Here is a 285,000-nt window from a genome sequence, read left to right on the forward strand (position 1 = left end):
GAGAGAGGAGAGAGAGAGAGAGAGAGAGAGAGGGCTTAACAAACTCTTTATTAGACCTTTCTCCTTTTACATCAATACAATTGTCTTACAAAAAAATTCCATGTCACATTTTCGATCTACACATTTAAAACCAACATTTCCATTTCTCCAATTTGACAAAGTACTCCCCCTACCGACCCACATTCGGAAAACATTACAATGTCGCTGACCATTTTGTAATATGTAAACTCTATCTTGATTCTAGCAGTTATCATCCCTCTTAGTACCATTTCGCATTAACTGGACCTATACCTAACCTTTTATTTTTTCTTGTTTTCCATATGGACAACTTAGCTGAGCCCATCAGAAAATTCAGTAAACATTTCTTCCTCCCTTCTTGAAAATTATAAATTGGACCACTATGAAAATTCTGATAAGAAAAATTCTCCCCAAACTTTATAAACACTTGTGTTAAAAATTAAACATTCCCTTCAACCTAAAACAATCAATAAATAAATGATTAACCGTTTCTTCTAAGCCACAAAATAAGCACTCTATCCCACTGCTGGATTGAGGTGTGCAACGTGTCTGTTCGTAGCTATAGCCCCGAACATCAGTCTCCACTGCAAGTCTGCAGTACGCTTCTCCACAGGCAACTTATACAGAGACCTCCAACATGCCTTAAACTCAGTCCCAAACACTTCTGACCACCTCCAGGTCTTCACTCCTCTTAGAACAGTCTGATGCATAACTTTTACACACGTTACATAGATTTCCTTCTTCTTAATATCTTGAAAACTCCCCAACTTGGGGTACTCAAAAGATAAAATTGAATGTCCAGTTTCCTCCATCTCCTCTTGCACAGCAGCAGATACTTTGATGGGTGGAAATGTATAGCGCCCATCCCAGTCCTGTGACAGTGCCTCTCTGCAGGCCCCCGGTAGAGCTGCCCACACCTCCTCCATTATTCGTCTCATGAGTCGAAGAGATCTCAACCCTGTAACACTCTGCAAAGACTCAGCTGTTTTCCAGTCATCACCACTTCTCAGATCTCCCAACTTGACATACCCAGCCTTCACAAAACAGCTTTCCACAGATTTAGAGGACAAAATCCTTGTTCTTATTAATGGGTTGTGGAACAGCGGTTCTCCCCTTATCCAGTCCTCCGGTTGTAAAATATCTCTGTGTATAATAAATGTCTTTTTCCAAGCTGTTATCATTGACTTATAAAAAGGTGTCAACTCTTTCAAATCCACTTCATCACTTTTCAGTAAAAAAAGCTGTTTATCATACAATAATCCAGATGTTTTCCGCAGAAGAGCACAAGCAACATTAATCCACCCACCATTCTCCTCATACAATAGTCTCTGGGCTGCTTGCAATCGAAAAGCATTTATGCGGCTTCGTACATCTATTAGGCCTTGCCCTCCTTCAATCACTGGTAGATAAAGTGCCTGCCGAGGAATCCACTTTTGACCAGACCAGAAAAAGTCCACCAGTTTCCTCTGAATCTCCTTAATAAGGTCATCTGGTGGCTCAAGCACATTCAGTTTGTGCCATAACATAGAGGCCGTCAGGTTGTTTGTAACTAGGACTCTGCCTCTATAAGATAGTTCGGGCAATAGCCAGTTCCACTTAGACAACTTAGCAACAACCTTTCCAAGCAGACCCTCCCAGTTCTTTTCTTTATACTTATCAGTGCCTAGATACACCCCTAAAACTTTAAAACCTTCCTTTCCCCATTTCAATCCTTCAGGAAGTTGAGGTGGTCCCGTACCATCCCAAGCCCCAACAGCAAACCCATCACACTTTGCCCAGTTTTACCTTGGCTGAAGAAGACTTTTCATAAAGGTTTAAATTTTTACAAATTATCTGAATATCATTTTGACCAGAAATAAAAATATTTACATCATCTGCATAAGCAGACACAGAATACCTTAGACCTGAATTATCTCCTGGTATCATTAAACCTTGCAACTCCTTTCTTAGCTTACACAGTAAGGGTTCTATGGCTAAACTATAAAGTTGTCCTGATAGAGGACATCCCTGCCTGATTCCTCTTTTAACAGGGATTGGACAACTCAGGCCACCTCCTATCTTAAGCATAACTGAAGCATCTTCATACAGTATTTTTATCCAAGAAATAATATTCTCCCCAAATCCAAAGGTTTTTAAAACAGTAAAAAGGTATTCATGACCTACCCGGTCAAAAGCTTTCTCTTGGTCAATAGATAAAAAACCCACATCAAGATTGTTTTTAATAGATAAATCAATCACATCTCTCATAAGAAACATATTGTCCATTATTGTCCGCCCAGGAATACAGTAAGTTTGTTCACTTTTCACCACAACATGCAAAATGTTTTTTAGTCTGTTTGCTAAACATTTAGACAAAATTTTATAATCGAGACACATTAAAGACACTGGTCTCCAATTCTTCAACAAACCTAGGTCTCCACTTTTTGGCAGAAGTGATAACACAGCCCTTTGACAGCTTTTTGGTAGACAACCTCTTTTAAAACATTCACAAAATACATCATACAAATCTTCTCCTAAGACACCCCAAAAAGCTTTATAAAATTCTGCTGGCAACCCATCAATTCCTGGTGACTTTCCTGTAGAAAGCTCTTTGACCGCCTTCGAAAGTTCATCAAAAGAAATCATTAAGTCCACTGAATTTTTTTCCTCAGGCCTTAGTTTAGGAAGATCTCCTAAGAACTGGTCCATAGATTCAACATCACAGCCCATATTTCCAAACAGTTCTTTATAAAATTCAATGCCCATTTTTTCTCATTTCTGTTGGATCTGAAGTAATAGTTCCATTTCTTCTTTTAAGATGAAGCATACATTTCTTTTGTGCTTCCTTCCTTTCAAGTCCAAAAAAATAAGCAGTTGGAGCATCCATTTCTTTAATTGATGATATTCTAGCTCGAACTAGTGCACCTTTCACTCTTTGTTCCAACAATGACTTCAATTCAATTTTTTTCTTTTTTAAAATGTTCACTGAACCATCATTAACAACATCAATCATTCTTTTTTCCATTTCATTAATCTCAAACTCCAACATTTTCACATTTCTCTTCATTGTAGCAGTAGCATTATAAGAAAATTGCTGACAGAAAACTTTAATCTGCGCTTTTCCCACCTCCCACCATTGAGTCAGATTTTCAAAATTATTTTTCCTCTGTCTCCAAATTTCCCAAAAACTACAGAATTTCTCATAAAAATCTGTATCCTGTAATAGTTTTACATTAAAATGCCAATAAAATTTTGGTCTTGACATTTTCACAACATTATAATCTAAAGTAACCATATGATGGTCTGAAAAACCATTTGGTAAAATATTAGTGTTAGTTACTCTATTTATTTCTGACTTACTTATATATAACCTATCCAGTCTTGCTCCTGTCATAACAGAATCTACTATCTTTATCCAGGTATATTGGTTCACTAACTCATTTCTACTCCTCCACACATCCACCAACTTTAAATTATTTGTTATATCAAGTAATAACTTACTAGATTTTGAATGAGGCTCATCCCCATTCCTATCTAATACGAAATGTGTTGTACAATTCCAGTCACCCCCTATAACAACACATATATTGCCATCATCATATTGTTTTATTGCATCATTTAATTTTTTATATGTTATTTCACGATGCCATCCTATATTCGGAGCATACACATTAACAAAAAGGAATTTAACACTTTTTATTTCTGCTATAACTAATAACACTCTACCTTTTTCTACCTCTATTGTGGTCACAATTTTTAAATCCAAATGTTTTGAGAAGAGAACTGCAACACCCATACTTAAATTTGTTCCATGACTTAATTTACACTCTCCTTCCCACCATCTATACCACTCCAATTCATTATTACTATCGGAATGTGTTTCCTGTAAAAAAGTTACCTTGACATCATTTAATATAATAAATTCAGAAATCAGTGCTCTTTTGACCCTATCTCTTCCTCCATTGATGTTTAAGGATCCTACTCTTATAGACTCCATAATAAGGTTCCAATGGAGGAAAAAGAAAGACAGAGAAAAAAGAAGAAATAGAAACACCCTTAGTGAATAATACATCATTTAAATTTCCTTTTTTTCGGGGCTTTCCCCCTTCTTATTTTCGTGACAAACTTTCTCAATCGAAACCTCTTCCTCCTACTCAGTTTGTCCTCTCCAACTCGTTTCATCCAGTATAATGCAGAACTTTCAAATTTCTTAGTGTCAGTAAAGTAATCCTTCACTTCTGCTACCTTCCCGAAAGTCTCGTCCAGAAAAGCATCTATTTCCTCCAAAGTGTAAAACTGGTCACCTCCCATCTGAGATAAATTTGACACATCTGATACATCTGACAAGTCATCATCACTTTCTTCCTCTCCTTCATTTTCAATCCTCTCTTCTGAATTCTTACCCTCTGAATTCACAATGCTTCCATTACTTGATTGATCTCTATCAACTGACATCACTTCCTCACCATTTCCTACCTTCTCCACTTGCTCTGTATTCTTCTCAGTTTCCTTCATCACCATCTCCTCAATCAGCTCTATCTCACCATTCACATTCTCTACCACTTCAGTAGACACTTCAGTATTATTAAACTCGCTCTCAGCACCAACACTACCTAAATCCTTGTTATTAAGCACATTTTGATCTTCATTTTCCACTTTTTTTTCCATGGTTTGCTCTGTATTACCATTCGTATCTGTCTCATTGGTCACTTCTTCTCTTTGCGGGCATGTCAATCTTACGTGTCCTACAGCCCCGCAATCATAACAGCGCAATTCCCCAGCGTTCGCATACAACATGTACGATTTTCCTTCGTACACGCAACGAAAAGACACGTTTAATGTTGGGGCATTCAAAAACATAAACACCTGCCGTCTGAAAGACAACACATGCTTCAAAGACTCATTTTTACATCCAAGCGGTATCATCTTAATTCCGCTCGCAAATTTCCCATACCTCAAAAGCTCCCGCTGTATATCTTCATCAGGAATAAATGGCGGCACATTTGAAATGACTACTTTCACAGTTGGAGACATTAAAGGTTGAACAATGATAAACGCTCCACTTACCACTATGCCGCTCTCAACCAAACGATTGACTAGTAGTTCCTCCTTCAAAAAGACCACCACGGCCTTGTTCATTCGAGACGCGGAAATGATGTTTTCATGTCCCACTCGCTCCGCTACATCCAGCAACACATCCTCCACTGTTATACCCACTTGAGTGAGGCATCTAATTCCATGACGAAGCGACAGCGACGGCGTTCGCACACCCAGGTGCGACGCCATCTCTGCACTTGCCACGTACTGATTCCACAACGCGTCAACTAACCTCAAACTAAACTCAAACTAATAGTCGATTTAAAATTAGACTTGAAACTCTAATTTACCCGAAAAAATAGTAAGAAAAAACAATAGAAAAGTTTAGCGACTCTCCATAAAACCCCTCACCACCACCCCAAACGCTCGCAGCCTCCACCGGAAATGAGAGACAAAGAGAGAGAGAGAGAGAGAGAGAGAGAGAGAGTGAGCGAGAGAGTGAGAGAGAGAGAGAGAGAGAGAGGCTCTGCACCAAAACACACAGAGCTGCCTACACAAGCAGCATTTTAAGACATCACAGGTGCTGTCCTGACACAAAGGCTCCTGTGGAATCTTAAGTTATTTTAGACCTGTAGATCGTTAGCTTTTTCCAAAACAGGAAGATTGTTACAATGTGGCATTTCCTTCTTATTTCCATTCATCGAGTAAATTGAGTAAATCATGGTCACAAACTAAGAACTTTTCCCATCATTTTAAGTACAGTATTATTTGGCCACATTGTACAGATTAATTTCCTTGGTTTAGTAAATTGTAGCCATGAATTAAGAAATTGCGTCCTTGTTTTAGTAAATCTTGCAGAGTTGTACTAATTAATTCCTTTGTTTTAGCGAGTTGTGGCCAAAAATTAAGAAATTGTTCCTTAATCTTGAAAATCTGGCCACGTTGTACTAATTTGTTTCCTCGTATTAGTAAACTGTGGCCATAAATTAAAAATGTGTTTCTTTGTTTTAGTAAATCTTGCCCATTAATTAAGAATTTGCTCCCTCGTTTTAGTAAATCTGGTCATGTTGCACTAATTAATTTCCTAGTTTAAGTAAATCATGCCATGGATTAAGAATATGCTCCCTATGGTTTAGTAAATTTGGCCAGATGCAATGGTTTGAAGTTTAAAATGTGTTAATGTTAGATTTGTTTCCTACAAACATGCAAGACATTATTTGCAGGATTGGAATGGATTATCTGTGGATTACTGTGATGTTGTTATCAGCTGTTTGGACTCTTATTCTGACGGCACCCATTCACTGCTGAGCATCCATTAGTGAACAAGCGATGTCATGCTTCATTTCTCCAAATCTGATGAAGAAAGAAACTCATCTACACTTTGGATGGATAGGGGTGAGTACATTTTCAGCAAATGTTCATTTTTGTGTGAACTGTTCCTTTAAGGACACCCACAGTCATGGGACCTTTGCGAATAATCCAATAAAACTAAGAATTTCCTCTATTATGTTCAGCAGTTTAAAATGCAGAGCATAATAAATTCCCCTTCCTAATGCAGGTCATCTATTAATGCAATAAGTCCGGTCCAAATGTGTGAAATAAAGCTCTGTACAGAATTATTGGGTCTTTACTATACGCTCAAACAAGCAGAACACTGTAGTCCTGCCATTACCAAAATCAAACCAACATAATTCACAGCAAGTGCTTTAATTCATTATATAACAGACGGCCAAATGGAGGTCACATTTCCATAGATTACATCTTAATCTCATCTACTGTGAGCAGGCACTGCCAGCGGTCAGCTTTACTCCTCCACGTGGAGGACTTTTACTGTAATTAGCCTCATTGGCAGCACTCAGTGTTTCTAGAAATATACTACAGCTCAGAAAGAGAGAACATGTGTAAGGTGCTTTGTCAGCAGTAAGCGCCAGCCAGCAGAGAGAGCAGATAAATGCTTGACCTCCCCAAGGAGCCGTTTACACAACTGTAATACATGTATACAGCTCCCGCTGGCAGAAAAATATATCAGTGACCATTTCTCTAAGACTGCATGGGAAGCAAGACTTCCTCTAAAAGTACATCAGAATGAGACATTGGCATATATCTATTCTTCTATCTCAATATCACTCTTGGTGCATAAAAGTGTAAGATATTACCCAGCACTATCACAGTGTTTGGTCGATTAACCCTTGATCCACCTCGTTCAGTATAAGCAAGGTCAATAGAAACTCACTGAAGCTGAAGAAGGTGTATGTACCATTTATTTTAAACAAAAAAAGGACTGAAAGATGTCTTACGCAGCACTACTTTTTCAGATCATTCATCATTTGCTTGTTAACTAGCATTAAATTACTACTGGCAAGATTATAGACGGCTGCATTATGCAAAACAGTAGCCTAAATAATGAATAAATTGATAAAAAGAAAAAGTAAGATTACAACAACACGTTAATGTGCATGCTAAATATTAACATATCAGTAACACTTAAAGCCTTTAAATTTAATGTATTATAAAGTGATTTATAATGTAATTTATAATGTACATTAATTTGCAACCAGAGTTATTTATAAATGTATTATAACATACAATTATTCATGAGACAATACAATTCATCATAAGGTGCATTACAAGGCATAATTAATGTACTAAAACTAGTTTTATAATTATATATAAAGGCTTTAAGTAAATTGCTACCATCGTATCCAATGATAGCACTGAAATGAATAATACTAATTCGTTACAAGACCACAACAAAGTATACTATAAATTATTTTGTTCTTCTAACTCAGTAGAGTTTGTGGGCTGAAAATAATATAATTGGAAGTTGTCATTGGATGTTTCTTTGTTTATTTAAAGCCAAAACATTTTTTTAGAGCGTAGAACAGAATAAAAGGGTCTCAGTCGTTTTTAACCTTTGTATCAATACCAGTCTGAGATGGCATGTAGATGCACAATTATATTGCTTTGGATTTTAAAATAAACTCTCACAATCCAGGAATATGTGTGCGTTCACACAGATGCAGAGCAGAGAGACAGAACAGAATCAATGTTGTCTCGACCTGAACTGTTTTTAGTGTCTTAAAAACGTAAGAACGTGTCCTGTGTCAACCAGCAGTGTTTCTGGTGGAGAATGCATTGGAACAGTGTGTCAAGGGCTTGTAAATGCTGAAAATGTCTCTGTGTGTTTGAACTGAAAGTTATTAATGTAATTTGTAATTGTTAATATTTCAGTCACCTTCAACCATTGCATCAAAGCCCATTCAAAATGGCATAGACACAACATAAATTCTCAAAAACTAGGAATAAGCGAGCATTCACACAGCATGCATTATTGCATTCAAAAATGCCTAGATGCAGAGCAGAGGTATAAAATAGAATAGAATGAAAGCATCATGTATTAGTCTGGTTTTAGTGTCTTAAAAACTTGGCGGTCATGGTGAAAAATCCTGAAAAAACAAGAAGATGCACTAGAACACTTGCATATTAAATAGATAGCACAGTGAAAGGCAAGAACGTGTTTGTGCCAATCGGTATTGCTCTGGTGGAGAATGCGGGTAAAGGAGTGCTGGAACAGTGTGTGAAGTGACTGTATATGCTGTAAATGTCTTCGGCTGACCTAGAGGTGTAGTGTAGTGTCACTGCAAGTCTGGAGGAGATACACTTAATGAGGGAGAGCTGGATGGATGGATAGAGAGAGAGAGGGAGATGGAGGATAAAAGTGCTGGTGTTCTCCCTAGGGTTTCTCTTTAAAGGCCCGGCCTCACACAATCCACCGACAATACACTGAACGCCTGAATAAATCATGTTTCTTTCCGAGGCTGACCCCTTTTCTGTCAGAGAGAGAGTGTGAGCTTTCGGCCCTTTTCTCTTCGCCTGCCCCATCCGTTTAGAGAGCTGAGTGATGACTTTTGGTCAAGTAATTAGTCTGCAACAAATGCAGCTTTGAACTAGGTGTGAACGCAAAATGAATAGATGCAAGCGAGCGTGCACGGTTTTGTTGATGATATATTTAGGCAAACGTGTCACAGAAGTTGCATGAAGCATGAAGGTCTTATGACGTCAGCGGTGAGTCAGACACCTTCAGGCCACATAAACTGATTTTCCTGCAAATCACCAAAGCCACCTCATTTCAGCCAACATGAGAAACTACTCTCAAGATCGTCTGTCCTTGAAATTCTCTCTTGCTCTCTCATTATGTGCTGCATGGTTGAAATGTTTAAAAGAGTTTCCAGGACATTCACTCAAAAAGCTCTTTTTCTTTTCCAAAAGAGTGGGTGATCTTCAGGGACGTGAATGACAGCGACCGCTGGATGATGGAACTAAGCTGAAAAAAGTTTAGCTTTATGCAAATGAGCAATGATGCAATGTGTCAGTGCTGGTCCAGAAAGTTTTGGACAAATTTTAAGGCAGATTTGTTGCTGTCCTTTGCAGAGACGCAATGCCATATTGGATTTGACAACTTCAATGAAAAAATCAGCTGCAAAAAAACCCAGCTCTGGATTTAAAGTTGGATTTGTAAGTTTGTCCAACTATACAGTATTTGCATACACACAGTATACTCACCGATATATACTAAATTGCAAATCTTAACTGCTTGATTGCTTGTAATGAACAAAAAAGACAAAAACACACAAAAAAATGGTCAACTTTATAATTGCACAGCTCTCTCTCCATAACAACTTTATTCTCAGACAGTCCACATAAAACTATATATACTGTACTTTAATGTCAGATTTTTTCAACTTTGTTGCAAAATACAAACTATATTACCACAGCTCTACATATAAATTTGGATATATATTATATACAGTTTTATTTGCATACTGTACATACAGTACTGTATATTCACATATAGCGATATATATACTATAGCAAAACTGTTTGACTTTTTATTTTGTTAGAAAATTTAACTATGTTATCACCAAGCTCTTTATATAAAGTTGGACATATTAGTGTCCAATTTTATCCGCATTCATAATGTTTGCATTGGGAAATATCTACTATATAGCAAATCTCACCTGCTTGATTGCTAAATTATGTAAAATTAAAAGAAAAAGGAACATGGCATGAAGATATTCTAAACACTTACATTATTATTTTCTGAAATGACACTTTGAAACGGTCTGTTCTGTGAAAAGCATGAATGATGCATGCAAAAAGCATGTCAGAAATTGTATTAACTTAATTCCTGCATTGATAATTGTTCATTACAATCTTGTTCAGAATTGGAGTCATTACGCACTGTTGCAATCTGTATACGACTGGTTTCCCCTCCAGAATGTTCATTTTTAGCGGAAATAAAACAGTTGAATTAGCATGTTAACATGTTTTTACTGGAAGTACATCCCACCTATGGTCAGATTTGATAAAGCTTCAGTTCTTCTGTTCCAGCAGGTATCGGCAGGAATGCTAATGAACTCCAGTCTGTCATGACTGCATATCCTCCAACTGCCTCGCCATGACGTGTTTTCCATACTAATCATTCCCTCTCGCATACTATTTGCATAATGACTCTCAATTTTTGTCGCTGCAATAATTTATAAATTCAAATTGCATTGTGAGATATATGCAGTGTCAAGCCTGACGACACGGCATCAGAAGCCTGTGTCATAATAGCTTGATGTTATATGATATATATATATAGTGTAGGATTTACTTTTTGCTTAGAAAGTGTTAATACATTTCTCTTATAATTTCAAAGAAATGCCAAGTAACAGTAAATTAAAAATGACATTTTTAAGATGAAAGAATGAAATAATATTTTCCAATAATCTTTGTTTTATTTAAAACGTAAATAATGTTTAACAGTGTATACTTGCAACAAAAGGCTCATGTTTAACAGTGCCTTTACTAACTTTAAACAGGGGCTGCATCCCATTCCACATACTTTCTTTACAAGTTATAGTATGTTGAAAAGAGAATGCTAAAGTTTATTAATTATGCATTTACATGAATTAATTTAGCATGTTTCTAACCATGCACTGCAATGCAATGTATGCAATTCATTGTGTATATATTTTATTATGTGCATTCTCTTGAAATCAAACCCATGAAGTTGTTTTTTTTTAACCCTTGTGCTGTGCTGAAAATACCTAATTTAGTGTTTTGATAAATCTCTCCTTTAGTTCGTAATTCTCTCATTATGCTATATTAGCACCAAATCTTGTTTTCTTTTAGTCTTTATTTTCTTTCAATTCTTTTAAAACAGATTGATCATAGGTTTCATTGATCTGAGATTTTGCACCTCCATTTCTGAGTGGGAAATTTGGCAATATTCATTCATTAACTGAGGTGCATATGCTCGGATTGATGCTAATTAAAAGAAAACAAGCTGACAAAATAATTAAAATCCAATATGTGACCCTGGAGCACAAATCCAGTCTTAAATCGCTGGAGTATATTTGAAGCAGTAGTCAAAAATACATTGGATGGGTCAAAATGATTGATTTTTCTTTTATGTCAAAAATCATTAGGATATTAAGTAAAGATCATGTTCCATGAAGATACTCTTTAAAGATCTTACTGTAACCATATCAAAATTTAATTTTCGATTAGAACAATGCTTTGCTCAGAACCTCATTTGGACAACTTTAAAGGTGATTTTCTCAGTGTTTAGTATAATTTCTTTTTTGCACAATCAGATTCCAGATTTTCAAATGTTGTATCTTGGCTAAATATTGTCCTCCTAACAAACCATACATCAATGGAAAACTTATTTATTCAGCTTTCAGATGATGTATAAATCTAAATTTAGAAAAATTGCCCCTTATGACTGGTTTTGTGGTCCAGGGTCACATATTTGGTGATAATATATGTATGTATAAGCAACCTTTTTTTTGAATGAAGTTGCTGAGCAAAGTTGGGAAGTTATAGTCCAACATTAACTAACATTTTCAGGGAAAAGAAAATCCACTCCAGGTTAAAATGACATGAGGGTGGAATGACATGCTCTGTACAGCTTGGTTTACAGGAAAGACAAGCAGGAAGTACATTCTCCTACGGCATAGTAAATGTATGTGAATTGGGATGCTGCTGTCTAATAATATAACTACTGTACATCTACTGCATCTCTGCAGTCATGTTCTGTTGCTTAACACAGGAGCTTCAATGATCATTTTCTGCCTGTTAGCCTTGTGCAGCACAAACAATCATCAGCTCACACCCTTGCAATTACTGAGACAAGATATTACATTCTGTATTCACATCTCCCCCTCGCTGTGTGTCAAAGATGACGTGATTTTACATTTCATATTCACAGCTGAGCTCCTCTCTCTTTCTAAGGCTAATGAGTTTAGGGATGAGGTTTTTGGCCCCGGATTCATCTAATTTATTTTGCTGAATCAAGCTTTGCGTGTTTACACAAGGCAAAGCCTGTAGCCTCAGATGCAGACGGCTGCTCAATGACCGGTTTATGCATATTCAATTGAAACATGGTAGGAGGCGTCAGAAATCATTCTTTCCAATCTGATGAAAAAGCCTGTGATGAAATTTCTGGCAGTGACAGTTTTTTCGGACCATGGAGATATTTCAAGGAACAAGTCACTAGATTTGAGAGGTTTAACATCTTTAAATAATTACTTGGGGAATGTTATTTAACACTTATTATTTAACATGAATATATAGTTAGGCTGTGAATGGGTGCCGTCAGAATGAGAGTCCAAATAGCTGATAAAAGCATCTCAATAATAATCCACTCCAGTCCATCAGTTAATGGCATGTGAAGTGAAAAGGCCATTTTGGCTTGAAAATGGTGTTTAATCTTTGCATATTTCTCTCCTGATTCAGACCAGACACATTTCTCATTGGAGAAAGCAAGATTATGGAATTTTTTTATTTTATTTTTTTTTACAAACGTGCAGATTTTCTCTTCACAAGACATTAACTGATAGACTGGAGTGGTGTAGATTACTTGTGGAATATTGTGATGTTTTTATCAGATGTTTGGACTCTCATTCTGACGGCACCCATTCACAGCAGAACATCCATTGGTGAGCAAGTGATGGAATGCTACATTTCTCCAAATCTGTTCTGATGAAACTCATCTACATATTGAATGGCACTGAGAGTGAGGTCATTTTCAACAAATTTTCTTTTTTGAGGAACTATTCATTTAAAAATGGAATAAATTAAATTTACCAGAGAAGCAAAGATGTTGTTCCACTGTTGTTCTTAATTCCCATTTGAAAATATGGCACATTTTTTAATAGCACCCAAGCAGGAATGTTATTCATATTATTCTGCTTTAATGTTGCCTAACATCTAATTTTGGAATAACACAAGGGTGTTATTAATGGCAATTGTTGTGGTAAAATTCTTGAAAACAAACAAAATAATTAATATACGCATGCGATACAAACCTGTGTGCACATGACATTAATTTTAATGCATTGGATTCTTTGACACATGTAAAACAGTTAGATTATTAATTTATATTATTTACTAGCAAATTTTTGTGATTATTATTAATAGTCTTCTTTATCACATTACTGCTGCCAGCATTTTTTTAACATCGTGGTTTGCCAAACAACAACATTTATTTGTGGAAAAGTCACAGTAGCGCAAAGTCTCTCGTTGCTTGATTTTAAGAGGTATAAAAACAGATTAACTGGTGTGGCTCTGACTTTCTGTCTAGAGCAGCTGACCAGAAAAACCCAGCGTCTGTGCGCTCTGCACTTAAATTATTATTCCCTGAAGAACAACCAAATACGGTATTTAACTAACAGAGCTGGAGAACTTAATAGAAATATAGCACAATTAAATAAAGATTATAAAGATTATAAAAATAAAGACAATTTAAAATTGCTCTACTGTGCTGTCCAACTCTCTTCTGCATTGTTCTGTTGCTGCAGGCTTGTAACATATTGGCAATTTAAAAACTATTTTAAAAACTAATTTTTTTACATTGCAATTGTATTGTGATGAGTGGGGCGGGGCCAAGAGCGTGGGAATGGAGAACGGATGCTGAATCAAATATTAAAACTTAAACTTACCTTGAACTTTTACACACAAATAATATACACGTACAAGTAAGATATTTCCTTCTATTTGTTATGATTGTTATTTATAGAACTGAATTAGATATTATGGCCATTGACCACTGTTTTATAAAAGATGTCTAGGGGACTAGAGACCCTGCTGATTTATAGTAGTGTGGACTTAAGTGCTCTAGATTTCCAGTGCTCTACTAAAATTCGATTAGCTGCAGGTGTGTGTTCTGCTTGTTCAAACAGCCCTCGGCCATAATAACACACCTGTCTGTGCTGTTAATATGTCCATTTTAATGAAGAGACTCTGCTTCTGTATAATATGTCCTGAAGAGTGCTCAATCAGCCTGCATCACTCAGCACTCTGGTGAAGTGTGGTATTCAGATGCCACATTTGTTATATGAGGTTAACTGAGTTTGTTTTTCCTTTCTTTATCACACTTTTTTTAAGTGAGTGCATATATATATTGTACAGTATGTGAAATGTCTGTTTTTAATCTTCACTCATTATTTCATTGAAGTGACCAAAGTTGTGACTGACATTTATAAATATAATATATGTTTGGTGATCTTACTAACACTAACAGTCTGCCGATGGAGGCTATTAGGCTGACCATCATTTTTAACGCTGATGTTTCTGACATCTTCTGCTTTCCTACAAAACAAGTTTGATTCATATGCATTGAAAATCTATTGCTCATTCTTATTTTTTTTTTTTCTGAGTTGCACCGAACATCTAGATGAAAAATCAAGGCCATAAATTGATTCATTCCCTCATCCAGTGTTTTCTTATTAGCATTCTGATATTCTTCTAGCGTTCACAGAACAAAAGAACGAGGAAGGGGGTGTTGTGAGCACGTGTTCAGCGGCTGGGCGGCAGCCAATTCAATTACCTGCTCCCACTATCGCATGCGTTTATCTTTCTGTCCGAATTTGTCTTTGCAGGTTTTGCTTATACTTGATTTTGTAATTTCATTACAAAAACTTTTTTTTCTCATGCAAAGAAATGAGTCATAAAAAAAAAAACCTTGCTTCCACTTTTCTAAACCCAGTGTTCTGGCCGGTTGCAAGGTCATTGCTATATAGTTTCTAAGGTATTCTGAACGGTTGCCAGAGTGTTGCGGTTCAGTTACTCAGTTATATGGTTGCTCAGATTTAAATGCAAGTTTTGAGCAGTGTAGAGTAGCACTTGTTGTTTGTAATATGACCTATCATGCAGACGTGGTTTTAAGTTTATGTAGAGCGATACCCAACGCAACAACATCATTATGATCAGTTTATTATGTCCCTACTGGATGCAACAAATGCCTCGTTTGAAAAGAGTTTTATTGTTTTTGTCCTGTCATGCAGGGAGACCGTGGTTGACAGGTTTTCACAACAAACCCCGCACAATTGCTACTCAAAACTAGCCCCATCATGTTTCGAGGGGGTTTCCCGTAAAAAAATTAGTTCTGCGGGATAGTAGAGGATTCCTCTTATAAAAATTGCATTTTAGGGGCTAAATATCACATTATTGGGGTTGCTTCGTTCGTCCCATGCAAATGAAAAACAACCCGCGGCAACAGTGATAAAGTAGCCCAATCCCACGGGAAAGCCGCAGACTTACCAACACTGCAGGAGTCAGCATCACAGTATGTTAAGGAGCGTAACATTTCCATCACACGCTTGAGGCATTCAGCCAATCACAACACACTTAATGGTTGGCCAATCAGCATTCACCTTGCTTTTAAGAACGATGAGCTTTGTAAAAATCTACACATTTCAGAAAGGCGGGGCAAGGAGGATAAAAAATAATGTACATTGAAACTAGTTTTTTTTTTTTTTTTTTTTTTTTTACCTTAAACCGGATAAACACATTGCATTACACCAAATACACAAAATGATGTTCTTTTTAGCAAAGTCATGACTCCTCTAAGGTGTTTTGCCAAGGCGTTGTTATATAGCTGCATTCCTGAACTGTTTGAATAGACAAACAAGATGTTTCCTGTCAACTGGTCCATAACATTTACACAGAGCTGAGTCACACTGAACTCTGACAGAATCACTCACTCACTGGCCGCTGTAGTGCACACTACAAAGGCTGCACCCTGGGCCATTCTATTTATGGAGCAGGCTTTGTTCAGGCTCTGGAGTTAACCGTCGCTGCACTATGAGACTCTCAGTGGGTTTCAATTGTTCCAGAATTCACATTTTTGTTCTTTGTTTCACTAAAGGGATGTGCTTAACTTTCAAAACACACTGTTCATCCACATCAGAAAGTCAAACTACATATTGTACGTCCTGCTATATGTGCTGCACCTGTAGTTTATTTTAAGTGGTTTTATTTTATTACTGTAGGTTTGATAGAATGTGTAACAGGGATGCAGATTTATTTTAAATTAAGTTATCAGTAAAAAATAGCTTGTTTGGGATCAAATGTTTGTTATTTAAAACAAATAAAAGAGGCTATCAAAATAATTATCATATTTTGATATCTGAGATTTAAAAACGCTGGAGACAAGAAAGGAGACGAGCACAGCTAAATAAGATATTTTAAGTCACTAAAATTATTTTTTAAATGATTTTTAAATATTATTTATTTAAATTATATTATATATATATATATTTAAATTATATGTTTTGTATAGGTACTAAAAAAATGTAATTGTTTAAAGAATTGTTTTTTTAACAATAAATTAAACTTTATAACAGAGGCTACACAATTATTCTATTTTTATATTATTTTGAACTATTATTTTGATATCTGAGATTTAAATAGTAGTTCAGAGTTCAGAACATTTTGAACAGGCCAAAATCAACTTCTTATGGTAAATATATAATATAAATATAATATAATAATAATGTTTCATATTTTTAGGTGAATTGTTCCCTATTTGTGGAAAGCGAGGGCTCTGGTACTGAGTACTGAATACTGGTACTGAATGCGGTTTCATTTTAAACCCAGTTGCTAAGCTGTTCCTTTCTTACTTTAGCACAGTCTCTGTGGAGGGAAAACTCATTGCTTTCTCTGAGTTCACTTTTGACGTCATTACTGCATCCGTGTCTCAATGGATGAATCATAAGTCTTTGATTTGAATATGCTGCCCTCTTCACACACCACACACACAAACTCACACACTTTAGTTGACCTTGCCTTGCCTGAGTGAGCTTTGTTTAAGATCAGTCAGCCGTGTTAAATGGATGATGCCAGCTATGCGACGTTTGCCTCCATCAGATAAAGTGTGACATCCATTCAAATTAAACATAAGCAATCAGTTAATGAAGTATTACAGACACCTTCCATATTCGTTGTAAATAACCTGCAACAGATTGCCTTTGTGTCTTTATGAGTCATCAGCTGAGATGGGGAGAAATGGAGATTGTAAGCAAATTTGCACAGTCATTTTTCCTAAAAGTGTTTGAGGTGTAGAGAAAGAGGATGAATTTACCCGTTTGGTACATCACTTTCATTCCTGCAGGTGAATGATGTCACTAAAGCAGATATCTGAGCCTGCCTTAAACACGTTTCTGACCAATCCTGGCCAAGCAACTGTTGCTGTCTACCATATACCGTATTTTCCGGACTATAAGTCGCACTTTTTTCATTGTTTGGCTGGTCCTGCGACTTATAGTCAGGTGCGACTTATTTATCAAAATTAATTTGACATGAACCGAGCGAAATGAACCAAGAGAAAACATTACCGTCTCCAGCCGCGAGAGGGCTGCTGTAGTCTACACTGGAGACATAGAGCGCCCTCTGGCGGCTGTAGATGGTAATGTTTTCTCTTGGTTCTAAATAAATGCGACTTATAGTCCAGTGCGACTTATATATGTTTTTTTTCCTCATCATGACGTATTTTTGGACTGATGCGACTTATACTCAGGTGCGACTTATAGTCCGAAAAATACGGTACTCAGAATTTTTTTTATGACTTTCTAAGACAATGGAATTCCTGAGTGTTTTAATAGCTTTAAAGTGAAATAATTCAAACAAAATTAAAATGTTAATGTATAATTAAAATGCAATGTATTGGTGCAAAAACCTTAACTGACTTCATCAGTGGCGTGTGCTTTGCAATAATAACAGAGGCTATCAAAGCAACATCATCATCAAGTGAATTTGAGAAGCACTGATTTACAGGACACAACAAACTTCTTTTCTTTCATTTCTTTTCTCTTACACCTGTCTTATTTATTTATTTATTTTACATTCGGTGTTTACCGGTTTGTCCTCTAAGCAGTTGGTGCCGTCCACATGTGACTGATAATGTGTGTCACAGCCTTTATGTTCCCTCTGGGAACGAGGTGAAGTTGTTTCAATCAGGGAGGAGTTCCTACCTCTGTCGTCGATCGCAGCTGACTGGTGCAGGGTCAGGACCCTCTGAATCAATCAGCAGGCGAGTACTACCACACAGATGGTCACACAGAGACACTTGTGGCCCGCAGCAGGTGTGCAGAGAACAATTCAATTCAATTCAATTCAAGTTTATTTGTATAGCGCTTTTTACAAAATAAATCGTTACAAAGCAACTTTACATAAAATTATGTTTCTACAATATTTAGTAGTAGCTAGTAGTTTGTGTACATTTGACAGGATTTTAGAAAAAAAATAAAAATAATAATAATAATACAAGACGTAGTCAGCTAGACGATGAACTATCAATATTATTAATTAAGTTATTTTATGATTCAGTCACACATTTAGCAATAATTGTTAGTTCTGTTTGTTGATTCAAGGTAGCATCATCTGGGGTCCTCTGAGGGTCAGCATCATCTCTTCTCAGGTGTTCTGGATCCAGACTGGAGCTTGTTTAAATCCTAGTTACCACGGGATGTAAATCCCGTGGCGAAACATAGAAACAAAATACAGACATCATTAGCATAGCTGCTGATCCAACAAAGTAAAATTAGTTTAACCCAAGCTAATGAATAAAAAAACACCTTTGATCAGATGCAACTACACTCACAATTAAAAAGATACATTATTCGAATGCTTGGCGAAAGAGATGTGTTTTTAATCTAGATTTAAACAGAGAGAGTGTGTCTGAACCCCGAACATTATCAGGAAGGCTATTCCAGAGTTTGGGAGCCAAATGTGAGAAAGCTCTACCTCCTTTAGTGGACTTTGCTATCCTAGGAACGACCAAAAGTCCAGCGTTTTGTGACCTTAGGGTGCGTGATGGGTTGTAACGTGGTAGAAGGCTAGTTAGGTACGCTGGAGCTAAACCATTTAGGGCCTTATAGGTAAGTAATGATAATTTATAACTGATACGGAACTTAATAGGTAGCCAGTGCAGAGACTGTAAAATTGGGGTAATATGATCATATTTTCTTGACCTGGTAAGGACTCTAGCTGCTGCATTTTGGACGACCTGTAGCTTGTTTATTGACGAAGCAGGACAACCACCTAGAAGTGCATTACAATAGTCCAGTCTAGAGGTCATGAATGCATGAACTAGCTTTTCTGCATCAGAAACAGACAACATGTTTCGTAGCTTGGCAATGTTTCTAAGATGGAAGAATGCAGTTTTTGTAACATTGGAAATATGATTTTCAAAAGACAAATTGCTGTCTAATATAACACCCAGATTTCTGACTGTAGAGGAAGTAACAGTACATCCGTCTAGTTGCAGATTGTAATCTACAAGATTCTGTGTAGTGTTTTTTGGTCCAATAATTAGTATCTCTGTCTTATCCGAATTTAATTGGAGAAAATTGTGTGTCATCCAATCTTTTACATTTTTAACACACTCTGTTAGCTTAGATAATTGGGAAGTTTCATCTGGTCTCGTTGAGATATATAGCTGAGTATCATCAGCATAACAGTGGAAGCTAATTCCGTATTTTCTAATAATATTACCAAGGGGCAACATATATATTGAAAATAGAAGGGGACCTAGGACGGATCCTTGTGGCACTCCATATTTTACTGATGATAAATGAGATGACTCCCCATTTAAGTAAACAAAATGGTAGCGATCGGACAGGTAGGATCTAAACCATCTTAGAGCCTGCCCTTGAATACCTGTATAGTTTTGTAATCGATCTATGAGTATGTCATGATCTATGGTGTCGAACGCAGCACTAAGATCAAGTAAGACTAGAAATGAGATGCAGCCTTGGTCTGACGCAAGGAGCAGGTCATTTGTAATTTTAACAAGTGCAGTTTCTGTGCTATGGTGGGGCCTAAAACCTGACTGAAATTCTTCATACAGATCATTTTTATGCAGGAAGGTGCTCAATTGAGCAGACACAACTTTCTCTAAAATTTTAGACATAAATGGAAGATTTGAAATAGGCCTATAATTTGCCAGTACACTAGGATCTAGTTTTGGTTTCTTAATAAGAGGCTTGATAACCGCCAGCTTGAATGGTTTTGGGACGTGTCCTAAAGTTAACGACGAGTTTATGATATTGAGAAGCGGTTCTTCGGCTACAGGTAACAGCTCTTTCAGTAATTTAATGGGTACAGGATCTAATAAACATGTTGTTGGTTTAGATACAGTGATAAGTTTATTTAGCTCTTCCTGTCCTATAGTTGTAAAGTACTGCAGTTTATCTTTGGGTGCGATGGATGAAACTGAAGTGTTAGACGCTGTAGAATCTACATTCGCTATTGTATTTCTAATGTTATCTATTTTATCAGTGAAGAAATTCATGAAGTCATTACTGTTTAACGAACTGTTTAAGAACAGAACAACACCTGAACTGAGACTGACCCGTCACCCCAACGCATGGAATCCACTGACCGCTATCATCTGATGAAGACCATGGAAATCACAGCAACATTACAAACATTCTCAACAAGAATGATCTGGTTAGACAGATAGATATCTATCCATCTATCTATCTGTCTGTCTGTCCATCTGTCCGTCTAACTGTCAATCCATCCGTCCATCTGTCTGTCTGTCTATCCGTCCATCAATCTGTCTGTGTCTATCTATTGATCTGTCTGTCTATCCATCCGTCTGTCTGTCTGTCCATCTGTCCATCTGTCCATCGATCTGTCTGTCTGTCTGTCCATCTGTCCATCTATCTTTCTGTCTGTCTGTCCATCTGTCCATCTATCTTTCTGTCTGTCTGTCTGTCCATCAATCTATTTGTCTGTATGTCTGTCTGTCCATCTGTCCATTGATCTGTCTGTCTGTCCATCTGTTCATTGATCTGTCTGTCTGTCCATCTATCTGTCTGTCCATCTGTCCATTGATCTGTTTGTCTGTCTGTCTGTCCATCTGTCTGTCTGTCTTTTTGTCTCTCCATCTATCTGTCTGTCTGTCCATCTATCCATTGATCTGTCTGTCCATCTGTCCATCTATCTGTCTGTGTCTATCTATTGATCTGTCTGTCTATCCATCCGTCTGTCTGTCTGTCCATCTGTCCATCTATCTTTCTGTCTGTCTGTCTGTCCATCAATCTGTTTGTCTGTCTGTCCATCTGTCCATCTATCTTTCTGTCTGTCTGTCTGTCCATCAATCTGTTTGTCCGTCTGTCTGTCTGTCCATCTGTCCATTGATCTGTCTGTCTGTCCATCTGTCCATTGATCTGTCTGTCTGTCCATCTGTCCATTGATCTGTCTGTCTGTCCATCAATCTGTTTGTCCGTCTGTCTGTCTGTCCATCTGTCCATCTGTCCATCGATCTGTCTGTCTTCAAAACACACGTGAACATCATAAATGAGAACCTTTTTTTTTTTGTGACTGAGACCTTGACACTGCTTTTTTGTGTGGAAACAGAAACCACATCAGTCTCACCTGCTCCATATTAAGTGAAAAATACCCAGCACTGCCCTGAGTACTGACACAATTACCCCAAACCAAAATACAGATGCATTAATAAACCAGTTCTGCAATTACAGCCTCTGTTGTGGTTTGGGAGGGTGGCGAGGTGAGAGTGAGATTTTTAAGGCTGGAACCTGTAAGAACAGCAGTAAGGTGCTCTGTGAGATACCTGTGTAGAGAGAGACAGAGAGAGAGAGAGAGAGAGAGAGAGAGAGAGAGAGATGACAGACAGGGACCGCAGAGAGTGATTCATAATTTATGCTGGAAGTAAAGATAATATTTTGGAGGGGAGCTCAGCTGATGGTGAGTGTGTGGGGGGTGTTAGATTGCTGTTATTAGTGATGTTATATTGTACATGACGTGTACACACACACGCAGAGAGTCAGAGAAATATTATTGAAAGTATGATTTTATAACAAGCCCAAAATCGTTTGAGAGGAAACAGCTGCAGAGTAAAATCAACTCATCAAAAATGAACGGCTGAAATAATCCTCATTCTATTTCAGCGAAACATGTTCAACATGACATATTTAATCTGCTGATGACACTTTAGAGAACGTCGACGTAATGATTAAAGGAATAGTTCAGCTAATAATAATAATAATGAACAGTTCTGGCATCATTTCTAAATGAGTAAATGGTTGCTGTTTGTTTGTATGGTATGGAAAAGAGCAGTGTAAATATTGCTTATTGATATAATTTAGCATCTGAATTAAATTGATTAAAAGTGATGGTAAAGACATTCATACTGTTGCAAAATATTTTTTCTTTTCTCCCAAATAAATTGATAAAAGAAGAATTTTATTTTTTTTAGCAAAAATGGTACATTGTTTTCAAAATGAATTATAATCAAAAATGTTTCTTGAGCATCAAATCATCATATTAGAATGATTTCTGAAGATCATGTGACACTGAAGACTGGAGGAATGATGCTGAAAATACAGCTCTGACCACAGGAATAAATTACATTTCACATAGAAAACAATTATTTAAACTAATAATAATATTTCACAATATCACTGCTTTTACTGTATGTTTAAATGAATAATTTCAGCCTTGGTAAGCAGAAGAGACTTCTTTAAAAAAAAAAAAAAAAAAAAAAAAATATATATATATATATATATATAAAAAAAAATTAACTACCCCAATTTTTTAACAATTTTGTGCTCCATAGAAGAACGTTCGACAGTTTTGGAAGCACATGGTGATCAGTAAATGACAGAATAAAAATTTTTGGGTGAACCTTTCAATAGATTCCCCCCCTTTTTAATGACCACATCAATACCTCACGAACACAGATGCACACGCTCTCTCACTCACTCAGAGATATAAGAAATAATCCCTGTCTTTGCTTAATTAGTTTTCACACATGATTGGCTAACCATCCCCTGAGCTTTTGTTGCAGGTTAAATTATCTGTATAAAGAGGCGGAAGACCACAAGAACTAATGATGAACTTAAGCTTCGGCATAATAAGAATGTTCCTGAATATCCCAAATGAGGGTAATTACAAGTAAATCCATCTGTAGACTGATGGAGACCATTGCACATGCGGACCAGTCAGTGCAAGTTAATGAGAAATGATTTACATTTTAAATGCAAGGATTCATTGAAAACACGTGAACTTTTCATCTGGTGAAACTTGTCAGGAACAGCAGAGAAAATCAGGCTCTAAAAGAAAATGAGCAAGTTTGGAGGAGGCTTCAGACATACTAACAAATCCCTTTTGTTTCGTGTTTGGTATGGTATTTTCTCATTTTAGAAACCACACTAGCAACTACATAGCAACATGCAAAAAAAATGTATAAAAAAATCTACAAACCACATAGTAATGTACATTGCATCTTTATTATATTTTGAAAAAAAAAATGTTTTTAGTATATATATATATATATATATATATATATATATATATATATATATATATATATATATATATATATATATATATATATTTAAAGTTTTTAAAAAAATATTTTGTCCTCCATATATTTCAATCCAAAATATATAACAAGAAAATGGGGGGAAAAATCATTGCTTTTATTTATTTAAACAGCATTTCTTTAAAGTAAACATATTTCTATGACATTATAATTGTATTAACTGTCACATTTAATGATGAGTAAAATTATTATTTCAAATATATATTTAATAGAGCTTCACTTAACATAACATAACATAACATATGTTTAGCATATATTTAAATCTTTTTGAATGTGCACAGGCAACATCACACTACCTGGTGGCGAGTTTTTCTCCTTCAGAAATGTAAAAAATATTTTTTATTTATTTAGAAATGTAGAAATGTACTTATCGTAAACCTGTGACATGCAAGTTGCATTAGGTATGGACTACAATGCTCTGTTTCAGGAGGAAACAAATTAGAGTCATGAACATGTTTTCTGACAAGTGATAAATTAGAGTTAAAAACACCCGTGCTAATTACAGACGTGTGAAGAGCAGGAGAAATAACCTCAATTTAGCATCAACACCCACTGTGGGATGAGAACAGAGAGAGAGAGAGAGAAAGACTTACAGAGCGTGAGAGTTCATCCAAAGTTTGTGTGTGCATCAATTTTCATTATTTTTGTTTGTGTAAGTGTGTGTTTGGATTGTTAGGCAGTAAAATAACTATCCAAGTGTATATGTAACAATCTTTCTGTAGCCAATAAACAGATAAATCATCCTGTTGTGCCAAAACAGCTTCAAAGTTTATGCATTGCTATGTTTTCCCAGTTCACAGACTTCTGTACAAATCCATTTAAAAGGTACCTTTAAACTAGAATCGTTTTGCTAAATTTCTCCAAATCGGTTCTGATGAAGAAACAAACTCATCTACATCTTGGATGGCTAAATTTGATATTCTGCTTTCTTCGGCTCAGGTCTCTCCTTCGAAGTTGTAAATTTTGAGAGAAATGCATAGAAGGGCTGAAAAAAAACAGGCTACCATGAGGAAATATACTGATCAACTGGCGATAATATCTAGAGTTTTTGTCAATGTTACAATCTATAGTTTTCGTGTACCGGTATGCATGTATGTTTTTTTTTTTGTTTTTTTTATAAATGTAGTGCTTGCTTCTGCTCACCAAGGCCTCATTATTTGATTACAAATACAGTAAAAACTTAAAAACATTAATAGTAATATTCTGAAATATTGTTATAATTTAACATAGCTTTTGTTTATATAATTTCCATTTGTACACTTATCTCTCTATAAATGGGAAGTCAAATCAAATGCACTGCATTTTGGGATGCAATATCATACACATGTGATCTGATTGTATGATGCACACTTTGCTAAATGCAGTAAGTAATCTGAGTGTTCCATACTTTACTGTGCATAATAGACGTACTGCATGCTGCGAAACTAGCACTAGTATAATACAACACCTTTATCAGTCCTTCCCAAAAATCCATGAACACATCTGATAACATGTTGCTACCTGGTGAGGAAACACTATACTTCACTGTGAGAATCTGGATCAGATCTCTAGAGAGTGTTTTCCTCTCCCATCCAATTAATCACGCACCTCGTGCCATCCGTCCCTGCTAGTGTTCAGTCTGTGAGAGAGGGAGGGCTGGGTTTGGCCTGTGGTTATAGAAGAAAAACACATGCAGTGTTACATTAATCATGCTGGGCGCACACCGACCCGCCGCTTGCTGAGGAAGATCCAATTATGAGGGAATGAGAGAATAAAAGGGTGGGCGTTCACAGAGACCTAGACCCAATGGGAAGACCAATACTGGACAAAAATGGCACAGGAGAGAGAGCGAGAGAGTGAAGGGGTGGGCTATTTCTGTCCTCCGGTTCTCAGGAGATCGTACACTTGTATGGGTTCTCATGGTCACCTGACCCTGTTCCAACCTTGGAATGAACAGACGCAGAAAGAGAGAGAGAGAAAGAGAGAGAGAGAGAGAGAGAGGGGGAGAGACGGAGAGAGAGGGAGCGAGAGAGAGAGAGAGAGTGAGCGAGAGAGAGAGAGAGAGAGAGAAAGAGAGAGAGAGAGAGAGAGAGAGAGAGAGAGAGAGAGAGAGAGAGAGAGAGAGGAGTAAAACAAAGAGAAACAAGAAATGGAAGTAAATATGCAAATGGAAAGGAAGGGGATAAAAGGAAGTGGTAATTAATGGGGAAAAGAATCAAGTAGAAAGGAAATTTGTGTGGAACTATTGATATATTTATCAATAAATATACATAAATATATACATAAAAGATAAATAGAGAGGAAAGAAAAGAAAAAATAGAAATAAGGTAAAAATGAAAAGGGAGGGGAATTTAAAGAAAGTAGGAGGAAGTAGAAATTATTTTGGAAAAGTAAAGAAAATCAGGATGTGGAAAGAAAAATATATAAATACCTCTCTACACTGCATATTTAATTCAACATGTAGCATCCAGTCATTCATCTTAGAAATAAATGTGATTATTTAGTGGTTTTATTTTTGCATTACACTTTTTCCCATCCAAAAAAACTAATGAGTCATGAAAACTCACTTATTTTGGGAATGGAAATGAAAAAAGAAAATATGTACAGAATTAATTGTGTAAATACAAAGAAAAACTAAATGGAAATTAATGTGGGAGGGAGAAGAAAATTAACTAGAAATACAAGGAAATGGAGAAATAAAATGTAAACAATTGATAAATGTTGAAAGGGAAATGGATACAGAAAGAGGTTTCTGTTCTGTCCATTGTGTTCTATAACATTATCTCAGTTGTGTATAGTGAATCATTTGTCCATATGGAAGGTAAAATGTACATTTTTCATTTCTATTTACGTGTCCGTCAGTGAGAAAGACGTGTTATGTTTTATCATGAACGTCCTCACTCAGTATGCGGCCAAGCTACATTACAGCTGTCGACAGTTTGTAAATAGCTTTCAGAGGAGCATATTTTTTCCCACTGGTAAATGTTTTTCATGCAAGATCAAGGCTGGTTGGTGCTTGGTGGCCTGGGGGATCATTTACAACGCAGCGTTTCTGCCCAGTAACTTAGAGATGTGATTTAGTTTTAACACTGTCGCTGTGACAACTGGCTCCACAGCGGCCCTAGAGCTCACAATGACTCTAAACCAAACCCAGACTGATCCGCTCCAAGGACAGAATTCACCTAAAAGTCATTGAAAGAGCAGGTGAGTGATAAAGCAAAGGGATGACCATGAAAAAAAAAAAAAATTAACCAGAAGGATTTCAGGAAGAATTTCATTTTTTTTTTTATTGTTCTGTTACTTTTAGTATTTTATCATATTGCCTGTTTTACAAAATGTGTGATTATTTTAAGTAACACATCAGCTTTTGTGAACTGTAATATATCATAAGCAGTGCAGCAGACAGCATGGAGAATACGCGTCCAAAAATGAGAGCATCAGAAAGCACATCTCATGCAGAGAGGACCTTGTCTCATGTCTCGGGGAAACTGTTTTACTACCTGCATGTTTTTGTTCTGATGGCCCTGAGTTGCTTTATGGAGGATAGTGATAGATCTTGAGTGCCAGGATGACCTCCAGAAAAGCAATCCATTGTCAGCAACTGCATTTTTACTTGCAGAATGTAGAGAACGACACAGAATGGGAATTTAGTTAGCGCTGGCTGGAGTATTTTGAGTTATAAAGTGCATAAGGCCTGTAAATACGTCTGACTCAGGAAAGAGACATCCTGAGACATCCTTCAAATCCCAGCGGATCTCATTCAGTGATGCATTGCTCAGCATTCAGGACCTTAAGTTACCAAAATAAAATAGTGAAAATTAGATCTAGAAATCGATAAGACAACATGATTAGTCTGCGTTTAGCACTGCAAAGACAAGTCCACACACACACACACACATTGCAGCTGTTTTTTTTTTTATCAAATTTGCTTACATTTTTTATAATGTTCAGAGTAGGATCCGCCTTGTATTGATTTTTTTTTTTATTAAATTAAAACATTTTTAATTTTATATCAGAAAATTTGCTTATATTATTATCAATTAATAATATACAATTATATATAATTATATATGATGAATTGTCTATCATGCTATTCAAAATAAACTCTATGTAGTCTTTCACCTAATTATTTACCTTTTTATTTTTGTTAATCACTGTTCAGTATCACCAAAACATTTGGTGAGTTATGTATTATTTTTATTTATTTATATCTTACAAAGAAGAAGCATGGGGAAGAACTGTGAATGACAACATATTTACTATTGGGGAGGTTTTCTGTTGTTCTGAGAATGGAGCACTAGTGTCCTCTAGTGGAGAATATTAAATATAATGCAGTGGACCCTGAATCCACATCATTGCATTACAATGAACAATGGTATGTATTCAAGAATATTTAAATATGCATAACTTTCGGTTTCAGGTGGAAAATCAGAAATGTAAAGCTTCATTTTTTTCTCGTTATATTTTTATTGAACTATGACTGTATAAACAGCCGTAAAAACGTAAAATGGTATTCTGTACAAGACACAAAGATAGTTTTTGCGATTATACATATATACATTCATACACACATACACACACGCACACACACACACACACACACACACACACACACACACACACACACACACACACACACACACACATATATATATGGCAAAAGAAATACGCTTTGAATAAAGCAAATGCCAATTCTTCCAAAGCTGACGAAATGAATAACAAAGAAAAGTCTTGGTGAGTTTTGGGAAATGTAGTTCTGTCAGTGCTAATAGAAGTAATTAACATTTACCCTCCCATTAGGTTCACAATAACATCCAGAGAGATTTCATCATCTCTAATGACTTTTATGTAGGCGTGTCTTTAGTAACTACTCTTATAAATGGCTTTTGTTTTATTCTAAACATAGTGGTAGTCAAACAGAAGACACAGGAAGAACGCATATCCGCCCCTTTACGAGTTCTCACACTCTCTCAACTACATTTCCCAGAAATCCCTACCCGCTTTTAGAACTATTCTCAGCGAAAATGGATTTTGGGAGATGTAGTTTAACAGGACGTGTCAGCTTGTTGCCTGACGTCTGTACGAGCATTATACATGAGGATCTCTGCAGAGGGAAGTCCATCATAGACATGAAAATAGAGGCCAGGTAATCTCGCTTTTCTAACAATTTATACAAAAACACACGTGCACGTGGAATTAAGAGTGTGTACGACGATTAAATACGAAGGTGACGCGGACTCTGCCGTTTGCGCAGAGGACAGAAACGCCAGCGTTTTATAGCTGCGTTGGTGGTTTTCATGTGAAGGAGCAAAACGACCCGATTCTGTGGCTTTTTATAGATTCTCAGCACTCATTTAGTTGCATTACTGATATTTGATATTTAGTTAGGATATAAATGTTATAAATTGGTCGATATATGCATAAATAGCACAGTTTTCACAGATAAAGGCATGACAAATAAACCGGCCTCTATTATGCCGCAATACCGAGGATGTTCAAACTCATGTTCTGCGGGGATTTCACGTTAACTTTAACTCGATATTAAACTATGAACACATGAATGCATGCCGCAGATTCGATGTAATTATGCAACATAGGCGCTGTTTAGTCATTGTCCAATCAGAGACCAGATTAATGTGGCATCGCTACAAAATAACAAAAGACAGCGTGGCGTTACACATGTAACATTATACAGCCACATCTGTTTAACAGATGCTTGAAACATTGTAACATTTGGATGTATGTACTAGATTTATCTGTAGTAGGTTTAGGACTGAATGGAGCTGTCAAAATCATGTGGCCATCCATATGCTGACACTCCATCAGTTTCTATATGCTTTTTACATTTTAACTAATCGATACCACCATACGTCCCAGCTGATTAAACAATGTGCATTAAGACTTTGTGTGTGTGTGTTCAAATTCTTCACCATTTTTTTTATTAATAAAATGTATAAAAATAGGCAAATGGTATATGATAATACCATTCTGTAAAAATGTTAGGAACATAGATAGGAATAAAACTGTAAAGTTTAGTGTATGCAAATGCTTTTGAAGTGGATAAATGGAATGTTATGGAAGCAGAATTGATCAAACTCTCAAAACAGGTGGTGTTGACGCAGTGGATAAGACACATGCTTTTGATGTGAGAGACCCGGGTTCAAATCCACTGTGAGACACCAATGTGTCCCTGAGCAAGACACTTAACCACTAGTTGCTCCAGAGGCCTCTGACATATATAGCAATTGTAAGTTGCTTTGGATAAAAGCGTCAACTAAGTAAAACTGGCCAGTGCAGTAAAAACAATGGTTTAGCTTGTAGTGTCAGACCAGAAAACCTCCTGGGTTTACTCGTAATTCTGTTATTTTTCTCTTCTAGGCGTGTTTGAGGTTTTGGAAACATGTCCAAGAAAAGGGGCAGGTGAGTAAAAACAATATAAATGTGCCGTTTTGGAATGCAGTGCCATGTTACTTTGGATACCAGTATTGGTAAAACATGTAAATACCATAGTAAATTAATTTTAGCATGATAGCGATGGAAGTGCCATGGATTACCATCAATATAGGTCAGTGCAGTAATGGAATAGTCCACTAAAAATTGAAAATTTGCTGAGAATGTCCTCCCCCTCAGGTCATCTATGATTCCTCATCAAAACAGTTTTGGAGAAATATGGCATTGCATCACTTGTCCACCAATGGATACTCTACAGTGAATGAGTGCCGTCAGAATGAGAGTCCAAACATCACAATAATCCACACCGCTCCAGCCCATCAGTTAACGTCTAGTGAAGTGAATAAAATAATTGTGTGAAGTTGTGCGGATTATTGTGATTTTTTTTTTTTTTACATCACATTCTGACGGCACCCATTCACTGCAAAGTATACATTGATGAGCAAGTAATGGAATGCTACATTTCTCCCAATCTGTTTTGATGAAGGAACAAACTCCTCTACATCTAAGATGGCCTGCAAATTCTAATTTCTGTGTGAACAATTCCCTTAAGTCATAGAATAATGAGTGTTTAAGTTATGTCTTGCTGTCGTTAAAATGCATTATATACAGCATTGCTCTCCAGATATATGTGTCTGTATCTGCCCACATTGGTCGACCAGTAATATACACCATATAGTTCAAAATTGACCAATAATGAATCTGCACATGCTGAGATTACCAGCAGCTCCAGTGTGATAAGGATATTTTGTTTTCAAGCCGGATTATGCGGTGACATTTCCAGGAATGTGTTTTGAGCGTTAGAGAAGTTGAGTGACAGATGCAATGAATGATTAAATGCAACTCTTGTACTCGACTGAACTAACGGCAGCTGGGAGAGGATGCTAGTTTTATTTAAAGGTCAGCCATGTATCATTTGGAAAAGTCACCAGTTATTCTTCACCTCGTGTGAGGGAGTAGACAATGTTTTCGAAATATTGGTCATTATTTATTTCTATTAAGCGCCTGTAGAGTCAGTGTGAATCCGTTTTATTTAGGTAATTGATTTTTGTATTTCTGATTGAAATAGGATAACCACAATAAATCCAGGGTGGGAAAAGTTTTGGAATTGGTTGGATTGTGAAAAAATCAGATTAGAGCCTGGTGTGAAAAGTAAGAGGACTTTGGAATGTCATCAAGTTTGATGAATGATTATGAAGTGTGTTAATGTACCCTTAAGTTTTGAACTTTTCTCACCAAGGCTGCATTTATATAATCAGAAAATGACAGTTTTATATGTGGATATATTATATATATTCAAATTTATTCCTGTGATCAATGCTGAATTTTCAGCATCATTACTCCAGTCTTCATTGTCCTTCAGAAATCATATTAATATGCTGATTTGCCCTTGTGATTACTATCAGCGATGAAAACAGTTGTGCTGCCTCATATTTTTGTGGAAATCACAAAGCATTTTGTTCAGGACTTTTTGGATGAATAGAAAGTTCAAAAGGAGAGCATTTATTTGAACTAAAAATCTTTTGTAACATTATAAATGTCTTTACTGGCACTTTTGATAATTTTAGTTCACCCCTGCTGAATGAAATTATAATTATATATTTATACTTATAATTATATAAATAAATGATAATTGTATATTTTATATTAATATATAATATCACTTTAGACTAATGCATAGTATGTGTATGTTACATACAGGGAATGCTGTGCAATATAAAATTGCAAAAATTATAATCATGAGCATGTTGTAAAGTGATCCTTGATTAGCATTAGCTCATTACGTTCCCATTTTTCTCTGCAGCAGGAAGCGCAGCAGCGGCGAGCTGAGCGACAGTCTCACCCCAGATCCCAATAACCTGCTGGGCCGACGGATTCAGCACAGCTGGAGGGAGAAGGGCGCGCTGACCAAGTGGAAGGGCACCGTGCTGGACCGCCTCAGTGTTAACTCCTCCCTGTTCATGGTCAAATACGACGGATTCGACTGCGTCTATGGCATCGAGCTCTTTAAGGACGAGAGGGTCTCCAACCTGCAAGTTCTCACTGAGAAAGTGGGTGAGTAGGTGGATCTGTTGTGATGTGAACAGGAAACAAGCCGGTGACAGGAAGTAGCACATGTGCAAAAATGAGCAGTTGCTAGTAGTATTTATAGTTCATGAACTAAGACTGATAAATAATGCTTCTAAAACATTAAGTGCTACTACTTTGTGAATACTGATGACCAAAATTTCACAATATAAGTAATTCTATATCTCAGTAAAGGTATAAAGTCATTTTTTAAATACTTTTATTTAGCAAGGATGCATTCAATTCATCAGAAGAGACAGGGAAAACATTTTTATTATTTCAGATAAATGCAAACAACTGGTTTCAACATTGATAATAATCATAAATGTTTCTTGAGCAGCAAATCAACATACAGTATTAGAGGGAGGATCATGTGACACTGGAGACTGGAGGAATGATGCTAAAAATTCAGCTTTGCATCACTGTTTAAATATTTTATAATGCATGTTAAAATAGAAAACCGTTTATTGCATTGTAATAATATTTCAAAGCATTACTGTATTTTTAAACAAATACATGCAGTCTTGGTGAGCTTAAGAGATTTGTTTCAAAAACTCTGTGTCTGTGAATCTGTAAACTATTGTTTTGGTTATTATTTATTTTATACTGTACAGTACAATTCAACCAGTGCTCCTAAACAAAGTAAAATCACTGTAAAACTGCTCATTTAGTAATTTTGCTGTACCCTTTGAAGTGAACAACAAGATCAAGGTTCCTCACGACGCAGAGGAGCTGGTGGGAAAAGCTGTGGAGCATCTGTTTGAGAAGGAGGACGGAGAGAAGAACGAGTGGAGAGGGATGGTCCTGTCCCGAGCGCCCATCATGACCAACTGGTACTACATCACCTACGAGAAGGACCCCGTGCTCTACATGTACCAGCTCTGGGACGACTACAAAGACGGAGACCTCCGGATTTTACCTGAAGCAGGTAAATAAGCTGATGTTTAAGATATTTTAGATTTAGTCCGAGAGCTCTCAGTCCCTCCATTGAAGCTGTGTGGACGGTCTACTGTCCATGTCCAGAAAGGTAAGAAAAACATCATCAAAGTAGTCCATGTGACATCAGAGGGTCCGTTAGAATTTTTTGAAGCATCGAAAATATATTTTCGTCCAAAAATAGCAAAAACTACGACTTTATTCAGCATTGTCTTCTCTTACGTGTCTGTTGTGAGAGAGAGGTCAAAACAAAGCAGTTTAGTGATATCCGGTTTGTGAACGAATCATTCGATGTAACCGGATCTTCTTGAACCAGCTCACCAAATCGAACTGAATCGTTTTAAACGGTTCGCGTCTCCAATACGCATTAATCCACAAATGACTTAAGCTGTTAACTTTTTTAATGTGGCTGACACTCCATCTGAATTCAAACAAACCAATATCCCGGAGTAATTCATTTACTCAAACAGTACACTGACTGAACTGCTGTGAACACCGAGCCGAGCCAGATAACGAACAAAAGATCACATTAGAGTGATTTCTGAAGGATCATGTGACACTGAAGACTGGAGTAATAATACTGAAAAATTCAGCTTTGTCATCACAGAAATAAATTACATTTGAAAATATATTCAAATAGGAAACAGTTATTCGAATTTGTAGTAATATTTCACAATATTTCTGTTTTGACTGAATTTCCATGAATATTTAACCCTGATGTGGTGTTCAAAACCCTATAACACCTGTGGTGTTCCCGGTCAAAAATGACTGGCCCATAACAAAAAAAAGCTTATAAATCACTCAATATACCATATTTTCACCCAATCTTGGATTCAATCTTTTTGTCAACTTCTTCTCTTTCAATTAGATTGAATCCAAGATTGGGTGAAAATATGGTATAATGAGTGATTTATAAGCTATTTTTATAGGCCGGTCATTTTTGACCGGGAACACCACAAGTGTAACAAGGTAACAAAACCCCCACAAAAAAGTAAGAAAATTTCCAAAAAAAAAAAAAGTGAGATTTAGTTATACCCTTTGAGAACAAAGTCACTAAGTTTAAGTCCAAAGCGATAACATTAACTAGTATTTTCGGGAAAAAGAAAATCTTCTCCTGGTCAAATTGACCCCAACACCACATGAGGGTTAGTACATTTTATATCAGCCTTGGTGAGAAGGACTTTAAAAAGAAAGAAAAAAAACCCCATAAAAAATCTTACCGACCCCAAACTTTAGTTTATTGTCAATTCTTCCACATGTACAGCACATACATACAGAGAATTGAGTATTACTCTCAGACCCTTGATGCATACAGATAACACTAACAGTAGAACATTAAATACAGATAAAATATAAAGTACAACTATGCAAATATACAAATAGGTCATGTAAAAAAATAACTATAATGTTATTAAAATATTGGTTTTGTGTGTAGTATATAAATTAAATAATGAAATATAAATTATTAATATTAATTGCATTGAAGGCATAGTTCACCCAAAAATGAAAATTACCCCATGATTTACTCACCTTCAAGCCATCCTAGATGTAAATGACTTTCTTCCCTCAGATGAATACAATTAGAGTTATATTAAAAGATGTCCTGGCTCTTCTAAGCTTTATAATGGCAGTGAATGGGTGTTGAGATTTTGAATCTTAATAAAGTGCATCCATCCATCATCATAACCGCTCCACACAGCTCCGGGGGTGAAGTGTTTGTAAAAGAAGATCAAACTTAATGAACTGTAATCTCTAGTTTCCACTAACTGCCGTATACGCGTTCACGAGAGAGTTGTGTTAGAGCAGATGACGTAGGAGTAGTGTAAGCAGAAAGAAAAAAATCATATACACCTTGGATGGCTTGAGGAAGAGTATAGTATATAATAGGATAATACGGGGAACTATCCCTCTAATTAGAATGAATGTAGAACGCATGTTTATTTTTATTTAATATAAAATAATACGTTTAATATTACATTCTATTTATAAGATTTTTTGTTTTATATCATTCAGTTCACTTTGAAGTAAAGTGGTTCCACCCCTATGTTTTCGCAGAGAATAAACACCTTCTGCCCGCAGACAGGAAGCCCGGCGAGGAAACAGAGAGCCTTGTGGGTAAGCAGGTGGAGTATGTGACGGATAAAGGTGTGAAGAGAACAGGCCTCGTCATCTACCAAGTTCCTGCCAAGCCGTCCGTCTACTATATCAAATACGATGACGATTTCCACATCCACGTGTACGACCTGGTCAAGACCACCTAAAAAAAAAAAACAGACAAGACATAGAAACCCAAAAACAAACCCACACTGCTTCACCTACTCATAGCTTAAACATCATGGCCTCTTATTGTACAGTCTGTCATGCCTCGCCATGAAGTGCCGGCCGCCGAGGTGCTGTATGAAGCATCCATGTACAGGGTTCGTATTTTGTGTTGATGTCGCAGCTTATGGAGACGATTTTTACAACTGTCATATCGAAACAGTGTATTTATACGTGTGTGTTGGGCATCATTTGGTATGTTTATAATCCCATGGAATAGCTTCCTTTCACCATAAACCATGCTAAAGGTTGCATTTTCGTATGTACGAATGTTGAAGGAGTTTCTTGGTTTTGAATTGTAAATAGTTCTGACTGCAGGTCCAAAAAAAACATTTGATTACAAATCATACAGTGAGACTCTTTAAATTACTTATTTATTTAATTAATTTTCTTCATAGCCCAGAAATGCTGTTGAAACTTTTGAAGTTGGCGTTATGTGACGCACATTTTGGCTCTTTTAGTTGTGTCCCCCCCACATCAGAACACATCTGCAATGAAACAAAGGTGTTTCAGCTTTCCGCCATCTTCAAAAGGTGGTTTATGATTTTAAAAGCAAGAATCTGGTCGGTAAAGGCACCAGACTAGGACTCAATCTTGTTTTGAACAGATATAGCATAGAGGAAGCACGATTGACGCTTTTTGAAATGGATTTCTGTAAAGATTATTGAATACAGAAGTCCAGACACTAAGCGACATGAGTGTCAGTAAAAAGGGTCGCCCGCTTTGTCCTGTCTGAATTCATTAATGCTTTATTATTGTTTTGTTGACTAAAGCACTTATTTCTAAACACCAAACCAACCAGCTGCAGCTTTTGAATTTAAAGCACAGCAAAAATCAAAGCCTTTTGATTGTAGTAAAGATGACCAATGCAATTGTAATTGCTCAACAATATCTAACATTTATTGGAAAAATTTGAGTTTGTTATGTAGCCTAGTTAAAACAAAAAAACAAAACAATTCCAATCCAGCAGGCTGGATAGATCTGTTAGATCTTTTTTTTTAATTCACTATAATAACGCTCATTTTTTTTTTTGTCCCAGTTGATCTAAGCAGAGCTTCATGATAAAGTTTGAACGAGGAACGATTTTTGTTGTGTTCATATGAATTCCCCATTGTGCATATGTGTCCGATCAACTTGATCTTCATCATCACAGCTCTTTAAAGTAATAAAACGATTCTTGCATGGCTTGATGTTTTGTCGTAACTAATGCAAATGAGCGTGATGATTGGCCACCTGTTCATGTAGCGGTTCAGGCCTTTTTTGCTTGTAGCATTTGCACTTTATTCTTAGGCTGTCGTGTGTAGCTCCAAAGTGTCTCGCAGGAAGATTAAAGATTAAAAACACAGTCTGAAATTAATTTGGCTAAAATGAAATATATAGGAAAGCATTAAAACAATTTGAACTCAATTGAAATTGTATTCTTTTGTTTTGAATATGACCATAGATTTCCAAGGAACTTTATATAACCATATACATATATATATGAGAATATATTATCAACCCAGTCCCATATTTTTTATTAATTAATTTGATCACACAACATTTATCAACTATTTACAATTGACTTGTATATACATGTTTTAAAAGGTTTTGGCTGTGTAAATGTAATGCATACAAATGGGGATTTCATATGGAAATGTTGCTCTCTGATTAAGTGTATTTACTGAACTTTTGCTGCATGTCTATTTTGGACAGAGTGATAGTTTTTTGATTTCCTCCTGTACATCATCGCTTCACACAGATTCATCAGTTGTTTATGGTGTTTTTTCTAGTTAGATATTCAGTATGTCATTATTAATAACACATTGCGGGTTTCATTTAGTTTTTTGGAAATGTTTACCTGTCGGTAAATCTTTTGGGCAACCCAATTTGGGATTACAGGAAAGTATTGTCCAGTAAAATGCACATTTCTGTAAATGAATTGTTCTTATTTCAGCTGTGCATATGGATTGAGTTTCTAGTCCGTTTGCCATCACATCAGGTGGATCGCTCGCTGTATATTCTCCGTTGTGCTTTAAAAACACTTGTACTATATTTCTGCTTTCCATGTAAAGACAAAGGTTTGGTGATTTCAAGCCGTTTGAAATGTTCAAGGTTTCATGACGCTCAGCAAGCTTCTGCGGTTTTTCTTTCTTCTAACTGTGAATGAGTAATTCTCTCTGGCTTCTTCGTAAATGTGTTTTATTGTGTGGTCTTCGAGGTTTTGCCGGTTTCTCTGGTTCCTCGATTTCATCTTTTCTTTGCTGCTTTTTACCAAAGTTGTTTCAGTAGGTGACGTTGAGGAGTGTCAAACAATTCATCCTGTCTGTTTGTGTAATGAAGTTATCGTAAATAATAAAAGAGATATTTTTTGCACTGAAAATTGTTCTCATGGTAATTTTTTCTATTAATGGACTTTTTACTTCTCACACACATAAGATGCACATAATGTAAAAACCATTTCATGACCGTATAGGAGGGATGGGAATCAAAATATGCTAAATTAATTTAAAAATATCAGTATATATATATATATATATATATATATATATATATATATATATATATATATATATATATATATATGATTTGCCTAAGCAAAATTGCATTCTAAATGATTATACTGTCATACAAACAAATACCTTGGAGTTTCACTAACTCAGAATAATCTGTGCTGTATATGTATGAATGTTTCAGTCATTTAAAGCAATTGTTTTGGCCACAGAATTAAAAAAAGTATATTATATATATATTAGGGGTGTAACGATACGCGTATTCGTATTGAACCGTTCGGTACGACGCTTTCGGTTCGGTACGCGGTACGCATTATGTATACCGAACCGTTCGTTGGAGTAATTAATTATATTTGAAAAAAAAAAAAAAAAAAAGAGAGAGATAGAAATATAATGATATGCGTTCAACAAGGTAGCCCAATAACCCAAACAACGTAACAGGCAACGCCCCTGACACTCCCGAAGAAGAAAAAAACACCATCTTATATGTTTATGTTAGGCTACTCAGCAGGCGCTCGCTCACTCAGTACGCGCTGAAGGCTCGTTGCAAAATAGCCAATGCGTTTAACAGACTAGAAATGAGAAGATCCCCCAATAACCAACAGGTCTGGTGTTTGGGTGCACTTTGGATTCCCTTTAAGCTATAATGGTGATGGCAAGAGAGTGGTGGATAAAAAAACAACGGTATGTCGCATCTGCAACATGACAGGGTACACCAGCGGGAATACAAAAAAAAAAAAAAAAAAAAAAAAAAAAAAACACCAGCGGGAATATCTGGGATATATGCGTCAGTACTATCTGGGAAAAGACGAAAAAAAGGAGAAACATGCACGCAGCAAACTATCCCTGCAGCATTTAGACACTATAGCTTACAGGGAATCCAACCCAAACACCAGACCTGTTGGTTATTTTAGGATCTTATATTTCTGGTCTGTTAAATGCATTAGACATTTTGCAACGAGCCTTCAGCGCGTGCTGAGTGAGCGAGCGCCTTAGGGGCCGTTCACATATCGCTCCTAAAAACGCACACTCTAAAAACTGCTGGGTTGAAAACAACCCAATTTGGGTTATTTTGACAACCCAGCGCTGGGTCAAAAAGGGACTTTTTTATGGTTTAAATGACTATATTGCAGGGTTTAAAAAAACAGAGCGGGTGTTTTTTTATCACTGTATTTCAGAAGGAAAACTACTGTATTTAGAAAATGTTCGATATCATTTCGCATGTGCTTGATAAGGCAGCGTTTGTGAGCTCAGCACCGCTCTGCAGCCGTTACCGGAGAAACCTACCTCTCCCGCTCTTAGCGCCTCCTGCTGGCAGAAAATAAACTCGCAGAGTGCAGCCATGTGGGGAAACAATGCATTTCTACGTTAAAATTAACCCAAATTGAGCTAGGCATTAAACCTACAAATGTTGTTCATTTTAAATATCACTTTTACACACAAATAATAATTACCAAAAGGAAAATATTTATTAAAAACAAGAGAAGAGTCAAAAAGTAACATGTTAGAAGAAATGCAGAAAAGGATGGCATTAACAACTACAGAGTTCATAAACAAAGCATTGAACATTAGATGAATATAACTTAAGATCAAACTGGACTTTGTTCAATTGTATATATTGTATAAAAATATACGAAAACACATACAATAAATTTACAATTAGTTAGGTTTTTTTCCAACTATTCTGGCATGACAGTACACAAATAAATCACAACATTAACTTTGATATTATAAAATTTAACAGACGCGTGTGTGTGTGTGTGAGAAAGAATGTGAGCAGGTGTATGAATGACAGAGTGTAAACTCTTCTACTAAACAACACAGAAAAAGCATTTAACTTTTTTTTTTTTTAACAAATTATACACTTACAGTTTGTTTCATAGTCCATGAATACAGATCATGCATCACGGTCAATTTTCATGATCTCTTTAGCATAACCGATGTAATCATGAAGAAACCCCATCAGCACAGCATGTGACATCTTCATCATCCAGGACAGCGTCCTCCTTTAAAACCACTGCCGTTTAGGGGAAAGAAGATTCTCCTCTCTGACCAGCATTCATCCCAGTCACCGCCTGCTCTTCATCAGTGGCCTGAGAGAAACGCATATGAAAAAATTAAACATTTAAACATTTTAAAGTTTCAACACTTTGTGCGGTTGTTTAATGTCTCAGTCCACCACAGCGCTCCAGAAGTCTATAATGGCAGCACTAGTGTGAGGACAGGTGATATTGTTTGAATAAATATTGCTTTCAGAAAGCTTCTTTACTGAAACATTAAAACAGACATGACATTCACATACCTCACAATATTCATGTACATGGAGGGCTGCTCTTCAAACCGTTAGTTCAACAAATAATTAAAATGTTCATAATTTACTCTCCCCATGTTTTTCCAGACTCATACAAACTCTGTTCATTTTTTGGAAAACATATGAATATATTTAATATTATCTTTTTGTGTCCTCCATTGATGGTCTGGGAGACCAGTATTTTATTTTGAACATACATGTTTGCTATCATATAATTTAAGATGTATTCATATATAAATATCAGAATTTACTTCTACAATAACTCTATATTTATGAAGCTTGAAAATACTGATTATCTAAACTATAAATGGATTAACAAATATTATGAGAAAACTAAAAATATATTAATTTATGTTGTAAAGACAGACAAAAGTCTTATAGGTTTGGAATGACTTGAGGGCAAGTAAATGATTTTTTGTGTGAACTTTACCTCTAAGAGCGAAGACCAAGAATAATGACTCTCCAAATCTCATCAATTATCAACTCCAAAGTTGGTTTGATTTCTGCAATAAAAAACACAGACATCAATGGTCTTAATGAAATGAGCACGTAATCACACTGTTGTTGCATCAAAATGTGAAGTAAACTGGCAGGAGACAACAGAAAAATTTATTTTCTAAAAATAACTTACATAAAATCTCAAAGGAATGATGCTCTCCCATGTCTCTTGCTTTTAACATCTACAAAAACAAAAAACAAACATTATTTTACTCTTAGTAAAAAACAACAACAACTGATAACATGAAATTATGAAGTTTACTTGCCTTAAACGATCTTTCCCTCCCTTCAGAAGAAGCTGAGAAAACCACCTCCTCACACAAGCAGACTTGTGTGTCCTTAACTGCAGTTAGTTTGAGTTCTGCAAAGAGGGGCATCAATGGTTTCAATAAAATATTAACATATACATACATACATATATATATAAAATCACACTGTTTTTGCATCAAAATGTGAAGTTAACAGGCAGGACACAACAGAAACATTAATTTTCTAAAAAAAAAAAACGTAACAATAATTTAACTTACATCAGTCTCAAAAGAATGAAGTTATCTTGTCTCTGGATTTCAACATCTAAAAAAAAACACACACATTATTTTAGTCTTAGTAAAAATAAAGATAACTTGATGTTATTCTGAAGTTTACTCTCCTTAACCCGTCTGTCCCTCTCTTCAGAAGAACACCTCCTCCTCATCCTCACACAGGTCTGTGACTCCTCACACAAACAGCTTCTGTCTGTGTCTTTAACTCTCAGCGCGAGGACAATGAAGACAGGAGCTGGACAAGTCTGAAATATTACATGTAAAACATACTTTTAACAGTTACCACTTCAACAGCCTCAAAATAATTATGCTAGTCTTTACTACACAATGCCGTTTCCTTTAGGAGACAAACATACATTCAGTTTAACCGCGAAAAAAAAAGACAAATTCACATGAGCGTAACCGTGACCATAACCGTCTGTTAACGCCTCAAAGAGAACGGATAATGTAAAATCTTATGTAAATATGACAAAATACAATCACAGACGTTATATTAAAAGTACATCCTCCGTTCAGTAACGTTACATGAGGCAGTTAAGACCTCCGTGTCCGAGGCGAAAACCGCGTCCGTTTTTTTATATATAACGTATACAACGTTAAGCTCCTTTGTTTCCGCCTTTCATAAAACCTTCCGCCTTTCATACAACCGGGTAAACAATAAAAGATAACTTTACATTTTGAATATTTAACGTTACTTACCATAGTCTTTCACTCGCTTCTCGCTTCAATCACGCTGAGAAAATGGCGGCTGCTCGCACTGGAGACGTACGATTTTGACGTGACGTGCGTGCTCTCCTTCACGTCCGCGTCCTCAACCCACCCCCGCTGGGTTAAAATAGATAGTTATTTTCAACCCAAACTTGGGTTAAAACATCCCAAAGTCCTATCCAACGGCCTCAACCCAGCAGTTGGGTTGAAAAAACAACCCAGCGTTTTTTAGAGTGCATGGAAAACGCTAAGCACGCCTTTCTCCTCCTTTCCAAAGCGCTCAGGCAGAAGCGCTCATGAGGCGTCTGTCTTTGCTAAGCAACAATGACGTGCTCTCTCCATGAGACGCGGAAATTTCAGCGAAGGATAAATGGATTTGCAGCTCTAAAAATCGCTTGCAGTAGCTCTGCTACTAAATTTATTTCAAAATTGCAATACATATACAACTACGATCAGCTGTTCCTTCATCTTGGCTGAGCTCTCAAACTTGTTACGGGAAAGGATGAAGCTGATTGGTTGGTTCTTGTCACATGACCCGCGGTGCGCTTGCGGCATTCTGAAAAGTTGAGATGTTTTTACATTTTGCTGTATCTAAAACGTATCGAACCGAACCGAACCGTGACATCAGTGTATCATATCGAACCGAACCGTGAATTTTGTGAACCGTTACACCCCTAATATATATATATATATATAAAATACAATAGTGATTAAGAAAATGTAAGAAAATAAATGTTTAAAGTTGTAAATCTTTTCTTCTGTGGTGATGTAAACTCAGAAATTGCTGAAAAAGTCAAAATTGCAAGTTAAGAATTCTGACTCTTCTCAGAGTTCCGATTTGACATTTCACACTCCTTTTCTCAGAATTCTGAGTTTTTACCTAGCAATTATGTTTATATATCACAATTCTGACTTCATTTTTAGAATCACCAAGATACAAAATACACCCTTTTTGTGCTAGACATTACCTCTTCCTTTTACAAGACAGTTATTCCCTACACCCTTCAAAGAACAGGCTTGGTAATACTACTGGTGTTATTATGGCATGTTTCCATGATCTTGTATAGCCTCCCCACTATCCATGTTGAAAGATTAGGGCCTTTCGCACTGATTTAGTTTCAGAACTCAATGTACAGTACTAGCACAAACTATTTCCTGTAACCATTTAAAGTGTTGCATTTGCACAGAGAGTGTGTATTAGAACGTGAGGTAAACCGGCGGTCGACAGCAAGGTCATTTGTGTGCAGCTTTCAACAACTTTATCAAAGAAGAACAACGTCAACAACAGGAGGATGAGGACACTGTGATCGGAGCTGTGTTTTTGTTGCGTCTTGCGGGTTTCACAATAATGGTCATGGAATGTCAACGTATACGTAAAGCGATTGAAAGAATGGAAAAGAGGACTAAGAATCTCCAACGACAACTGGCACTGCTACATTTGCTACAAGTGCCTGCACTTCAGCATCCTCTATTTGTCATACTTGCGAGTTGACAAAATGTTTAGAGTATGTTACACAGCATTGTAAATAATGGCAGATGGGGACGTTTTAGAACGCGTTTGGCCAATGTCTACGTAGGTCATGGTTAGACCCTTTTACAGAGTAGGATCTAATTTAATTCTCTAAAAAGGCATGTCAGAATTAAAAATCAACACCGCAGGAAAATGCCCAGATGTAGGTAGTTCCACAATTAGTTCTGGTACTATGAAAAGGTTCCTGCGGTGCGAAAGGCCCTAATATGTGTATCTTTAGTCAAATGCATTTACATTGTGACATCAAATCAAAAATGGGCAAAAAGGCGGGAGCTACACACTGAAGCCACGCCCACCTAGCATGACGGCAGTGTCAGCAGCGGCAATCCACCTGTCACTCAGTTGGCCACGCCCTTAATTATGCAGAACTTTAAGTTTTGAGAATACTATCATCTGCATGTTTGATCATATTATAGAATATTTGATCTTTTCCTGGAGCTGATTGCTTAAATTGACTCTTTTAGGTTACCATATCTCAAAATCCACATCTAATACTCCTGTCCCATAAGGTTTTCTATTATAAATACATTGATGTTGCATTAAAATGTCCTGTCTTTTCCTTCTATAATTCTCATCAACATTTTCCTTACTATGTGCGTTTTGAAAGGTTTTGACTAATATTTCTGCCTTTTCCTTTTCTGTTATAGCTGTTAATCCTTATCCTGTTAATATCGGAATATTCCTAGTTTTATACATCCCAATCATCTTCTTTAACATACCCCATACCTCACCCAATTCAGTTTCTTTTACCTATCGATGAACAACACTCTTGCCTGGATTTCTTTTTTGCCTGTTTGATTTTCCTCCTAGCCTGAGCTCTTTCTTTCTGATATTCTAATACTGCCTTTGTATTCAATGTTCTTTTTAGGATTCTAAAAGCTTTATTTAAATTTTTAAAAGCATTAGAACATTCCACCATGGAACAACTTTATCCCTTCTGTTTCTTTTAATTTGCTTTTGGAATGGATTCTTCTGCTGCTCTCATTAATATGGAACTCAATCTATCTGAACACTTTTCCTGGAATAACAAAGTCCATCTGTGGTTTAAGCCAAGTCCCCTGAACATATATGACATCTGGGAGATTTATTAACTCATGGATCATTCTTTTGAACTATTGGCCATTCGCAGATAAACTCCTAGTATTCCATTGTACGATCCTACAGGGCATCTTATTTGTTTAGCCTTTGCATGCATGTTTATATCACATTTATAAAGGGGTTTAATGTTTAATGTTTATGTCTTGCAGGTCCAGCTGGATACATCTTGACAATATGTAAAGGGGTGTAACATTTCCATCAGACGATTGAGGTATTTGGCCAATCACAACGCACTGAATAGCTGGCCAATCACAGCACACCTTGCTTTTCAGACTGATTAGCTTTGTAAAAATGTACAGTACTATGTACAAATGTAAATGTAAATGTAAAGTAATGTTTTTTTTTTTTTTTTTTTTTTTTACCTTGAACTGCATAAACTCTTTTCATTAAACCAAATACACAAAATAATGTTATTTTTAGCAGCATCATATGACCCATTTAATTAAATCATGACCACAAATGAAGGACATCATAATAATCAATAAAACTAGAAATCGGGAATTAACGTTAATTATTATTTCTTAGCAGTTCTCACGTTGGCTATGTAAACTTTGCATCATTTTAAGGTTATAAAATAAAACTTATTTGAAAACCGTTAAAGTTACTCATTCTCCGATTGCTCTCCGTGTCGTCCATGTTTAGTTCTCCAAATCAGAAGGTGGCGCTGTTACAAAAGAATGTAAAAAATGTCATAAAGATTTTCCTCCGTTTTGAATCGTAAACGATACTGACGGACCTTCAACCTACTATTGAGCAATAAACTCTCGGTCATTATCCAGCATGCTGGATCTCAGGGTCAAGCTTTATGGCTCGTTTCTGTATCAGTGTTGGGGAGTAACTAGTCAAGTCAAGTCTGTCAATTCTTCCACATGTAGAGTAAATACACTCAGACCCTTGGTGCAAACAAACACTAACAGAATTACAGATAAAACATAAAATACAACTATACAAATAAGGTCATATAAAAACATAGATAAGTAAAGCAGCACAAGGTACATGTCAGATAGTACCAGTGCAGATATAACGATTGCAGGTGTAAAATAGCTTATTCAGTCTGATTAAAATGACAGCAGTTCTTTACACAAAAACAATATCAGTAAACTATTTCTTATGATTTTAAATCTGCATTGAACTTCAGATCGATCTCAAAGTAAAAGGTGGTACTAAAGTCTAATTTGGTGGTGGATGTGTTCAAATTCGATCGTCTTAATTCAAGTCATGAAGGATTTTGAAAGTCTGACAGTGTTGAGCACCACTTTAAGGCCAACACTGCATGATGTAAATGTTAGAAAATGATTAACAGTTGAAAATAAACATTATTAGAAATTTTGAAAAGTAATCAAAAAGTAAAAGTAATCATTAAAGTAATTAAAAAAGTCACACTACTATTACATTTTAAATAGGGTGACTTGTAATCTGTAACCTATTAGATTTCCTAAGTAACCTTCCCAACACTGATCAGCAGTACACTCACTTGCAGTCAGAAGAGGACTCACAGGTTACACACACGAGCTTCTGATCGAGGACAGCAGTGGAAATGAAGGGGTATTTGGGCTTTTTTCTGCTGATCGCTGCCCTCACAGCCTACATGTGGAGAGATACGTTTGATCCAGGTCAAGACAAAAGCTTTTTGCTGTTATTATGTTAATTTTAATATCAAATGCCATATTCTAGTCCTTAATTTGCTGCATGACTAATATAAACATTTCATATAGCCTACTTTGTGATTTTTTTTTTTTAAGTGGTAACACTTTACAATAAGGTTCATTAGTTCACATTATTTAACTACTTTAGTTACATACAATAACAACATTTCGACAGCATTTATTAATCTTAGTTAATGTTAACTGCATTATTAAAATTAAAAGTTGTGCTTGTTAACATTAGTTAATGCACTGTGAACTAACATGAACAATGAACATCTGCATTTTCATTAATTAACATTAACAAAGATGAATAAATACATGTCAAGTCACCTCTATTTATATAGCGCTTTAAACAAAATACATTGCGTCAAAGCAACTGAACAACATTGATTAGGAAAACAGTGTGTCAATAATGCAAAATGAAAGTTAAAGGCAGTTCATCATTGAATTCAGTGACGTCATCTCTGTTCAGTTTAAATAGTGTCTGTGCATTTATTTGCATTCAAGTCAACGATATCGATGAAGTGACCCCAACTAAGCAAGCCAGAGGCGACAGCGGAAAGGAACATGTACAATGTATTGTTCATTGCTTGTTCATGTCAGTTAATGTATTAACTAACATTTACTAATGGCAGAGGTGGAAAGTAATGAATAACATTTACTCGCATTACTGTAATTGAGAAGCTTTTTGTGTACTTCTACTTTTTAAAAGTAGTTTTTAAAACCTCCAATTTTACTTATACTTAAATATTTAGTTTTAAGTATTTTACTTCACTGCATTTTAAAAACGCGACAATTTTGGAGTAAAAATAAATAAATAAATAAATATCTCCCTGTAAACTACTGCAGTAAATAATGGGCAGGAGAGCAAATTGGCGCCAAAATCACAAGAAAGATAGATACATAAAGGGTTACTCCACCCATAATTTTTTGTCATTAATCACTGTCGTTTCAAACCCATAAAAGCTTCGATATGGTCTTCATTTTGACAAGCATTTTTGATTTAGTCAAAGTCTTTATCTTGAGACAAAAATGCTTAAGAGTCTTAGTCACATTTTAGTCTTTCATTGTTTTAGTTTTTTGTGTGTTTTAGTCGATGAAAAGTCATTGCATTTGTGTCAACTTTTAGTCATTATTTTAGTCAAACTGCAGTTACAAACATTTATTTTGGTAGCTATTTTATATGTAGATTTAAAACAAAAATAGTAATTAATTCTTCTCTCTTTAGACCGAATCATTTAGCTTATGAGAAATTTGAATCAAGGATTAAATTTGAAAAAACTTAAAGGACAATTTTCATTTTTGGGTGAACTATCCCTTTAAACAATAGTTAAAAGGGAGCAACTTAAAAATTATAGTTGTTCAAATATATATATATATATATATATATATATATATATATATATATATATATATATATATATATATATATATATATATATATATAATATATTTTTTTAAAAAAGCACAATAAGACGTACTGTATATGAAATACAAATTAAACTTTTTATTATTATTATTTTATTTTTTTTGACACAGTAGGTTTACTTAGCATGAGTACATTTATTTAACATCTTTTGCTTTTTAACATTAATGACATGGATAGGTACTAAATAGGAATGCTATCCCTTTAAGATGGAAGGCATGAATGTAATAGTGACACACGTTCAGTTTTTTACCCACCTGTTCACCTTCACTTAATCCATAGCTGTATTTTCATGAGATACTCTATAGGATGTATTTTAAGTGTCCGGTAGTCCTCAAATAACATTATAATAGTCCAATCTCATCCCGTTAACTAAAATGCAGCATAAATTAAAAAAAAAAAATACAAAAATGCTGGTTAACAAATATTCTTTGCCTAGTCCTCGTTGACAAAATTAAAACTGCTTCGTTTGTCTTCGGAAAATAATTTAAGATATTTTGGATGAAAACCGGGAGGCTTGTAACTGTCCCATAGACTTCCAAGTAAATTACATCTCCAGAAAAGGTCCAGAAAAGTATGACAGACAAGGTCAGAATAGTCCATCTGTCATCAGAGATTCAATCTTATCAATTTTATGAAGCGATGGGAGTACTTTTTGTACGAATCCATCTGTGTCTCTCCGCATCACCGTAGCGCCATTTTGGAGAATTTGAGCTGTAGGCAGCTTACACTTTTCTGTTTCAGCCGCAACACAAGGATATATTTTCTGTGTATTTACCAGGGGCGGTTCTAGGGTGAGTTGATATCCGGGGCTTAGTCTAGAAAAATCCATCAAATATAAAATTTGGAATACAGAAATATGACATTTAAAAAAATTAGAATGGTACTTTGTCACTAGATGGCGGCATGCCTGAGTGAGTCGGTCTGTCATTTAATCAATGGAATCGTTTGGAAATGGATGATTCATTCAGAAAAAAAGTAACCAACTGTTTTTATGAATGGGTCAGCGAATCATTTACTAAAGCAAATTTGTTCAGTAAACACCGCTGTGTGTTGCTGCAGAGCACAACAACATGCTTTGTGTGAAACCATTTCCTTTGCGAAATAAAGACTGTGCTGCGAAACCGTTAACTGTTAGATGTTCAAAATGTAACGTTAAATCAGACACAATTTAAAACCGAAAAAGAAATATAATACTATGATTAAAATGTACAGATAGGCTACCTGAAGCTGTTGTATCTTGGCGTTCAAGTGTTGGCTGGGGTGGTTTTACTTGATTTTTTTTTTTGAAGAATTTTGAAATATCCATTTTAATTTTCAAATAAATTGATCTAGTAAAATACTACACGCCAACAAACCGCCTGCCTCCAAAAGACCTCATTTCATTGGCTGGATCATACAGACGCTCATCAATGGTTGGCCAGTTTACATGTCAGTCAGAAGCACTAGACTCATTATCATTAAAACATTTAATACATATGTTATATAATATATTGCAAAATATACAAATGATTGCCGCTTTTAATATATTGCAGTATATTGGAAAATTATAAATATATATAAGAATATATGCCTAATATATTACATGATATTTTCCAATATATTGCAATATATTTTTGTTTCATAAGGGTTACCTCTATGCCAGGGGCGTCAAACTCAATTCCTGGAGGGCCGGAGCCCTGCATAGTTGATTCAACCCTTATTCAACACACCTGATCCAATCACACCTAATCAAGTCTTTCAGGCGTATTTGAAAGCTACATTGTATATGTGTTGAAGCAGGGTTGGACAAAACTCTGCAGGGCTCTGGCCCTCCAGGAATTGGGTTTGACACCCCTGCACTAGACTTTTCATTTCATTGACTTCCATTCATATGCATGCGCAATAGCAGAGTTCAGGTTGGCTTAACTTTGACATGTGAATTCACATCACGTGAATGTTTGAGACCAACAAAGACCAAAACATATGTATCATCAATATATTATTAAATGTATTGAAATATATTAAATATTAGAAAATAAAAAGGGAAATAATATATTACAATATATTACAATATATTTTAAGAAATATATTGGTAAATATATTTTCCTTTCCTAAGGGAAGGTAAATACTGTACTTGCATTGTTGCATTGGTGGTTAAAATTAACCTTTGACAGTTTAGCAAAAGATTTTGCACAAATTACTCAAAAAGACTGTTGCAGGGTGTGCAATATATATATATATATATATATATATATATATATATATATATATATATAGTTAGCGATTAAAATCGTAATTGTTGTTTTGATGATGCGCGATTTGACATTATCAATATTTTTCCTTAAACCAAAACCTACAGAGTGCTGTGAGGTCTAGTAGATTATACTAGTGCACGTGCACTTTTAGACTGTGTTTTTTCACCGCATGATTCAGTCTGTTAAAATGTTTTAGAATGATTACAAAATGTAAGATATAGGGGTGGAAAATTAATATATTTATATAATTTCATGTAGTAAATAAATATCACACGAAGAGTCCCGTATTTCTCAAAAAAATCAGCATGATTACATAAAGATATTTTTTTTTGACAACAGTTCAATAAACAAGAAGTTAATTAAGAGACTTGCGTTTTAGACAACATATCATCCGTTTTTGCTTTATTTACTTGTACTTAAGTAAAATTGTATTTGTAATTGGTACTTTTACTTGAGTAGAATATTTTCATACTTTACTTTCCACCTCTGACTAATGGATCCTTATTGTAAAGAGTTACTTTAATGTTTCAGCAGTTCCTTGAATCTTCTGAAGACAACTATATTTTTAGACTGCTTTAACACTGGCTTTGCTTCCAAATTTAACTCAAAATACCAAGTGTTTGCAAGCAGTCCACAAGAACTTTAATCAACTTAACTCTAGTTTTGAAAATGGTTGGCCGACTCTTTTATTAGGGTTATGTAACTTATGGTTTGTTCATATCAATGTAACCTTGGTTAAAATGCATGTGCTGATGATGCGAAGCACATGTTTTGATCATGTTGATCATTTAGGGGCCTCAGAAATTTGAGCATCAAATATAGGCTTTATAGTTAAGATTGCTTTTAGCTTTTATAGTTTGACCTTTATGGGAGTTCAAGCCTTAAGTAATTCAGTGATCAAGTGGTGGCTGGTTAAAGTTACCTGAAAAGCAATGGGATGTCCTGAAGTGTGTTCCTGCACACAGAGTCTGTTCGGGGGGCCCGAGTGCTGATCACAGGGGCCAGTTCAGGGATTGGGGAGCAGATGGCCTACCATTATGCAAAGTTTGGAGCTCAGATCGTCATCACTGCCAGACGAGAAAATGCTTTAAAAACGGTCAGTTGTTTTGTCCCAGACCAGTTTTTAAACAATGGTTTATAATTGCTTTCAAAAACATATTTATGTCAAATAACACAGAGGCTGTCAAAGCTGAGAAATGTTAGAATTCTATGTAAGAGGAGCAATAATACAATGATTTTACATGAAAGTAAAAACTGAGCAAGTGAACAATAGAGATTTACAGAACTCATGCGCTGTCTGCGTCTGTCCTGTGGATGTTCAGGTGGTGCAGAAGTGTGTGAAACTGGGCGCTCAGAAGGCGATGTATGTGACCGGAGACATGTCTGTCCACGCCGACCCTGAGAGAGTCTTCAAATACGCTGTGGAAAAACTGGGTGAGAAGTGATTGCATCACACATTGCATGTGAAATACATAAGCTATTTGGAATAATTAAGATTATTTTCAACGTTTTTGAAAGAAGTTTCTTCTGCTCTCCAAAGCTGCATTTACTGATTTAAAATACACATTGCTCCCAAAATCCTGACGTTCAGGGACGTGCATTGTGTTTTCCAGAAAATGTATCAAAAAGAAAATCTAAGAATATGATTTCATTAAATAAATATGAGCACTGCACGTTTCAAAGTCAAAACACTGTACGGGTGCTTTTATATGAATGTGTCTCTGAAGGGAACCGACTGTCTTCAGATTTTCTTTTCATCTCTACTATAATGCCTGATAATGTAGTATTTATAACAAATTAGAATTTTCAGTAAGGCTTTCTGCTGTTTATGTTCAGATGAATGCGAATATCCACCCATGTTTTTACACAGAAAACACAGTTAAAAAAGCTGACAGTAATACTTTTGTTTTCAGTTATTATAAGAATTTATGTTTGACTCATCCATTTTCTTAAAAATGGTTGATGTTTATCATTTTATAAGACCTTTTTGTTTTTGTGAACTGTAAATAATGCATTTTTGCGGTTTAATACTGTATAGTCATTGTCCTGCCCTCACGCAGTTTATTTGTGAAGCTCTTTAAAGGTGTCATTAAATTCCCTATACTGATTCTTACAAATTCTGCAGATACCCTGTACATAATTAAATACAGTTCCTCTCTTGATATTTGTGTTTTGACAATGATTTGATTGACATTTCAACTTCTATCCAATTTATGATTTTTTTACTTCTTGAAGGGCTATCAGGGATTTTTGAGATTTTGTGTGCCCTGATACAATGAAAGTAGTAATATTGTGAAATATTTTTTACAATTTTAAATAACCATTTTCCATTATAATATATAATAAAATGTGAATGCTGTGATCAAGCATCATTTTTTAGCATCATTACTCCAGTCTTCAGTGTCACATGATCCTTCAGAAATCATTCTAATGATTTTTCATCAAATAAACACAGCCTTGGTGGGTGAAGAAACATCTTTAAAAAAAAAAAGAAAACCTAATTCTTCCCAACTTTGCCGAATGTATTCAGCATGATACTCCTAATATCCGTCCTGCAGGGGGGCTGGACTTTCTAGTGCTGAATCATGTTGGAGAAGTCAATATTGAACTCTGGAATGGAGACGCAGATTTTGTGAGGTCTCTCATGCAGGTCAAACACAGGATCTTGTTGCTGCAGTGTTGCAATTTTGTTGCATTTTCTTTCCACACAGATGTCTCAATTGTTACAGGTGAATTTTGTGAGTTTTCTGCAAATGGCCGGAGCAGCTCTTCCTGTTCTGGAAAAGTCTGGTGGATCCATCATTATAGTGTCTTCTTTGGCAGGTGAGTCTTTAACTTTTTTTGGTTCATGTCCAGTTAATATTAATCTAAATGAGTGGTTTTCAACCTGTGGTCCGCGGTGGTATTGCAGGTGGGCTGCCAATTATTTTCTGTTCATTTCTAGTCCATTCTAGGGATGTGCAATTAAAATAAATCGTCATAAAATCACGATTTGATTACAACTTTTTAATAGCTCTAATTAGTTTTCTTTTGGAAATATGTTTCAAATTAATCCTGAATGCATTTATGACTGTAAAATCATATCGGTGTGTGTCACAATCGCAAAATTGATCAAAGAAATCGTGATAGTTTTTTTTTTTTATATATATATATATATCGCACAGCTCAAGTTCATTCAATAAATAAAGTTAACAATCTAGCTTCTGAGTACTATGCTATTAACCCAACAATAGCAGGGTCAGTTAATTTTTTTGAAGTGGGCCGCGCAAACATATGTGTGTGGTTGTGTGGGCCGCGAGCTGAAAAAGGTTGGGAACCACTAATCTAAATATTTCTGCTAGAACTGAAAAAGTTGGCTCTTTTCCTCCCTGATTCAGGTAAGGTGGCGAGTCCGTTTGTGGCTCCATATGCCTCGACCAAGTTTGCTTTGAATGGATTCTTTGGAGCGTTGCAGAATGAACTGGCAATCAAGAAGAGCAACGTTTCCATTTCCATCTTGATCATCGGACTGGTCGACACAGAAGCAGCAATGAATAAGATCAAGTTGGTTTTATGTTTTAACACTTTTTTAACCACTGCAGACAAAAATGAGGACTTTGTTTTGTATGTTTGGAATATCAGAAATGCTATATTCAGCCAAAGTAATAACAATTTTTTTTTTTTTTTAAATGCAAATGTAATTTTTTTTTTTTTTTTTTTGCCTAACATGAGTTCCCTGGGTATCGAACCCCACAGCCTTTTGCGCTGCTTACACAATGCTCTACCACTGAGTCACAGGAACATACTAAAATGTTAGTATGTTACGTAACAATTTTTTCAAGTAAATTATATAATAATTACAGCTTTTTTCTTTCTTTTTTTAAATCATCATTTCTATCACAAAGCCATTTATATGTTTATAAGTAACTGAAAAAAGCACAAATGTCAGGGCATGACAAAACTTTTCCAGGCCCCAAAAATACCCTTGGACCTCAGAGGTAAATCACATTTTGTTGCTTTGCAGCTTGAAATTAATTTTTGAATATTTAAAATAAACATTTTAGTTAAATTTTTTGAAAAAGATAATTTTAACGAAGTAAAAAAATAAATAAAAATAAATGCCATTTATCACTTTGGTTATAACTGTAACATTGAGTCAAAGGCAAGCGGATACATTTGCAGCTTTTATTAATCACGGTCAGAAACAGACAAGGTCAATCAACAGTGTCAGGGATAACACAGATAACCCAGAGACATAGACGTCTCGCAGGCAGAGGTCGGGGCAGGCAGCAATCAGCATAAACAGTCGAAAAACAAGAGAAATGGTCAAAGGGGCAGGCGGCAGAGAATAACAGGGCAAGATAATACACGACAGGAACAAACACAAGGAAACCGCTCTGAAATGTCAGACTGGGCTAAACAAGACCTCGCAATCACTGATAGTCCAAACACCATAGAGGTGAGTGGTAATGAGGAACACCTGGTAGTGGTTAGCCTTAAGCACGGGATTATTGGAAATAGAGTTCAGACACCAAATGCAAGAGTCCTGAGTGGAGTGCCCTCTACTGGAGTTCATGTGACCATCTTGAAAAAACATGCAAATTAACATGCGATTTGCATCTTTAAAAAAATTAAATAAAAATACATCCATTAATCTGTTAATAATAATAAAGTCTGTTAATATTATTATGAGCAAACATGAACTGACAATGAACATTTGTATTTTTATTAATTAAAGTTTTGTCCAGATCTTTCGAGGACTAGTTGCGGTTCAAATGCAATCAATGTTCCGTTCTATTCTGTGCATCACTCAAGATATTTTTAGGAAGCAGTTTATGAATTAATTTGCAGTTTGTCCTCAGGCTCATTTATCTTGTTACTTTGGTGATCTATTATAGTGGACAGAACAGTGTGCTAAACATAACTATCGACACCAGACGCCTCTCATTTTCTTCTGGATCATGATTCATCGTTCAAGCAACTTCACACACACTGACACAACCCACTGACTGTAAAGGAACATGTCTGGGCAATAGTTTTTTTCTTTTTTTAAATATTGTCTATATTAAGCACATTTTACCTGTCAGTTTGCATTAATTTCACTATCATACAGTCAATATGGTTTTTAAATGCATCATAGTAGTACTTGGCTAAATCACCCATAACTGTATTCTCTATCGAATCTCTCTGCAGAGGATTCAGCACGATGACTGCCTATCCTGCCATTGAAGCTGCTCTGAACATCATCAAAGCTGGGGCGACCCGTCAGAGAGAGGCCTACTACCCCTGGTTCCACTACTTCACCTGCCTGATCAATAACATCTTCCCCTTCGGGAAGGATATTCTGCTATTAAGCCTAGAATAAGGACTAAAACAGCTGCATAGTTCAGACAATAAAGCAACTGTATGTAAGGTTTTTACCTTGAAATATTAAAATCATTCCAAACGTCTGTGATGAGAATGTGTAAGTTGGTTTAGCAGATCAGAAAAGGCTGATCGCTTTCCACAGCAACAAATGCATGTGTACAGCTATCCTCTGTATTAGGACAGTGATATATTTATCACACTGAAGTCCTCTCTAAACGCTAGGAAGCGCCAAAGTCACAAAAATCCATAAAACTACACATAGTTGCTTTTACAAACAGGATTTTCATTATTTCCTAAGAACATATGCATTGTGATGAATGAATGTTTTATGTGCACTTCAGCCAATTTTTACATTTTAGAAATTAAAAGTAAAAGCAGGTCACCGTAATTTTTCATCAATAGTTTTTATGAATTTAAATATTATATTTATACCCCATTACAAAGCCACATGTGTAAGACAAGCCATCAAAACATTGTAAACATTACAAACACACAATCAATTCATTATAAATCCCAGAACAAATAACATTCAACACAAGATGAAAAGAAAACGCTATTAATCACACTTAAGGAATTATTTGTTGCTTAAGAAATCTATAAGGAAGACTTTTAAAAGCTACTGCTAAATTCTTCAAATGTTTGTGCATTTATTTGTCTGAAATCGTTGAATTAATTTTTGAACCAAGACTATGCTTTTGGGATTTGAACTTGCAGAGATATATATTGTTTAATTAAATTGTTTATTAAACACTGCATCAGTTATCCACAGTCTTCATTTAAAAACAAATGTTGAAATATTAACGTCAGACGTGGGATTTGCAAAACTTTAACAAAAAAGTATTTCCCCCGTGTGATATTTTTATAATTATAAATATAATTGGAGACCCAAACCACTTGATAAAACCACTGAAGGATGTAAAATCTTCAATTAAACCGTTGTTCCTCTGGTTGTTGTGACACAGAGACATTGCGACAATTCATTTCCATTTGTAAAAGTCATTTATAATTAATCATTTGAAAGCCTCCAACCATTAAAAGCTTTTTCTGGTGAAGCTGTACCATTATTTAAGTTTTCTAAGTATAACCATAATACAAACCTTACATGTTATATGGGTCATACTGGTTAATGAGCAACCATGAAAGCAAAGTCAAAACCATCAAGAGTCAATGTGAGGCATCGCAACTGTCTGTCAGAAGCTGATAACTGTTATAAGTGAAACATTAATCTTATATATGAAAGTTTTAGGTTCACAGGAACATAAAGTGACTGCACTTTTGAACACTTTTTGAGCTCAACTTCATGTCTGATTTTATGTGCTTATCAGCTGCTGTATTTAAACACTTCAGATATCAGTCCTCATACTGCCCTTATAAAAAACAACCACAAGGACAGCAGATAAAAAGATTTATGGGAAGCAGAAAAAATCTTCAGAAATTTACACAAAACATCAAATGTAACAGACAAGAAAAAGACAAATCACATGAGAAATGAATAAAATAAAAATACAGTAAGTCAACAATTTGAATTTCACAGGATTAAAACCAATATGAAAATATTTTTATATTTAGTTTTAAAAATATTTAAAGAACAGTAAATAATAAATGAAATACTATTGAAAGAGGAAAGCAGATAATAGTATCACCACACTTTATAACCGTACTCTGATATTGATGACAACTGTTAATTCTCCCAAATATTACTTTAAAAAATATATAATTAAGTGAACATTCAAATGGTATTTGCTGTGCATCGCTGTACTTGAATGCATGAACATAGCAATGGAAACTGCATGTGTGAGAAATCAGTCACTGAAAAAAATACAATTAAATATTTACAATTAATATATTGCTTGAAAAAATGAATAATAATAATTAAATAAAAAAACATCAGAATCCATTGCTACTTTTAACTGGCTGTCAATGGAAAATAATCTTTCAAGCTGAACTCAGATGTCTCTGCATCAGGCCTGACTGCCACTAACAGATGCTTGCAGGAACCATCATCCACAAGAGTTCTTTGCCAAGTGTGATGAGAATAAATCCCAAATCAGCACATATTTATTTATGATTAAAAAACAGATAGTTCCAGTACTTGATTCTGATTGGTTGAGCCAAGTTCGAAGCTATAAAAAATTACTGTGATTTTAACGGTAATTCTGGCAACCACAGTTGCCGTATTTTTACAGTTTATTTTACGGATTATTTTTTACAGTGTATTGTAAATTACACCACAAACTTACACCATTGTTTACTTCTGTGTATTGCTCGGCAATCACTTTGTTGAAACCACAACTGTTTCTGAGCAACTACATTGTTTGGTGGAAGAATACTGTTTTTATCAATATCATCACACTTTATTTGCTCTATTTTATTCTGTGAAACCTTACTACTTATGTGGAATAACAATACAATATTTATAAAAGCAATAAGCCCCGTGAAGCTATTTATAACAGCTAAGGGGGTTCAATCAATATCCTTTCAATACAATGCTTACAAAAATTTACAGTTTTGCTTTAAAAAGTCAACATACATAAAAAAAAAAACTAAAATCACAATAATAACAATAACAACAATAGTAATAATTATTTCAACTTAACAACACAAAATAAAATACAGTCTTTCAGTCTTTAAGTTGTCTGTTTATTATTAGAGATGAGTTAATGAAATTAGCAATGCTAATGAAAGAAGATTGACAGTTGTCCCAAAATGTATTATTTAGCATTACTTAAAAAATGTCTAACAATCATTGCATTAAATTAAAATATAATAAACAAGAGTTGTTCATTTAAAGATGCACAAACACACTCTGCAAGCAGATGATTTACATTTGATTTGAAACAACCACAAAAAAACAAAAAAACAAAAACAAATAAAAGACAATGACCAAATAAACATGTTATAAATAAATACATAAATACAAATAAATGTAAAAATTTAATAATTATTTTTAATTTAAATACAAATAAATGTACCTTTTTAATACCTTGACCAAAAAAATAATAAATAATAATTATTATTATTATAATAACAAATATAAAGGCTAAAGAGAGAGAGAGAGAGAGAGAAAGAGAGAGAGAATCAACCAATAAATTAACAAATAAAAATGTATGTCTCATAAATCACAGTGGTATTCGTGTGCCACAAACTTCTGTGTGATTACATCTTGGACAAATCTGTATGCATACTAACATCTACCATTCCACGTTTGATATCTATTTTTTGTCGTCTTCTTCACAGGGAAATTAATTCTGATCTTATGGGGCTGTTAGTGAGATGTATGTGACGGGATGTTTGTGCAAGAGCTGTCCAAACCAAAGTTTTTGTTGATTAAAATCTGATCGGGATGGAGCGGCGATGGCAGAGACTCGGCACTTTGGTTTGCAAAGCTCAGCAAAACAGCAACGAGCAAATGAACACAGAGAGATCCATCGCCATACAAACACACATCTGATATCTGCTCCAGGTGTCCTCCAGTGCTCCAGCGTTACTCACTGCAGAGCGGATTATGGGCAAATAATTTTCAGCTTTAACCCGCTGATTGTCCTCATGAGGGGGATCTTGTTTTATATTTTAGTTCAGTGATGTTTTTTTTTTTTTTTTACCTGAATATGAAATTTTCAACTTGTAATTTTAAGTTTACAAAAATAAGATTTTCAAATTTTATATAAAATAAGTATATTTCCAAAATGTTTTACTCTAAAACTGTGAGAAAATGAAAGCCACACATCTAAACAAATTGTGTTCCAAATTTGACGTTGATATCGCAAAAATGAGCTTGCAGTAAGATTTAGATTGGGTGCAGTACCAAACATTTCCACTAGATGAAATTCTTTATTCCATTCATTTCCAAAGCAGTCATTTTTGACAGCAAGGTGTACAAGTGTTACTATTTTTTCAGGACCATTCAACCTTTTGGTGTGTGTGTGTGTGTGTGTGTGTGTGTGTGTGTGTGTGTGTGTGTGTGTGTGTGTGTGTGTGTGTGTGTGTGTGTGTGTGTGTGTGTGTGAGTGTGTTTGTGTGTGTGTGTGTGTATGTGTTCACATATCAAGTGCCAAAACCTTTACCATGTTTCAAACCATTCCATTAATTAAAAAAATAAAAAATTTGTAAAACAACAACAACAAAAAACTAAAATTCTCTGGTAGAGACACAATCAAAGAGTGATATATTTTACCTTAAATACATCAATATATATTCACAGCATATTGCATCAAAGTAATGCTTTTTTCAAGTGAATAATACTCAATAATTCTGACGATGACAAAGATTTATTAAGGCATTTAACACTTAAGACATAAAGGGGATTAAATTCACTATGCAAGTTTAAGATATTATATTTATCATTTACACACCACTGCTAATGCTTACCAACATACTCAACTCATGACATCACTCTCTTAATGAAGTATCAAACCAACTTTTAAACAATCATTACTTGTTAGTATGTTAAACAGTGTTAATATTTATAAAAAAGTGTCCCTGCTGAAAACACAAACAGAGTTGCTAATGGTTTTCAGATACAATTACAAACCATCAATGGTTAACTATTAACCTCTAACCATTACACCTGCAGTGTGTTTTGGGCCATATATCCCATTAGGCTTTAGTGGTTTTAACATGCTACCAATAGAAGGCAACATATTCCCAACAAAGACCCACAGGGACCAATATAGTCTCCATTAAAACCAATACAATTCCCATTATAGCCTAATCATTACACATTTTGTGAAGGTTTTTATTGTTTTTGTTCAGCAGGGGAGTTTTTTTTTAATACCTTAGAAAAAAACAACACACGGATGTGCTTCCTTAATGGTGGCTGGAAAACAAAGAAATTTAAGATGAAAATGACATGAAATTACCATTATAAACAGACGGCTTCCTGAAACAGTAAGGTCGTTGCTCTCAGAGCTGCTTGTGGTTTGCTAGTACTCAACCCTGTAAAACCATATAGTTTTATAGGCTATAAACCGTATAGCCTATAAAACCAACTTTTTTAAACATTTATCATTAGTTTATGCTAAACAGTGTTTACACTCAAAAATACCTGCGTGTGTATGTGCTGGATTACCTTGATACAGCGTGATCTATTGGATTTTCAGTCGTGTAGTCAAACTTCTTGAACCTCAGATGGGTTTTTTTACTCACAGACAGGATTTATAAGGATGCAGCAGATGTGATGCTTGTCCTTCATGCTTCAACACAATCAATCTGTCCGTTTTTATCGCCCTCCAGTCGTATTTCCTCTCATATCGCTAACAGGCCACTGACTGCCCTCAAACTTTTAACTCAGACTTTCACCTTCTGCCAAGAAAAGCTCATAACAGACGCACAGACGGTCACATTAAGACAATTCATTATGAGAACCCTGATTCATAATCTGTGACCCTGGGAGAGTTCAGATGAGGCGAGGGTGAGATTGATTCTCATTAACTGATGGTAATAAAGATGAACTGATGCCTTCAGTCATCCACCACATCAGTCCCTTCATTATAATTGGAAATTTATTTAAGAAGCCACTGAGTCGCTGTCTTTTAATATCTGCCACATCCAAAGGAAAGGAAAACTTTATTTCATTCCCTAAAAGTGGAGATTTTGTTCTCTGTGATGAGCTCTCTGACTAAATCTTTCTATATATATATATTTATTTATTTTTTTAAAGGGGGGGTGAAATGCTCGTTTTCACTCAATATCCTGTTCATCTTGAGTACATATAGAGTAGTACTGCATCCTTCATAACTCCAAAAAGTCTTTAGTTTTATTATATTCATAAGAGAAAGATAGTCTGTACCGATTTTTCCCGGAAAAACACGACTGACTGGAGGCGTGACGTGTGGGCGGAGCTAAAGAATCACGAGCGCCAGTAGGCTTTTGCGTTGAGAGCGTTTGAAAGCTGTGACTTTACCTTGAGGAAAAAAACATCCAAAACAAACCATGGCTAACAGTCAGATTCAGCCGTTTATTTATGATCCAGAATCAGATCCCGAGGCTGAAACTGAACGACAGCAGCAGCAGCAACGACTCGCTCTGAGCGGGGCTCGAACCCTGGTCTCCGGGAGGGGAGGGTACGCACTAACAAGGAGGCAGAGATATTTGAAGCAGTTTTACTCACCGCCTGCAGTTCCAACACACGATCGTGACCCTTTTTCGTTGGGATTGCATCATCCTTAAGAAATAAACGATACGCAAATCCGTCGTCAAAATGGGCCTTGTTTGTAAAACAAGCATTTTCGAAATGCAGGGAACAAACAAAAACACTTGCACAACTCCGTTGATGCTCTGTAAAAATAAACTCCATCCACTGGTCCCTTAATGCTGTTTTTCTTTGGTAATCTGTGCAGGGTTGTCTTGCCCTGGCAACCAAAAACACACTTCTTTTGTGACATTTGGCGACGCTCTCGCTCTGATCAGTGAAGTCTGTTGTGCTCTCAGTGCTCTGCTATACAGGAGCGCGCGCTCTTCCGGGAGAAGTGCCTAAGGACCCATATAAGGAAATTCCGCTCCATCTAATGTCACACAGAGCCATACTCGAAAAAAACTTTCCGAAACTTGTGACAAACCGGAAGGAGTATTTTTGGAACAGAAATACTCCTTCAAACGTACAACTTAATTTTTGAAACTTTGTCCATGTTAAGCATGGGAATCCAACTCTTTAACAGTGTAAAAAACTCAGTATGCATGGAATAGCATTTCACCCCCCCCCCCCCTTTAAATAGTTTTAGTTAACAATAATAGCCCTGGTATAAAATTACTAAAATGTTTTTTATTTATTTATTTATAATTAACACTAAGTAAAACTTGTTTGTCCATGTGGTCAAAAAACAAAAACAAAAAACAAATTAATTTCCTCATATACTATGTGTGCATCCAAATTGTCTGACATCCTGATTAAAAAATAATGTTTAATTTTAATTTTAAATGTTGTGCTAAATCTATGTAAAATGTGAATAGATTTTGTATCGGTTATTTCCCCCCTTTCATTTATTTATTAGAATTTTCAAACCAAATTAATTCCATCTTTTTACTAAGCTTCCATGGCGACTGCATGAACACAATGATCCCAGTATGCATTTCATATCATTTTTATTGTAAAATTGAAAAAAGAAGAAAGACAGAAAAAGCCCCAATTAGCATAATTTATACATCATGTCAGAAATGATAAACTTAAAGTTCATACATAAATATATAAATAAACCAATGCAAATTATTAAATTCTAATAATAAAAAGAATAAATTAATGACCGAAACAATAAATAGATCACCGTATAATTAAAAACCTATTAAAATATTTAATTGTCAAAGCAGCAAGTTCAAAAGGGAAGATAATGGGACAAAACTGGTCTTTTGTTCTTCAAAAATGCAACAAAAAGGAAGGTTTGCTCCTTTGCACCTCCAGAGAAGGGCTTAAAACTCATCATACAGACGTTACGTGAACGTCTGGTCGTGTCCCACGCTTCCCTTAATAGCATTTAAACATAGATTCATCATTTAGCTTACATCTGTTTGTATATTGTGCTAAGAAACCCTAAGATACACAATCGTCCATAGCAAAGCCGATCCGAGTAGTTTTCTGTCACCGATCCAGGTCTAGTGTTGGTTTCCAGCTCATCTTTAGAGCTGATCCCGGATCAGTCACGACAGAAAACACCGGGAGCTTTTGCGCGACTCCCATTGTACCTGAAAGAAGCGTTCTGTGCTATATATTCCCAACAAATACAGATTTCATTACCTTGACATATATAAAGAGAACCATTCATAGGAATATCATACCAAATAGATTAATCTATAACATCCTAAACCATTTTCTTCTGTACAAAACATTCAGAGTATTGGCTGAAAAAAAAAATCATTCTCAATCAAAGACGCGGGAAAGAAAAGCAAACGTGGATGGAAAGCTTGAGGTTTGTATGTTTGGATGCTGTATGCAGCGTTGGCTCTAGCAGAGGACTATGGCAGTATATAGGGAGTATGAAGGAAGAGGACATGGCTTAGTTCAGGTAGTAACATTGTATGAATAAAAAACACAGTTTGTAAAACATACACCCAAAATAGCCCAGACCCTGAAGAGCATGTCCAGCGAGTCCAAGCGCAGCGCTAGGTTTCCATGATATCCTTACTGCATGATAGCACGCCTAAAAACTATAAAGCGTGACCTCCGCTATTCACCTTGAAGCTTTGACTGTTACCCGAGGAGGTACTGGTTGAAAAGCAAAACCAAAAAATGGTGCATTTTTTTGTTTTCTATGTCTTTTACTACAAAAATGTCTCTCTACATCTCTAGCAATTAGCATGCACAAATGTGATTTAAAGAACTATAGGCAGGGCAAGCTATGAAAGAAGAACTAGTTTTCTCTTTTTTTTGGCAATAAATAGGATAAAAATTAAAGCAGAGCATGAGAATTCATATTTGTACAGAATGTATGAGCCACAGGTTTAGAAACATCCAGACTGAAAATCGTATGTGCCACTGCGTGGATCAGCTGCCGCACGGCTAGGAATGTTCTGCTCTTACGAATGGAAAGGAATGGAATAGTATACACTGCTAAATGCATGCTTCATACTGTTTTTTACTGATTGATTTGTTGATGTCAAATGTACATCTGTGACACAGTATGACACGTTCAAACACACTGAAAAATGATTTTTCAAAGTTGTAAATAAACATTATTGGAGTATGTTAATTTCGGTCTTTCTACCTCAAAACTTTTCATTATTTGTGAAATTTACTTGTGAAGTAAACCAACATCGATTTTTCTTCCAGTATAGAAGTATAAGCTGTTTTTTTTTTTTCTGTAGCGGTCCCAATGCAAAAGTTGAGTGTTGCTGTGGTTGCTAAGTCTTTCTGTGTGAATCAGTGTTATTTTTGTATAATTGTATAATTTCTTTTCAACTTTTTTGAATTAGTATTTATTTTTATATAGTGGTTATATAGGTTTCATTTAAATTTTAGTTAAAGTTTTAGTATTTTTTTCTTTGTTTTTATAATTTTTATGGTTAAAAAAAGCACTTATTTTTAATTAACTACACTAAATAAATTAGGTGTAGAGAGTAAATTTCCAGATAATTACAAATAAACGGCAAGTTACACACTATACTAAACATGAAAATTTGAAGTAGAAAAACGGAAATGTTATTTTCTTGTAAGATGTACTACAATTATCTTAGTTTTATTTACAACTTCAAAAAAGCATTCACGACAGTATTGATTTGAATGCACTGATATGTGTTTGCTAGGGTATTGCTTTGTTGCACACTCAGTATTTAATAAATGTACAAGAAAAAAACAGTATGAGGAGTGTGTTAGTAGGCTTTTCCAAACACATCCATGATCTCACTGGGTCCCGTCTCAGAATGATGATGTCACTCTCCAGTTAGTTTAACAGTTCAGTTCTATAGTATTATAGAAAACGGAATGAATGTAGTAAACAGAAAAGGGCCCTTGAATGTTGATTATAGTGACCTTTCACTGTGATCATCTCATCCTCTAAGAGTTTAATTGAAAACCTGCTCTGTCCCTGATCACTAATTTGAGTTTAGACAGACAGATGGCAGACGTCCCACTGGAGCGATAGGAACTGGAATGTTTGTGCAACTATTAGGCATATATATATATGTGTGTGTGTGTGTGTGTGTGTGTGTTTGAGGACCCTGCTGGACTCTAACTAGTTTTAATGATCCATTGTGTATCACTGATGATAAAAATAAAGTCTATTTTAAGACCGTTACATTTTTTTTTTTTTACATTTATTAAAACATGTTATGATTTTTATTTTGCACTGTTAAATAATTTTTCATGACAATTAAGGGCATTTTTGTCCCAAATTCTCATTAACAAATAAAAATCTCATGATCATTACTAGGAATAAATTTAATTCAAGAATGTATACATCATTCTAGCATTTGTTGTTAACGTATAAACATTATCGTATTAAAGCTATTTATTTTTATTTTGGATATTATTACAGTAATGAGAAAATAAAGCAAATAACAACTGGGAATAATGTCAAGAACAAAACTAATAGTTTAATGATAACTCATAATAATGCTTTTTGCATTGCAGTGATGAGGATTGCATGACAGGAAAATGTGCATATTGTGGAAAATATCAAATGGTCCTCAAAATTGATGTCAAAATGTAAGATTTTTTTACATTTATTATATTTATTAATTGGAGCTGTTGAACATGTTTTCTGGAGATTCTGCCATTTCTAAAGGGAAACCTTTCATAACTGATTCATGTTTTGTGTTGATCCATCAGTCAAAGTAACCATACGGTGATCCAAAACTTTGCTAATTTCTGTCTTGATATTAAAACATGTACCTTGTTTGACCTGTAAAGCACTTAAGATCCACTTTGTCCTCTGAATATTAAGAGTGACACTGACCATTTTCAGGTTTTAGAGTGAAATGTGCTGTCCAGTCATATTAGCTTCAAGAACTCAGATATCCTGACATAACCTCCTAGACGAGAGCTTTTCTCTTATCCTGACAAAATATTAATGGGACAATGGCACAGAGAAAGTATCACTTGTTTTGACTGGAGGAAATTGTGCTTTCATGGCACGTGACACATTTGCATGGTTGGCTGATCATGGCAGGCTGTGCTGAAAAAACCCTGCTATCTAACATTACAGGTTTGGTCCAAAAAGTTCAAACGTTTCTATGGGTCAAAACAACTAAGCATGATGTCAAATTCAACATGAAATGGAATTTTCAACCCAATTTAATTCCATAATTTGCCGTATTTCTAAGAATACATGAATGTATTAAGTATTTGCGACTACCGTATTTTTCGGACTATAAGTCGCACCTGAGTATAAGTCGCATCAGTCCAAAAATACGTCATGATGACGAAAAAAAAACATATATAAGTCGCACTGGACTATAAGTCGCATTTATTTAAAACCAAGAGAAAAAAAATTACCATCTACAGCCACAAGAGGGCGCTCTATGCTGCTCAGTGTAGAGACTACAGGAGCACTGAGCAGCATCTCTGGCAGCATAGAGCGCCCTCTGGCGGCTGTAGATGGTAATGTTTTCTCTTGGTTCATTTCTCTCGGTTCATGTCAAATAAATTTTGATAAATAAGTCGCACCTGACTATAAGTCGCAGGACCAGCCAACCTATGAAAAAAAGTGCGACTTACAGTCCGGAGAATACGGTATGTGCACTGGTGAGTCGTTCAAAATAAGACTAGAAACGTGTATTGCGAAAGATTTTGATTTCATGTTTGACTTTAAAATAAACGTTCCCATGTTTTTTAGTGGTGATGTGGCCTCACTGGTTTGGTTCCAAAGATTTTCACCTCTAAACACTATTTTTCATACATTTTTGTTCCTTTACATCACTTCTCTCTTTTTTTCGCGATCGTTTAGGCCATAAATGTGACCTGGCTCTACATAAGTACTACGTTTACATAGGCATGCACAATACAGTGTAACTATGAGCAATTACGAAGTTCATTTAAGTGTAATCACACATGAAATACCTGAATAAAGCATGAATAAAAGAGAACTACTGTCTTTAAAAGTGCCTTTCAAGGCTATAGAAATGTTCAGAGACTGCTGATCTCTCTGTGTGCTGTGTGTTATGCTGTCATATGATTTGATTTGTCTACTATAAATGTTCGAGAAGGCCCTTCTGGCGAACAGCGTATCAGTGTAAGCCACTGAAACAAATTCAAAGCTTCACTATGGCACGAGTTTAGGCTGTTTGCAAATGAAAGGTTTTCCTGAATTGTATCTTGAAAACAGCCCGATCTCACAATGGAAACATCAGTGCTGCGTGAACCAGCAAAAAACATCTTTCTCTGGCTGTTTTTAACCTAATTTCAGAGGATTCAATATAGAGCCTCAGTTATCTTCATATATGTTCTCACGTGTTTGGGGAACGCAGAACAGAAGTAGCAGGAGCAACAATTCAGTTAAATAGTTTTAAATAGTAATAGTGAATTGCATTAGATTGATTGCTGGGTATTCAGCAGTGTTTTAAACTGACAAACTTAATGTAACCAACACATTAACGGTAAGAAAGATAACATATATGATATAATGTGATAAATAAAAAAAATAAAAAAACATGGATAAACTGACAGTAATGTTAATGTGAGGCTTTTATTTTAACATTAAAATAAACAATGAATAAATGAATGAATGAATAAATAAATAAATAAATAAATAACAAATGAGAGTAATTTTACTCTAAGCCCTGCTGTGTACTTGGTAAAATAAAATAAAATAAAATAAAATAAAATAAAATAAAATAAAATAAAATAAAATAAAATAAATTAAATTAAATTAAATTAAATTAAATTAAATTAAATTAAATTAAAATAAAGAGTAATTTAAATGTAAGCCTTGCGAACTTGGTAAGCTGACACACAAAAAAAAACAAAAAAAAAACAAAAAACAAAAACAAACAAAATAAAACAATAACAAACCAAAGATAACTGAGACTTTATGAAATCCTCGTATCCAACATTAAAACCATCCGTGGAGAGTTTTGGTGGTGAAATTATCACCAGAGTGAGGTTTCCTTGTGAATTTGTTTAGCTCAAAAACAAGAGCCATTGTTTGGCAAAAATATCCATGTGTGGTTACGTGTTTGCTGTGGTCAAATGTTTACAGTATAATGCATGAAATAAATGATATTGCGATGGATCAAATGCCCTTTCTGAAATGAGACGTGGCGATGAACAGCAGGATGTGCCCGACTCAATATCAACACACTTCATAGTCTATAACAATAGCCTAAAATACCCCACTAAACAATCTATCAATATCATTTAGACGGTTTTGCGCCCACAACCAAAGGTTTTCAATAAAACACACCCCAAGTCCCCGTAAACCTACACTATACACCCTGAATTAATTGTGTCTAACTCTTAATTGGCATATTATATGAAGTAGCATGTAAGTCGCGTAAGATAATCGTTCGGTGGTAATATTGTACATGGTTACGGTACCGACAGAGATGAAAAAGATTTGGTCCTCTGGTCCCTATGGGAGAGTTCGTTATACTGCGTCAGTGTCATATACACTTTTCACCGTTAGACCCTCATTATTCCACGCGAGGAAAAGCTACAACTGTCTTTTGATATGTGCATGGGTCCGTCTTTTCTTTTTGCGAACTCTACCAGTCCCAGCCATGCACTGTTCTTCCAAAGTGTTCGGTATATAGCATTTTTCACAAGAGAAAAAAGATTTGAGTTTATTTGTTTTCGTCCTCGTCTCCGCCGTCGCTGTTGTCCCCTCGTCACGCCAGTCTTTCATCGCCATTGAAAACACACGCTTTTGTTAAATGCCATATGCTTCACGAATCTCTCTTATGCGCTTGTTTTTCCACTTTGCTTGCTTCTTTGTGTTGTTTTTTTTTTTGTGTGTGTGTTTAGTCTTTTTTTCTTTTTCATGTGTTAGTTTTTCAAGAAAAGTTTCCATCCGTCAAAACGTCAAGACTACAACTGTTCAAAACCTGCCAGAGAGAGAGAAAGAGAGAGAGATGTCAGAGTTTGACTCGGGAGACAGACAGCAGCAGCAGAGGAGGAAAACAGCTCAGCTTCATGCTGACAGCTTGATACCTGGATGTCAAACCAGGAGCCATCAGACACAGCCGGAGCCGTGTGAAGCTCAAACTCAGGCCTGCGCTCTTGACATCACATTAAATATGATAGAAGCATCCAGAGAGATGACATGATACAGGTGTGCCGATGGATTGCATCATCCACACTCCAGCTTCAAGAAAACATTTGACTCTTTGCCGGAAGAGTTAAGTAGAGAAGTTTGCGGCTTTAAAGGAGAGATCACTTCATTCAGCACAAGCTTTTATACTCCACACGCAGGATGTAGCGATGACACATTTTGATGATAATAATAACTGATTATTATGTCTCATTATGGCCGATTATAATGGATAAGATATATATATATATATATATATATATATATATATATATATATATATATATATATAAATAATTATAATTAACTTTTTTAAATACATCTTTTTATTTGCTTTTTAATTAAGAAAATATCTTGATTTTAATTTTTTTAAATAATAATATTTTAATTAATAAAAATAATATTTTACATTTTTGTTTGAAATATAAAATCATCATCATTGTTGTTGTCAAAAGCACTTGTAAAATCATACATCAAAAAGTTATATAATCATCATTATTATTATTTTTATTATTATCTTAATTATTTTATTTCACATTTTTATAAAAAAAAAATATTAATAATAAAATAACAACAACAACAAACAACAACATTTATAAAAATTTCATTAATTTAAAAACATAAAATTAGTTGTTGTTGGCCTGATATTATTAGCTTGCAGGTCATTACATTAATATTACAGAACTGTAAATTGTACTTAATCTTTAAACCATGCTTTTTCTAAATCATCGCTATCATCAGACAGAATATAAAACATTCGCAAATGAAAACAATCAACTTAAACTGGTCTTTCCACTTGTTTCAACAGTTTGTAGAGAGAAAGGACACAATTGAAACTATTAATGCTGTCTTGTAAAGTAAAAGAACCCCCTCATTTTTAATAAAACGTAAATTAACACTTTATTCAGGCAAGTGAGGTTTTCAAGGGCGACTGTAAATACATTTATATTTAAATTAAAAGAGACAAGATAGTCTCAAGAGATTTTTTTGTATTCATTATAATTATAACTATTTATTTATTTTGGTCTATCCGATTTTTAAAAAATATTATTACATTCCTCACTTCTCAAATGATGGCTACACCTGAGTGTAACTAAACCCTTTACATAAGCCTGCAGTATGTTATGATGGACACCTCTGGTTTATTAAAACGATGCGTGTGCCTACCTCTCCTAATGGCTGAGAGTACACATATGCATCCCTGCTTGTGGTCAGTATGGACGACTGGCATCTTTTGGTCGTTTCAGCTGCACTTTCAAGCGTTTCATGCCGATCTGAAAGCCGTTCATTGCCTGGATGGCAGCCTGAGCGCTGGCGGGGTTATCGAAGCTCACGAAGCCTGCAGTCGAGAGAGAAACAGAGCAACAGAGTCTGAGAGAGACAGTGCTGCTCATGTGTGCGTGTGCTACGAACGTCCAAATTTACTCCTTTTTAATTCATGTGGAAGGAAATGAACAACAACTAAACTGAGAGGACTGAATCAAATTAAACTAATGGGAGAGAGAGGGAGAGAAACGGCTTGATTTCTGCGGAGGGATCTCGTTCCCGAGAGCCACATGTGTAGTCTGAGAAGAATTAATATAAATATATATGATTCCAGACAGGCAAGGCTTTTGGGGTGAGTGAGGAGACCAATAAACCTTCATTAAACTCACTACAGTCACACACACACACACACAAAACATCTAAGTGCTGGCACATCATGGGCTACATTGCAACCTAGATACAAAATCCTAATTTGGCAAACACTTAATGCATGTTAAAATTGGCATAGATAGATAGATAGATAGATAGAGGTGTGTCTTACCGAAACATTTGCTCTGATTGGTGGCTCTGTCCATGAACACCTTTGAGGAGATGACGGATCCGAACGGAAGGAACATCTGCATTAGCTCGTTATCCCCAAACTCCTGTGGCAGGTGATAGATAAACAAGTTGCATCCCTCGGGACCTGAAACAGACATACGCATATTTTATATGCTGTGTGGCAGACATGAACATGTATTTTTAGACTATATGAAAAGACTAACGAAACGTATGATGGAAATATAACTTAGATGCAAGATTATTTTTTACTGTAATGCATCAGTGAAATATTATGAAAAAAAGGTAATTGTGAGTTTTAATCTCACAATTCTGACTTTTCTTTCCAAAATTGCATTTTTTTTATTCCTTGCTATTCTGACTTTATATCTCACATTTTTGATTTTATATTTTACTATTGGTACTTATTTCTATTTTTTTTTTCAATTAATACATTTTTTCTGTTCTGATGAATTGTGAGAGAAAAAATTCATTTCTTTATTGTGTGGCGGAAATGGGCTTCCATGAAATACACATAAACAAGAAATGATTTAATTTACATAGACAACACAATGTCTCACTGATGGAAACAGTGTTGTTTTGGGGGGTTTTGAGCATTATAGTCTTTATTTAGCATTTTTTGCTCCACTTATAAGATATTTTCTTTAATGTTTTATGATTTATGCCATTTAAAAAGTTAAAGCGCAGCAGGCCAATCAGGAAGCATCTGACAGTGATGTCACTAAAAACTGAAGATTCTAAAATGGAACTCAGTAGTTCAATCTTCACAGGGAAGCAGTCAAGCGTTTGATACTTCTGAATAAGACTATCTGATCTGAATTTCATTGGTTCATAACAACATGAGGGGGAAAGACTGATTAGTGAGAGAAATGAAAGCTGTGATTTCTGTCACTCACCTTCCCGCTGCTGCTGCTGCTGCTGGATGATTTGAGCAGGCTGTGGCAGTGTCTGACCTATAGGGGTCAGTGTCGTGGCAGGATATATGGCTGCAGATATATTCATAATCACGAGAGAGAGAGAGAGGTGCAGATGAGGCAAGAATAAGGACAAGACGAAGGTTGACCGTTATATGCTAATGAAATATGACAGCATCACAGTGCAATGAAATCTGAAAGCAAGTTCATCATATATCAAACTGATTTCAAATGACAGATCTCCAGGCATCCGTATGATAGCTGTAATATCCAGAAAATACAAATACAACCTGAGGTTTCAATCACAGCAAAGTCACCTACCAGCAATAACACTCCATGAGGAAAGTCATATTTGTGAAAGTGACATTTATGAAAATATCGACAGCATGGAATGAACAATCACAAATGAGATCCATTTAACATCTCGGCTCTCGCTGCTAAACAGCAGTGGGATTAAATGGAGAGCAAATGTGTCTGAACAGATGTCTCAAACTATGAGACACAATACACAATACTGAGATTAAATGGAGAACATAAAAACCCAACTTTTGCTTAAACCTCCTGCTTCTTAGGTAATCTAGACGTTTAGTATCTCAAATACATCATTTGTTTCACCCAGACACCAAGATTAAATGGAGAACAGATTTGCTGAAATCTCCTGCTTCTCAGATGTTTCTGCTGAGAAAATGTTTTAGGCGAGATCTCAACAACGTCTCACAGCTGTGCTCAGATTCTAAAATGTGTAATATCTCAAATATCTCTATAGTTTCTCCTCAACAACAACGAGATTAAATGGAGAACAAACTGAGAGTCCCCTGCTTCTCAGATGTTTCTCTTCTGAGAGAAAGACTCCAGTAATCTCACACGAGTTTTCAAACTGTGCTCAGATTCAGATTCATTTCGTAGCTCTACAACTCTCGCTGGATGATGACAACTGACTCTTTTGTGTCCAAACTAATTTTAGAAGACATATTGAGACTGAGGTCTCCACTAGTGTGTGCAGTACCTGTGTATTGCTGGACGCCTGTGAAGGCCTGCTGGAGCGTGTCGGCTGCGGTGGGGCTCTGGGTGGAGTACTGCGGCAGGCCGTTGGTGTACACCGCCTCGACCGGATGACCGTTGGCTTGGTGATGGATTCCACTGAACCCATTAACAATGGGAGTCACGATGCTCGGCATGGCAGAGGAGGCCAAATTAGCCGGTGGAGAGCTCAAACCTGCGACGAGACGGACACAGAAATTACTGATCTGAGACCAGCGACATGTTGACGATGAACTTCACAAGCTGGAATTCCTTTAACCCTCTTGGCGCCACGGTCGAGTTTACTCGACAAGATGCGGCACTGAATAAAACGGCCGATTTTGTCAAATAGGGTGTCAAATTTCATGCAACCTCCCTTGCACTAGATAGCAGACATGTAATAATTAATCTCTGACTGAAAAAAACGTCATGCTCCTATACAAAATCTTCGAGATAGAGTGCATTGAATCAGTGCGAAAAAAAGCGGAGCTTGTGTGAGAGTGAGCCATTTTATCTGAACAATATTGTCAACGTCAGCGAGTATTGGCATTAGATTATTATTATTTTCATTATTATTATTATCTAGTGGCATCAATAAAGCTTCAATAAAGCCGCAATGAGGTGTTGGAACTTTTATTCGCGGACACTGATTCTGAAGGGGAATATCTGCATTCAGAAGATGACGGTCATACTGAAAGTGAAAGTAGATAGCCCTACACCAAGCACAAACGGTGAATCCTTTGCCCAATGTAAATAAATGGTCATTTGCCAAATGTCAGAGGTGTGAACAATATTTGCCGGGGTCGGAGTGTTCATTGCGAAATTAGCAGGCAAGTTTTTGTTGCGGGGACGAGGCGGGAGATTTTTACCGCGCTAGACATGTATATTTGTCTTCTGACCGCACCTCTCCGCAATCGCGGCGACAGTATTGTAGTGAAGACTTTGTCTAATGCCTCTGGGTATGTTAGACGAGGTCGAAGTATTCATAGGACAGTTAGGAGGCAAGGTGGGAGTCGCAATGATGACACTGACAGTAGTCCGAGCTGTGCACACTCGGCGCGTGCGCGAGGCAAATCTGGCCGGGCTGCACATAGCAGATGCAGAGGCGATGTGACACGGGGCATAGCTTTTGAACTAATCAGGTCTTGTCTACTTGTGTTTGTGTGTCATATGAATAATATATATGTGCCCCATACATGGAATCAGAGTGCCTGCTGCATGTAGTAAATTGAAAATCCCAACCGCTACATGCATTCGGTTTGTTTCTACCATTTATTAGTAATGATTTGCACAGTTTGTTTACTGCTTACTATTTACCTGAGCATTCAGTATTGTGCAATATAGCACACAGAAGGTGAGGGACATTTTTTTGGGGAAAGAAGTGCTCCATTTTATCATTTAAACATGTGACTTTTCATGAAAATTCTATAATTCAAGATGACCACCCCATATGACGTCATAGTATGCAAATTAGATGGGGAAATAAAATCCCTACATAAACATTGGGTCATCCTTAATATTTTTATAATTGACAGAAAGTCTCTATCTTTTATAAATTTTAAGATATAGCCTTTTGAAATTAAGATGTCAAAATCGAACGTTTTAGGAAAAAACCTCTGGCGCCTAAAGGGTTAAATTCTGCCGTTTTAATGATATTGTGCCACTTCAACTCAATTTTCGACATCAGTTCTAGATCCAAATTGATTGCACGTCAGAATGTGCTGACGGCTGATATCGATGCAGCACACTGTGGTTGTAAACAGTTTATTCCTACAGGGAAACTTCAGCCATGATCTGGGGTTTCCACACGCCTGTGTGGTGATTCTGCTTTCTAAGTGAATTGCACATGCAAAAAAAACAAAACAAACAAACAACAAAAAAAAAAGATTAGTTTGCATTATATATGATGGTTTTCTGTAAACAAACTAAGCCACTTCCTGTGAAGTGAAACAATATGATAGATGCTGATCTAGTGCTGAAATTAATCTCCAAATTCTACACATTCCAACATTTAATGTTGTCATCATTATTTCAGTTATATTGATTATATGATTTTAATGATTTTATTCATGCCCCATTGGCAGATATATATATATATATACATTTTTAATTAAATTTTTAAATAATACATAATTTTCAATTTTAATGGAATTGTATTTTTTTTTTTTTGCATTGTGTTTGTACCATGTTTACATCCATCACATATTTTCATTTTTACCTGCAAATCAGCTCCAGCTTAAAAAAAAAAAAAAAAATATATATATATATATATAATTTTTTTATTTTTATTTATTTATTTTTTATTTCAAGAATCTTGATTCTTTTTTCCGCAGTTTGCGCACAATAATTTGAAGCAGCACATCTGTTTTTAACATTGAAAATAACAAGAAATATTTCATGAGCAGCAAATCAGAATATTTGAAAGATTTCTGAAGATCATGTGACACTGAAGACTGGAGGAATGATGCTGAACAGGAATAAATTTCATTTGAATAATATTACAATACAACCCATTTATTTAAAATTATATATCTTTTTACAGTATTTTTGATCAAATAAATGCAACCATGGTAAGTAGAAAAGATAATCCTTAATAAAAATCTCTATATATTACTGTAAAAGTGCTTAGATCTCAACTCAAAGCAAAGTCTCATAAATGTTCATGAACAATGCAGTACAGCAGATGTGTATGGATTGATGCAGGAGCGTGATTATGTAAATGATGTCTGAAGCGCTGCTGGCTGTATCTAACGTTGGACAGATCAACACGCTTCAACTCTGCTGTCAATCAAACTGAGAAGAACAGGTGGTTAGAAAAACAGCTCGGTTAGCCCTAGAAGAGGAGCAAACACCATACAACACACATTGCGCAGAAAAAACGATGAAAGAATTTTGTCAAAATGAAACACTGTGAGATGTTATGTAGAATATGAAGTTCGATTTTGCATACAAGGAATATGGAAGTTGATTTCTACTACAAAAAAGTTGCAAATAGGATAAACAGTGCTCATGATGAAATCAGAGAGAAATACAAACACCTGAGAGAGACAGAGAAATATCATCATCTCTCCTGACTGCTGTCTTCATGTAGTGCAGTATGTTGTGTTGACTTCTCTCTGAGGACTGGGCTCTTTAATGTCTGATGTACAGTCGAATCAAACACATCATGTGTTTCTGTGCTGTCCAGTCTTGTGTAACACTCCTGTTCATCGAGCTGAAACCAGCTGAAGGTGGAAGCTGGAGCACAGGAGATAGTTTCTACTCGTCCAAACTGGTTTCATTAAGTCATTGAGTAGCTCAGCTGTCTGGACCTGGTTATTCTTGCCTTGCTAACACTTTTATTCAGCAGGGGAGCATTCAATTGTTACAAAAGTTTTCTATTTCCAAATAAACGCTGTTCTTTTGAACTTTCTATTCATCAAAGAATCCTGAAAAAAGTATCACCGTTTCCTCAGCACAACTGATTATAACATTGATAATAATAAGAAATATTTAAATCAGCATTGATTTTCCAGTAGGATTGAGAAAAGAAAAGTGATAAAGGATGAGAACGAGAGTAGAGAGAAATATAAGTCTAACAGTGAGTCAGAAAGTGTTGATAAAACAGAACGGCTCTCACATCCGAAAACTCCTGACAGCGTATAGGTAGTAAGTAGTAAACGTTAACCTAACTAAGGCATTTAAGTAATTAGTTTAGTTTATTTTAACATTTTTCTTTTATATTTCAGTTAACAGAAACTGTTTTTTAATCGTTTTAGTCAATAACAACACTGTCTCCTTCACGTTGTTCCAAAACCTGAATGACTTTCCTTCTTCTGTGGAACATAAAAGAAGATAGTTTTAAGAATGTCTCGGCTGTTTTTGTCCATACATTAAAAGTTAATAGACTAAAAAATATAAAATAAATAACAACACTGCAATTCCATTGTAGGAACAAAGAAATGGAGCCATTCTGTGTTCCACAGTAGTTTGGAAAAACATGATTGTGACTAAATGATGGCAGAACTTTCATTTTTGTGTGAAATATCCCTTTAAGACCACGACAAATAACTTTTTTATGTACAATAATCAAGCACTTTAATATTCTAAGCCCTTCTGGCTAAAAACTCTGGAAAGCAATGTGCAGTTCTTAACCAGAAAAAGCTGCAAACAGGACCAAATTTTATGCTGACAGTAAAAAGTCTTCTCTGCTTGCAAAACTAGAGGAAAAATACAAAACTGTGAAATTCTGCCCTACAAAACTTGAAGTGCTTAGGGTATTGTGTACAGCTCTTGACTGCGATCTCAACAGGTAATGAGTGGATTTGCATTTAATGTTGCAGAAAGTCACATCACAGCACAGCCGTAGCCAAATATTTACTCTTTATGGAGCAGGAATCACTATGTGTGTGTGTGTGTGTGCGTGTGTGTGTGTGTGTGTGTGAGTGGGACAGCACAGGCCCAGGAGAGCTTTTGTGTCTTTTGCAGTGCTTTGTGCTTTGCGGGTCCCATGGAGCCATGATAAATTAGGCTGCCATGTCTACTACTGTCTCTTCTACAGACTCCAAGATACTCACTGTTTCTTCTAACCACACACACACACTGGGAGTGAATGGATATTCTGTAAGGATCTTACACAAACACACACACAGTCTAGAAGATACAAAGGTCAGCAGCCGGTCAGAGTAAAAATCAAAGCAATACACAGAGTGGATGCTGGGCGAGTCCATGCTGTTATTGTGTATAAATGTGTTTGTGTGTTCACTCAACATATTACATGGTCAGTGAGGAGAATATTACAACACACACTCTCTTATGCAACCCTAAAGAATCAGTTTACACAACACATCCTTAAGAAAGTGCAGCATGTCTTATTCAGATCCAGAAACACGCTGGGAAGTGACCCTCGGACACATTTGCATAAAGCCACAGAGTGTGGCTAGTCACATCATTAGTTTCATTGGGATATGTAAGGCAAATACTGAGCCCAAAACAGCACCCAGACTAAAGGTCATCGTGTGCACAGATGAAAGCATCTGTTCTGTGTGGGCACAGATCGCTCGAGCGCCAGATGATTATGCTTGTCTGTCAAAGGCCTGGGATTTCAAATGTCGTGCAATTACAGGAGACTCAGACCAACTGCAACACAGAAACATAAAATCCATGTGCCACACGTACGGTATACAAAATTTAAGAGCCTATGAAATCAAAACTGGACCATTAGCACATGTATGTTAGCTTAAAGGTCAACTATATGCTAGTTTCCTCCTAAATATTGTCAAAATGTTCTATTGTCTGTTTTTGAAGCTTCTGAACATCTACAATGGACTTGCCAAAATCATGACCAGTGGATGGATTTTAAAACGTTTCTCAAATTCAGGAGCTTGTTTTCATGTGGGACCCCGTGGACTATCCTGTATCCCCGGCTTCAAGGGTCCGCTATAAGAGCGAGAGCCTGCAGCTGTGTGTTTTTGTGTGTGTTTGAACATCTGAAATGCATCCATGAGATGTAGTTCACATCCAGCACATCGATTCCCAAGGATCAATAGGAATCTCTAGTGCGTTCCAGTCCATGACACTGATCAGGTGAGCTGGGAGTGAAAGCTGATATCCAGCGTGAGATGGGTTTGATAGAGTGCAGATCTGGGATACTTACTGCTAGTAAACTGATCTAATGTAACATATGTAACAAAAAATGGAATCTATACTAGTTTTGCAGTCAACTTTTTACCCACACACACACACACAGTATTACATTAAATATGTACTTCATTTAAGAAATAAATATAATACTTTACATTAAGGTCTCATTTCTTAACATTAGTTTTTGTATTGGCTAAATTTAACTAAAAATCTGAAACATTTTTACAAAGCATTTCACCTGAAAATTAAGTATTAGTGAATGTTGAAATTAACATCAACTAGTATGTAGAAGTGCTATTCATTGTCATATACTATTATAGTTTTTGTAGTAGTATGTTTTACTTTAAATTTAGTCTTAGTAATTTTTGTGTGTTTTTGGAATTTCTATTAGTTCCTTTTAAAATATGTGTATTTTTTATATTTGAATGTACTAGTTTTAGTTTATTTTGTTTTAGTTATTGTAGTGCTTCAATTTAAACCAAATGACAATGAAAAAATTTGCTTTGGCAACCTGATATATAAGTTTAAGTTTAAGATAAATATATATAAATATATATATAAATATATATATATATATATATATATATATATATATATATATATATATATATATATATATATATATATATTTACTTGAATTTTTATTTTAAGCTTATATATTTTATGCGATATTTTTTTAAATAAATAACGTTAATTTTAAATAATCAAATATTTTCATGTTTTTATTATGGTTTTAGTTTAAGTTAACTGTAATAACCTTGTTGTAGTTAATTAATGCTAATAAATGGAACCGTATTGCAAAGTTTTACAACAAGAACTTAATATGTCTACAAAAGTAAATTCAAGCATTAAAGCAGAAGGTTAAAAATAACAATAAAAAAAAAAACACTTACTTATGGATAAAATGATATCCTGCCCTACAGTTTTTTTCTGTTGAATATCCAGTTTTTACAAAACACATCATATTAAGTTTTGTGCTGCTATTCTAAATTATTTTGTAAGAATTTGTAGGTGGAACATCTGAGATAAAACTGACACCTAAATGAGATTTTAAGGTTGTGCATCAGACTCACCTGAAACAGGTGTCATCGGGGTGGGTGGCAGGCTGTTCATGTTGAGCGCCCCCACCTGGTGAATCTGTGTCGCTGGATACGCCACACTGGGAGCTAAATAACCGCCTTGAGAAGCTGCCATAATCGCCGCCTGCTGCTGCATCAGCTAAACCAACGAAACAAAACAAGAGAAAGAAAACCTTCAACATTAAATTAAATACACACACTGCAAATGCATCTAATATTATTTAAAAGGAGAGATCCCCCCCCCCCTACACATACACAATGATTGTATTGTAATGGTCTTGACAGATTACCATATTTATATTGCAGGGTATTTATATGGTTCTTCTAGGTACTTCAAAAAAAATGTCCAAAAGCATATTATAGTTGTACTTTATTTTACAGTCCTGTTCCGTGAGTGCATGCTGTATGTACTTATTCAAACAATTACAATAACTGGAGACTAACATGAACCTAGCCCCTAAACCTAAACTTACCCACATATGCTAGTACCTTCTTGGATAAGTACACTGTAAGTACAAATACTGTAAAATAAGGTATAACCTATTACCATGGTATCTTATTCACAGCAATAGTAGCCTGGCCCTTGTTGGTTATATAACCTGACCCTATCAGAGATGCTACATGTGTTTGTAGGTGTTCAAATAAATTTGATCAAAGTATATTCCTAAAGTGAATTAACGAGCACAAATGCACTGTAGCATAGCCAATTACTGTAATTATGTCACTATGGCAACAACCATCTGCACAAACACAACAGTATAAAGCAGACGTGACGTTCCATGGAGTAAATAACAAACGCTGTAAATGTACAAAATAAAATGTTCAGCCGAAAGAGGTTAATTTACCAAACTGAAGATTTCAGAGTAATATTTTTCAAAATATATTATATAAGTCAAAATATATTGTTATATAAATATATTTTCATGTTTGAAGGTAAACCTTCTTCCCATTGAAAACATTCTGGCAGAGAGCAGCAGATTTTCTTCAGGAATTCAATGGTATTGTGCACCATCCATTTTTCCTTCTATCCTGAGAATTGCTCCAGTCCCTGCTGCAGAGAAACACCCAGAACAAGACATCACCACCTCCATGCTTTACTGGGCTGTGGTGGATTTCAACCAGACATATCATTTGGTGTTATTAATAATTACATTTTAGTCTCATCTGCCTCAATCTTCAAGGTGTGATTTGGAAAAGCTCTGTCTGACTGCATGTGGCCTTTTTTGAAGAGTGGCTTTTTTCTTGCAACCCTTTCATACAAGCCACATTTGTGGAGAATAATGTTGTCACATGCACACAATGAGCACTCTTTGTCATAAATTCCTGCAGCTGCTTCAGATTTGCTGTCGGCCTCTTGCTGACCAGCTTCCTCCAGCTCTTTCATCCAGTTTGGAGCGATGTCCTAATCCAGGGAGGAAGGGTTTGTGTTCTACAAAATACCTTCCTCTTCTAAATAATAGACTTACAAGTCATTTTTAGGAGGGGTGACCTTTTTCCAACTCAGTGATTCAGGTTTTTTATTTTGTTTATTTATTTTTTGGCATGTTGGTGTTATCTTTTTCACTTGGATGTTATAAGTGGCACTGAGTAAATACAACAGGTTAAAACTAAAACTGTGTCCGACTTCATTTCAGGCTGAAAAGCAGCAAATTGTGACAATTTTAAAGTGGGGGTCATTCTCTTCTATAACCATTGTATACATTTAATATTAATGTATAAAAAGTTTACATAAAATAAAACAATATATCATTTTTGAAATATATAAAAATAAAAATACAATAAAATATATTTTTATTAATTAAAAATAATTGTATTAATAATTCAATATTGTGGAAGATGATAGTGTGTGCCTTTGTGGAACTGACACAAATTAGCTTTCTAGAAGAGGGGTGTAACTACACACACTAACTGACCACATCTTGACACGGACAGAGTGTGTAATCTATACATACATCAATATAAACCACACTGATCTATAGGATAAACCATTAGCATGCATTCTTAATGACGACGCTTTGTTTAGCCGTGATCCTGGAGGATGAGATGCTCTGTCAACACCAGAATCCACATTCATTTGAAACATTATCAAACAATGTACATAGAAGTACTATGGTATTGATTTGAATATTATCTGGATTACCATGGAGTACCATGCATATCCAATGTACAGTATTGTACATTAATATTGCAATCATTTATTAGCGAAGGATATAATAAAGTACAATAATATATTAACAGTGCAGTGTTGATTACTACAGAAAGCAATTTAATGTGATGTGTAATGTGTAATACTTTTTTTAAGAGTCAAATGTGCACACTTTATTTCTGCATTACATTTCAGCAAACCCTATAAAATGACAAAATAAATGTAACAATAGAACTGAATATCAGTTTTAACCCCGCTTTAGTTAAGTTTAAATGAACTGCTTGCATAAAATATAAAATTTCAAAATATATGGTAATATAAAATTTGCTTCAGGAGCAAAATTCTAGATAATATCAAAATGCATTTGCGTGTAAATGTGAAAGGGCTAGAATAAACTATTTAGCATTTTTCAGATTTCTTGAATTGTGTTTTTAATATACATTGTAAACAATAATTTTATTTAAACCTTTAAATATTGAAAGCGAAAGCTTGTTTCACCCAAAAAAAAAGTCAAAATTACCTTTTCTATTTTTTATTCTGTGTCAGAAAATGTAAACTTGGAATTTCTAGAAAAAAAAGTCAGAATTCTCAGTTTATATATGTTGATTTTGAGTTTATTTCTTGAAATTTTGACCCAAAAAAAATAAAAAAATAAAAATAAATTTGTTCAAAAACATAATGAGATATAATATATAAGATATATATGTCCAAATAAATATCCATTGTACTGAATATAAGTTTATACTGAATACAGGTTGTAGGACCTGCCACTAGAGGGCTCACTATCAAAACAATAACAATCGCGTGGTTTGATGACGCTAAGAAGGAGCGTGGAATGATGGGATGTGTTGTCTTCTATCCAACCGCTGATCAATCAGATAGAAAGATAAATTGTGGATTTAACGCGAGTTCAACTATTTGCGCGAGTAGATTAACGTTACATACAAAGTCAATGAAAAGACGCGATCAGACGATGGATCAGACGCGTCCTCAGGCGGGTCTAGAGACGCGATGCCCCGCGTTTGGCGTGTATACCCCATAATACTAATCTTGTTGATCGTTATAATGGCATAGGTTTTCTGTAAAGATACGAATCAAAACAACTCACCTGTCGAGTAAAACACAAGCGAGATCGGCATCTCTTTCTAGTTGAAGTTTGTCGCGAAGCTACTTCCGCATTTGTCCACGACACTGTTGTCATGTGGTAACAAAGGTGTCACTGTTTAGTATGGGAATTTTCTCATGATTTACAAGTAGTTGAAAACATTAGAGACATTATTAGTAATTAGCTGGACAAAATATATAACACTAGCCTAATGGTTTTTGGATATTTTACTGCAAATATCTTACAAATTGTACATTTAATTCAGTTTAATTCAATGTTTTTTTCTGAACAAATTCACACGACAAATCAACTCTCGTCCAGCCCTGAGACACAAAGATGAGGTGAAAGCCTGTGTAATAAACTCATTTACTGGAGTGATGCATACGTGTGTGTGTGTGTGTGTGTTTGTGTATGCATCTGCAATATTATTGAATGCTAATGCGTGTTGAACTCCCCAGGTACTGTGAGGCAATCAGCGCTCCATCATGGGCCAATTACTCGTGTAGTGCGGCTACGAGAAGTGCACAGCTCAATGCAAAGCCTTCAGTCCCTCACATGGAGAAAAGAAGGATGACACGCGTACTTATGCATGTTTGTGGGGACGTGCTGACGTGTTGGGGGGAAGGGTTGGGAAAATGGAAGTGTTTGGTGTATGAAGAAATGAGATGTCTAAATGGATGACAATAATCACTTGTTTTTGTTCTAATCTCTGTATTCTCTCTACATTTTTGGAAAATCTAGTTAGCAAACAGCTGACACAGTATTTTAAACTGTAATAATATACTGCCTATTAACCAATCTGGGTTCTGTATAGGGCAGAGTATACTTTGACCATTTAAAAAGTTTTAAATGACATTGTGAAGTCCTCAGATACTAAACAACATTGTGCTATAGTCTTCTTATTGACTTATCACAGGCCTTTGATACTGTGCATCATGACATATTATTAAACAGGCTAAGATGGGTAGGACTATCAGAAATTTTTATTTTGTGGTTAATTCCTTACTTAAAGCGAATAACCGAATGTGTACAGTTGGAAGGTGTTCAGTCAGATCCTCTGGAGGTTGTTAAGGGAGTCCCACAAGGATCTGTATTGGGGACATTATTATTCAGTATTTATTTATTTATTTATGCAGCCAATGCTATTGTTTACTGTCCAGCCCCCTCGCTGTAACAGTCTGTGGCTTTTTTTTACAGTCTGCCTTTGATTTTTTGCTTTGTAGCTGGTTTTAAATGTTGAAAAAAATAAATATAAATAAATTGCATGTTATTCAAATTCTAAAATTTATATCATTCTTCTGACTTCTTCTGTGTACACAGTTCAGATCAAAGTAAACATACCTGGGTATTATTATCGATAACACATTACATTTTGGTTCACATATTAATTATTTGACACAAGAACTAAAGAAAAATAAATAAGTCATGCTTTTCCTTCAGTGTGTCCGCTCCTTTTTTTACCAGTTCTCGATTATCAGAGGACTTTGGTTGGCAATTACTTATTATGTTCTCAATCAAATTATAATCTTTGTGTGGCTCTTGTCAGAACTGAGCTTGGAAAAACTTCATTTAAATATGCTGCCACTTCAGATTGGAATCTTCTCCAAAAGGAGATTAAGTTACAAAACTTGGTGTCTTAAAATAATATATATTTTTTTACTATATAATCAAGAGTGTAATTTTTTTTTTCAGGATTGATGAATAGAAAGTTCTCAAGAACAGAAAGTATTTTAATTCAATTATTAGGTAATACATACAAATTTTAATGTTACATTTCCAACCCAAAATTTTAATTGGTATCATGACCATGATATAAAAACCAGGGGTCTGAGAGTAACGCAATTTCGATTCTCTGTATGTATGTACTGTACATGCGGAAAGTGACAATAAAGTAGACCTGACTTAAAAAGTCCACCCACCTGCAGCTGAGGCTCATCATTGCTGTTTTGTTTGTGTGCTCTAGTCCAACAAAGCACGCACAGATAGATATGAATCACGAAAATCACATTAAATAACAAGTACACTTGGAACAAATCATAATTAACATTACAAATACTTGCATCAGGTTAATGTCCACTGAATTGTTTGAATAGTTTCTGTTCAAGAGCCAGACACCTCCTGTGTGAAGTTGCACAGCAATCCACCAGGTGGCACTGCAAACCACAAACTGCTCCACAACACAACACAACACAACACACCCACTCTCTCAGAGGGTTTCAAACTACAGCATGTTTTACATCAGTCTGGAGCTCTGTTCATAAAATGAACATCATTATTCTGCACAAACTCCTTTCATGGTCACTATAAAAGCCTTTGGATTGAAGAGTGCCACAGCAGAATTACACCACTGCAGCGTGGTTGAACTGAAGTGGATTTGTGACCTGTTCTTTGTTTACATTGAGAAAGGTTTCTGAAATGCCCTTTAGTGCTTGACTGCTCGTGCTTTGGTTCTTGAGCAGTGCGCATTGGAACATTACAGCCTCCAATCCTCTCTCGCCTTTATTTGTGTCTTCTATTCCAGTGCCAGGTGTTTAAGACATCAATGCAGTGCCAGAGAGTGCTGGAGCAGGGCATTATGGGACACAGAATTCAGTATCAAATAATCCTTACCAGTGCATTAATCATATTTTTTTGTGATTAAATTGATCAAATTGAGATGTTATACCTGCTGTGTTAATTTTTCAACATCAAAAGAATTAAAACTTAATAGAATAGTACCATATTTTTCGGACTATAAGTAGCAATTTATTTCATAGTTTGCCTGGTCCTGCGACTTATAGTCAGGTGCGACTTATTTATCAAAATTAAATTGACATGAACCGAGAGAAATGAACCAAGAGAAAACATTACCGTCTCCAGCCACGAGAGGGCGCACTATGCTGCTCAGTATCCTGTAGTCTTCCACTGAGCAGCATAGTAGCATAGACGGTAATGTTTTCTCTTGGTTCTTGGTTCTAAATAAATGCGACTTACAGTCCAGTGCGACTTATATATGTTTTTATTCCTCATCATGACGTATTTTTGGACTGATGCGACTTATACTCAGGTGCGACTTATAGTCCAAAAAATACGGTAAATAGAATAGAGATGAGATTCTCAGTCCATTCTGAGAGTAAAAATTGAAACAACAATAGGCTAATCTTTAGGGTTAACAAATTTATGTGGCTCTATTCTATTCTATTCTATTCTATTCTATTCTATTCTATTCTATTCTATATAGTTGTATGTGTGTTTCAACATGTGGTTGTGTTTACTGTATTTACATAATAATATTCTATACGTCTATTTTCTCTTCTGCTCTGTTTCATTAGATTCAATATGGTTCCATGTGGCTCTATTCCATACTTTTCTGTTCTGTCCTATAACTCTGTTTTTTTAGATTCTGAATTTTTCTGTACAATTTTATGTGGTATCCTATCTTATTCTACCATATTCAATTATATATGGTTCTTTTCTGTTCTGTCTTATGACTATGTTTTGTTAGGTTCTGTACAATTTTATGTGGTTCTATTCTATTCTATTCTATTCTATATGGTTATTTTTTGTTTTGTTTCATGAGATTCAATATGGTTTCATGTGGCTCTTTTCCATACATTTCTGTTCTGTTCTATGACTCTGTTTTGTTAGATTTTGTATGGTTCTGTACAATTCTATAGTATTATATTCTATGACTCTGTTGTGTTAGATTCTGTGTAAAATATTATGTGGCTCTATTATATTATATTCAATTCTATTCTGTTCTATTTAATTCAAATCTACATGGTTATTTTCTGTTTCCATACTTTTCTGTTCTGTCATATGACTCTGTTTTGCTACATTCTGTATGGTTCTGTACGATTTTATGTGGCTCTATCCTATTCTATTCTACTTTCTGACTCGGTTTTGTTAGATTCTGTATGGTTCTGTTCTGTTCTTTTCTATCCTATACTACCATATTCAATTCTATATGGTTCTTTTCCGTTCTGTCTTATGACTCTGTTTTGTTAGGTTCTGTATGGTTCTATTCTATTCTATTCTATTCTATTCTATTCTATTCTATTCTATTCTATATGGTTATTTTCTGTTCTGTTTCATAAGATTCAATATGGTTCCATGTGGCTCTGTTCCATACTTTTCTGCTCTGTCCTATGACTCTGTTTTGTTAGATTCTGTATGGTTCTGTAAATTTTTATGTGGCTCTATTCTATTCTATTCTCTGAATCAGTTTTGTTAGATTATATATTGTTCTGTTCTATTCTATCTTTGTTTTTCTATGTTCTATGTACAGTATTATGTGGCTCTATTCTATTCTATTCTATTCTATTCTATTCTATTCTATTCTATTTAATTCAAGTCTATATGATTATTTTCTGTTCTGTTGTTTCATCAGATTCAATATGGTTCCATGTGGCTCTGTTCCATACTTTTCTGCTCTGTCCTATGACTCTGTTTTGTTAGATTCTGTATGGTTCTGTAAATTTTTATGTGGCTCTATTCTATTCTATTCTCTGAATCAGTTTTGTTAGATTATATATTGTTCTGTTCTATTCTATCTTTGTTTTTCTATGTTCTATGTACAGTATTATGTGGCTCTATTCTATTCTATTCTATTCTATTTAATTCAAGTCTATATGATTATTTTCTGTTCTGTTGTTTCATCAGATTCAATACGGTTCCATGTGACTCTATTCCATACTTTTCTGTTCTGTCCTATGACTCTGTTTTGTTAGATTCTGTATGGTTCTGTACAATTTTAAGTTCTATTCTATTCTGTTCTATTTTCTGACTAAGTTTTGTTTGATTCTATTCTATTCTATTCTATATGGTTATTTTCTGTTCTGCCTTATGACTCTGTTTTGTTAGGTTCTTTATGGTTCTGTACAATTTTATGTGACTATTCTATTCTATTCTATTCTGTTCTATTCTATTCTATCAAAATTCAAGTTGTATGTGCGCTTCAACATGTGCGGTTGTATTTACTGTGTACAGGGACACAGAACAGGTGGATGATGGGAAACCTGGGGGTTTTCCTTCTGTTGGTTCCATGTTTAGAAGCCACAGAAAGAATTGCACACAGATAGCACAGTATGTTCACACACGCGCGGGATAATAAGAGGCGAACCGCTAACATGGCGAGGATGCGCACGAGGTTCTGGCGAAGGATCATATGGATTATAAAATCAAAGCTTTAGTTTGAAATGTCACACACACATATGCGCACAGTTCAGCGCAGTGTAATTAAAACTAAACGCCTGCAGGGTATATGCTATATATAGAGCATGGAGCTCTGTTTGACACGTGATGCGGATCCTCAAACTTCCCACTTCTGTGAGACTCTGTGAGCTGAAAAGTATTTAAAATAACTGCTAACTTTAAACAGGCTTAATCTGTATCTAATGCCGTTATCATTTCAAGTAATACGCTTATGAATATGCACAGAAATCCATGTGCTTTGAATACATTATCCATTACATAAATGAAGTAGGATTCATCTAAAGAAGATGAATTACTCAAAGATGCATTTGGCTATTCTAACCATGCTGAGTATGGCGAACTAGGCTAGGATGATGAAGCTTTGAAAAAATCATCATGATATTTTTCAGCCTTTTGATAATATTTGATGTAGATATCTACATTTATGTATTTTCTCTGAAACAGTTTAAAAGGAACCATAATTTCACCCAAACAGCCGTGGGTGCCAAGTTGATTTAAATGATAAACGAAAGAAGTAAAACAGCTAAAATCTAATTAAAAATCATCATGTTTTTCACTAAAAGACACAAAGAAAATTGATAACAATTTTCATTTACATGCACCTAAATACTCATATAAATTACATTAAAATCAATTTTTAAACGCTATGCTCTGAAGGAATCAGAGCTTTGAACCGAGTGATTAATGCCAGAAAACAGCAAAAATCTAATTAAAAATAATCATGTTTTTCACTAAATGACGCAAGGAAGAATGATATTTATTTTTTTATTTACATGCACTTAAATAAGTAGCCTATATTTAAAAACGTTTTAAATGCTACACTCATGTTAGTGAATATTTGTCAGTTACTGATGCAAACAAATGACTGAATCTGAATTTTGAACGAATTAATGCAAGAAATAAAATAGCAATAAAAATTATAAAAAATTATAATGAGTCATTTTAATAAATACCACAATAATTAATTTAATAATTGTATTTACATGCACCTAAAAGTTTACAAAGTATATTTTTAAAATGGTGATTACATGACAATTTCAGTCAATATATTTGATTAAACAATTTACTGAACTGAAAAAATACTGAAAGTTTTGAAAGTTTTTGAACACTCACCAACTCTAACACCTTGATTAATAAAGTTGAATTAAGAACAGTTATCGAAATCTAAGGTGCAAGACATGGATGAATAACAAAACTGACCTTCTGACACTTTCTTTAGGAAACCTAATAATCAAATTAAAGGTGCAAGCTGCTTATTTTTGAAAAACTATGAAAATGTACTGTGAACATTTGATATTTTACTCAACATCATGCCAAACACGTGAACTCAAAATGACAGGTTATAAAACTCTCCTTTATAATCAAAACCAAATATTAAAAATACAAATAAACCATAAAAACCTGGAGAGGAATTTCAAGTTTTCACGGGTCGGTAATTGAAATTATGTTAATGCATTATTCAGGAGCATAGTGAGAGTGAAAAACGTCTTCAGACAAGGACAGTGGTCATTAATCTGAGGCTGTGAGAATTCAGAAGCGCTCTGTACAGCACAAGTACACAGCACAATTCTTTAGGCCCTTTAGGAGCATGCAATGCATGTTGTGTGTGCTCACCGCGTGTGTGTAAGTGCTGTAGGTGCTGCTGTAGGTGCTGAACGGCAGGGCCACGGTGGGGTTAAAGATGCCAAACTGGCCGACCATCTGTTGCATGCGGCGTATGGTCCTCTCTTTATCAGTGTCAGCAAACTTTACCACCAAACTCGACGAAGCTCCCTGTGAGAGACACATAGCAGTTGAACAAAGAGTTTTATATATATATATATATAGATGAATTAAAAGTATCATGTTCTACATATTTGTAGCACTTTTTCACACAAAGTCCATTTCTAATGTTTGTTTCTTGCACTAAAAACAATGAATTCATTTTACAAATTTACGTGAAAATCTTACATCGTGAATCTAAACTATAAAATAAACTATGCTTATTATGAACTAGAAACTATAAATATTAGATTAAACACAAAAAAATGTAAAACTCACAATAAAAACCTTAAACTAAACTAAAACTAAAATAAAAATAAACCACAATTAAAATAAATTAAAAACCATAATAGTATATAAATATTACTAAACACTAAATTATGTTAGTAGTGCTTTTGTGTCCGCATTAATGTTTACTTAAACTAAAAATGAAATAAAGCTGAAATGCGGGTGGGAGAAAAAAAAAACTATAAACATTAGATGGAAAATTCCATCTCTGCCTCCTGTGATCTCTCAAACCTCACCATTTTTATTGGTCTATTTCTTGTGCTCTCTTGTGTAGTGCAACATCTCACAATGGCACACATGCAGACTCATTAAAAGGCTCTTGATGATTTACTGCACCACTTGACCTTTCGTGTGCTGGGCCTCTCTGACCCGATAAACCGTCACGAGATCGATCGGCCCTAAAGGCCACAATATTCCCCTTGCCTCACAGATTCTGGAGATCTAGACCTCTGGGGATTTGATCCAAAGCCTACACAGTACTTCAATGCAGATTATGGGTTAAAGTGAGCATCATATGGAGCACTTGAAATGAGCACTATAGGAAGTACGTGTGAATCCTACACAAAGACATACATCACTGCCACTTTACATTGAATTATAATTGATTTTGAAGTGCAGCAAATAATACGAGCGTCAAATTTGGTATTATGTAAAAGTCTCAAAAGTGAGACCGCCAGAACAGGTTTGGGATTTGACATTGAACATCACTGTGACGAGCTGTAAAGTGATGCTGAAATATTAATGTATTAAAATCGGTATGGTGGAAAGTGTCACTCTGTAGGACTCAAACGAACGGTAAAGCTGAGCTGTTAATGAGGCCTTTGCTAACTCAACGCATGGCTCTGAATCTGTAATGAGGAACTATTAAAATGTTCCTGAAACTCAGTACAGCTGAACGCTCTCTCGCTGGCTCTGTTCCAAAACCTAGTGAGCTGCCTACATAGTCATCAGCCTTCACATGCAGCATGCAAACTAATACAGAACCGGTTAGGAATGCATTGCAAATATGTAACATTAATTATTTAAATTTACAACAAACATTTAAAATAAGTACTGGACAATTGATAAGATTTATTCATGTTTTCATGTGTCAAGGCAGCATTTATTAGATCAAATATACTGTAATATTGTGAAATATTATAACCTAAAATACAGTGTTTTCAGTGTCACATGATCCTTCAGAAATCATTCTAATATGCTGATTTGCCGCTAAAGAAACATTTCTGATTATTATCAGTGTTGAAAACTGTTTATTATTGTGAAAACCATGATACGATTTGTTTCATGGTTCTTTGATGAATAGAAATTTCAGAAGAACAGCATTTATTTAAAATAGAAACCTAACATTATAAATATCTTTACTGTCATTTTTGATCCTTGCTTAATAAAATTATTTATTTAGAAAAATATGTAAATATTAAAACCTTCGGACGGCCGTCTCTGGTTTATTTTAAATTTTAACATTGCATGTAAAAAGCAAGAATAAATAAAAAGTGAAGACTGTAGCTAATGGTGCTGTTGCTTCGAGCAGTTCCTCGTTGATTTAATTCTCTTTTTAATTCGGATGGGACGCAATCAGAGCTCGAACCGTCAGCTGCTATCTTACCCAGAAATTTGGCAAAAGGTCTAAATCCATAATGAAGGTGCACAAGTCAGCGATATTACAAAGATATTCAACAGGTCAAAATAAATGAAGAGAAGCTTTATAAAAGCAATCTACGGTAATCACAGACATTGCTATCCGGACGGGATTAGATTTCTCAGAGCAAGTCATTTGCTCTGTAATTTTGTGCAAAGAAAAATACAGACTTGTTTGATTCAGATGGAATTAAGATCACAATGCAAGTCATTGAAACAGAGATTTACCTGACCTCCTCTGGGAAACCAGACACGTTCAGTTTAAAGGCTTAAAGGAAGAGTTCACCCAAAAATGTACTCACTATCAGGCTATCCCTTTATTCATGGAATACTACATTTCTTCAAATCTGTTCCCATGAAGAATCAAACTCATCTACATATTGGATGGCCTGAGGTTGAGCACATTTACACCATTTATTTTTTATTTTTGGGTGAACTTTAAAACGCTGCCTGTGTAAGCCATTGAATCTCTCGTTTCTCTCACTCATCCATTCTGTCGTCAAGTATGTAAATGCTTTTAATTATCGCTATGCAAAGTGTGTGTGGGGGTGAGATACGGCCTTGAACGCTCATTTGAGGATAATTACTCTCAAGGTTGAGCTGATCTCTAAACACACATTTACAGTGGTTCATCAGAGGCATTTCTCTACCTGTCTTTCCTCTCTGTGACAGTGTTTTTCTCTCTGTTTGATCATCTGTACTCCTCACTCTCCTTCTCTTTCTCTCTACTTCCTGTCCTGCTCTCAGGGGATGAAGAAAACACCTCTTTATCTGTCCTTTCAATATGTGGCAGAGGAATTATTCATCTGAACCTCAGAGTGATAGAGAGAGGTGGGAAACATACAGAAGGAGTGTGATAAAGAATGTGAGAGCTCTTGGATAGAAAGTAAATGTTCAGAAGAGCATACTAACATACTACCTGTGTGTTATATTGCAGTGTGCAGTATGTATGCTGTGATTTTTATCTATGTAAGGAATACCAAGATGGTGCGTGAGGAATCTGCAGCATTTTCTGTGTGAGCTTTGACAGGAAAGCTGTGGACTTAAAGGCATAGTTCACCAAAATTTGGAGAAAATTAGCTTCATGCATCCAACCTCATTTCATTTCAAACCTGTGCAACTTGATCTGTTAATGATAAAAGATGAGTTATTATATTGGATCTTTTCCATGCAATTAGACGCCAGCTGTGGCTGAAGTGCTGTTTGTGAGAAACAGACTAAAATTAAATTTTGCGATAAGCTTTTATGATGAAAAATAAATAAAATAAATACTTAAAAAAGTGCTTTAAAATTAAATAAAAAAGTGTAAAGATGTTTTTACTGTATATAGTTTGTTATTTTGATATATGTAAAAAAATTGCACTTTAATTAGCTACATTTCATTACCAGATTGTAGTCTAACACGTCTTCAAAATAATAGAATGAGCGTTGTTTAATAACTTTAAATATTAAAATGAATATGCAGTCCAATTAAAATGATCACAGTTACAAGTTAAATATATTTTTGGTAAAAATACATTAATCAATAAATAGTTTTATGATAACAAATAAATAAAATAAAGTTTTAAGATGCAATTGTAATTGTATGCATTGCAAGATGATTTGTATATAGTTTGTTATTTATATATATATATAACTTCTTGCTTAACTATTAAAATTATTATTATGCAGTCCCCCAATTTAGATTCTCGTTGTTGTCCAAGGTAAATAATAAAACAAATATCTGAATGAATAAAAAAATTAAATAATAATAATACATATTAAATAGACAAATGTAAGATAAAATAATAATAATAATAAAATACATGAAAATACACACAAAAACATAAAAAAGTAGTATGTATTTTAGTATGCAGTAACGTTTATAAGCTAGCAGTAAGCTAGTACTCAGGATGAAAGCGAGAGACTGACGGCGGCTGAGTTGCACTTATACTGACACTGAAGCTGTTTGAGCTCAACACATGACAGCAGCTTCAACATCAGCTGTGCATGTGTGCGCCGCTTTCTGTAACATGAACATGTTTGTCCACAAATGACATTGCAAGTGCATGTCGTCGCATATCATGTCCATTAACTTTTTCCAATTTTTAGGTCAAAATGCATATGAATGTATAGGTGAAAGTGAATATTTTAGGTCATTTAACTTTCGAATGAATGTTTAAAAGTACCTGGTACCTGAGTTAATACGAGCTGCATGTATAATAGTGTGTGGCTGTACTCACAGGCATGGTCTGACTCCCGTGCAGCCCACCGATGGCAGACTGAGCCTCAGTGTGTGTTGAAAACTTTACAAAGGCACAACCTGTAAAACACACAAGAGGAGCAGAGAAATAATGAGGAAGACCAGTGGAGGTTATCAGCAGCGAACGAGAGAGAAGACGTGCAGATGCACACAAACAAAACCCTCATTTCACTTTCTCAGCATACCATATTATCCAAAAGTGTACCAATGTAGGAATAATTTTATGAGGGAGTGTTTTTAACCCTATAAAGCTTACTGTACTGTATTTCATATGCACATGTCTAAGGCTCTAAATTGTCAACATGATCAAAACATATTAAAACCTATTGTACTCAATTTACAAGCATGCTTTCTGTCGTCCGATTGATCATTTAGACTTTTTTAGCAAGTAAAAGGTCTTTTAGTATAATTGTGCAATCAGGTTTGTATTGCATTGCATTGTATGTTTTGCATTTAAATCTTACTAAGACATTAATGGGAGATATAAAGTGATGAATGATATTTGTATAATTTTATATAAGTATCTGCTGTACTGTTATAAGGTCTCATTGACTTAGATTACAAGCATGAGAATTTCATCACTTTTTGTCCATATAAATATCAGCATCTTCACTAAGTTTTATATTTGTGTTAATAATAAAATACACCTCAAGTATGAGCTCCCTATTCTCATTATATCAAAGTAGATAAGCAAAACCTCTCGTGTCGTTTCTCTCTTCACACATTGCAAACACAATTGACCTCTCCGACATATTTCCTCTGTTGCGCTCCCTTAATGGACTCAGAGTCTGTGTAAATAATTCCTGCCTGGACCGAGCCGGGGTTTGTCAGGTGAAATCGACACCCCTGACACCCTCCAGAATGGATTCTGCCATGTTAGCGCTGAGAAAAACCCCATCACAAAGTGTCGGCTTGACGAGCGCCTTTGAATAGTCTGAATGTGTAAATGAAAGCACTTCTGCTCAAGGTTGAATGCTGCTTTTCTGTTTGTTTGTTTCGTCTTTGTCTTTTTCTGTAGAAGGTCACTATTTTTTAACAGCTCGGAATATAAAATACATCTCAGACCTGTCATTCACTAGAGAGAGCTCATAAACCTGCTGTGAATACTGAAGAGAGATGAAAGTAGGAACTGAAACTCACCTTTACTGTTTCCATCAGGGCCTCGTAATACGGTGCACTCTTCAATCACTCCGTAGGGCTCGAACAGACGGTACACATCCTCTTCTGTCTGCTGCTTATTCAACATGCCCACAAACAGCTTCCTGTCCTCTGAAATACAAACACACGAAGAGAATATAAACTTCTACTGTCATCTTCTCACACAAAACGGAAAGAGGACAGGAAATCACAGAGCAGATGAGATATTTAGGCCAGGAAAAAAAAATTGCTGTCAAATAATCTTAAAGACAATAATTAATCAACATCCCTTTTAAATGCATCTTTCTTGGCAAAAAATTAAAATTAAAATATATAAATAATATATGCTGCACAATCAGTGTAGTCCAATTTACAACTGAATCAAAATTAACATTATACCATGCTAAGTGCACTTAAAGATTATATATACATGAATATTATATTTAGATATGTTTTAACAAATAAATAAAATACATAAACATTCACAAAATAAGCCTTTTTTTGTAGTAGGATATACTTATGAATAGAATTAAATAATACAAATATTACAGTAAAAATGCAAATACAAACAATTGTATATAAATAATAAAATAAATATTGTAGATATTTATACTTTTTAAAAATGCATAAAAATAATCTAAAATTTAAATGTAACATAAAACAACAAAAACAGTAAAGCATGTTACAGAATTAGACAGAATTTTTTTGTATATGTAGTTAAAACATACTAGAAATGAATTCTATAAAAAGCTCTAATTTTAAGGGTGTGGCAAGAGTTGGGTCGAATCAGATTTTTAAAACTGGAGCTCTCAAATTCAGATGAACTTTTGGACACATGATGGAGTGTCTCAAATCCTGGTGTTTGTCCTTTCCGTGCAGCAGCTCGACTGAAATCAATGCTTTCTCCATGTTCTGTAAACTGTAGTGTGTACGTGCCCTGTGTTTGAGTCTTGTTGTTGACACGCAGCTTGTGTTACAGATATAGAAAAATAAACACACACTAGCACGACGTTTAAAACAACAGACTCTCGGCACTGAAACACTCATATATACAAACATCTCACACATTTTCCACTGCTGTTTACCCTTGAATCCAAGTTGCATCATCTGTGTGTGTGTGTGTGTGTGTGTGTGTGTGTTCAGGGCTTTAGAGGCAGTATGTCTTTGAGATCTCTCTCTGTCTCTCTGTCTCTCTGCGCTGCTAGTTGCAGACTATTGCAGTTGAGTTGCAGTGTTGCGGATCTGTGACCTGTAGTCTTTAATGAGAGAAACCACCTCACTCTCTCTCTCTCTCACACACACACACACACACACACACACACACACGCTGCGTGAAACACAGGCAATGTGCTGAAATTCAGCCTGGTTTACTTGCGCTGTCACTCTCTAGAAATGGATCCATAGGAGAAAAATCATCTCTGTTATCTCAATTGTGTCTTCTCGCCGGCAGTGGAAAGAAATGGAGAAATATTTTTACACATTTGCTTAATATATAATATTAATATATAATATTTGCAAATATATTCTTATTTCAGCTTCATTTAAAGGACCAAAAACACATTTGAATAGTTTTAGTTAACAGTAAAAACACAGAATCAGATCTACCAAAATAAAGTCAAACATTTCTCATCAAATGATCTGGGATCCATGTTTTTTTTTTAAGCTCTATATTTCTACATTCTGTTACATACAACAGTTTTATTCCTGTTTTCCAAAGGTTTTTATTAAATTATTTTTATACATCAATTGCTTGATTTTTAACATTTTTATCATTAATTAATGAATTCATTCTGGCTGTGTTGACAGTATTTTCTGAATGATAAAAATAACTTTTGACTAGAAAGAGAATGGCTTTCAATTTAGGAATTTTAGGAGAAACATCTGAGACAAAGCTGGAAGATTGATTGAATGAAAAGCAGTTAAAACTGAAGTGTGCAACCACTCAGATTTGTAAAACACTTAAAACTAACAGATAATCCTGTCCATCTAGATGAGATGCTCAAACAAACAGAAGCGTTTTGTAAGCAGCACATTCAAAGTGTTTTGGGAAATCAACCTTACTTAAAAGTTGTCTCTGCATATTAAGCTTGGACAGAAGAAAGTATTTTAACATCAGCATCTTGAGAGCGACCTGTCCTCTCGGGAACTGTCACTTTGATTGACAGACACACTCAACTGCTGATGATGCAGATAAATTACCTTATCCATCAATAAAGGCATACTACAGAGACACCATATCTACAATTTATATTAGACCACTGAAGCATTTCTCTCTCTCTTTTGTGCCAGATCCTGCTGGCCACAATTCTAATTATCCGCACAGACCCCCTCATTTGCTTCTCATTAGCACGTTGAATATTCATGAGTCTAATCTGTTAGCCCCTCCCTCCCAGGGGTCCGTTGGAATCTACACACACCAGCTCTGTTCCAAAGCCTAGTAAGCTGCTTTACATGCATGTCCATAGCACCTCGAAACTGACTGATTCAATGCCTTAAAGGAATAGTTCACCCCATTAATTTTGGGGTGAACTATTCATTTACAAAGATGTCTAAAACAGAGCTATCCAATAGGTTTTCTAGCATTGGAAAAGCATGTGCATTAATGTGTGAGGAAAAACCCATTGGTTATTGTTCTGTGGACTCTCAGAGACGAGAAACACATCAGAGAAATCAGAGGAAGAGAGAATGGAGAAACGGCAGAGGATGAAGAGACACGGGGAAAAGTGGGAAAGCAAAGAAGAGATGATGCAAGGATGAGTTAAACGCGAGCAGTCCTGAGCTCTGCTGCTTTGTGCCAGAGGGAACGTTAATGTTCAAGACCTGTTCGGCAATAGAGGACACACACACCAACGCACAAATGCCGTTGGGGTCTGGAGTAAAAATGGGAAGCGGTGTGTGTGGAGTTGGTCTGGAAGATGAGTGAATGTACTGTATTTCCTCTTTTTCCTGTCTGGGATTTCTAAATTGCCTTCAATGTCTGGGGTTTTGGTTCCCCAAAGAACCTTTCAGTGATCAGTTCTTAAAAGAACTATATTTTTTTCTTAGTGTGAAGAACATTTTTATAATCTAAAGCACCTTTTTTTGTGGAATGGAGCGACTCCATGGAACCATCAATGCCATAAGAACCTTTAATAATTGAGTGAAGTATGTTTCTAGCATTAGCTATTGAAGTAGACTGACTTGTTTCTCCAAAAATCAAGTCAAGTCAGCAAATCTGACGCTACAGTAGCTAACCAGAATGCTCAAAGTGACACACAGGCCAAGACCTACCAAGTCTTCTGATTGGCCAAACAATAGTGTGTTTTTGGTCCTGGGTGTGATTTCTCAGGACACTTATTTCAGTGATATCTGTCAGGTATTGGGATATTTTCTGTATGCTGTTCCATAAAAATAATTATTTTGGTACATTTAAATTATACAACACACATAGGCACACTGTTTTGCTCAGTATGTAAACTCAGTTTGCCTCAGACGGACAGAACACTCGCCGCAGATCAAATAAAAGTCCTTATTTATAAATCAGGGGACATTAGAGTCTGTCAAACAGTGTTTGATGCTGACAGAGCAGCGGACACAGACTCCAGCGAAACACTGAGATGTTCTAGAGCGCTCGGACACTTCATCCGTCTGTTCCTCATCTATACAGCGTTAAAGATTTTTATAGATCTTGACCAAAGTGACAATAAAGCCGTTCATAACGTTGCAAAGAACTTCTATTTTAATTAAATGCTGTCCTTTTGAACTTTCTATTTATCAAATAATCCTTTGTTTTCAACAATAATCCGAAATGTTTCTTGAGCAGCAAATCAGTATATTATAATGATTTCTGAAGATCATTTGACACTGAAGACTGGAGGAATGATGCTGAAAATACAGTTTGCATCACAGGAAGAAATGAAATTTTATAATATATTAGAATAAAAAATGTTATTTTAAAATATAAGAATATTTCACATCATTACTTTGTTTTCTTTATTTAAAAACAAATAATAACCATCTTAGTGCACATATGAGATGTATAGGAATATATCTATATATATACTGTATGTGTGTGTGTGTGTGTGTGTGTGTGTGTGCATGCTCTACAGTTTTGGTTAAAAGTCATAGGTTAACAGTTTGATCAAAGCTGCATGGTTATAAGTTTGTGCTGATAATTTTAAATAGCATCAAAGTATTCTAAACCAGTCTAAAATATTGGCCTGACGCTATTAACAACTCTTACAAAAGGTGCAATTCAAAGCACAAGATCTCACAGACGGACTCCTACAGAAATATATGAGCTGCCCTTTTCACCCTAATCACAGCAGACAGCAGGAGCGCGACACACTCCTCACAGCTGCAGATCCGGGACAGGCCATCCGGCAGGTGAACGCTACAAATCTGCACAACAGCGTGAATTTTCAAGACTTATGTGTCTGTTCTCGACTGAGACGGGAGTATAAACCTGCTCTTGACACAGAAATCAAACCGACTCGTTTGTGTGCAGACAAAGACAGAGAAAGAAAAACCTTTAATCTGTGTGGAGAACAGTCAGCGCTTTATTTACATGGAGAGAAATAAGGTGGTGCATTCCATGCATGGAGAGTGCTAAACCTGAGATTAACCTCTGACCTTTAGCCCAAACCCTGATCAAAACCACCAAACATCAATTACTGATGGAAGTTCAGTCAAACACATAAAACGAGAGCAGAATGAGTCTGGTATAGATGGAACTGCTTGATTCAAATCTACAGATCTTCAAATATATGCTGCTTATGAAGACAAAGTTTGAATGTGGCCTGCACATCTTTTTATGAAACCTCAAACTCTTTAAATGTTACCGTGAAAAATGAACTAGTCATATTTCAGAGAAAAATTTAGAAATGGCAGAAATACAGAGCAGTGTTCTCATTGTTATTTAGAACTAAAACTATTATAAATTGTTTTTGGTCATTAAAATACAGCTAAAAAGCTAAAATAAATAATAAATAAGTAATGTTGTGTATGTATGTGCATATATATATATATATATATATATATATATATATATATATATATATATATATATATATAAACACACACACACACACACACACACACATACACACACAGTATATGACAGATGACAAACTAAATAAAAAAATTTGATGAAAAATTAATCTAACAAACCAAAATATATTAGTTGAACTGCTAAAATGATTAAAACTGAAATAAAAAAAGTTAAAATTAAATAAAACTAGAAAAACAACAAAAATGACAAAAACATATAATAAAATTACTCAAACTATATATGTATATATGATTCCGCTAATTCAAAACGTTAATAAATACTACTAAAATAACACTAATTTTCAATATCAGTAGTACAAAGATTATGGTGACAGTTTAACAAATCAGTTTTTTTTGTTTTAAATCCGATCCTTTGTTCTACATTTTCTAACTAATTGTTGAATCATTAACTTAAAAAACCTAAAGCCATTTATTATTATAATAATTATTTATTTTTTTGGCATAACAATTGTAGGCTTCTCATTAATGTTTTCATTTAATTTGTTAATATTTACGTTACAATTCTTAAATAAAGAACAGAGTTCGACAGCACATTGGCATCAAAAACTGATATTCTTCTTGTATGGTATTCATATCTGAACTTCTGAAATGTTGGTATCATGTCAGGCCCAGGTGACGTGTAGGTATTGAGAAAAGAGCTTGTGTCCTAGAAACTAAAAACAGAATGGCAAATGCTCATCTAGTGAAATACTGTCATTCAGAAGTGAGGAGGATCAAATATTCATCTTAGCAGAGAAATCTAGCCGAGCTTCACAAACCTCCTCTCTCTCCTCTATAAAACCAGATCAGCTCAACCTCTCGTTCCATGTGAGCCCGAGACTTTGCCTTCATAAGCAGCATAGATTTGAATCAACATGAAATAGCAGCTCCATATGAACATGACTCATTCTGCTCTAATTTTAAGTTCCATCAGTAAATGATGTTTGGTGGTTTTGCGTTGAAAGATGTCTAGTGCATTGACACCTGCTCTCTAAACGCAGACCTCTCCGAGTCGAGATGTGAATTCCCAATGCCGCTTTACCATGAATGAACTCACACAGGAGTCAAAGAGACAGAGCGGACGGGCTCTCCCATCCATCATCTCATGACTGCCTGACAACAGGCCTCATGACGGAGCAGAGATCCTCACAGATGTGCTCCACAAAAGTAATAGAGGCTCGTAATGAGTCTGAGCGGATGGCAAATATGGACAGAAAATGAATTCATTTGTTCATATTATCATATACTGACATGGGCTATGATGGGAATCACTACGTATATAAACACACAAACACACACACACACACTCACACAAGGCGATGTGTGTGGACACTGTTGTATGTGTGTCTGAGAGTCAATCTATTGACATCATGCTGTCTATTCTATAACATCTTCCTCCATCTTCATCTGCAATTGACTATCATTCATCAGATTGTGTCAAAATGAAAGACTTTCATTTGCTGCCCCTCTCTCTCTTTGAGTGTTTGTGATGCACAACAGCAGTCCAGCTGAGTACCAATTAAGGGACAAAAAAGACACATAAAAAAAAAACCCTGTGAACTGTAAATGGACTAGTGATTATTATAGTGACTATCATAAACACACATCCTTAATTTTTACATAAAATAAATTTTAAATACAATAATTTAAATAAAATACAATCTGGCATTATTTACTGGCATAAAATAAATTTAAATCAAAAAAAATAAAATATAAAAAAAAAAAAAATAGAAAAATAAAATTATGGAAAATATATTTATTTATTACACTGTATAAAAACAAATCAAAACGACATAAAAATATCAAATAAAAAAAATGTAAAAAGATAAATATTTATTTAAAAATATATATAATTTAATATATATATTTTTAATGGAATACAAAAGACAAACACATCAAAATGAGTTAATCGTGATAAAACTTTAATTTCCGAGTGAACTATTCAACGAGCTTTTAGAATACTCTAACACTCTACTCTTCAAGAATACAGTGATCAGCTGTTCTGGGTGTACAGTTCAGATTTAGCCACTTTTCTCTGAGGTGTCAGAAAGCCAAGAAAAGGATTAAAGCAGATTTTTTAAACTTTTCTCCTTTATTAAAGGACTCGGTGAAATCTCAAATATGGTGAGAACTACAACCGCTCATGTACCAACACATCTCCAAGGACCTGCCAGTATCACAGACCTACAGATGCATCTGATGCACGCAGCACACAAAATACTCCAATCTGCAAATTACAAATTAGTTTCATCAGTATACACAGCTACTTTGGAATTGAATAAGATTCATTCAGTTATGCAGTAAAGTGTCAGGTGCTTAGTTCAGAAAAGGTTACATGGTTGGCAGGATTTTGATGAAAGCCAAAAGTGGTTTTGCAGGACTGCACGATCCCTTCCTGTATAAAAGGACAGTTATTGATCAGAATAAGCAATGATTTAGCTTGGACTTGGTCTAAAAGTCAGATGTCTGGCTGTGATGCTTATACTAAAGGAGGTGTTTTGTCTAAACAGCGTCAACGTCAAACCATCAAAATCTTGTGTTGATGTCTGAATGCCTCTTAAGGTACACTGTTAGACTTTTTATCGTATTTTTGCGGTAACTTACTGGCAGCACTATTGCCAGTAAGTTACTGTAAGGTCCCCTTTACAGTAGCTTACCTGTAAATGTGTTTTACGGTAAGATGCCCTTACCGCAATTTCATTTTACAGTAAGATGCCCTTACCGTGATTACATTTTACAGTAAAATGCCCTTACCGTGATTTAATTTTACAGTATGATTCCCTTACTGCAATTTCATTTTACAGTATATAAGTCATTTTATTGTAATTTATTAAAAATATTTTAATATTTATATTTTACATTAATGCTATTGAATTTAACAAATTCCCAAAAAAGTGACTTGAGTCCATGTACATCAACATATTCTTTATTGTGCTTTTTTGTCAAACAAAATATTTTATTTTAAACAAATAATCTAATTAAAACAAAACTAAGTTACAAAACAAAACAAATAAAATAAAAAAAATCACAATAAAAATACACTTCAGAAACAATTCCAAACTTCCACTCCACAAATCACAGCAGATCACTGGTGTCAGGTGGCATCAATTCCTTTCTGCAAATGGGATGTAGAGAGAGAAACAGGGAGAAAGGGGAAAATAAATAAATAAAGAAAACAAAACAAAACAATTACATCCTTGTAGTAACAAACTCACACAGAAAGTTCTACAGATTGTAGCACCAGCACCAGATATAAGATATAAGTCGCATCAGTCCAAAAATACGTCATGACGAGGAAAAAAAAACATATATAAGTCGCAATGGACTATAGGTTGCATTTATTTAGAGCGCCCTCTGGATACGGTAATGTTTTCTCTTGGTTCATCTCTCTCGGTTCATGTCAAATTAATTTTGATAAATAAGTCCTGACTATAAGTCGCAGGACCAGCCAAACTATGAAAAAAAGTGTGACTTATAGTCCGGAAAATACTATATATATATACGATCAACATTCTTCAAATTATCTTCTTTTTGTATTACACAAAAGAAAGTCATACAGGTTTGGAATGACATGGGGTGTGAATACATTAATTTTAATTTTGGGTTAACTAATCCATAAGTAACACAAGTTTTTTGTGGTGAATTACTCACCTCTGTACCGTCTCCAGTGTAGTGGATGCTGGCTCCTGATACTCCAGATTGAACACATAAAAGGAGCCGAAAAAGACAGCGAAAGCACTGGCAAAGTTATGAAGTTGGTTAGCTTCATAGAAGACCTTCCCCTCAATTCTGACCATCCAGTAGGTTGCAAACAGCAGACTACTCCCTAAAACAAAGGCATCTTCAGCTAAATTGTTTCTTGTAATAGAATTCTCAACAATTATTTCTCATATCTAGCATGATCACCTGTAGTGTGGTAGGCAATGTCATCTCCTGCTCAACCGACATCTTGGTTGAGGTTGGCTGAAAGAAAAAAAAAAGATTCTCAGATATTGAATGATATATAGATGGAACTTTTATTTTTCAGATAATGTTTATTGCAAATATTTTGTATTTTAATTCCTAAATATAAAACAATATACAGTCAGACGCAGTTAATAATACGAATCTAATGTTGTGATGTGAGATACCAGCGGTCATGTGACAAAAGAACGAAGGACTCAAACCCGAAGACTCGAAAAATTTTTTACTAATCATTTCTGTTTCTGCATAGTGCAACGTGATAAATATGAAGTTGCAAAGGAAAGAATGCCTCGGATCAGGAGGTGATGTGAACTAACAGAGTCAGACTGCAATAGCCTGAACTTAAGACCTAACAACTAATCATTAATAAAACATTTTGGTTTCTTATTATTTGGCTTTGGCTGCATTAACCTATAGTTTATTTTGTATTCTTTTTACTAATGTAATCAACATTTTCGTAAGTTCTAGATGTGTTGGGATATTTAACATACCATTTTATTTATATTATTCCGAAATGAACGAAATGACTCGAAAAAGATTGTTTAATTTTGCTGAATGAGACTCAAATATCCGAGTCAGTAAAATGATCCAAACTTCCCACTACTACACAGCGGTGTTTCGTTTATGAATGAATCTGCCTTTTCAAACAAATCTAGTGAGTCAATGACCCATTCAAAAAGTCGCTTGCTTTGTTCCTGAATAAATCTGCCATTTGAACGAACTCACTGAATGAATCATTCAGTGACAAAGACAATGACTTGCTGTCCCCTACTGGCAGTTTTTGTTTAATTTTTAAAGTATTTTTTCAGTTATTTAAACCATTTAATATTTCTATATTCAAAACCTTCCATTTAAAACATTAAACTCATAGCATATTGTTATCATAAATTTAAATGCATTCTTGCCCCTTCAGAGCCTCAATAAAGTCCCAGTGAACAGAAAGTTGCAAACAACTGTTGTGAAGTATTTCCATGTGAAACTGAATATTAAATAGAGGGCAGGGTTTTACTTTATTTTTTATTTAATTTTTATTAAGGTTAGATAAAAAAAAAAAAATGACCTAAGTGCTCCTAAAAGGAAATGTAAGTATAAAGCCCTGCAAGTTATGCATTACAATATGTTAATCACGTAATGCATCTGATAGTCAAAACATATACTTACAAAGCCAAAGATCCTCAGTGCTTGTGGCTCTTAAAAGAGCCTTTGGGCTGTAGTTAGCTCCTGTTGACACAGGGAAAAGAGAAAAAGAAGAAACATTATTTTTCGTCAATGATTATTGGCTAATGACTATATGAACATGTTAAATCACAGATCTGGGATCACTTACACAATCAGATGACAATCAACACTGAAAAAAGGGAGAAGAAAATCAGTTTTTACCAATAATTAGCATAGAATATCTAAAATATTTTGCAATTAATATGTTTCAGTTAATCTATTGGTCTGCCTTTACATTGCTTTAAAAGCGTTACTATTTTAACATGTCATATTTCTGTCACGTGCAGAGTGAATCGCACGGTGAACCAGTTTGCAGCATTCAGTTGGCTGTCGGTCAAAAAAACCTCTTACATATTGTCTAGACTTTGTTGATGAGAGGATTCGCGAGCCTGCATAATTCGGAACTGAATTAAAATGGCGTTATGAGCAGTGAGTAGATTCTGACTAACTTGAACACCTTTGATAGGTCATTGCGTTCAAGAGACCAGACAACTAACGTTAACGTTATGTCTGTGAATGGCTACATTGATGCTCACCGCAGCAAAACGCGTTGTAAGATTAATTTGCCATTCTCCAGAGAGTGAACACAAATAAGCACTAATATACACTGGAGCGTTTGCCAAATCTATTGCGCCAATACATTATTTCAGTATCAATTGAGTGTGTGCTCTTGCTTGCGGTGGACTGGGGGAGAGAGACTGCGAGAGAGTGTGTTTGAGAATTCGCGCCAACGTTACTTTAAATAGCCTAACGTCACACACATTTAACGGCATTCATTTAAATGACGAGTAAAATATACCATAACTGGTCGTAAAAAAATACGGAAAACCATTGTTTGTGTAAATACTACATTGGGTCCATCTGGAAAAGGCAGTCAGTTAACTGTATGACATAATGGGATATGAAAGCGGCAGTTTTTGAGGAAAACTAAAAGTTCCTTCAGACTGTCCTGTTAATAGTAGCCTATTAGATTGTATTATTTACTTTCTTCATAAATGTAGCTATATTTAATTGATATTGGTAATGGTTTATTACGTTGTTAAAGTAACTTATACAATAAATTTGTTAAGTAAAAGGTACTTACCTCAGAAAATCTCGCAGCTGGCGTCTAGGTAGTGATCCACTCTGAGAGACGTCAGTTTTGCGCGCACTCAACACGTCACACAAACATCAGTTTACATTCTGCCAGGTCGTTGCATGGGCTTTGCACGTGAGCAACAATTTAAAATTTGTGAGGTTTAAGCAAAGTTATTATTATTATTATTATTATTATTATTATTATTATTATTATTATTATTATTGCTATTTAAATATCACCACACCTGTGCTCTTTTACCTGGCATAAAAATAAAACAAAAAATGCCTAATTTGCCTCTATGGGAACCAGTTGTCGATTACTATTATTATTAGGGCCCGAGCACCAATGGTGAGAGGACCCTATTGTTTCTGCTCCATTTATTATTATTATTATTATTTTATTATTATTATTATTATTATTATTATTATTATTTTTGTTGTTGTTGTTGTTTTTTATTGGAGAAAATGCTACTATTAAAATTAACATCCAGTGTGTGAAATGAGAATGATTTTATGATTTTCATCTGCAGAACAAGACAGAAAAAACTATAAAACATTATCATATGACATTTTAATAGGCCTAAAATACAAGTTGTGGACACAATGACAAAGGCAGTGATTACAATTTAATTGTATGTATAGAAATCTGTCTTCTTCATTTACAGTAGCACTACTGCTTTTGCGTAAACAGTAAAGTACTGTAAATTACCATATACAGTAAGTTACTGTTAAATTCATACAAAATTCCCACAATGCAGTGCATATTACAGTAGTTTACCGTGAATAAGATAAATGGTATTTTACTGGGCTTTTTTGCGGTAAGTTACTGTAAAATTGCGGCAAAGTCTAACAGTGTACTTTCACATCTCTAGTTCAGTTCATTTGGTCCGAACCAGTTGAAACGAACCAAAATGCAGTCACATGTCAACATCCACATCACTCATCCACGTCACCCATGACGTATTTCATAAACTGCTTTTTGATTGGTCAGAATTTACGTGCGGGAAAATTCCAACATAAGAGGAAAAGCCAGCAAACAACACAGAGACAACACAACTATGGAGAGACGAGAGAGACGGGCTGGTTTTGTCCCTGGCCATAACCTAGTAAATTTTTTGTATACACCACAATATGCAAACAATAGATTTCTATAATGAAGTGCAGATGCGGCTTGAAAACAATGTTCTGATGAACTGCAAACGGCCAGCTCGTAACTTCAAGCGGATGCGTGCATTAATTCTTCTTAACTCTGACATGCTCATGGTCATCTGACCAAATTTCTATGAGGCTCCGTACCTCCTCACTACTCCAAGTTTGTCCACGAGCTGCAATGATACAGTGCAAACTGTCAACAAACACTTCCTCATCCCATAATGCACAGCTCAGCTGACTACGGCAGCTGGTTTAGTCCAAAAATTATCAGTACTTTTTGCGGTTGGGTCTGTTCGAGGTCGGATCACGTTCTCACCACAAACGGACCGCTACAGAGTTCGTTTGAAAGCTTGTTTGGTCCATCTTTTGATTGCTGCTTTCACACCTGCACAAACGAACCACACCAAACGGGGAATGAACTCTGGTACGATTCAACCGAACTAAATGAGGCAGGTGTGAAAGCACCCTTACACTTTCTGTCATTGTCTTTCTTCTTCAGAAACACTCACAGCTGTCCAGCTGAACGGCTCCCTCTGCAGAAGTAAATCTGAGCATCTCCGTGCCCTTCACGCTCCATGCCGGCTGGATCGATGAGCACTTACATCTTCCATTTATCTCAGGAAACACACACACTTGGCCAACAGGCACCAGACTGTACAAACCTCAATTAGCTGAATGTACAGGGTCTGCTGTAAGCACGCAACTGTTCAACATGCAAAAGAATGACAGAAGCTTGTTTAATTAAGTCCTCTTATGACCCAGAGGGTTGTAAGAACACTCATTTGATTATAGAGAGCCATTGCTTTTAATGAGAAACATTTGCCTTATGTTTGTACCACTTAATTAGCGTTTTCTTAAAATGGGTTTAGGAGGTTGGTGTAAATAAAAAGGATATTCTGGGATATTTTCACTTTAATGTCCATTTACAGCATCTGTGGCATGCTGTTGATTACCAAAGACAATCATTTCGACCTGACCCTGAGTTTGCATAAACAGAACAAAAAAAAAAGAAAGAAAACTGTTTACTGTAATACACTTCCAATGCAAACCTACCAGGCCAGCTGGCGGCACAGCTAATACATGTATAAAGAATTCCATCACACTGTTCTGCAAAGTTAAATAAAAAATAAATAAAATAAAAAATAGAACTGGGATAAAATCAATATGTTTGTGTAAATATTAAAAATTAAATATGGATCAAAACAAAGTATAATACATAAAATAAACACAAAACATATACAAATAAATAAAGGTAAACAAATATATAATAATAAAGTAAATGAATAAAAATAACAAAAAATAAATAAATAAAAAATAAATAAATAAAACATAAGACAAAATGAAATACAATGTTTTGTAGTTATATTGTGTAAATTAGAACATAAAATATAACAAAGTAAAACATATAAAAATAAAACAAAAACAAAACAATTAAAGAGCCAGTAAGATGAAAATTATAAGCTTCCTATCACTGTTTATAAGTCCTGTACATTAGGTTTAAATCCATCCAAGGTTAAAAAAAACATTGTAATTTTGTCAAAATATCATTTTAAAATTACCTCAATTTTCAGAGATCCCCAAACGGTTCGCGCGAAGCTGTTCAAAAGATTCAGTTTCCTTAAACCCCACCTTTCGGTAGCATACTGTGTTCTGATTGGTCAACTAACATAGTCAGATTTGATTGGTTGTTCCGCACACACCTCCACAGTAAACTATGCGTTAGCATCTGTTTGGGGTGAATTATGTCTTATTCCTCTCATCGCGAAGCAAACAGTAAAATAAAAAACTTGAACAGTCTCGCTGCTTTTTCTTCTGTGTGTGTGTATTCAAGCTGCACGCTTTCAGTGTGAGTCTGAATAGCGCGTTCAGCGCGGGGGCGTGGTCACGAAGGGAGACATGAAAAACAGACATCGCGTTGTTCTCATATGGATTACTTTATCACAGAATATCTGTTTTTGGCAGCACTTGTTTAGTTTTAAAGTAGACATGTCAAGCTTTCTATAGATATCTCTCTCATGTCTCTTCGTTGAGTATTCACGGAGTTACAGTTCATTTTAATGACGTGTTTGTACATGACGATAAGTGCAGAGAAAGGCTGCAGACAGCACACATACTGATAAGACGCTCGGGAGAAAACAGACACATAACTTCATAATCATACTTTGAAATCTATAACGACTTGTTTCAGCGATTCAGAGTCGACTCCTTACTTTAGAAGCCAATAACTTTATAAATCGTGTACTTTTTGGTTTAATTATTTGCACATTGTTTACACTGATGGACAGCTACATCATACACTGTAATACAGGTAATTTTTGATTTCCCATCTGTGTGGCTCTTTAACAAAATGAAAAAATAAAAATAAAATAAAATAAAATAAAGAATCACTCTGTCTGTGTGACGTTACATTGTTTTTTTTAAAAAGCATGATAGAGAGTTTAAAGGATTAGTTCACTTAAATTATCTGGGCACTTTTACTCTGGAAGTGAACTAATTTGAACTTTGAACTTTAAAAGCAGAAATATGAAGGTGAATTACATGGGTGAATTATTCCTTGAAACTGAAAATACGCCAGAAAACCTCTCAAATTAGAAGTGATTCTATTCTGTAAACTGTCAGAGTACAGACACTCTCTCTTTAAATTCTGTCTCGCGCTAATTTACACCTGACCAAAAATACCTCCCAACGGCGTGAAGAGCACAGCAAACACGGAGGCCAAAGGCATGATGGGATAGGGTATAAATCTCAAAAAACAGCTCTGAAAGCCTGACGACTCCAGATGGAGAAATACTCTTCATCACTCTGTTTTGCATAAAAAATAAAGAGGGTGGAAGGTGCTTCTTTTAAATTATGATTTTAAAATGTCAGTACTGTATCCCAGGGAGCTTTTATACGAAAGCAACAGACAGATGCTATTGAAGCAAAATAATTAAAACCATTTTCTGTAATTTTCTACGAATCTCTCTCGCTGCACATCTCTGCAGTGTGTCTCTTTGGAATGGCATGGGCAGCCCAGGGCCTGCTGGGAAAAATCATTATGTATAATTACTGTGTCTATGCCTATCACTTTCATTTCAACCACAAATACAATTTCAGCTCTCATAAAACACAAAGAGGAAGTGACAGAGATAAAAAATGAGATGTTCATATTCGTCCCATCATCCTGTTTCTGTTCTCTGAAGTCTTGCAGGATAATGTGTGTCTGTAATGGGTGAAAGTTTAGAAAACAAGATGAATATTTACAGCAAATATCTACTCGAAATTAAACTGTCCACCATATTATCATTATAGCGCACTCACACCAAGCTAAAGTCTGTGTGAAGATCTGGACTGGAGTTAGGCTTGTATCGCTGACCGTTCACACTATCCTGTTCATTTTCTCCATATGCAGTTCATAAAATAATGGTCTGAGGGCATGAACCAAACCATGAACATGTTTCTCTCACAAGCTGTACTATATAAAAGAAAAAAGTGAGTAGAATACAGTGTACGGTATATATTGCTTAGTATGCAGTATGCCACTATTCAAACACAGCCATAATCTAACACTCATTATCGCGTCAATCTGTGTTAAGAAACAGGGTGAGCCAATCATGTTCATCTCTTCAGTGGCTCCTATGGTAAAATAAATGCATGTATGCTGTATCCAATTACAAGTGTGATAGTGCACATGCATTCTGTTGTTCTGTAAGTGATGTGTGAAAGGCGGCTAACAGCCGGTCGTGTTTGTTTCGCAGTACGCGCTTGCAAGGCCTCGACCTTTGAGACTGCCATGGGAATTGCAAGAGCATGTGCATATTAAAGGAGTAAGGAGAACAAATTAAACACACACACACACACACACTCGTCTCCCTTGGTAGAGACTCCCATTTCTTACCCTGAACTTGACAAGCATCAAAGCAGAACAAATGTCGGCTAATTATATCAAAAATAAAATGAATGCATTCTGTGACCATGAACAATTCCCTATTGCTTGGCTCAGCAGGACACACACACGCGACTCATTCTCACGGCTTAAAGGAATAATGAAAGCTGTGGTTACATGGCAAAGCTTCTTGATGGGCTTAAAGGAATAGTTGACCCAAAAATGCTGAACAGTTCCTCACCCTCAGGCCATCCAAGATGTAGATGAGTTTATTTCTTCGTCAGAACAGATGTGAAGAAATGTAGCATTACATCACTTGCTCACCAATGGATCCCCTGCAGTGAATGGGTGCCGTCAGAATGAGAGTAACGATTTTAAAGTTGAAATGCCTTAATGATGGATCACTTCACTAGACATTAATCTAGTTCTTCAAGACCAAACCACTCCACCCGTCCTCAATCACATCAAGTATCCCTGATTTCATTCATGAGGGAAAGAGTATTTAACTTCTGCTTCAATGCAAATGACTTCACCAAAGCAAACATTTCATTGGCAGGCCAATTGGGAATGGGGCGGTTCTGCAGTCTTCTGCAGCTTATAACATCTGAACGTTTGTTGTGTGTCAGTCATGCTCTGAATATTCCACTGGCCTATCACTGTTAATTTGTATGCAATTATGATAATACTCTTCATTCCGTGCGGCTGATAAGCATCTCTTTGCATATGGGAGGAAAAGTGAGTGAAAGTGAAATGTGGATGAGGCTACGCCGTTGAGAGACTCACTAATGAGGGTATCTCCAGTCTCTCTGGACTGATGTGGTTGATCCCTAATGGAAAGCAAATTGAAAATCAGTGGTCCCGTCGGGGCTGTGTTAACCTCTGCTCCACGTGCACATACTGCAATCAACAGTCCCATCAGGCATGGCGTTAATGCTGGGAAAGCAGGGTTGCTGTGGTGATCTGAGATTTAGACGACACACACTCCTATGGGTCCAACTACTATTGGATCTTAATGGAAACTTTTTCATCTCAAAGACATTAAAAGTGAGAGACTCTCCTAAAATATAAACCCATTTTTAGTGTGTGAAAAAAAGCAAACATGATAATACTAAGGCTTGTTTTCAAAAATCGAATGATTAGCTTATAAATTCTACAAATACATATGTAATAATTTAAAATATTTAAAATTTAGAAAATACAGGACTCAATATATATTTTTTGTATTCCTTTTTATATTTATGTATATTATGAATATATATGTATATATATATATATATATATATATATATATATATATATATATATATTCATAATATATTCATATACACGTACATATGTCAATGTTTTTGCAATGCACCTAATATAGTAAAATTTTTGGAAATATCAATATTATACTATTACCATATCGTATACAATATACTATAAATTTATGTATAATATTTTGTAACATTTTATGTGATAACTCTTTAGGTTATTGGACTTTTTAGGTTATAATTATGATGTTTCAGCTTTATTATTTCATATATATATATATATATATATATATATATATATATATATATATATATATATATATATATATATATATATATATATATATATATAATTCATTTATTGTAAGTCATAAATTGTGACTTTATTTCATTGTTTTATTTATTCATATATTTATAGTATTATTGTATTTATATATTTATTGTATTTATATATTTGACATTATGACTTAGCATGTCGTGATTATATTTAGACTTGATTATAATATTATTTTAATATTTCCCTATATGATTATAATATAATTTTCAGAATCAATCATCACTTTATATGGAGTGCAGAAGGATGAGAAGAACGAGACGGAGTTCAATAACATCTCATGTCCTGTTTGTCAAACAGTTTTCATCATGTGAGAAACGTCCAAACGAAAGCAAGGGACGTACGAGCTGCTCTTTAATGAGACAAACACACTCCAGCCTCATTTACATGAGCCGCCTGCCCTGAAAATAAAGCTAGAGTCGTGCCACCCTGCAGTCAGGCCACTGAACCCAATTAACAACAGCCCGACAAAAACACAAAGAGAGATAAAGAAATATAAAGAGAGAAAATGCATTGCATTCTGATAGCCATTAGAAAACACTGGAAATTTCCCAGACTTCCCTGCAGCGTGATGTGTTAATTGAAAGCGGGCAGCTGTTATGTGTGTTTACATTAGCGTGCTGTAGTGTTTTACGGTCGGGGATTACAGCGTGATGTTTCCCTGGATCTACGATGTGCAATGGTGTCGATGAACCTCAGAGGAATTCTCCACCATCATACACACACTTTCCTTTACTCCTACATTTCATTCTTTCCCTATTCCCTGCTTTTTTTCTCGGGAGGTTCTCACTGTACCGGTGGAGTATTTCCATGTATCCATTTCCTTTAATTCAGTAGCTTTATCACAGAAACACACCAGCAGGGACTCATTTTCATCAATAATGCAGCTAAAGTGCCTCGATTTTTCCCGAGCTTACACAAATCACCTGTGCTGTCATGTTGCTGCACTCGCCAAGTATGAGTAATAAGCTACTTCAGGTCCGCGTGCACACATGTGGGTGTGTGTTCTGCACGCTGACCTATATTTAGAGGAAACCTTGAGGCATACGCTGATTAAATAATTTGGAGAAAGTGAGCACAGATGCATAGAGATGTACAGACTAAACACGCTGTGAAGCTGCTGTCGAGCCGAGAAACATTCACTGTCAGCTCATCTCCTGTTCATATGGCCACATTTTTTTCCCTTCTTTAGAAATTTGCACTGCATAATTTTCTACATTTAATTAATACTTATATGATATCATATAATATTACCACAACAGCACATATACTAGTACCGTTACTTTGACTTTTCCTAAAAAAAAACTAACAACAGTACTACTGGATTGAATTACTGCACAACAAATGTTTTCTCTATTTTCCAGTCATCATTACTTAATTAACTCTTACTAGTATTTCAGCCTTAAATTACCACATGTAATGTAATGTAATGTAATCACATGTAATGTAAACATGAAATGTTTCTTTCTTGCCAAATTGTGACTTCATGCACTTGTTTTCTCCTTATGACTTTTCTATTCTCACTATTAGTAGTATTAAAACAATACTAGTACTATTACTCCTCGCTCTACTGTCCATTCACTGCAATTTGCTTTCTTTTTAAAGGCTTTGTCATGTTTTCTTATTAACACGACTCACATATAACCCTAAACACACCCATAATTCCTCGAGATGCTGTTCACGGCTGGATTGTTTAATTATGTTAATTTCACTGCATCAGCTCACAGATTCTAGGGCAGTTTCCTGGCCCAGTTTGTGCAGTTTGTTAACGCGCTGCGCTAATGTCTAGTGGCATATCTGTAGTGGGAGGAAGAGGAGAGGTTGTTACATAAGTGTCTAGACATCAGTGACAGTTCAAAGGATTCATTGCAGCAAAAAGTTAATTAGCCAGTGATAGCACCCTGCGTATTCTCATCAGCTCCTCTCCACCTCTGTCTTTCATCTCGCTGGCTTTTGAAGAAACACAGGCCTGTTCCAATACCACACGGGATGTGGCTCCCGCTTTCTGGTGACATACTTACAAAAGAAGTGCTTTTCAGGTTAAAGATCTGAGATGACGGTGAGCTAAACTTGTTATTTTATATTGAAGTATTTCAGGAGTTATGTAAGGTAACGAAGACGGGACTGATTCACCATATTAGACACAAAGAGTCTCTGAAAAAAGATGTCAGCTTAAGAGGGACAGTTCAACTGAAAATGAACATTTCGTCATTATTTATCACCCTCAAGTCATTTAAACTAAGATTATTATTATTTACATAAAGGAGAAATTTTCACACTGCTATTCTTACTTCTTCATTCTTCATACAGTGACACATTCAATTTAACAAAAGTGAGCATAAAGCCATTTATAATGTTACAAAAGATTTCTGTTTCAAACAAATGCTTTTATTTTTTAACTTTCTTTTCATCAAAGAATCCAGAAAAAAATACACCACGGTTTCCACAAAAATATGAAGCAGCAAAACTGTATCCAACATTGCATCCAAAGCCTGATTTTGACAAAATGACTTAATTTGCCAAAATACCAAGATCGCAATCAAAACTCACCAAATGATCTAAGCTGCTAACCACATCCACTTTATAGCTCTACACTTTAACTGTAAAACAACAAATGAATTTCTGAAGAAACTCAAGAGTTGGTAGATAAATAAAATACTACTGAGAACTCTATTAATTCTCCCAAGCTCTCTAATGACCAACTTCCTAGCAGTAAAATGTCCCTTGGTAGCCCTGCATTGACTATTTGAGAAGTTTTTTTTTTTTTGAAGGTCAGTGAAAACTCAAGCATGGAAACATCTGCACAGCCATCTGGTGGACATCTCCTCACCTCTCCAAAGACATCTGCTGCTCTGGGAGCCACGGCAGCTTTCCCATGAACTGTCCAAGGTCCTGAACTCAGCATTGGAGTCTGTGTTACTGCCTGCTTGGAAACTAATGCTTCCTGCGGGAGGATAATAGACCAGGTGTTTTGTCTTTGTTTTTTTTTTGCTCACAATGGATATGTGCCCTTCAGAATTACTTTGGATCTGGGAGATCAAGCTCACACGACTATATACAAAATGTATTTAAAATATATGCTAAGTATATTAAGTGAAGCTCAAGGATATGTTGATTGAAGCTCAAAAAACAAAAAATAAAAAAAATAATAATAAAAAATAAATAAATATAAATAAATAAATAAATATATATATATATATATATATATATATATATATATATATATATATATATATATATATATATATATATATATATATATATATATATATATATATATATATATATATATTTAAATATACAAAATTTTTAGGGGCAAGAAAATGTATTTCCTACAGTACATATTTATTAAAATATATGTATATTTTTTTTTTTAAATATATGTTCAAAAATATATCCAAACTCCAAAACAATATTGGTATAAAATATATTTCCGTAAATATATTTTACAATATTTTAGCTGCTTTCTCTTCTTCTTCCTTAATTTGTCTTTTTTTTTGTAGTTTCCCCACAATTTTTTTTCATATATTTTGAAATATATTTACAAATATATTTGAAAATATGTTTTTTTGCCATATAGGTTGTGGGTCTGAAACACTTGATGAGGGTCAGAGAAAGCCTGATATGTATTTGACATGACCTGGTAGTATTTGACATGATCAAATTCAGTCAATGGTTCAAATCACTCATGCAAAGTATGAGCAATGATAACAAAAAATGCTTGACTCAGCAAACACCACTAAATATTTCAACATCCATCTTTTGAAACTATTTCTATCTCAAAGCACAAAAGCAATCTAAAAGACATCAGAGGTTTTGTGAAATCTTCTGAAACAACGCTCCTCCTGAGAGAATGGGCTGTGAACAATATATTTCACAGATCTAGAGATGAATGGAGCGGAATGATGATCTACTCTACAACATCACACTCTAAAACACTAAATTAAACCTTAAAGTAGATCGACTGCTGCAGTACTCTGTTTTATTGCTACTTGAGCAATACTGCAAATGCACAAAAGGTTTTCAAGAAAGGCTTTGTTGTTTTTTTCATATTCGCTCAGAGAGAAAGAGGGGCAAGCTCTAAGCAGATTAAAAGCTGTAAATAGGCTTAAACATTGACACAACTGAGAGACCAAACAAATATGCCCCTTTATTTCTCAGCAGGACTCATGGAGGATTGAACCTACAAACCCTTTTCCCTCTTTGCAACTAAATCCCCCTACTTTCTCTCCCTAAAACAGATAAACAGACTTTGTTCTATCCCTGGGTTATATTTTTCTAATATGCTAAGCAGTTGTCCTACAAACAGAAGCGTCTCACAGGTGGAGTGGTAGTTTACACCTTCATCTTGTCGGTGTGTTTTGTTTGCTCAGAGAGCATTCAGATGGGACTGGTGTGAACGCAAGGGCCTTTTATCTTTGTTTGTTTTTAAAAGCGATGACAGCGAATGTCAGTGAATGCAGCCGCAGCAGAGCACGTGCATGTGTGTGTGTGTGTGTGTGTGTGTGTGTGTGTGTGTGCTAAATTAAAGCACTACCCCATTTAACCCTTGTCAACACACTTCTGACTTTGACAGATGAAGATAAAAGCATGATAGAGTTAACTTTAAGAGAACAGCATTAACACATGCAGTGATCACTAAGTGCTGTGATTTTACTACAGCTATCGGGTAGTTTCAGGGTTATTATTAAGTGGTTTCTAGATTGTTGCTAAGATGCTGTGAGTGATTCCTAAGTTGTTTTAATTAGGCCTAAATAATGGGAGTGAAGTTATACAGTGCTTTACATTTTACTAAAATAAAGAAAATTATTATGTGTAAGAGATATCTGTCAAAATAAAGGACAGGTAACGAATGCAGCTCCTCCAAACAGATTTAAAAGAAGAACTATCTGTTTTATAATGTATACAGAACATGCTTGTTACTTTTTACATTTTGGAATAACAAAATATACCTGTAGTTCAACTGTTGACAGGAACGCAAATCCATCCCGAAACACACACACACACACACACCAGTGAAGTGAAGCCTGAATGCTCTCTCCGCATTGCAAACCTTTCAGATGAAATCAAATCAGCCCGACTGAGCTCAGGACACACAGGAGAGTCTAGATTTACCTGCTAATGCACACAACAACAAACACAGCTCTGAGAGGGTCATTAATGCTGAGCGAACGCTTTATTTCACAGAGTTCACAACAAACCCCTTAAGTTAAGAAAACACCCTACTAAACTAACGTATGGTTTGTGCTACAAACTGGTCCAGGTCCTTCAGCTCTGGTATTGAAGGTAAATAAGAAAATACAGTAACAACCAGAAACACAAGCAGACCCACATCTACACAGTTACTGAAAACACTCATTTCACAGGATCAGCACATGTCAATAGACTTTAAAAGTAAGCTAGTTAAGTAGTTTTCCAAATGTTTATACCTAAAGCATATGACAGTGCATTTTATTATTTAATATCATTTATCACCATCATAATTTATATAAAAACTAGGCCTGTCCAGCTAATGCAAAATCATGTTTTAATGCAAGAAAACTATCAAAATAGTTTTATATCAAAAGATATAGGCTGTATACAATAAAACTTATAATGTCTCTTTTTCTTGTTACCAGCCTTGAAATTCATATACTGATTTCAAAAGCCAAATATGTTACAATGATGAAAGAAAATAAAATTGTGCTGGTGATCAACTATGCCATTGCTGCTGCATGCCAGAAAGGGTCAAGTAAAAAAAAAAAAAAAAAAAAAAAAAGGCAATGAAGTGTCAGTACTGACGGCATCAATGTTTCGTAACACACAGCAGAAGTGAAGACAGACGAATTCCAGTGGCATAACGTTGGCCAGATCCCATCACAGCAGGAGAATATTATAGACAGAAGGCTGGAGAAGTCGAAACAGAAGGGCTGAGACACATGCACCTACAGCGCCTCATCTATAACTCAGATCTATGAGCCGTCGAACAGAACGACAGCTACACCTCACCAAACAAAAGACACGCAAGACTTATCATCTCACTGGATGCTGCTGAGTTACACGATGTGTTGCTGGTTTACAGCAGGCTTTCTGCAGGTTTTATGAAGGTAAAATTAATTGATATATTTACCTGAGTAGCAAATATAAATAAAATAAGAAGTCTTAATGAAAAACTGTCTGAAAAAATAAAATGTAGTCAGTTTATGATTAAAGCAAGAACAAATATCTGTCAATGGGCTCAAAAATCGACTTAATTCAAAACAAAAACTCATTTTAATTCCCCATTGACAGATATTTGTTCATGTTTTAAGCATAAAGTCACTTAATTTAGTTTCTCAGAAAACAAGATATCAAATGTTCAATTATTATTTTTAATTTTTTTTTTGATGATGCAACATTTAATGCCATGACTTCATGAATTTCAGACTTTCTGCAGGTGTCATTTTATCTAGTTATAAGAAAAAAGTATCTTGGAAACCCTTAAATGGCTTCGAAAGAATACAAGCAAATAGTGTTGCAGAAAACAGATTTACACTAAAAAAATATAATGGTTTAACACTTACTGATGTTACATGGTGCAAAACATTACTCATGTACAGCTATTATTACAAACTAGTAACTATTTTGGCCTTTAAAATAAACATTTGCATAATTGAATCCACATTTTTGAGGGGCGGACAGGGAAAAAGTACATAGGACCAACAAATATATTCACTACCGACATAAAATAACCTTACTGTGGAGTCCTGCTGATTACTGTGTGCTCTGCATGTTAAAATTGAACACATACCATCTACAATGCAACACACATGTCAGCAGTAGCCTAAGCACATGATGCAATGCAATGAAAGCAATAAAAAGTAGATAATTTGACAGTAACTACATCACAATGGGATCCTTGTTATATTTCTGTTTTGATACATTTTCACATATTCACATTCACATGTATAATAAGAAATAATTTACCTCTGGAATAATTTTCCTCTCACCCAAGGCTTCATGGAAAGGGAATGTTTTTGACTTTTACTATGTCACTTACTAAACAATAGCATTAAAAAACAACAACTTTTGAACAGTATAAAATCTTTCCATTTAGTTAACACACGATTGCAAGGTTAAAAGCAACCAGAGATAAATCTATGAAATGATGGTCTGTGTTCAGAGAAGCAGGCCAGAATCGTACGACTGAATCACACAGCGATGGCCGTTCCATTAAGACATTATTGGAAAGAGCAAGCAATAGCCAGTCTAAACCCACATTTGCGTTTCAGTCAGCTAGTTCTGTCCAATTCAATACATCACCAGCCAATTAACTTAACAGCTATAACAAAATCTATAATGCAGACTAATACATTCATAATGTACGATTAGCCACAATTTGCATCATTAACAGAACGTAGAATGGCAAATTTTCCCAAGCGAGTAAAAAAAGCTAACGTTCAGTCTAGTGATCCTTTAAGAGTGGAACAAAAGGTCAGAGATTAACAAGCGTATAACAAATATCTGTTCTCATTTGTTTGTGCTGTGATTATGAGATTTTAATGGTGCTTCTACAGCATGACCCTGGATGACATGATAGACCTAAAGTGACCAGACGTCTGGATGAAAGTTTTTCCCCTAATAATTAGCCTTAACTTTCATTAGCTTTTTCTTTGCTATAAATCAAGATTACAAGGATACTGCAGGATCTTGTGCTTTTAGGTCATGAGAAACTAGCTGCAGTGCAATACATAGCTCACCCAAATATCAACACTCGGCCAACACAAAAACTTACCTAGACTTGGGTGTAGTGACACTTAAACATAAAAATAAACATAAAACAGCATAAAAATGTAAATTATAAAAAAAAAAAAAAAAAAATTCAGTGCAGTTAAAAATAAAAAATAAATAAATAAATAAATATATATATATATATATATATATATATATATATATATATATATATATATATATATATATATATATATATATATATATATAAACATTCAATTGAAAAAAATATTTTTAAATTGTAAATAAAAACTTAAATAAATAAATAAAAAACAGTTACGTTAAACATTTAAATAAAATAGTTAGCTAAATAGTTCATTTTAAATAGCATTTTAGAAAAGCATTTGGAAGTTAATTATTTATTTACATTTAGCCAGCTGCTTTTCTCTACCAATTTTCCATTTGCTTTGATTTAATATTTATTTGTAATTTTGCCAAATGTTTTTCTTTATCCATTTGTCAATTGAGGTAAAAATGCCTCACTAATTCGGACAACCAATCAACTTTCGACTGATCCACCCCCTCTCAACCTTGCTAAGTAGCAGTAGCAGATTACACTTGGTTGAATCCATTGTGTCTTTCCTTTCCTCTATGTGCCGTCTCTGGAGCCGGAGAAACCTGCATCACCCTTCCCAACAAAGCACTCACTAAAATATGAATCACAAGATAGACGGATAAAAGAAAAATCTAGGATTTGAAAAAGAGTACGCACCACGCTGAGATTTTGATGAGGGTTTTCAAGGTGCCTATTTAGCATTCTAAGATGATTCCTATTTCTGTGGCTCAGAGGAGTTTGGGAATGGCTCCCAAACGCACAGTAAAATTCTGTAATGTCTCTCCCCTCCTCTAGTATCCATTTTCCTCTATTCTCCTCACATCTATTACTGCTTCTCCCCAAAAAAACCCATTACCAGCTCACGGACAGCTGTGATAGGTGGTCCTATTTTCCTCTGTATACCTCGGGGATCCATAGCGCGAGTCCTGCGCGGGCCGACGAGAGCAGGAGCGCATCCTGCATTGGCCGAGAGCAGGTCGTAGACACGTCTCTGAGATCGCACAGCCTATTTGCTTTGATTGTAGATCAATAGCTAAGAAAATAAAGGTTTTCTTTATTATGGGCATAATGTGTCAGGTCATCTGTTTGGTGACTCCGCTAATGACCGAAGCTGGACCTCTCGGCTCATATCATCTCTAAACGCCATCCATCAAACCAGGCCAAACCAGAAATGCACCACTGCCTGCATGCAAACCCATCTAGAGGAGCTGGACAATGACCTGTCAATGGAATCAATTAATAAGTGGACAAATGATCATGTTGAAAAAGTATCCAAGGGTTAGCGTGTTATTACTGTTACTACTGCTCATACCAAGTAATAATATTATGCTGACTGAGCTCTTCTGACTAAAAACAATAAGAAACCACCTAGCAACCACACCAGACTTAATAATAACAGCTTAATGTGGTCACGTGGCTCAGTGGTAGAGCATTGTGCTAGAAGCACAAAAGGTTGATGGTTCAATTCCCAGGGAACACACATACTGGTAAAAAACATAAATAATAATAATTGCCTGAATGCACTGTATATCACTTTGGATGTGTAAATGTAATAACCACACAGCAACGCCAAACAACCACCCGCAACATTCTATCATTGTTGTAAGTTTTAAACAGGCATACTAACATTTACTTTAGAAAATATAAAAATCTACTTCATGATTATGTCACGCAAAGATGAAACATTTTCACGACAGGAAATGTGCAGTGTTAAGAATAGTAAAAAAAAAAAAATAAATTCTGGCTAAATTAACAAATAACCAGAAGTCACCTGATTCAAATATTCCATCAATGTTTAATAGTAATGACTTTATGTATTTCTTCACTGATAAAATAGATAACATTAGAAATACAATAGCGAATGTAGATTCTACAGCGTCTAACACTTCAGTTTCATCCATCGCACCCAAAGATAAACTGCAGTGCTTTACAACTATAGGACAGGAAGAGCTAAATAAACTTATCACTGTATCTAAACCAACAACATGTTTATTAGATCCTGTACCCACTAAATTACTGAAAGAGATTACCTGTAGCCGAAGAACCGCTTCTAAATATTATTAACTCATCATTATCTTTAGGTCACGTCCCAAAACCATTTAAGCTGGCGGTTATTAAGCCTCTTAATAAGAAACCAAAACTAGATCCTAGTGAACTTCCATTTATGTCTAAAATTGTAAAAATTCAAAGTTGTGTCTGCTCAGTTGAGCTCCTTCCTGCAAAAAAATGATCTGTATGAAGTATGTCAGGTTTCAAGCCCCACCATAGCACAGAAACTGCACTTGTTAAAATTACAAATTACCTGCTTCTTGCGTCAGATCAAGGCTGCATCTCATTGCTAGTTTTACTTGATCTTAGTGCTGCGTTCGACACCATAGATCATGACATACTCATAGATAGAATACAAAACTATACAGGTATTCAAGGGCAGGCTCTAAGATGGTTTAGATCCTACCTGTCCGATCGCTACCATTTTGTTTATTTAAATGGGGAGTCATCTCATTTATCACCAATAAAATATGGAGTGCCACAAGGATCCGTCCTAGGTCCCCTTATATTTTCCATATACATGTTGCCCCTTGATAATATTATTAGAAAATACAGGATTAGTTTCCACTGTTATGCTGATGATACTCAGCTATATATCTCAACAAGACCAGATGAAACATTTAAATGATCTAAACTAAGAGTGTGTTAAAAATTTAAAAGATTCAATGACCAATAATTTTCTCCTATTAAATTCGGATAAGAGAGAGCTATTAATTATTGGACCAAAAAACAGTACACAGAATCTTGTAGATTACAATTTGAAACTCTACAGTCAAAAATCTGGGTGTTATATTAGACAGCAACTTGTCTTTTAAAAAACATATTTCCCATGTTACAAAAACTGCATTCTTCCATCTTAGAAACATTGCCAAGCTACAAAACATGTTACTTGTTTCTGATGCAGAAAAGCTAGTTCATGCATTCTTGACCTCTAGACTGGACTATTGTAATGCACTTCTAGGTGGTTGTCCTGCTTCTTCAATAAACATGATGCTGACCCCTCAGAGGACCCCAGATGATGCTGACCCTGAATCACCAAACAGAACTAACAAATATTGCTACAAGTGTGACTGCATCATATAATAATTGGTGTTACTAATGTTCATCGTCTGGCTGACTACGTCTTGTATTAATTTTTCTGAAAAATATGCGCACAAACTGACATTCACCAATTATGAGCTACTGCTAAATATTGTATAAACGCAATTTTCTGTAAAGCTGTTTTTTTTACGATTTGTATTGGAAAAAAGCGATTTATACAAATATACTTGAATTGAATTAAATTAAATTTAAAAAAAATTCCCATTTACATTTCGGTTTTAGTTTAACTTCAACTAAATTAACCTTTCTGCAACTTTTTTAAAAATTCTATTTCAGATAACATTTATTTTATTTAAAGTAACAAACATTTTAAACAAATTTCCCTGTAATAACCCTACTATACATATTAAATTTCAGCTTAAAATCCAACAATTATAAAGCATTAGTTCAAATCAAATTTTAAAGTCAAAATTGTAAAATCAAATCAGATTTGACAATTTATACATTGTAATAATGTTAATAATTTTCTGTTTGTTAATTTTAACATTTCATTCATAAAACAAAATTGTACACATACATATATTTTGCACTTGTTAAAACTACTTGTTAATACTAGTATACTCATTTTGCACTATTGTTAATTTACTTTATTTGACTTATTTTGCATTGCTTTGGTGATATAAATATACAGTTTTTGTCATGCCAAATTAAGATATAAGAGCAAAAATGACAAAAAGTGAGAGAAAGAGAGAGAGAAGACACGTGAATAGGTACAGTGATTAAAATGTATTGTGAGCTCACTGAACTGGACATAAATGATGTAGCAGCCAGTCAGATGGAGTGAACTTCAAAGAGAGACAGAAAGAGAGAGCAGGAGGGAGGGATGGAGGGATAGAGGGATGGGGGTTGGGTTTTCATGGAGAGACTCATTTAGCATCATTCTCCCAGAGCTTTGAGGGACGGGACTCAACCGGCTTCACATATCACACCCAACCACTTTAATAACACCAGAAAATGAAACACATGAGAGAGTGAAACAGAGCAGCTGTGTTCTGAAACCCAGTGTGCTGCCTACATAGACAGCATTTCAATGCATTATAGACCTGAAGGCAGTGCAAAAATGTAGACAACAAAAGTAGAATATTTTGGTCAAAAAACTTTAAGGAGGAGATCATCCAAAATGCATTGTGAAAAATCAATTAAAGATTACATATGAGAGATTTGTTGACTATAAATGTACTCTAATTTTCACTCTATAATGAAAAATTCTGATTAAATACTCTGGTTTAGCTAATAATTGAATAGCCATACGTTAGCAATATGCAAACGTGTGGAATCTCATTTCTAACATGGAATAAAAGAATAAAAAAGGTTCAGTAATTACAATTTTTTATCTCACAATTCAGACTTTATTTTCTAATAGAATTACATATAACTTTAAAATAAAAAGTCGCAATTACCTTTCTTTCTTCCAACATGAATAATAAAAAAAAAAATTAAGCTTTTTTCATCTCAGAATTCGACAAAGGCTTGTTTCTATGGAGCCCCACACATGACTTGCAAGAAAAAAGTAACAAATTATGAAATTTCTCTTGCAATTGCAAGTGTATATCTTGTATATCTGACCTTCCTCTCAGAATTGTGAGATAAAAAGTCCATTTTAATTTTGTATGATATGGCAGTAACGGGCTTCCATACTAATGTCCAGTCTACTGGAAGTAACTGTGAGTCTGTGTAAATGTAGACTGGCCAAAAGTGCTGAAGAGCTTTTATTTCAGTTAGGATGCTGTCTATGTAGGCAATAGACAGAAAGGCAGCTCACTAGTGCTAATCTGTGTCTCCTTCTCTGTTTGTGTCCTTCTCCTTCCATCTGTCTGTCTCTCAGTGGTATATCAATCCTAAAGACAGCCCAGAGAATCAGGACAGCGCTCAAAAATGAGAAAGGGTGAGGGGAGATAAGGGCTCTCCAAAACTAGGGCATAAAATCAAACATTGGGCCACAGCCAGCCAGAAAGAGAAAGAGAGAGAGAGACATAATAACATCTCCCTTTGATGTAGATGCTGTATAAGAGAACACACACACACACACACACACACACACACACACAGTGACTGCATCACACAGAGCTCATCTCACACTCCTCCCTGTCAAACTCTCTCTCACTCTTCTGTTATTCTCACCCTGCTGAGGAAAAAGACAAGACACCAGCTCACTATTTTACACATCCATTAGTCTGCCACTCTATTCACTATTCTATTCTCTCTCTATAGCTGTACTCGGTTATGTGCTACTGTATGTTGTTCTGCTTAATACAGTTTTTCTATTTTATATGGTTCTGTTGTGTATTTCTTTCTAAATGGTTGTATTCCTTTGTATATATTTTTTAGAGTTTAATAGTAAACAGTTCTATATTAGATTGTTGTGTCCTATTTTATTCTATATGGTTCTATTTAAAAAAAAAAAAAAATTACAGTTCAATATAGATTTGAACTAGACCGATTAGACAGTCAGAATTAGACAGTTATTTCATTAGTTTGTACACTAACGTTCATAACTGTTTATTTTTTGATAGAATTTCTTACTTTTATTCAGCAAGGATTTATTAAATTGATCAAAAGTGCCAGTAAAGGCATTTATAATGTTACAAAAGACTTCTCTTTTTTAATAAATGCTGTTCTTTTGAACTTGTTTAATTAAAGAATTTTACAAATGTATCACAATTTCTACAAAATATTAAACAGAACAACGTTTTTGTTGTTGTTGAGCAGCATATTAAAATGATTTCATGTGACACTGAGGACTGGAGTAAAAATTCTGCTGCCCATCATAGCAATAAATTATATTTTATAATATATTTAAATAGAAAAGTTATTTTAAATTGTAATTTAATTTCACAATATTACTGTTTTTACTGTATTTTTGATCAGTTGGTCAGCATGAAAGACCTCTTTCAAAAAAAAATTAAAAAAATAAATAAAGAAAAATCTTACAAAACCAGAAAATCTTCTGAATGGTATTCTATTCTGTATTGTTCTATATTGTTTCATTTTAAATAGTCCTAAGTAAATGAATACAGTTCTGTGGCATTCTATGGTTCTATTTAATAAAATTCTATTGTAAATAAAATATTCTATACAGTTCTATTCTATTATAAAAGGCTCTATTTTATATGTTTGTATTCTTTTTACTATTCTATTCTGTAGGGGTAGCATGACACCTTGGTTAATAAAGTACAGACAACAAGGTTGAAACTGCAAAAATGTATGGATCCATAAACCATATAATGAGAATACCAAATGCAAAGCTGATATCATTATCACTCTCTGTACAACTGCTCTCTTGTGTTTTGACCAATACTACTGCACATGACCTCCACTTGGGCTGTTATCATGTAAATCTGTCCTCCAGGCCTGTTGGACTGAAAGAGATCTCTAAACCCTGAGCTCAGCAAATGAGTTCACTTCATTATAAAAGAGTGCTGCCAGATTGGAACAACAGCAATTTTACCGCAGTCCCAATCAGGCACACGCCGATGATAACAGCGTTACACAAACACATGCACGCAGACAAACAATCATATATCACTTAGATAATTGCATATAGGAAACAGAGTGAGCCCCACCCATCCACAATGAGTAGATCCATTACGGCCCTAATCAATACTCCACTACGCTTGATCACAGCACAGAGACAACACAGAGCTTCGTGATGAATGAGACATTTGGTTAACGATCAGGTCGGGATGGTAAAGGTCAAATCTTTATGGGGAATTCTTATGATAGCAGAGCAGGAGGCGCACATGACCACTGACATCCTGCTTTAACTACCAGAAAAGACACTCATGCTGCATCTCCATTCACATACTATACTCCCCAAATCACTGAAAAGAGTATGCCAAAATTCTCCTTTACTATTTTGGGCTAGTATTACACAATCCCTTGTACTAGAAGGAGGAGAGGGAACTGAAGCTGCCACAGCAGTCTTTAAATGCATTATACAAATGAATACATTTAGCTACATGCAAATGCAAACAGCATGTGATGATGGAATGGGATCATGATGAAATTTTACCACATTTGTGTAACATCCTCCATCAGCACAGTGCAAACTGTAATTTCAATGTTTTGTGTTTTATGTTGCAATAGCAACTATGGTAAAAATGCTGTAACATAAAGCATATACAGCATCGTTGCTTTTATAAAACGGCCGCAACAGCAATATGATGAGACACGACAAATCAGCTCAATAAATATTTGATGCTGAAAATTTAATTAAGAATAAAGAATTGGAATGTCACATTTTTCAACTTTTCAACAATTTTTCTAGTCATTCATGAAACAAAAAAATATTATAGTGATTTGGTGCTGAAATGGACTATATTTTTCATAGTTCTGTTGGACATCACATCTGATTGCCTGAGGCAAAGTGTGTCAGTGCAAACCAAAATTGTGTGACATTCAGAATTGAACTGAGAACAAACATTCTGAATTTGAATTAAGGTATCAAACGGCATGCAGAATTGCAATTCAAATTTGAATGCGAGGAGGAAAACTTAAAATTATTTTTACAAATTCAAAGAAATTCATAGATCTGTCATTAATAAGAAAAAACAAATTAGATAGAATGATAGACATAGAATGGTAGACAGGATAATAGTACAATAGGCAGAATGATAGAACGATAGAACGACAGACAGACAGACAGAACGACAGACAGTTAGTTAGATCATAGGATCATAAATGTTAAAATGCTGTCAGTAAGATGTTATTTTGAGCGCAGTGCAGGTGCTGATCAAGTAAATGTCATTTACCAGCCAAGTAGATCAGTATTGAGCAGCTAACTGACCATTTGTTAATTACAAATAATTCGTTTAAGCTAATCTGATAACGTCCTTCATCACTGGTGTTCTGATAAGCTATTGACAGGAGCTTCTCTTCTGCCCTGGACAGCCAATATCAGTAACATCAGCCAGTGAAGACACTGTGTTAAGTGTTTGTGGCCAACTAAAGCTAAATCTGAGCAGCTGAAAACCTACCAGAGGGCAACTGTGTGATCAACATTCTCTAATAGTCTTGTGGCATCAATAGTGAAAGTCATTTATACACCCTTGAAGGACATTACGGTAAGAATGCAAGATAGGGATGAGAGTAAACAATGTAAAAATGGCAAAAGCCTTAGCGAAGAATACAAACAATAGTAAAAAAAAGAAAAACAAGGTTCAATCAAAACTGAATTACGAATGATTTTTCTAAAGTTAAACTGAATTTGAATTGAAGTAACAAATAGAATACAGAATTGCAATTAACATTTGAATGCAAGGTAAACTAAAATTATTGAAAATTCAAAGAAATTCATATACGTACCGTAAGTGTAACAGTCGATTTTGACTAAAAAAGGTCAGTTTGTCAAGAATTTTTCTTTATGTTTTAAATAGAAAAACAGAGTGATAAATAAAAGGAATAAATTATAGAAAATAATAATAACAATAATAATATGTTTAATTTATATAGTGCCTTTCCCAAGCTCAAGGATGATGTACAAGAGCAGTAACACAATAGACAGTCCATTCACAAAAACATACACAGTCATTTCAAAACCAATTAATCAAATTAAGTGGACAGTAGACATTTGCCCAGTCCAGGGATAGACATGATCACAGTTGCATATCATGGTACAATTATGTAATGGAAACATAAATACATAACATAGGATAAGTAACAACAGAAAGAGGACAGTGTCAATAAGTACCAAACAAAGAAGAGTAAATGCAACAAAAATACACAGAGTGAATTACAGCTGGTAGTATAGGATAGAGAGGAGAGTGTCTAAAGAACATGTTATGACTGGTAGTATTGAGTAAACAAGTAGGTTTTGAGTTGTGATTCAAATACAGAAAGTGATTTTATTGTCCTTAGTGCCAGTGGTATAGAGTTCCACAATTAAAATTCAATGACGGAAAATGACCTGCCACCCAATGAAGATAGACAAAATCTAAGTGCAGTAAGAAATTCACACCCTGAAGATCGAAGTGATAGAGGTGGGACATAAGGAGACAGTAGATCATAGAGATAAGGAGGAGCAAGGTCATTGAGTTATTTAAAAGTAATCCGAAAAAATTTGTAAGTAATGCGAGATGTTACAAGAAGCCAATGGAGTTTAAATAAGATAGGAGTAATATGAGCAGATCGTTTAGTATGGGTTTATAGTCTTGCAGCAGAACTTTGAATATATTGTAAATGAGAGATATACTGTAGTGCAATGGTAATCCAGCAAAAAGAGCATTACAGTAGTCAAGGCGTGATGTAATAAAAGAATGCATGTATGATTCAGCATCTTTTGGAGAAATATAAGATCGAATTTTGGCTAATTGGCAAAGCTGGAAAAATACAACTCTGGATAGTTTACTTATGTAAAAATAGTTGTAGCATCAAGGTTAAAACTGGGAGCATTTACTATGCAATAGTAATAAAAATGTCTGTTTTGTTCAAATTCAGTTCAATTTAGCCAGGCTTTTAGCTCATTAACACAGGTAGAAAGTGATGTGGTCTGTTGAATAGAATCTGGTCTGCAAGCAGTATATATCTGAATATCATCAGCATAACAGTGATAATGAAAGCCTTGACAACATATAATATGTTCAGCAGGCCTGATGTAAGTAATAAATAGTAATGACCCCAGAACAGAGCCCTGGGGAACACCCCCCATAGAACATAGAAAGATAGAGTGATAGAACAATAGCACAATAGACAGTATGATGAAATGATAGAACTATCAAATGACAGAGTGATAGAACAACAACAAAATGATGAAGTGATAGAACAATAGAATGATAGAAGAGTGTATTCGAATAATAAAACAAACTAACAGACAGTAAGAGCTACAGATAAAACAATTGATATATAGAGCGAACGAATGATAAAACGAACGAACGAACGATAGATAGATAGATAGATCTCAGAATAGCTCTTTATTTCCCAGAATTCATCACCTATGATGAATTTATTTAAATAAAAAATCAAGATCACACTCATGAAGTGAAAACAAGGCAGTTTAGAAATTTGCGCAACCCTGATGCAAATGCTTCTAGTTACACTACACAAGCTCAAGTGAAAAAAAGACCACTGCTTAAAGTGTTAAGATTGTTTGGGTTAGTAGAGTTAGTTCACGTCTCTAACCCCTGGTATAAACAGCAGTACTAGCGATGTCCAGCCTGGCATACAGTGACAGCACTAATGAAGAGCTCACTGCATGATCAGCACATAAGCTGCATTCAAACATCAGACATTACATTACTTTTTTATAGATTATTCCTCCTCATGTGTCCAAAGAATGAGACATCAAATCAGGGCACAAAAGATCGCTCTAAACACAGGCACATTTGGAACATCAGATTTGGAGAGACAGAAGCAGAAAATACTCTTTTGTTTGGTGTACTAAAAGCATTTCAGTATTTTAGACACATCCCTCTATTTTCTGTGTGAGAGTGGGCAGCAGGCGGGGGATAAACACCGTTTATGACAGAGAAGAGTGAATCTGGCCTTGTGACAGAACGCTCTCACCACAGGTTTTTTTGTTCATCCAAACCATTACAAAAGACATGTGCTGTTTCCTCTGAAAGATGGTGAGCTATGGCTCTAAATTAGATTTTTTTTTTCATTCAACAGGAATGATGCTTTTACTTTCTCCTGTGTGTATTGTTGTGCTCCTGTGAATGGTAACCATAACCTAGTCAGTTGCTTTGCCCTCTACTGTCTACATACGCAATGGTTTCCACAAAAATATGAAGCAGCACAACTGTTTTCAACATTGATAATAGGAAATATTTTAATATATTTTAATCTATTTGCACTGGAAAAAAGGCTGTACTATTTTATTGATTGCGTGTTGAAGCCCACCTCACTGCAGCTTGTATATTTAAGAAAAGCAGGCCAAGCACCGGTACCCCTGGGCTCCCACATCACAGCGGCGGACCGAATGACTATTTCATTTACAGTCTTATGCTAATGCACTTGGCAGGAGCAGAACGAGGTCTGTGCACACATCTGCACTCTATAACCCAATCACTTTAACCAAAATTAATACCCACAACAGGCTAAGAGAGACTAACACAGCAGAGAAAAATGCTGAAGGGAGAGACACATGGAAAACGTTCAGAAACAGCTACGATGCAAAAAATAAAAATAAATAAATGAAAATAATAATAAATAAATAAATGAATAGTATTATCTTGTTTAACAGTCAACATCTCCTTGAAACAACATACACTACCATTTAAAGGATATTTTTTGAAAGTTATTAATACTTTTATTCAGCAAGGATGCATTACATTGATCAAAATAGTGACAGTAGACATTTATAATGTTACAAAAATGTTACAAATTTCTTATTTTATGTCAAATATATGCTGTTCTTTTGAACTTTCTATTCATCAAAGAATTTTGAAAAAATGCATCATGGTTTTCACATAGAAAACATTTCATATTATGAAAATATTAGTAATTTTGTATTAAGAATGAAGCCTTGCACATGGAATGAAGGAAAAAAATAGTAGGGTATTTTGTTCCCTCAATTTTATAAATTGTGCACATGATTTATAAATCGAGAGAACAAATTAGTGAATCGTGCACACGATAAAGCAAATCAAGGCAACAAATTAGCAAATCGAGGGAACAAAATAGTCATCACGTGCACGTTTTAGTACATCCAGGGAACAAATTAGTACATTCTGTGCACAATTTATAATTTTTTTCTTGCTTGTCATATGCGGGGCTCCATAATTAAACACTTATTGTTTGACGAAAAAAAAAAAAAAAAAAAAAAAAATATATATATATATATTTTTTTTTATGAAAACAAGTATTAATATCTCATGCAGTTTTGTTCAAGAAAATTAATTTCTTATTTTAAGATAAATGTATTTTCTGCAGTGAAAAAAACGTTTGATGCCAGTCATCTATAATGTAGAAATGATTAAAAAATTAAAAATAAAATACTACAGTTGCTTCCATAAATATTAATATGCTCGATATGCAACCCCTGCTTCCTATAACTGGTCTATAATTGTAAAATTATTCATAAAAAAACCCAGCAAATCAAACTATTTGCATCTTAATACAGCATCTTACATGGTGCGAGAAACTGAGTGCACATGCTTATTTTACCGAAAACACCAAAAAACCCAATAATTAAATCTAATCGATAAATAGTGCAGACCATACATGTACAGTGAGAAAAACTCCAGTCAAAGCTTATATCACCAGCAGAAAATAAATGAGTGAGGAGCAATAAATTGAGGTAGAAATGAAATCTCTTTACCTCCTCGACTCTCGCTGTCAGCTGGCTTCACCTGAATAGGCCGTGTCATCTGCGGGAGAGAGAGAGAGAGAGAGAGAGAGAGAAAGGTTAAAGTGGAGGTGTAAGACAGAGGCAGCCAGAGGAGCAGGTTATGAGTACGTCGTCTTCCTCCCAGATTCACAGCTGTCAGAGCCACCGAAGCTCAGAGACGTCAACTCCCAGAAGCCCACAGGCCATGGGAAACCACAGCTACTTACATATACATGTGCCATTTCAACATCAGACTATATCAAGACTTCAGTACATCTGCCGGGATTTGAGTTAGACATGAATGAAACCAGATAAGATGAGACGAGAACTACAGGAAAGAAAAATTACAAATGAGATCTCCTAAATGAAATCTCAATTGTGTCTCTTAGACAACAATAAGATTAATTAGAGATCAATTGCAATAGTGTTTTTAAATATATATTTTTATAATTTTTATTACACTCACACTCTCACAGACGTTCTCTAATAATAAATGTGTGGTCATTGAAAAGTTCTGAAAACTTCTGATATATGTTCTTCACAGAAAATGAGCCAGGACCTGAACACCATACAAAGGTTAATTTATTCATTTTTGAATGTTAAACCATCATAATTTTGGTAGAAAACCACAGGAACCCCTTAAAGCTTCTCTTCTGTTGCCAACAGCAGGTTTACAAGTCCTTCTCATTGCAAGTCTGAGAAGATGTTTGCCGCATATTATGTTTCTAAATGCATGCTATAAGCGACACAAACTCAGAGTGCATGCAGAGATGAAGTTCATGTGGAACAGCATTTACAGTGAACTCAGACAGAGACACTGAAAACTCTGTAGCGCGAGGTGCTCACATGTAAATATGTCAAAGTTTATACTTTAATGAAACATAATTGCAAGTGACAAAGAGCAACCACTGAGCAATCTGAAGTCAGGTGAGGTCTGTTGCATCTGTACAGGCCTGCTTTGTTCCATCACTCCATCTCTGCGTTCACTATTTGCCTCTTCATTGTATTTTCTCTTTATTATGGTTCATGCTCAAAGATGGATGTTTCTGAGTTCATTAGATGCCTTTTTCCTAGAGCACAGAGGCACAAATTCATTGTGTCTTTCATGAATACGAAGCGTGTGCTTTGATGCACAGAAAAGCCCAAACACGCACATTTGCATTTGTTTAGTGTCTGATGTGAGGAGGAAGACGAGCGTGTGAGGACAATGAGAGACACAATGAGAGACACAATCTTACACATCTAATAAGTTGAAGGCTGAGATGTTTTGTGTGGATCAGCTTTAAAATATGTAATCTGATAAGAAGAATGAAAGCTGATCAGATCACGACAGCGTTCTGCATCCTGTACGTGACAACAGGAAATCACAGCACCTCTTCAAAATCAAAGCCGACAGGCCACAGACGAGAAGTGCCATATATTAAACCAGACAAACGAGCGGAAAGACTGAATGACAGAAGCACAGAAATATAAGCTAAGCTACAGTGCTTAACTCATCCGGCTATGGAAGCCCGTTTCCATCACTGAATAATAAAAAAAAAAAATTAAAAAGGTAATTGCAACTTTATATTTCGATTTATGCCCAGTGAAAAATATGCAAAATCACATTGTAAGGGCTTGGGCCATATATAGAGGCCAGAAAATCATAGTAATATGTTACTACCAAGCAACCAATTAGAACCATTTGTGACCACCAAGTGATGCCCTAGCAACAGCTCAGAACATTAAAACACCTTAGTAACCACCCTAAGTGCCCTAATGATCCTTGGTGAAGCTACGTATAGTAAACCCTGCAGAAAACCAGAATACTGCAGCAAACACCCCAGTGACACCCTAGTAACAGCTCAGAACACCAAAACACCTTAACAAACACCCAAAATGCCATAGTGACACCTAGTGATGCCAAAGCAACCACCCAGACCATCGAAACACCTTAGCAACCACCCAAAACATCCTAGCAACCACACAGCATCCCCTGGCAACAACCCATAAATACTGGAAAACTGCTTTGCAACATCCTGGCAACCACCTGGAACTGTGCAAAAGACCACATTTTCCTTAGTAAATGTAAAAAATCTAGTTTTGAATCTACAGCTACATCTCATTAAACATCACAATTACAACAAAAGATAAGAACAATGAACATTTAACCTAGCTTGCATATAAAAATAGGAGCACCTGACTTCTCGAAACCTCCATATATCGGGCCACCCCATACCGTACTGTTTTCTCTTTCTTCTCCAACCCACCCTTCCCTCTCTTTTTCATCCATTCAGCCAACCTTACCCCATTTCTTTCCTTAATATATGATCGAGATGCTACCCCCACCCTGGGTCTCTCTGAGCCATCAATTCAAGATGCCCTGATCAACCTGACCATCACCCCATTCGTCCTCTTTCTACTCTTCCCCAACACTCTGTTCAACTAACTGTTTCATAGCTTGTTTGGGATGTGGTTCTAACTTGGGAAATGTATTATTATGCAACATTAGTTGAAAAAAGTAAAAATCACAAGCAATTCTTGAAAAGATACGGGAAATAAAACAGGGGAGGTAGGGAGAAGAGCAGGAGCAAGCGGAAGCACTACAGTGAGAAAAATGAAGATGTACAGAGAGACGGGTGCAGCAGGTGAGTTGTGTGGTTGCCCGTGGCGACATCACTGTTGCAGCGGTGATGAAAGACTCTCCTGTATGGAGTTGTCACGGCGACGGCACACAGGGGGCTGAGTCGCAACAGGAAGCAGGGGTAAGACGGGACACAGCCGCAACAGGAAGTCAACATCAGTGCTAATGGGGACCTATCACTCACGAGCCATACAAGAACCATACACAATAACAACACAACACAACCCTGCATGCCAATGCACATTGAAATTCTCTCAAAGCATTTTCTGAGATTGCTCTCGCTTCACTTGAGGTCCAATATAAATTTAGCTCCACGCTTGCCTACGGGAGGTGAATTGCGAAAATTGGGTCGTTTTTCCTTTCCATTTGAAGCATACAGCACAGGTTGTGGTGTCAATAGCAGCATCATATATTATGCAGGCTACACATACTTGTCTGAAGGTCTTACATCCCACTTCTGAAGTCACAATTAGGAATCTGTCACATTCAAGTGCTTTGTGCACATTACACATCTACTATGCATTCAGTCTATATAGCCACATACACATTGCAGTTAAATTGGGTTGCCAGGTTAACTTTTTGTGCTTAATCCAGTTCTGTACACACACAGTTCAGTAATTTATGGGAGTGACAACCACATTCTACAACCAAATTCACAAACAAAAATTGAAGAAGGATATTACAGGGAAGGAGGTACATCTTGACTCAATGTTGCCAGATATTGTAATAAAAAACAGTAAATAAGAACAAGCATATAACACACTTAAATCCAAATCTGTTACCTTGGAAATAAGCCATATACCATAATATCACCACCTACTGGAAACAAGCCAACAAAGTCCAAAGAGGCTTAATAAGTGTCGCTTATAATAAGTGGACATGGCAACCCTTAAAGGGAGCACTCTGCTACTTTAAGTAGTCTTTCAAACACACACTAAATACTACGGCTCTGTTGTTGATGGTTTAATGGTTCAAAATTGCTGAACATAAGTCTTTGGTCACTGTAATATTACACTGGTCAAAAATAGTAACAGTGTCAATCAACGCAGTCTAAAGTTTCAAGAGTGAAAACTACATTTAAACACGGCATTGAATCCCCGAATTTATAATTTTGTGTGTGTTTGGAACAGAGCTCACTCTCAAAATTGTGATGACTGACACTGTTGTAACCATGGCAATGTTTTGCCATCTTCAGCATTTGGTATATGCTACTTTTGACCAAAGTAATATTAATGTGAGTAAAGATTTGTTACGTTCAAAGACTTTAAAGGTGCAGTAGGGAACTTTTGTAAAAATATATTTTTTACATATTTGTTAAACCTGTCATTATGTCCTGACAGTAGAATATGAGACAGATAATCTGTGAAAAAATCAAGCTCCTCTGGCTCCTCCCAGTGTCCTAATGCCATTTGCAGAAACACCATCGCTCCCGGTAAGAAATCAACCAATCAGAGCTGCGGTCCGTAACTTTGTTTGTGTTCAAAATGTAGAAAAATGAACATAATAAGCGAGTACACCATGAATCCATTTTCCAAACCGTGTTTTTAGCTTGTCCTGAATCACTAGGGTGCACCTATAATAAGTGTTTATATTCGGACTATTTTAGATTGCTTTGGGGGTACCGCGGCGGAGTAACCCAGTACCTTTGTGATTCTTCATAGACATAAACAGAGAGAAGTAGTTCCGGCTACGATGTTCTTCCGCAAGACGCAAGCAGTTCTGTTTATTAACCGCTAGAGCGTCAAAAGTTCCCTACTGCAGCTTTAACTAAGCCACTGTTAACAGAGCTGTCATGTTTTGTTTGTAAACAAAATGTAACAAAACAAGACAAAACCAGTCAAAAACACGTTTCCCAGGGAGTGTAGGGTTCGGCTTCAATACGTGGACTTACAAAACATCCAAAATTGTAGACTTTGCCAGAGATGTAGACTTTCCAAAAAACGCTCAATAAACCACAGACTGTCCAAAAAGAAACAGCATTGGCGAACCTGAAATGGCTCTATATCACAGAACACAATCACACAGGGGAAAGATTTAACCCCACACCGCCAGACATCTCGTCTTCGATTCATATCGATTCTCAATATATATTACAGCAACATTATCTTCAACATACAGTGTCCCACGTGAAGCGGCTCAGACGAACATGAGGCTGTCAGCACTCAGTTATGCTTTATGATGCTCATTTTCTAGTAATAACTGTCATAAATGTGCTGTCATAAAGACAAATTATCCACCTGTCTGCACACACACACACACACACATGCTACAGTAAATACATAAATCTGGAGGCATGCAGAGTTTATTCTTATGTTCTACTGTACTTCCAGCTGCCCTGCGTATATCTGATGACTCCAGCAGCTTTCTGTGTAAAAATACTGACGCCACATTATTTATACGGGGCTTCCACTTTATGGAATCCCTGTTTACTAATGGTTTTCCTGTGAACGAGGGGAAACATACTGACACATCAAAACAAACATAGCTTAGCTGGCTAATCAGTTACTAAATGAAAAAAATAAAAAATAACAAAAATGTAATGCAAAAATTTTTATCTCATAATTCTGACATCTGACATTAACTCAGCGGTGACCCCTCACAGCTGCGAGGAAACTATTAATTTTAATGTCTTCAGAGTGCTCTGATAACCTATTAGCATTTAACTGCTGCAAACACTTTCAAAACAACAGACAAAACAGGGTTATCCAGCAGGATGCTAGCACAAAACTAGGAGAAAATATTAAGCAGCAGAACTGTTTTCAACATTGATAAAAATAGCAAATGTTTCTGAACAGCAAATCAGCATATTAGAATGATTTCTGAAGATCATGTGACAGTGAAGACTAGAGAAATGATGCTGAAAATTCAGCTGTGCATCACACAAATGTAATAAATTACATTTTAAAATAAATTATAATAGTATTTATACATATAGTATTATATTATAGTATAATAGTGTATATGGCAACACTGTGGAAGAGTGACTCAAAAGGGTGTTCAGCGGTGAGGTTCATTATCTTGTTATTTAAAGAGTGAAATGAAGAATGCTGTGAGGAAGAAGCGTCTCACCATCTGTCACGTAATCATTTACTCGTAACCTGAATATTCCACATAAACATAAACCAGAGCAGCAGCAGATTATCTCACCTCAAGACACACATGACTAACTAATAAAAAAACACCCTGATATATAGCTCTCTGAAAAACATGATGTCTGAAAGAGAAAAATTCTCAATCCCAGCATTCGCTGCTGATCCCTAAAAGAATATTCAGGTTTATCTTAAAGCCTACAGACAGCATCTGTGGTCTGCTGTTGACCACAGACAATTGAGAGACATACATTTACAGCGATGCATTTAAAATAGAAACCAAACAGGCAAGAAGACAGTGGGCTTACAAGCACAAAAGTGAAGCTTGCATTTTTGTAAATTAATTTGTTATTCTAGCTCTGAAGTTAAAAAGTTCACCAAAAAAATGAACATTTTCAGAACATTTACTCACCCTTAGGACATCCTAGATGTAAATTAGTTTGTTTTTTTCATCTGAACATATTTAGAGAGTTTTTGCATTCCATCACTTGCTCACTAATTGATGCTCTGCAGTGAATGGGTGCCGTCAGAATGAGAGTCTGATAAAAACATCACAAGTAATCCACACTACTCCAGTCCATCAGTTAATGTCTTGTGAAGGGAAAAGATGCATGTTTGTAGGACAACCATCATTTAGACATTTTAACTTCAAACCATTGCTTCAAGCTAAAATACAAGTCCTATATTCACAACTTTGCTTCCTTCGGTGAAAAAGTAATCTTGTCTGAATCAAGAGAGAAATATTCTGCACAGATCAAGCACTGTTTGCAAGCCAAAACAGTCTAAAATGGTTCAAAACAAATGTGTAATTGGATTTTGATGTGAGAGGACAACAGGGAAAGGACTTTTTCTCTGGAAGAATGGATGTATTATGGACTCACATGATGAATTTGTTTCTTACACACATGCAGCTTTTCCCTTCACAAGACATTAACTGATGGTCTGGAGTGGTGTGGGTTACTTGTGGATTATTGTGATGTTTTTATCAGCTGTTTGGACTCTCATTCTGACGGCACCCATTCACTGCAGATTATCCATTGGTGAGCAAGTGATAGAATGCTAAATCTCTCAAATATAAATATATTCTGATGAAGAAACAAACTCATCTAAATGTTGGACGGCCTGAGGATAAGTACATTTTACATAACGTTTTCCAAACTAAATTCAAAATGTGTTGCACGTGAATAAAATAGGAAGAGTAAATGAAGTTAGAGTTTATTATTATTATTATTTTTTTGGTGAACTAATGCTTTTATCCGCTCATCTGAAGTGCTGTGTCCCCCACACTCAGCTGTCATGAATATAGTAGATCAATGCAGGGTCATGGCTTCAAAAGGTCAGCCATTCAATTGCACCTGCCTTTGTGTGGCCTCCAGCCTCTGGTTGTAGAGCACAGTGCCGCTAAGTAGAATTAATGGATGTATTGATTGTGCTCCCCACAACTCAGATTGAACGGGGTGAGAAGAGCTCTCGGTGAGCCGGTGGCCACTGAAAGACGTCCAAGACCTCAAACTCACTCAGTGAAAAGACTTTATTTAGATAACACCGCAGCACCATTGATTAAAGCAGATGCTTCGAAGCAAAGGTGAGGCTGTTGTGTGGGTTAGTGAAGGATTGAGGCATGACGCAAAAATGGAGTTAATCTGAAATCTGAGAAGAAAAAAAAATCTGAAAAAAGCCTTGATTGTATTTTAGTGGTGCTAATGAAGTATTATATAATTTGGAATACTGGATTCTAATTGGTCAGTTTTATTTAATATTTTTATTCAGGTATATATATAAATAATGACCATCACACTAGTTTTAAAACTCTCGTATCACTACACACTCTTGTTCTTCTCAAATAATAGAATAATTTTCACTCAAAACAATATTCCATCTCCATTTCTTTAATTATTTGTTGAGTAGCAGTTTTGTGTCAGCATCCTTATCATCTTGTAGCCCTGACAGCTTTTTACATATAAATTGTTTAAATACACATTATATCAGAATGTTTTATTTTAAAGTTTTAAGTGTGATCATTTGTGTGGAATTTTGCATTATATCACAATATTATATTATAATTTATTTATATTATCTTTCAAATCAGAATATTACATTATTGGCATTATATCAGAACATTATTTTTTTTTTTCATTTTATTTTAAAACTGAACTTACACACACACACACACACACACACACACACACACACACACACATATATATATATATATATATATATATATATATATATATATATATATATTCCAGGTCATGGAAAAGGTCCTTTATTTCAGTAATTCAACTCAAATTGTGAAACTCGTGTATTAAATCAGTTCATTGCTCACAGACTCGAGTGGTTCAAGTCTTTGGTTCTTTACATTGTGATGATTTTGGCTCACATTTAACAAAACCCCACCAGTTCACTCAACAGTTAATCTCAACAAATTAGAATACTTCATAAAACCAGTAAAAAATAAAAAATAAAAACATTTGAAGTGAACTGTTGTTCTTCTAGAAAGTATGTTGTACTGTACATGTACTCAATCCTTTGTAGGGGCTTCTTTTGCTTTAATTACTGTCTCAGTTCAGCGTGGCATGGAGGTGGTCCGTTTGTGGCACTGCTGAGGTGGTCTGGAAGCCCAGGTTTCTTTGACAGTGGCCTTCAGCTCATCTGCATTTGTTGGTCTCTTGTTCTCATCTTCCTCTTGACAATAGCTCATAGATTCCCTCTGGGGTTCAGGTCTGGTGAGTTTGCTGGCCAGTCAACACAGCAACACCATGGTCATTTAACCAAACTTTTGATGCTTTTGGCAGTGTGAAGTAGAAGGAAGCATGAAGTGCTCCAAAATTTCTTGGTAAACTGGTGTGGTGACTTTGGTTTTCCAAAAACACAATGGCCAACATCAGCAGATGACATTGCAACCAAAATCATCACAAGACTGTGGAAACTCAACACTGGACTTCAAGCAACTTGGGATATGAGCTTCTCCACCCTTCCTCCAGACTCCAAGACCTTGATTTCCAAATGAAATACACAACTTGCTCTCATCTGAAAAGAGGACTTTAGACCACTGGGCAACAGTCCACTTCTTCCTCTCCTTATAGCCCAGGTAAGACGGCTCTGACGTTGTATGTGGTTCAGAAGTGGCTTAACAAGAGGGAAAACGACAACTGTACCCAGTTTCCTTGACACGTCTTGCTGCCTTGACCCCAGCCTCAGTCCATTCCTTGTGAAGTTCACTCAAATTCTTGAATTGATTTTCGCGTGACAGTCCTCATGAGGCTGCGGTTCTCTCGGTTGGTTGTTTCTTTCACACTTTTTCCTTCCACTCAACTTTCTGTTAACATGCTTGAATACAGCACTCTGTGAACAGCCAGCTTCTTTGGAAATGAATGTTTGTAGCTTACCCTCCTTGTGAAAGATGTCAATGATTGTCTTCTGGACAGATGCCAGATCAACAGTCTTTCATATGATTGTGTAGCCTAGTGAACAAAAGTGAGAGACCATTTTGAAGGCTCAGGAAATAAGAAGTTGATTAGCTGATTGGCATGTCACCATATTCTTATTTGTTGAGATAGTAAAGTGGTGAGTTTTTTTTTTAAATGTGAGCCAAAATCTTCACAATTAAAAGAACCAAAGATTTAAACTACTTCAGTCTGTGTGCATTGAATTTATTTAATACAACAGTTTCACAATTTGAGTTGAATTACTGAAATAAATGAACTTTTTTCACAACATTCTATTTAATTGAGATACAACTGTATATGTATCAAAAATACAACAAAAGCAGTTTTTTGTTTTTTACAATTTAAAATAACTGTTTATAACTACTTAAATATATACTGAAATATTTCAGCATCATTCCTCCAGTCTTCAGTGTCACATGATCCTTCAGAAATCATTCTAATATGCTGATTTGCTGCTCAAGAAACATTTCTGATTATTATCAATGCTGAAAACAGTTGTGCTCCTTCATATTTAGAAAATGTGATGCATTTTACTTTTTGATGAATAGAAAGATCAGAAGAACAGACTCTTTTGAATGTAATTACTGTCACCTTGATCAATTTAATGCATTCTTGCTTAATAAAAGCAACCATTTCTTAAAAAGAAATCTCATTGAGCCCAAACCTTTGAACGGTGGTGTACAGAAATCAGCACAGTAGCTTCAGGAGCTCATTATAGGTGTTGCGACAGCACTGGAATCATAGTGATAGACAGGAGTGTGGATTTTCATGTTCATGCGATCTGCTGACATAAACATCAACACTAGCTGTGGGCGAGTGAGTCGCTCCCTAGATTTCTTCTTTTCTCAGTTTCTCTCTCATTCCCTGTCTCTCCGTCTGTCCCTCAGGGTTCAGCTAAAACATATCCTGCTCTGCTCCAAAATAAAATCAATACAACAGAAACACATACACACACACACACACACACGGAGGATCACTGCATGTGACTGCAGGCAATAACAACAACATACTCCTCTAATCCAGGTCACACACTCTGTAAGAGAGAGTTAATGAAGAGAAAGACAGCACACAGGAGAAATATACATAAAACAATGAGATCTCTTTCATGTCTCACTGGTTTCTTCTGGAAAACAATGAGAATAAGCAGTCTGGAAGATGTTGCTCTTCACACATACATCCCATTAACAGCCTAAATGCATTTCCTCTAGTGTAGAAGAGTTCCATCTTGTAACAGTTTTTATAGAAATGTAGCATTGCATCACTTGCTCACCAATGGATCATCTGCAGTGAATGGGTGCCGTCAGAACAAGAGTCCAAACAGCTGATAAAAACATCATGATAATCCTCAAGTTATCCACACAACTCCAGTTCATCAGTTAATGTCTTGAGAAGCCCAAAGCTGCGTGTTTGCCATAAGCAAATCCAATAATGAGTCGTAGCTTTAAACAGATGCTTCTGACCAAAAGAGGGGTCCATAATAAAAAAAAGTCCATTCTGTTGTTTTTTCACATGAAAATCCACCCACATATTTGTTTGGAACTGTTTTAGACTGTTTGTAAACAGTGCTTGATCTGTGCAGATTTCTCTCCTGATTCAGACAAGATTACTTTTTCACTGGAGAAAGCAATATTGTGGGGGCATCAGTTAAATTGTCTTAATGATGAATTTGTTTCTTACAAACACCGTTTTTCACTTCACTAGATACTAACTGATGGACTGGAGTAGTTTGAATTACTTGTGGATTTTTTTATTTTATTTGTATTTTTTCAGCTGTTTGGACTCTCATTGTGATGGCACCCTTTCACTACAGAGTATCCGATGAGTAAAACATTTTCATTTTTTATGAACTGCATCTTTAAGGAATTTTATGACAATTGAGAAGAAAATAATAATAAAACTAAAATCTTTGGACTATGAAAAAGCAATATCTACACAATAAAACTCTTCTCTGCTGGTGTGCAAGAGAGACAGAAAAGCAGAAAGACAGCCAAAGACACACAGACAGAAAAGGAGGAAATCAAGGAAAACTGACAAGACTGAAGGAGGGAAGAGGAAGTGAGAAAAGACAAGAGACTAGGCAGTAGTTTGAGATGAACAGCGAACCGAGGACAGCTCCTACACAATGAAAACTGTTTCGACACCAGATTTCATATTCATACTTCTGTAAGACTCAGCACAGAGAAATGTCTACATAGCAGAATGGAGGATAGCCCGGGGAAGAGCTTCTGCTGCGCTGCAGATCTGCTTGTTTGTACTCTCACCGTGTTAATTCGCCTTTGCTCTGTGCTCAGCTTCCTCTTCAGCTCATGTGCAAGTCAAACAGAGCTGTGAATGCATGCAATATTATGAGTGTGTGTTGAATCTGTAAAGAAGGTAACACTGAAGGCACAGTTCACACAAATTGCTATTCTGTCCTCATTTACTCAATATCATGTTGATTTAATTCAAAAAGTATTATTATTACTTTTTTTCATTTGTGGAAAATTTTTACTGTTTATGTTAAGCTTATATTTGTTTATATATTTTATACTTTTTTATTGTATACTATTCACTTTATAATAATTATTTAAGCAAAGTTGAGGAGCAAACACATATGGTATTCACTCACTGTTACATTGGATGTAATTTGACATGTTAAAAACGAATTAAATTAAATTAAACTAATAAAATGTATAGAAATTGTATCTCAAATATTTATATGCATGCAAATACGCTTTCTGGGTAAAAAAAATAAAATAAAACCAATAAAGTATATATTTAAAAAAATCAAACCTTTGAGTAGAGAATTATTAATTAATTGTAAACATAATAAACAACATCCATTAGAAGCACCAAATGTAAATTAATTTAGAGCAAAACTCTAAACTGCTTATGTACCTCTTTCATTCACATGGATCCAAATGTGTGTGCTTTGATATTAATTGCATTACTGTATATAAGTCTCAGAACATTTCAGAAAATATTCCAAAAAATAGGTAGGCAATGAGGTATGTAAGCAAACAAGCAAACAAACAAACAAATAAATAAATGTAATAAATGATATAGTTCTTCTAGAATTTAAAAGGAAATGTGATTTTTGAGAAGTCGTGGAACATTAGGATGCTCCAGTCTCAGAGCACATGCTTTGGCTGCAGGCGTATGCATATGTGTTTGCATTTAAACACCGCAGCTGTCACTGAGAATTACATCCCCTCACGTCGCTCTGCCTAAAATATGACAGCTGTGATGTGAGAGACCGAGTCGAATCAAGAGAGAGAGCGGGTGAGAATGACGGGGTGAGTCTGTGAGAGGAAGGACAAGATTACACTCATTCACACTCACTCCTGTTTACACCCGTGACCAAAACTGGAGCAGAGCACCTTTGACAAGAGACTTCTCTGACAAACATGCATCTGATGATTTCAAAAACTCACTGTAAGAATAGTGTGGGTTCTTAGTTTTAAGATTTAGACTTGTGGACTCTTAGGCTTTCCGGTAGCTTAAGCAAAAGAGCATGGCGCTAGCAACGCCAAGGTCATAGGTTTGATACTCAATTTAAATGTGTACAATACCTTGAATACAATGCAAGTCCCATTGGATTAATGCATATGCCAAATGCATAAATGCAAATGACTTCATAAATGTGCATGAGTGAAGGTCACAAGACCACAAGTCCACATCATGCCTGCCATATAAATGGTGTAATGCATTCAAAAAGGACAAGACCAATTCAGTATGTAAACAGATGTGGAAAAAAGACCAACTACAATTCATTATGCAAATATTACAATTGCATTATCACTTTAATATACATTTGGAATACTTAACATTCTATCAGGTCAAAGAGAGATTTTCACAGCAAAATCTTATGATTTGATAACACAATTTTTATCCCTACAAAATTATTTTATAATAATAAGAATTGAAAGCATTATGTTTATAAAAGTTAGAGTAATTATATTGAAAATATATTTGAGGATCCAATCTTCTCACGTGTCAGTGATTCTGATAAAAACACAGGCACACCTTACACCGACAAGTATGAAAACACACTCAATCACACACACACACACACACACTTTCCACTTGAATGTTACGCTGATTGGTGCCAAGCTAGAATGCGGTTGACGCCAAATGCCAGTGACCTGCTCTTTGCACCCCTGACTTCCTGTCAGGCAGGAAACGGATCATAAATAAGAGCTGGGCACTGGAGCGCGAGTGCATGGGTATAATTTCAGCGGCGGTGGCACCTGCCGCACCGAAAGTGTCTGACCATCAGAATGAATAGGGTCACAGCCCATGTGATCAGCAAACTCTCATTTAAATGTAAATGATGCTAGCTCTACATCCACACACACACTTCAACACTTGCTTGCTCGTTCTGCCTGGAATACACACACATTGACACACGCAAAAACCCCAAACCCCAGTGAGCTGCATCACTGTCTACACAGACAGCTGCATACAAAGGGCACTGGTTCCAGTGGAGCGGAAGGGGACAGAACCAGGGTCGAGAGACAGGACGCTCGTGACAAATGACACATACCAATGGTCAAAGACTCATGTCTGGTGCATATTTCAATAAAACAAAAATACAAAAAATTAAAATAAACGATTGCACTAACATACCCAGTGTGAACAGAGCATGCCAATCAATGTTGTTATTATTAGCTAAAACTAAAAATATTTAAAATAATTTTAAATAAGAAAAATAAATTATATAATATACTATAATTTATATGATATAAAATATATATTATAAGCTAGTTCAAAATATTAATACACAGTAGTATATAAATAATATAAAATTATCTTCTCCAAATAGCAATGAAGTGCAAGAGAGACTCAACTCACACAAATGATTTCAATAGTTTACCATTAGTATATTGCTAAGCTAATTCACTACTTTTTTATAGATTTATTTTTTGTCTCAGAGTTTGATTCCATGTTTGTTTAATGATTACATAATGATCTAATGCTGCCACCTAAGATCCCTTAAAACCCTTGAAGCCTAGAAGACAGCAACACAAACACTCACTCAGTCCCACTTCAAGCACAATGAAACCAGAAAATGGGCGAAGAAAACCTCTCAGAAGATCCCTGTCAACTCATAGAGAAAGATTGCTTTATCTTCTCATATGGATGCATCAGAAGTCTGTAGTGGAGTCTGTTTAATCAGAGACAGATCTTCTGTACACTGCCGCATCTTAATAGCCTATTTATTCAGGCCCAGAATCCAGTAAACACATCCACGGATCCTTTAAAACGCGTCGGGCTCTTAATGCTGCAGATTTAAGATGGGTAAATAATGAATGTGCTGTGATCTTCAACTCCACACCATCACTGGACTCAGAGAGTGAGAGACGGATTCTCTTACTGAGATTTATATGACAGTAAAATATGCATACTTATCCGCTTTCATGACTGGAATCTAGTGTATTGCAGGCAATAAAGTGCTACAGTAAAGTGAAGCAACTAAATATTAAGAGGTCATATTTGTGCTTTCCTGAAGTATAGTCTAGGTTTCTTGCTCTAAAACACTTTCACTTTCATGACCATGAAGGCAAGACTATCTTTTTATAATGCACATTTGATTTGTAATTGAAAGCGCTTTACCAAGAAAAACAAACATAAAAGTAATTAAATGATTAGTTCCACTTGTTCCAAACCTCCAAATCCAGCATGCCGAAAAATGGGGTACCCTGTGCGTTAAAAAGTGACGGCAAAGGGTCCTGACCAAATATCAATCTGTGACAAGTTGGGAATGAGAATGTTTAACATTTTCATTTTACTTGCATACATCAGAAAGACAAAAAGCTTGCCTATTAATAAGTTAAATTAATGAAATATTAACTCAAAATCTCATGGGGGCTTCAAGTACATATTTTACGTATAAGTGGTTTAGCTGATAAAAAAAGATTGGGAATTTAGACAAATCAATTATTATTGTGTTTATAATGCACTGAACATTGGTATCGTTTCTCATATCACTCTTGACTGAACTGCAACTAAAGCTCATCATCATCATCATCATCATCATGATCTTCATCGGCATCATTAGAGTTGCTTTCACCGATGTGTGGCAGCGCGTCTAACCTCTCGAACCCATAATTACACAGTCTCAGCCGAACAATAGCCGGCTTTTTAATAAGGAGCTTATTTTCTTTAAGATTCTTTAAAATCGAGGGTAAATAAACTCCCAGGACTATATCCTGCCCTGCTGACTTCATGAGCTCTGTAATTATATTCAGGAGAAAACACCGGCCGCCTCCAGATACTGCACAAAACCAGAGGAAGTGTCTAGAAGTGTGGCGTTAATGAGGAGCGGGAGGGAGGATCTCCAGAGGGTTCTGCTTATCTTCCGTCCCCGAGGACAGAAAGCCAACGCCGCCTGCGTGCATTTAAACCCTTTACAAATGCTGTAATCACCTGAACCAGGGCTTTAATGGACCCTCTGCTGCTCAGATAAAACCAGAAACCTGACAGCATAAAAAAGACAAACACAATGAGAGAGACATGAGCCATCAGGAGGAAGACACACAGGTCCTGTCCCGAATGACACACTTAAATGCTGTCCTCATACATAGGCAACTATCTTCTTAAATGGAGCCATATGATGGTTTGAAAGTCTTTTCTGCATCACTCACAAAAAAGCTATAATATTGCAATTTTAAATAACCATTTATTTATTGTAAAATGTAATGTATTCCTTTGATGCAATGTTGTATTTTCAGCATCATTACTCTTCAGCGTCACATGATCATTCAGAAATCATTCTAATGTGCTGATTTAATGCTCAATAAATAGTTCTTATTATTATCAATGTTGCTGTCTATTATTTATTTATTTGGAAATGGTGACAATGTTTTCAGGATTCTTATGAACAAAAAGTTAAAAAGAAATTATTTTTTTTTTGCATTTTTTTCTGATCAATTGAATGCATCCAGTATTAATTTCTTTTTAGCTGTAGTGTGTAAGTGTATAGCTTTTATATTTTCTCAATTTATATTTCTAGCTTATACAGTATGTTAAAAATATGACATTTTTTTGGAGCGTACAAAAAGAGATATGAATAGAGGTCACAGGTGTTTGACAGATGTATATGAACTAAAGAAGAGGAGGAGACATGTAGAGAGTGAAAGACAGATGAAGAGAGACAGGTCTGTGATGATGAGGCCTGCGGTGCTGTTCTTCACAAATACTTCACTCCGCCTGACCACACACACACACACACACACAGAGAGAGAGAGCTGTCATGTCAGATAACCACATTTCAGATCTGACATCTTCAAGACAGACAGCGAGACAGAGAGAGAGAGAGAGAGAGAGAGAGAGAGAGATGAGAGATGTAGGGTTTGGGGTTTGTCCTGTTCTCCTCCATCACTCAGGTGAAAGTGGGAGATCAAAGCAGGTTTTAAAAGCAGTTTGAGAGTGACAGAAGCACAGTCTCCTCCCCTCAGGCACTTTAGCCAATCAGAACATCAAATGCATGTGCCGTTTATCAGCGCTGAGCCTGAGGTGGCTAGTGTCGGGAGCATTTGATGGATAGTGTATCTATAGACTGAGAATTTGGGCTGACTGACAGCTCTCATAACCCACATCACTGACACCCGCATCACATCCTGACAGATAATCGTTGATCATCGAGCGGCTAGAGGTGGTACAAACCTTTCTTTCTCTTTTCATCTTGTTCAAAATGCATCTCTTCTTCTCCAGAATATTATTTTTGAGCGTTTGTATTCATCCATGCCTTGACAGAATATTGCACATTATACGTAAGTCACTGAGAATAGTCTGTAAGAATCAAAAAATACCATATAAATGGTAATATTTAATTACAAATATGATTTACATACAATCTAAATCATAAATGCCTGAAAGTCACTTCAAATGAGGATGCAAGGTAATATTCTTAGTTATAATGTACAACACGTTTTAGTATTAAACAGTTTTTGGCGATTCCTTTCTGTAATGAAATACATTACCATTTAAAAGTTTGGGGCTGGTAAGATTTTTTAATTTTTAATTTTGCTCTCAAAGAAAAAAGATATTGTGAAATATCTTTTGCAATTTAAAAGAAATGTTTTCTATGTGAATAAACTGTAAAATGTAATTTATTCCTTTGATTTCATTCCTCCAGTCTTCAGTGTCACATGTTCCTTCAGAAATCTTTCTAATATGCTGGTTTGCTGTTCAGAAACATTTCCTATTATTAACAATGTTGAAAAGTTGTGTTGCTTAATAATTTTGTCAAAACCATTATTTTATAATCTTTTAAGAAAAGACAGTGTTTAAAAGAGCATTAATTAAAAATGTACATTTAATGAATTCCTGCATTATTAATTTCTTTAACAACAAAAAGTAATAAAAAATAAATCTTACTGACGCAAACATTTTTGAATGCATAGAAGCCCATATTTTATTTTAATATTTTAGTTTATTTATTTCTTCTAGTTAGCATAATGGGAATATCTTGATTTCAGTAACATTGTTTTAATTTGAAGAGAAGGAAAGTGAGGGAACGATGGGGGATTTGTGCACCACACTCAGTCAACAAAACAAATTAAAAGTAAATAAAAGACAAACAATATGAACCTCCAGACACTTGCTGTGAAACTCAGACATGGCCATGAAGACAGTACAACTAAATGAACGGACTCGACTTGAATCCCTCACAGCCCTGTTTTCATTCCCATCAAATGAAACTCAGCGTCTACCTCGACTAGCATCAGTTGTGTTCGGGCAGAGCTTCGGTGGAGGTTGTGTGAGCCGTGTGCAGGCACTGTGAGATATTTCCTGATATTGACCCTGCTGTCAGGACGTTCCTGTATCTGCAAAATAAGTGTCTTTGATAAAGCAGGTTAACATTGATTAATCCTTGAGAACTCTGGGCTCCAGAAAAGAAATTAACGAGCAGCGTTTTCCTGCCGTGTCCCTCAGGAACAGGACGTCTGAACACAACACAGCCACTCATCTCATTACATCGGCACAGACAACACCGTGTCCCTGCGCTGGCCTGTTAGCGCTCCGCCAGCACCTTCGTTTGGGAGGGAAGGAGAACAATCAATGCACGGCTGATTTGTCCCAGTAAGGAGTTTACCAAACACATGGACTTTCTTTCTTCCTTCCTACAAACGATAATATATATATATATATATATATTTAAATTACTCTTATTTTGTGTACCGCTTCAACATTCCTGCAAGATTAGCAATATTCCCCTATAGTAGCATCTAGATAAATAAACAGCTTAATACAATTCAATTCAATACTACTGTATACACTTTTTTGCTCCCGGGGGAAATTTGTCCCGGAAAACTCCTGTCTTTCATATATACTGTATAATATGAATTATATTTTTATTTTATATTTTTATTTATAATATTATTTTAAACAGAAGTTTAGACAATTTTTTTTTCAGTTTTAGAAGTTTTTTTTTACAATCTCATGAATTAATTGATGCATTATTCCCTATATTTCCACCCAAATAAATAAATAAATGTAAATACAAACACAATTAAAATGATTGTCTTCATTGCATATATTTGTATTTAATATAAAAATTTTATTATGCTGATATATGAATTAATAAAATGAGGATAAACAGAATTTTTTAAAGTACATTTTGTTTTTGTTTAAAATATTTGTTTTTGAACTTTTGACTCAAATTAATTTTATACAGGGTCAAATGTAAATTATTTTCTTTCATTGCATATATTATTATTTAATATTATTATTTTACTATTAATAGGTTAATGCCTGTGCCACATTGATGAATAAAGTGAATTTTTGCTAATTATTAATTTAAAATATGTATTTATTTTTAATATGCATTATTATTCGTCATTAATAAATAATCTGTTGAAATCATTCAATCGTCGATGTCAGTTCCAAAATCTACCAATAGCCTTTTCATGGATATTGGCATTGTCACAAGCCTAAGACACATAGATGCCAGTGGATTTGCTGTTTTTTAGTGAATTTATTAATTATTTTTTTCTTCGAATTTATTATGTTGCTTGGTGAAGTGTTGGAGTTGGGTGTGATGACTTGTACAAAGTATGCATTATTATTCTAAACTTTCTTTCTATCATGCCATTTATCTGCATGTTCAATGAAATAAAGATTCAACAACAACAAAAAGAAAGATAGGTCTTTGGTAAGAGATTTGCACATCCTGGAGTCAAACAGTAAAACTACTCATGACTAACTTGACTAGATAATTAAAAATGTGGGAGAATAAATAATGAATACAAGAAAAACTATAATGATGAAAATAGGAAATCATCAGCATGGGTTAACACATACACACACCACCATCATGTTGCACACACACACACACACACACACACACACACACACACACATACACATACATTCAGAAGGTGGGCTACTTCACAGAAATGTGCTACTTAGAAAAAACACATTTGTTTCATAGAATGACTTGAGTGCATTTTCACGAGAAGGTACTAGAGGAAAGGATGATAATGCTGAAATGATGTTGAAGCTTTAATAGAGTTGTACTTATATAACACATAATCCACTGAAACAGTAGGCGTGCATGAACCCACCATCCGTCTAGACGTCAAATGACGAGGAACTAAAGGAAAGGAGGATGTGTCGTATGATGAGATCTGAAATCTGCAGCTTGGGAAATGTCTGGCCTTCAGAGGGACATGTCTGAGTATGTACTCGTGTAAAGCTGCATTGAAATATCAACTACAAATAATATACCTTCAGGGAATTCATTAACAAATTAATTAAATAAATAAATAGCATAGTATGCAAAAAAATAAAATAAATGTCTACAATTTGAATATTAATAATTATAATAAAGATATGCAGTGAATTAAAGAAAATGTATTATAATTAATAAATGATAAATTAAAATACAATTTAATTTGAATATTTTTTTATATATTAAAAAAATGAAAATGAAATAATATTTATTTATTCATGTATTCATAATTTATTTTTCATTTTTTTTATATGTTTTACATTTTATTAACATTTCATTTGTTTTATTATTTATTATAAATGTTCTCAATCCCTGCATTTCTTTATTAATTTAAATATTAAAATTCACTAATCCATATACACACTATAAAAATGATTTTTCAAAGATCTAAATAAAACAGATTGTCAGAGTACATTTTACAAGAAAATACTATATATGATATGTGACGGTTGGGTTTTGGGAAAAACACAAGGAGAGGGTAGGATCCAATTGCAGGTATGGTTTAATGCACAAAAAGGTTAAATACAAAATAAACTGTCTTGAGAGACAAACAAAACAAAACAAAAGAGGGAACCGGATGAAACGGATAGGAAACTCGGAGGAACGAGAAGGTACGGGGAAGTCTTGGGAGAACATAAGCACATAGGGTACACCCAGGAAAACAGAGACTGACAGCGTGACATAATACTAATATAATAGTATTTCTACCTCAAAATGTAATATTTAAATGTATTTCTTGCTCTTTCTTTGTAATTATTTGTGAAATTTACTAGCAATTTAGACATGTGGACAATGCCAAAATACCCTGAGGTGAAACAGTGAGACAATAACACAGTAACCCAGGGCAAACACGGCCTCTCTATCAATGTCAGCTAACCTTTCATGATCTCTAAAACCATATGACACGATCCCAAACATCTGATGTTTGATCCAAACACTAGATCAATAACCCCTACAGCAGCATTCAAAACCTCAGGATAGACTCTAATGCACTCGTATTCTCACATCAAGGCCTGAGAAGGTGTCTAGAAATGTGCCTTTTGATGCTTAGATGACATTTGGGAAATCTTCGACATTTACAGACCTTTCCCCTGTCCGATCGGTCATGTCTTGCATGGATTGATTGGTCAATCACCAAATATATATATATATGTTTTTATAATTCCAGGGAGGCTTTAATAAAGCATGCTTTGAGAATGGTTTTATCTCTAATCTGTTTTTGCACTCCTGCAGGATCAATACGAGGCAGCTTTAGCTGTGTGAATCAATGCTCTTGCACTCCTGGGCCCGATAACTCTGCCCAGGTTCCACATCTGTCACGGTTTGAACTAGATACGTCAGAGTCTATTCCCCTTAAGGAAAGTGACCGAATCGCTCTCTTTGTGCAATCTTGAATGGTTATTTGCTGCTTTAAAAGCCTACACCACCTTTGATTGGCTACAGGGACTTGGATTATTGCACCATTGCCATTCCATGCAGCTCAAAAGACCATTTTAGGGTAGTATTTAAAGCAAGATAGCTCATATAATGGTGCGTTCATACTGAGTACGACTGAAGGACATTGGCAGGACTCAACTGAAGTATTTCTTCACTATCTGTCCTCACATTGGTTGCAGTTACTGTACAACACATCACCATGAATTTGAATAAAGCTGTACAGCCATTTCTTTTTATAATATACTATAATTATATATGTATTCATAATAACAAAAGTAATAATAAATAAAAATAATAAATATATGTTCGGTTTATGTAATAACTTATTATAATTATATTATAACATATTATAATTTATTTACACTGTATATGTGTGTATAAATGACTTTAATGCATTTCAGGTAGATCAGTTTTTACACTGTGTAGATTAATAAACAGAGGAAAGTGACAACAAAATTACTAAAACTGTAATCAATATTAACATGAAAAAATAAATAAACATAAATATATAATTTATTAAAAAATGTGAATGTAACTTTCATGCATTTAAGATTTGAAATATTATGCATGCATATAATACCCTTAAATGAGTAAAAGATAAAACATTTAGCATTGTGGCATTAGTATTATTTATTTATTTATTTATTTTTTTTGCTTTTTTGTTTTTTTGTTACTATTTTCCCTATAAATTATCAAAGAAAGATAATATTCCAACTCCCGTATTTGTCTGTGAACGGAGCATTAAAATGCAAGAGGTGATGTGTGTGTGTGCAGGTCAGTGAAATGACCCTTGGGGAATTGCAGTGTGGGTAATAAACAAGACACTAAGTGAGTAACCGTACATTGTGTGTGTGTGTGTGTGTGTATGTGTGTATGTGTGTGTAATGAGACAGTTGTAGAAATGCACCAGCATTGTGCTAGACCTCACAGTAGTTCATCTTAACAATAGCAGCTCCCTATAGGCGGCATACTTAATGCCAGTTATTAATAGACACGCACACATAGACATGCATACAAGCACTATAATAATAAAAGATCTGCTCCGGAACCTAGTGAGCTACCTACCTAGACAGAATTTTATTGTCAAAAACATAAACAAAGCAGCATCACATATTTCCTCTGTAGAATATATATATATATATATATATATATATATATATATATATATATATATATATATATATATATATATATATATATATATATATATATATATATATATATATATATATATATATAACAAAATAGGTTATGATCCACTATGTCAGATTAACTACTTGTGTGCCACATGAAGTGTTTAATTACTAATTTACGATGCTCAATTTCAGTTTAATGCTGTCTTAAAAGTCAGCTGCCTATGTAGACAGCAGACAGTGAGGAGGCTTACTGGGTTTTTGAACAGAGCTAATAATATCTCTATAAATATGCATGTGAACAATAAGATTAAGGCACAAGATCAAACATGATTACACACATCTGTTCCTCTCCCTGTTTTACATTGTCACTGTGCTTAAATGCCACATCTAGACAATATTTACTTAATCTTCTAATAAATTAGAATGAAATATAATTGAATTAGTGAGCTACATGCAACATAGATGCACACACCCACAAAAATAAAAAAATAAGGTAGTTGTGTTTTCAGATGCATTTGATGGAGGCTATTAAATGCAGATTTTTAGATTGTACACTGGTATTTTGGTGCTGTATATACAGTGGATGGGCTGCCTGAGGAATCATGGGCAATGTTATAATTTAAAGTTGGCTGCATGTTGGCTTTCCTGCAGTGTTCACTTCAGCAGTACAGTTGCACATGTGAGCAGAATTCATCTGAACATAATCAGGATGTCTGTGTTGTGTAGGAATGCCTCTGGGATGTGTACAGAATGGCCTCTGAACATACTACTACTGTAGAATAAGAAGTACTGTACAGTATGAAGACTGAACACGGTATCACGGGTAATAATTTAAATGACTTTTGTGTACGGGTATGTGTGTGATTTAGGTTTCTTTGATGAATAAAGAACAGCATTTATTTCACATTTAAATCTGTCACTTACTGTTATTGTCACTTTTGATCACTTTAATGTATCCCCGTTGAATAAAAATATGAAAAAATATCTTACACTATTGTTAAACCATTTCATTAAATTTCAATATTTAATAAAAATGATCTCATCTGAAAAACAGGTCTGTTAGATAATCAAAAATATAATCAAAAAGGTTTTCACAATGTTTATCAATACATATTGCATACAGTTTACTCAATATTAAAACAAGAAGTCTTTTAAGAGGCTGAATTTATTTGATCAAACATAAGGAAAAAAACTGTAATATTGTGAAATATTATTACAGTTAAAAAAACTGCTTTCTAGTTGAATATATTTTAATGTGGAATTTATTCCTTTGATGCGCAGCTGAATTTTCAGCATCATTCCTCCAGTCTTCAGTGTCACATGATCTTCAGAAATCATTCTAATTTGCTGATTTGCTGAGAAACATTTCTGATTATTATCAGTGTTGAAAACAGTTTTGTTGCGTCATCTATTTTTTTGTGGAAGCTGTGATATTTTTTATATTTCAAGATTTTCTGATGAATAGAAAGTTCAAAGGAACAGCTTTTATTTAAAATAGAAATTGTTCATAACATCATAAATGTCTTTATTGTCACTTTAGACTTATTTAATGCATTCTCAATGTATGAAAATATTAATTTCTTTAAAATAAATAAATAAATGGCGGTGAAACCAGGCAATAGCATGAGCTTTTTGATGAAATCCAATATTTATGTAATGAAACATTGACTAAAAACTAACTCCAAATTATTGAAATACATCAAACGTTCATTATCTATTGACAAAACTGTCAAGCAGATTCTGTAACTGACCCATAATGACAATCATACAAAACAGTAGGCAGTGCACAGAACAGTATGCTAGGATTCCTCAGTTTTGTGCGTTTGTGAATGCAATTCATAGGTGAACACTAAGGTGTGTGTGAAACTGGAGAAGCTGTCTAATTTCTGCCATATAATATTGATGTCTTCACTTTGAGCACACAGACGGGGTATGATCTCGTGTTTATAATTCATGTGTGAGTTTCTCACACAGACTCTCCTCTCCCCATTATGAGCCTCTCATCAATATTTCACCACTGGAGAGGGTTAAAAGACATGTATGTGTGTGTGTGTGTGTGTTTGAGAACATCTGTGAGTGTGTTTGTGGAAGGATCCATTTGAATGCACAGTCACAGAGCCTCTGTGGAGTGTTTCAGCACCACATGTGCTGGACAGCTCCCCTGCGACACCACTACAGCCTTGATTTACTGAGCCTGAAGAACTCCTGAAGAGTGCTGTATATGTGCACGTGTTCCTGAGGACATACGAACGAGTGCATGCTTGAGTCTGTGGGATAATTTCGCTAATTGAAAATCAAATCCAGCAACTTAACTCTATTATGGTATAGAGTCACAGATGATGTCGACAGCAACTGTTTAAAAATTCAAAGTCTGTTTGCTAATCTACAAAAACACTATATGCTCATACACATGTATACCTTATACTGACTTTTCAATTTTTATTCATTTAAATAAAGCTTAAGATAATATACAAATTATATTAAAAACATAAACTTATAGAGACTTAAATATGAATGTTTAAATGTTGTCTTGACAACCAAACGAAATAAGTTTAAGATGAAATTACTAAAACTGATACAAATAATAAAATAACAAAAGCACTCACCTAAATAACTAGAAGTTATTGTTACTGTTATTATGTTTGACTGAAAACAGAAAAAAAATAATAATAATAATATATGAATCACATAAAAATAATACTAAAATAACAGTCCAAAACAACAAATAAAAGTCATTTCCAATCAAGCTGTAATTCTGTTAAATTATAAATTGATTGATTGGTACAAAGTCTGGTGGTTAATCAAATGATAATTTAAATGATTTTTGATATGATTAACATTGCATACTGCATGCTCTTCCCTCGGTATTAAAAAGCTAAACAAAAATATAACTAATATATTTATATAAAGGCAGTATATACACAGCCATTCGAAAATTGGTAAAAGGTGAAAAAAAGACAAATATGAGAGAATTCTCCTGTTATGAATATATGTCTATTTGTGAACACTGTTAATGGACAAACAAATTAAACTAGTGAGAATGTGGAAAGTCTGTTGTCAAAAATGACATATGGTTAAAGAAAAAACCCATATGATGTAATACAATCTAACAAAATCAGAATCAGAATGAGCTTTATTGCTAAATAAAATCCACATTTTTGTACAACATTTACTCAAAATTCACTCAAAAATATTGGAAAACAGAAACAATGAATTATCCACTGACAAAGCTTACTGTGTTTCAACACAAAGAGGAGCTAAAACTACTGTTAATCTGCAAACAATAATCACAAAAATGGGCAATACGTCAATCTAGACTAGAATCTAGACACATGCTACCTGTTTAGATTTCAGCGGTCATTGACCCAACACACACACACACACACACACACACACACACGTAGTGTGGTGGAGGCCAGGCTAAAGTGAGCTTTGATTGGTTTTGATTGGATATGATTGTTTTCCACATGATCACAGAGTCACAGCCTCAAATAAAATGGCAGGCATGACAGTGGATGAAGCGTGACATTATAATCAGGAGCTATAGAACAGAGCAAACCCCTCTTCACATGTCTTTCTCCCTGCTTCTTTTCTCTTTTGACACGTTAATCACTGCAGAATGTCACGCTCCTCTTTCAGACAAAGGACAATCATTGCTGTGATAATTTGACCTCTCCTTCAATCAGTTTCACTGTAATTGCATCAGCCTCCGTCCCTGTGTCATATCTCTCCACAGCACTAATGAGAGACCGAGACAGAAAGAATACCAGAATAAGTTCGACTTCTGGCCCCTGAGGAGTTTCACTCATATCATCTATTGTTTGTCTAATAAAGGTTCCAGCTGGAGCCAAAACAGATTTTACAGCCAGATGTCAAAGGAACCACTTCTCATCCTCTACATGTGTAAAAATAAAGCTATGCTGGCATTGATGGCACCATTTAGAATCTTTAAAAAATCTTTAAGATTTTATTTATAATGAAAAAACTAAGTAAAATAAATACTTTTTTTTTTTAAAGAAACACATAAATACCCCCCCCCCCAAAAACAAAACAAAACAAAAAACAAAACAAATCTGGCAATCTTTATGAACCTACAAAGAACCATATAGCAACTCAAGACTAAACCCTTAAAGTCCTAAAATGTTTTTTGATTAGAAAGGCTTCTTTGCCAAAGTGAACAACCATTGAGCTCTCAGTTTAAACACTCAACCGTTTGCGTACAGAATATTCTAAAGCATAAGAAAACACGAATAATTCAAAGTGAGAGAAACAAACAGTGCTTTCTGCATTTAAGTGCTTTATGACAGCAATGTGATAAAAGACATCAATACTCAATAAAACAAATCGATTTATTAATAATAACACAAGAAACCATTCGTCCATCAAAATATATAGCAAATTTTACTAGCTACAGGCTGTTTATATTATTTTATTGGTTTGAAGAAACTTGCTACAAAGCTGTTTTGAACAAGGCTCACTCAATCAGATTTTATAGCCAAAACTTCTAATTTTATATCTTTTAAGTTATGGACAATGTACAGTCAGTATTAAATGGGTTTTGATAAGAAATGGCTTCTTCACCAAGGCGAACAACCATTGAACATTGAATTTGAATGAAAATTAGCTGAAAATGTACTCACGTCAGGTCATCCATGATGTATTTGAATTTGTTTCTACATTTCTACATGGCAACAGATTTAGATGAATTCAGCATAAAGAAGTTTAGCATTAACCACTTGCTTAGCAATGGATCCTCTGCAGTGAATGGGTGCCGTCAGAACGAGAGTCCAAACAGCTGATAAAAACCTCACAATAATCCACAAATAATCCACACCACTCCAGACAATCAATTAACAAGCTGCGTGCTTGTAATAAACAAATCCATAATTAAACTGCTGTTTCATGCCAAAGTTATGTGTTTACCAGCTGTTTGGACTTTCATTCTGACGGCACCCATTCACTGCAGAGGATCTACTGCTGAGCAAACGGTTAATGCTAAACTTCTTAAAACATGTTTCGATTGCCTGAGGGTGAGAAATTGTTAATCATATTTTTATTTAAAATCCCTTATATACCTATACCTTAAAACATGCTATTTGTGTGCAAAATCCTATGAGAAAAAAAACACCAGATATATTCTAAAGTAAAAGAGACAAAGGCAGACGGGAGGTTTCATCGCAGTGAGAACATCCACACGGCTCCTGCTGTGCCACACCGGACACACAGATCAATTTAAATGATCTATGAGAGATATTAGAAATGACATTTATGAATACTTTATGGAATGTAGAAAATGTCATCATAAATTTTTATTTGGGCAGCGGGTGAAAGCAAACAGCAGACAGTACAGACACAAGGAGGAAATGAGAGAAATGGAGAGGAACGTGACATGGTCATCCTAAACACACAAACAATGGATGATTCCGCATTATAAAAGATGTTTGCATTTTGAGCGGATTTGATTTAATGCACACTAAGCCACTCAAATGTTTCTAATGTGCAATTCAGTGCTTTCTGTAACAGAAATATGACATCAATACTCAACAAACGATAACCATCTCATCTGTATTTGTCTATCAAATAATATAGTTTATTTTCCCTGCTATAGGCCGTTGATGGTATTTATTGGTTTGTAGAAACTTGCTGCATTAATACAGTCACAGATCTGGATCATGTTAGAAAAGCAAACGTGAGTACATTTCACACACTGTTGTTCTAGTATAACTGAGATATTCATTACAGTTTTGTATTATTATTTTTAATTACTTTTTATTTTTCTATTTTCATTTGAAGTCATTGAAGTCATTTTTTTTTTGCATTCTGTATGGTTTATTTTTCTTATACAGTATGTCTATATAGTTATAGTACATTTTTTAGTTTTTATAATTTTAGTAAATTGAGTAAAAAAAATCTAATGAGACATATTGCCTTAGAAAATAGCTGAAATAAAATAAACTTAGTATTTTATTACAGTTTTTCTTATTTAATTTTTTTTTTTTTTTTTATCATTTTAGTTTAGTTAACTATAATAACCCTACATACAGAATGTAAAGTCTGGCCAGAGTGGAGCAAACAGTCAGAAACGTGACGTTCTGGATGGAGGAAACTGCGCAGTTGCTTGTTGTTTCACACTGGTCTCCTTGACAACCCTAAGCTCGCTTCAGCCTTCCATCAGACCCTTCCCACAGGGACCAAAACCCTTGCCAAGACCCAAATGCATGTAAAAATTGGCTTTGGTAACTGGTAACAGCACAAAAATGACCAGTTTGCCTGCAACTACGAACAGATTTGGACAAATACAGCATTACATCACTTGCTCACCAATGGATGCTCTGCAGTGAATGGGTGCCGTCAGAATGAGAGTCTAAACAGCTGATAAAAACATCACAATAATCCACAAGCAATCCAAACCTCTCCAGTCCATCAGTTAAAGCGGTGGTTGATTACGATTTCACTTTTTTAACATTAGTTAGTGTGTAATGTTGCTGTTTGAGCATAAACAATATCTGCAAATTCACGAAGCTGACTGTATAATGCAAACGGAGATATTGTCTTTTAAAATTCTGGCAGTTTAATGCCTACAAAAACTGCTGGTAGGGACTGCAACAGATTACTTCCCAGGTTTGTGATATATCAAACCCAGATGAAAAAAAGGCAGCAAAGGCTTTAGAGAAGAGGAAGAGAAAACTAGAGGTAAAAATCTATTTACATATGAATCGCAATTCTGTCTTCTAATGATTCTAATGGATTCACAAGTTTCAAAATCAATGTTCTAAAGCAGCGATTATTAATACTGTTCCTTGCGTCGCCCTGCTGTGCACATGCTTTGCATCTTTCTCTCTCTCTCGCTCATATAAATCATGCACACACACTTCTTCTCAGCATCTAGATGTATTTATAAATTGCAGAACTGAGCTAAATGAGAAAACTGACATATTGATCATATGTGCATCTCTCTAGAGTTTTTGTTTTTCATAGCGAGCATTGCTCCCTTAGGTCTGTGAGTATCCCAGAGTAGAATATTCCTCTGAGACACGTTTGTATGGCGAGGCACGTTTCCATGATGTGACATTGATGATTGGTGTTAAGAATGTAATTATGCAAAATGAATAATGGCTTGTCACTGGTGCCCACCATGTCTCGAGATCATCAAGTGTGAGTACGTACGCTCTCAGAACACACACCATATTCACTGTATGTGAGAGAGCAGTTAACAGCACTGACCTTTAACCTCTGGCGGGCGTATGATTGACAGACTCGGGATGATCGTGCTGCAACCTTATCAACAGCATGTGTGTGGGGATAAAAAGGTACCGTTTACACACACACACACACACAAACACACACACACACACACTTTTTTTGGGGGGGGTTGGTTTTCATTCTATGGACAAGTTTTCTTCTTTTGTGTTCCATTAAAGAAAGAAAGTCATAGAGGTTCTGAACAACATGACAGTGAGAAAATGATCAGCTGTTCATCTATTCCTTTAGCCATCCGTTCTTGAATCATAACTAAATGTTGAGTTCATGAACAGAGAGAAAAGCAAAGGCGAGGCAGCTGTCTGTCGCCTGTCGGTCATCTCCCAACTTATGATTTATACACAAATAAACAGACAAACAAAGAAATGGCCACCCGTTACGCCCCCGAGTGGAACTGCAGACGTTTCATTCGTCTGGGATAAAAGAGCAGCTAGATTTTGACGGACATCTGCGATTCATTTGCTTTCACACAGTTGTCATAAATTACCATCGTTATCAGCCGTCAGCTCTTCCTCGGACTGAAATAAATGAGTCTGTCAGCGCGTTACAACATGATGACACAGAATGCAACAGCATTCAAACAAACACACACCACAGAATGAACTGGGTTAAATCCTGTTTAATCATTGTGTATGTGTTTAGTTGTAGTGAAGTGAACACACAACTACAGTAACATTCAGCTCTGTTTTGGTGGTTGGTGGGGTAGCATCACCCGGGGGGATATTTTTTAATCCTCACTGGATAATATATAATATTCAGCAAAGGCAGGGATACATAGACTAGTATCCCAGTACCCCACCCCCCACAATTATTTAAAAACAGGTTTATTTTTCATTTATATGCCTAACAGTTAATATGCACACTTCTACACGATCAAATAATATATTATTATTTAACACTATATTTACTATACTATTCAGTATTTGGTATTTTGTGGACTAGAGAGCTCCAGACATTTTTGTAACTATGGATGTTAAATACACACGACTATCACAGTATCAGTGTGAAGAGATCATGGTAGAATAAGAACTCGACAGCTCGACATCTCTACGTTTGTAATCCCTGGAGATCCTCGTCAACGCAGCGCTGAGATTGAGAATTGTGACTGTGATCTGATTTTTAAATATATATATTTAACAGCACTGCTTTTCCTTCGGGAAACTCTGCCAAGATAATGACACCCACTGCTGTCTGCGGTGAGAGAGAGACAAATGACGACCGCTGAAAAAACATCCAGTTATAGTCCAGTGCTGCTATCACACACCCATTACTGCCTTATCGTGGAGAGAAACATTGAGTGTGTGTGTGTGTGTGTGTGTGTGAGAGAGATGCAGACACACAGCAGGTGAAAATAAGAGTGTTTGTATAAAGGGCACCAATAACTTATAAACATACTTTTTTCAAAATTTCAGGTTTGAATTTAAAAAGCTAATTTTAGTTAGAAAACTTTATTTACCATTTATTAATAATTCTTAATTTTTGTACTTAACTTAATTACTCTAGTGTAGAATATTACAAATTAAATGTATCAGTTGTTATTATTATTATTATTATTATACCTATGGTACAAATATTCCACGTGGACTTAACTCATTATTAATAATGTACAAATTAAAAAAGCTAAAATATACAATTCATGAACGTCTGGCCTCACCAAATGCCTAAATGAATATTTTGTGCAGGTATCAAACAGTTCTTTGCTTTTACTGTAGTTAACTTTCTTCATGTTCTTCAGATTTGGTTTCCGTGTTCTTTAAAACACCAGAAACTTCTGTAGAGATTGTAAAGTTCTTTATGGAATTTAAAATGATTTTCAAACCATTTCTGGTTCTAACTGGAATCTCTTGCTCTGAGAGAGAGAGAGAGAGAGAGAGAGAGAATGTCAGAGAGATGTTTACAGAGGAAACATCGATTATGTTGCCTTGACGACGGAATCTGGCTGTGCTGCGGTGGCATTAGGATGCTCCTGGACTTGTTGCTGGTTGTTATTCCTGTTCTTTTGCATTCAAGACACAAAAAATAAGCCAAAATTACTAAAACTTAACATGTTCCCAAAATATTTTGACATCCTGTCCATAATACAAGAGCACAAAGTGGGAATAAAACTCATAGTGGCTATAAGAACATGATCTTTTAACAATCTGAGTACAACATCCTCTCATTTAAAAGCAGCATGTATCATTGTGTTACATAAGCACTGCAACCAGACATGCTCGCTTTCTCTCTGTCTCTCTGACAGCATGTCTCTAGAGCAGATGGTGCTGTGATATGAATCTAAGAGTAATAACTAATTACAGCAGGCAAACTGGGGACTTCAGAACTTCTCAAATAACTAAACAGCTCAACATTGATATTCCATCATTCTCATGAAGGTTCTTTAAAAGCATTCATGCTTTTACATCACTTGCTCACCTATGGATCCTCCGCAGTGAATGGGTGCCGTCAGAATGAGAGTCCAAACAGAACAACACAATAATCCACAAGTAATCCATTCCACTCCAGTCCATCAGTTAATGTCTTGTGAATTGAAAAGCTCAGTGCCTGAAGGTGTTTACATTTTCAGCAAATTGTAATTTTCGGGTGAACTATTCCTTTATAGGTGAACTATGTTATCGCTGTACCACTAACAGAGACAAACTGAATTGCAATCGGTGTAAGTGGCCTGGTGGCCAATGCCAGAAAGGGGGGGGGGGGGGGGGCATAAATTAGGATACAGCCTGGGTATTTACAGCTTTATAACTGAACTTGGGTAAAAAAGTAGAAATTCAAAAGCACACAAACAAAATATATTTGAATAACTTTTAAATTAGGAGTATGCTGGTAAAATTTTCAAACCAAATGATACAAACAAACAAACCTGTTTTATTGTTGAGGATTAATTTGCCTGATTTAGAGATATAACCACTTAGACACAACACACACACACACACACACACACCACACACACAGCAACATTCAAAATTCAAATGCACAATGCATTTTGTTATCTGTGCCAGCGCATTAATTGATAGTGTTATGAAACTGCATTACAGCACACACATGTGTGTGTGTGTGTGTGTGTGTGTGTGTGTGTGTGTGTGTGGAGCTCAAATAATGGCACACTGCTTCAGTAAAAGCCAGAAATGGTGAACTGTACTCAAACTGACCGAGAGAGAGAGAGAGAGAGAGAGAGAGAGAGAGAGAGAGAGAGAGAGAGAGAGAGAAAGAGAGGATGTCAGCTGCTGGATGAGCATATGAACATGCATTACAGCAGAAATATGGCTCATGAAAAAAACATCCTATTAATGTAAGTTATGAATATATTTGAATTGCATTTCAGAGAGTTTGAATTGGACTTTGCATCTCAAACAATGACACACACTTTTCACAATGCAGCGTGACTCTGTCTGACAGAATTAATCAGCTGTGTTTGCTACAGTAAGCATCACAATAATGCTCACATTTAAACAAACCCCGCACCCTGAATGCACATTTGTCTATCTAGTAGTTGTCATAGTGACATATCGTGAGCTATTCAGAATTGAATTGAGAATGATTTTTAAATTCAGTTTGAATTGGACACTCAAACAGGATGTGGAATCACTGTACAAATTTAGGGAAGACGAATTATAAGAAACTGAAAAGAAATTCACTTGACTTTTTAACTAAAGAGGAAAGATTTTTATGGCATATGCCTACCTTGAATAATGGCTTTACAAATAGGTGCCCGAAGGACATTTATCTATAGAAATTTGAATATCCGCGTCAATTATTATAATTTTTTTCAAAGTTTAAGAATTTTATTCAGCGAGGATGCATTAAATTGATTAAAAAGCAATTTACAAAATATTTTTGTTTCAAATAAATGCAAAGAAATCCTGGAAAAAGAATCACTGTGTCCACAAAAATATGAAGCAGCACAACTGATTCAACATTGATAATAATCAATTAGAAGCAAATCAGCATATTAGAATAATTTCTGAAGGATCATGTGACACTGAAAACTGGAATAATGATGCTGAAAATACTGCTTTGCATCACAGGAATGAATTACAATTTAATATATATTCAAATAGATAATGGTTAATTTTAAATTGTAGTTATATTTCACAATATTATTATTTTTACTACAGTATATATTTGATCAAATAAATGCAGCCTTGGTGAGCATTTTGAACTGAACACCTTTGCAACCTCACAGGTAAACACCACTTAGTTTTCTTCAGAAACTGTAAAAATGCAGTTATTTCTGCAACTCCAAATTGTAATGTGTCCATCTTTAAGTGTCTACTGCTCGTTTCTGATCTCATATCCTCATCCTTCCTCTGGTCTCCTCCCAGTCTTCAGTGGTGTGTCGCTCTATTCCTCTTTGTGTTTCTCTTCAACTCATGACACATCCTCTCTCTAATCTCAAATTCTCACTCGTCTCCTCCTCAGGCTATATTCATGCTTGACTCTCTCTCTCTCTGTCTCCCTGCGCAGCAAGCTCTTCACCCACGCAGGATTACACACACACACACACACACACAGAAATACTCATGGTGCAGCTTTAAAACACGCTCTTTAGAAGAGCTTCTTAAGTGGGGGCTGGAGAGTGTTGGAGGAAGTGCAAGAGAGAGAGAGAGAGAGGAGTAAGAAAGTGTGTTTGTGAAAGAAAGAGAGACTAAGACGAGAGAAAGTCAATCTTCACTTCTTCATGGACTCACAGCAGTGAAGAAACGAGGGAAGGAAGAAAGGCAGGAGGCGCTGAGCAAACCAACGGGAGACGACAGTCCATGTGTCATGCACACCAATGCATACATGCAGGAACTCTCCAAATATGAGATTTAATGTCTGTACAATAATTCTGCTTTTACTGTAGTAAAGTAGTTTACTATAGACACAGTAGTTAGTGATTTAAATGATAAAAACTTTACTAACAAACTAGCTTGTAACTCTTCAGTATCAACAGTAACTTTTCATTTACTCACCAAAACCAATTTTCCCTTGCATTTGGACCCTGGAGACAAGCTTTCAAAGTTAAACCACCCAAAGTTAATTTACCCTGAAAACCGGTTGCATTATCATAAAACCAGCATGTTCCAAAAGGTCTAATTTCTAAGCGCAGCCTGTTTGAAGAGTTTCCAGCTAAATCCTTCTCCCCTTTTCCACATGCCTGCATTATACTAACCAACACGTGAACGTGTGAAATATAAAGATAACCTGTCAGGTGGTTCGGGCAGCAAATGTTCTGTTAGAAATCACACATGCATCTCAGCACGAAATACTTTCACACTTTTGACAAAAAAAAAAAAACTGGAGAGAAGAGCAAGAAGAGACGCTGGCGCACAAGCGGATCCTCATATATCAGAGCACAATACATCAGTGTCTCAGATTGTGAGTGTTCCCCACAGACCCCAGACCAACTGTTCTCCACCGCACTGATGCATTGTGGGAGGTACTTCTAAAAGGACAAACAACACCTCTATACCACACCACCTCAACAGTAGTTCACAAATGAATTATGTAAAGCACTGACATATTCTCTTTAACTGATCTAACACTTTCTCTCTCCATTCTGAACGTTCAGTCAAATCTCTCTGAATAAATGAATGTATTTTCCTGAGTTTTAAGCAACTCACATGCCATGTTTTACTACAGTGAATCATTCCTTGACACTCTCATTGGCATACACATAATCACACACTGAATTAACACTGTTAAATGAAATCACCATATAGCACTTTTTGCTTTATTTTAATTCGAAAGAAATAGTTTACATATTGAATAACCATGGGTTTGTTTTTGGATAATCGATCAGATTAAATTCTTTACAGATTTTTTTTTTTCCGCAAATCACAAGAAATTATTATTTATACCAAATGAATCATAAATCTGGCATCAGTAACACCTTGACATAATGCAATAAAGTATCTAAGAAACTATATTATATTATATTATATTATATTATATTATATTATATTATATTATATTATATTATATTATATTATATTATATTATATTATATTATATTATATTATAATGATCTGATGAGCCATGTTTAAAAATACTTTTACATTTAAATATCTCTTTTCTACTTGCTTGCCAGTTGCAATATTGTTTTATTATATTATATTATATTATATTATATTATATTATATTATATTATATTATATTATATTATATTATATTATATTATATTATATTGATCTGATGAGCCATGTTTAAAAAATACTTTTACATTTAAATATCTCTTTTCTACTTGCTTGCCAGTTGCAATATTGTTTATTATATTATATTATATTATATTATATTATATTATATTATATTATATTATATTATATTATATTATATTATATTATATTATATTATATTATATTATATTATATTATATTATATTATATTGATCTGATGAGCCATGTTTAAAAAATACTTTTACATTTAAATATCTCTTTTCTACTTGCTCGCCAGTTGCAATATTGTTTTATTATATTATATTATATTATATTATATTATATTATATTATATTATATTATATTATATTATATTATATTATATTATATTATATAAATAATACAAGTATGTCAATTAATAAATAACATTAATAGTATTTAAATAATATATTATGTTGTTAAGTTAAGTTAAGTTCATTAAATGAATAAACATTTTCTAAATAGGTAACTGTGAATGAAGAAAAATGTAAATATATAAGTGTGAGTTATGCTGTCATTTGACTGTTAACCATTTCTTTGTGGTTTCACTTCAAATCTTAAATATTTCACACCAAACCAATCAAAATCTTTAATATTCATGAACTATCTCTGTATTCCCAGCCAGCCTCTTTGAAAAATCCCCATCGTGCCATCATCTTCAAATAATATTTAATCTTCAGCTCACACACACACACACACACACACACACACACTGTGCTGATGAAGCCAATCACCTTCAATGCATTCATGACAGCCAATCAGATGCAATCAGAGGGCTTCACCGATTGGCCGAATTCAACTGCATTAGTCTAAGAGGCCCAGAGCGCACAGATAAATCACATTCGATGTGTAAAGTGTTATGTGATGAATAAGAAACTGTATTTTAAACAAGACCACTGCCTCTGTATTAATATCCACTCTATGGTTCTGGAAATATACTGTTTCTCTTCTCTCTTTCTTTTTTTTCATTTCTTTTGATTCTTCCCCCCTCTTTCGTTTCATTAGGCATTCATTTAATTAACGTCAGCAGCGTGCTAAACACTCGTACATTAATGTGGCTCTGACTCTAACCTATACAGTACCAATGTATTATTAAATGCAATTAATTTTGCATTACAAAATTACAGATGAATAAAACATTACAAGAGAGGAAGGAGAAATGGAGGATGGTGCAAGCGGCCAATTAATTCTGATTAAGCTGTCAGTCTTTCAGCACGGGGCCGACGAGATGAAAAAGGCAAAAATGCAATTATAAATGAGCGGAATTCTGCAGAATATGGAAAGAGGGAGAGTCAAAGCGAGAGGCCTGCTGTAATCGAGGGCCAATTTAAATGAATATCTATTCAGGCCGATATACGCGTCTCCTCCTCTCTCTCAGTCATATGAGCTCACACAAATACACTTCAAACTACTCTCAACACAAGACTTTCACAGTTTGTATCCTGTGCAACAGCAAATTTAGTGAAGTTTACAGCAGTTGTGGTCGCCAGAGCTTCATCATTTAAAAAATAAAAATAATTTGCAACATTTAAATATTGCAGATTGACTTTACAGTAAATTTACAATATGTTTATTTCATTAACTGATATCATGTTTTTGGTACAATAAAAGTCATATTTCTTAACGTTGCATTAAGTAACATGCAATTATAATAAGGAATATAATTTTTACAGCATTTATTAATCTTTGTCAATGTAAATGCATGACATAAACATCAAAAATGTTCATGTTAGGACAGTGTATTAATGTTAACAGATACAACTTTTTAGATTTTATTAATGTACAGTATAAGTTAATGTCGAGATTAACATTTACTAAGATTAATAAATGGTTCAGAAGTAATTTTCACTGTTCACTAATGCAGTTAACTAAATGGTAACTAATAAAATACTTACTGTAAAGTGTTAACTTTTATCTTTACACTATATATGTCAACTACCTTAAAAACACAATTGGTAAAGAGAAATCCATGTAAGAAAAGTTAATATAGCCCCACACATGACATGCAAGAAAAAATAGTAGGCTAAATTGTGTGCACGATTTGAAGTCATTCCCTCAATGTACTAAAACATGCACACGATTACTATTGCGTTCCTCGATTTACTATTTCATTCACTCGGTTTATAAATTGTGCACATGATTTACTAATTCGTTCACTCGATTTGCCAAATCATGCGCACAATTTATCAAATCGAGGGAACGCAATAGTAATCGTGTGCATGTTTTAGTACATTGAGGGAACGAATTAGTAAATTGTGCGCACAATTAATTTATTTTTTCTTGCATGTCATGTGCGGGGCTCCGTAACTTCACAACACCAAACTCTAATGCCTCACGGTTCAGCGCACATGTGATCTGCAAGTTAACTGCAAAGTTTAACCATCGTATAGTAAAGATCATCATACGCACGTGTTTCTACGTTTTAGCATTCAAGTGTATGTTTTCTGAAGTCATTTAATTAGTTTATGTGATCAGCAAATTAACATCTACATAATGCGCCTAAAACCGTCCCCTCTGTTGTGTACCTTTTTCCAAATCACATCAGTTAAACATAAAATGTAGCATCATAGCAGCGAACAATGTATTTGGGTCTGTTTTTCACAGAAAGCTATGATAAGATATCTGAATATATTTGGAATACAGCATTCAAGTGATATGGACTACATACTGTATATAATATATAATGCTCTTGGAGCTTAAGGGCCTCAGTCACAAATATCTTTCATGATGATGACAGAACGTTCATTTTGAGGTGAACTATTCCCTCCTTGTTTTGTGGCTTTATGTGTTCTTTTTATATCGCCTATAGGGAGACTCTTTTTTTTTTCACCCATGCATTAAAGCCATGGTGAAAACAGAGACAGACAGAGAGACGCTCTTCCCTCCTGTGGGCCACAGCTGCATTATCTGTCATGAGGTGGGCCGAACACAAAAGCAAAATGAATAGCTCCATCTTTTGTGAAAATGAGAAAGGCCTGCGAAAGCAAACAGAAGAAATGAAGTGCAGACTAAGGCAGAGATGTGTGCGCTGATGGGATATTCTGGGAATGATAAAGCGTCTTGGACAGTAATGGGGTCTGAGACAGTGACCTTTAGTTTGTAATATTGCCCTGTCTCTCCAAACCTCTCGCCATCAACAAGTGAATGTACAGTAACCGCTGTAATTTACATAAAACAACAAGGTCGTTAGTGTTTACTAGTCCTAAAGATAAAAAAAAAAGAAAATAGAAAGACAGAAAAAAAGAAAAAAAAAAAAGAAAAAACATTATTCCCTACTCCTTATTTTATTTTTTATTATTTTTATTAGATTTTTACATTTCGTTTAGTTACAATTTTTCATGGATTATATATATATATATATATATATATATATATATATATATATATATATATATATATATATATATATATATTTCAGTGGATTTCATTAATTAATTAATTAATTGTATTATTTTTGAATATAAGATCAAGAGTTTATTGATCTTTTTTCCTTATTTACACCTTATTTCTATTTTTATTTTATTCCATTAATTAGTTTTTCAACCCATTTCATTTAGTTGATTTCAGTTCACTTTGTTTTGAACCAGTATTTTTCATTTTAATGTCCACATGTGATATGTGCATACCTGTATATGTGTATATCGCTAGTGTGTGATTTCATATGCAACATAAACAGTATTGAATCGTATTAAATTCTTCTTCTTACATATTCTCACTCTATCTGAAACTGGCAAAGCCAAACGACAGCACACGCAGAAGGGAAAATGAGATTCTCGAGTCTCGTTATAATTCATAAAGCTAATCAGGAACAAAACAGTCCATTTATAGCAGGAATCCTTTAATCCTTCCATAGCCATCGTTTCATCCGCTCTCTCTTTGGCAGAAGAATTCATACACAAACAAGCTGGTGGATGGGGTGGAGGGAAAATCCAGTTTGTGCTTTGAGTTATTAAAGTAAAAAAATAATTATATTCTGTCATCAATTACTCACCTGTATGTTGCTCTTATTTTTCACCCTAAACTGATGCATTTATGATACACATGCTGTTTTACAGATTTATTTACCAGTCAAATACACTAATTTATTTAGTTTCCCAACACTGTAAACCAACACCCCCAAGCATTTGAATCGCTGCTAAGAGCATCTATCAAAGTAAACCGAATACAATATTGATCATGAAAATTGTATAAATTATGTAGATAATGTAACACTGGAGGCCATTAACAAAGGCAAAACTTAATCAGTCCTAAATGAAACCAGAACTAGATATTAAATATAGATGTTGTATTGATGCTAAAGATGCATAAATGCATTACACTGCAAAAATGATTTGCTTATTAAGCTTACTTTTGTCATGCTTTCTATTATAAACATTAGTAATTTTTTACTTAACGCCTTTATGTATAATGCATTATTAAGGCATTCATCTTATAATACATTATATCTCGTCACCAAAGTTCAAATGGATTATAATATCAAATTCCTTGTTACTGTACATCTAAAATTGGTTGATTGTCATGAGTTTTAATGCATTAAAATTCATAAAGGTGGGTTCTATGGACAGATGAGTATTGTAACAGTGGTTATAATTATTCATGAGACCACACAATGCATTATAAAGTCCATAACAAGGTATAATTAAAACATTAAAAATACTTTTATAATGCATCATATATAAAGGCTTTACGTACAGTAAGTAAAGTTTTAGCAAGATATCGAAGCTTTCTTAAAACAAATTACATTTACTCCAGAAGTAAAATGACTATATGATATAAAACTTAATATACGAGCTATTAAGCCTTGTTTTCGGAGAAATTGTTTTACCAAAGAAAAAGTATGTCAAAAATCCTGTCTTCACTTTGAATTTTTTTTTTTTTTTAATGACTTTTTTTTCTCTTGTTTTAAGCATGATTTTGATCAATTTTAGTTTTTTGGAGTCATTTTGCTTGTCAGATTTTTTTTGCAGTGTAGGCATCAATAACTACTTGTCTGATTAATATCCTTGTTTCTCCGATTGAGAAAACACCTCTGTTTCACACAGCTTCTGAGGAAATACATAAATACATTAATATGTATATAAAAAAATGTATAATGCAAAAAGATATTACAACTTTTGGACACATTTTATTTTAAGGTAAGTGTACTGAGTAATATTAATTAACTACATGTACTTACTATATGAATAGGGTAAGGATTTGGGCTTGGATTAGGGTTGCTTACATGTAATTATGCATATTTCATTGTAATTATGTAATTATAATAGTAAGTACATGTAACATGTGTAACAAGGGCACCTTAAAGTGTTATAAATTTTATATATACTGTATATATTATATATATATATATATATATATATATATATATATATATATATATATATACTGCAATACTGCCGAAACTGGCCTTGTAAGCCCACTCAGGACCGGACGGACCATCTGAGATGTTGCAGAAAGCCTCTTCACATCAACTTCAGTAAATCAAGCAGGACACTGAGAGCTTAGCATCACGCTCACTAACACTAACAAAATGACAGCGCTATTTGGTGCCAAACACAGCAGCTCTTCATCATGTGTTCAGCAGCCGTGAGCAAGACCTAAAATAGCTGCTTGTCAATAACATTTACCACAGATCCACTGCGGCCACGTTCTCACTGTAGATAGAACTCACAGGTCCATTCACAGACAGTGTCAGTAAAATTCATACATCACTGATTTGGAACGCTCTATAGGAAACAAACAAGCTTTTCATACAAACACATCACAAAAATGTGCATGGGCAAGATCACAAAATGCACATTTGGTTTTATCACAAAAAGTAACAATGATGCAATGCAACAATAGGCATTATGCAAATCAGCATTTCAGAATGATTTCTGAAGGATCAACATGTGACACTGAAGACTGGAGTAATGATGTTGAAAATTCAGTGTGCATGTCGTGAATAAATCACTTTTTAACATATCTTACAATAGAAAATGGTTCATTCAAATTATAATAATATTTAACAATATTACAGTATTTTTAATTAAATAAATGCAGCCTTGAAAACGAAAAGTTTTCTCAATAAATTCCAAGCACTCTTGTGATTCTGAATATCATATTCCCATTTTTTTTTGTGGCCGAGCCTTGTGAGACTACATCAGTCCTAATAAAACCAACATGGCTCTTTCATGCTGGATACCCTTCAGGACTGAATAAACAAATATCAATACACAGAGAAGCCACTGATGATGTAAAAGTTAAGAGAAAAGCGACAATTATGATCATATTAACAATGCAATTATTTCTCCCAGGCAGCAATGAGATTTAATGGAGATGTACGCTTGAGTTTAACGATTTTCAGGTTTTCATCTCAGAAAATGTCTCAAACTGTGATCAGGTTTAGGGACAAACAGGTTTAGATGATAGTATATTTAGTCATTTTATAGTCTACTATAATAGATCCTGTCTTTGTGGGGTCTGATTTATGCAATCTTCCTCACAAAGTAGTAAAAACAAGTTCACACACACACTTGGACAGGTCTATTTTTGAGGCAGATGTGGTGTGACCACTAAGGATGAAAGACAACATGGAGAATTTGACAGCAGAAATCACAACTCCAGCTGCTGAGGGGCACACACACACACACACACACACACACACCAGTATATAACTGCATACATATGTACAAAGTGCACTCATAAATAAACGTGCACACACACTCGCCTCAGGCCATCTCCAGCAGTACATTGCATTACTGCTGCACTTTGAAATGAAAAAAGAAAAGCATGCATGGGGGCGGGACTTAGTGACCTAGAATTCATGAGTGCAGCATTGGATCGTTATTCGTTGTGATGTGTGACTGTGTGCGCCTACATTGTAGGTCATTGCCAAGTGGCAGCAACATGGAACTCTCTCTCTCTCTCTCTCTCTCTCTGTCTCTCTTTCTCTCTCTATGACTTGTTATGTAAAAGGCCTCATTCTCATATTCAGCCATTGCAGAAAACAGTAGCATACAGGAAAGGAAAGACTTGAGCTGAGATGAGCCCGAAAGTAGTACAGATTTACTCAGAACTAGTTTAGTTTAGGGACTCTAGTGGCTCATTAAAGCAAAAACACATGAAATGTTGTGCTTTACTGTGATTTTAACACGGTTAACAAGTGCTTCTCAGCATTCTCTTCACACAGAGGCAAAAACGAAATGATGAAACGTCTGTAAACATTTCATCGAGTGGTTAATTGCTTTAATAAAGCAATAGCAACAACTTGACAAAAGATATAAATGTTTGATGTCTTAATAATAATCAGAACAATTTATTCTTATATTCTATAAATATTTTATATATTTACATATATTTCTAACTACATATACACAGACAAATAAAAACATATATTTGTGTGTGTATATATATATATATATATAATTATAAATGTGTATATCCAAATATATAGAATATATGTATAATATAAGAACAGATATAATAGTTTGTATAGTACTTTGATGAATAAAAAGTCAAAAAAAGAACAGCACTTATTTGAAATAAATATTAATAAATAATATTGTATATGTCTGTACTGTAACTTTTGATTTGATTGATATTGATTAAAAGAAAACTGACCACTTCTATTTAACATTTATTTTTGTTGTTGTTTATTTAAATTTTTTCGCCTAAGTATCTCTCTCTCTCTCTCTCTCTCTCTCTTCATCTCTCTCTTAATATATGGAATATATATATATATATAGATATATATATATATATATATATATAGAGAGAGAGAGAGAGAGAGAGAGAGAGTTAGAGAGTAAATGGAGAGATGTTTGCTTCTTTTTGCTTTGCACTACCTTTAGATGAACTATAAAACAAGATGGCAAAGAAAACTACAGTCATCCACTGGCAGTGTGTGTGTGTGTGTGTGTGTGTGTGTGCTGGCTGAAATTGCATTTTTTCTCAATACACTTACACTGATAACAGGCTTGCTGCCGTTTCTATGGCAACTATAGATCCCTCAAGCTGTGCCTCACTGAAGGATGTCGAGAACAGCGGATAGAGATTGAACACACACACACACACAGATCCTGTGTATCTTCAGCTGAGCTCTATTGAGATTGACTCCCAGCTGTGATGCTTCCCAAAGCCTCAGAGTTATTGAAAACACACAACTGCTATTTACAGTCTATACATAGTGATGAAAACCATTATAGACCCCTATAGCCACATTATACACTCAACGGGTTTAGCTTTAGAGTCTAGATTTTGCATTGGCGACTTGACACAGCATCTGAATTGTTTATCGTATAACACAAGTAACACACAGAGCACCACTGACGTCCAGGCCTCCCTTTTTACATTTTTTCCCCTCCGCTCCTTAATTTCCCTAAATATATGCAGACTGTGTGTCCACAATGGTTTTTCCTGTTATCGCTGTGCCTTCCTGTAAATTGGCCCTGCAGGGATTCAAAAGCTTTACTGAACTAGAACAAATTAATGTAAGTTGAGTTCGGCTGAATCAAATGGAATTTGATGGCGTTTCCAGGTTCCATACACCATTTGACCAATACATTTCCATGATTTGACCAGTCCTTTATGATTACTGAATGTTTAAAAACATTATAATAAGATTGCACAAAACTGATTTCTAGCCAATATAAAATGAGCTAATTTATTTTTATATCGATATATCGGATATCTTGTCGTGCTGGTATTCTACTCTTATCCATCCATCCATCCATCCATCCATCCGTCCATACATACATACATACATCCTTCCATCCATCCATACATACATACATACATACATACATACATCCTTCCATCCATCCATACATACATACATACACATCCATCCATCCATCCATACATACATACATACATACATCCTTTCATCCATCCATCCATCCATCCATACATACATACACATCCATCCATCCATCCATCCATCCATACATACATACATACATACATACATACATACATACATACACATCCATCCATACATACATACATACATATATACATACAGTACATACACATCCATCCATCCATCCATCCATACATACATACATCCATACATACATACATATATATATATATATATATTAGAGGTGGGCATATATTAATTTTTTAAATCTAGATTAATCTCACTGTGATCTTAAAAATTAATCTAGATTAATCTAGATTAAAATGGCTCATTCGAATTCTGCTGAAGGCATTCAAAATATGTCTTACCCAAATAAAATTGACAAACAGTAAGTCTTTGAGAAGGGGTTTATCAAGCTAGGTGGTGCATTAGAAAAGGGGCTCATCTCCTGTTTCCAAAATGTATCACAAAGTGCTTGAAAAAGCTGTAAACTAATTCCACATTGCACAAGGTGCAAACAACATTACTCCTGTTTCACACCAATGTTTAAGTTTTTTTTTTTTTTTTCAAGTTTGTAGGTGTCAAGGTACAGAAACCAAATAGTAGCACTGGATAGTCTTCAATTTAAAAATGAAATATACAATCAAACCTACATTTATTCAGACACCATTATTACAGTTTTGCTATATCAAAAATTATATCTGGTTTCTGAACAATTTTTGGTTTGACTGTTAAAACTACAAAGAAATTCAGTCAAGAGCAGTGAGTGATTTTCATTTTCATTTTCTTGGATTAACATTACAGCAGCCAGCAGCTAAATTAGACGCGGTCACTTTAAGAGACGAGGAACGCATCCAATATAATACACATCCCATTTTCTTCCTCAACTGTTTACTTTCACTTAAGAAATAACTGACAGTTTTCTCGATCTTAATTTCCAAGGCGGATATTTTGACATATTTTGTATGTATTTGTCGGCACAAGAGCAAAAATAAGCAAATTTGATGTTCTAGTGTTTTGAGACGCCTTTCTCTGCGTGAGCCCTGAACACCAGAACACCGCGGTGTTGAATTGTGCTCTTTCACATCTTTTCGTTTGTTCAAACTGCGATTTGCATTTGTTCGTTCGGGTGCAGGAGGAACTTCGAGGTGAACTTCGCAGAAGAGAGCTCGGTTCAGTGTCGCTGTCCGTGATACGCGGCTCTCTCTCTCGTGCGCGCCTAACTGCACGCGCTACTCTGTTCAGCTTTTCCGCGTCTAGTTTTTGGATGCTTTAATGTTTAAATCGACAAGCGGTAAGACTTCACAAGACGTGAGAAAGATAAGCTTTCGTGACGATGCGCAGCAGTGGCCCGTCAACTGTCCTGAGCATCTTTTTAGGCTGGCCTCAGCCAGTCGGTTATATAAAATATCAAGGTGAAAGTCATCATAGCTTGCTTAGTATAGACCCAGCTCCCAACCCAACTTTGAGAATAGATTAACGGCGATATTTTTCTTATCGCCCGATAAGAGTCTCGCGTTAACGTAGCACGTTAACGGCGATAACGGCCCACCACTAATATATATACATCCATCCATCCATCCATACATACATCCATACATACATATATATATATACATCCATCCATCCATCCATGACTGTAGGAACCCTGCATTTCATATTGACTATTAAAAAATTGGAAGAAAAATAAATGGACAAGAATGGAAAAATTACAGGCCAGATGTCAGGCTGGCAAACGTGCCGTCAGCGGGCATTCATATGTATTTCTCCGGCCTCTGATCTCATTTTACAGTGTTCTTTTGTTTTGAGATGTAAAAGAATGGCCTTTCTGTCCCAACTGTCCAGTAATGTCTTGCACAAATGCAAAACAAGTGTAAGACTCGCTGTTTCTCTGTCTCTCTCATCTTCCTCTTCTGACCTCTTGAGCTCCAATGCCTGCTTTCCGCAGACACTTAATGGAGATGCAGGAACTCTGCCGGCCCGCTGTGGCTTTCTCTTCAACACACACACACACACACACACACACACTCAGAAGTGCACATACATGCCTAAGGCTGTCAACATGACCCTTGTCACCCTGTTTGCATATACCATCTCTCTTTTTACTTTCCTTTCCTCTAAACTTGATGCGCCCCAGCGTATTCCTGCATATATTACTCTATTCATCTTCCACCTCCCTCTATTTATATTCTTTTGCGCTCCGTCTCTCTTCTCTTACTGCTTCCCAGACATCTCTCTGATAAATACCCTAGTTATGAATTATATTGTAGTTCTTGTGGCTGAACCAACCAGAGCGCAATAATTCCTCATAGTACAACAATACAATCTGACAACCCGATAGAGCTCTTAAATAAAAGGAAAGAAAGGAAACGGCGCAATCACACACCATAAATTTCCATCAGACATTTCCGTTGCATCGTCTGACTTCATGGGAAATCTGTGAATTATACAACAGGGTTGACTAGGTCACACCCTTGATAACAATACAACATATATTAATCAAGATTAGTATGTGATTAATATATGTGATAGATTTTGCCCTCAATTCATCTGTTTTGCATTAAATCTATTAACTCGATTGCAAATGCTGTTTTAGTTGAACCTGCACACTGGATTCAAAAATGGCAAAAAAATCCAACAATTCATTTTTACGAGTCCCTAAGTTATTGCAATGAACACATCAGAGCACAAATTGGTTTGTTGGTTTGGCAAAGTTTGTGAGCTTCATGATGATTTCATTCATTTTAAGTTTGATAAAGGTGGTTAGAAGTAAACAAGATATTTCTCTTTGTTTGGACAGTTTTATCAGGTTTACCCTCTAAACATCACGTACGAAATAAAAACTATAAAATATAACTTACAATCCACACTGAAAGTAAAAGTGAAGTATAACATGGCACAACAATATTACATTAGAACATTGTATTTTATAATAATATTATTATGAAACACTACTGTTCAAAAGTGTGGGGTTGTTAAGGTTTTATAAAGTTTTTGAAGAAGTCTCACATGCTCACCAAGGCTGCATTTATATAATAAAGATTTTAGATATTCTTACAATTTAAATAACTGCTGTCTGTTTGCATATATTGTAAAATATAATTTATTTGAGAAATGCAAAGCTGAATTTTCAGCATCATTCAGTGTCACACAGCATCATACAGTCTTCAGAAATCATTCTTATATGCTGATTTGCTGCTCAATAATCATTTTCTATTATTATCAATGTTTAAAACAGTTGTGCTGCTCAATATTTTTGTGGAAACCATTTATTTCATTCCCAAATGACATCACTTGCTGGTTAATTGCATTGCATCTGATTAGGAAAATTATGCCAATTGTCAAACATCTGGTTCGGCGTGACTAATGAAGCCCAAACTAAATCTTGCAAAACCAAATTAACCAAAACCCTTTGTCCCAGTCCCAGAACAGAATGAAACTCAGCCAGCCAAAAAAACAAGCCAGTGAGTGACAGCTGTTTCCTGTTTCTAAACCAGTTCAGGTGTCACATGACTGACTGTTATTCCACTGACACCCCGTCTGCTCCTGAAATAGGTTCTCCAGCCTAAAATTATGCTCTACTGCTCTCTTTTACAGTGACCCCACTCCAAACATACACACACACACACACACCTCAAACTAAAAGTAGCTCATTCCTTTTTAAGACAACCAGTTCTATATTTGGGCTCCATTCAGACACATTCAGGGCTTATAATATACATCTTAATCTGAAAATGATCAAAAGTATTATAATAATTTACTGTGCAGAAGGACCTAATAATAATAATAATAATAATTAATACTGCAAAATTACTATTTAAATAGGTTAAATAATACAATCAGTAAAAAAACAAATGTGCCAATTCCATGGTCGTTACAGTGCGCATGCTCCAACCTCCAACCCAACTTGTATGCTTGTTAACTTGCATTTACAAATCAAATATTTACAAGTAATACTAGGTTGGTCTAACAATTGTCGTCTTTTCACTAGTTAAGCCAACATTTTTGCATTTAATTGTCCAGTTAACTAAAATATAATCATTAGTCTAACTTTTTGTGAGTTGGATTTTTTACAGTGTGTAAAATGTGACCTGGAAATGTTCTTGGTAGGTTTCGTGAGATTCAGCTGTGTGTGTATCTGTGCATAAGTTACAGAAGTGCATATTTTTTGTGTGGATGTATTCATATTGTGCTTTTCTACATCTGTGTGTGCGATCCAACAAGGTTAATGTTTGTAACCTTTACATAAATCTACTGCTATCCTTTTCCAGCATTGTGTTTTCCAGCAGCTGGCTCACGGCAGCGATAGACCCCATGGGAGCGTATGAATGTGCAGCCACATGTCTACTCATGACAGTCCAACATGAGCACATGAGCCAAACAAACCCTATAGCTCACCTCTGATTAACTCATGCTACATTCCCAATGGAAACCACGTCATCTAAATATACAACTCCATTTCTGCACATACACTTTTAAGATAAAGCTTCTTTGCTAGCATTGCTGGTTCTGTGAAGAACTTTTAACATCCATGGAATCTTTCCATTTCACAAAAGGTCGTGGACAAGGTTCTTTGGACTTTTACAATGTTCTTCACACTAAGAGAAAATGGTTATTTATTATTATAACTGTTCCCTGAATCAAAAATGGCTTTTCAATGGCATCACTGCAAAAACCCTTTTGGAACCTTTACTGGTAAAGGAACACTTTGCTGAAAAATTATAATTCACTGAAAGTCGTTTCTTGCCAAAATATGAGTCCATAATCCATAATAACACTTTGTGTCCTGCTGTCCTCTCAAATCAAAATCCTTCCAGTTTTGCTTTGTTTTCACTTATCAATGGTGCTTGAGTTTTGCATATTTCTCACATGACAAGACAACTTTTGATTGGAGAAAGCAATATTATGGACAAAGGAATCATATTATAGCCAGAATCAATGGTTTGAAGTTAAAAATAGTGGATTTGTTTTGTACAAACATGCAGCTTTTCACTTCACAAGACATTAATTGATAGAATGGAGCAGTGTGCATTACTGTGATGTTTTTATTAGCTGTTTGAACTCTCATTCTGACGGCACCCATTCACAGCAGAGGATACATTGGTGAGCAAGTGATGCAATGCTACATTTCCCCAAAGAAACAAACTTGTCTATATATTGGATGGCCTGAGGGTGAGTACATTTTTTGGGTGAACTCTTCTTTTAAGAGTGTAGGAAAGAGAAATCTCTTCAAGATCACAACTGCAGTTTAAAGAGGTTAAATGTATCTCAAACGTATACGAAAAAGCTTCTTGTGAAAAAGACACCATTAATCTCAGTATATTTGCTATATCTTCTCTGCTCTGCCATCATGCACACAACATTAAATTAGCAGGGGATTTCTGTGTGAGGTTAACTTAAGCAGACTGACAGCACAGAGCAAAAGGCATTAAGAAAAATAATGTCTAACATATGCCACACACAAGCTTCTGATGGACCTGTTTGCCCTAAGAATCAAAGACCACCAGACGTTACAGGAATGTTACAGAGATTAAAATTTGAGGAGGAAAATGGACGCTTCCACTACTTTCAGTACGACAGTTTACCCCCAAAAATCTCTTCTACTCACTTATACCTTTGTTACACTCTGTTAGCTAGACTCTGGTCTTGTTGAGATATATAGTTGAGTATCATCAGCATAACAGTGGAAACTAATTGCATGTTTTCTAATAATATTTCCAAGGGGCAACATATATATTGAAAATAGCAGAGGACCTAGGACAGATCCCTGTGGCGCCCCTTATTTTACTGGTGATAAATGAGATGACTCCCCATTGAAATAAACAAAATGGTAGTGACCAGACAGGTAGGATCTAAACCATTTTAAAGCCTGCCCTTGAATACCCATATAGTTTGTATAGGTTTTTTTTACAAAGTAATGTAAATAATAATAATAATAAAAAATACTATTTCAATCTTTCTACTTCAACATTTCATGTGTTATTCAATTTGTTGCTTGCCACTTGTTTCTTTGTAATTATTTGTGAGCAATTTCTGAGTAAATCTTTTTTTTTTTTTTTTTTGGTGGTGTATTTAAGTAGATTTTCATGAAAAGACTTTGAAGAAAACATGGAGTGATTTTTGGGTCAACTATTCCATTTTCATTCCAAGCTTTCCTACAAATATAGTCTTGATTGCATGTTGCAAAAAAATGGAAAATACATCTGTAGAACACAGAAGTACCAAAAAAACTGTGTCATTTGAAGTTGTTACTGAACTGTGTTCAACGGTTAGACATTTTATGCCTGAAATAGATGAAAAAAAAAGCCATTAGAGAAATATAGAGAGAGATCAAAAGAGACATACCCCTGGTAGAGTCTTCTGTTCATGCAATGCATTCTGGGCTTTGATGGCTGATTCACGAGCGCAGTAGGTGAGGAACGCGCAGCCTGTAAAAATGAGACGAGAATGAGATACAGAACTGCACACACCTATTCAAAACACACATGCACTCATGTACCAAAGCTCTGTGTTTTACGTTTCCATGCTGCTATTTATCACAAAGACATGCAAAATGAAAACAGTAGTAAACTAGATTTTTACATGTTCTGAGGCAAACATGTGTGATGTCTGCCTGTGCAAAACTCTGTTCTGTTCTGCTTTGTTGACTTGCCAAGGCATTTGTATGTGTTTGCTATGTTATGTATTCTACGTCTAAAGAAATAGTATTGTTATTTATGAGTAATAGTATGACTTAGAATTAACATACATTTACATCTGTTTTATTTATTAATTTAGCATCTGCTTTTATACATGTCTTACAAATGAAGGGCATCACAAGCAATATGTCAAAGTCAACAATATGCATAATGTCAGTTTTAAAGAAGGTCCGTAACCACCATGGACATAGAGAGAAACAACTGAAATAGAGCAAGATAAGATGTAAATTGCAAACCATTAAATAAAAGTGAGGTTTTTTTTTTCCGATTGAAATATTAATCCAGTGAAACTATGCCCAGTGATGCAAACTACTCAAATTGTTCTCAAATATGACCGTTTTGAAAGAGAGAGAGAGAGAGAGAGAGAGAGTTGCATGCATCTCTCTCTACCTCTACAAAGAATGAAGCTCTTAGTTTAGTTTGTTAACACTGAATTATGGCTTCTACAGAAGCATATCTGCAAGTCTGTCTAGAAAAGTAGGGTGGAAAAAGTAATTTGAGATACTTTTGTCATTGAAATGCTATATTTGTCCTAAATTGCCTTAATTCACCCTATATATACACATTTGGCGAGCAATCAACTGATTAGGCAGATTTTCAATATAGCATTTAAAACCCTGAATAATCTTTATTCTGTCTAGCAAGCTTGCTTTGTGTTAATCAGAAAGTTTGCAAAAAATATTTTAAAAAAGTCAAAATTAATTAAAACTTTGTTAAGAGGCACACTCCTTTCTATTCAACCTCTTTTCTAAATACATCTTCATATTCACTTTTTAAGTCTTTCCCAAACATTACGAATTATATTCTGAATTAAAACTACTGCATTTCCCCTTGGAGCCAGCTCTCGGAGATCAGACAAAGAATCCAAAGGAATATTAAAGCAGTTTGGAGCGATCAGCAGCATTCCCGACAATCGTTCTGACAGTGATATTTTCATAGCTTCAGTGTAATTGGTCGGTAATTATTGCCGTTATAGGAGCAGTAGTCTAGTGTAACCTGTAAACCTTAATTAAACCAGTCACATTCATATGGACCCAAACCAACCCTCTGATTGAAGCCACGTGTCCGGAGCGAATGGACCACCTCAGGTAGAACTAATCACACACACACACACACACACACACACAGGGAACGGTGTTTAGAGAGAGCAGAGAGTGTAACAGCTCTCATATGTATTCAGTTTGCACACCTGTGTCCATTCAACAACAATATCACGCTATAATACATGAACACTGGCACAGCATACTAAATCAACACAATCTCATTAGCAGCCCATCCATGCCAGAACAGATTAAGTATGTTGTAAAAGTAGTTTAAAGACCCAATGAATCTGTTTTGACATTGACAGTTTACTATCCTGCATTGACGTACTGTATTACCTACTGAAATTGGAAGTTAAGCTGGAACATATGAAAAAGGCGGCAACACTTTGCAATAAGGTCCTATTAGTAAACGTTAATTAATGCATTAATAGAACAATGAATTACGCTAAATAAATGACAAATGTCCCTAGGGCTGCACATTTTCAAAAGATAATAAAACTAATGTGATACTTTAGATACTAATATATTAGATTAGATTAAATTCAATTTTATTAACATTGCACATGTGGGTACAAGACAACGAAATGCAGTATGCATATGGTTTTAAAGTACTAATATGTACCTTTATGGTACTAACATGAATTATTTATGGGCAAATAAGACGTACCTTTTAGCTTTTGCACCTTACCAGCCCTGTACCTTTACATACTGTTAAATACTGTTTTACACGGTTATATTTTAATACAGTAAAATGTTTAAATATCATTACAATTTAAACTAAATGTTTTCTATTCCTGTGATGCATTCCTGTGATGCGCAGTATTTTCAGCATCATTCCTCCAGTCTTCAGTGTCACATGATCTTCAGAAATCAGAATAATATGCTGATTTGCTTCTCAGAAACATTTATACTTATTATCAGCTTTGAAAACAGTTGTGCTGCTACATATTTTTCTGAAACCATGAATATCTGGTTTCAGTCAGAACTGAATCACGCAAATGGCATTCCATGTAAAACTTAAGAGAAACAAGCAATCAAAATCTTGATTGGGTTCATTGGGGACAGAAAGAAACACTGCCTTTGGCTTTATACACCAGAGAATTACACGCAGGCTAATTTAAGATAAAGACCAATAATTCAGGCATTGTTATTCTGTGCATCTGTGTTGTATCACGCTTGGATCAATACTTTCTGGGAGCAGAAAATGACCGTCATCTCCTTATCATTTTCCATTAAAATCCCCTTTTGATAACATTTCATCACAGGCTGGTGGGAAGGAAAAGAAAGAGGGAGAGAGGGAGGGAATGATAGGGAGATATAATGTAAAAAAAAAAAAAAAAAAAAGGTTTTTGTAGCTCAATAAAAACAACTTAATCTCGGTTTGCTCCCAAACGCTCCAAAAACAGCCCACACTGCATTTTGGGGCTATAATTTACATTGAAATCTCTCCATAGTAGTAATTACATTTTCTCATACAAAATACATTTTGGCCAAGCAAACACAATACACTGGAAGCCAAACCGTTTCTGGACACCTTTTTGAGGTAATTTTTCTGAATTAAATTACTCTATTGGCAATTATTTATGGGAGTTTTAACTCAACCAAATAACTTCAGCATAAAACAGATTTAGGACTGGAATAAATTTAGATGAGTGGCAGATATTTTAGCCAAAATCTACACTGGTTGTGATTTAAAGCCTTATCATCGACAAAAAAAAAAAAGTAAATCTCATTGCTTAGTAAAACAAAATCAAACTCCAGCAAGACACATGATTTGAAGAATGCATACCATTCTGAAGATTAATATTAGGGTAATATTCAACATATTAGCAGCTGCATCCCATTTGTCTGAAGCGTAATGAACTGTCCACACAGAGATCAGAAATGTGCTCAGAAATGTGGTCCTCTCACAGGTTTTTTTATCTTCACATGTTGGAAAGGCAATGGAATGTAATTACGGTTGACTTCCTACCCTCCATTACCCTTACATTAAATAGCCATTACATTATATGACTTTATCTTTATATACAGCGTTTCTGTCTAAAAGTGTAATTGTGACTTCATTTCTCAGAGCTAAGATCTACCTTCTTTTCTCTGAGCATTTATACACATACTGTACATATAAGCTGTAATTAAATATATTGTAAACTTATTTACTTTAAATTCATGCTTTTTCAATAATGTGTGAAAAGATTTTGGAACTGTCACAAAAGAGAGCAAATTCTTGTGTCCAATGAAAATGGGCAATGATATGATACACTACTGATCAAAAGAAGTGCTCACCAAGTGCTCATTAAAAAAAAGCATTATTGCAGTTAAAATGTTTGATGTTTGAATATATTTTAAAATATAATTTATTTATGTAATCAAAGCTGTATTTTCAGCATCATTCCTCCAGTCTTCAGTGTCACATGATCTTCAGAAATCAGAATAATATGCTGATTTGCTGCTGCTCAACAAACATTTATTATTATTATTATTATTATTAATGCTGAAAACAGTTGTGCTGCATCAGATTTTTGTGTAAACTGAAACATTTTGTTTTGCATGATTATAGGATGAACAGAAATGTATTTGAAGTAGAAATGACTGCTGGACCATTTGCGTGATGTCTCATTATGTGGACAGTGCTGGCACAAAAATAATAAATATAAAAGATAAGTTGTACCTGTGCATATCTAAAAAAACAACAGCTATTTATGACAATAACAAATGCACATTAAGAGAATCATCATATTACAGCAATCATCATACATCATTACAGCAATCATCAGCAATTCAATGCAAATGAATACAGTATTTGGTCCAGTTGAGCTTATGACACTATATATGCAGCTATTTGCATGTGGAGATCAAGTGAAAACAACACTGCGCTGACTGTCACATCTACAGTAGATGAGGGGAATGCTCTTCTATAAGTAATCTTTCACATGCACTAATAAAGACTTCTTCCTCTACCTGATAGAGCTCAGTGTCTAAGTTTACCTTAATAATAGAAAAAGGGTTTCTCCTAAAAATAACAATTCTAATTACATAGATAGACCCTTTTTATGATCTTCTGCTGGTGCATTAAATTGTCCCAAAAATGTGACGATATGAAGGACCTATAATGTAACAAAAGGATTTGGATTTTGAAGATGAGACGTACTTTCAAATGCATGTAAAAGATATTGTATTATAAAATAGACAGAGAATGTTAGACATAGAGAATCATGACTATGATACTTCATAGTACAGCACACAGTCCAGGTCCAGGTTCATTACCAAAACAAAACCAATATTCCTTATGACATATTTCATAATCTGACAACATGCTAAACAATCATTACTTCAATGCTTTACCTCGCTCTTCACTTTTACGCTGTCATTGAGTGACATTGTTAGTCTGAACAACAAGCTTTTACGCACCTACTCGCACGGCACGATCCAGGCATTTATTGACATCCCTGATTAAATGTGTGCATGTGAATGCAGGTCAAAGGGAAGCCTATAAACATGCTGCCTGTGATGATTAATGTTTACCGCTGTGGCTGTTTATCTAATGCATTGCACACACGCACACACACACACAAATGCACATCCAATCTCTTCATAAAAACTAGTTGTAGATTTTGATGAGATCATTGTTTTCGTGTTGTAACAAAATTATATTCCAATAGGCATAAATATGCATAACAAACAAATGTTGGGTAAAATAGGTCTTTTTAATTGCATACTGACCCATTTTATGGTCTGTAATCTTGGATTGTTTGTTCCAATGCATTTTGAAATTGCCTTAAGGGCACATTTTTTTGATGCTGCCTTAAATTTTGGCCAAAATAAGAATCTTAGAAGCAGCACAATTATACCTACATAGGCAACAATTTAAGGCATCATGACAAGTAAAATATTCACCATTTATCACAGCCTTTCATGCATAGTATGCCTAAAAATGCTGCCCATGTAGAAAAAATCTTATACAGCCTAAAGAGGTTAGCTGGTCTCCCAGTCCAGCCAAACTGACTAGTCTGGTCTGTTTAGCTCAGGGCTTTGCTCCAGCCCCAATCAAACACACCTGCCTGTAGCTTTCTAGTGATCTTGAAGACATTGATTAGCTTGTTCAGGTGTGTTTGATTAAGGGCTGGAGGAAACTTTGTAGGACAGTGGCCCACAGTACAGAAGTTGCCCAGCCCTGTATCCAGTATCCTAAAAGAGACTTAATATTAAGTAATATTATACATTTTACTGCACTGATTATATTGGATGAGAACAAAACTGAACTAAATAAAGCAGGATAATGACTTGTTTCACTGAGTATTTGTTTCATAACTAATGAACTTCGTAGAGCTGCTTTATAGCTGAAACTGTATTCATTTAATAATTTGATGAATTGTGCACTATTATTGAACTAAACTGAATCAACATTGAACAGAACTGAATAATACTAATAACTTCTGTAAAGCTGCTTTATGATTGAACTGAGTTTGCTTCATAACTAGGATGACCATATGTGCCGTTCATACGGGACACATCCCAGTCAGGATTTTAGACCCCGTCCACACGGAGATGCGTTTCTGTGAATACGCACAAATTTTTTATCGGATAGGCGTTTCGTCCACATGGATCCGGCGTTTTCTTAAGGTGAAACCACTATTTTTTTAAACCGGGTCCCAGAGTGGATAAATTTGAAAACGCCGTCTTTGCGTTTTCGTCTGGACGGCTAATCCATATATTTTCTGAAACGATGACGTCATCAGCCCACGTCTCCCCCCTAGTCAGACACCTCTACGTCACGTAACAGCAACAAAAACATGAACAAACACTGAACGATTGTCTTTTTATTAACTAACATTAACACTGATTAATAAATGTATTGTTCCATGTTCGTTTGTGTACCACGCGCAAGGTTTATGAGCATAGTCCAAGTCTTCTTCTCTGTTTTTAGTGTATCTCTGCGGCAGAATTACAGCGCCACATACTGGTCTGGCATGTATACTACATCATTTTGCGGTTTCGTGTGGACGCAGATATTTCTTGAGATGAGGAAAAAAATGATCGGATTGGGGTAAGCTCCGTCTCCGTGTGGACGCAGTCTTAATAATGCCTAAAACATCCAGAGCAGTTTGACCAATGACATGCAGGTATTGTACATAATCAACCAATCATGGCGCTCCGTGTGAGAAGGTGAGATCTAGAGGGAATGATCAAAGCGATGCAAATATGCACACTTGTTTGTTCGTTGATTGACTCGAAGCGTCGCTGCACACAAATAAAAAAAAATTACAAAAATGTGCGCCACAATGCTTCAAGTCTAAGGAACGAACAAACACGTGAAAGCAATTCGAAAGCATAAGGAGCCGTCTGCTTTGCTCTTTATAGCTCTCTTGAATGTTACACAACGATCAACCTGCACAGTGCATATAGCCAAAACCTGGATATTTTAGGCAACATTAAAATCATGGCTGGGACGTGTCCCGTATGAACGGTGCATATGGTCACCTTATTCACAACTAATGAACTTTGCAACATCCACACAGTTATGAATGGAACTGAATTTTAAATTTTGAATTTTTAAGTCTGTTTTACAGCTGAAACTGTATTCATTTCAACTGACAAATTTTGCAATATTAACACTACTATATTCATGTTTATTACTGTGAAGCTGATTTAGTAAAATATGAATTATATTACAAAGTGCTGCATAAACAAATGTGCCTTGACTTGTCATCTGGTCTGGCTGGGAGACCAGTTAAACCAGTGTTAAACCAGCTAAGTCCAGTGAACCACATTAGGCCGACTTAATGCTATTCTTTTTAGCAGGGCTGTGAAAGCAGGTAATTGAAATATGCATCTAATGCTGTTTTCCATTGATTTCACCCTCTGCCTATTGTGGCAGGTCTTGCACTCATAAGGCACATTTCATAGCAGTAATTTAATGTCAATGCAAATGATAATCTAACAGCACTGTACTAATAACATCCCACTGAGACAGCAGTCAACAGAGAGCATGTGTGTGTGTGTGTGTGTGTGTGTGTGTGTGTTTGTGAGTGTGACAGGCCTCCTACATTGATTCATCCTCCCTCACGCACCCTCCTATGAGCATAAACCATTATTCATTTGTGCAGTGTGTGTGTGAGCGTGTGTGTGCCTCTGAGCATGACAGAAAGGAGGAATATTTTGAGCAGAAGAAGGAAGGGGGACGCAGATACTCACAGAGGAGTGCGTTGCTTTAAATGGGTTTTCAAGTTCAATTAACATGATGTTTTTCATGAATTAGAGGACTTTGTTTTCTTTCACTAATAAATGAAATAATCACAGAATACCTGGGCAAGAATCTGTCTGCGCTGCTCTCAAATCAAATCAGAGCTTCAGTCAAGTGAGATGATCTGCCTTAGACAAAAGAGAATCGAGGAATGCAAGCTCTTTTACTATTACAAATATTATTCTAAGGTTATTTAAAATCCAGTAATATATACTGTACATACTCTATTAATGCAATTTAGATTCAGTTTTAACCCACTAAGAAAGAACAAGTAAAAATGAGATTGCTTTAGTATCTCTCTTTTTTTCGCAAATGCAAAATGGGACTTTAGGTTTATTTTTATCCTAAAAAAAGACCCCATTAATCTCACATGCATCTTCTAGGATTTCAAACATTTCTCATCAAATTCTTCCACAACCAAATGATCTGAGAATCTTTCCACACACATTTTATAGTTCTACACAATAAAAAGTCCATAAGGTTTATTTTGCAGTGATGAAATAGAAGAACAATTTTTGGTTCTCCAAAGAACCTCTCAGTGACCTTTTGTAAAATGAAAAGGTACCATGGATGTTAAAGGTTATTTAATGAACCTTCAATTACAATAAAGAACCTATTCTGGCCTACCATTTAAGAAATAAATACTACAATCCATGACAAAAACACCTACTTCCTAAAGCATTATGTCCTAATTTCTGTTGGTGCATTTATTTGGATGAAATTTTGCTTGGGAATTTGGAAAAATAATGCATTGCATATACATGCTCAAATAAAGTGCTCAAATGCCAAACAAAAGAAAATGAAACCTTTAGTGTGTTTAGCACGTAATGTAAGGTACACATTTTACTGTGAATGAGAAACCTCACACCAAATGTTTCAGTTCACATAGTGAAGAACAGTGCATGTCGCACACTTAGTATGCATCATCTGCACGCAAACTGGGGCTGCCCTACTTCTGCAAGCACACACAAAAATACGTGATGATACACAAGTGGGAATGACCATGGTACATCCAGCATCCTTTTTGTTGTCATGACATGGGTGAACACAAGCAGAAAAGCACAATGCAAGAGAAATATAACAAGACAGATCTATCAACATCAGACGGGTCTGAATGACATCTGACAGCATGCATTGATGGAAATCAGTTGCAGTCATACTGAGTGTAGCTCAATATAACGTGGGACACAAAAGACCATGTCTACATGCAATAGAACAAAGTTGATGCTTATATTTTAAGTAAACAATAATGTTTATATATTCCCAATTTAATATTACATATAAATGTTAGCAGGTGCACAGACTGAACCTGCACAAAAACACAATGCATCAGTGTACTACATGAGAAATAGACCATGCTACTCGAAAAAGAGTGATAGAGGTAGGTTTGAATGGCATCTGACAGCATGCACTGATGGAAATCAGTTGCAATAGTGACTGCTTAAAAACAATGTGAAGAAGGGAAATGAGGGGAAGATGAGAATACACAGTGTGCATAATGAATACATACATGTATGTGCAACAGAAATCTAATTTGTAGATTTCGAGTAAACATTGAGCATGTTACCCTAAAAAGTGAGAGGTAGGTTAAACTGATATCTAACTGCATAGACTGATGAAAATCTGTTGAAATAATTAGCAGCGAAAAAGGTCGTGGGTTCAGTTCCCAGGGAACACACATACTGATAAAAAAATGGATAGCCTGAATGCACTGTAAGTCACTTTGGATAAAAGCGTCTGCTAAATGCATAAATGTAAACTATAAGAACAGGGGTAGCCCGCACGGTGTAAGGAACAAATGTGCATACAATCTTATGTTTCTAAAAGTTATAAATACCAATATAAACATATATATGTATTTTTCATGAGAACTGTTAACCAGGTGCGCAAACACAAAACATTAGTGTATCGCGTGAAAAACAGACTGTTACTCTTAAAAAGACTTCTGTCCGAATTCCGTGAAAGCATGCTGTCAGATGTCAATCATTTGTAATCGAGCTGGCCGTGGAAGCCTACATATGAGAGACCAGGAGGAGTACAATATAAAACCAGGTTCTGTGCGTACAGAATAAATACATGCGCAACAGAAGAAAATTGATGTTTAGAAGTAAGCAGCGGTGAACAATGACGAGGCAACATATTTTTAGCTCGTAATGCATTTTATAGCAGGTAACCCATGTTGGCCAAAGCCCTCACCAGCCAATCAGAAGCATCATTACCTTTGTGCATGCCTGTGTAACGGTCCTTGAGGACAGTCAGTTCGTGGATCTTTCCAAACTGTTCGAAAAGAGGTTTGAGGTCCTTCTCCTCCAGGTTGCGCGGGATCTGTCCTATAAACAGCTTGATGGCATCCTGGTCTTTCATGGTGCCGTTGTCGGGGTTGATGGAGATGGGCTCTGAGCCGTTCATGGGCTTAGGGAAGGTGATGTGCGCGTACTGGGGCTGGTGCGGGATCAGGAGCAGTGGTGCCGCTGCCTGGCTCGGTACCGCCCCCGGTCCAGAGAGGAGCAGGCTGGCGTGGGCAGGCTGAGGATGCTGCTGAGGATGCTGCTGCCTCCTCGCTTCAGTCTGGGTGAATCTAGCCATTCTGCGCGCGGCGGAGAGCTCGGTAATAGTAACAACATACACACGCACACGCGCCGGGAGAGAGTACGCGCTCAGCTGGAAACGCGCGCGACGCTCTCTTTCTATTCGACACATGTCACGCTCGCGCCCCCCGCACCTGATAGGAGGAGGAGGAGCGCGGTCACGACTCACATGCGCGGACCCGTACCGCCACCTGCCGACCAATCAACTGCGCTAATACACACTACTATAGATAGATAGATAGATAGATAGATAGATAGATAGATAGATAGATAGATAGATAGATAGATAGATAGATAGATAGATAGATAGATAGATAGATAGATAGATAGATAAAATCATAGTTTATCAAACTTTGAACATTATATTTAGTCATTTAGCAGATACTTTTATCCAAATAAACTTACAAATGAAACAATTTTCTTTCTGAAATTTCTAATAAATTTCACAATAATTACAAAGAAACAGCAATCAACATTTAATTAAATATTACATTTTGGAGTAGAAAGACTAAAACTGTAATTTATTGTAAAATGTGTAAAATGCACATGTACTGTATGACTTTCCAAGATACCAAATAAAACATGCCTTTTTCCCAGAGAGAGAGAGAGAGAGAGAGAGAGAGACTAAGCTTTTTTATTATTATTACAAAACTTGAAGAAAAACACAGGAACAGGGAAGCGAGACTAATATATTCCAGCAAAAAAGCGATCAAAAATAAGAACATAAAGCAAATATTCTGGCTTTGCATGTCAAATAAGAAGATTATCATCAATACAAAAAAGTGGGAAAAAAAACCACTTACATTCTTAAGAAAAGCTGCTAGGTAGCTTTGACATAATCCAGGGTGTGCACAGCAGAACTTCACGAAGTACATAGCACAGTCTTGACGTCACACACAAAACGATTGTAGGAACTGCTATATGTCAGCCATATTGGAATAGTCAGAGCTGCTCCGTTTACACTCAAGAGCAAGGTCTTTGTTTACAACTGTAGTTAGGCTGCACATGCATGAATATCTTTATCTGCAGTAGACTTAGGCAGATGCTTTTTCTAAACTAACACTACACAACAAGATGAAGCCTGTAGCTAAAAAGACATTTAAAAGGGACTTTTAAAAACATATTAAAACACAAACCCACACATTCTTACCTGTAAAAGTTTGTTCAGGTTTTTACAACCAGATTTTTATAGACCATATTTTCATATAGACCATTCCAGGATAGCGGACATGTAGACTTGTGGAATCTACCTATACATATTTACAGAAAAATGATCACCCCTCTCCTAAAAATGACTTGTAAACTCAGTCAGGTGTAGCTTATCAATCACCTTCTCAATGGCATACATTTTTTTATTTATTTTTCTGACAAGATGGTGTTTTATCTTTCACTTGGATGTTATAAATACAGCTGGATGAAACAAAAACTGTGTTCGTCTCCATTTCAGACTGCAAAAGGAACAAAATGTGATTACTTTCAGGGGTGATTCTTTTCTATACTCACTGGAGATATATGATGTTGAACAGTTCTGAAACGTTGCTAAGGTATTCGATTGTAAGTCATTTATATTAAGGTCATGTAAAGGTTAGGTATTCAAAATGAAAACCGCTTATGCATTCACAAAAACACTTAGTATAAGTTCAAGAAGTTCAGCTTAATACAGGTTTACAAGTATGTGTAAAATAAATAACATGTACAGTATAAATAGTGCATTATGTCATTGTAAAAAAAAGAGTCATTTGAAATAGTTTATGAACATATTATTTATGTGACCACTCACTAGTGTTACAGCATTTGGACTGTTTGTCCTGCAGGTCGGGAGTCTGATAATGTTTGTGTGTGTGTGTGTGTGTGTGTGTGTGTGTGTTTGCAGGTGTTTGACAGCCCAGGGGAGCTGAAGGCTAAAGTGGAGACACTGGCTCAGTGGATCAGGGAGTCACAGTACATGGTGGTGCATGACGTCATCAGGCATCCCGGAGTTCTACTGTTGTTTTGTTTATTTATTTTTTTGTTTGTTTGTTTGTTAGTGGGGAAGCTAGTGTAGACTGTTGGTGCTGTTCATCTGTGCTATGGTAGATGGCGCTCCAAACTGCTATTTTGAAGGCATGAAAGAGGATGGTGACTCAAGCACAAAAACTGACAAACAGCACAATAAAAGTAGTCAGTGTTGCTTTTTTTGCTTTACATACAAGTCATCTGAAGTCATACAATATCTTTATGTGAAATGTTCAACTATTCACGAAAATCATGAATTCTTGGTTAGCTCTCATTTCTTTGTTACAAGTCTCATTTATGTTAGTACAAGAACGTAAGAGCATTGCACTTATTTCCTAGAGTCGTCATGGAACGTCATCTGAACATATTCAATATCAGTTCACTGTCCCTTTGAAGTTAGGACCAAGAGTAAAATATAAACATTTTCCATGTAATGCCATCAACTGAGGTATCATTTCTCCTGAAATCAATGGCTTTGCATTTGTGTTTTCCACCCACATTCGTAATCTTCTGGCAGCTCAGTGGAAGGAAACCGGGATTTAATCCTTTGGAAATAACCAAAACCATGCTTTTCATATCCAGAAATAGAGATTTTGTCTGCTTCCGTATTTATTTGTGTGTTTGCTTTGCTTATTTACTGTACAGATTCAATCCACTTGTGCATTCGCTAATAACAGATTGCACTGAAGTGTCTGAAGTCCCATATTAATATGGCCTCAAAGGAGATCAAATTTGGATAGGTTAAGAAAAAATGACGTTATCCTGGTTCGTGCAGAATCACAGTAACTACAGAGAGCCGTCACTAGAGGGCGATCTGCAGTTTTAGTACTGTACAAATAACAGCTGAAAGTCTTCTTCAAATCTTAGGCTAGGTTCTTGCATACTGGCCAAAGTTTTTGTATATATAATGTGAAGCAGTAATGTGCAGCAATGAATGAATCTCTTGTAAACTTCACATTTTGTCAGAATGTATTTGGTCATCCTGGCATTCCATGCATAGAAAATACTGTACACTAAACTTTTTTTAATCCAGTTACCAAAATGTCTAATTTTAATTTAGTTTATGGAAAATAATATTTAAATTAAAACTATACATTTATTTCCTTATAATTTACGAATAATGTATTTTCTTTTAATTAATTTAAAAACAAACTATACATATTAAAAAACTACTAACATTACTGAATTATTACAACTGAAAACATAATACAAAATAAAACAAAGTGAATTCAAAATATTGATACAATTCTAATAGTATTTAAATGATACTAAAGAAACGTTAGTAGTATTAGTGTGCTATTCTGAACACAGTGATGGTTTTGCATCTGATAACAATTCACGGGAAAATAACTGAATGATAATTCTGGTCTTAACATTTTCTCTAAGTAGAATGCTCTTGGGCTGTTTCTGAATGAAGCCTTTAGCACTGGACCCTAGCACTTTTTTCTATCTTGTATTGAATTTCCCTGATTAACAACACATAATTGATCGGTTGTGGCTGATGTAAAGATGAGAACTGCTTGCTTTATCATATTATTGATCTACATGCCTTCAGGTAGTTGGGAGCCTGAATATCTGATTGGAGCTGTTTAAGTACTAATCAGTAGCAGATCTGATCCTCATCGAGTTTAAGTTAGATGGTGAAGCTGACATGTTGTTTATTTTGCAGTTTGTTCTCTATTAATATTTGGGTGACTTTTCAGGAATGTTACACCTCAGCATCAGCTTTGAAAGAATAAGAAACTACTTTAAGAACCATTAAGATGTTAATGCACCGTGACATTTTCATTTCCACCTAAACTCTGGGGACCCTGGTTTTCATTGTCGTTATGTGTCTGGGTTTTTGCTTGTTTGGTTGTTAGTAATTCTCATTCATCTCAATGATGATTCTCATTGGATTCTCACAAATGATCTTGTCCAGACACAGTTGTGCTCTACAAATTAACAATTAGCTTGACCAGTTTGTTTGATTGTTTATTTATTTTTAATTTATATTTTCTTTCCTAGAAATCTGAGCTGAAATATGGCAGGTGTTTTACGTTCAAAATATTTTTTTTTTTCATATATTATATTTTTTATTTCTATATATTCCATAAATCAAATTAATATTGTCATACATGTATTTCAGTTATTTGTTATTTAAGTACATAGTTAAACTGAATATAAAATGTTTGCCTTGGCAGCAAATATTAAATATAAATTTTGTATATATATATATATATATATATATATATATATATATATATATATATATATATATATATATATATATATATATATTATGGTTTTAGTTGTTTGTAATAACCTTGAGTACTGCATTCTTGTTCTCAAGTTCAAGATAAGAGCCTGTGTGTGTGTGTGTGTGTGTGTTTGCATGTTTTCAGACTTGTTTCAGACTTGTGTTTGATGTACAATTTTTTTAATTTCCATGAATTTCACCGGTGATTTAATTGGATTGGCATTCTGCTCATTTGTCATTGTAACTGTTTAACACTGTACACGGGGTTTAATTTTACAGGGTGCTGAAATGCTAATGTCAAGTTGAGTGATGTCTGTTACATCTATTGTTCTTCCACCGAGCTGGTTTTCCTTTCTTCCCCTGTTTGTCATTCCATCGGCTCGTCTGACTCGTTATCAGAAGTAATGTGTCTGGATTTTTACTTTTGTGTTCTCTCATAGGAAATTTCCATAAGAACAGAGGTGAGGCTTCAGTAGGTGCAAATAGGCATTCAGTCTGACGGTCAAGAGCACATATAGCGCTAAAGCAATAGTTCACGTATAAAATGACAAAATGACTAAATCATTTACACACCTTCATGTCTTCTGAACCAATTAGGTTTTTCCTGTGAAATGCAAAAGGTGTTTGATTCCCAAAAGGACACTGCTACTAATAAAATGTATAATTTGAATGCACTTTATGTCATAGCATCTGCCATTTGTATAATATTATTTATTTAGCTTTTTTTTTCCCCCATCAAAACTAGTCTGTAATTTTTAACTAAATAAGTGTGTACCATTATGTACAATACTGTTTGGAATTTTGAGCTTGCAAGCTTTTTAAAATGATTTTTTTTTTTAGAGTCTCTCAACACTTACCACTAATTTATTTGATCAAAAATACAGTAAATCTGTAATATTGTAAAATATTATTACAGTTTAAAATGTTTTCTATTTGAATATATTATAAAATGTAATTTATTCCTGTGATGCTAAGTTGAATTTTAAGCATTCAAAAATCTCTTTTTTTTTCTGATTTCATTTTAATTGTAGTTATTTTTTAGTAATTTTGTTGTCTTTTTGTTATTTATTAAATATGGAATAAAACAATTAATGTCACAAAATGTATTTAAATACGTCTATATAATTTTTATTCATTTTATTTCAGTTATAATATGATCCTTCAGAAACCATTCTGATTTGCTGATTTAATGCTCAAGAATTTTTCTTATTATTATCTATATAAAAAACCGCGGAATGAATTCTGTAATTAATTGAAAGTTCAAAAGAAAAACATTTATATGAAATATAAGACTTTACTGTCACTTTTGATCATTTTAATGCACCCTTGCCTTATAAAAGTATTAATTTCTTTGGGAAAAACTTACTAACCCAAAACATTTAAATGGTAGTGTGGATTCAAAATGTTTGCAAGAAATAAAAAGCATAAAAATAATCAATGCAAGCGTGTTTTATACTATGTTGTATACTATTTACTTCACTATTTGGCATGATGTGAGAGTGAGTATAAAACTTGTGTTTATAGTTGAACTATTATTCTAAAATGTATATAGACAGAAACTCTCTCTGGCCTTACTTTAAGGGAACAAGTTGACACATTTCATGTTTGAGTGTTTTAATATTCTGCAGGCATATTGATCTAAACAGCAGTGCACTAGAATATCCCTTCAATTTCCCACATTGCACAGCTGGTTGGTGTGCTATGCAGTATTTCATAAGTGAAGAGCTTACTTGGGATAAACGTAGTCTCTGGCTCAGACGGCGTGCCCACATTCTGTTTACTGACCGTCTATGTATTGCACACAAAAAATGTCAAGCGCTTTCTCAAACATTGAGCTCCAGTCTGATTGCTTGGCTTGATGCAATTTCCAAAAGTCAGAGTGCACAGGTTTATATCAGTGCTGCACCGGGAAACAAACTTGTTTCAGGAAGAACTAAACATACATTTGTTAAAGTTTTTGACGTTGAATCTTTGAAAGACAGTCGAAAGTTGTCATTTTGAGATACCTAGTGAGCAAGCATACTTTTGTTTTCATCCGATTACAGATTTACCCGCCTCCAAATGTTACATTAAGGAAAAGCTAACTGTGTGTGACGTTTAACGTGTTACTCAGACGCCCTCTTTCTGTCTGAGCAGGAGATTCTTGGCCAGAATAAGCTGCAGTGTGTACAAAACTTTGATCAGTAGCCTAAAGTCTGGATAGGACTTATTTAGGGGGTTATGTAGTACTTGTAAGTGCTTATCCAAGTTTAGTCAGAACAGAAAACTTTTGATAAGTCAGGCAGCAAAAGCCTCTGCATGTGTGTAACTAGAAAAGCATGAAAAAGCAAACCGGATTTCAGCAGGATTGGCTGTTGTGTGTGTTAAATTAAAATCCCAAGTGCACAAGAGCAAGATTTCTGCCCGTTTAAGTGAACTTCTAACACCATCCGCAGTTATTAGGAAGTGCAGTGACCTCCTGCTGTTCCCTATGATAACTAAAACCCTGTCTTTGTAATCCCAAGATTCCCAGCAGCTCAGCTCAGCAGTGCTCTCTGAATCACAGAGGGAGAAGAGGATCAGACCGGAGAGGAAGGCTTGTGGGAATAGAGAGTCATTTTGTTCTTTCCTTCTGAAGTTCACTGGTTTCTTGCACCAAAAATAGTTTTATATAATCATTTTCAAACCTAAAACAACACAGGTATTCACTATAAGTCTGGTATAATTTATGCATTTGATGGATTGACATGCATGTATTTTAAAGTATGCATTTTATCATTTAATTTCACTTGGATTTAAACCCATCACTTTTTTTTTTTTTATGTTTCTACCACCGTGCTCTTTGTTTATTATATCGAATCTATACACACTATTCACTGCACAATACTAAAAGTTTGGGATAAGATTTTTTTATTTTATAAAATAAGTCTGAGGTCCCTTCAGAGGACTTCAAATAATGCTAACCCTTAAGCAAAATACAGAACTACCAAATTTTGCTATAATTTTGATTGCATCATATAATGATTGCTGCTAATAGAGTTCATTGTCTGTTTGATTACGTCTTTCATTGATTATTCCATACATTTCTGCCACATGCACAAAGTGACAGTCACTACTGATAAGCCACTACTAAATATTAAAGAAATTTAATTTTCTGTAAAGTTGCTTTGCAACGATTTGTTCAATAAACTTGAATTGAATTGAAAGTCTCTGTTCACCAAAGCACAATTTTTTTAAATCAAAAATATAAAACAGTAATATTATTACAATTTGAAATATCTGTTTTCTATTTAAATATATATTAAAATCGAATTTATTCCTGTGATCTGACCTGAATTTTCAGCATCATTCCTCCAGTCTTAAGTGTCACATGATCTTCAGAAATCATTCTGATATGCTGAATTGCTCCACAAGAAACATTTCTGATTATTATCATCAATGTTGAAAACAGTTCTTCATATTGTAGATTCTTTCACTAATGGAAAGTTCCTAACAGCCTTTGTCTGAAATGTATTTACTGTCACTTCTGACCAATTTAATGCATTCTTGATGAATCCAAGTATATAAAAAAAACGTTTGAAGGGTAAAATATTTGTACTTAATATGTATATTTGCATGTTGATGTCATTGTGCACAGATTTCAGAACTAGATCTTTTTGCGGTTTGGCTTCCTTTATAAATGTATTATTTTACCCCTATATATTTTGAGTTTTGAAACTGACACGGTTTTCATATCCATCAACCTCTATATTTGTAAAAGATCAAGGAAAATTCAGTTTTTCAGGATATGAGCCAAAAAGACTCCTGACTGAAATTAAGGACAAGAGACTATATTTCAACTAAAGCATGTGTGTGATCTCTGTGCTGTGATGTCTGTGTATATCAGAGGTCTTAACGGAGGAGATGCCTCACTTTAACATCATGTGTCTCAGTCTGACTCACGTGGCACCGCTGCAGAGGACAGGACACCTCAAATACCTCATCACGGCCTTCACCTGCGCTCCGGCTTCCCCAGGTAATGACAGATATTGTGCACAAAAACATCCAGTCTGATTGGCTGGCTTCATGCTCTCATACTGTTTTGATCAAAAGTTCTGACCTCTGTCCCGTGTGTGACGTCAGATATGTCATGTTGATTAGCTCTTAATTTTCTTGCAGACGAAGGCAATCAGCATGTCTTGTTCCAGGCAAATGACTTGAAGCTGTTAATGTTGAATCTAGCATATTGACGTGATGAATTCCACATTTTAGTCAAGCAGACATAATTAAAAGCCCTCAGTCATCATATATTGTATTGTATTTTTTTATGTTATGTAATGTTTTGTATTTGAATTAGGGTTATTGTCATAAACTTCATTATATCATATAAACATTAAAAAAATATTTTATTTCAGTTTGTTGCTTAGGAAATATTTGACATGTTTGTTTAGTTTTAGCTGAAGTACTAAAATAACTCCAACTAAAATGTAAAAATTATTCATTTGTATTATTTAAATAATTTTAGAAAAATACAAAATAAAATGTAAATGACGACAACACTTGTCTAAACGTGTAAACACAAAAAAAAGGAAACTAAAATTGATTTGAACAAAAACACACAAAAAAACTGACAAAAATTACAGATTACATTGCATTCTAAAAACTGTATTACTACCTGAATTATATTAAAATAGCACTGATTTGAACTGATTTAAACAACCTACAGTCATATTGATGGAATTGTCATGATTTACTCATCCTTTCTTTAATCACTCCTCTTTCATTTGTTATGGATTGTGTTAATTTCTCATTTTTCTGTTCTTATTGGGTATGTTTATTTCTCTCTGTATCTGCTAGGGATCGATTGTCTGAGCTGCATAGAAACATGTTTGTTGAAGAATGTGAGAAGTGCAGCAAGTATAGTATGTAATCGATGAAAATCTGAACATGTTAATGAAGTCTGTCTGCAAGAATAACCATGTCTTATGTAGTTTAACAAGTACCAGACCTTCAGGATTGTTTTAAACTTGTTGCTGTGTTACTGGTTGCTAAGAGCAGATAATGATGTGAAAAGACAGAGTTTAAATGATTTATTTGACCAGCAGCACATAGCGGTGGAAACAACCTTCAGTCTAACTTAACCTTGCAAAGTTTCAAATGTCTTAAGAAAGACCTTCAAACTAATGTATAGCTGAAGTGTGTAATGTTGTATGTTAAACACTTTCTCATAGTTTAAAGTAAAATCTGTTTCAAGCAAATAATTGGGATCATTACAGGTTAAGCTTAGTCAAATCATTTCTGGTTTATTACCACAAACATTATTTTAATTTGTCCCAAAAAGCAAAAATCTAACTTACAGTGGACATAAATGGAGCCAGTCTTTTAAGATTAAAATACTTTGTTTCCTTGTCAAAGCAGATTTGTACAAATTCAGCTTCACATCCCATGATCACTTTCTCACCAATGGATCCTCTGCAGTGAATGGGTGCCGTCAGAATGAGAGTCCAAACAGCTGATAAAAACATCACAATAATCCACAAGTGATCCACACCTCTCCATCCATCAGTTAACATCTTGAGAAGTGAAAAGCTGTGTGTTCGTAATAAATAAATCCATCACTGTGACGTTTTTAACTTTAGTCCTCTATTTATTATAATATTGCTTTCTCCATAGGAAAAAGTTGTCCTGTCTGAATCGGGAGAGAAACATGCACAGATCAAGCACTGTTTCTACACAAAAACAGTCCAAAACAGCTCTAAACAAATGTTGATGGATTTTAATGTGACAAAAAAACAGGGATGGACATTTCACAGCAGGAAGTGTAATTATGGATTATGGACTGGGATTTTAAATGAAATTGATGCCTTAAATTTAAAACACCTTGATGTCATTTCACAAGATGTGAATTGATGGACTGGAGTTTTGTGGATTATTGGGACTGTTAGGACTCTCATTCTGATGGCACCCATTCACTGCAGAGGATCCACTGGTGAGCAATTGATGTTGTGCTGAACTTCTCCAAATCTGTTCCCATGAGGAAACAAACTCATCTTGGGTTGTATTGATTGAGCTTAACTTGTGCTGAACCTGAAATATTCCTTCACTGTTTATAGACTTTATAAACTATAAGGCATTTTGTATGTTGACTTAACGCTGCATGCTTTCTAAATATTGCTGTTTGTTTGTCAAAATTCCACCAGTTTTGGACAGAAAAATAGGTAAAGAAAACCGATAGCATTTACAGAAAAGACTTTGATGAATTTGTAATCTCCAAAAACATATTGATTCTAGTTCACTGTGCATGTTTGGCATTGAACATGCAGTATTGAATTTGAATGTGCATCATAGCTCTTTCTAGCAGATAAAGGCTGTGAGAGTGCTGTGTTATTCATCACAAACACAAATCTCTATCAAAGGAGACAGCGGGTCGTGTGCAGGTACTGCCACTGTCACACTGATAAGCACTTGTGTCCGGGGCTGTTTCAGGCAATGTGTTCGGCACACTTTAATCGAAGTGATGGGTCTGAAGCCAACCGGACGCTACTGCGATGGCAAGCACTCAAGAGGACTCCGATCTTGCAGGTGATTGCAACATTTCAAAGGAATGGACCTTAAAAGTCCATCATGATTTTCTATGATTGAAAGAAGACAGAATTTCATGGTACACAAAATGTTTTATTATATGCCTATAGTGAAAAAATATATAGCAAGCTTGCTATTGCTAGCCTCTAAGAATAATTACCCACCCTACCTTTAAATCTGTTGCTGGCCTTCCATTTTTAAGCACATTCTCACATGTTTTTTGTCCTGTCTATTGTTATGGATTTCACTGTGTTAGTAATTCCTATTTCAAGAGTGAATCCAGCATAAAATATTTGCAGTGTCCACAAATCAAGTTACATACAATCTCATAAAGTTTCATTATAATCAATGAAGCTTTCTAAACTGCGCAATGAATCTGTTATTTACATTGCATCTGCACTTTGTTATGAGATGATTCACTAGCATGTGGAACTGAAGTGAACCAAAACTTGGCTCTTACAAATGACTGACAAGGTTCTGGAAATTCATTGGTCAAATGTAGGGATGTTACAATCACTCAACTCTCGGTGCAATATTGTATCGATACTGATTTCGATTCATGATACTGATTTCACAATATGATTTTCTCACAATTTGTTTTAACAAAATTTGATTTTAGACAAATTATAAATGAAAAAGTGTCCTTTGATTATTGCTTGGGTAAAATGCTGCACATGTCTTTGTAAGTAAACAGAAATTTTAAAACAAACCCCAAATCAAAAAAATAAAGACTAGAATTAAACTAAATCTCTTCATATGCTTTGCCTGTGCTCTTTCCAATTTAAAATCACAATCCACACAAAGATTCTGCATACATGCAGCATGAAAACTTTTTAATCTGAATTAGATTGTATAATCTCGAAATCTGAAGCAAAAACAGAATGCTCTGACTTTAGCTTTTTGAAACTATACTACAGAAAACACATCTGCTCAACACAGAAACAGCAACACTTATAATTTAAATGAACTGTTTCCTTGTAATATATTTGATAATGTATTCCTTTGATTCAAAGCTGTATTTTCAGCATCATTACTCCAGTCTTCAGTCACATGTTCCTTCAGAAATCATTCTAATATGCTGATTTTGCTGTTAAATAAACATTTGTGATAATTATCAATGTTAAAAACAGTTGTTAAACAAATAAAAAAAGGCATTTTTCAGAGGCTAATATTGAATGACTGACATTAGTAATTGAAGCTGTCCGTAGCCTGCTAGAGTCTGTGCTGAGGGCCCTCGGGAGCCCTAGGGATCTGCTCAGTTGTCATTGGCAGTCTCAGGCTTTTATGGCCCCAACCAGTCTGAGGCCCCTGGGCACCGGCTCCTTCGCTTTATAATCCAGCCATGAGCATCCTCTGACTTTGCAGCAGGCAAGTGTTACGTCATCAGGGGGCCAGCCTCATGAAAATCGTCTTAAGAAAGGAGAAATTTCTTAAGATAAAGTTCTGTGTCAGATGTATGGGTGCTATGTGCTGTATGTTGCTGAAGAATGTCCTATTTATGACTTTGAAAGTTAAAAATAGCTTCCTATTTGACTAATTTTGTAAAGTTGTTACACATAATCATGACAAATCATTGTTTACATTATCGATTATTGGTGTCACTTAAGAACTTGTGTACATCCCTCGGAATACCAATACCACATCCCAGGTTTACCAGCTATGACATCTCACAAGCATGACTTACTTTAAGTATCTATCATGTAGATAATTAAATCACTAAAAATCTATCACATAATTAAATTATAAATCAGTTTTAACTTTGAGACAAAAAACATCATGAGAAGAACCCAAACTGATTTATATGTATTATAATGCTAATGCTTAATTACAACAATTTATATTTATAAATCCAATACATTTATAAAACATCTTACCTTTGTGTGTGTGTTTTCTCTGCAGAGGGAAGCTGATCAGCACTATATTGGACCGGAAGGACTCACTGCCTGACAGAGACCTGAGTAGAGCTGATGAAGCATGTCGGTAAGGAAGATAAGTATCCAGAGAACGAGAAGGTGTGCTCTAATAATACAGGGAGAAGGCCATTATATTTAGGGAATTAAGAATGCTTACTGAGAACAAGGCAAATAGCAATTACAGGTCTAAAATAAGATTGAGATCTTATTCTAAAATAAGTTTTGGAAATTAAAAATTCAAAGGCAGATACTAGCTTTGCTCTTATGTACTGTATAGTAGTTAACTAGAATAATTTCAGTTTCATGACAATTTTTAAATGTCCACAGGAATATATAGAGCAATAAATCATGACGTTGACTTAATGTATACATAGCCAGTGTGTACTTCCTGTACAATGCTGTCAAACATCAAACTTGTTGATGTGTTGCATGCAAATCCTTCGGCTTCAGGACAAATGAATAGATTAGATTCAGATCATTGTATCAACAGCACCAGATCCAGCTTAATTATATTACAGTTAACGTACGGCCATCTCACAAGACTGCACACACATACAAACCATCCCACAACACCTGCTGCACATCTGACCCATGACTGTCCTCTGGGCTTCCACATTCTTTCTAAAATCCACTGCAGCTTGAAAGATAATAAACGTGACCTTGGAAGTAGACACCGCTCGAATGTGTAAAGCACACTTACAGTTTGAGTTCCTCCAGTCTGTCAAGGTATTACAAAGCTGTATGCGTCTTTCTGTATAACTGTTTCCTAGTTTTCAAGATCACTAGATATTAAATCATTTATAAATGAGATACTTCATGTTTAGAAATTGGAATGTGAGTTATTAAAGGATTAATTCTCCCAAAAATGATAATGTGTTGAAAATGCACTCACCTTGAGGTCATCCAAACTAGATGAGTTTGTTTCTTCATCAGAACAGATTTAGCATTACGTCACTTGCTCAGCAATAGATCATCTTCACAAGACATTAACTGATGGACTGGAGTGGCGGGGATTACTTGTGGAATCATTAGTGATTTTTTATTTTTTTTTTTTATCAGCTGTTTGGACTCTCATTCTGACGGCACCCATTGGTGAGCAAGTGTTGGATTAAGCTAAAATTCATCGGGTATGGACTGAAACCTCTTTGAAATGTAACCACCTTTTGTCTTTTAATTGGGTTTTAGCTCATCAAAGCAGGTGACATCCAAGTGGATACACGGCACTCTGGGATTGAAAGTGTGTTTAGGTGAAATCAGGACAGTGCCGATGAGTTTCCTACGACCACATGAGATTCAAAAACCAATCAAGTGCCTACAATCTCCTGCTCAGACTTAAAGAAGATTCGTAATTCTCACTTTTGCTGTTTTTCACTCTCAATTTTCTCTCTCATGGTCTGAGGCCACTAGTGGTTTCTTTACAAGAAAAATATCCTTTTTTTTCTTAGCCTGCTGCGATCATCCATTTCGAAAGATGTCTGGATTTTGGATGTTTTGGTGAAAGGAAGGTTCAGCAAATCTCTTTCTTTAAGTCATGCATTAAGAAAGCTCTTCTTCATCCAGGTCATAGTAGTTCATGGGGAATTAATTGAGCTTTTCGGAAACCAGTATTCATTATGTTTTGTAAAGGATAATTATCTCCTTATGTGTATTGCTGTTTCTAGCCTCTTCAAAATTGCCTACCCTAGTTTTAATTAAACATGAGTATTGTACTGAAGTGTGTTCTTTAAAGTTAATGATGTTCAGATAAAAAGATTTCAGACAAGCTTAGAAACAGTGATGAGAAAAAGCACAAGCTGTTACAGCTGAACTCATGTAAGAGTTCAGTTCAGGTCTGTGAATAACTTACATCCTTTTCTTCTCCGCTGTTGCACGTTGCTATTCTGTATCTGATGTTTTCTGCAATGTCAGGTTAGCAAACATTCTTCAAGCTTCTTGACCCATTTTGCTCATTTCAGAATTTTCTGTATACATTTTGTTTAAGATGACCTGGCTATTAATTCAACTTATTATTATTTAACAAAAAAAAAAAAAAAAAAAATAGAGATCTGCCTCTTCTAACCAAACACACTGGAAGGAAGCTGGTTATAGTCAGCCTTCAGCCTACCAAACATGTACGTCTCACCAACATGAAAAAATCCATTCTAATTAAAAAAATAATTTGAATAGATACTTTTTTTTCTTTTTTTTTTTGCAAGGACGCATTAAATTGATCAAATGTAACAAAGACATTAATAATGTTACAAAAGGTTTCTATTTTAAATGAATGCTGTTCTTTTCTGTTTGTCAAAGAATCCTGAAAAAAATTATCACTTTTTTCCATGAAACTATTACACACCACAACTGTTTTTACCATTGATGATAATAAGAAATATTTATTGAGCAGCAAATCATCATATTAGAATGATTTCTGAAGATCACGTGACACTGAAGACTGTAGGAATGATGCTGAAAATACAGCTTTGATCACAGGAATAAATGACATTTTACAGTATATTCAAATAGAAAATATTATATAAATTGTAATAATATTTCACAATATTACTGTTAATACTATAAAAATAAATACAGCCTTGATGAACTTAAGACATACGGAGCCCTGCATATAATATGCGGACAAAAATATATTTCTCATACTAACAAATTAAGAATTTGTTCGCTCTTTTTTTTATTCTTTTCTTTGTCCTCTCATTTTAGTTAAAGCATAGCCACAAATAAAACCCCTTCATTCCCCCCAAAATGTATTTGTTCCCTCATTTAAAAACCATTACCATGTTGTACTCATTTACTTAAAGCGAGGGAACAAACTAATAACACATGCCAACTATTGACTAAAACGAGGAAAAACAATTATACAATGTGGCCACAATAAGTGTCTCCTTAATCATGAATTTCAAAAATATTACCAACCACTAAGTTTTTTTTTAATGATGACTCATTTTATAAGGATCATTTTCAGTTAATATGTAGACAACAGCACAGCAGCTCACTAGATTTAGAGTCTTTGTCTTAGTCCTCACCCACACAAAAATACACATTGTTCCACAAACAGTGAGCGGTGAACACACACTCAGATTAGCGTCCTTCAAAAGCACAGCTGTGCTAAACCTCGTCTGACCATTCATGCTCATTATTAAAACAATCTCAAATTAAGAAGCTTTGCAACTTCATCAAAGAGTCGGGATGGATTTTCACTTAAGCTTGTATCGTTAGTCTGTCGTTTCTTTCTGATCTCATCATGTGGCTATAATGTCCTTAATGGATTAATCCTATTAATTTTTAAACATGTCGTTATCTGCCCATGTTTGACTCATGTTCTATCTAAAGGTTATTTTTGCCGCTTTACCTCATTGCTTCCACTTCCTGTCAACATCTCAGTTCCCAAATTGGATTTATATAAGTCTTTTTGAAATTCAAAGCCTGACACAGCATGAGATACAACATGTCAGATTTTTGGAGGGGGAGTTTATGGTATTATAGCAGCTTAACATGTACAGAAGTAGAATGTGACATTTCTGGTGCAGTTTCGTAATGTCGGTCTGTAATCAGAATCTGCTGTGATTGATTAAAGTGTGCATTTGTTCAAAGTAAATTAGTATTTCACACAGACAGGTGAAAAAATGCTTCTGCTCATCATGGCTGCATTTGCTACAAAAATTATATGGGGAAATAATATTGCAATTTAAAATAACTGTTTTCTGTCTAATTTACTGTGAAATATAATTTGTTCCTGTGATCAAAGCAGTATTTATAGCATCATAACTCCAGTTTTCAGTGTCACATGATCTTCAGAAATCATTTTAATATGATGATTTGCTGCTCAAGAAACATTTCTGATTATTATCAATGTTGATGAACGCAGTAGCTTGTCAGCGAACTACGGCTCTGTCTAGTAAGTGCCACTCCATTTGAAAGCAGGTGATGGATATTTAGTACTAATCACAGAACCAGCTTTACTAAAGAGACCAGCATGACAATCGCATGCGATTAATTGTGCAGCCCTGGTCAGTATTATTTCTGTTTGCCAGCTGATCTGTGCAGTTGTTCTGTATTTAGATCTTGGCAAATCATGGTTATGTACTGTAAAATAAACATATTGTGATCTTTCCTATTCTATCATTTCCAATCACTTAGATAAAGGTTAATCTTTGTCTCATCGGTCCATCAACTCAGTTCCAAAACTACTGGCTCACATTTGTGAAGAATCTTGCCTTTATCGTGCACAGCGTTAGTTCGGTCAGGCCACGGAGGCAAGACTGTGAACAGCTGATGCGGTCAAATCTCTCCAATCACCACCTCTCTCCTATTAGACACGGGACATATATATATACGTGGCACTACTGCTCAATAAGTATGCTCCCTCCCTCCACCCTATCATAAGCATGAGCACATTACTGCGCACCTTCTGGCTGTCGTCTTGTTTGTTTCAGATCAATGAGGCTTCCAAAATCTTAGCTGGCATGGACCTCACTGCTGAGAGACACCCATCTTCATAACCAGGATACAGGATAGACTGCCACATCTACATGATTATCACTGTTTGCTTTAAAGACTTTGTTAAAAGTCTTAATTGTTATGTATTTCTAAATTCATGGTTCCGGGGGTTAATGTTAAAGCTCTTGTATGTTCAATTATTCTGGAGCAAGAACCCCCATAAGGAACCATACCGCCAAAGATAAATTGTGTTCGATAAACTCAAGTAAACTTGCCAAAGTGGTTCCTGTCTGAACTATTTTTGGTGCTGATTAGAGGTTTGCATCTTGCTATGTACAGTAGCTTCTGTAATTCTGTATCAAATACTGTACATTGACAGAGACCTTTCTTGAGGTTGTTGGTGATGTTACAGACATGTATTTTAGGGTTAATTTTCACAGCTTTTATGATTTGTATGTCATAATCTTCTGATGTTTTTCTCAGCTGATCAGGTCATTGTTAGTTGCTGATGTCGCTGGTAGTTTCCAAACTCTAGATTTCTTTATGCCCTTTGTTTTCACTATAGTTCTAATTGACTTCCTCTTTTCTTTTAGCATCCAAATTGCTTGTTTGTTTTTTTCCAGAGTCAGCTTGCTCATTTTCATCCTGGTTTGTGTGTATTATCATCGCATGCTAGACTTAGAGTGCAGAAGCAATGGATATCCCTTACGAAAGGAAAATATATTTACCAATATATTTCTTAAAATATATTGTGATATGTTGTAATATATTATTTTCCCTTTTTATTTTCTAATATATTATATATTTGAATACAATGAATAATATATTGATGATACATATATTATATAATATATTGCAAAATATACAAATGATTGCCGCTTTCAATATATTGCAATATATTGGAAAAAATAAATATTAAATCCCATTTATAAGAATATATGCCAAATATATTACATGATATTTTCCAATATACTACAATATATTTTTGTTTAATAAGGGATAACTAATAAGACATATTCCCTGCTTTTAATATATGAGGAATTCATGCAACAGGACACAGCTGAACACTTAGAAAGACCTGTGAGGAAACTGTTCCAATACTTATGCTCACATCAGATAGGGAGACTCTAAAAGTGCTGATCTTCATAGCTGGTAAAACATCTTTGTGTTGAATCACTCAACAATAAAATGTGTCATTCTGTCTTGTCTCATATATTTATCTTTTAATCATATTTACAGATTTCTTGACTACACAGCAAACAGAACAATTTTGTATTTTGGCCCTGTGTATATTTATATATAATTTCCCGGTAGGTGAACGCTCATGCAGAAATGCCAAATAAAACAACAGAGGCACAGGGAAAGGCTGGATACACACAGAGCTAATGTTCTGATTGCTCATGGGACCAGTTCTGTTCCGGTAAAGTCAGCAGCTGCTTCTCTTATGATCAAAGAAGAATAAAAGCTGATCTGAAATCTCCTAGAACAAAGTCCTGGTACAAGCTGCACTGTCCTGGATTCCTTTCAGAATCCCAATGGTACGTTCACTGCATGAACCCTTAAAGGGGGTCATGTGATGTTTCTAAAAAGAACATTATTTTGTGTATTTGGTGTTTATGCGGTTTAAGGATCAAAAAACATTATTGTTTCTCCTCTATGCCCCACCATTCTGAAACACACTTTTTTAAAATGTATTACAAAGCAAGGTGTGCTCTGATTGGCCAGCTATCCAGTGCGTTGTGATTGGCCGAATACCGAATATCAAGTGCGTGAAGAACACTGGCACGACAGGACAAATTAATAAAACCCATTATAAACGAGGCATTTGTTGCATCCAGTGGGGACATCATTACTGATTATAATGACCTATACTGTCTTTTTATGTGTTGTGTTTCATATCACACCACATAAACATAAAACCATGTCTGCATTTGTGATCGGAGAAACAACAAACTACAAGTTCTACTCTACACTGCTCAAAATTTGTGTTTGAATCATCAGTGGCAGATTCTTTAAATATAGCTTACTTACAGACTGTGAGTCAGAAACGCAAGACTGTCCTTGCAAAGAGTGAGGAACTACAGGTGGGCCTTAGAAGAAGACAGCATATGAGTAGTTTATCCACTACAGATTGTCTAAATGAGCAGACATCGCACAGCTCTGTCATCAAAATCGACGAAGTGATGGTCAACAGATCGATATTTGTGTAACCGGCTGGTTTCTGCTGTGCTGCAGAAAGCAGATTATTATAGTTCATACTGAGTTATCATAGGCTATTTCATACTGAAGCGCAAATTTGTTTTGGAGGGGTGGTGAAGTGGTTAAAGCTCAGAGCTGGTCAGAATGCTGCTGCTTGATTGCTGGTTGTTATGAAATGCACTGCAAAAATACTTTCTTCTTCAATATTTTTGTCTGTTCCCAGTAGCTAAACATTCTTAAAGCAATAGTTTTGAGAACATATTTTGACCATTTTTGCACTACCAATAGATCCTCTGCAATGAATGGGTGCTGTCAGAATGGGAGCCTGAAAAATACAACACAATAATCCACAAGTTATCCACACCAATGCAGTCCATCGATTAATGTCTTGTGAAGCCAAAAGCTGTGTGTTTGTAAGAACAAAATCTATTAAGATGTTTCTAAACTGTTGCTTCCAGCTAAGACGGCAACCCTGGAGAGTTTTGTTCCAACACTAGTACAACACACATACAATGTAGTTTTCAAATACTCCCGAAGGACTTGATTAGCTACATCAGGTAATTAAGTATGAAATTCAAACTCTGCAGGACTCCAGTTCTCTAGGAAATGAGTTCGACACCCCTGAGCTAAAATACGAGTCCTCTATTCTTTTTTTTTTTTCTCCAGTGAGAAAGTCATCTCATCTGAATCTATATGCACGGATCAAGCATCGTTTACAACAAAAACAGTCCAAAATGGCTCTAAAATATGTGGCTGGATTTTGATGAGAGAACAACAAATGGTCTTTTTCACTGGCGGAATCATTAATATGTATTTGTTTAGCCAGAAATGACAGTTTAAAGTAAAAACGTCTTAATGATGGATTTGTTTTTTTACATGCAGCTTTTCACTTCAACAGACTCCAAATTTAAACAAAAAGTCCATTCTTATTGTGTAAGGGTACAAACACAGCGTCTCTTTTACAGATTCTTGTAAAGCGTGCCAGAAAATGACACAGTAGAAATAGTTTTAATGGAAGGCAATTGGCAGACACCTGAATTGCCATGTTACAGCTCTGTTGAACAGTCAGACCGCTTAGATCATTTTCCCATCATTCCCGGCACATCTCAGAATGGAGGTCTCTGCTCCCCCTCCGGGCTGTTCAAGCGTCCTGTCGCCTCCGCAGCATATGAACACCTTCCTGCTTTGTTACCCATCAACCTTATCAACAGCACTCATGGCGATCAGCAGAAAAAATATTCATAAAATATTCATGACTTCAACTTAAACCTGCTCCCTCAAATTGGAACGGAAATTAAAAATCTGTACTTGGCAAATCTGCATACGTCACTTGGTAGCACCATTTGTCCTTAACACATGACTTTTCTTTCTTTTATTAGTTTATAGCCTGTTGTTTTGTTTGTTTTATTTTTATGCAAATACTTCTGAAAAAAACAAATGCAAAATTTGTCATGTAAGTTACAGCATATATATATATTAAAAAAAAGATTATTAAGATCAGTCAGTGCAAGTTTCTTTCAGTTAAAACAGCCTAGACATGCATTTTAGTCTGGGACTAGGCTCAAGCATTGTCTGTGGAACCAGGGGTTAGATTTAACTCCTGGTTATATATGATACATAAATTTATAAGGCTTCTAAATTAACAACATGATCAATACTTTGCTCTCGTCAGCGTCGCCCTGGAAACGGGTTGAGCGGCCACACCTGCTCCCCATCAAGCTCTGGCTTCATAAGACTCACAGATGAAGGGAGGGAGAGAGAGAGAGAGGGGGAGACCGAGCACCTAAATCCCCTCACGTTGGTTATTTCCCCCCACCGACTGTTTAATAAAAATCCACCCTTCGGGGAACTTACCTGGATCCTTGTGTCGTGTGCTTCTTCACCCAGTCACTATACGTATATATTTGTGTTTCATGTGAGTAGTATTCATTGCTATCTGTAATTTCATACAGCCTTTCCAAAACACATTTGTGTTGAAACTTTGCATTTGCTTTCATAACCATAAATGAGAAATATTCACAAAAGTTCAAGGAAAGATACTCAGCAATTAAAAAATCAAGCTGACCCCAACATAACAGGGGGGTTAAATTAATGTGTTAATTAAATTATTTATGATTCATTTAGCATAATTTAGTCTAATATTATATAACTTATTAATAATATGTATTTATATTTATTTCTATAAATATATAATGTTATTTCACCCAAAACTTTTCAGGTTTGCATGACTGAAGTGTCGTCTGTATTTGGTGATGTTGCCGCTGAGTGTGTAAGGAACAAAGAAAGTCACAGTTATACTGCATCACTCATGGACATCTGCACTGAAGTGATAAACATTCACACTAGAACAAATGAAATGCAGTCTTTGATTTGACTCATTAGCATAGCACTCCGCTAATGAGCTGATTAGATTAGAGAAACACAGCAGACATGCATAAAAGTGGCCTCCAGGAACGGCATCAAAAAACACTGTGGTACACTACAAAGTAAGTAGTCTGGGAATATAACAACAACACAGGCTTCAGCAAAGCACATCAGACAGGCGTCCCTGGCATATCCCATGATCCTTGGCTCGGATTCAGTCACAATCATTCGCCCTCAGTGATAGTAAAACTCAGAATACCTGATACCAATTTGGAAACCACATCACTTTCGTTGTTGTCAAACCGCCTTGAGTCATAAGTGTGGCCTTATCTCACAGTGAAACACCCTTCCTCTGCGTCACCGGGACTTTCTCCCTCAGACATGTGGCCCCCCGGGCCAATTCAGACTTAATTGAAAAGGTTCACTGCAAATTGCAAACAGAAGGCAGAGCAAAAAAACTAAACAAAGCAACTGTTAAAAATACAAAAACAGTTTCTTGGGCTTTTTTCGAAATGAATGACCTCTTCAGCTGAAGGGTTTCTGTAGGGGCACTTGCGATCCTGTCTAGTAGGTTTCTGTGCAAATGCTGACAATGCAAGTCTGGCTGCAGAAGGTGAGATTGCGAGTTGTACATAAAGACATGCGCGAACATTGATTGAAGTTGTATTATGGTTGTCTCAGGCAATCTTTACACGAAAGAGCCTCAACATCTGAAATTCACAAAATTCTCAAATTCTAATTTCTGGAGTGAAGTGGCTTCATTCATCTGTCCATCTCACACACATGATACAGTATTATTGGCTCATCAACAACAGCAGGATATTTTTCAGATCTCGTCTATTGAAATTTTATTTTAGCTGTTAACATCGGCCACATGGAGAAAAAGAAAATGTGCTATTGTCATTATCACCTGATGGCTTTCGTGTAGGCTATTCAGATCAATTTAGCTGTATCTTTAACTGTAATAATATACTATCCTTCAAAAGCTTGATTTCAGTAGCAGTTTTAAAACTTTTATTCAGTAAGGACACATTATATTGACCAAAAAAAAAAAGGGGCAGCAGAGGCATTTATGTGAAATAAAAATGTCTATTTCAAATAAATGCTGTTCTGTCTATTCAACAGAGTCCTGATAAAAGTATCATGGTTATCACCAAAATATTAAGCAGCACAACTGTTTTCAACATTGATAATAATCAGATTTGTTTCTTGAGAAGCAAATTAGAATGACTTTCTTCACAATATTACTGTTTTTACGGTTTAATTCACCTTGTATCCTAAGGCCAGTTCCACAATGGCATCATCTTGCTGAAAGTGAAATCATTTTGGAGGGAAAACAACAGCACAAAATCTGCAAGTATTAGCAATGGATTCTCATGTGATCCTGTTTGAAATCAGTTTGATAACAGTTGCTCATCACGGTTTGACGAATTCAGTTTCATTCCTTTTCTTAACTCCGTCTTAACTGATTTTATTTCTATGGTCTGGTGTATTTTGGAGTAAAAACCATATTTAATAAAACAAATGTGGGTGGGACGTTTTGATAAGTTTATAAATAAATCAAAATAAAATTAATAAATTGGATTAAGAAAGTAAATGGGATCAACACTGGTTTCATGTTGACAGTAAGTATAAACTTAATTTGTCCAAGTTTTGGAGTTTAACCATTGCAAATTATGCCATCATGCATTACCATGTTAAGCCTTTGCTAATTTGTTATATCTGCTTTATTTTTGCTATCCACCTTGCAAAACCTATCAAAAAGTAACAAATGTTTTATTTTCTCTAGTAAGCACACTAATAAATTCACAAACTATCATATATCATACTGTTATAATCATTATTCAGAAGGTACAGGATGCATTATCCATCTATTTGATTCATTTCATGTTTAATATTCACTTGAGTTTCCAAAGTGAAACTTTGTCTGTTTATTTAATACTTTGTGCCCAATTATGAATTTATCATGCCGTATTGTGGATTTAAATTGCTCACACTGAGGTGTTTATGACAGTTATTGTTTATGACAGTTGATGCCACCAACAATGAACCCAATTTCCTTCTTTTCAAAGCTCTACATGCATTATGTAATTATGCAGAAATCTTAAAGTGGTTTGAACACTGATGATTGAAGGTGGGAAATTTCAGGCACTCGTCAAGCCGCGGGAGCTGATAGGTGTTTCACGCAGCTGAATATTCATGTGTTGCCCAAGGTACATATTTAAAATATTTAGTTGGAGGTGGTTTTACTGTCAGTTGCCAAAAGAGCAAAGGCAGCTTTAAAAAGCCACACTTTGAGGGTCACGTTAGAATCAGGCCAGTAAAATCAGGGTAACTGAGGCCAGAGGAGACTGTAAATCCTGTCCATGAGATCAGCAAACGTCTCAGCGTCACACATTTTTAAGCTCCATTACAGGCATGATATGCCACTTTTGCCACCGTTGGGATGAAGAGCACTTCATGTTCTGTCCCAAAACAACATGCTAACTACCCATTAACCGATGCCACTTACTGTGATATTATGACGGACACTGCTGGATTACTGTACAACCACAGCTGATGCAAAGTCATCTCTACAACATTTTGAAAAATACCACTTGAGGATATAACTAGGAGAAAATGGTAAGATTGCATCAGGACTTTGCATTATAGTCCCTATCTCATATTTCCTTAATGTCTCGGTGTTAAACATAATGTCACGAGCATGGGAAATCGCATGGAAATTATATGCAGATACAGTAAGGTTATGCGTAGTAAAACTAGGCATTGTAAGCTCCATATATGGTGATTTCAGGGAGGAGTCAAGGTGGAGATGAATGTAGGCGCAATCTTCCCGTGACTGGAATTTATAAAGAGATTTTTGCGCAAGTTCTTGGGTACATGATCTAGTTTTGTAAAAATGTGTTCTTATGCCACAATGCACAGTTCATTTCACATGACGCATCTCTTTCATTCTGGCTTAAGTGTAGGTGCTGGGTGCTTAATCAGTGAGATTCATGACAGCTTTTACAGATGCCCAATAAATAATGCAAGTACAATTTTTTCCAATTAAACAGAATAGGAAGTGAGAAGGTTTTTACAAAAATGTTTTGAATATTTGATGTTAATAATATATTTATAATAGGGGTGCTCCCATTGATCTTCTACCTATTGCTATCGGCTGATAATCACATTGTGAAGTCTGATCATTGGTCTCTATAAAGGCCAATGTCATAAACTGATCTGAAGCTGACAACATGTCTGCATTGAGAGCAGGGGTGGATCTAGAAAAATATTGATGGGGTGGCGAGAAGGGGGCAGGAATTTTTGAGGGGTGGCAACATATGGCAGATGTATATATACTGAATTTAGTCACAGTTATCACAGTTTGATGATAAATATTCAATAATTATGTGCACACTACAAAGGGACACAGGCTATCATTTACAAACTCAATCTCATGCAATCAATGTCTTGCAAATTTTTATTTTGCTGGGTTATAGACAGAGTTTACATATCAAGTATGCTAATACTTGAAATATAGCATACTCTACTGTGCAAAAGTACTACATTTCTGTTTGAGTTTCTTCAAGTTATACTGAAATTATATTTTGACAGGTTGTCGTAAAGACATTGCCTTTTCTGTCAGTCTGTGTACGATACGAATGAATGACGATAGTTTTATCAAATGAAATGGTGAAATCCTCTCATAACGCACTGATGTGCACATGTGGAGCATACATCATGCATCAATATAGTGAAGAGCTGAAAACACCACGCGTGCTTCATTGTGTGTGTGTGTGTGAGTGTGTGTGTGTGTGTGTGTGTGTGTGTGTGTGTGTGTAGTAGAGCACACATTCCCAGAGACGTGTATAACCATAAGCACCATAAAGGTTCCCATAAGCAGGATTTATTGTTGTGTTACTATGATAAAACCATAGTTTATTTTTGTAAGGGTTGTGATATGCACGTTTTTTGTTGAAGAAATTATAAAGCCTGTGTCATCTATTGCAAAAAGGTAGCCACAAATTAAAGATTAAGTAAATATTTAAATTAAATGTTTGGTCAGTAGACTAAACAAGGATTTGTTTGTCCTGTAAGTGTACAGCAGCAATCACATTGAATTTGTAATAACATGCACATAAATTGTTTATTTTGTATTTGCCTACATTCTGTATTTTAACAGTGTTATCATTAACCAATCATTATTGCCTCATAATTTTTTTATATAATGCATTTTAAGCCATTTTAAAGGCTATTGATGGCTTAGGTCTGTTTTTATAGCCACAACAACAACAAAATATTACAGTATATTGTAAATTATTAGATTTTGGGGATCGCAAATCATTTGAATCAGTTCGGGAGTTCAAAGCGGATTCGCGAATAATTTGAGTCAGTTTGGGGATTGCGAATCATTTGAATCAGTTCGGGAGTTCGTAGTGGGATCGCGAATCATTTGAGTCAGTTTGGGGATCACAAATCATTTGAATCAATTCGGGAGTTCGTAGCGGGTTCGCGAATCATTTGAGTCAGTTTGGGGATCGCAAATCATTTGAATCAGTTTGGGAGTTCGGAGCGGGTTTGCGAATCTTTTGAGTCAGTTCGGGAGTTCAAAACGGGTTCGCGAATCATTTGAGTCAGTTTGGGGATTGCGAATCATTTGAATCAGTTCGGGAGTTCGTAGTGGGATCGCGAATCATTTGAGTCAGTTTGGGGATCACAAATCATTTGAATCAATTCGGGAGTTCGTAGCGGGTTCGCGAATCATTTGAGTCAGTTTGGGGATCGCAAATCATTTGAATCAGTTTGGGAGTTCGGAGCGGGTTTGCGAATCTTTTGAGTCAGTTCGGGAGTTCAAAACGGGTTCGCGAATCATTTGAGTCAGTTTGGGGATCGCAAATCATTTGAATCAATTCGGGAGTTCGTAGCGGGTTCGCGAATCATTTGAGTCAGTTTGGGGATCGCAAATCATTTGAATCAGTTCGGGAGTTCGGAGCGGGATCACGAATCACAAAAGATTCGCGCTCGTAAATTTTCAAATTGGCCATAACCTTTAATTTGTTGCTGCCAACTGGGGTGGCAGCAGGGCTGGCAAGGCTTTCTTTTAATCTCTGTCTGGCATGGATCAAATAATTGTAATGCTGAGAGTGAGGTATAATTCAGCTTTTTTATTAAATAACTTACAACGTTATTTGAAAGCTTTCTGTGAGATGTGTTCCTGTGGTTTAGTGGTAGAGCATGTTTTAGCAGTGCGAAAGGTTGTGGGACATGTTACACAAACTGGTAACAAAAATGTATAGACTGAACACACTTTGGATAAAAGCATCTGCTAAATGCGTAAATGTAATTTCACAAACAGCGTGAGTGAATCACTGCTCTCTTTCCTTCTCAAAATGCACAAATGGCTTCAAATCAGCACACTGCAACTGCACTGTAAGGGAGCTGCACAGCTGAAACGGGTTGTCACTTGCATAATCAAGGCAGTGTCGCTTCATCACTAAAGTTTATAATTTGCATTTCTTTTTAAGTCTTGCCAGTGTTTAAACCATTCAGCATGCACACATAAGACCCCCTCATATACAGCTCACTACATCATGCTTTCACTATGTGTAAGATATTGTGCAACAATTGCCCCATTATGAAAACCAAAATGCACTACATTATAAAACATTTAGGGGAGATAATTATATCAATCATATCATTTATCATCTACTTGATAAAAGAAGTCTTTGAAAAGATTTATAGATTGCATTACTCTTATCCTAAAATGTATCCTAGCTTTTAAAACTGCTTTTTTTCTAGGTACACTTGCACCATGCTTTCATTTAGGTTATTCTAAGCATTTTTGGGAAGTTGCCGCAGTTCTGTGGATTTAGACTCGGTTGCCTCAACTGTTGTTAAAACTGAGTTGTGTAACTCAAACCGTGTCTTGTTGAGTAGAGCTATGTTTTTCACTGAGTGACTAACCACTGAGCAGCTGTGTTGCAACACCCTGGCAGTCATCCTTAACACACTAGCATTGCGTGTGTGTTTCACTGAGTTTCACATGTAAACTCTTGCCTGGTTATAACTGGCTTTCATCAATATTTCAGAGCAGCTATCAGTCAGCCTGTAAGTGAAATTAAAGCAGTTACATTTTGAAATCTCACATGGAGCTGAAAGCACATGAGAAATCAACGATGATTTAAGGATTTTCTGACAGTGTTTCAGATATAATCTGCTGTTCATTATAGCAGATCAGTTCAGCGAGTGGCCCGAGCTGGTATTTTAAGTCCTGTCGATATCTGAGCTCCTTGAATGAATTGCTTTGATCTGTAACCTCACATTCTCCTGCCTCACTGAAATCCACGCTTTGCTCTTACTTTGTAGAATGAATGGGGAATCTTCTGCAGACGCAGCAGGGGTTTGTTTTCATCTGAAGGAACACAGACACTTCCCTGCATCTTTATTGATGAATGGCCTTTCTCTGCTTTTTTTTTTTTTTTTTTTTATCGCCCACTTTCCATTCAGTTTCATGCATGTAACCTTTTATGCATGTATTTCAGAGTACCCTTGACCCCCCCATTATAAGCATCACTTCCACTATTAAATTTAATTCATGAGCCAGAATCTGCTCAGGGGAAATAACTGGAAAAAATGTTTTAAAAAGTGACTTTTCACTATTATTTTAAAGCAAACTTTATACAAATATTATGGGTTATAAATAATATGGGTATCATATTATTTACATAAAAAAATAAGAATAATTTACTTGATCTTGAAAAGTCAACAAGGTTTCATCAACTGAATGTAATTTTTTTTATAATAGTTTGGTCACTGTCTTTTTAGTTGTTTAAAAGAATAAGGCAATTATCAAAGTTGATAAAAAGAAGTTTCTGGGCAATTATGGACTGGTCACCTTCAGAATGAATTGTGAAAATTCCTTGTCCTCATTACCTCGTTTGCACCGTTCCTCGGAGACAGCAGACTTTAGAGCTCCATATCAGTGCTGGACTCACTTAAGTTTTTCCTGCACACTTTAGTGTAATCTGCCACTGAAATCAGAGGAACGATTGTTATTCAAGCCTCTCAACCCAGTCCAAAGGCTAAAATATAACTGCTTAATAACATTAACATTAAAGTTGCAAACATAGATTTCTGCCGACATAACAATACTGATCTTTACATCAAATTAATATTGTAATTTAAACTTAAAATTCTACTTTAACTGCAGGATTATTTACAAGACTCTATGCATCATTAAAACACAAATTTGATGGTGATATGTGAGCAAAGCTATAGGCATCACCAGAAATATGAGAACTTGTGTGCCATACACAACGGTTTTTATAATGCCTTGATGTCTTAAGTCGATATATAGTCAATAAAAACACAATTTCAGTACCAATGTCTATAGAACAGCAAAAATGAACATGCACAGATTTTGAACATAATAAATATGAGCAAATTCAATTAAAACAGTGTGATGTAGCTTTCACATCTCATAATGTGGCACACATGCTATTTTTAACCTGGTTTTCACATTTAGTTTAGACTAGCTTTTTCAAATTATTATTGTAGCTCTCAACCAAATACCCCTGTTTCTGTCTACAGTATACGTCCACAGGAGAATGTGTTCGCATACACACATTACATTAAAAAGCAGCCGCCTGTCAGTCAGGTACAAAATTGAATTGGCACTTCATGCATCTTGCTGACTTTGTGATCCAGTCGTACATTCCTCAGGTTAACAGCTCACTGGAGGGAAAGATTGTAAATGAATAATGCCTTACATTTTGATATAGCTGTCATATGACTCTGAGTATACCACATATAGCACAAATAATTTGGACTAATTCTGTTTATCATTATTTGTATTTTGTTTTTTGATTGATTGACATCAGATTGACAGATTATGTCAAAAGTGAAAGAGAACCACATGATTATTCATTCAAATGTCTATACAAGAATTGAAATGACATGAGGGTGAATAAATAGTAACAGACTTGTCCTTAAAATTCAACGCTGGAATATTGCATAAAAAAAAACACACATTCAAATATTCATTCAAATATCAATCAAATAATGATATGCAACTCTGTGTCATATTTTCTAAATGTATAAATTACTTGTTTCTAGTTCATATTGATCAGCTGATTCCTAAAATAATACCTGATTTCTGGAAGAAGTCACACTTTCTCACAAAATATAATGTTGCTTAATTTGTAGCTTATTTTTGACACTGCTTTTGTTATTTAATTATTTGTGAAACTGTTCATGATCGAAAATGTTCTTGATATTTTTGAACTCAGCATTATAAAATAAGATGATAGTAGGCCATTTTTAATATATGGCAGTGGCTCCAGATGTATGTGGAGATCTGTAAATATGAGTCATCACCATGATGACACGACTGAAGGTTTGAAAGTCTTTGTGATGATAAACGCCAGAGAGTTGCCGAATTGTGAGTTGGAAAAGCTTTTCTTACAAATAAAGTAAAAGCTGTAGTTACCTCAAGCTGTTTTCTGTTTCTTGACTGTTTGTATATTTTCTACTTTTTCTTTTGTCTGTGTTTCTCGCGATGATCAGTGTTCATATTTTTTGTGTTGATCAATGAACTGATCTTCCTGACAGTTGGGAGCCACAAAAGAGATGTTTACTGTGTGTCTGGGCTTGAATAGACAAAAGACTGACTACTACTGGGCGGAAACAGACTGATAAAACAGACAAATCATCCACAGCCATCAGAGGAAAACACAGTCTTTTCTGCCTCTCTTCAAGTGATTTTTGAGCTTTGTTGTGATGAAAGCTCACGTTCTCTCTTGAGGTTTTCATCGCCTGCCTGAAAGGACTGCAGTTTTAGTCACTTCACTCCAAATATTGAATGAACACAGTGTGTTTAAAGAAACTTCTGTGAGCAATTTTTGGCTTTCAGTCAGCTGAGGTTCGTCTGCAGTTATCACAGTTTGCTACGAGATTTAAGAAAATAGGCATCATACACTTGCCAACTTTGTAAATGTATATATATATAATATTTTTTCGACCGATTCTTACCTTTTTTTGTTGTTGTTTTTAATGACAGAACAAAACAAAAACAAAAAAGTTAATTGCAACTTTTTATCTCAGTTCAGGATAATTGCGAGTTTTAATCTAATTTTAGTTAACATTAATTATGTTCTGATCTGACTTTTTTCTCTGAATTCTAAATAGCTGTATCACATTTTTTTTTCTTGAAAAATAAAAAAGATAATTGTGACATTTTGTCTTACAATTCAGATTTTTTTAATTCAATTGCAAGTTCACAACTCCTAAAATCAGACTTTTCTTTTCAAATTTGCAAGAGAAAAAAAAGTGTTTGATGAATTTTTCCTACTTTTGTCTGTTAGACTTTTGTTTTTACCTTGAATTGTGAGCAAAATTGTCAGAATTGTGAGATTTCTCATATATATATATATATATATATATATATATATATATATATATATATATATATATATATATATATATATATATATATATGGCAGAAACAAGCTTTCGTTTATTAATGTAAATATTTATTAATTTTGTGTGTGTTTGTGTGTGTCAGTCACTGTATATCTGATGAATAATAAGTGCTTGAATAAGCTGTTACCATGATTTTACAATGATTTCCTCACCTCAAATTTGTAATGAATTTTGTGGTTACTGAAATGTTTGAAAAATCATTTAAAATGCATTTAATTGAAAATTGAGTGGCAAACATATGAAAAGGTTTTCTGTTGCTTTTGATACATAAGCGATGGCAGCATGTCTCCACATATTTCTTTTAAGAAGGACTTAATGGACAAAGCAAGTTAGAAAAACTGTAGGTTTGTAACTTCTGATACTGCTTTCAGGGACAGAAAGCGTCGCCCACTTGGATGTGGTGTTGTGAGATAACTCTGACGGTGTGGGAGGAAGCCATGACACTGGTCTTAAAAGATTATTCCGTCTTATCTTCTTAAACAAAGTGTCAGTGGAAGGAAAGTTTTTAAATGAAGCAAAACAAGTCAATAAAACATTTAGCAGAACAAAAAGACAATTTTCTGCAAATAAGTGAAGAAGTCTAGTTGGGATGAATGTGCTGATTTACAGAACAGACAGAAAACAAAACGATTAAATCTGATGTGGTTTGCTTGGGGCGGTTCATGGCAGGTCAGATTAATCATGTCACCGAATCAGCAGAAGAAGTGAGCTGAAACACTCGCATTGATTCGTCTGTCAGAGGAAGAAAGCTGGAGCAGGTAAGAGAAAACACAGAAGAAAGCAGGTCTAACAATGTTCGATTTAGTCATGTAAACATGGAGTCTGTCGTTTTTCTTATATGTGTGTGTGTAAAAGAGAGACTTTCGTGCTATAGTGTACTTGTTTGATATGCATGCCATGTCATTCATTACTGTTTAGTTTTTTGTTTCTCCAGCAGACACTCAGTAATGTTATCCAGCTCATCTGAGCACAGTATGACCTTTGCACTTCACCTGTTTTGAGTCTTTGCTTTCCGGTTGATGTTTTTATGCATCAATCCCAGAGGGATCTGAGAAGTGGCTGTATAGGTCAGTCCGATCTCTAAAGTCTGGTGAACTGTGAAAACCGCTGTGTCATTAAAGCAGAGTAATTACTGACTTTATCTGCAGACAAGCAGCGCCAAGTATAGCCAAGAAAACCGTGTAAGGGCATCAGAGAGCATGTGAGATCCATCCAAATGCATAACATGGAGAAGCTGGGAAATAGGATAACAGATGAGAAGAAATGTTGTTTTAAAAAAACTCCATTGCATGTTTATGAAAGATTATAAAGACAAACATTTCATTTCATTTCATTTCACAAGAACACCAGAAACATAAAGTTCATTTAAAAGAAGAAAATCTGTTTTGATTTTCATTTCGACTAAACATAATACCTATATATATATTGTATTATTGTACTCATAAGTTTACACACCCCCTACAGAATATGCAAAATGTTCATAATTTGAATGAAAATTGCATATTATTTTTATTTAGAACTGTCTTGAATAATCTAACATACAGTAACTGCGGTTTATAAATACTCCACAAGACACAATAATAACTTGACCCCGTTCAAAAGTTTCTAAATCTTAATACTGTGTGTCATTTACAGGATGATCCCTTGTTTTAATGTTTTGTGATAGTTGTTCATGAGTACCTTGATGCCTTCTGAAAAATCCTCCAGCTCCTGCACATTCTCTGGTTTTCCAGCATCTTCTGCATTTCTGAACCCGTTCCAACAGAGACTGTATGATTTTGAGATCCATCCTTTCACCCTGAGGATGATTGAGGGACTTATACATAACAATTACAAAAGGTGAAAACATTTCATTTAATTAAGATGAAACAAACAGGATTGCAAATAACTGTCACACATACAGCTATTAAATGAATGGGTATAGTCATTCTCATTTTGCTCTCCTTTTATTGTCACTCTTTCACAGCAGAAACATTAGAGATGTTTAAGAGACCTTGTTTACTAGCGCACTGAATCTTTGGAGAATTTCCTTCTCTCTCAGTGTTCAGAATGCAAATAAACCGAAGGCTTTCTGAAGAGGATGTCACTTATAAATACTTGCGTCATTATCCCAAGATTAATTATGTTCACCTTGATTTTCATCCATAACGTCAGAGGACTCTTCACTGCTGGTCATCTTTATTAATATCCAGCATTTTATCTTGCTGAGCCTACAAAACCTTCAGCCGACTGTCCTGGTAAATTATGATATATGCACTGTACACCTGACACGTCCAGTTTCATTTGTTACTCTTAAATGAGCATTGATCCTGCGGGACACAGGTGATATGTTCACCTTCAGCTCAACATTCTCTCGCTCTGATTCCACTGAGAGAGAGCGATGCACTTAAATGACTCTCCATTTTAAGAATAGCATTAGAGAAATATAGAATATGTTAACACTAAGTGACAACCATTGTTTGAGGAAAAACCACAGTGCTTTTGGTCGAATTCAAATAATGAGCTTTGACTACTGTAAGTAGGCTTATTATTCCAGACTGACACTGAATAAATTGTATTTCTGAATGAAGAGCAGAAGACACTATAGCAATTAAGACAGACCCACAGACTTCCACCAGGCACGTATTCTATTTATAATAGATTCATAAAAATGCCCTCTTCATACAAATGCATTACAGCGATTGCATTTGAAATCCAATTTATATTTGATTAGTTTGCACAATGTCATATTATATCACTTGTCGTCCCATTGTGTTAAAGAGACACAACGTTCAGCTCACTCAGTCGTTTTACTTGACCAGATGCTGTCATTTCATGTTCTTTTAACATCAAAAACTAGTTATTAAACAATGTTCCATGTATTTATTCATTTCCCCCCCAGCCCCCCGCCCCAAATGTTTACATCTCTTTTTTATGTCAATTATTTATCCTAGGCATCAGTGTAAAAGAAAATGAGCATTGTTATTTCACATTTGTCTCATCTTGAGTATCTCAGCGTGTCTATGGAATTACTTTTGTTTCCATAATAATGAACGAAACTTTATAAAACTGAACGTAACTTTTTCAGAAACTATCAAAAATATGCCATTACAAAAGAAGAAAAAAAAATCAACTCAGTCGCACAAATTTAACAGGCTCTTCAAATATGCTTCATTCTTTGTTAATGTTTTTCAAAGATTCGTTTTTGCTAATCGTGAATTCTTAATTCATTGCCACAGATTTCAGGAGAGACCGGATTTAATCACCGCGAGAGCTTTCCAATATGTGCACCACTGAGTGGCGTCTGTACTTCCCGGTCAGAGAGCACCTGTCCATCAAAAGCGCACTATCCAATCAGAGTAGATCACTGTAAAGCCCGCCCCCACGAGAGGTTTGTGTCAAAACACAAAACGAAAAACTGCCAAACTTAAGCGAAATCTGTGGCAATGCATTCAGAATCCACGATTAGCGAAAACAAATCTTTGAAAAACATTAACAAAGAATGAAGCATATTTGAAGAGCCTGTTAAATTTGTGCGACTGAGTTCATTATTATTATTATTATTATTTTTCATTTTCATTGTGTTTTTCTTCTTTTGTAATGGCATATTTTTGATAGTTTCTGAAAAAGTTACGTTCAGTTTTATAAAGTTTTGTTCATTATTATTGAAACAAATGTAATTCCGTACGTGTCAAACTGTGTTCGGATCTATGACAGGATGCCAAAGCATGCAATTTAAAATCAAAGATCAAATGATTTGAGCTGCTCCACATTCATTTTATTGCTCTGTTCTATTGCTTTATGGCAACTATTGTCTCATTTGTGTCTATCAAAGGAAGGTCAGGAGAAACACAAAGCTGACACTGAAACTGCAGAAAACTCTCCAGACCATATCGCTTTAATAACGTTTCTTCTGCTCAGGTTTGCAACATGACACACTTGAATAAAATCTATAATTGACAGGTCCTGGGGCTCTGGACAAATTGATGGATGAACGGATGCACATAACAAAGTTACTAGGCTGGAACCTGTTGAGCTCCTGCGAGAGAAACAAAGCTGTTGGTGAGATTCAAACTTCATAAAGTCAGTGACACAGCCAAGCGCGCAATACAATGAGATCGAAAGAGATCCACCTTTAGACTGTTATAACTTGGCAGCCTTTGTTGGGAGCAATAGGCCATCTTTTTTTTTTTTTTAAAGAAACATTTTGAGGCTCAAGGCTGATGCTAATGTACTAGTCTGATATTTTCTTCACTGTGTGTTTTGAGTGCATTAATCATCACAGGATGCAAATATTTGGTATATTTCATATTAGACTCATGGAATTGCCTCCGGTCACTCCTAACAAAATAGATCCATCTTATCACAACACAGCTATAGGCTATAGTATATCAGAATATACTCAGGGCCCGAGCAAAAGCAGAACAATAATTTCTAAAGTATTAAAGTATGAAGGGGTCCTTGAAAGTATTTACACACTTCAGTCAAACCTAAAACATCTAATGCCAATTTGACAGCATTTGAACGGTTGATCAACCTCCTGTTGCTTTTAAACAGAGATAACTAGACAAAAGTTATTTTAAAGTGTATTGATGTTTCAATGTATTTTTGACCAAATAAATGCAGCATATGTGAGCAGGAAAGACTAAAAGAAGAGAATAAAATCTGGAAATAAATTCATACACTCTCAAAATGAAAAAAGAAATAATAATTTGTCAGTGTCCAATGACTCAAAAGCAAAAGGCTGGCCTCTGTTCCTCTGTAATCTTTTAAACAGCTGAATGTCTGTTTTATTATAACGAACAACAAACTTGAATCCTGCATGTCTCATAAGACCGTTGTCTCGCTGTCAGAAAAATGAAAGGAGATTGTCCTTTGTTTTTTCCAGCAGACAGGCTTCTTCTTTGATTTCTGTGTTATGCGTGGCTGGAGGCATGATGATCTGATCTGACGTCTGCGGGAAAACAAGATCACAGCCGCGTCGTGATAACCAAGAGTCACGTCCAGCGCTATTAGAAGCCTGACTACCGCTCTGACCAGATAACTATCATCCGGCCAGACCAGGCACAAAGGTCAGGGCCTGGCCTGTGTGACGGGGCACAGGAAGCAATTATGATAAGCTTTTAAATGCAATTATTTGTGTTTTTAATGTGTCAGTATTACATGGAGAGCAGAGGCTTGTGACGCTTGTGACGCTTCCTGTGAGATGTGAAGTGGAATGTGAAATTTGCAGGAATGTGTTTTCTATAATTTAACCACCACCATAAATTAATAGAAAAGTATAGCAATATATAAATATGTAATTAAAAAAACTAAAATTTAATATGCATATATACAGTATATTTATCATTTTTATTCATTTATTTTCCATAATTCAAGTATAATTACAATTTATTTAAAAATATATATTTATTTGGTGTTCATTGTTATCTTAAATTTTGTTTTGTTTTAGAATTAGAAGTTTGCAAATGAAAAAAAAAAAAGAAATTGTGCCCATTTATTACTGTATGTCCTTTACAAAAAAATATAATTATTATAATCAAAAAAATTATATTTTATTTTATGATTCTCCCTTTATAATAATAATTAAATAATTATATAATAATGAAAAAAATAAATTGAAAAAAAATGTGCAACATGGAATGTTGCATCACATTCCATCTAAGAAAAGATGAAAGTTATATGTTTATTTTTGTTTCCAGTGAATGTGACTTCATGCATGATAATGCATAAAATTATAAACCTGGCTATAAGAATAGAGCTGATTAAAGCAATGGTCTGATCTGAGAGAGTCAGTTGGTCATTAGCATCAGAATAGAGTTGTTAGTGCTGAATTACAGCAGACACCAATTACCAGCCGTACCTCCAGCAGACCAGAGCTCAAGGTCTTCAGAGACGGCAATCAAAGCCGGCTGGGAATGAAAATTGTTTGCTTATGATTGCTTTATTAAGTAAAGTGCTCCTCCGCAGTGGGCTGGAGTTCTGGTGACTGGACTGAAAGACAGCTCAGAGAAATGTTTGGCTTGATGGTTTCAGGACATTATATTCTGTCAGTTTGGTCATGGCCTCTAGCTTTGCCCCGTCACCGTTCCCTGTTTTTACTTTAAGGAATGACTGTGCTTGTTTTACAGAGAAAAACACAGTGATAACACAACGATTGAGATCATTCTTAAAAAGCTAATTTGTGTGTGTGTGTGTGTGTGTGTGTGTATGTGTGTGTATGTGAAGTTCTGTGTCCTAATGTCAATTTCCACAAAAATTGACATTAGGACTTTTCTTTTCATCTACTATAACTATTCATTTAAAGCACTTATTATTCTGTATAAATACGGCTCTGTTTCATTATCTAGTGTAGGCAGCATTTTAAGACATAATTTCATAATAACCCACATCCCAAAATATACTAAACTAAAGGCTTCTGAAACATTTGGAAATAGAAATGACCAGGGTTAACTAAAACTAAAAGCATTAAAAAAAGATGCATAACAAATATTAATTAAAAATGTACAGTTAAATATTAAAAAAACAAATGCTAATAAAAATGAACTCCACAAAAACAACTTAAACTTTAAAATTAAAACTAAAACCAAAAATGTAAACATCTAAACAAAAAAATTGTATAATACTAATGTATTATCTATGAATTTCTTTACAATATGAAAAATAATTCAGGTTTTACGCAACAGATAAAAGGCACGTAGTATATTACTATATCCTCAGTGGCTGATCTTTTGGGAGCTGCTGTCACTGAGATGAATGTGAATGCTCACAGCTTTCCTCAGGTATGGCTTACAGCTCCAGCCTATAATCTCATTCACAGTCCACGTACTGCAAGCTAATGTCACTACGTCCTTTCAGACTCTTCTCAGTCTTCTGCAATCACAGCTTTATGATTTCTGCATCAGAGTTTCAGAGTGAGAGGCAGGATCTACTTCGTGGTTCTTCGTACGAGGCGCGTGTTGAAGGTTAAGAGCTCATTTTGATGCACAGACTCTGGTAATTAGCAGAGAGGGGGATCAAGTCTCACAGGGAGTCCTGCCTAATTATGAGGCTGACATGCTTTTAGTTTCAGCCATTCGTTTTTTGTGTTGCGTATTACACGGGCTATTGAACTGATGTTGCTGTGATGTTGATCTCTTTTAAAATTCAAGCCTTTTAAAGGCCTTTGAAGAGAGTTTTTATCCTGGAGGATTGTATATCATTAACAGATCAGATTTAGTTTTGACTCCTTTATTACATTATAGTATATAAAATGGTCCTGTTCTGGAGTGTGTGTGTGTGTGTGTGTGTGTGTTTAAATGAATATAATATAATAGTATGTTTATAATTTTAGCATCACTGTTATACTATTATATTTAACTATTATAAGATATCAATTTGTATATAATATTAATAATATTAATAATGTCTTGTGCTTTTGTAATTTAATTTGTTTTTAGTTTTTAAACAACATGTCTAGAGTAATAATATAGTCAAAAATCAACAAATATTTCTGTTAGTGTTTTTATTTATTTTATTTTTTGTTACATGCCAGGCCATTCAACAGAAGAGTATAGAAATTTGATGCATGTGGCCATATTAAATTGCTGTTTTATTATTATTATTATTATTAAAACTGATACAGTGATGTGCAAACAGGCCAGTCATACAGATTTGACTATAATGGCAATGAAAGATATTTGCACTGTACATCTGCTGCTGCTTTTAAATTTAAATGGAATCAAACCAAAGCACATGCATTACTTATACTGCTTTATTCTGAAGTCCATTAAAAATGTAGGTTAAGCTTCCAGCAGAGTGTTCAGCAATTTGGTCCTGAAACCCAGGTAACAGGCAAACAAATGTAAGATTCACCTCAGAATCCCGAAATAAATCCGCTGTCAGTTCTGCCATAAAGCAATGCCATGCCACCCGTTTTAAATTCATAGACATAGTGTAAATCTGAATATGGATGAAATTTAAATTTAAAAGAAATGAAATGTATAAACGGGATCCAGTGCATTGGCATCTCTTGGATTAGATGTTGTTCTTCAGTTACAGCTGTAAAACCTGAAACTGATTTATTAAAACAGATGCAAGAATGAAGAACTGTATTAGACATGATTAATGAAGAGTCCTTCATGATCCAAGTTTGTGCAGCTCACATGAAATCTATTCGAGCTGATGGAGAGATGTGAAGAGTTAACCAAGACTGACAGCTCACCATTATGAGCATGAGACAAGAGGTCATGCTTGTGCATATAGCAGCGTGATCGATCACACGAAAATCATTATAATAAGTATTAGCTCCAATAGGACGATATTTTGAAATATATAATTGAATGTTTCGTACCATGAACAGAGACGGTCTGCAGTCGAGTTGTGTATTTTCCTCCTGTTAAACTTTTTTTCATAAAATCTGCATCGCAATCAGCGACTGGCACATTCAGATTCAAGTAGCTGTATAATTGGCATAATAATAAAAAGGCTATAATGCACCGCCAGCTTTTCGAACCAGTGGTGTTGAGCATCATCTGATTTAGAGGCTACACTACGCAGTGAATCAGTGATTGACAGTGTTGGTTACTCAAAGGATGTTATACATTACTCATTACTAGTCACTTCTTTCAAAAGTAATATTGTTACTTTACTTATTATTTTCTGCCAACAGTAATTAGTTACTCTACTAGCTACATTACGTTTTCTACATGCATGCCCCACAGAAGCTGTCACTGTGTATCTTCCACATAAAATCTTTCTAGAATGTTACTAACAACATATTTCTGCCTCATCCTTTGACCAAAATCCACATTGGATCACAGAAGTTAAAAAAAAAAAAAAACACTCAATAGTGACTGATAGTGACATTCAAGTAGAAGTGTTGTATTAATCTCATTAATGTGGTGTAGCTTGAAGTTAATTGTAAGTTCTCCGCTACCGGATTATATTTCATTATGTATTTTATAAATCACTTAAGCTTGTAAGAAACTGTTTAATTTTCCAAAAAGATATTTAATTGTAGTAATATAATGTACCACATGCTGAGAGGGATGTGGGTGGAATGTAATGCAAGAGTAAAGTAAAGCCACAACTTACACAACAGTGTTCAGACAATCTTTTTTACTGATAAAATCAATATAATGCAATATTTCTATATGCTGAAAGTAAGCTTTTCCGTATTCTAAGTTTGCCTGCTGCACTGGGGACATCACATGCATGTGCAAGTCGAGAAAATTATAAAAATAAATCTAGGAATTATATAAATGCAGGATTTTATATCAGTGAGGTTAATGCATCAAAAGTAACTAACTACGGTAAGCTGTATTATGATTGGTAACTGTAATATTATTACTGAAATCTTATTAGTTACACTATACTAGTTATACTAACCAGTGACTGGCCAACACTAGTGACTGACAGTGCTCTGAATCCAAAAGTCACAGACCACAATCAACAGCATATAAAAACAAAATAATCTTTAGAGTAATTTTAAGAACAAATGTGGAAAAAAATAAAGAAGTCAAATGAAAATTCATGTCATCTTAAATTCAAGTGCACCATTAGCTGTCGGCAGGGACCTGTCGAACACCAGATCCCCTGTTTCATTGGTGCAAAGACATAAGGTTAGTGGTGATATTTATTTTGTTCAACATTTGCAGCTGCTTTTGATCACTTAATTAGAAGCACCACAAATTAAAGTTGTTGTGTTCTAGAAGTTGATTTTAAAATGCGAAGTATTAAAATAAAGCCATGTTAACACTTTTATTAATACAACACTATAATGAGTGTTGCACATGCTGTTTTTAGTGTTATTTTCTTTAGCACTGCTTATGATTACATACAGGCTTATGCTCTGATTAAACAGTGATGTAAATTTAAACAAGTGTAAATGTTAGATTTTTTGGCCTGTTTGATAACTGATATATTTTAGGCTAGGCCCACTCACATTGTAATTCCTGGCTATGAAAGTGCACTGGATATTCCTGCAAATATTTTGTGTATCATGTAAAATTTATCACACATAACTGCAAAGCCCTCAGAATTAATATAAAAGCATGCACCTTGAATATCAATGAATGCACACTGCAGAAATCGTTCAAATTAAAAATTAATGTTTGCAGTTAACATGCAAGGAAAGCACACTCATAAAATTAGCTTTCACTAGTGCAATCTTACTGATTATCAAATCATTTCTGACACGTTTTATCACATACAGTACTTGGCAAAACATTTTTACACCTCCAGTAACAAACTCCAGTTTCCCTCAATTTTGTTCACTCTGTCATTTGAAACAAAAGGAAAAAATCAATAAGAATTAAGGATTTGCCTTGAAACATTTTTATTTACACTGAGCCATATACAGTTCAGCAGAGATTTAGAAGTGGATTCATACGTGAGAGAAAAGGTTTGAAAATGACACATTCCTTTGAAGCTTAATAAGAAAGACAGTGTTATTGATGATCATGTTTGAACAGCACTCAGCTGCAGTTGCTCAGAGATGATAAAAGGTCTGAACTATACAAGGGTTCAAGGACAGCTTAGTAAACTCTTTCTCTCCTCCTGGCTTTTTTTTTTTTTTTTTTTTTTTTTTTTTTCTGAAGGTCCGCAAAGTTCATTCAATATGTTTTTCATTTTTCCCCAGCACAAGAGAACAAACTCAGTCTCAGAAAGCGGGTTATAGTCCTAAAACTCAGCGTTTGGAAACACTGCTTCTATGGAAGGCTTGGTTTGTTTGAGATGTTTGGGAATTCCATGCAATAGAATCAACTATAATAATCTCATAACACATAAGCAGTCAGGAGTTTGGACATACATTTCTTATGATAACTATTATCAACAGTTTACGATCATGGATCCTTTTCACATTTTCTGTGCTCTCAGCAAAAGACATCATCATAGCTGGCTCATACAGTGATGTGACACAGAGTATAGTCTTACGATAATAACAATTGTAGAAAGGTGAAAAGGGTCCACAATGATGTCATCAAAAAAATTGAAATAGTGTAAAACTATTAAAAAAGTCCAATAATCTGAGCAGAGTACTGGTAATTATGTATTGATGTATGAACACAGACACTTGCTCATGCTGTAGTAAAATAGTAAAGTAGTAAAGTAAATAGGATAATTACATTTAAACAAACAAGCAAACTAATATTTTAATGAAAAATAAATATTTCCTTAAAATTGCATGATAAAAACAACATCTTGAAGGTTTTAAATTCGTGAGAATCCTGGAAAAAAAAAATGTGTCCAGAATTTTGATGTTCATGTTTTATCAATGCAATGCTATTTCATATCAGCACTGTCTGATATTTGAAAGTCCACTTTGCAGATGTCTCGATGCATTCAAAAGTTCAGACGAGTGCCAGTGGCTTTCTCCTCATTGGTCACGTCACATCCCGATCTCCATCTGCACCACAGACACGCCGGCCGGAGCCTCCGCCACCTTCTTCCCCCGGTGCACCAGCTTGGCCAGGTTCCGGATGGACGGAGTGGCTCTAAACAACAGCTTCTTGAGGCCGGTCCGGTACTCCTGACGGATCAGACAGTACAGCACCGGGTTCAGGCAGCTGTTGGTGTGCGCCAGGCACACGGTGATGGGGAACGCGTAGGCCTGCGCGTTGTAAAACGCGTTACTGAATGGCACCAGGTCAAATTTGATGAGCACCCCCCAAAGGGTCAGCGCCTGGTTGGGGAGCCAGCACAGAAAGAACGACAGAACCACGATGGTGACCGATCTGGTGACTTTGGAACGGCGATTGTGCCGCCCTCTCTCGCTTTCCGAGCCGGGGATTCCACTGACGCGCCGCCGCAGAACGAAGCGCAGCAGGAGGAGGTAACAAACGCAGATGATAACCAGCGGAATCACGAAGCCCAGAAGTACCTTTTGGGTTTGATAGAGACCCAGAAGCAGCTGCGGGTCCCAGTTACCGGAATCCGAGAAGCGGACGAGGCACAGCTCGTCGTCGGACACCTGCGCCGTGGTTGAGTATACCGCGTGAGGGATGGTGGCCACCACGGACACGATCCAGATTCCCAAACTGGCCCACTTGACCTCAGCCGAGGCCGTTTTGGGACACTGCATCCGTAGGGATGAGGACAGGGAGCAGTAGCGCGCTACGCTCATGGCAGTTAAGAAGAACACGCTCGCGTACATATTCATGGTGGTGACCGAGCTGATGATCTTGCACATCACCTTTCCAAACGGCCATCTGAAGTCCAAAGCGGTGTCCACGGCCCAGAACGGAAGAGTCAGGACGAACTGCAGGTCCGTCACGGCTAAACTCATGACGAAGCAGTTGATGGACGACTGCTTGAGTCTGTGGCGCGAATGGAGCAGGTAAAGCGCCAGCAGGTTCCCGACGAGCCCCAGCGCGCACACGACCAGGTAGACGAGCGCGATCACGACGCGCATGGCCATGCTCGAGCTGTCGCCGTAGAGCTCCTCCGCGGACTCTTTGGAGAGCAGCTGCAGCCAGCAGCGGAGCGACAGGTTGTGGAGAGCGATCCGGTTCGACAGCGCATCGCCCTCGTCCAGTGCCGGACCGCATGTCGCTAAACTCGGTGCCAACGCGCTGCTGTTCCCCTGCATGGCACGGCTTTACGCACCCATACAATTTCAATTAGATTCCATGCGCTACACAAATGTTTTCCTTGAAGTCACCCTTCAGGTTTAGCCTGTGATCCTTAGGCGCGTAAACTCTTTATTCCCAGACTTAAAAACGGAATCTTGGGTGCGTGAATCTGTGCCACTCCTCTCTCCTCTGACTCTCCGCACCTGAATGAGCTCGTGGAGCATCACCGGGCTTTATATAGGACACACTACTGCTGTCACATGGGGAAGTTTTTACTTGCAATTGAAAAAAATAGAATACATTTTGTGTATTTTAAATTCTTAATACATAAAGACTTTTAGATAAAAACACCTTCTAAATTAATAAATGTAGTATTACATATTCTGTAGTACTGAAAATGATATTTGTAAGATTTCTGTAAAATGCATGCATTTTACTCTTATCAATATATAAAACTCTTATATTTGTAAAAAATCTTCTTGAAACATAACAACATATCTTATTTAGGTCAGTTTGTGTTTCATAATTGGTTTTCTTTCTTTCTTTTTTCCTGGTTACAGTGATGGGGGAAATGTTCAGTAGGTTTTTTTTTTTTTTTTTAGCCAAGACTTTGACATATCTATAACTTTTTAAAAATAATTTCACCCTATCTATTTTCTATTTTGTGCATGAAAGGAACAGACTGATATGTAAGTTGTTATTTGCAGAAAATAATCTAGAATGCAATTACGTTTTTCCCAATAAAAGTATTTATTTAAAATAAGGGTGACATTCTATTTATTAATAGATATTTTTGTACAATTGTGATATCACAGTTCCCCCCACCAAAACAGTGTTTTTTTTTATGGAGGATGCTGTCATGAATTGGCTTATTTTTAATTTCTGTGAAGATAAATTGATTACCATTTAAAATAATATACTTAAGACAACAAGTTTATTAGAGAAAAGAATCTTAATGGTAATAAAAGCAAACTAATATGATTTCCATCTTTAAATAACTTGAAGTTTAAAACATTTTCTTCCTCAGAGAAAGTTTTTTTTTTTTTTTTAAATGCATGATTTCTGTTGAGTTGCATGTAAAAATGGGTCAGTATTCAGACTTCACATGGCGTTAAAGAGAGAGATCAGAGCAGACACTGATTCTCGCACATTCAGCTGTTCTTTCCGTTATCCTTCTCAACTCGGCTCTTTGATGAATGGTCTGTGATCCAGAACACGCTACTCGCCCAGGGCTCTGAGAGACAGTGGCTGATCACATTAGAGATGGAAGGTCAGTCGATTTTTCCTCAAGACGAGTTCATTCTAGGACAACTGGCTTCCTGTGTACAGATTCATGAGATACTCAGTCAGGGATTGTCTTCTCGAACATTTAGTCCAGATAAACACTAAGTGATGTGCATGTCAACTAGTCAAGATATATTGAACTGGATAATTATTACTTTTCACAATTTATGTTATTAATCAATGGGCATTTTTATAATATATTGTATTATTATGAAATTTTGAAGGAGAAACATGTGGTGCACAAATGAGCCAAAACCTCCTAGATTTAGATTAGTTCGTTTTTTTCAAAAAATTGCATCTCTTGCTCTCCAATGGATGCCCTGCAGTGAATGGGTGCCGTCAGAATGAGAGTCCAAACAGCTGATAGAAACATCACAGTAATCCACAAGTAATCCACAGCGGTCTTTTGAAGTACAAAGCTGTGTTTGTAAAAAAAACTAATCCTTCATTAAAAGTTTTTTCTTTTTTATAATTATTATAATTTACTTTAAACTGTCATTAATACTAATCCATAATGTTGCTTTCTTCAGTAAACAAAAAATAATAATCTTGGCTGAATCAGGAGAGAAATATGCACAGATCAAACACGTTTACAAGTGAAAACTGTCCAAAATCAGTATTTGGACTTGGATTTGGTTGGAAAAGAAAATGGGGATGGAGTTGTATTTTAGCTGAAAGTATGCTAGACCTATATTTGCATTGGTGTTTTAAATTCCTGAAAGACTTGTGCATGTTTTTAGACTAGGAGCTTCTATTTGGAGAGAAGCATAATAAATGTATAAGCTTTTCGAATGAATCTCAAGGAAACATCCACACAACACCCACACGTGTGACACCTGAGGTCATTTATTTACAACTGGACATGTCATTCAACTCAGAGTATTATCTAAAAAATACAAAGCAATAGGAAATAAATACATTCAGTTGAATTCGGTCAAGGTTTTACCATAATGTTAAACACTCTTGAAACCTTTATCTTGAAAAATAAAGTTGCATTTACTGTTTACCAATTGATCAGCAATATTCGAAAAACTCAATGCTTCAATCATGCAGTGTGTAATGTAAGAAATAAACCCATCACGAAGTAGAACAAAAAGCCCAAAGGAGGGCTGTGCAGTGAGGAAGCCAAGCTGCTCATTGTGTCCAAGGTTGTGCTGTGTTTCCAGGAGCTGCAGAACGTGCGCTAGTGGAGGCCTGTGGTGCAGTTTTGATGCAAAAGTGTGTGAAACAGGTAATTGTTATTCCTCTCCACCTCTCCATATCCTTTAAAGTGGACTGACATCAGTAACTGCACCTGAAACTGGTGCATGTTGGAGCGAAAGGTGCTTTTTAATGAATGGAAAGCTGCACATGCTCTTGAACACTCATGATGCTCTGATGAACGCTGAGGTCTCGAGATGTGCAATACTCAGCGGGTCCAATTAGACACATATTTGATGGTCAGGCAACGGCTGCCTGGAGGTTCATGGAGGTGCAAATACCTGCTTGAACAAACTAACACACTCACTGCTCATATATGCACAGCCATTCTAGAGTTCACATTTCCTGCATGTTGTATGCAATACTAAAGTTGTTTGGCATTCAGGAACCGTGAGTCAAAATGCTCCAGGGAGCTCTGTGCAGAAGAAAATTGCAAACAAAAACTATAAATATTAGGACAAAGATGTGCTGGTTATGTACTCACATTAATGGATGCCTGGTTTTAATGCCCAGTTATATGTTGGGACATTGCGCTCAAATGAGATGAGTTCTGTGCATCAATCGGAGTTGATCAAGCAGTTGAAGCAAAGCAGATCTTGGCACGGCGATCCGCACATCTCTTGGCACGACTGTCTGCTTTTGATGCAATGTACCGTGTTAGGCCAATTCCCACTGATTAATCTGTTCCCCTACAGCAGCGTTTAAAACACAGGCCAACATTTGACTTTGGTGTAAATTTGTGAATGCACATGCTCACTCACTGATGCATATTAAAACACTTCCTCAAGCTAGTGGAACTGAATCTGATTAGTTGGTTTTACACAATTTAAACACTTAATCCACTTGGAAATAAAGTCACAGAATAGCTAACCTCTGCCAGGTTAGTTGCAACAAATCTTTATAACAATTTTTTTAGTTTTTAAACTCTGTGAAATATGTAAATTTTCTTTACAGATTTTAAACTCTTTTTATTGTTTTCTATACATTTTTTTTTTTTTGCATAGCCTGCTGCATCATTATTTAAATGATTTATTTTTCCACTGTAGTCTGTTATTGTCATATAATGTGTTCAGATGAATACACAACATTTTACACTATTTTACATTATTTTTGTGCTTTCTGTACAACTATTTGCATAGGGTGATTTATTTGTCCATTTCAGTCTGTTATTGTGTTTTAATCTATTCAGACAAACCTGCAATATTTAACACTATTTTTAATATATGCATCATTATTTACATGCATATATTTTATTCACAAGTAAACTTAAGTGTCTAAAGTATATATTATCGGACCAGTTTACACTGTTTTATACTATGTGTGTATGTGTGTGTGTGTGTGTGTGTGTGTGTGTTTGTGTGTGTGTGTGTGTTTGTGTGTTTTCTGGACAAATTGTTGCATGCCAAACATTTGCGTGTCAATCAAATGGTCACTTCCTGTCTGTTGACAGTTTTTGAATGAACGCTTGAGAATGAAATAGTCACTAGATTTGCCAGGTTAGTTGCATGAAATCTTTGCCCGACACTAAAATATACAGTAATTTGTTTTTTTGTTGTTAGTTTTTGCACGCTGTAGGCTGCTGCATTATCATTTGCATTATTTATTTTTCCATTCCAGTCTAAAATGGTCTATTATTTAATCTCAATGCCAGGGGAAAGCAAACAATGCTTTGCATGCCAGTCAGATAGTAACTTCCTGTCTGTGGCCGGAATCAGTTGTGATGCCTTGGTCAAATGGCTGGTATAATGTGTGCCAGGCTGTTACATCACTTATTGTCTTTCTCATGATGTGCTATCCACCTCAGTGTGGCAGCGTGACCCGTGATGGGGTCACCGTGGTGATGTCGTGGTCTCTGTAGCTGTGGTTGTGATGTAGAGGGTCCATGTCGGCGTACTCAGGCCTGAGCCGAAGCTTGCTGTGAGGGGACGAGGGGACGTCCACATCTCTGTTGATGGAGTAGCCAGGCTGGATGCTGTAGACCTCCATCACTGAGCGCAGTGACCTGGACTGAACTGCAGGAGAGAGGGAAGAGTAAAACAGAGCTCAGCCTCGGAACAGTGAGTCACTGATGCATATTCAGTGTGTTCTGTCTCTGGGCTCCGGCACTTTTTAGAGTCAAACATTCACATGCAGTGTCATCGGTCAAATATTTCATTTTTATGTACATAGTATTAAACCCTTGCCAAAGAGCAGTTCTATCGTACATAAAACCTTCTAGCTTTAAGAAAAGGAACAGTGTGAACCATTATAAATGACTGGCAGTGTTCTTTTAGTTTTTCATCAATTATTCAGCTTTTGGGGTCAGAACAACATGAGGCTGATTAAAATATTTTTGGGTGAAAATACAATTCTTCAGTTGTACTAGGTTCTGGGAACTGTTTTTGGCTGTAATGTGTTCTTGGTTGAGTGATGGGTTCTTCAGAGTTTTGGATTCTGGATTTTTAATTTTTTGGATAACGTGGGCCCCCCACTTGAAAGTTTGTGAACCCCTTGCAGAAAATGTGAGGAAAACAAATAGACAAATCATAAAGGATCATACTCAATGCATGTTATGTCTTATTAAGTACTGCCATGAGTAATATATTTTACATAAAAAAATGTTTACATTTAGTTCACAAAACAAAACAAAAATAGCTTAAAGTATTAAAACAATACTCTGTATGGTTACCTGGATTATCCACTAATGTTTTTTTTGTTTATTTGTTTTTTGATGATTGTTCATGAGTCCCTTGTTTGTTGTGAACTGCTAAACTGAAAGCTGTTCTTCAGAAAAATCCTTTAGGTTTCTGCAGATTCTTCAGTTTTCCAGCATTTTTCTGCCTGTTTGAATCCTTTCCAGCTGTGACTGTATGATTTTGAGATTCACACTGAGGACAATTGAGGGACTTAAACACAACAATTATTAAAGTTTCAAACATTCACTGATGCTCCAGAAGTAAACACATTGCACAATGCATGAAAACTTTTAGCATTTGAAGAACAAAGTAAATTGAACTTAATTTGTTTTCAAGGAAACATGCAAGTATCTTCTGTTGCTTCTGAAGGGCAGTACTAAATAAAATAAAATAAAAATTCTACAAAATAATAAAAAGTTGGACATCTTCATCCTATTCAAAAGTTTTCACCCCCAGCTCTTAATGCATTGTATTTACTTCTGGAGCATCAGTGAACGTTTGAAACTTTTTTAATAGTTGTGTTTAAGTCCCTCAATTATTATTCTCCGTGAAAAAAGATGAATCTCAAAATCATAAAGTCACTGCTGGAAACGGTTCAAATATGCAAAAAATGCTGGAAGAGAGAAGAATCTGCAGGACATTGAGGATTTGTCTGATGAACAGTTCTCAGTTTAACTGTTCAGAACGTACTAAGGACTCATGCACAACCATCACAAAACAGAATGACACTCGAGGATCATCAGGTAACAGAACACAGTACTAAGAACCAAGGGTCATTCAACCTTTGAATGGGGTTGTTTTAATAATTTCATCTATTTTTATTTATTTATTTTGTCTTGTGGACTAAATGTAAACATTTTTTTTTTCAAAATGTATTACTCAGGACAATAGTCAATAAAAAAATTACACACATTTTGTATGATCTCTCATATTTACTGTAGTTAAAATTACTGACATTCTCACAGATTCTGCAAGGGGTTCACAAACTTTCAAGTGGCACTGTAGATAGATAGATAGATAGATAGATAGATAGATAGATGGATAGATAGATAGATAGATAGATAGATAGATGGATAGATGGATAGATGGATAGATAGATAGATAGATAGATAGATAGATAGATAGATAGATAGATGGATAGATGGATAGATAGATAGATAGATAGATAGATAGATAGATAGATAGATAGATAGATAGATAGATAGATAGATAGATGGATAGATGGATAGATGGATAGATAGATAGATAGATAGATAGATAGATAGATAGATAGATAGATAGATGGATAGATGGATAGATAGATAGATAGATAGATAGATAGATAGATAGATAGATAGATAGATAGATAGATAGATAGATAGATAGATAGATAGATAGATAGATAGAGTGAGGAACACGCATGTATAACGTGTCAGTAAACGAGAATCACTGTATGACTCAGGTGGTAAACAAAGATGCTCGGTAGTTACATAGTTTCTGAAATGCATACAGAAGCATAATATGTTAATTTTAACATAATTTTTAATGTGGCATGATGTTGATGCCGACTGACCTTTCCCAGCGCTGAAGTCCCCGGGGTCAGCGGTTCTCCTGTGTGAGATGGGCTGGAAGCTCGGGATGAGAATGAGAGAGAAAGAGAGGACCAGCACCTAGGAGAAGATGAAATATTAATCAAGGGGAAGTAAATAAGCAATTCCTGCTATATGGGTCAGCTGATGACCTACATCCTTTAAACGGCATGTTCCAATCAACACTTTCATTATAATCATCATCCTCATTCTCGTTCTCTTTCTGTTACATGCACAGGGAAGATAAGATGCAGAGAAACAAGGATCAGTAATATTGCAATATCTTTTCTCATATACTTAATAATTATTATGCATACCATTCAGAGGTTTGGGGTTGGTGAGATGCTTTTAAAACATCTTGATCTCTATTTATCACCAAGGCTGAATTTGTATGACCAAAGCTGCAGTAAAAATATGTGTAAAATTTAAAATAACTGTGTTTTATTTCAATATTTTTTAAATGTAATTTATTTCTGTGCTGCGCAGCTGTATTTCCAGCATCATCCCTCCAGTCTTCAGTGGCACATGATCGTTCAGAAATCATTTTAATATGCTGATTTGCTGCTCAGGAAGCATTTCTGATTATTTTATTTTTCAGGATTCTTTGATGAATAAAGCTTAAAAGAACTGCATTAATTTAACTAGACATCTTTAGTCACATTATAAATCTCTCTATTTTCACTTCTGATCAATTTAATTCATCCTTGTTGAATAAAACGTTTAAATTTCTCAACAACAAAAAAAACTACTTTCTAAAAATGGAACAGTAGTGTACAGTACATGAATAAATTATAATTATTATTACATTTTCCTTTCCATCCTTCCTTCGTTTCTCCTAGGAATTGTTCTGCCTAACTTTTTTCTTCCTCTTTTTATTCCCTACATTTCAGCACTTTCCTTTCTAAACATGTTTTTGAGATGCTGTAAACCATGACGTCGCTCTTTACACACCAGCATTACTGTAATATCCACACAGTCCACTTCATTTACTGTATCTTCATGGCATCTGTGTTCATTTTAATTCAAACACCCTCTCGGTGCCTCACTTTTGAAATGATTCATTCATTCATGATTCAAGCCAGGATTTATAAATAAAGGAGAATGTAACTGTATCTACTGACGCATATCGACAGAGAGCAGCCAGTAAGAAATGTCCTGCAGAGCAGAAAGACAGACCACAAAACATTAACAGTGATTTTTGTTCCCTCTGGCATATTTTTTTCATTCACTTTCAATGCATTTTCATTTTTAATGCTCTTTCAAAAGAGTATGTGAAGAGCAAAACCCAGAGCATTTGGAAGAAATGATCTGAACAGATATAAAATATTAATTTAAAGGGTTAGTTCACCTGAGAATGAAAAGATGTCCATTTTCTACTCTACCCTCGAAGCATCCTAGGTGTATCTGACTTTCCTCTTTCAGAATAAACTAATCAAAGTTATATTGACATTTTTCTTGTTCTTCCAAGCCTTTCAATGGGGGGGTAAAAGGGTGTTTGTTGTCAACAGTTCAGAAGATGAGAAATAAAATGTGAGCATCTGTATTTAATACGTCACTCCCATGGCCCCGGGGGGTGAATAAAGGCCCCCTGTAGCGAATCCATAAAATATCCAGATTTCAAATAAAATAAACTCTTTTTGGAAGATGAAAAGATGGAAGATGTATGCATTATTTTTATGATTTAATTGCAAAGAAACATTTATATAATAAATCCCTATATTATTTAATTAAATAAAATGCATTTAATAACTAACTCTTTTAATATATTTTACATAAAAAAATAATGCAATAATATAAAAAAATTATATAAATACGAATTTAAATATAATTAAGATATTATATCTAAATTAAATACAACGTTTATTTTTAAATACAATTATTACAGATATAATTATTTTAAATTATATATTTATATTTAAATTAAATATTAATCATATACAATAATATAATCTATTAACATTATTTATATTTTCAAAATTAATATTAATAATAATCCGTCTTTTTCTTTCTTTGTGTTAATCTGAATTTAACTTTTTTCTATATATGAAACTGAAGAGTTATTTTTTTTTATTCAATTTAAATGTATTTGTATAGTCCAAACTACAAATAAATTTAATAATGCAGTTAATTTTCAGTCATTATGTAAAATGTGTAAATAAATAAATTAATAAATAAAATCAAAATAATAATTTTGGTCAGATTTTCCAGTGACCCTTTTAAACCCTTTAGAAATGTTTGAGATTCCTGACTTCTTGTTGCAGACTTTATCTTGGTAATCTGTGCAAAGTTTTAAGACACTGTTATGGAAGGTGGCAGTGAGATCGGTAACTGATGTAATCAGCTGTAATAAAGAATAAGAAAGAGTTAATTAACTAATGCTGATGACACTACTGATATCTCTCTCTTCTCTGGCCTACGTGTCACTGAACATTTACTTTCCTCCTTTTTCTTCCTCTTCTGCAAATGTTCACTTTGAAGCTTGACTTTGATTGTGTTTCAGTTGTAAAAATGCCTGGAGCGGATTCCTTCAAAGCATAGCGCTTCCTTCCTTCCTTCCTTCCTTAATTTCTTTCCCTTTCTTAGGCTCCTCCTCCCGTGCTGTCATCTTACCAGGATGCAGGTTCCCGTCTGAGCCGGTTTACTGGAGCCATTCATCACGAGAGACTGCAGCCAGCGTAGCTGCTCCATCAGAGACCTGGCAGATAGATGGAGAGAGTGCGTTCCAAGTTAGAGGAAGCGGTAATAGAACTTCCGTTTGATGTTAACTTTAGAGTAAAGTGCCGAGTTGTGCTTTAAAAAGAAATCGCTTCATCTAAGGACAAGTATGCAGGGAGTGGAAGGATTTCACACTGCTGCAGAGTGTTTCGAAAATGTCAGCGTGTTAAAATAAGTTTTGAAGTCCATCACAACAGATGCTTCTGCTCATCAATTTATTCAAATACTCACAATTTGAAGCCAATCCTAAAAGGATCAAAAAAGAATCCTCAAATAAGATTCTATTGAAATTCAGAATTAAATTCTGATTGATAAATAAATACATATATAAACAGAAATTATTCTATTCAATAATAAACTGTAATAATAATTGGAAATATCTTTATTATATTGTTAGAAAATACATTTAATTACATTTTAATTTATTTAAAATTATGATTAAATGAGGATTTTTTTAAAAAAGGGACTGAACACATTTTCATTGTTGAATACAATAAAATCTGATGCATTACTAGTTATAGAACAATGGTTTCATGGAAATATATAAAGCTGCACTATTCATGAAAATGTGGAGGAACAATTGTTTTGGTCATTACGTTAGTTGTGCTCCGGCTCCGCTTTTCTGCACGGATGAATCTGATGATTTGAGGCGTATGATTGCATAAATATACAGTAATATAAATTTGTAAGGATATTTATAGGCAAATAAACCAATGCATTAACTTATAGAGATCAGCATTGTTGAATCTAGTTAGTACAACACATAATGGTTGACAAATGCATATCTTGATTCGTGTTTTATTACGAGCATCTGAACATTTTTCAGTTCAAGTTTTAGTTGTGGCTTCAAGCTTCTTCCTCTGCATATATTAGTAGCTGGACCTTCTTTATTTATGGATATGACATTAGTAACACACACCACACACAGTTTCCCGATAAATATGTCCCAACAAATGTTAACTATTAATAATTATTATAGGCTTAGCATAGTGATTCATGATAAGGGAAAAACACGGTTTGGGAGATGGTTTTATGATTTATGAAGTTATGAAGAAAAAAAAGTTAGTGTAGCTTAGGTAAAAAAGAAAAAGAAATTAAAAAAGCCATAAGCCATGATGTAAACCTTACAAAGTCGATCAAAATGAAAATATCTTTGCCTAACAATGTGATTATTATAATGCGTAGCCAATCATGATTTATTGCTCTGTTTTAGGCTTTGTTTTCACTAGACTTCTCCTTTAAATTTAATAGCTGATTTTATAGATTGTTAAAATACTATAAAATAACTAGTAAATGATTGATAGAAGAGAGATTTTGTAAACGAATCTCAAAATGGATTATAATTTGTGGAGGGTCTGGTTTATAGCTAGCTTACATCAGCAGGTTATAAACCTATATATTTTATAGCAGTGGATCTCAACTGTGGGTCACATCGTAACTCTCCATGGTTTGTTTTTTGAAAGGTTTATTTAGTTCATATTCATAAACATTTTTCATGGTTCGTCCTTGAAAACTGCAGGGGGGATTGTTCTTTGTGTATTTTTAAGGACATTTTAGTTTTCTATTGTATAATAAGCAGTACTGTGTTGGGCCACTTGATGTCCGATGTAAATTCAGAGTCATAGCTTTGTCAAAGTGGAGCTGATGTCTAATGTTGTTGTAAAATGAGACTTACGTGTTGGTCTTCTCCAGCTGGAGGACTTTCCTCTGTAATTCCTGATTCTGAGCGCTGCAGGCAGCCATCCTAAACCAGAGGATATTGGCCAATTATTCACAGTGATAAATCTGACCTACAAACCCTGCCACACACCTTCTGTCACAGCTGCTGCTTATGCACACACACACACACACAGGTGTTTTTGTGTAAAGTGTGTTCATCCCATAGGCGTAATGGTTTTTATAATGTAGAAACTGTATATTCTATCGCCATTCACCAACCCTACACCTAACCCTAACCCTCACAGGAAACTTTGTGCATTTTTACTTTCTCAAAATAAACCTCATTCTGTATGATTTATAAGTGTTTTGAAAAATGGGGACATAGGTTATGTCCTCATAATTCCCCCTCTCCTTGTAATACCTGTGTCATACCCATGTCATTATACAGAGTTGTGTCCTGATATGTCACAAAAACAAGAGCATACACACACACACACACACACACACACACACACACACACACACACACACACACAAACACTTCCTACATAGTGCATGTGTTGCTGGTAGCATTAATTACAAGAATTCAACCCACACCTCTTCCTTAGAGGGCCATTTCATTCCCAAAATTTGTGCAGCAGTGTGCTCTAAATGATTTCTCCAGCCTCTCGGAGGATATTCAGTTCCTTTGATCCTAAGTTATGATAAGTTCGAGCCTGGATTTTTAATGACTTTCGACCTCAATTTCAACTTTACAGCAAGTTTATTTAATAATGAGTTTTTCTTTGATATCATATTCATTCATTCAGACTGTGTTTACTTGTACAACAAGTCAGGTACAGTACATACTGTACAGCAGTTAAAGCATTATACACTACCGTTCAAAAGACTGAAGACTTATACTTAGTGACTTATTCTCACTAAGAATGCATTCATTTATTTATTTGTTTATTTACTAAATATAATAAAAACAGAAATATTGTGAAACATTACTACAATTTTAAACAACTGTTTTCTGTTTCTGAATATATTTTAAAATCTAATTTATTGCTGTGATCAAAGCTAAATTTACAACATCATTACTCCGGTCTTCAGTGTCACATCATTCAAATATACTGATTTCTGCTCAAGAAACTTCCCTGATTATTATTATTCTGATTATTATAATTGTTTATAAACAGTTATATAAACATTAATATAAAGTTCATAAGAACAGCAGAATTATAAATACAAAGTCTTTCCTACACAGCTTTCCTAGTCTTTCCTGTCACTGTTTATCAATATAATGTATCCTCTCTGAGTAAAAACAGTAACTCTTATAAAAAACAACCTTACTAACCCTCCAATTTTGAATGACTATGTATTTAGATCTGTTTTCGCATTCTACTGTATATTTTAACGTGGCATTAGTTGTATATATATATGTATGCATGTATACACACAGTATATGCATGTGTATATTCACCTTCCCTCCAGTCCATCTACATAGTCCTTCTTTTTCTTGCGGCTCTCCTGTGCCGACTGCTTGTTTCGGATTTTCCTCCGAATCTTCTTCAACATCTTTTCTTCGTACTAAGAAAATTACGAGAAAATGGGCCAGACAAAATGTTAAGATGAATTCATCTGGAAATGAGATGCACAGGAGTCCATATTTCAAGCCATTCTTTTGAAACAGATTTTGTTATAGATCTGAAACCGCTGGCGACACGTGAGTCAAATAAAATCAGCTTAATCTTGTCATTATCCATTATTCTAGCACACAGAGGGAGAAACCTGGGCAGATGAAAGGAACTAGGTGTTATTTTGATGAGAGGTGGCTTTCATCACTGACTTATTCATCTCAGCCTCTATAAAAGCCTCTTTTCTTCCTACTGATCTCTGATCAGACTTGCAGCAGTAAACGTAGAGGAATGACACGTGTAGGACATGGAAAGGTTGTTACTGTGATGATCAAGAGATGATGTGAAGAGAGCTCACGTGATGTTATGATGTCATAACCACTGTTGTGAGAGATGTGTACCAAAGACTTTAGGTATTCACGTAAGGTGCACTTTTATCTCTACAAATGGGATAAAGTGCAATGTGAAATATAACGGAATAATTCACGTCTTCTATATAAAATGAGACAATTGCAGCAAAAGCATCAGTGAATCTTGTTAAGAAAAAAGCTACATGTTTGTATGAAACAAAACCATAATCATTAATGCAACTTAAAACCATAATTTTGGCCAAAATACGAGTCCAGTCCATAATAATGCTTCCTCCAGTGATATCAAAATCTACCAACATATTTATTTATAACTGTTTTGGACTGTTTTCACTTGCATGCAGTGTTTGATCTGTGCAGATTTCTCTCCTGATTCAGACAAGATCCCTTTTTAATAAATAAAACAATATTATGGATAAAGTAATAAATAGTAAAGTAAAAAATGTCAGTGCTTCACAAGACATGAACTGTGGATTATTGTGATGTTTTTATTAGCTGTTTGGACTCTCATTCTGACGGCACCTATTCACTGCAGATAATCCATTGGTGAGCAAGTGATGTAATGCTACATTTATCCAAATCTGTTCTGATAAAGAAACTAATTGTTGAATGGCCTGAGTCAATTTTCTGCATATTTTCATTTCTGGGTGAACTATTCTGTCAACACTATTTGTTTATGTCAGATCTTTTTTTTTTTTTGATTGAAATGTTTTATTTGTTAATTGTCCCCATTGAAATACATTGGATGCCCAAAATGGTTGCAAATATAGCTACCAACTGAACAGACTTTCCTTGAATGGAACAGGAGGTTGAGGTTTTGCAGAGTTTCAGATAGAGGGTGTGGTTTTGGAGAGATGGGTGTGGTCTAATTCAGATAGAACCTGCATGTGTTCAAAATACCTTGTTAAGAGGCAGTTGGCTGGGAAGACTGACTCCTTCCTTGGCTAAAAGTTTCTTCTCATCTTCATTAAGAATCAGTTCTTGCTGGGATTGCTGGGTGGAGGGTTTCGACTAGACAGAAACACACATTTTGTTTCATGTGCTTTAAAATTTGTATTGCAAATTATAATTATTTATTTTGTAAGCATCTGTGAATATTATTAGTTGGGATGAAGCTGCAAAGTGCCACACAAGGACACTCTACTTAGTCTCAGGTATCGCTGCATTACATTGCATAATGACAACAACTCATTTCAGACTCAGGGATTCATAAGTGCTACATCAATACATCTACTCCCTTGTTTGTTTTAGTTTTTTCAGCGTACATCACAACATATGAAGCAATGACTCAATGCAGCACCAAGCCAAAAACAGCATCCGTGGGTGTATTATAGTGTTGTGAAATGCAGTAACAGCTGTCTATTGTGCCCTATGTTGCCCGGGAATGTTTACAGGTCAGAGTCATTACCAGTGATGCATTAATGCTGATAACATGCACAGTCTGCTAGCTTTCGGAATTGAATGTTGAGACTTTCATCAGTCCATTGGGGTGCACCTTGTGCTTTAATTTATTTTTTTATTTTTTTTGAGTGTCCTTGAGTTTTTAAGCTAAAAGCTTTTTAAAATGCTTCTGGGACACCTGCATTATGATGCACTCATTCATTCTAGATGAACTGAATACGTTATGTAAATGCCACCTAAGAGTGCATGTCAGGTCAACCTGAGCCAATTAACTTTTAGGGCTTCCTTAAGATTAGATTGGTTAGCTGGTCATTTGGGGAACCCATGGACTAGTTGTTTTGGAGGGAAAAAATGGTTTTCCCATTTCTACCACACAAATATTGGGTGAAAAAACTCGATTTGTACATTTGACATTTTTGTTTATGTTGTAATGAGAAAGCTTATGCTCATCAAGGCTCCATTTATTTAACCAAATGTCAGTATATACGTATAACCTTAAAACGTTGTCTGGGATTTGGAACAGAGCTATGTGTTTTTCTCTTTCTTCTTGAGTTCCCCCACATGTCCTGTTTTCCAGTTTCTGACAGCTCCACAGTTTTCTCTCTCTCTCTCTTTTCCGCTCCTCATGCCGGTTGTCACTAGCATCTGTGTGTATGTCACACTAGCTGTATGTTTCACACTGAATGTCACGGCAGGACAGTTGAGTCACATACACTGCATGGTGTGTGCTCATGTTCTCTCAGTACTCACCACTTCTCCGTTGCTGGAAAGCAGCAGGTCTTTTACGGTGAGCTGGTAAACGGTGGCTGGTTGAGTTCTCTGCACTGCTGACGTGCACTGAGAGTCTGTCAGACCGTTGGAGAACAGACTGGCCTCCCAATCTTCTGCAGACACACACACATACAGAATGCATTCACATCACACTGTGTCCGACAGACAACAGAGATTTTTTTTCAATTTCTTAGTGGTTGTTCGTATAATACTGTGTGGAAGATAGTGCTCTGGATGTTTCTAGAGAGTTGCTAAGGTGTTCTTAGAACATTTATATGTGGTTGCTGTACTTGGATCACTGAATTACCAATTGGTTTGCCATGTCTGCGATTTTCCTTCAACAAACATTATTTTAATATGCCTCCCATCCAATAATCGCAAAGAGCTTTGTGCTTTGTTACAGCTGATAAGAAACAGGCCTGCAGAGGGTAGTACACAATGTGAACCAGAGCGGTAAAACAAAAACAAAATCTTAGATGCAGCATAAATTCTTCTGTATAGTTTCCCTAATTGTACTATTTAAATACACAATTACTTAAAGAGTGAAATCTCACCCAGATCAATGGAGATATCAGGCTCTGTGTTTGCGACAGGTGCGTCCTGCTGCTGAAGATGTTGAGGGAGAAGATGAGGATGCTGAGGGAGGACGATGGAGTTGAAAAGTGGGTTGGTGGACGGTGGCGGGCTGTCCAGGTGGTCAGACGGGGTGTCATCACTGATTCCACTGTCAGAGGGTGAGGGGACCCATAGAGGAGAGCAGGGCTGTGACACACCATCTGATGCTTGCAACAGGGAGTCCAAGAAGTTATCAACAACACCTTCACCATGACACAGAATCTGCAGGAACACAAAGGAGTCACACAAAACTGTAACGTATCTGACTCATAGATGTAATAAATGCACCCACCACACACACACAACCATGATTCACAAACAACAACACACACATGACAGCCCTGCAGATGAGTCATTGTATGCATTGCCTTTTGTGTCTCTAAAGTACATTATCTCATGTAAAATTTAACAGGCTCGTAAGAAAACCTTGAATTGCTCCTTTTCAACAGTTTTCAACATGCCTGTCTGCAGTATTGCTTTGCACACTTGTTAGTATTTGCTAGCAGCAGCTTTAACAAATTAACCCAACCAACTATGACATCCATCCAATTTCCCTGATGTTACACCACATTTCAAGGGAAATCAAACTGTGAAAGCACTCCTGATGCAATCAGAATGATTTCTGAAGGATATGTGACACTGAAGACTGGAGCAATGATGCTGGAAATTAAGCTTTGCAACATTGAAAACTGTAATTTTACAGTGTAATATTTCATAATACTGCTTTTACTGTATTTTTGTTCCAGTAAATGCAGACTTGGGGAGTGTTTATATTTGGATGGTGCCTATGATATCTTAAAATGCTGACACATGTGCACAGCTCACTAGGTTTTTGTCTTTTGGCTTTTCACAAGCACACACACACACACACACACACACACACACACACACATGCATTTAAATAGCTATTTATATTGGGACATTTTATAGATTTCTATTGCTTTTATATACAGATAGTTATACACTTTTTAACATAAACCCACCCATTCCCCTAACCCAAACCTACATTTTTACAATTACAAAAAAAACTTTGTTTACTTAATTTTTTTTTTTTTTTTTTTTTTTTTTTTTACAAATTAGGACATTTCCAAAGGGAGGTATTTGGAGATTTTGTCCGGTTTTGCTTACTTTTGGGTACAAATGTGTCCCCCAAACATGGTTCGGTAGGTATACACACACAACAGTGTCGGACACAAACACACAGAAGCTGACAGATCAATTTGGGTCAGACATGTAATATGCCGTCACTGTTTTTACAGGGAGCCTTTCAGAGTGTCACATTGATTAACCAAATTAAAATAACTAAAAATAAAATGTTCTCAGCATGCTCTCAGCAGGAAGGTTGTCTCATGATTTATCATATAAACTCAGGTCACAAATATCAAATGTCAGTTCACTCACGCTTTGATCTGTGATTGGCCACGCCGGGTTGCCATGGTAACCATTGCTGTCCATGTGAGGGACCATATGGGGCTCGAGGAGCAGGTCTAGGAGTTCAGTCCCAGAGTAACCCTGAAGATGTAGAGGAATGATGAGAGGTTAGAGGAAATGTATGCTATGGCATAAGGTGCTTTCACAAATTACACCTGGTAAATTACTGTAAAAATTACTGTCTTTCTACTTTTAAGATACCATTCAAACACATAAGAACCAAACTACAGATAAACTGTGTCATATCTGTCAACAGAATGACCTTTAATGACCTGTCGTTTCTTCTTCTGTCAGAACGAGAAGTGCTTTTCATACTTGAAATAGTTAACCTTGGGTCATTCAAATTGAATCTTGGTTATATCTTCCTTTATGTGCCTCATACTTTACAACGTATCCTGCTTTATAAAAAAAGATTGTTCTTTAAGCCCTTTTGTGCTGAAATGGTTCTTTGTGTAACAGTTTAAGGTTTTTCAAATCTGTATGTGTCAGCTTTCAATCATCCAGAAACACAGACTGTCAGCACACTCTCAACAGGTAAAGGATTTCATTCTTAACATCTATACATTTGAACTTTTTTTCTTCTTTTTAGTTTTGCTCAGTTGAGGGAAATTCTCTTCTCTTCTCTGCTATGTAAGTAACATATTGAATTTATGGTCCATATTGTTGTCTTAAATTATTGCTTGGGTTACCTTTCAATGCATTTGGGCTTTCATAAACGCAATTGGAAATGGAGGATACAGACTTTAACTAATTTGTGTATGTCTACCCAGATTCTGCAACACTTCCTCAACCACAGAGAGGAACTGGAACCGGAACTTGATTGCAATATCTTTATTTTGTCTATTATTATGTTTTTAGGGATTCAGTCAATCATTTAAACCAATTAAAAGTACTCAAGTGCCTTATATCGTTGGAATCCTTGGCTCACCATGGACAAAACGCATGCCTCGGATTTCAGTGTCAAATTTTCAGGTATTTTGTTGTTGTTTTTTCAAAAATGACTTTTGCGAACTAGTCCTAGGTTTTTCACCTGATCAGAAATAAAGCAGTGCAGAAAGATTCTCTGAAGACTGGATCCCAAAACATTCATAAAGGGTGAAGCCACTTTTACTTAAATACTAACTCTAGAATGGAAAGAAAGATTTTCACCAGATTTGGAACATGGATGTAAGAGAGTTTGGCCACTTGGAGCTATAACGGGGGAAAAAAAAAAAAAAACATAAAAATGGAGGACATTTGTGTATCTCAAAAAACTTGGCCGCCATATCCCAATTAATTTCAAAGCACCTAAAAGACAAGGTTAACAGAGCTCGACTCATGGTCTTAAAGGTCTGTAAGAATTTTTAAAGAAATTTTAAAGAAACATGATGTGTCAGTTTAATGATGAAAGAGAGGTAAGATAAGACTAAGGTTACATAGCATTTAATATGTGTTTTACGACAGAATTTTAAACAACCAAGAGAGATATTCAGTAAAGCAAACTAATTGACTTTTTTGAAATGAAAATAGGGGATTTTTGTGATTCATTTAATTCCTCACTAAATGTGATTAGAAATGAAACCTTCCGCATTTTTGACATATTATGTATACAAGTACGACTGAATATGTGCATGTTTTAAAATATTATTTGCAAATACTTCAAAATGATTACTTCTCAAAGAGAGTTAGATATAGAATTTCCTTCACTGTTCTAGTTGTTTATACAGTAGCCTACATTTCATTCCCCAGTTTTCAAGACATGCATAAGGCCGTGCATTTGGATGACCCCTCAGATCTTCTTCAGAAGAGTCTTTGTTATTTTCATGTCTGGGGTCCTGAATGAAAAACTTCCCTCCACAAATGAGGCAGGAAGATGCTCTGACCGTTAAAGTTTAACCAGGTCCGTTGAACTGGCATAAAGTATTCATTTGAAAGCCTGCAGTGTTATTGTTAGTACTGTAGCACAGAGAACAGCCATAGAATATGACATTTGTAACACAGCTGGCTGTTTGTGACAACAGTTGAGGAAAGCCTGGTTCTTTCCACAAGCATGGGTACAGCATAAAGCAGGATAGCATCAAATCTGTCAGGCAATTACAAAATAATCAATGAATCCATGTGGCAGGCCATGCATCTGATATAATGAGCACAATGATGCAACTGTCATGCTTTACATCTGACATGTTGAAGATGAGGAGTGATGAAGACTTTCTAGCCTTCTCATCAGCTCTACTGACTTTTAAAGACACGGAAAAGTGATTGTGAAATATGATGAAAAGAAATATGAACGAAAAAGAATATCATGCTCTGAACAACATCTTGATGTACTAGATTTTAAAGCCATGAGTGAAAAATTCTTCTGCCAGAAAAGAAAACTCAACCCATGGCAGTAAGAGCATTGTTTCAGCATGGCATGCACACACACACACACACAACAACAACACTGGATTAAAATGATAGGATTTGAATCACAGTTTTATTGGTTTTCTGTTTAAGTATGTTTTGGCTGATAAGCTATCTGTGCAGAATTACATTAACGTGCTAGTTCTGCTAAGCTAAAAGAAATAATGATACTCCTATTGTTTTTAGCAACATTTTCTTACATTAAACTTCTACAGTTTACTCTTTTTATCTTGGTAGATAAGTCCATTTCTGAATTTTAATATTGCCTTTGGAAAGAAAAATCATAAATGAGATCTTTTCAATCTTTGATCTCAATTGCTTTTTGCAGACAGCAATTAGATTCCATATTAAGATATTTATTTAGAGATAAAAATGGAAATGTTTGCTTACTGTAAATCTCCTGCCCTTAGATTTCTCCTCTAAAACATGCCGCCGTAGTATATTATCAGATCTGAACTATCAGATTTCAGAGGCAATGTCTTAAATTGTGTTCAGATGATATTACAGTCTGCATTCAAAAGTCTAAAAATAAACTTATAAAACATCTTTCATCAAATTCTGCCAAATGATTTGAGCTATTTATATTTATTCCATAGAGATCTCTTTAATACAGTCTTATTTTGGTATAAGTTAAATATTATTATAGGTTTAATTATATTTTGAATTGTTTTTATTTTTGTTTGTTCTGTTTAGGTAATTTTGCTCGTAGGTAATCTTTTTGTCGTTTATTCATTTTTTTCTATTCTGTTTCAACATTCAAAGCTGTTTTAGTTAAATTAATGCAACATTAATGCAAATTAATACAAATTTAATTAAAAAAAACAATATATATTTATTATAAAAACCCTAGAATGAGTTGTTTTGGTAACTAGCTGAAGTATATACAGTAGCCTGTCTTGCCCTGTCTTGTGTGCTGTAGTACTGTTATTTTGAAATCCAGTGTTTCTGTGTTCACTCCTGTTTGCCTTTTGTTCTAGTTCTGCCTTGTTTGTTTCCAAGACAATTAATTAGCTCCACCCCCTTGTTACCGCTTACCCTGTGTAGATACACCCCCTTGATTCAGTGCATATTTGTCAGTCATTGTGCTTCCTGTAGATGCTCTTGTCTAGGTTTTCCTTCTTCTCCTGCTCTGAGTTTCTAGTACCTGTGTTTGTTTATTCTTTTCCTTAATACATTAAACTTCATCTCGCCTTCATACAGCCAAGCATTACTATTTTAATATACGAATACAGTGATTTTCATTTTTGTCAAATATAATAACCCTGCTTTAATATCTCTCCAAGACTGTAATAGTCTGTAATAGTCTTGGAGACTCAGTAATAATTCTGAATGGATATCAAATCCTGAAGTAAAGGTGTAATATTTAATACGACAAAGCCATAATGAAGACAAAACTGTGATACCAAGTCCTAAGAATTTGAAGGTGGCAATATGTATCTAATACCAAAACAGATCAATTTCTCCAACGAATGCCACATACTCTCGGGAATGCCTTAACCTCAGCCTACTTTCATTTCAGACAGTTTATTTGTGTTTCATTGAATTGATTCTTCACCCCCCCTGTATACTTTGCACCGATCATGCACTTTTGTAGTGAAGATAAGCTTATCTCATCTGAGCAAAGTTTTATATGTGGTAATGGCACAGAAGAGTTACACACAAATCATGGCAAGCTTGGCTAGTCACCCTCTAAAGATCACAAGACAATTTCATGGCTAGACAAATCAAGGACACCGTTCGAGGACACCTCAAGAATACTGGTGAACTGAGACTCCTGAGAGCAAAGCCAGATGCATTTAACTGCAGTTTGTCAGGAAACAAATCTAAGAAACCTAAACATGCATGCAGACACACAGCATATTCCCAACAAAAGAGCAATGCATAAACTCCTACTCCATTTGAGAGGTTTTGCATAAACTGATTGCTGTATTAAATCAGGATTATAGATGGCAAAGTAATCCACTGACACAACAAACAGCTCTCATGGATGAGCGCATGTGAGTGATTAAGACATTTTGCTTTAATTGCGTAGATCTGGTGAACTTTCTCTGCCTCATCTGTTGTTAATTGGAAGAAGTCTGAGAGGAGCCTTGGGTTTTATTCTTGTTTATATGTGTGCTGAGCTACTAGGCTAATTAGGAAAAGTTAATTATCGCTGGGGTTTGGGTTATTGTCATTTCCACAAGCACTGCAAATACACACCCAGCAAGCAATTTTGCGTCTAATAGACGTCTAATAGCCGTCTAAACACAGCCGAGACGTCTAGGCTAAATCGAGGCTAATTTTGGGCTGTCAGTGAAAATCTAATAGACGTCTAAACATACCCCAAGAATAGACAGCTATTAAATGACTACATATATACGTCTAATAGATGTCTAACCATAGCCCAAGAATAGACAATCAGACAGCTATTGAACGACTATATTTATACGTCCAATAGACGTCTAAACATAGCCCAAGAATAGACTAGTCATCAATTAGACCGCTAAACAACATACGTCTAATAGACAGGCAATATGGGTCTAGGCTAAAACAAGGCTGATTTTGGGCTGTCAGTGAAAATCTAATAGACGTCTAACCATAGCCCAAGAATAGACTAGTCATCCATTACACTACATATACATGTAATAGACAACAAAATGAGGCATAAGGATTCTTTTCACTCAAATATAACAGGTTCTCAAATTAAAATCCATCCAAACAAATTGAATATAAAGGGATTTATTTTGAACAATTATATAGACAACAACAACTTGGACAACATTCAAACATAAAAATGAACAAATAAAACATTGGAAAAATATGTAAAACAATTAATTTTTAAGAATTAACTGTTTACTTTAGATCCATAACCCCCACCCCCTGCCCTCCCTGGTGCTTGTTTGAAATTATTAGAAATAGCATTTTTTATTTCACATTCCATAGCTGATGGAAAGCTGGTCATCACTGCGTCTGCCAAATGAGAAAAAGGAAAGAATTATTGCTCAAAAAAAACATTGTTGACAATCCTTTTTAACTAATTAGTCAATCACTTTTGCTAGGATGATTTAATAGATAGAGTTAACAGAATATAGATTGAGACTATATAATTTATATCAATATAGACAATCATTTATATCAATATTATAATTAATATCAATAATTGAACATTTTTGCTTGCTTAGTGGTGATGCAATACGGCGTGTAACGATACGCGTATTGAACAATTCTGTACAAGGCATTATATATATATATATATATATATATATATACACATATATAGGCTATATAGACACACACATATACATATATATCTGACATTTTCTTCTCGAATGTTCATTTTTATCAAGCTCATATATGCAAGTTCTGTAATTTCACTTAAATGGCAATGAAAATGACCTATTAATTTTCAGCGAGAGCATTAACTCGATCTCTCAAGCGACGCCATTCTCTTAGATATTTGGGATCCATAACTTCTGAATATGGAAATAAAATTAACATTATAATTGATTATGTAACACTGTTATCCCAAGACATGTCTGACTACTACCATAATGTGTTTTGAAACTGAAATACAGTATTTTTTTAAATTATCATTCTAATGAAGGTGAAAACAGATTTTATTTTCATTTCTACTTTAGTTCTTCCCTCAAGTTTAAAGGGATAGTTCACTTCGAAATTAAATTTTGGTATGTTTTAGCTTACCTTAAGAACGTCCAAGATGTAGGTGTCTTTGTTTCCGCAGTAGTTTCAATTTTTTAGGTCAAACTATTCTTGTCTGTCAGTCATATAATGCAGGTCTATGGTCAGCACCTAAAAAGGCCATGCACAGAGAAGTCCAAATTAAACAATTCCCCATCGTAAGTACACATTGATGGACTAAGACACGAAACGAGCAGTCTGTGTGAGAAAATGAACAGTATTTATATCGTTTTTACCTCTTGTACACAGCCACGTCCAAGTGATATGAGGGCTCGCGTGCTTCCAGGTGTGTGATGCGTCCGCGTTCTGGCTTAATTTGCGCAAGCGCCGCACTTAGACTAAGCCAGCCCAGAATGCGCACACACCGAAGCACGCGCGCCCTCAGATCACTTCGACGTTGCTGTGTTATAAGAGGTAAAACGAAATAAATAATGTTCGTTTTCTGACACAAACCGCTCGTTTCGTGTCTTAGGCTATCAGTGTGTATGGTGGGGAATTGTTTAATTTGGACTTCTCTGTGCATGCTCTTTCAGGTGGTGACCATATAGACCTGCATTATATGACTGACAGACAAGAACAGTTTGACCTAAAAATATAAAAATTGAAACTACTGCGGAAACAAAGACACCTACATCTTGGATGCCCATAAGGTAAGCTTAAACATATCAAAATTTAATTTCAAAGTGAACTATCATTATAAATCATTCTTTATCACTTACTCATATAACTCTAATAAACATAAAAAATACTTATAGGCGTAGTTCACTTAAAAAAAATAAAAAAATAAAATAAAAAACAACAACATGTAATCATTTACTCACTTTCACTTGGTTCCAAACCTGTATGGCTTTCTTCTGTTGAACACACACAAAAAAATATATTTTGATGAATGTTGGTAACAAGACATTTAATGGTAGTCACTGACAAGTGTTCTGTATATTCAATTGCTGTACTTTGTTGACTGATTGCAGGATAATTTCCAATAAACAGTGTCTTTAAATCAAATAAAGTGGATTACATCACTCCAGTTCTGAGGTTTTTACACTGGCTATCTGTCTGTCAAAAAATTAATATCCAAAAACTACAGTTGGTTATTAAATTAACATTTTAAGGCCAAAGTAAATTTCTAATCTTCTGATGCACTATGAACCATCCAGAGCAGACCTCTCAGGACATCTGGGACAGTAGCCAGCTACTTTTATATCTCCAAAGTCAAAACAAAACATGGAGAAGCAGCATTCAAATTTATATCTGAAACAAATTCACTGAAAACTGAATGTATGCTGCATATTTTAATTATTTACAAACTAGTTTAAAGACTTTATGTTTGCCACTACCTTTTATTAAATGGAGAGGATTTTTTTTTTATTATTTCTTTTCATGTTGCACTATGCTGCTGTTAAATTTTATGTAAAGTACTTACAGAATTTGCTTTAAATCAACTCTAATTTAAATACAAATAAATACTGGTATCTTTATAATAATAAAAAAATAGTAATGATAAGTTTCATAGTTTCATGCTTACCACATTCATTGAATTTAGATACATTTGCAATAACACGTGCAAGGTAACGTTAACTTTTTGGAGAAAAGTAGTACTCTGCAATGTTAATGTTAAAATGTCACGGTTTCTACACATTATAACAGCTAACTAATTTAAACAATAAACATATCAAAAATAACACGCATACTTACAAGATCGAAGTAGAAATGTGAAGGTTTTCACTCAGACTGTTGCTCACCCGTTGCACTCCGACAGCTGCCTCGTGTAAAATAAAATGGCGGAAATGTTTATCGCGAGATTTGGCTTAAGTGATCTAGTCACGCAATGGCATTAGTTCCAGTAGACATGTCTCAGTAGTGTTTCAATTGTGCCATCTAGCGGTTGGGAAATGCAATTGCATTTGATTAGATATTTTTATCGTAGATTGTGTATGAATGTTTGACAGAAAATATATATTAAGCTGTGTAAGCGAAAACATTTCAAAGACTAATATTCTAGGTCGCTGGTCTATATCTGAGCCCAGATTGCAATAATTTCGCCAGGTGGGCTAAAGCAGACCGCATATAGCCCGTCCAATTCGGAGCTAAATCGTGATCTACCATGCCGTGAAATGACGTATTGAACCTTGATATCATACCAATGCGAACATGATTGAATATTAACCATTTCATGCACTGCCTGGCAAAAAAATACAATTAATCAGTTTTGACAAAAAGTGGGCTACAATAGCCGGGTCTGAATACGAGCTAAATCGTGGCTACGCACAGCCTACACATATAACATGTAAAATAAAGTAAACCAAACAACTTGTAATCACGTTAGACTCTGCGTACATGATGGAATATCATACATCTCACAAGTTATTTTGCAAAAAAAATACATTTATCCAGATTAAATGTTATTTGGGCTAAAAGTGGGTTACACATAGCCGGACTATATCTGGTCTATATTTAACCCAGACGTTGAAATGACGGCTATTGCTTGCTGGGCAGGTTCATAATAGCACTCTTTTTTTTCTTCATTTTTTTGATAAATGTAACTTTCATCTCACACATAGCTCCTCTATTTCATGAGAGATTTCAGATTTGCGAAGATGTAGCATCAAAGATCTCAATATAAGCATTTTATTTATGTATTTATTTTAATCAAATTTATCAAAGACAAGCATTTTCTTTAGGTTGTTTAGTGGATCCACTTCTGATCATCTGCCTCTATACCATTGGGCAAAAAAAAAAAACATGTCACGTCATGTCAAAAGTGTGTCATGAAGAGTCAATTTTTAAATAAAATAAATATCATTTTAAATGATTTTCATTATTATTTTAGGGATGCACCGAAATTTCGGCCACCGAAATTTTTCGGCCGAAAATGGCCTTTTCGGTTTTCGGCCGATAGACTTTTATCACCGAAACAACACGGCCGAAATGTTGTGATGACGCAAACAGAAACCGCGACCTGCACGTGCACCTGCAAAGCGCAGACCACAAGCTCCACGCGACATTCACTTAACAGTGAGAACACTCTCTCTTCTTATTCCTTTATTCGCAGCACTAAAGCGTCTCTTAACAAAGAGATTGAGACGGACCAAGAAGTAAAAACAAAGAAAAGTACTTATAGAGTCTGTTAGCACACGTCTCACTGAGATCTTTTCGGATCCTCTGCACTTCATCGCGAATGTGCTTGATCCGCGTTATAAAGACCATTACTTGGATGCGGAAATAAGGCAGCGCGCACGAGAAATGATCCAGGCCGCGCTGGATGCGGAGAACCCGCGTGGAGACGGAGAAGCGCCAAGCGCAGGAGACAGATCAGAGCGCAGAAAAAAAGACTGGTCTCTGCACCAGATGAGTGGCATGCACCATCGTTGTCTGATATGTTCAGTGGAATTCTGCAAGAAAGTGCCTCAAATAATAATAATACGTTGGCTATTTTGTTCTTATACACACACACAAACATATATACATACATAATATCAGATTGTAGCCATATTTATGCTAGATTTTCTGCTAGATTTCTGCTTTAATTTGATAGAAATGTTTATTTATGCCCTGGCCCTATTTAAATACACTCTCTCAAATATTTCTCAAATGTCAGGCAGATGACAAGCTCAACTGCTCAACAGCTAGATGGTTATCTGTCTGAAGTCCCCATCCCCAGAAGTGATAAGAGTCTTGCCAACTGGAGAAGTAATGCACTTTCTAGTCCTACATAGAAAAATTTCAAATACACTTCACCTAAATGCACTTTGTTTTTATGAGAGAACTGTTCATTTTAAAACCTTTCTGCAGGCCAGTAGGCCTGTACATTATTATTAAATATACACGAGTGGGATACATTTTTAGTTTGAATTTTATTTTACACTGTGCATTGTTGCAATGTGCTTAATAAATATTTACATCATTTGTAATTATGTATTTTTATGTTTTTTTTTTTTAATAAGTTATGTAATTGTAATTATCTTTGAAACTTTCATATTAATTTATGCAATTGCAATGTCTTAATTTTAGTAAAGTTAGTACACGGTCATAGCAATAAATGCAATGGTACTAATAATTGGCATAATTTATTTTGGTGTTTCGGTTTCGGTTTTCGGCCTTGGTTTTCTCTTTTTCGGTTTTCGGTTTCGGCCAAGAATTTTCATTTCGGTGCATCCCTAATTATTATTTGTATGAGTCATATTTAATGGAATGATATTATAATTTAATATTTCACCATATGTTACACATATACTTGGGTGATATTTCAATGCTACAACTTTCTTAGAAGAAAACATTTAAAAAATATATATCTTTTTAAAATTATTATGAAAAATAAAATTAAAAAATTGCACTGAACTTTAAACCAAAAGGTTTTAAAAGTTTTAAATGTTATATATCTCAAATATTTCTCAACTGTTTTATTATTTGCCAAGATACCAAAGTCTTATTCAGAAGTCAAAGGTCTCAATATGAACTATTAATATCGCTCAAAAGTTTGGAATATTTACGATTTTATAATGTTTTAGAAAAAACTCTCTTATGCTAAGTGAAACTAAAGACTGAAGTAATCCCCACTGATAATTCAGCTTTGTAATCAGAAGAATAATTTAAATATATATATTTATTAAAATAGAAAACTGTTTTTTATTTAAATAGTTATAATATTTCACATTAATACAATTTTACTGTATTTTTGAGCAAATAAATGCAGTATTCATGAGCAGAAGAAACGTATTTTAAGAACAATAAAAACTTTATTATTCCAAACTTTTGACTGGTATCTTTTATATGTCTTTGATATACAATACTTTTTCTTAAACAGAAAACTAGCTGATACTATTAGTATATACAAAATATTTTCACAATTTTATTGTGTTCTCATAATGTCTTCATTTGAGTTCAGTTTTTAGGCCTGAAGTGGGCCAGTTTGGCAATAAGCTTTTCAAATTTATAAAAATAAAAAAAAACACATAAATAATGTCAGTGTTACCTGGCTGACAGTGGCTGATTTTAATATGACTCTTACAATGAAAATCTCAGTAAAAACAAAAGAAATGCAATACTTCACCTTGTCTGAGAGAAGTGCCATGCTCCAGGCACTCGAATCACCAACAGAAATACAAGCAAACAGAAGACAATTATTAAAATCCAAAGAGAAAACCAGAGAATGTCAGTATGGTGATGTTCTCTGAACATTTGAGTTCCTGAATGTGTTATCTGTTCTAGGGCAAAGTTGAAACTGCAGATAAACTCCAGATAATGAGCCTATGATTCAGCTGGGTTGTTCAAGCTCAGAGGGCTTTGACTGACAGGTTAAATCATACATATGAGGATCTGCATTCTGTTTATCAGAGAGATGATGATGATGATGATGATGATTTCATCAAAATAAATTAACATGATAACAGAGGATGACATCACTGTCCAACTTCAAATGTAAATTAAGTGGAGACATGCGAGAAGATTTTTATTGTTTAGAGGTTTCAGTTTCAAACCTCAAGGAATAGTCCCCTCAAAATGTAAATTTGCTGAAAATGTCCTCACCCTAAGTCCATTCAAGATGTAGATGAGTTTGTTTCTTCATCCAAACAGATTTGGAAAAATTTAGCTTTTTATCACTTGCTCACCAATGGATGCTCTGCAGTGAATGGGTGCCGTCAGAATGAGAGTCCAAACAGCTGATAAAAACATCACAACTCTAGTCCATCGGTTAATATCTTGAAGTGTGAAAAAATTGCGTTTGTATGAAACAAATCCTTTATTACTTTTCAAACTTTCAAATGTTGCTTCTGTCTAAAATATGAGACCATAATATTGCTTTCTCCAGGGAAAAGGTTGTCTAAATCAGGAGAGAAATATGCAGATCAATCCCTGTTTACAAGCAAAAACAGTCAAAACACTTCTAAACAAATAAACAGGTGGATATTTTGTTGTGAGAGGACAAAGGGGATGGACTTTTTCACTGAAGGAAGATTAGGGACTTCTATTTTGGCGGGAAGCAAACTTAAAAACATCTTAATGATGTATTTATTTCTTACAAATGGGCATCTTAAAGCTTTTCACTAAAATTACACACAGTGAGTGGTGTTAATTATTTGTGGATTATTGGGATGTTTTTATCAGCTGTTTGGACTCTCATTCTGACGGCACCCATTCACTGCTGAGGATCCATTGTTGAGCATGTGATGTAATGCTTAATTTCTCCAAATATGTAATGATGAAGTAATAAACTCTTTTCTAAAACACTAGAGGAGACTTGAGATTATTGGACTCTTTCTCAGGAGAAACATCTAGAGCTCTTAATTTGATTGCATGGGAGATATTAAAGTAATGTGTTTGTGTTGACTTGCAGTGCGTATTTACATACTGAAATCTTCCTGAAATAATGACATGCTGTATGTGGAAGAACCTGTGCATTCTTACAAACTCCATGACCGCTCTAAGGTTTGGCACAAAGATAAACCCTAGACTGAAAATAAACAAGTCTTTAACTGCATGCTTATCCTATATTTGTCCCAGCTGTTATCATACAGGATAAGACTGCTAACATTGTTCTGCTAATCAGAAAAAAAGAGACAAAATTGTTACATAACTCATGCACAACTCCAGAATTGTTTCAGTGATTATTTCAGCTTGACTAAATGAGTCAACAGCTTCAGAAACTATTTTAATTTAGTAACTGACTAGCAACATATAAGCAACACAGGGGCAGTCATGGCCTAATGGATGGAGAGTTGGACATGTGACTCATGTGCCCACTGTTCTAGGTATGTGTGTGTGTGTGTGTGTGTGTGTGTGTGTGTGTGTGTGTGTGCACTTGGATAGGATAAACGATTAGCATAAATTCAGAATATGGGACGCCATTGGCCTCCCATCATGTCACATAAAAAACCTTAGAAGCTAAAAAGTTAAATATTTATTTTCATGCACACTATAAAATGTTTCAAAGTTAAAATAAAGATTATTGGAGTACATTTTACAAAACAATTTTACTTCAAAACATATTTAATTAAAAGTGTTACTTGATCTTTCTTTGTTAAATAATTGAGTGAGAATTGTTTCTATGCCACATTTTAAAGGGTTAATGAACAGAATGCACACGTCTATGTACAGAATCTGTGACATGATGTTAATTGCCATAGAAAATAATCTCAACTCAGTTTGCAAAAACAAAGAAAAGGCATTTACAGAAATTAATTTGCAATGGAAGTCTTTGGGGAAACTGCTGACCCATGGCATGCCAATATATATTCCCAATATATATATTAAAAATAAAAATATTATTAAAAATATATTAAAGCTGTACTGTAGGTCAGTATAAATATCTTAGTGCCTCCCAGACAAGACTGCAAATAAACCCGACAAGACCAAAGAATCTGGACCCTCACATTCAAGAGCAAAGGTCATATTGACATTTTTTTTTTTACTTTAACTGAAGGGTTTTAGGATCTTTGATATTATTGACTTTTGTGTTTGTGTGTGTTTGTGTGTGTGTGTGTGTGGGTGTGTGTGTGTGTGTGTAGATGGTGAAGGTGGAACGTCTGCAAGTAAAGCAGTTAAAGTCTCATACCAAGCACAATTCTTCCAATATAATGGTTCAGATCTACCAAAAAAGAGGTCAAGAAAACCAATTAACTTGCTCTTCCAAATCCTGCATCCACAAAAGGAGAATTCAGAAGAAGAAAAAAAGGATTCCGATTTTATCTGTAAGATCTTTCAAATTTATTTGTGTGAGAATATGAGTGTGTGAGTTAGGTGTTGCCTGTATTGTGAGGACAAAATGTTTCTGTAAGGAAAGTAAACTCTGAAACCATCCAATAGTCCCCATGACGAAAAAATTTACTACATAATGTTATAATTCAAGCATGGGTGTCCGTCAGACCAAGATAATGGTTCTGTTTCTTAAAAATGCACAGCTTTAGAATTGAACTGCTGGTGTGGATTACTTGCTGATTATTGTGATGTTTTTATTAGCTGTTTGAACTCTCATTCTGACGGCACATTTTAATGCAACTATTCCTTTAAGGTTATTTTAGGTAAAATCCATCATTCACAGTCAATTCTGTCATCACCTGTCTACCCTCAGGTCACTCCAAACTCCTGTAACCTTTACCTGTAGAACACAAAATAGATTATTATGAAAATGTCAAAGCTGCTCTAATAGAAATGCATGATTATCATTGGCTGTCAAGTTGTACTTTTTCTTATTTATTTATTTTTTTTGCCTTTGGAAATGTTTAGAACCACTACACTGGCTTCCCCTCAAAAATAGTACATAATGGTCAGTATGAAAACAACAGACGTTAAGAAAAACAAATGAGTATTTGTGTGTTATTATTTATTTATTTATTTTAAGATCAGAAACCAATTTAAACAGCGTTTACAGTCTACCGAAACAATAAGATTAGAATTAGATTCTGGCTGTGGAATCTAATAAATCCAACAAAGAAAGAAACTAAATGTTTCAATATTGAAACTGTATTACATTCATATGTTTCATGAATTTTTGAAAACTGTTTGTCCAAATGCGGTGAAGAAACACACTGAACATTACTACCAGATACTCTTAATACATTTTATTATCATGCAGTTTTATCAATATGAGAGGAGGTTTTGAGCAAAAAACAATAATTGAATATTTAAATTGAACGTTACATTTGCATGCTCTTCATGTCAAGGCAGTTTGACTGGGTCATTTTTTATTATGAGCAGAAAGTGTTACTGTAGTTTACTAAAACCATACTAAAACACTTCTATGTGCAATAAGTAAACATAACATTATCTGAAATAAAAATATAACTTAAACTTATTTTATTTCATCTACATTTCTCATTTTTATTTAATTTAACATGATGCACTTAACTCTAAAACTAAAACTGCTAATGTACATAAATAAAAATGGTAACACTTTATAATAAGGATTCATTAGTTAACTACTTTAGTTACCTTGAACTAAGAATGAACAATACTTCTACAGCATTTATTATTATTAGATAATATTCATTTACTAATGCATTATTGAAATCAAAAGTTGTGTGTTAACATTAGTTAATGCACTGTGAACTTACATGAACTAACAATGAACAACTGTACATTTATTAATAACTAAAGTTAACAACGACTAATAAATACTGTAATATTGTTCAATATTTGTTTATGTTAGTTAATACATTAACTAATGTTAACAAATTACACCTTATTATAAAGTGTTGCCATATAAATATACATATTTTTAATTACTAATAGTACTATAATAACAATAACTAATACAAGAAACACCAAATTAGTTTACTTGAGCTAAATGAAAAGTGAGAACATAAGAATAAAATAATAAATAAAATATGAAAATAAACTCTCAAGCAAGTATCCCAATTCAATGTAAATAAAACTGGTGCCAGTTCACTAACAGTAACCACTCACTCATACAGCTGCATTTTCTACAGTTCAGTTTTATGATGGATGCCATAAAGTATGTCCAAATTCTTATCTGGCATCTCAGATAATGAGTTGCACAACCATAAACAAAGTGATAATGATTGAATCATATGTGATTTGACAGCAATCCTTGAAATGACCTAACCAGAGGAAAAACTAGCCTACTAGGAAGGGCTGCCTTTGTTACTAGGAAACATCATAGAAGTGAATGAACTCCCCTGACATTCATTCAGCTCTACACTGCTCTATTGGTCTGTGGCTCAACAGCTTCATCTGCTGGCCTCATAGAAAATACTACAATTCAGTATGTTGTACGTAAAGCTTACGCGGTTATTTTGTTATGTCATGTGAATTAATATCCTCAGAATGTAAATGTCCCCAAAATGACGCAAACGTTAGATGAAACCGTATGTAAGCATCTGGCAAGTGCGGATTATTCAAACTAGAACTCCCATAATTCAAGGGGCTCCAACTGCGCATGCGCGCGTGTCAGACGGGACGTAAACAAGCTAACGTTACAGGAAGTGCAGCTGTTACATTCATAACAGAAGGTTTGTGGACGGATTATTTTAAAATATATTTGTACATATTCTCTAATATTTTGTCATGAAATATAGCTTATTTTCTCGTTCATACAATGTATTTGTCCTTTAATAGTGTGAGAGGTTGATTTTGTCAATAAAGTCAGAGGTTTGTTAGCAATCATGCTAGTTTATGAATATAATTTTATGTAACTCACCGTTAAATATTATATTATTAGCACCGTTGGTATTATATATGTTTATTCTCGCATCTTTTAAGTGCGGTTCATTAATAGTTTTAACGCGTTTAAAGATAATCTTTCATATGGTCCGGCTTGTGTTTAATTCAACGAAACAGCTGCTGTCAGGAGAAATGCATTCTGCTCTTTAGTCGTGAAAATAATTTCCTCATAATTGCCTCTAAAGCACCATGATTGTGTAAGTGCCTGTTTTGAATGTATTATTTTATTTATTTTTAGATGTGGTGGGGGCAGTGCACACACAAACACACACACACAAAGGGTTTAAGCATTTATTTATTTATTAAGTTTTCTGTTTAATTTAATTGCAATTTTGTTTTTATTTTTCTGAGCAAGAAATGAATATAATTTTCCTCTGATTTACAGAAGAGATCCACTAAAATGTCATTCATTGTAACAGTCTTGTCAGTCATGTTTACAACAGTAATCAGTTCAATTTATGACATATTAAAAGACTAATTATTGTCACCCCAAATATCAATTAGGTGTAATTTTACAGTTTTAAAATTTGCCACTGTCCTAGGTTTTTCCCATTTGTCAGTAATAATGTTTTACTCATTTAAAACACAATACAATTTAATATGCTCCCTTATTCATTTAAATATTTTAACATGTACATGTCAGAATATGCATGTTGTTTGAATTTTTACATAAATATTGTGTTACACTGAATGACTATGCAACATTATTTAAACCAAATTTTGACATTTTATCTTCCAAAAACTTATCTGAAACATTTATTGTGCTTTTTATGGACATAAAATCACTTTTGTAAATTTCTATTGATGCAGGCATGTTAATGTCTTTGACCCATGTACATATGTATAATGGGTAGTTGACATTAAACTTGAGCAGTGAGTCATACTAAAGCCTAAAACTGATCTAAAATTATTGTTTTCTGTACAGAGTAAGATTATTTTACATGCACATTCTAATTATCTTAACTTCACGCTAATTTATTGTTTAGATGAGTAAAAAAATAATAATTAAATATTGAATTATATAGAAACTTTTGTGAGTGAACTGAGCTCTTTTAAAGTAAACATGAACTCAAAAGTGACCATTTTTACTGTCTAAATACAGGTTTCTGGTCTTGTTGTGAATGATTTGTAAATGCAAGTTTTTTCTGAGGAAAATACTTTTGTCTTTGTAGTTTTTATATCAGTATGTAATAACTATGTCAGTTCTGAAAGATAAAATCAAGGCAACCTCACCTTTTTGTTTTCTTGTTGCACACTCAGTTTCATTGTGATCTGAACTCATAGATCATTTTTCTTCATTAAACATGTCTGTTGGTATTTGATGGTATTTATGGAGAAAAATGAGCTGGTTTGGGTTTAAAGTTAATTGTTTTATTTTCCAAATAAAATTTTGTTTTACTTTTTTTAATCAAACAATATAATAATTCAGCCATAGTTCACTTTTCATTAAACATTGTAGCTCAAAGTGCTACTAGTTGGTGCTTTTTTAAGTTTTCACAACTTCTAGTTGTTGTTATGAATGGCTTGGGACTGAGTTTATTTATAGCTTTGTCTAATTACTGTTTTTGTGCTATTGTTGGATTTTTGATCATGATTCTAGTAGTCCATTAAATCCTTGATCAGTTTAGAATAGAGAAGGTGACTTTAGTGTTCCAGTTTATAATTCTCATCTCATAAAACCATTTTAAGTGCAGTGACAAAATTAATGGGGTTTTTGAGATGCATAAACCCTTATGGTCACCAGAGGGCAATGGTGTCAGGACGTTATATGAGCTGGTTTGAGCATTAAATCACACTTAAATTCACACAGAGTTTACAGAATGGGTTTTGAGAGACATCACGATCATTTGTTTAAAGGTTATCTGTTCGTCTGATGCAATAACACTGCTGTTTACAGAACACACTGCTGCCATGAGGGCATAATGTCTGCAAAATATGTTTGAACAAACACAGATAGCAGACTCATTGCACACAGTTCAGTTCAGATTCACCATTGTACATCAGAAAGTGTAAGATTTTGAAATAACTTGTTAGATTTTTCCTCTCAGGTGACATGGAAAGGTGACGTGTCATCAGAGCCAACAGCCAATCCCTGGGCATTGTGCTGCAAGGAGCCAATAGCAGGGTGGCGCAGAGATGACAGAGTGCTTCCTGCCACCCACTAGCAGCCCTGCAGAGCAGAGGAGGGCGGAGCATCCTGGGGGCGTGGCTCGTACCCCTAGCTCTGAAGAGATCAGCCCCACTAAGTTCCCAGGTCTGTACCGTACGGGCGACCCTTCACCCCCTCACGACGGACACCACCATGAGCCACCCGAGGTGGCATCTGATGACGAAAAGGAGCACAACAAGAAGAAGAACAAGTTTAAGAAGAAGGAGAAACGCAGTAAGATAAACACACTCACACTGCCCTCATAAAGGTGCCCTTATACTGATACTTGCATCTAAATAAAGACCTGAATGTTGTTGAATTAGATCACAAGATATAACGCAACAAGCGACATTCAGTGAAAACACAGAAACCACAGGAGCACTTTTCATTCCACTTATGTTATTTTGGTATCATTGAGAGACTTATTATAGTGCTTATAATTTTCTAGTTGCTTTCTCTTTTTTTATATGTAAATTATAAAATATGTGTGACTATATATTAGTTTTCAATACATGAGTGAAGTTTAAACTGATCAAAAGTTACAGTAAAGAGATTAACAATGTTACAGAAGATTTCCGTTTAAAATAAATGCTATTTGAATTTTCTATTCATCAATTAATCCTGAAAAATGTATCACAGTTTCTAGAGGAATATGAAGCAGCAAAACACATATTTGAGTGCAAATCGGCATATTAGAATGATTTCTGAAGGATCATGTGACACTGAAGACTGGAGACATGATCCTAAAATATCAGCTTTGCATTGCAGGAATTATATATATATATATATATATATATATATATATATATATATATATATATATATGTGTGTATATAAAGAGAGAGAGAGAGAGAGAGAGAGAAGGCAGTCATTTTTAAATTGTAATAATTTTTCACAATATTACAGTTTTTATTGTATTTTTTTTATCAAACAAATAAAGCTGTGATGAGTATAAAATAAGACTTCCAAAAACATTAAAAAAAAAATGACTTTGAATGGTACTTTGAGATAGCATCTAAAGACTTGTGAGATATCATTTTATGTATCTATACAGTCCAGCTCTATTTGATAGTATGGACTTCTGCCCTCAGTGTGCAGATGTTCCAGTTTCTCTACAGCCTCAGAGTGAATTGGTTGTTTTCCTGCCGCTATATTTAGCCTCCCTGCCGCAGCCTATTGCACACAAGCAGGAAGTGATGGAGCTTTTAAAGACACACCCTGTCCATCCCTGTAGGTGTGTTATGGTGGCTGAGGAGGGGCCGCTCAGGAATACTGTCTGATGGGGTCAGAGCGGTGTGTGTGAGCTGCTGATTACTGTTCTGCTCCAGGTGAAGTCAGTGTCAGGACAGGGAAATAGATCACTAAAACGGGGATATTGCCAAATTGTAAGCTGACCTCTTTAGAGCAGGTTTCAATGTTTTTCTGTCGCTCTCGTTTCGTTCTGCTCCTCACAGTCTCACCTAACCTTCAGAGACACAGACGTTGAGACAGTAAATTTTGCTCAGCCGTTAATAGGACGGTTTCTTTATAGCATCAGGTATTGGAAGAAGATTGCTTCTCTTCTCTTCTCTTCTCTTCTCTTCTCTTCTCTTCTCTTCTCTTCTCTTCTCTTCTCTTCTCTTCTCTTCTCTTCTCTTCTCATCATCTTATCTCTTCTTTTTCACCACTTTTTCCTTTAGCCGAGGGATACGCTGCGTTCCAGGAGGACAGTTCTGCCGATGAGGCCGAGAGCCCGTCTAAGATGAAGCGCTCCAAGGGCATCAACGTCTTCAAGAAGCCCAGTTTCTCCAAGAAGAAAGAAAAGGACTTCAAAGTGAAGGAAAAGGGGCCTAAAGAGGAGAAGGCCAAGGACAAGAAGTCCAAAGACCTGACGGCAGCGGATGTGGTGAAACAGTGGAAAGAGAAGAAGAAGAAGAAAAAGCCCAGCGCCGAGCCCGAACCTGTCATCACAGAAGCGGCGACGACGTTCCGGCCGATCTTCGGAGCGCCTTTAGCGGAAGCGGTGAGGAGAACGGCGCTGTATGATGGGATACAGCTCCCGGCCGTCTTCAGAGAGTGTGTGGATTACATCGAGAGCTACGGCATGAAATGTGAAGGCATCTATCGTGTCTCTGGTACGACCCTGTTCTATTTCCTGTTAACTGAAATCTCATGTTTATGTTTATGTTAATTTAAAGGAATATTCTGGGTTGTCTTCGATTATTGCACACAATAATTTTCAGTAATGCACTGACCTAATATTAATTATTAATGAGTATTTTATTATTAACCTAAAATGTCACAAATAAAAAGGTCCTATTATTTATCAAATTCTCTAATAAAATATATGAGGGAGAAATCAAATTATTAACATTAATAGAATATTCTTTATTAAGCTAATTTCCTTGACTCTAATTTGGGATGGCACCCTGTTACCAGGGTGTAAAATTTTATTTTTTCTCCTACCAGACAAACTTTTTTTGCCATCCATTTTTATTTTGTCAATTTAAATATATATAAAATGAACAACAACAAAAAAAAAACATTAATTATACAGTTCAAACATTTGGGGTTGTAAGAGTTTCTTAATGTTTTTTAAAAGAAGTCTCTTATGCTTACCAAGGCTGTGATTATTTGATCAAAAATACAATACAGTAATTTTGTAAAATATTATTACAATTTAAAATAACTATATTCGATTGCAATAGATTTTCAAATGGAATTTATTCCTGTGATGCCAAGCTGAATTTTCAGCAGGCATCAGTTGTGCTGCTTAATATTTTTTTGTGGAAACCAGATTCTGTGATGAATAAAATTTAAAAGAACATAATTTACTTGAAATATAGATCTTTTGTGACTATAAATATTTTTACTGTCACTTTTGAGCAATCTAAAGTAACCTTGCTGAATAAAAAAAACTGCATCTTACTGACCCCAAACAGCAGTGTATATATTAAATTGAACAAATGTGCAAAGCAAATAATAATAAAAACTCTTTAATCTCAATGTGTTTTCACATCTGTGTCCAAAATGTTTCCACGTTGTTCCTGCAGGTATGAAGTCAAAGGTTGACGAGCTGAAAGCAGCGTACGACCGTGAGGAGTGTCCGTGTCTGGAGGAGTATGATCCTCACACGGTGGCCAGTCTGTTGAAGCAGTACCTGCGAGAGCTGCCTGATAACCTGGTGGGTAAAGAGCTGGTCCAGCGTTTGGAGGAGGCCTGCGGGCGGCCCAGCGAGGCAGAGAAACTGCAGGAGTTTCAGAGGCTCCTGGGGGAAGTTCCCGTGGGGAGCAGACTCCTCCTGGCCTGGCTCATCACTCACATGGACCACGTCATCGCCCGCGAGACTGACACCAAGATGAACATCCAGAACATCTCTATTGTGCTCAATCCCACCGTACAGGTGACTTTATAATCTACAGGTGCTGTTTGCTTGATGCCTTATTCTACAGTTTTATTGGCAGGTCTGAAAATGTTTTAAAAAATGAACATGCTACATTAATCAATTCTTCAATTGGAATTATTATAAAACATACCACTATTATAAAATATAACAATAATTTATACATTAACATTTATATTGAAATATTATTATAGAATATTTTAGGCATGTAGAAGGACTTTTAACATGGATTTACAATCAGATGATCGTTTTAATCTTTTTTTTTTCCTTAATATGAATTTTCTGAAAATTAGGCATGCTTATTTACTATAATTTTTGTTGTTAATAAAAAACTGTTTTTCATGTTTTATCAATCCACACTCTTTCTTCTCACATTAAAACAGATAAGCTTTAGTGGAGTAAATATTGTGAGTGATATTAGCCATTTTTTACAATTGCAATATTACAAGACATTATTTTTTATGTTTTAATGATAAATGCATTTATTTACTTGTTTTTTTAAACTTTTAGGTCTATAGAAGAACATTTCTTAACACAGGATGATTTGATTACATTCTCACCCATATGAAATCAAGATGATTTAAATAAAATTTATGTTTTCTTCCGCTTATTTAACATTATAACTAATTACTATTTCAAATACTGGATTTCAAGTTTCTTGTATTACTTCATAATCTTTTTGAAAATATCATGAACAATAATGGTCCTTTTTTCCATGTGCAATACAAAAAGTTAATTTTGTATCCTGGATTGAAGTACATAGTAAAGATTTTATTCTGTACGGGAAGTTTAGTATAGTAAAATGTTGCAAACTTGCTAATCACCATTAATAGTCTTAGAGTAGATGGTTTTGGACACATTGTTCTGCTCTCAGACTGAAGGCTGTTCTACTTTATAGTCTCTCAGGACACCGGAGGATAGAGGTGCCCTCATACTGCTAATGAGATCTTTGTTTGGGGTCATTTTTATTTGAGAGGTGACTGCAAATGATGCGAAGAAGAGGGAGTAGCATGATTGGGCAATAACAATTAATTTACCTTCTATAAACTGTGGTTCTGTCTTATTTTAATGTTCACCATGGCTGTTTATGCTTGACACAAAATCAATCCATTGCTCTTTCTGGTTTGTAGATTGGGAATCGTGTGCTGTACGTGTTTTTCACTCACGTCCGCGAGCTGTTCGGTGATGTGGTTCTGAAGCCGGTCGTCCATCCTCTGCGTTGGTCCAATATGGCCACCATGCCGACCCTACCTGAGACCCAGGAGAGCATTAAAGAGGAGATCCGCAGACAGGTGGGCCACAGAACTGACACAACACAGCTATAGCCCTACACTTCCAATAAAAGAAGAGGCTCGATCTCACAAACATATCTAACAGGACAAAACTTACAAGGAAGATGACAAAATTCTCTTTTGCATAAGGAATAATGCACCTTTTTAGGACTGTTATGATTTTCATGACAATTTTGTCATTTTGAGATCCAGATCATGTGATTTACCTGGAAGAGGAAGCTGTATCATGGAAGATGTTTTACATAAAATTATTTGTTTTATTGCAAATGTGACTCTAGAACAGGGAAATGCGTGCGATATTCAAAACAGGAGATGAATCCAAACTTTGTGAGCGAGGAGAGACTGGAAACAAAAACAGTTCTGGAGCAGAAAAATGAAAACAGTCCTGATTTGTGTGAAACTATAGCTGCTGTCACATGACTTGGACAAACTTACAATAACAGAACATTTAATGGCTCAAAAGGTTAAAGTCAATAGATATCATACAGAGAGATTATAGAGTTATTAAATGTATGCAGCTCAGATCATTTGATGAGAAATATTTATATAAATATTTGAGTTCTTTGAAATCTCTGATTTTTAATTGCAGATTTCTGAGCACAGTTTGAGATCTTTTTCTCAAGAGGAACTTTATTTGCTCTAAGACAGCTGAGATTTGTTGAGATCTTGTTTGTGAGTTATAGTGAAACCAAAAATTGTCAGCATAAAAAAGCATTTTCTATGCCAGCCAAACAGAAATCTTTGACCAAAACAGTGCCATTTATTAAGTGCTTCTCCGATGGCACGTATTATACTTTTACTCAACCAGTTAGTTTAGTTTTATAAAATATATGTTTGAATACATCTGCTATGAATAAATCTGTCATGATGGTATGTTATGTTTATATGTTATCAACAAATTGGAACAGGAACAGAATTCTAGTTCATCCAATTTAAACGTTTATATAAATATATATATTTGGAAACTTCTCACTTTTCGGTGTTTGTGTAAAAAGTTAATTTCAGTGCATCACTATCATTTTACACGCGTGCATGTGTTTTTCTGCAGGAGTTCCTCTTGAACCGTCTGCACAGAGATCTGCAGGCCGGTGTGAAGGATCTGTCTAAGGAGGAGAGACTCTGGGAGGTGCAGCGGATCGTCACTGCACTGAAACGCAAGCTTCGCGAGGCCAAGAGACAGGCAAGAGATCTGACCCCTGACCCTTGCTTTACTAGACATCAGCACAGTCTCAGAATAAGATTTTCTGAAACACGTTCTGTTTTTTTCTAAAGCGTCTGCGCATTTGCGCTCCGGAGGGGTAAACAACCATGACCTGCGCTCTCCATGAAGAGCAGAAGTTTAATTATAATGAGCGCGTCGTACCGCGTGCACTTTGCGACTGTGTCACTTCCAAAATGAACACGCTTGCTGTGCGTCTACATTTGAAATAACAACTTGAGCATGCAAAAGACATGATATGTGAATGACCCCTAATGCTTAAAAATTAAGAACGTTATAAGGCCAAATGCAGAGAGGTATTGGGTAGAAATTAGGAAAATGTATTATATGGAAGAATTAAAGGATAGTTCTCACAAAAATGAAAATGTTTTCCCCACCCTCAAGCCATCCTAGATTCTACATAATCTGCTGGAACACCACTCGCTCGTGAACGCATGCACGACAGTTAGCAGAAGCTAGAGATTACGGTTAATTGTTAAGTGTAAATATGGATATTTTTCTTACACAAATGCATTGCTTTGCTTCAAAAGACCAGAGAAGCTGTGTGGAGCACTTCTTATGATGGATGGATTTACTTTATTTTGTTTCAAAATTTCAACACCCATTCACTGCCATTATAAAGCTTGGAAAAGCCAGGACATTTTTTTATATAACTCTGATTGTATCCGTCTGAAAGAAGAAAATATATACACCTAGGATAGCTTGAGGATGAGTAAATCATGGGGTGATGTTCATTTTTGGATGAACTATCCCTTTAACCTTTATTTTGAGACTTAAAAGGGATCTGTTTCCAATTTTTTGGGAGAAATGTTTGGATTATTGTAATGTAATTTTTGTTATTATCAATGATTGTGTATATGTAAACCTATGTCTGCCTCAAAAAAATCAATGTTAACAAAGACAGCAATGAATGAACAAATCACAACAATTATTAATGACATGAAACCAGATTTATTTTTAGAGTTTTTTTAAATCAAAGATAAACTCTGAAAACCCTTTTGATTGTATATGTTGTTTATATTTATTTACTTTTTGCTGTTTAGTAGCTGTCAGTTAGCATGATGCTAAATTATAAAAAAACAAAAATCTTAATTGTAGGCCGCTTCTGTAAGAAACTGCTCACTAAAAACAAATGTTTGTTTAATTTATGCCCCATTATTTTTCATCATGTCACACTTCCAGAAAGCTCCTCATGTGTGGTTTCTTCTCTGTCCCTCTGAATCTGCAGGAGTGTGAGACTAAAATCGCACAGGAAATCGCCAGCCTATCTAAAGAGGACGTATCAAAGGAGGAGATGTCTGAGAACGAGGAGGAAGTCATTAATCTTCTCCTAGCACAGGTGAGGCCACCTGCTCGAACGCTAGCGCTACTTTCACTGTGTTTCAGATGCTGCTTTGACACTCAAACGGCTTTCTGACAGATAAACAAATCAGCTGGTCAATGATAAGCAGCACTGTACTTTGCATAGCATACGTCACATCTGTTTTTAACACATTGTGAACCAACAGAAACACATAATGTGCAGATGCTGGCATGTGAAAGATGTCTCTTTTTTCTGTCATATAGCATGTTCCAACTCTGCCCTACAGTTTTCTGCGCCTGTGGATTGTGATGCAGCCGATGATTCTCTCTGTGTGATGTTTGGTTTGTTTCTCTACCTCCCCCTGCAGGAGAATGAGATCCTAACAGAGCAGGAGGAGCTGATATCACTGGAGCAGGTGCTGCGGAGGCAGATCGCCACAGAGAAAGAAGAAATTGAGCGACTACGTGCGGAGATCGCAGATATACAGAGGTGAGAGGTCACACACAGGTGAAGTTATCAAACTTAGTGCTAATTTTAATAATGCATGATTTCTGTGGGTAGCAACTTTTCTCTTCTGCTCACCAAATGTACGGTCACATAATTCTTCAGAAATCATTCTAATATGCTGATTTGCTTAAGAAAGAGCTGAAAAGTGTTGAAAACAGCTGTGCCTTAGTAAGCATAATAATCTTCTTTCAAAAACATGAATTAGTTGTTATTTATTCCACACTTTAATGTTTGTGTGATTGCCAGTAAATTTTAATCAAAACAGGGCTACAGTCAATTTAGCAGATGTAAAAAAAATGCAAGGGTCATCTTACTTTTTCTTTCTTTGACTTTTTTTGATTGTTTTTCATTTTCTGCTTGAAATGACACACACACACACAGCCGTCAGCAGGGTCGCAGTGAAACAGAGGAGTATTCATCAGACAGCGAGAGCGAGAGTGAAGATGAAGAGGAACTGCAGATGATTCTAGAAGACCTACAGAAACAGAACGAAGAGCTGGAGGTGAGAAGGAAGGACGGGAGGATTTGTACAAAGTTAAAATTTGAATGACTATTTGCTGAGCCCTGTTCTCTTTAGTGACTGTTTCTAACTTTGTCAAGCTTTCCTATTTTGCTTTTTTTATTGCGTTAAGTCTAATTGAGTAAATTACATTAGAAATTATTATTATTATTATTATTATTATTATTATTATTATTATTATTATTATTATTATTATTATTATTAAATGTGTCCAAAGAAAACCGTTTACAGGTTTACAAAACAAGTAATTCTGGCTCTAAAATCTAATTGGAAAAACCAGGTTTAAAATTGCTGAAAATAGTCAACATACCAGCGTTATTTTAATATCATTGAGGTAATAGTGTTATAGTAATATTATGGATTTCATTAATATTTTCATTTATGTTTATATTGTAATTTTTGTTAAAAAAAAAATATATATATATATATATATATATATATATATATATATATATATATATATATATATATATATATATATATATATAATTTATTTATTTATTTATTTTTAGTGTGTTTTTGTCAGAAATTTTTAGTTCAGATATTTTAGTTTAGATATTTTTATTTATTTCAGTGAGTATTCATTTTATTTACAGTAAAAAAAATGAAATTCAAGTACCATCCTACATTTTTTTTTTTTATCAATAAGTATATAGTTTCATTCTGATATACATCACAAAAGAAAAAAAATCGATTTTGCCAGTTGTAATGTGCACAGCAGATTGGCATCCATAAATGTCTTATTGCTTAATTATATTATTTGCTGCTTAGAATTTGGCCTAAACTACTTATTAAATTATATGCATCTTTAATTTTGTTTCTTTCTCTGCAGAATAAAAACACTCATCTGAATCAGGCCATCCATGAAGAACAGGAGGCCATATTGGAACTGCGTGTTCAGCTCCGCCTCCTTCAGAGCCACAAGCTACAACAGGAGCTCACAGCCCCGCCCACTTCTGAACAGGCCCCACCCTCCCAGCCCAGCCCAGAGGAACGATCTAGAGTGGACGAGCCAATCAAACGCACCGCAGCGGTCGCCATAGAAACCACTGCCGCAACCGCTGCCGTCCCAGCCAATGGGAAGCCTGGAAAAGATGTCACGAAGCCATCGCCCAGCAAAGACAAGAGGGAGGCCAACCAGTAAACCATCTGACCATCAGTACACCTGCGCTTGTGTTTGCTCATCACAAGACTGTGACATCTTGGGTCAAAGGTCAGCAAGGTGAAGTGAGATGTTCATTACACTGGGAGAAATCTGGACAGCATGTGATGTGATCGGACACGATCTGTGATCTGTAGGTCAGTAGGTCTAAAGAGAGGCGAGTGTGGGAAACATTTCTGATTAGATTAACTATAGAGTGAAAGTGGATTCTTTTGATCGGTTTAAGTTTGTATGTGAAATTGCAGCAGCACAATCAGATCTTTGTGAATGCTCAGATTCGAAGTGCCCTTTGACCCCAGTCTAAAAAGAGAGGCTAAATCTTTTTTTTTCCCTAAATAGTTAAGAGTGTTAGAGGTTTGTGTTTAAAAATCTCATCTGTTCAGGTCAATTTTACTCCAAAATCAAAAGAAAAAATTATATTATATTATATTATATTATATTATATTATATTATATTATATTATATTATATTATATTATATTATATTATATTATATTATATTATATTATATTATATTATATTATATTATATTATATTATATTATATTATATTATATTATGCATTAAGAGCATTAAGCCTGTTTTCATTAAGCCTGTTTTTTTTTTTGCATTCTAACATTATTTACATTACTATTAAGCACTTTCCAGATAATAACTTTTCACTTTCTCAGTACCTTAATTCAAATAAAATGTCATTCTCACAGAAATGTGGAAATATAGAAAAATATTGATATTATTTACGTGATAAAGTATATATCATTATATTATTGTTTGTACTGAATTCATGCCAATTTAAATAGAAATAAATGTAACTATAGTATTTTAAGTGCAAACTGTCCTTAATAGCCATTAAAGTAATGTCACAATGCAAAAAAAAAAAAAAAAAATTCTGCAAACATGTTTTTCCTTTCGATTTTGGGTTAAAATATACAAAAGCCCATTTCCACAAAAGTAGTTGAAACTTATTATTTCAAATATTTCAGTAAAAAAAAAAAAGTCGGAATTGTGAGCTATAAATTCAGAATTCAGACTTTTCAGAGTTTAACTTTTGCAACTCTGTTTTTTTTTTTTTTTATCACAGGATAAATTTATAAAAGGTAATTTTGACTTTTTATCTCACAATTCAGGCTTTGTTTCTTGCAGTTACTAGTTTATCTCTTCATTCTGAAGTGGAAAAAGGTCAGATTTATGAGATGTAAACTCTGAGCTTCAAGATAAAAAGCTGCAGTTACCTTTATTAATTCCATGGAGTAAACAGACTTTCATAGAAATGTGACATGTTGTCTTAAAATTCACATAAATACTTCAAGCATTTCAAGAAACTAAGCCATTAATAGGATGTTATGACACAACCTTTAATTGCAGCCTGTGTGAAAACTCCAAACCACAGGTGACGAACATCCGTATCTTCTGCGATCACGTTACATTCAGTGCGAAAACTGCAATCATTTCAGACAAGCAGATTTACTTTACTGTTTATTATTAACCAATGCATTTTATTTATGCAGTTTGGCTTAAAATTTAATCCAGAAGGAGAAATTACACTGAGAAATATCCTGGATGTCCATTGCCAATTCAAAAATAAGGTTATAAAAAATCAAAATCGTCTGCCGGCTCTCCTGTTGTGGGTCCAGGTCTAGAACCAAGATCAAAATCAGTGAAAGTCAGTGAAAATGAAGTTGTGTGTTTGTGAATGCACTGTGCCATAGGTGACTGAGTGAAGGTGCACAGAAGAGCTACTTTGAAGATGCTCTGGGACATTGTAATACAGCTAGCTAGATTGTATTTTTACCTATTAGGATATTTAAAGGAGACTGTTATGATCGTTTATTATAAATATTTAATAATCATTATATGTAAACATCTAAGATCTGCACTTACAGAATGAGAATAAGTCG

At 35.3% G+C, this 285,000-nt stretch overlaps 5 protein-coding genes, 2 long non-coding RNA genes and 1 pseudogene across 11 annotated transcripts; 3 read left to right on the forward strand and 5 right to left on the reverse strand.

The window, feature by feature from the left end:
* The first annotated feature begins 28,627 nt into the window (after positions 1-28,627).
* On the forward strand, positions 28,628-37,829 carry LOC113112620 (spindlin-W-like). Of its 2 annotated transcripts, none has more exons than XM_026278353.1 (5): positions 28,628-28,841; positions 30,074-30,115; positions 31,953-32,200; positions 32,907-33,140; positions 35,204-37,829. In XM_026278353.1, the coding sequence occupies exons 2-5, from the start codon at positions 30,096-30,098 to the stop codon at positions 35,407-35,409; spliced, it is 708 nt and encodes a 235-aa protein (XP_026134138.1). In that variant the 5' UTR covers positions 28,628-28,841; positions 30,074-30,095; the 3' UTR covers positions 35,410-37,829. The 2 variants fall into 2 exon arrangements, with proteins under 2 accessions (XP_026134138.1, XP_026134131.1); XM_026278346.1 differs by having other exon boundaries at positions 28,630-28,841; positions 31,950-32,200.
* Positions 37,830-46,092: 8,263 nt separating this feature from the next.
* On the forward strand, positions 46,093-55,818 carry hsd11b1lb (hydroxysteroid (11-beta) dehydrogenase 1-like b). The gene is made up of 7 exons (XM_026278367.1): positions 46,093-46,260; positions 50,922-51,052; positions 51,279-51,390; positions 52,515-52,606; positions 52,686-52,779; positions 53,334-53,499; positions 55,129-55,818. The coding sequence occupies exons 1-7, from the start codon at positions 46,185-46,187 to the stop codon at positions 55,298-55,300; spliced, it is 843 nt and encodes a 280-aa protein (XP_026134152.1). The 5' UTR covers positions 46,093-46,184; the 3' UTR covers positions 55,301-55,818.
* A 12,888-nt stretch (positions 55,819-68,706) lies between these two features.
* Positions 68,707-194,466, reverse strand: LOC113112636 (CUGBP Elav-like family member 5). Of its 2 annotated transcripts, XM_026278375.1 has the most exons (12): positions 193,978-194,466; positions 184,122-184,204; positions 133,045-133,093; positions 94,948-95,076; positions 93,788-93,867; positions 89,493-89,651; positions 79,429-79,573; positions 72,720-72,929; positions 71,696-71,785; positions 70,783-70,926; positions 70,143-70,314; positions 68,707-68,769 (listed from the first exon to the last, which is right to left on the reverse strand). In XM_026278375.1, the coding sequence occupies exons 1-11, from the start codon at positions 194,456-194,458 to the stop codon at positions 70,187-70,189; spliced, it is 1,698 nt and encodes a 565-aa protein (XP_026134160.1). In that variant the 5' UTR covers positions 194,459-194,466; the 3' UTR covers positions 68,707-68,769; positions 70,143-70,186. The 2 variants fall into 2 exon arrangements, with proteins under 2 accessions (XP_026134160.1, XP_026134171.1); XM_026278386.1 differs by lacking the exon at positions 70,143-70,314.
* LOC113112648 (uncharacterized) lies at positions 102,923-106,316 on the reverse strand. The gene is made up of 6 exons (XR_003293463.1): positions 106,238-106,316; positions 105,263-105,283; positions 105,097-105,156; positions 103,879-103,935; positions 103,624-103,798; positions 102,923-103,087 (listed from the first exon to the last, which is right to left on the reverse strand). It is a non-coding gene; the product is annotated as an uncharacterized LOC113112648 (long non-coding RNA).
* A 41,314-nt stretch (positions 194,467-235,780) lies between the features above and the next one.
* On the reverse strand, positions 235,781-238,270 carry LOC113112652 (relaxin-3 receptor 1-like). Its single transcript, XM_026278406.1, has one exon. It carries the CDS (start codon positions 238,037-238,039, stop codon positions 236,840-236,842), a length of 1,200 nt encoding a protein of 399 aa, XP_026134191.1. The 5' UTR covers positions 238,040-238,270; the 3' UTR covers positions 235,781-236,839.
* Positions 238,271-240,134: 1,864 nt separating this feature from the next.
* LOC113112659 (cyclic AMP-responsive element-binding protein 3-like protein 3-A) lies at positions 240,135-266,606 on the reverse strand (annotated as a pseudogene).
* LOC113112667 (uncharacterized) lies at positions 260,422-264,193 on the reverse strand. The gene is made up of 3 exons (XR_003293464.1): positions 263,087-264,193; positions 262,213-262,245; positions 260,422-260,662 (listed from the first exon to the last, which is right to left on the reverse strand). It is a non-coding gene; the product is annotated as an uncharacterized LOC113112667 (long non-coding RNA).
* Positions 266,607-268,937: 2,331 nt separating the features above from the next.
* On the forward strand, positions 268,938-283,525 carry LOC113112670 (ralA-binding protein 1-like). Of its 3 annotated transcripts, none has more exons than XM_026278447.1 (10): positions 268,938-269,079; positions 273,619-273,953; positions 275,399-275,833; positions 276,752-277,101; positions 278,232-278,393; positions 279,442-279,573; positions 280,841-280,951; positions 281,283-281,404; positions 281,804-281,924; positions 282,775-283,524. In XM_026278447.1, exons 2-10 carry the CDS (start codon positions 273,707-273,709, stop codon positions 283,084-283,086), a joined length of 1,992 nt encoding a protein of 663 aa, XP_026134232.1. In that variant the 5' UTR covers positions 268,938-269,079; positions 273,619-273,706; the 3' UTR covers positions 283,087-283,524. The 3 variants fall into 3 exon arrangements, with proteins under 3 accessions (XP_026134232.1, XP_026134223.1, XP_026134241.1); XM_026278438.1 differs by lacking the exon at positions 268,938-269,079 and adding an exon at positions 271,259-271,359; XM_026278456.1 differs by lacking the exons at positions 268,938-269,079; positions 273,619-273,953 and adding an exon at positions 274,755-275,256 and having other exon boundaries at positions 282,775-283,525.
* Positions 283,526-285,000: the final 1,475 nt, after the last annotated feature.

The sequence above is a fragment of the Carassius auratus genome, chromosome 2 (genome assembly GCF_003368295.1).
Source record: "Carassius auratus strain Wakin chromosome 2, ASM336829v1, whole genome shotgun sequence".
NCBI classification, from domain to species: domain Eukaryota; kingdom Metazoa; phylum Chordata; class Actinopteri; order Cypriniformes; family Cyprinidae; genus Carassius; species Carassius auratus.

What these genes read in the sequence shown, in the direction of transcription:
- LOC113112636 (XM_026278375.1), bottom strand. Translation starts at nt 194,458, where the DNA reads ATGTGTCGAATAGAAAGAGAGCGTCGCGCGCGTTTCCAGCTGAGCGCG. An exon ending in AACAGAAGACTCTACCAGGG is followed by an intron (nt 133,094 to 184,121) that starts GTATGTCTCTTT and finishes TCTCTCCCGCAG; the next exon opens with ATGACACGGCCTATTCAGGT. An exon ending in CCCTGATGGAAACAGTAAAG is followed by an intron (nt 93,868 to 94,947) that starts GTGAGTTTCAGT and finishes TGTGTTTTACAG; the next exon opens with GTTGTGCCTTTGTAAAGTTT.
- LOC113112620 (XM_026278346.1), top strand. Translation starts at nt 30,096, where the DNA reads ATGTCCAAGAAAAGGGGCAG. An exon ending in AGTTCTCACTGAGAAAGTGG is followed by an intron (nt 32,201 to 32,906) that starts GTGAGTAGGTGG and finishes TACCCTTTGAAG; the next exon opens with TGAACAACAAGATCAAGGTT. An exon ending in CCGGATTTTACCTGAAGCAG is followed by an intron (nt 33,141 to 35,203) that starts GTAAATAAGCTG and finishes ATGTTTTCGCAG; the next exon opens with AGAATAAACACCTTCTGCCC.
- hsd11b1lb (XM_026278367.1), top strand. Translation starts at nt 46,185, where the DNA reads ATGAAGGGGTATTTGGGCTTTTTTCTGCTGATCGCTGCCCTCACAGCC. An exon ending in GAGAAAATGCTTTAAAAACG is followed by an intron (nt 51,053 to 51,278) that starts GTCAGTTGTTTT and finishes GTGGATGTTCAG; the next exon opens with GTGGTGCAGAAGTGTGTGAA. An exon ending in ATACGCTGTGGAAAAACTGG is followed by an intron (nt 51,391 to 52,514) that starts GTGAGAAGTGAT and finishes TCCGTCCTGCAG; the next exon opens with GGGGGCTGGACTTTCTAGTG.
- LOC113112670 (XM_026278447.1), top strand. Translation starts at nt 273,707, where the DNA reads ATGACAGAGTGCTTCCTGCCACCCACTAGCAGCCCTGCAGAGCAGAGG. An exon ending in TAAGAAGAAGGAGAAACGCA is followed by an intron (nt 273,954 to 275,398) that starts GTAAGATAAACA and finishes TTTTTCCTTTAG; the next exon opens with CCGAGGGATACGCTGCGTTC. An exon ending in AAGAGGAGATCCGCAGACAG is followed by an intron (nt 278,394 to 279,441) that starts GTGGGCCACAGA and finishes GTTTTTCTGCAG; the next exon opens with GAGTTCCTCTTGAACCGTCT.
- LOC113112652 (XM_026278406.1), bottom strand. Translation starts at nt 238,039, where the DNA reads ATGCAGGGGAACAGCAGCGCGTTGGCACCGAGTTTAGCGACATGCGGT.